Below are 285143 nucleotides of genomic sequence, written 5' to 3' on the forward strand. Positions count from 1 at the left end.
ACTGGCTGAGCGGTGAGCAGGCAGGGCTGGGGCAGCCTCAAGGGGGAGCCCAAGGGCAAAGGGAGGGAGGGAATGAGTCACCAGGACCTTGACAAAGACCAGGAGCCTTGGAAGAGTTCTAGGTGGCAGCAACTGGGGAAGGCGAGGAGAACAGGGGGATAAGTCCCTGGACCCTTCACTCCTCTTCTTCGGTCTCCTGCTGGTGCCACCCATTGGTCTGCTCCATCCAATCAGAAGGCAGAGGGCCAGGGGGTCTGGGTGATGTGGTCCACAGAGATTGACCTCCTGGGATCCAGGATGGAGCACAGTGCAGAAGTGGTGGCAGGAGAGGACAAATTAAGAGAACCCAGCCTGGCCCGGTAGTGCCTCAGGCCAGTCCCTCTACAGGGGGGCCACAGGCATCCCCAGGAGAAACGATCCCAGGACCAAATGGAGGAGTCTCTAGGGCAGACTCCCAGGGAGTGGGCCAGGTCCTCAGCCGTCATCCCTCGCTGTCACGTCTCCCTGCCGGCTGAGCCGTCCCCAACTCTGAGCTGCTTCTTTCGCCTCCCCCGCTGAGGAGCTTGTCTTTGCTTTTCCTGACACCTCCTGAGTAATGACACCAGACCTTGAAACCAACGAGTCGTGAATCAAAGTGGCTTCTTGCTATCATAAAAGAGATGTTCTAAACCCCAAACATAAAGATCGTTTTATCTTTATTAATAGTTTAATGCATCTGAGAAAGCTATTTGACATTTTTTACACCTCCAACTCTTTCCTTCATGCATTGCTGCTCAGATTACACCAGGGTTCAGCCACTTAAATCCACTTAATAACTGACTAAATTCTACACTGAATTTACATTGAGCTACAAGCTGATTCTAGGATACAGATGAATTTTCTAGTGAGGAAAAAAAATGCGCCCAACACCCTGACTCCAAAGTTGTAAATCTGCTGTAATAATGAAAAAGGAATTAGTCAAACGATTGGGATTGATGTCATGTTTAACAGCACTCTGATGAAGCCTGCACTGCATAGTGACGGAATGTACCTCGATTAATAATTGGGAGTGAGACATTATCTTCACCTATATAATCAAAGCGCTGCACTTGCAAACACACATGTGAAATCAACTGAAAACACACAATAGTTGGGGCAGGGAAAACAATTTAACCCTCCCAACTGCTGTCAGGTCCAACACACATCTGTGCAGGATGTTGTGAGGAGAAAAGAAAGGCTTGGTTATTAATGACATTGGAACTGGACTAACATCCAGTTGGTTAATGTTTCTATCATAGACATACACACATACCCCACCACTGCCTAATCACAAACCCATTTCCAAATATATAGGACTATCCTTAACAGGTACATGTCCAGAACTTCAGCCCAGCATACAATACACAAACATATTACCCCACATCTGGACACACACACTCAAATACTGTTCAGCAGGAGATGCACATAGATGCATATTCAATATTACACACAGAAGCTTCTAAGCAAGACCTAGTGGAAGAGGGGAAAATGTGTTCTCTGACTCTCTAACTTCCCAGAAAGAAAAAAAAAATTATAACTGTCGGAACTGTGACAGGACTGTCAAAGACATATGGACAGAACCTAAACAAACCACACAAGTTGTGAAACATAAATCCCAATTCTATTTGTTCTGCGACAGTGTATAAACCACACATTTTTCATCAAGATAGAAAATTAAAACCCTCACCAGGCTCAGAATTGCCAGGGAAGTCAGATAGAAACCTTAGCATCCTGGCAAATGGAGAAACATCTGTTGGCAGGGCCGGGCGGGGATGACGCTTTCAGGACCATGGACAGCAGGTTGAGGGGGCCTCCGTAGCCCTGAATGTTGGCCTGCCAGGGCTGTGATCAGCCAAATAGTACCTAGGCGTATCCCCCTTTAAAACTTTCTCCAGTTAAGCTTAAGTTCCACTTCTAGAGAGTCCTCAAGCAGCCTTAATCTGCACCTGCTCCTGAGCTGTGTCTCCTATTCCTCCAAATCCCCCAACTCTTGTCCACCTAGTCTGATTCAAATCTCCACTTAGCCTGGGAGCCCTTCTGGTGCTTGAATTCCAATGGGCTTAACTTATTCCTCATGAGAAATGGTCCTAATAGCTATCAAATATTAACTAAACCCTGTTAATCCTAGTCCTTAGAGAATTACATAGTGTTGCTATATTCCATTCAGAGAAATAACTATCTCCACATTTGTTTTTTCTTTCTCTAAGCCAGTTTGTTTATCATGATGAAATGTCCAAAGCTCAATGTTTTTAGTGGATTTCCTAAAGAATGTCCCCAAATCCATTTGAAGTCCAAATAACATATTTTGGCTTATTCTTATCTAGACATCATTGTGAAACACATCTGGGTCCTCTACCATCCCCACACAAGTCCCTCCTAGCTCCCATCTTCCCTCAGTTCAGCAAACATTTATGCAACAGCGATTGGTTGAATAAATGAAGGAATGGGTCTCTACTCTGAACCCACAGGCGATGCAGATGTGGCAGAGGCATCTCGGTGTGTTCCAGTGTCCACCTCTCTCCCCTTCCCAACACAATAGAGTTCATACCCAGACAAGCAGCGCTCTCAGAATTGAGATCACACCCCACCTCTCTTGCAGCGATGTGTGGCCATGTACTTCTGTTCGAGTCCATGGGATAAATGCAGAAATGGGATAAATGCAGCTGCTAGCCTCTGGAACCTCACTCAATAGACAGCTGGTTCTCTTATCTTTGCTTCTCTGGCTGCTTGAGATCCTATTGCTCCCTCTCGGACCTTGGAGCTGAGGAACACAGCCTCGAAAGCCCGCAGAAAACTGCGTCTGGCCCCTGCAGGCTTTCGCAGCTGAGGTGCCATTTCAGCCATGGGTCACTGGCCTCCAGACCCCATGTGTGAGGGAAAATTCTGTCTTGTTTCAGCCACTATTATTCTGGATCTTTCATTCATAGTCTACCCAGTTCTAACTACTACACGTGGGGTTGAAAATATTCCTATTTACCAAGGAAAAATTAGACTTTTTTTCAAAAGGAAGTTTTACTGAGAAACTGGGTTCTATGGTTGAAAATATTTTAAGTGAAGTGGTGTATGTATAAATATGTACAGTCTGCCTACATATATGCTTGTATAACGTATGCATTAATCATAAGGGCACAGAGACAAGAAACTGCAGGTGGGATGGAGACTCACGTTTTGCTTTTTTGTGGTAGCTTTTTTCAAACACTTTAAAAATGACACTCCAGCTTATCCCGTACGGTCCCCCAGTGCAGTCTCCATCGGATGAGCCCTTTCAATGCAGCCACAGGGACATTCAGCTTGTGCTTGGCATCCCGGTGACATCCTGCCTCCTCCTCAGACAGCTTTATCTGTGGAGAATGAGAAAAATGACAACAGTGCCAACCTCTCTGGATGCATTTCTCCATCCGGCAGAGGTGCAGAGTGCCCTCAGGATGGCCTGGAGAGCTCACCAGGCGCGCATCGTCGGCACAGCCTCTGCCCGAGCGCTCCTAGAGGGCCTGCCCCTCAGCACCCAGCAGAGCCCCCTCTTGTTACTGCTGTTCTGCTCTGGGTTTGCCTCCCCATCCACCAGAGAGGGTGCCCCTGCACCCATGGCCCCATCTCGGCATGAGGCAGAGACCAAGGAGTGTTCCTGGCAGTTGCAATCAAGCAGCAATCATTTTAGAATGCAGATCCCACCAGCAGTTCCAAGTCAGCCCAGTTGATTCATGATCTTTGCTGGTGTTTTGTTTTTTTCTGGATTCGATTTTCCAGTTTATCCAGAAGTGCCAAGATGAGACCAATAGGAGGAGGGGCCCTGGGAACGCTGCTGGAGGAATCACCAGCAGATGCTTTCCCTATGGAGGACAAGAAACTCCCTTGGCTTCTCCACCAAGCATGCACCACACGCTGCAGAGCATGCATTGTGGTATAGTCTTGTTCAGGGACCTCCACCCTGGGGGCTTATGGTCTTGCTTTAAGTCGAGCACGCTGCCTGACAGCTATGTGACCCCAGGTGAGGCCACCAAGCTCTCCAGGCTTGGTCCATGCCATTGTAAAAGTGAGGATGGCAACAGCCATACTTGCCTCGTGGATTCAGTGAGATGATGCACGTGAAATCGGCTCATGAGGGGGTCACAGCTCTCTGGGGTATAAGTATGACATGAGGTTAATGTTTCCCTCTAGTTCTCCCTGTGTAGCTGTGCTATGTAGAACTCTCTCTTCCCTGTTTTTGGAGGGGTAGTAGGACCCTTACTGAGCTCTTGGTCACATTCCAGAACTTCTGGTCATTTTGGTATTTAACACTCAATCTTACTCCTTTTGAAACTGCAGTCCCAAACATAACTCAAAGCTGAGCCTCTGCCCCCCTCTTCCCTGCCCTCTTGCCTCCTGCCATTCCCCAGAACAGGCTGGATCTTTCTGTAGAGAATCTATATTAATTTTCTTTTTTTAAAGGAATTCCTGGTCAAAGGATGCACTTTTTTTTTTTTTGACAGGCAGAGTTAGAGAGAGAGAGAGAGAGAGAGAAAGGTCTTCTTTCCGTTGATTCACCCCCCCCAAATGGCCGCTACGGCTGGTGCACCATGCCAATCCAAAGCCAGGAGCTAGGTGCTTCCTCCTGGTCTCCCATGCGGGTGCAGGGGCCTGAGCACCTGGGCCATCCTCCACTGCCTTCCCGGGCTACAGCAGAGAGCTGGACTGGAAGAGGAGCAACCAGGACTAGAACCGGCGCCCATATGGGATGCCGGCACCACAGGCAGAGGATTAACCAAGTGAACCATGGCGCCAGCCCCTATATTAATTTTCAATCACTGCATAACAAGTCACCACAACAAATTCGGTGGCTGACAACAGCACTGGTTTACCCTCTCCCAGTCTCCGGGGTCAGGAGCACAGGCCTCCCTTAGCTGGTCCTCTCCTTGGAGCATTGCAGGGTGGGAGTCAAGGAGTAAGCTGGGTGTCTGTCGTGTTGGGACACTGGGGTTCTGGGACATGCTCGTTAGGCCAGCTGGCGTGGCCTTGACCGCACACACGGGTTCGCGGGGTCAAGGAGACGAGTCTGCAGCCGTGGTGGGAGCTTCCAAACGCCCAGGAGTTTCAGGAGGTCGGCTGCGCGCTCTGCCGCTATGCACAGGGTTTCCATTGCACTTCCCAGAAAGGGCTTCTCGCCAAGCCCTCTTCAGGGGCCGTTCCTATCCACAAGGCCCATTTATAGAAACCACGACTTAGCGTTTTTGGAACTTGTTATCCTACTCAGCAGAGTCTGAGTCAGACGGCTTTGAGCTCGGACAATTACTGCTCTTGATTAACAACAAGAACTGATGAGCTGGCCTTTCCCGTGCTCGCAGCGAAGTCAGCCAAGCAGAAAATACCACTGAAGGGGAAACAACGGGCGGCGATTTTCTCAGTGACATTACGAGCCGTCGCGATATTTACACGTGTTTGTGGATAATGCGGAACCTCTGCTGCTAGCGCCTTCCAGAGGGCCCCGCGGGGCGGGGGGCCATGCTTCCCACCCGACTTGGGCTCTGCGTGCCTCCCGCAATTGCTGGCAGCTGGCCATATGGAGAAACCGCAGATCTGGGGGTAGCCTGGGATTCCCCGCTCTGGCCCTGTCGGGCCCCCGCTCCTCCCAGCGCCCCAGGGACCAGCACCCAGGCCGGGACACGAACCCTCGGCTCTGGATCCTACCATCAAGCCACTCAGCCACAGGGACGAGTGTCCATTTCTCTGTACCCTCGCTAGTGCTGTTTCCTTTAGTTCTTTTTGCCTGACTTATTTGAAAGGCAAAGAGAGAGAGAGAGAGAGAGAGAGAGAGAGAGAGAGAGAGAGAACTCTTCCATCCACTGGTTCACTCCTCAAATGGCCACAACAGCAGAATTTTATATGGGTCTCTTAAGTGGGTGCAGGGACCCAAGTACTTGGGGCACCTTTCACTGCTTTCCCTGATGTCTTAGCAGGGCGCTGGACCTGAAGTGGAGCAGCCAGGACTCAGTCTTGTGGGCATCACCAGCAGGGGCTTAGCCTGCTGCACCACGCCACCGGTCTGTTTCTTTCTTTTCTTTTCTTTTCTTCTTTTTTTTTTTTTAAGACTTATTTATTGATTTGCAAGTCAGTTATGGAGAAGGAGAGACAGAGGCAGAGAGAGAGGGAGAGATCGATCTTTCATCTACTGGGTCACCCCCCAGATGGCTCAGAACAGCCAGAGCTCAGCTGGTCTGCAGTCAGGGGCTTCATCCGGGTCTCCCGTGTGGGTGCAGGGGCCCAAGCTCTTGGGCCATCTTCCACTGCTTTCCAAGCCCACAGCAGAGAGCTGGATCGGAAGTGGAGCAGCTGGGACTCAAACTGGTGCCCCTATGGGATGCCAGCACTGCAGGCAGTGGCTTTACCCACCATGCCACAGCACCGGCCCCAGTCTGCTTCTTTAAAAAAGGGTCTTTGTGACCTTGAATTTTGTCTTCACACTTATATTGAACATTTACTAATAGTACGTGTTCATTTGTGAATGATCTGTGCGTGTCCTTCCACACATTTCCCTGCTGAAGATGGTAGTATCTTCATATGGTTGCATACAAAATTTTCATATATTAAGGGGATCATAGCTTGTCACACCCCTTAGGTTTCTTTTTTGGTTATTTGTATTTTTAAAAAGATTGATTTGTCTATGTGAAAGGCAGAGTTACAGAGGGAGAGGGAGAACCAGGGAAAGAGAGCTCTTCCATCCGCTGGTTCACTCCCCATGTGGCCGCAATGGCCAGGGCTGGGCCAAGCCAAAGCCAGGAGCCATCCAGATCCTCACGTGGGTGGCAGGGGCCCTAGCACTTGGGCCATGTTCCCAGGCACATGAGCAGAGAGCTGCATGGGAAATGGAGCAGCCAGTACTTGAATTGTGCTCATATGGGATGCCAGCATCAGAGGCCATGCCTTAAGTCACAGCACCATAATGCCAGCCCCTGGCATTTGTATTTTGTTAAGATTTTTGGGACACATAAAAGTAAACAGAATCAAATATGTCAGTCTTCTCCTTTGAGACGCTTCCATCTTTTTGAGCTTGCAAAGTCCCACTCCACATGGAGGTGCGAGACACGTAGCCATCTGCAGCCCACTGGTCTCGTGCATGTTGTCAGTAACTCTACTCCTCCAGAAATGCATCTGAACGCAGAGTGGGAGTGGGAGACTCTACCTGGGGGTTCCTGTGGGAGTTAACTGGGGGCAGAGCCTCTGGCTGGACACGCAGAGGGAACAGCGCTGGGTGAGGCGGCATTGCACAGCCCAGGTGGGGTGACTGTGGAAGAGCAGTCTGATCCTCAGGGCGTGTTCCCCCAGATGTGTCCCCCCAAAGTCCCACGTGGAAGTCCCAAGTGGCTCAGGATCTGACTGCACTGGAGACAGGGTCTGAAGAGATACATTGTATTTATTTATTTTATTTATTTATTTGAGACTCAGAGTTACAGAGAGACAGGGAGAGACAGACAGAGAGGTCTTCCGTCTGCTGGTTCACTCCCCAAATGGCCGCAATGGCTGGAGCTGGGCTGATCCGAAGCCAGGAACAGGAGCTTCCTCTGGGTCTCCCACGTGGGTGCAGGGGCCCAAGCACTTGGGCCATGTTCCACTGCTTTCCCAGGCCATAGCTGAGAGCTGGATAGGAAATGGAGCAGCTGGGACTCAAACCAGCACCGACATGGGATGCCAGTGCCTAAGGCGGAGGCTTAACTTACTGCGCCACAGCATTGGCCCTGATAATTAAGTTTTTTAAAGAATTATTTTATGTATTTGAAACAGTGACTGGGTTGGGGGCTGGGGGGAGGTCACAGTAACAGGCCAGACCCCCCTCCCCCAACACAGCGGTCTCCTCACTCCCACGGCTTTGTTCACACTGCTGCCTCCGCCTGGAATGACTCTTATTTGCCATAAAATTTCCTGTCAAAGTCCTATCCACTCTTTTCAGATTAGAGCAAAAGCCACCTCTTCCAGGAAGCTTTCCATGCCCTCCTTCAACTGAATGGCATCCACTACTGGACCCACACTCTGTACCTGCCTTACCAACACGTGACACTGGTCATGTGGTGCCTAGAATTCAGCTATCACGTCACCCGCCCCACGCTCCTGGGCAGTTCCTTCTGTATTGCACCCTCCTCTGGCCCCCAGCACAGAGAGATTCTGAGTTGAGTTGGACTTTGAGGTATAAAATTTGAGGTGGTTTTTTTTTTTTTTCCGGCAGAGAAAACATCTTGAGAGACTCGTATTTCTCACTTGGCAAAGCTTTCAGGCGATGCACAACATTTGTTTCTTGTAACACCATTGAGATAATGAGGTTTTATCCCCATTTCACAGATGAAGACTCAAGGCTTCTTTGAGATGTCAAGAGACTGCTTAGATCAGCAGGAGCTGGCGCTGAGACTCGCACACAGTGCCCCCGAGGCGCCTCCCCCCGCTCCAGAGGGCTCTTTCGCACTCAGCACCAGCATGGGAGAACGAGGGAGGGGAGGGCCGGAGCCTGACGCGGGCAGCGCCCTGTGGCCTCTGAGGCTATTGTGGGGCCTTGCTCAGGGCTGGCTTGTCCTCCGTCCTCCCCTTGTGGTGGGGGGGCTGCACCTGCCCTGTTGATTGCAGATGCTGACGCCCCATTTCTGAGAGGGGCAGGTGGGAGGCGTCTTTCCCTGCGACACCAGGGACCAGGGCCGTGGCAGCCTCAGGGACCAAAGCGCCTGCCCTACCTCACCTGCTCCTGGAGCTCCGGACTCCAATTTCAGTTCCAAAACCTGGCTACTTTTCTTGGCGGCTTGTGCTCTAACAGGCAAGCACTGGGGAGATGGAGGGGCCCGCGCTGTGCTGTGGCCGTCTCTCCCCCAGGAATCGCCTTCGTCACCATCCATTGTGGAAATGAATGGAGGCCGCGCAGCCTGCTTTATTAAATATGAATGAGCCGCAGTCCACGGCCCCCACGCGGTCACTCACCCACTCCATCTCTGGCAATTACGGAGTTGCACACACTGTGCCAAGGGGCGTCAGGTCCCTGCCCACCCTTGCACGCTGACCCTGCCCGGCAGGGGCAGGGCTCGGGCCTGCAGCTGCCTGGCCCTGATGAGAAGCCACTTCTGGGCTACCCGGCAGCCACATACACCCAGTTTTAAAGGCTTCGGGGCACGGCACCTCCCGCAGAAGGATGGTAGTGCCCCGGGCTCTGAGTCCTGACACTGAATAGCTATCCAAGCACTGAAATGACATTTCGTGCGGGGCCCAAGGCCAGGGCTCCACCTGAAGCCAGGAGCCAGGACCTTCTTCTGGGTCTCCCACGTGAGTGCAGGGGCCCAAGGACTTGGGTCATCTTCTACTGCTTTCCCAGGCCGTAGCAGAGAGCTGGATGGGAAGGGGAGCAGCTGGGACTCAAACCAGCACCCATATGAGCTGCCAGCGTTTCAGGCCAGGGCGTTAACCCACTGTGCCACAGCACCGGCCCCAACTTCATTCTTTCTTAAGACTTATTATTATTATTTTTTTATTTAAAAGGCAGAGTAAGAGAGAGAGAGAGGAAGGGAAAGATACAGAGAGAGACTCTTTCATCTGCTGGTTCACTCCCCCAAATGGCAGAAATGGCTGGGGCTGGGCCAGGTTGAAGCCAGGCACCTGTAACTCCATCCAGGTCTCCCACGTGGGTGGCAGGGGTCCAAGCACTTGGGCTTCCCCGGGTACACGAGCAGGGAGCTGGATCGGGAGCAGAGCAGCCGGGACCAGACCCGTTGCTCCCCGCTGCGCCACAACACCAGCCCCGTGAGTGACCTCGAGGCCATGCCTGTCCTCAGACAACTTTAAGTTCTGGGCGGTTGAGACCAGGTCAAGGGTAAACGCCTCAGTGCAGGCTCACTGTACACCATCACTGAGCATCTTCCCTGTGTTGACTTAAGCTTCCCCACAACCCACTGGACTGTGTGAGGGTGTGTGGGGCCCGGGTTGCCCAGGTCCCTGCTGTCTCCCAGGGCTGCGGACACAGCAGCCACTGCAGCGATGTCTCTAGAATGAATGGATGGACTCGGAGCTCAGGAGCTGCCACTCAGAGAGCCGGCCAAGGCTCCACGGCGAGTGAGGACTGCACATGCTGGGGCCTCGCGGGTGGACTCTGCCCGCTGCCCTCTGCCCACAGGGGTCCCTGCCCCCACGCCGGTCAGTCCAAGCTGTCACAGACCCTCTAGGAACCAGAAAAATGAAGGAGATCAAGGGCCTTTTCTGAACTTAAAAAATTACTTTTATTTTAGGAACCAATAAAATTATGGCAAATATTTACAAATAATTATCTCACATAAAGTTTACATAAAACCAATTCTTCACAAGTAACAGTCACTCATGAAAAGACACACAGATATTGAAACTACGCCAATCTTATTGCATGTTTCTCCGACTAATCTAAAATAAAGGTGTTGCAGTCAATCATTTAACTTAAAACAAAACCACAAACTCCAGGTTTGACGAGAAAAATTTTTTTTAAAAATTAAACCAAATCCCCCCCTTGTTCTTCTCCCCAAGTCCCACCCCCAGCCCCCTGCCCACCTCCCAACCAAAGAAAAATATGTCCAACATCTTTGGCAAATTGGCACTGCTGTAATTACATTCAAATAGTATCACACACAAAAGCAACACACGGCACTAAGAAAAAAAAAACCACCAATATTTCAAGTCAGTTATTTTCTACTAGAAAAAAAGAATACAAAACATACACATTTTTAAGAAGCATTTTTTTCAATCTGTTGGAGACCGATTATCTCCCACTTTCAAAGGCAATTCAATTGTGGGTTTTTTTGTTGGGTTTTGTATTTTTTTTTTTTTTAACAAGTAAGCGTCTATGCAGGCATCACAAACTTTGGCGGATACAGTAGATATGTATTTCTTTGATGCTGGAAATTCAGTCCCTAAGACAATGTCAATTGCCTCAAAGGATGAGAAGCAAAATCCATGTTTTCCTGGTAAGGAGCTCCATTGGCAATGCAATCTGCTCTTCTACTCAACGTCCAAAGGCCACTCGAGGGTGAAAAACCAGGGTAGCGTCTTCCAGCAGGAGTCAGGGTGAATGCAGTCAGAATGCCACCCTCAGCCCACGCGTGGAGGCCCCGCTGCTGCGACTAAGGGGCCCTGGCAAGGCCAGGCCCTCACTGCCTGCTACTAGCCACTGTGCTGGCGGCTGGGGCCGGGCCCAGTCTGCCCCTTCCTGAGCCCCGTGGCGGGCCGCTACCAGGTCTGCTCCCCCTCTGTGACCAGAGGCAAGGAGAGCAGGCAGAAACTGGCAGAGGCCCCGTGCTTTTTCTGAGCTTCAAGTACATCTCAGGTGTGGGTACGCGCACCCACGCGGGCTCCTGTGCACACGGCAGGGGGAGGGAAGGCAGAGTCTGAGGCTCCGAGCTTTGCAGGGTGTTTAACAGAGACTAGGATTTATTTTCTTTTTAGCTTTATAGCAATTAATTGGCTATTGATTGGTTGGAATGCTCAACTCTCTGTTTCCTCAAATACAATAAAATAGTTTCATTAAAATGTATTCATGCTTGAAAATAAGGGAGCCATCAAGCGGTTTCCTTTCTGTTCCACTCCAAGGGAAATGCACCGTTTGTAAATCAAAAGCCCATCACCCAAATCATCCGTTCTTAATGGTGCTTTTGGAGAAAACGAGGGACGTGACCAGGAGCATGGCAATTTGGGGGACTGGGCAGGGGCACCCAGCGGCCACCACCACCAGTGACAGGTGGATCAGGGTTACAGCAAGTGAGGCTGCGGAGTGGCCTCTCCCATGGACCCCAGAGTCAGAGAGGGGGCACAGAACTGCCGAGCCCCTGCCCCCGCCACCACCCCCCCCAAATCAGGCCCAGAGCTGTCCAAAGCTGGAGGGCGGGTTCCTGCCCCCTGTGTCTCCTGTCACCTGCCAAAGGCACTTCCTGAGGCCAAGTCTCTTTCAGAATTCACTGTGATGCGCCCACTAAGCAGATGTGCAGCTGAGTTTTCTCCTGGGGCTGCTTGGGGAAGGAGGAAGACCGTGTTGACTAATTACAGACACGGTCCAGCTCATTGTGACTGGGACATCAGCTACACAGGCCCCTCTGGGCTGAAATCCTGAATGGCAGTGATGTGGTTGGTTCTGAGGTCCACTTCTTTCCAGGAGCTGGGCTTGGGCGCTGAGAAGTCAGCAGACAATGAACGCGAAACCTGGCACCCGCTCCCCAGCCTGGCGGCACTCACCAGCAGTCCTCTGCTGCCGCGGCCCTTGGGGACCTGGCTGACAGTGGGAAGTGCCCATCAGCACTGTGGCTCCCTCATTAATATGCAAGAGGGAATCCTGGGCTTGGGGACAATGGGCTGCAGGGGCTGCCAGGAGTCGCGGCCTGTCCAACTTTCCCAGTGACTGACTACCTTGTTACCTAGCCCGAAACCTCTCTGAGGTCACAAAGAGCTAAAGGAGTAAATTTAGCCAGGAGTGTGGCTGTGCATGCTTGCAGTCTGTCATAGGTGGGCTCCAGATGGGTGACGAGGCCAAGGCTGTGGAGCTGGTCTCAGTGAGTGCAGGCTCCCACGGATCCACCTTGTCTAACCTGGACCTGGACTATCCAGGGGCTCGGTGCTTTCTCTACCCTCTTGGGAAGCAGCGTCTCAAGCACAGCTTGCTGCCAGCTGTCTGTTGGGAGTGCTTGGTTTGTTTTGAAGATTTGCTCCCCAGGGCTTAGAGCTGTTACAGCTGAAATGCCATCTGGAGGCCGGGGGTGGCTGCTAAAGGCAGTGCAGGCGATCTGGGGTCTGCTTCTCATAGAGGGCTTTCTCCCTTGTGTCCTGTAGCCTCATCCAAGGCTCGTCCCCTATCCAGGAAAGGCCCCCAGCAGTTGCTGGGTTCCCACCACCGGCCCCCGCCTTCAGAGTTCTCACCGTATGCAAGAGCCTGGCTGAGGCCTGGGGAGGTGGCAGAGCCCAGGGTTGGCCTGGTTGTGCCATACCCTGAAGCCCATCTGCACCTCCACCTCCTCCTGACCTGCAATGCAGAATAACAGGGTGTGAAGCAGCAACAGGCATTGGACAGAGACTGGAGGTGACAAGCTGGCAGGCAATGGGTCAGCTCTGGCTACCAGTGCTTTAAACATTTCCACATTTGAATGCTACGCAGTGCAGCAAGCGCCCTCCTGGGTGTCTCAGCTCCACCACACCATGTGGCGTGCGCCCTGTCTGGTGGTGTGAGGTTCTGCCACCCAACTGGCCTGGGAAGCAGTTGATGCAGGATTCTTCAGACTGTGTTTGCCAGGCCTCCTGGCACCCAATGGCCTTGGTGTGGCCACTCCTGCATTTGGTCACAGCCAGGCCAGGGTCTCTTCCTAAGTGGGCAAAGTGAAAAAAAGAGAGTGAGCTCTTGAGCCTGGTCCTTGGAAGTCCGAGGAAGCCCACGTCCACGCCCTGCTGCAGGTCGTGGTGTGGCCCTGGACAGGCGCCAATCCCCGCTGAGCCTCAGAGTGTAACAGAGAAGTCTGGACGAAGCCTCGGAAGAGTTGCTGTGAACCTGCGCAAAGACGCGGCCGCTGTCAGCATTACTGGGACTCACACTGGGGCCGCAAAGCCACCAACCCTGGCCCTGCTTCCAGCTCCTGGTCTTTCCTCACTGCGGGCCTGGCGGGTAAGCATCTTTAAGCCATACACCCCCCAAACTCTGGCGAGAGAAGGGGGCACGGATATCTGCAAACTCACTTCTCCTCTGTCTTCCCATGTGAGCCCCAAAGCTTGGCTTCCCCATCCAGAAAGTGGATGTGACCTTTGCCCCACCGAGTGGCTGGGGGTCGCAAAGCACCATCCGATGTCAGTTATGAAAGCGCTGCTCCTAACTAGGGCACTTGGGAACAGGGCGTTGGGTTTGATATGTCACCAGATTTTCCTAGATGGAGCTAGACAAATGGTATGAAAAATTTTCACAAAATCCACAATGTCCTTTTTCCAAAAGTCAGAGCTGGAACACGGGCTGAAGGCCCGGGGGGCAATGAACGCCCCAGGCCTCCTGCGGCGATGCTGGTGAAGCCCCGGGCTGCTGTGTCCCATCCTGAATTCTCTGGCATCTACTCGGCGGCTGGCGTCCTGTGGAGCCCTCCTTCCCAAGCCCCCGCTGGTGCGAGCAGGTGTGTGGGAGAGAGAAGGTCCGTGTGCATCCTGTGCGCTTGTGCTTCTGCCTGGCAGCCCGGGCGCCGAGTGCTCGTCTGCTAATCACCAATTCCATCTGAGGACCGGCAAGGCCTCGGGTGAGGGAGGCCAGGAGGAAACAGGAGAGGGAGAGGAGGCCGCGGTGGGGCCAGGTGGGCTTTGCAAGGAGGGCGGGCGTGCGGCATAGGCTGCTGCCGGGGGGGAGGGGGGGGCTGACTTCCCACCAGCCTGAAATCAACAGGAGGACCCCAGATCCAAAGATGTGGGTGCACCTCACACAGGGGCCCAGCGGAGAGGCAGAGGCCCAAAAGGCTCTTACTGAAGACCCCAAGCCCGCCACTTCCTGCCAAAGGGAGGAGCCAGGGAGCGATCTTCTCCCACCTCACCCAGGCCTCCTGGCTCCTGCAGGTGGGCATGGTCTCAGCTACCTCCTCTCCTTGCCTAGCAGGTTCCAGGGGTAGGTGTGCCTTCTGTGAGCTCGAGGGCCCCACAGCTGCTGGCGGTCACCTCCTGCGGCTCTTAGGGTGAACTTCTCTCCCAGGGTTGGGGTGATGAGGAGCTCAGCCTGCGCCAAGGGCAGGGGCCCCGAGTCCCAGCCCACCCCGCCAATCTCTGCTTGGGAACCCCATCTTGTTCAGCCTGTGCCCCACCACCCTGTGAGGGTGCTGATGGACAAAACACATGGTGCTGGCCAGAGGAGACGTGCTTGGTCCCCTGCACGGCCCAGGCTTCCTCTGGCTGAACCTCAGTTTCCCCCCGAGGGGAGCCAGACTAGGTCGTTGCCAAGACCCTTCTGGTTCTCCCCATGCCTCTGAATATCACTTCCCACTTGGTCCAGGTACTAGAGGACGCGGCCCCACCCCGACCCCACAGTCGCCCAGGAGCCGGGTCACAGCTTCAGCTCTCTGGGAGGAAAGATGAGACGGAGGCAGTGGTCAGGTGACTGCTATCCCTAGGCAGCCGAGGCTCAGAGAGGTGAAGGGGGCTCTGAGGCCCCACGGCGAAGCAGAGGTGAGGCCAGGCCTCCCAGGCTGTGCCGTCTCCGCCGCACCTCTCTGTCCACCTAGTGACAGGCAGACACTGGGGGCACTGCCACAGGGGAAGAGCCAGCCTGCTGCTGCTGCTGTGCTCTGGCCCAGCTTTGCCAGGACGCTGCGGTGGGCTGTTCCAAGTTGGCAAGAGAGATGGCAAGGAGTGGAGTCCCCCAGAGAAGACATGGTGGCGCCGAGTACCTCTGCTCCCCGTCTCACACCCATTCCTCCCTGCTCGCCCTGCCCTTCCCCCCAGGGAGGGCTTCCTCCCTCCCCGTTTCCCCAGATGGCTTCCTCTGGCCACCCCACCCCACGCTCAGCCGTGACCCTGCGCGTCACCGCTCCTTGGATCAACGGTTGGGCACACACTGTGTGAAACAAGGCATTGGCTCCCACTGCAGCACCTCTGAACCCAGCCACAGGCCAAGCTCAGAAGTTCTGGCTGGTGGTAGTAGGTTCTTGTGGCCCTTGGCACAGGAAAAGTCCTCCTTGTTGACCACGGTCTGTGCTGCTGGGCCGGAAGCCACTCGCTGGGGTCCTGGAGGGTGGGTGATGTGTCCACGGTGGTATCCGAAGTGATCTGAACCTGGGCGCACCTCAGTTTGGTTCAGGGCTCTCCGGGCGTCAGAAGCGCCTCCGTCACCTCCACCCCCAGGTGCCACAGCCCAGAGCAGTGATCTCCCGTGTCCCGTCCAGCCCTGACATTCCAAGTCCCCCTGCCACCAGCACTCGATGCCACCTGGCTCTAGGTCAGCAGTGGAGGACTCTCCCAGACAGGCTCTTCGAGTCCTCTGATCTGGAAAGCAGTGGCTTGCACTGCCCTGGCCCCGGGGGAAGGAGGCAGAAGCCAGGGCATCACCCCTGGGAGATGACTCTCAGGGGAGGCCTGCAGTACAACCAGCCCCAGGAGACTCCAAGTCAGGGCGTAGGGAAGGAGAGGTGAGCAGGAGGCTGGGCCCTGAGCTGGGCCAAGGCAGTCTCTGACCGGGGCAGCCAAGGCAGAGGCGTCCGCAGCACAGGACGTGTAATGGGTGGGGCCACAGCAGAGCAGGAAGGTGTGTACCTGGGGGCCGGCGAGGCGGCAACAGCAAGCTCTACTGTCTGCCTAGGCCGTGGGACGGACGGACAGACGGTCGACGGCAGGGGAGGGGGCTGGGCTGCAGCTGTCCCTAGAATAGTCTGTTGGTTTGCAGAGACCCAGTCACCACTGGGAGAAGCTCACGGAAACAGACAAGTGTCCCAGAGTCCCACTGTCCCTGCCAGGGAACCTGGGAGTCCCTGGCAGGGGCAGGGGAGGGAGGGAGTCATGGCGAGGAGGTTGCTGTGGGGGGACGGTCTTGTTGGGCCCCTCTGGTTGTCTTGGGTGGGGGCTGGGAGGCTCTGGCCCTCAATGATATGTGACGGAAGTGCTCGGCGCCCGCCGGGCTCCACGGGTCAGTGACGGTCGTAGGCGGTGGCGGCTGCGGGTGGGGCGGCTCCTCGGGCAGCGGCGCTGTAATAGTACGGGGAGCCTGGAGGAACAAAAGAGGCCGCTGTGATGGGGTCCGGGCCTGCTGTCCACTGTCTCCCCACCTCCGTCCTCCCGCCCCTTCACCCGCTCCGGGCTGCCCTCCTCTGATCCCCGGCTGTCCTCACCACCCACACGCCCCGCAGGGCAGCGTGAACTTGACCGCAGGTAGCAGACCACTTGCCCGCAGGGGCCACAGGGGTGCTCCTGTGAGGGCACCACGAGAGGAGGAGGAAAGCACTCTGCAAACTTTAGTTCTTTCACTGTCCACCCCAGCCCATCAGGTAGCAACTATGAGTCCCCTGGTTTCACAAATAAAGAAAAAGGCGTGAAGAGGTTAAGGAACCTGCCCAAGGCCGCACTGCTGGTCTGTAACGCCGATCGGGAAGCGATCCCCTCCAAACTCAGCCCAGGTCAGCAGGTTCACAAACTGCCTCCCCCAGCGCCCAGGAAGGCCGCCGCAGCAGTGGCGGGCGCAACGTCTGGCCATCCCACAGGCGCCAGCTCCCGTCGCACGCCCGAGTTCTCGTATTCACTGTGGTGGGGTCCTGGCTGCCTCCCCGCCCAGAGCCCTACCTCTGGGACACGAGGCAGCCTTTCCTCTGCTCTCTGTTGGGTGGGCTGGGGACGGCTGCAGGAGAGCCTCCGGCGGGCATCGGTGGAGCCAACCCCGGGTCCTGCCTGCAGGTGGGCCAGGACAACCACAGGGGCTGCCCCCACGAGGGAACCCCAACAGGCTCCCTAGAGGATCCTGGCTGCCTCCACCCCGGAGCCACTCATGCCCCTCCCAGCGCCAGACCACCGGGCGGGTTCAGTGTGAGAGTTTGCATTTACAGAGAGAACTGGAAATCTCGCTTCACAAAGCACTGTCTTCCGGGGCCCGCTAGACGTCCACCTGGAATAAACGTGTCCTTCCTTCTGCCCTTCCTCTCTAATTCACATGCCCATCCCCTAACTTTTTTTTTTTTTTTTTTGACAGGCAGAGTGGACAGTGAGAGAGAGAGAGACAGAGAGAAATGTCTTCCTTTTGCTGTGGTTCACCCCACAATGGCTGCTGCGACCAGTGCACCGCGCTGATCCAAAGGCTGGAGCCAGGTGCTTCTCCTGGTCTCCCATGGGGTGCAGGGCCCAAGCACTTGGGCCATCCTCCACTGCCTTCCCGGGCCATAGCAGAGAACTGGCCTGGAAGAGGGGCAACCAGGACAGAATCTGGCGCCCCGACCGGGACTAGAACCCGGTGTGCCAGCGCCGCTAGGTGGAGGATTAGCCTGTTGAGCCGCAGCGCTGGCCCCTAACTTCTTGACATAGTCGTTCTGCCGGCTCCCTCTCTGACCCAGCTCCCATTCCAGCCCTGATCGACTTTCTCCCGGCGGCCCTGGGTGCAGTTCACTGGCTGGGTGGCGTGCAGCGAGCCCTTGTCTTCACTCATGGGCTCTGCTGACCCTCGCTCTGACTGTGCTTCTGTGGAGGGGGCTTGAGCCAGGCTGCCCGGGGTGCTGGCAGCGACAGCGGGTGTGAGCACGTGCGCAGTGTGCCCAGTGGCCCTGCTGATCTGCAGGAGCTCCGGGGCAGGTCTGTGCATCCCTGCACCCTCCCCCAAGAGCAGAACTGAGCAGGCTGGGTGCCCCTAGACTGAATCCCTGAAGGACGCTCCCCACTAGGGCCCTGAGGGTGCTGTGGGCAAGGGCAGGCTGATGGGTGTGAACCGGCCTGCAGCTCCACGCAAGGCTATGCTGGGCTGTGTCCCTGCTCCCTGGAGGCTCCGGCAGATCTCGGGGGACGCTGGGGGCGACTGAGGCCCCAACTGGTTTAGGGCCTCCGAGAGTTCCCAGATCGCAGAGCCGGGCAGCGGGAGCAGTAGGAATGTGTCCTCCCAGCTTCCCTTGCTGCTAAGGTTCTGACCCCGACTGGGCAGGGAGAAAGGGAGGCAGAGGCTGCAGGGCTCCACCCACTGGGAGGGTGACAGGCCTGCGATTGGAAGGTGGCAGGGCAGCTTCCAAGGCCTGGGGGGTGGGGGTGGGGGAGCTGCAGTGAGGGCGCCGGCTGGTGGCACTGCTAGGGCGGCGCCGTGGATGTGGCTGGGCGCTGTTCCAGGCTGTGGGGCCTGTGCCTCCTGAAGATTCTGGGAGCCCCTAGACACCCTTAATAAGTTTGTTTTCTGCTAAAATCAGCCAGAGTGGATTCTGTTGTTTGCAGCTTAAAGTCTGACAGACGCATACACCTAGGGTAACCTGTCTTTCAAAATAGCCAGGAGCCTTTCTCATCATGCACAGGACCCGCCAGGCCGGTCTCTGCAGCCCCGGCTTTGCTGAGACCAGCTCGGGACGGAGGGAAGAGCACCGCACCACACCCTGGCTCTGGGGCCAGGCAGACCTGAGGTCCAGATCTCGTTTTGCCACTTGAATTAACGAACCTCTCTGGGCTTCACTTTCCTCATCTGTACACCAGAGAAATTATACCACGTGCTCCACAAGAGGATAAAACAAGGTAGCCCACGCCAAGGGCTTTGCCCAGTGCTGGGGGCAATTAACCAGTGCTCGTTTACTGGAATGGACTTTTTTTTTGATAGGCAGAGTGGACAGTGAGAGAGAGAGAGACAGAGAGAAAGGTCTTCCTTTTGCCGTTGGTTCACCCTCCAATGGCTGTCGCGGCCAGAGTGCTGTAACCGGCGCACCGCGCTGATCCGATGGCAGGAGCCAGGAGCCAGGTGCTTTTTCCTGGTCTCCCATGGGGTGCAGGGCCCAAGCACCTGGGCCATCCTCCACTGCACTCCCTGGCCACAGCAGAGAGCTGGCCTGGAAGAGGGGCAACCGGGACAGAATCTGGTGCCCCAACCGGGACTAGAACCCGGTGTGCCGGCGCTGCAAGGCGGAGGATTAGCCTAGTGAGCTGCGGGGCCGGCCCTGGAATGGACTTTTGATTCCTCTTCCTCCTCTCCACACTGTGTCCGCCCCAGCCCTCCAGGCCCTGGTACGTGGCCTGCGTCGTCTCCGTGTGAAGCACACAACCCAGGTGCAGGTGTGAGCTGGATGCCCTTCCAGCTTGGGCAGCAAAGCCTGGGGTGCCATCTAGCACCCCCGCCCTGTCCCCCTGGGCGCCTGGCTGCCCACACTCCAGCTCCAACACAAGGGGAGCCCTGAGTGCTGCTCCGCCTGGCGTCCGAGGCGCCTCATCTCCAAAGGATTCCCGCACAATGTCCTCCCAGCGCTCTGCCTCTTGAATCCCCCAGGCGAGTAAACGAAGGCCACTGCTGTCCTGCAGCACAGCCCCCACCCCCACCCCACGTCACCCTGGGGTGCTACGCTGCCATGTACACGGCAGCCCCATGGCCTCCTGGGGGCCACACGCCCACCGGGAGGAAGCACTCCTGCAGGCTGCCACCCCCGCCTCCCTACTGCCACATCCCCTGTGTGTCTCCCAGCAGCACTGGCACCAGGGCCCTGCCTGAGGCCGATTTCCAGCAAGGGACCCCAGGCTCAGGCCTCAAGAGCCCTCCCCTTGCCCCATCCCTGTGGGAAGACACTGGCTGGGATAGAGCTGACCGGGCTGGCCCCTGCCTCCTGACCTGACAGCTGGGCCAACTCAGAAAGTCAGCTGAAGGAAAACTATCAGGTTCGCAGAGACCCCGGTTCAATACTTAGAAATGATTCTGATCAAAGCCAAAACCAGGAGTCTGAGAGGAGGTCAATCGGCAGATTCGGCCCCTCTGGGAGACTACAGATAACGGGCGCACACCGGTTGTGTGGGATGCTCACCGTCTCCCGCACACAGGGGCCTGCAGCACTAATTGGCATCGTTCCTGATCTCACCCACAAGTTATGCACAGCACAGCGAGCTGCTCTGGGCAGCCCGGGTCCCAGGTGCAGCGCATCACGGCAGCAAGCGAGGCGGCGTCCATAGCATGCGTACGTCCTAATCACCACGCCAGGACTGGGGCGGGGCCGAGGCGGAGACTTCCCGGCCTCCTCTGAAGCCCTGGGACCTGGCACCCTGAGTTTGAAGATGCCAGGATATTGCATTTCTGAAGAAGTCTATGTTTCTCAGTCCTAAAATAATTAAGGACCCAGGGAATTAACAGGCTCTCACTTGAGGAGGCCTTGTTAAGCTGGACAGGCAAACCTGGTGGTCTCACAGGGCCCTTCCGCGTCTGACCTTCCACTGCTCCAAGTGCAAAATTCTTAGCCGATTGCCAGGGGAGGAATTGGTGGTGCTGCCCGCAGGCTGATGGGCTGGCTCCACCCCCTGGGTGAGTGACACCTGTGAGCCCAGGGCCCCTGCTTCATGTTCCAGAATTTTCAGCCCCACCTGGCTCTCGTCAGCTGGTTTCATGTGAGTGTTTTTCAACAAACCCAAAGGCTCTTCTTGGCCCTGTGAGGGCTGAGTTAGTCCTGCTTGGCCTCTGGGGTGCTGACATTCAGAGACAGCATTGGCACCAGTCAGGGACAGCCTGTCAGTTCAAGGCTTGGGTACAGGCTGGGGACCAGTTGAACTCTGAGTGGCATCCTTGGCAGGCCTCAGAACAGCCAGTTCCCCACTAAGCTGGTCCTGGTGGTGTCCATGCAGACATCATTGATCAATCACAGAGCCTTGGAGTTCTTATCAACACAAGTTCTCCAGGCAGCCACTACCAATCCATCCAAGTTGGCATCTCTCCTGCCTCTTACAGAGCTCTCACCTGAATACAGGACAATTTTTAGGCAACACCACACACTCATGGACAGGTGCTGTCCCTCCCCTCCCCTTTTGTTCCCAACGCTCTTTCTGCTTTTTGTTCCCCTTCTGTGCTGCTGTCCTTGATCCACAAAACATCCAGGGGTGAGATGGGGCTGGAGTGTGCTCACTGCCCTCAGGCCCCCCGGGACCCCCATGCCCCACCCCACCTCAGAGACCAGACCTTAGGATGTCGAGGGGCCCAGCCCGGGGAGAAGGTCCAGGCAGGCAGCCGACAGCCCAGGGGCCCTGTGGCGCTCTCTCTGCCAGTACTCACCGAGCAGCCCTGGATTGGGGAACCTCCAGGAGTCATTGTACGAGGAATACTGAGGGTGGCTGTAGGGACTCCCGGAAAACTCACTCCCTGCAGTTGAGGGTGGGGGAGAGAAACAGAAACCGAACGTCAGAGCAAGTTCTGAAAAGGCCCTGGGCGCCGCCAGCCGGGGTGTGGTAGCTCTCTCCCCTTCCGTGAGCGGCAGGCACCTATAAAGGCAGGTCGTGCCCATGCGCTTACCAAGAGGGTGGCCGCCATCAGCACTGTATATTTCCCCTGAAACCCTTCATATCACACGTGGGTCACAGAACTCCCATGCCCTCAGTGTCCCCTGAGGTACTGGCCCATTTTACAAGTGAGAAGACTGAGGCTCAGGTTCTCTCATGAAATGGCCTTGCTACACGCTGCCAAGTCCAAGGCCCCAGACCGCCTGGTTCTCAGTCCTGACTTCCGCTCCCTGGTCACACCTGAGGGGCTCTGGCCAGAGAAGCCAAAGGAACCTCAGCTCTGGTCTCACCCTCTGCACTGTCAACCCGGCAATGCCTGCTCCAGGCAGGGAGATGAGATGTACACCCAGGCACTCTTCCTGGAGGAGGAAGATGGCACTCAGTGGAAATGAAGGCACAAGCCACGGGACTGGGAGAACAGAGAGGGAGTGGACGGGAGTCTTCTGGGGCGCTGGGCAAGCGCAGCTGTGAGAGGCCCTGGATGTGCTCAGGCAGGAACCCTGAGGGGTGCATGGGCCATGGGGGGCCTGGGGGGCCCCGAGAGTCCCTCGCTGTGGCCTGGCCACTCACAGGGCGCTGCTGCTGGCCTCGGGCACCTCCTGGGCACTCCCTGCAGCCCCAGCAGGGCTGGTTCAACACCAGCCAGGACAGAAGGGAGTGTAAGCATCCTGTCCTTCACACCCTTGCTGCCCATCCCCCACAGCACCCCTGCAGGGCTGGGAGCGCCTGAGGCCAGGCTTGGGCCCTGGGTCCTGGCTGGGTGCCCAGCAGCTGGCTGAGGATATGCACACAGAGGCCCGGGGGCGATGCATGGAGAGCTGACTGCCCAGGCGCCCACAGCACGTGAGCCCTCCCCGCCTTACACAGCCCCACGAGGCCACCTGCGGCCCGAGTCCCCCCAGCAGGCTTCGAAAGCGCCTCCAGGGTGCTCCCAGGAGGGAGGCAAGCAGAACCTAGCACCAGGGTGATGCTCTTTCCAGCTGCAGTGAAGCCCAGAGGTGGGGCCTACAGCACTGGGCTGGGCCTGGACGGGGCAGGAACAATGAAGCTGGACCTGCTCCTTCCAGCCTCCTCCCGCCTCCAGACAGCCACAGGCGCGTGTGTGCGCGCACGCACACACACACACACACACACACGCGCGCGCGCGTGCTGCTCCTCCTCGGGCCTCTCTGGGGGCCACTCCCAGCCTGACAGGCTGAGCCTTGCAATTCTCTGTTTTTTATGCCTCAGTGGTCAGGGTGTCAGGCTCTGGCGTATGGAGGGAGAGCACTGGTGACAGTGCGGCCCGCAGCCCAGCCTCGGCATATCCATCAGCGCCACACGCCTCCTCCGGGGCAGGGCGGGGGCGGCCGAGAGACAGAGCAGCCTGGAGTGGGGCGGCCGCTCTCCCGTGCGGGCTGTGGGCGCTGTGGGCCGCCCCATCAGATGCACTTCCTGACAGCTCTGGGCTGGGCCCCGGGGCAGAAGCCCGCTCTGCAGCACCTTGTAGTGGCTTTGCTATTGCTGCCAGGCCCAGCACCAAGGCTGCCTCTTCCAGGAAGCCTCCCTGGTCGCTCTTCAGCCCCTAAGAGTGCAAGCCTTGGGTCCACGTGGCTGGAGGAAAGTGGCCAGACAACTGTGTACATGTCTTCCATGCCCCAGCTGGCATGGGTCCTGGAGGCCAGTGGCTCCTGCCTCCCCTGGACAGCAGACCTGAGTCAGTGCCGCCCACTATTCCCAACCCTGCCCCCACCCTCTAGGCTTACAGCACCAAGGACAGAGTTACTCAGATACCCCTTCCTCTGCGAAGCCCTCCATCCTGCATTGTCCCACAGCACCAGATTTGCCCTACCCTGTGGTGTGGGAGTGCCTGGTTCCTCTCTGTGCCCCAATGTCACCTCCACCTGCCAGCTTAACGCCCTGTGCCCAGCAGACAGTGACACTCCCTGGCCGCCCCTGCACCACAACGCCCTCCCACGGCTGTCCACTGGGCTCTCGCCCGCACCAGCTGCTCTGGGAGCCCTTCCCTGACTGTCGCGTTCTACAAGGAGACCCCTTCCACCGCTTGCCTCGCTCCTACTTTCCTTTCCTTCTGAAGAACAGATCACACACCCCAGCCTCCCCGTTTCCATGCTCGGCTCATTCGTTGCCTGCCTCTCCCACTAAGGTACAAGCACCCGAGGGCTGCGAGCTCACATCTCTCCCCCGACCTCCAGCACAGGGGCCGGGCACCTGGCAGGCACAGGGAACTCCTTGCTGAATGAAGGGAGGGCAACTCCTAAGTCAGCCAGGACCCACTTCCAGAGCAGATTTTTCTAATTCAGGTGGCGCTGGAGTTAGCACCCACTGCCGGGGGTACTGAGCACCTGCTACGCGCCAGGACTCAAACTGATTTCTCTGACTTTATTGCCCACCACTCCGCCCTGCCCTTTGGTGGAGGAAATGTACCCAGCAGGCAGCCAGTGTGCTAAGTGTTGTGGTGTGGTGGGTACCCTCTGCAGGAGACCTTGCCCTGAGAGAGTGATGCACTCTGGGTAAGGAGAACTTGCCATATGTGGGGCAAGAGGCTGATCTAGGGCCTGGTGCAGCCATGTGATTATAAGTGTTACACAGGAAGCTGGCTGAGGGTAGGGAACCCTCACTGCATGAGACGTTGGGGAGGCCAGGTCCTCCATCACCGAGGAAACTACCTGTCTGTAGACCTGGCCTTGCCAGGCTGCAAAGCTGGCCAGGCAGTTAGCAGACCACCCAGGCTCAAGCCCACATGCTACCACTGGACCCCAAGGGCTGCAGTCAGTTTGGCACAGAGGCAAGGTGTCAGGGCTCTGGAGCCAGACTTCATGGGTTCAAACCCTGGACCTGCCTCTTCTTAGTTCTATAACCTCCAACAGGTCATTCAGCCTCTCTGTGCCTCCACTGGCTCCTTAGTAAAGCAGGGGCATGAAGAGGCTGCAGCCCAGGCCGTGTGGTGGGTGTGGAGACCACTCAAACTGACACTCACGGTGCCTGGCACACAGTGAACACTGAGCAGGTGTCCGCATGGCAGCAATGACCCCACACCGGTCACCAAGGCCTGCTGGGCCTCCAGAATCCCATTCACCCCCCTGGCAACCCTGTGGGGCCCCCAGGATGGAGACAACTATCTACATTTTACACGTGAGAAAACAGAGTCTCGGGAAGGGGGTGGAGTTTGCTTCCCCTTCCTGCCCTGGGCCTCTGCCTCCCCATTTGTGAAAGGCAGGTCGGGCCAAGCAAGGTCTAAAGGCCCCTCTTGTCTGCGGAGCCTGACTGCGCTCAGCAAGCAGGGGGCTCCTAGCAGGGGGAGGAGGCCTGAGCTCCCCTGGGTGTGTGGGGGGGTGCAGTCCTTTTCCCTTGCTTGAATGCATCACATCATCTCCTGTGGGGAGCACACACCGGGACCTCACAAGAGCCGCTTCCAAAAGTGACACTGGTCCAGCCCAGGGAAGGCCTGGGGACAGCACCCCGAGGTGCCTGCTGGGCTGCAGGGGAGTGTGAGGGCCCGGCCTTGGAGGACGGCAGGACTTTGATGGCACAGGAGGCAGGCAATCTGGCCACCAGCAGAGGCCTGGGGGTATGGCTGGCCAGGCCCTCCAGAGGGTCCCAGCAGAGGCAGCCACAGAGCACGGCTGCTGGGGGCAGGAATGCTGGGGTTTTCTTCCCCGCAACCAGGACCCAGGGAATACTTCAGACCAGGAGCACCATCGGCCCAAGGACAGGCTGCAGGAGGAAAGCCTGGGGCCGTGGCCTCCTACCAGGTGGCTACTGCCACAACACAAGTAAGAGCACACAGAGCCTGGGGGTCATGTAGCTGTGATGTCCACAGGCACGAAGTGATGTCCCTCAAGTGCAGGGACAGCGTTTGCAGGCCAGGAGAGCCCCTGGTTCTGGCTTTAGCTGGAGGCTCCAAGGTGCAGACAGCAGGCCCAAGACCAACAGAACACAATGGGCACCTTTGCTGTGCACCCAGCACAGGGGATGCCAGTGGCCCCCCTGGCCTTCTACAAACTGGTCCATAAGTCGGCATCGCTCAAAAACACTGTGTTCTCAAACTGGGAGGCCTTTGCTCTGTGTTCACGGGCACTCAAAAAGTTCATGGAAAATGAAAGATAATTTTGTTTTCTAATTTTTAAGAGGGAGGGGGAGGGGGAGGAAGAGGGAGAGGGAATGAGAAACCACAACCACCCATTGGTTTACTTCCCAAATGCCTGTCACGGCCAGGGCTAGGTTGAGCTGAAGCCAGAAGGTAGAAACTCAACGAGGTCTCCCCACGTGGGTGGCAGGAACCCAGTGCCTCCCAGGGTCTGCAGGAGCAGGAAGCTGCAGTCAGGAGCCAGCGCCTGGCATCAGATCCAGGAATTCTGATAGGGGGTGGAGGGCTGAGCACCTGCCCCAGATAAGTTCCTTTTGGTGCAAAACACTTTGAAATCCAGGCACAGTGCTTTCATAATATGCATTTTTCATGAACTTTTTGGAGTCCCCTCCTATTAACAGGAATCTCCCATGAAGCTTGACCAGGGTGCCGGCTCATGCTGAGGTGGCTGTCACTCAGCGGGCGGTGAGACCTCCACCTGGGGCCTTCCTCAGGGACAGCTCCTGGCACTCGGTGGAGTTGGGCAGACGTGAACCCCTACGGGCTCTTCAAGAGCCAAACACTTGCCGTGAACCTCTCCATCCTCAGCCCCCTGGGAGCGAGCGGGCCCAAGGAGAAACCAAGGCTGGACCCAGGGCCTTCTGAGGCCAGGCCCAGAGTCCACACTTTGTGGTCCTGTGAGGGCGACAGCAGGTGCCTGGCACAGGCACTCCTGGGGCAGAGCAGAGCACACACGCTGCAGGCAGCCCCTCTCCTCACCGGCCGTGTGGCCTGGGCAAGAAGCCACACCTCACGGGGCAGGGTCCCCTCCTCTTGAACATGGACCTGGCAAGGCACCCACATTATAGGATGAGTGGGAGGTACATGAGATCATGGAAGAACAAAGCTGGGAAGTTGGGAGATGGGGAGAGGAAAGCACCGCCCCTAAAGGGTGAATCAGGCCCTGAGAGTCATTTTACAGCTCTCCCCGGGGTGGGGTTCTCGGGCATGCCACAAAGGAAGCCCAGGTTAGGGTTAGGTTGGGGTGGAGGGAGTTGTAGTGTGTGCCCAGTAAGATGGAAGGGACTGAACTGTGTGTGTGTGGAGGGGGGAGGCTGTTATTGAGAGCGAGGGAGGAGGAGAAAGATGCAGGTGGCCCACGGTGCAGGGCAGTAGGGGTGTGGAAGGATGTTAAGAAGGGGGTGTCAGCAGTCCCATGGTAAGTGGCCCGCGCTACCATCGCCCACACACCCAGTGGAGCCTGCCACATAGTCCCAGCGCCTCGGATCGCTGGGCTGTGGTTTGCTCCCTGCAGAGAAATCAGAGCAGGAGGCTGAGCTGCGATGGAAGAATGAGGCCAAGGAGCAGGAGGGAGCGCAGAGTCCGTGGAGCCTGGCGGGGGGCCACAAGCCTGGGGAGGGCTCTGGAGCATCCCACTAGGTGCCATCCGTCTGGTCTCGATTCCTGGACCCAGGGAGATGCCAGCCAAGCCACCATAGGCTGAATGCGGCAAGGGGTGGTGCGGCGAGAGGAGGCAACCACAGGAGCCGAGGACTGGCACATGGCCCACGGGGCCTTCTGGGGCACACAGGACTGAGAACACAGGCTCCTGCGGAGTCACACCTGGGGCATGCCCCTCCTCCACTCCGGCCCAGAGCTCCCCAAAAACAGCCTTTGCGCAGTCACACGGAGGTGGACAGGTGACCCCCTAAGCCTCAGCTTCCTCATCTGGAAACCGGAGGAGCTTCCGCTTGTTCACTGTTAGGACAGATCTTTCCCAGCCCCTATGTGGAGACGATTTGGTATCTTCTCCTCCCTGATGCTAGGAAAAAACAAATTCAGGAGCAGTGCCTCCAGCCGAACCCTCTGACCCTGGTTCCACCCCCTCCGCCCTTCTGTCTTGGAGCAGTGTGCAGAGGAAAGCTAGAGAAAGAAAAAGAGACACACACATGTCAGAGCAGGAAGCGCACGGACAGCTCAGTGCACACGGCACACTCAGCTCCAGTCACAGGTTGGGAAACTGAGGCTAGGAGAGGCTCCTGGGGTCCCACATAGGTGAGCACGCTGCAGGTGGCTTTAGTACTGGGACCCATGGGGGACAGGAAAATGAGAGTGAGAGCCCTGCATTCCTGGGGCGTCTCCCAGGGTGTGGCGAGCCATCCTTGCGGTAAGCCCGGCCCTGAGCATCTCACAGCCAGACGGTCTCCCCGGGCACCTGAGGGCTGGCAATCACTACCTTCATACCCACCCAACCCTGGGTAACCCGCCCTTCCCTGCATTGGCGGAAACAGAGCTGGCCGCCGCCCTCTGCACACAAACTTACCGTGGGGTAAATCTCACTCTTACTCACAGGACATTAGGACTGGGGGACTCCACAGATCATTTCCCTCAACCCCCCTAGCCCCAGTGCCATGAAGCCAGGCAGGGACAATGCAGGGCCCGGGACCCTGGCCTCTTCCCAGGCCACAGGCTTCCAGCATCCCAAGGGACATCTCATTGGGCGGGGTCAGTGGGGTCAGCAGGGGAGAGGGATCTCCCGCCCTGTTATAACCTTTCCCAACCTCTAAACACATAGCAAAGTTGGCAGAACTTCAAGCAGGCAGCCAGGGACCCGGTGCGCCGAGGAGCTGGCTGTGTCTCTCCATCCCTACTCTGGCCTTTCAATAACCTCACTGCTAACATCAGTGCACTTCCCCCAAGGACCTGGCACGCACGTCACTAACCACAGTTCATTACGTGTTCCCATGTTTTCTCTTCGGATGTAAAATCTACTCGAAATGCACAAATCTTGACGTACTCTTTTTCTTTTAAAAATTTATTTGAAAGGCAGAATTACAGAGAGAGGAGGACAGAGAGGGACACACACACACACACACACACACACAGAGGGAGTAGGAGAGGGAGAGGGAGAGAGGGAGGGAGAGAGAGAGAGAGAAGAGACGTTCCATCCACTGGTTTACTCCCCAAATATTTGCAATGGCTGAGGCTGGGCCAGGGCAAAGCCAGGAGCCAGGAGCCTCATCCAGGTCTCCCAGGCAGGTGGCAGGGCCCAAGCTCTTAGGCCATTCTCCACTGCTTTCCCAGGTGCATTAGCAGGGAGCTGGACTGGAAGTGGAGCAGCCGGGACTTGAACCAGCACCCATATGGGATGCCAGTGTCCCAGGTGGAGGCTTAGCCTGCTACACCACAGCACTGGCCCCACTTGACTATACTCTTGCTGCCTTTTGACAAATATGTGTTGCTGTGTAACCCAAACCCCACCCCTGCCCCTGAAGCACAGAACATCACAAAGAAGGTTCTCTCATGCCCAGACTGGGCCACCTGGGGATCTGGGTGAGTAGTCCCCCCATGAACACACAGCTCCAGGCCTGGAAGTTCCCCAGTGCCACTAAACAGAGCAAAGCGAGAGAGCAAGTGTTCTCTGCTCAAAGACCCAGAAGAGAGCAGGGGCCCGAGACACTTAGGATGAGGAGTGGGTTTCCCCCAACAGCACCATCACCAAAATGTGGATAAAAGCCAATGGAGGGGCCGGCGCCATGGCTCACTAGGCTAATCCTCCGCCTGTAGTGCTGGCACCCCAGGTTCTAGTCCTGGTTGGGGTGCAGGATTCTGTCCCGGTTGCTCCTCTTCCAGTCCAGCTCTCTGCTGTGGCCTGGGAAGGCAGTGGAGTATGGCCCAGGTGCTTGGCCTCTGCACCAGCATGAGAGACCAGGAGGAAGCACCTGGCTCCTGGCTTCAGATAAGTGCAGCGCCGTCCGTAGCGGCCATTTAGGGGGTGAACCAACGGAAAAGAAAGACCTTTTTCCTTTTTCTCTGTCTCTCTAACTCTGCCTGTCCAAAAAAAAAAAAAAGCCAATGGAGGAACCAGAACGTTCTGAGTGAAATACGACGCTCACAAGGACACACAGACAGTGGCCCTGGAGGTCCCGTGCGCAGGGCCAGCCCAGAGTCTCAGGTCTCCTCCACTTCTCCTACGCCACGAGCTGCGAGGTGGTGAGAAGTCCAAGTCCCCTCAAACTCTGGGAAGTGACAGGTAAACGGCTCAGTATAGCTCTTAATTAACCCAAAGCGACACCTGCCAGATGACGGGGATTTGCCGCCCTCGATGGGGGCCGACCCCAGCGGCAGCTGCGGCTCCTGCCTCTGCTTGAGACCTTGGCCTGCGGTGATTAACATACGGAAAGTCTTTCAAAGTGACTTCCCGGCCAAGTTCTAGGTCTCAAGGATTCAAGCCGGGCAGAGGAGGAGCGAGCTGCAGGGACCCTGAGACTGCAGCAGCCGCACGGCGCACAGCGGCTCAGGGGAGAGCAGGGACACAAGTGTGCAGGACGCAGCACAGCCAGCCTCTCCTGAACACGCGCACACGCGTGACTGACATACATACACGTACTGTCACCCCACGCATGACGTTATATTCATGTGTGCATGCCTGCACATGGATGTATAATATACAAGGGCTCTTCATAAAGTTCATGGAAAATGCATATTATGAGAAAACGGCATGGATTTCAGATTCTTGGCACCAAAAATGAACTTCACATTTACCTGCATCTCCCATAAGCTTTCTGAAGTATTCGTGTATATGAGTGTAAAGTATATGTGTGTGTGCACATGTGCACACAGAGACACACAAACTGGATTCTGGGCTCTGTCAAAGCACTTCCTGAGTGACCCCCTGAGCCAGTCCCCTCCCACCTAGACTCAGTCTTCTGAGAGATTTAAATAAACGACCCACCCGTGCCTTCCCTCTCCGGTCTGCACCCTGTCCACCCTGCAGCCAGGCCCCTCAGCAGGCCAAGGCTCCTCACGCCCCCTCTCTCCACAGCAAGACCTTCCTGGGTTCCCAACGGCCAGCGAAACCCGTGCTCGGGAAAGGTCAGCCCTGTCATGCTGGACAGCCCCGCATGCCGGCCATCGATCCACGCCTGGGAAAACCTCTTCCCCAGCAGTGCGAGCCCGCCCCGGAGGCTTTCAGAAAAGCAGAGGGAAGAGAAAAACACAGAGAGAGGGCGGGGGTGGGGTGAGGAGGCTGAGTGCCTGGGGCTTTGCGGCTGGAGTGGCAGCTCCGGGGGCGGGGGCCATGGAGCTGCTGATCAGAGACCAGGGCTGAGCGCCAACCCCACCAGCTAGTTGTGGGGCAGGCGAGTGGACTTGCCTGGCCGCAGTAAAGAAGAGGCCTTTTTGCCCACCGCCTGCTGTCCACAACTCCAAAAACATGAATGGAAGGAACCTTCTGGAAACTCAACGGAAAGGAGTCCCAGTGCTGCGTGGTGCCCCCCACCCCCCACAAACACACCCAGCAGCCAGAAGCCCATCCAAGACAAGGACAGGGCCCTCAGGCCACCTGGGCTGGGCTACAGAGCAGGCGCCTGTCACCCCCCACCCCAGACCTCCCTTTTCCCATGCCAGTCCTCGATCCTGCGAACAGAGAGGCAGAGAACACGGCACCACACACAGAAGACAGGAGGGGGCTGTTGGCTGCAGGCCCCCTGGGGAAAAGGGACATTGCCTGGGTGCTCCCCTGGGGGACCTCGCCCCTGCCACTTAACAACAGTACCAAGCCTGGCTCACTCCAAAAGAGCACAACAGCAGGAATATTTAAAAATAGAAAATAAGAGCGAATAAAATATTTCAAAACGGAAGGTGCAAAAACACTTTACTGGCAGTTACAGCTCAGAAAAGAGCAGGACCAGACTGAGGCTGGGCTGGAAAGGTGAGGAGTTCTGGCGTTTTCCCCTTAGCATCTTTTCTCAGCTCCCACTTGGCCCCTGGAAGCCTGAAGGCCCCCTGCGAGTGCCCCTAGTGCTGCTGGAAGCCCCCATCCTATGGCCCAATCCACCAGGCCCCAGGTCCCACGGGACTCAGCTGGAGTAAGGTTGAAATTGTGTTCCCAGGAAAACCTGATGTATGTGTCTCCTTGGGGTGTCATGTGTGCGCCCAGACAGAGTTCATGCGTGGCACGGTCACAGCACACCCTCCACTGCTAGGGCAACAGATGACTGACAGGAAGCTGCATTCCCTGCAGACTGACCTCCTACAGGAAGTTGGGAGAAACTAAAATTACGTCTCTTCTGACTTTGGTTCCTGCACACTGGTGGCCGGCTGTGCTTTTGTAGATCACTCTCTGCAGCTCCTCTGCTCAGAGCTCTGTGCGGGGTCCCCAGTGGTCTTAGTAGAACAGACCCAGGCCTCCATCCCCAGGGAACTCCACGTATTGAAGGCAGTGCTCAGCTCCAGAACTAGAGATCTGGGTGCGAGTGAAGGGCAAGGTAGACTCAGATGTGTCCCCAGGAAGGCTTCCTGCAGGAAGCGACTACAAGCTTCACCAGTTCGTGGGTTGTGAAATCTGTCCCTGTCCACCAACTGCCAGCCCTGGCTGCACTCGGAAGACTGAAAACGCACTGTCCCCGTGTCCGCGGCAGGGAGTCCCCAGCTCCTCCCACGAGAGAGGCCACGTCGGCAGGACACAGTGTGTCCTGGCACAGGGCGCGCCCCAGGGACCCGACCTCTCTCTTCCGACATACACCTGCTCATGACAGACACTGACAGATGAACTCCAGACCCTGGCCGCTCCACACCATACCACGGTCTTTGTGAATAGCTGTCAACAGATGAGCGCTGATTTCCTGCACAGGTAAGGAGAGGATGCCCCGTGTTGACCCGTGGGAGGCCTGGGAAGCTCCCGGCCTTGGAGCCAGCGGGTCCTGGCCACGCTCTGACCTCTTAGCTGAGTGGCCGTGGAAAAGGTCCCAGCTCTCTGAGCCTGAGTTCACGGGTGCGGTCTGTTATGGCACGTACAGGACGAAGAAATCCTGACGCATGTCAGGGGCCTTTGTGAATTAACAAATTAACAAGCGCTAGAGAAACAGAGGTCATCGGACACCTAGTCAACCCCTGGCACACAGCACCCACTCTGGCCGACTGCAAAAAAAAAAAAAAAAGAAAAAGAAAAAGGGATGGACCAGGGCTTGACTATGTTCCCAGAGGTTTGTCTCGTTTGTCTCATATTTCAACAAATGTCTAAAGTTCTAGCTTGTAAGGAAAGCTAGAAATCAGTAGTCAGGGCCCCTGACCTCGCTCTGTCTCTGTGGCTTTGGGCATGTCCCTTCTAGGTTCAACTTGGCCTCCGTTTCCCCAAATAGGCCATGGCAGGTGGGAGGCAGACACGATTGCCTTCCATCACTAAGGCATACTTTTCCTCCCCTGACTCTGGCCCAGATGACCCTTTGCTCGTTCAAGGGATGAGCTCAGCCCCACTGGTTCTGAAAATGTTCTAGGAGGCCTTTCTATGGGCACATGGACACCATCCACCCTTGTCATCAGCTCTCCAAGTGAACACCTGCCCTGCCCCTGCAGCCAGATACCCTCCCTGGGGGCCTGGCTGGGACTCTTCCTCCAGCCCAACACTCACTTACTCGCCTGTGCCCTTGACCTTGGCCTGTCTCTCCAAGCAGCCAGGGGTCTGCCTCCTCCACTCGCCAGGCCTGTGCTGAGGCCTGATGCCCCAGCGCTGACTAATGAGACGGAGGTGAAGGTGTCACACCTTGCTGGGAAGTCCCAGTGCTAGTCCCCGACCTGCACTGCCTGCCATCAAATTTTAATGCTGCTGCTGACATATTTATGGAGCATCTCGCCAAGTGTTTGTGAGCAGACCAGACAAGATTTACCTCCACAATTACGGCCGCAATGTGCGCACTTGGCTGTGCGCTTGGAAGCTCGGCCGCCAAGAAGCCCTGAGCCCCTCGGCGCCCTGGGAAGGCACTCAATTCTGCACACCTTTCCAGGCCCCGGCAGGCAGGGCCTGGGCCTGGGGGCGGCAGAGATGAATCAGACACGGTCCCTGCCCACGGAGAGCCCGCAGTCTGCGGGAGCAGGCAACACACACATAAATCCCCTGCTCCCGGGCGGCCGGGGACCGGCATGCTGGCGGAGACAGGCACTGGGGCGGGCTGGGGCTGAGGCAGGGATGGGAGAGCCACTTCTCCCATCGGAGTCAGGGTCAGGATGGAAGCTGAGGCTGGGGGCTCTCCTGGCCATGCCCCCATCCTGGAAGGGCTCCCGGGATCCTGATCCCTCCACCCCCTAGCTGGCCTCAGGGACTCAGAAACCTCCTCTGCTCCAGTGCCCACACCCCCTCTGCAGTCCTCAAGGGGTCCCTCTCCCAAGGCCGACTGGGAGTGGGATGTGGCCCCTGGCTCCTTCTCTTACTCCCATAGTGCGCTGCCCCACGCAGGGGTGGGCACAGCGAGGGGTGATCCAGGCTACCTGGAGGATGTCCATGTCCCACAGTGGAGTGTCTGGGCTCGGCGCCTGCTCTGGCTCCAGACTCCAGCTTCCTGCTAATATGGGTCTGGGAGGCAGTGGGGATGGTGCAAGTGCTTGGGTCCTTGCCCTGCGTGTGGGAGACCCGCATGGGGTTCTCTGTTCTCCGCCTTGCCCACTGCTACTTCACACACTGGGGGAGAGAACCAGCACATGAGAGATCGCCCTGCCCCATCTGTCTCTCTACCCTTCAGATAATTTTTTTAAAAGTGTTTTTACCTCTACAAAAGCAGGCCCCACCCCACAGGAGTTAATCACGACCTCCACAGGGCAAGGCCGAGTATCAGGATTTTGCCCAAACTGCCGAGGTCCCAGCGTGCAGGGAGGCCCTGAGACCCAGAGCGCGCAGCACAGCCCGCGGCCAGGAGCCTGCTAGCGCCGTGGCACTGAGTCCCTGCTGATGACCCCCATGACCCATGTACAGAAAGCTGGAGATGCACCTGTCCACTTGTAGTCTCCCGGCACCCCCAGAGGCTCATCGACATGGGGCTGCCGACCTCTACGGGGGCTGGGCTGTATGGGAGGACCCCAGGCAGGCAGAGGGGAAGCTGCCACCATTGCACCCGACAAGGCACGTGCTCGGGGCGTGTGGGTTTGCCCTCGGGACAGTCCTCACTGTCCCTCCCCAGCTGGACAGGGAGGCAGGGGCCTCGAGGAAGTCCTGTCTTTACAGCCAACTCACGGGGCGGGCCCTTCCCTGGGAGCACAGGGAGGGGTCGGCCCTGAGGGTGGCCGTGCCGGTGGGCATCTATCTTCCTTCAGTTCAATGGCTGCTTTCCTCTGAGTTCCTGTGTCCAGCCCCCAGACAGGAGGCAGCTGCAGGAGGAGAAGGTAGGGGTGATGTCTTTGGGGGCCGAGGAAGAGGGGCTTCACCCAAGGAAGCAAAGGCCAAGCAGGTGGGAGAGCCTCAGGGGGCCTGGCGGGTGTCTGCACAGACCCCAGGCACGCTGTGGTGTTGGCTCACTGCTGCCTCCCACGCCAGGGACACGGCCCTGAACCAGACAGAAGTCTTCTCCCTCTCAGAGCTATAGTCCAGCAGTGCCAAGAGACAAGAAGCAAGCCACGGAAGTACAGCGTCCAGCGTGCATGGCAGCGAGAGTGGCACGTGTGAGGAGGAGCCACAGGGCCAGAGATATGGTAAGGAAGGGCACGGGGGGGGCAAGTTTTAGGTAAACAGGCGTGGCTTCACTGAGAAAATGATTTTTGAATCAAGACGAAGGAAGTGAGTCTGTCACGTGAATACCTAGCCCAGGGGCAGTGAGTACAAAGGCCCTAGGGCAGGAGTGTGGGTGGGTGGCAGCTGGGCAGAAGAAGAGGGAGGGAGAAGGGGGGGTGAGAGAAAAGGAGATCCTGCAAGGTCTTTGGCCTCCACTGTGAGTGAACAACGGAGGGACCTGAGCTGACCCAGAACATGACCTGACTCAAGCTGAAGGGGATGAGGCTGGCAGTGGGGAAACCAGCAAATGTTTACTGAAAGATGACCCGGGGCAGGTGTTTAGCCTGGTGGTGAAGACACTGGTTAAGATGCCCGTGTCCCACATCAGAGTACCTGGGTTTGATTCCCAGCTCCAGTTCCTGAGTCAGCTTCCTGCAAATGCAGACCCTGGGAGGCAGCAGGGATGGCTCAAGTGATGGATTGCCTGGCACCCAGGTGGGAGATGCAGACTGAGTTCCTGGCTCCTGGCTCCGGCTGGCCCAGCCCCAGCCATTGTAGGTACGAGGGGAGTGAACCAACAAACCGGGATATTGTTTGTCTCTCTGATTCTCAAACTTTGAGAAACAACAGAGAAAGACTGACCTCTTCCCTCTGGCTGTTTTTAGCCTAATGCCGCAAGGTGGGGAAGGGCCAGGTCATGTGGCCCTGGGAGCGGATGGCTAGCTGGCCAAAGCCAACGGCAGTCATGGGGCGGGGCCACGAGTGGGCTGCTGGGTGGATGGGAAGTTGTCTTGGGTTCTAGACCTGCCTCTGCTCAGCCTTGGGGCCAGCAGCCTTCCCCTCACTGAGCCCATGACAAAAAGGCACCTGCAGGATCGCGGTGAAGATGCAGTGGGAGTATGGGTGTGGAAACTCTGGGTAAACTGAGGAAAGACTGGGCAAGGGGGTCTCCCAACCCCCACACAGGAGGAACACAAAGGGGCGATGTGCCCTGACTCTCCACTAGGGGGAGCCTGGACAACTCTTCCTCCTCCAGAAACGAAGTTGGCAGGCTGAGTCCCCATCATCAGGGAATTTCAAAGCCCGCGGCATACCCTCGGGGAGGGGATGGGGTGCTCCTGCGCTGTCCTCACTGCACCTGGGATCCGGTGGTCTGCAAAAGCCCTTCCTAACAGCAGCAGTCTGACAGCGGGTCCGAGGGGCTCTCAGTCCCTCCCAGCTCACGGCAGGCATGCCGCGTGGGAAGGTGGAGCAGCCCGGGGCAGGCTGATGGCATGGCTGCCCCTACACACACATGTGTGCTTGCTTCCTCTCTTGGCCCCCAAGCCGAGCGTCTGCCCTGTGCCAGGCTCCGTGCTAGGTGGTGGCTGGGTCTAGGACACAGCAGAAACTGAGACTCACACCACCTCCTGCTGCCCCCATTCAGTCAGGGGTTTGAATTTCTCAGGGTCTCTCACTTTACAATTTATCTGGAGTTTAAAAGGCCCAGTTAGATGCCCTTAAAACAGAAACAGTGGCAGGGTGGCCAGGTCGGGATGAGTAGGTTGTTCACTGCACAAGAACAACCAGCTGATGGGGCAAGAGGGGACTGAGATCCAGTCTGCTTACCTCGCACCGAACTCTGAATCCTAGCCTGGCCTGGCTGGCGCTACATCCGCTCACGAGGAGGGAGGGGAGCAGCCTGCGCACAGCTCAGGAGCTCACTGTAGGAGGCACTGCCAGGCAGAGGCGTGGTGTGGGGCTCAGGACCCCGCATTTCCTCCTGTCCAAAGGGCTCTGGAGCCAGCGAGACTACTAGGTTCTACCCTGGTGCTGTCGCTCAGGCAAGTGATGCCTCAGTTTCCCCCACTGTGGAATGGGACAGCAGCCACGCGGACCCGGTGAAGTTGCCGGGAATGGCGAGCATTTTGGGGAATGGACGAAACAGCAGCTTGTGCTGCAAAGCAGGGCCTCTGCCTGCCACCTGGTCCCCCCACAGAGACTGAGGTGCGGCGACAGGAAGGGGACCACCCTCAGAGGCCCCAGGTTGCTGAGATGGGGTCCCAGGCAACCCGCCCACAGCTCACAGCTTTCCCTCCACCCCCCAACTCCCCACTGCAGCCCACGGAATTCCCCCAACCATCAGGACACAGCTGTCCTAGGCACAGAGAGGACGGCCTGGGAGACAAAGGAAGGGGCAGGGCGGGGCCTGACCTTGCTCATCTTTCCGCACCTCCCCCAGGGGGCCGCTCTCAGAACCCACCAGCTGGGCGGGTCCCTGTGCCTCCGCCAGGCCCTGACCCAGGGCCCACCCTCCACCCTCCACCCTCACTCTGCCCCCACGGCCCCCAGGCCAGTCAGGGCTGGTGGACCCGAGCCTGGGCCAGCCTCCCCCACAGCCCAGCCCGCCTCCTCGGGCTGGCATGGTGGCAGGCCCTGCCTGCTCCCCGGGGAGCCTGCCGCCAGGCCTGACGGCGCTGACGGAGGGAGGGAGGCCGCCAAGCTGTCAGTCTGGAGGTGCCCCTCGGAGCCCCTCCTGGCTGCAGCGAGGAGGGTGGGCCGTTGCCGGCACCGGGCTGTCAGGGCCTTCATGGAGACGAGGCCGGAGAGGCGCTGCCTGACAGCTCGCCCACCGAATTAGGACCATTTGCATGCTAATTTCCAGCGCTCTAACGGGCTGGCGGCTGGCTGGGGCGTGTGGGGTATGCAGAGAGAGGCAGCGGCCTCCCGCCCGCCCCGCCATGGAACAATGCTTGACTGATCTAGCTGCGTTAACGAGTAAATTATGGTAATTTTGTTATTACAAATGCATAGAAATTTCCAAAGCAGGCAGCCATTCAGGGCAGCTCCCTGCCCCTCCCTGCTCCTAAATACCGAACCCCCTGTTTGTACACACGGGCCAGGCCCCCATTCCAGCTCCAGCGACAGGGATAGCCAGGGGCCACGCTTCGCTCAGGAGGCCCAGGATGATCAGGGCCCAGGCTGGCCACGGGTTTGTCAGGACACCCAGCCCTCCACCCCGACAACCCTCAAGCCGCACCCTCTTCGTACCCCCCAAGTGTCTCTGCCCGGTCCCCAAGGCCTCACATCCAAGCAACACCGCCACAGTCATACCAGCTCTCCCAGATGTGCCTGGGGCTCCAGCTGCCCCTTCGGGCATTTTTGTGCCCATTCTACGAACCGGGCTCAGTACCCAGGAGGGGCTGGGGGACAGACTAAATGAGCGAGCGAGCAAATGAATGAAGGAGAGAGGACAGATCCCACCCAGGAGGCCGATGAGAAGCCCCCTGTGGGCAGCTCCCTGATGGTGCGCTGACTCTGAGCAGGCACAAGGTGCTTTATCTGCCCCTGCAGCAGCAGTCCCTCCCGCTATGTGAAGTCTCCACTGCTCCACCATCTGTAGGGTTCTCCTGGTGATCCTTGCGATGAAAAGTCTGTGTTTGGAAGTGTGCTTTGGAAAGGATCTGGACAGGAGCCATTTCCAAGGAAGGGAGGTGCCTGTCCCCAGTAGGGAAAGGGGGCTGGGCACAGAGGGGAGCTTCGAGGCTGTCTGTCGGGGCAGCTGGGCCCGTGGGCCGGCTCCTGGGTCCTCCTGCTTGCTCGTGGGGGTTTCAGGTCAGGGCTGCAGTGGCTGAAAAGTCAAGACGCTGCCTCAAACCCACTTTGGAAGCCAGTGAGGAATAAATCAGCAATTACAGAGGGAGCAGCAGGGGGCAGAGCCACTCCTGTTGGCTGCCCATCCCTCCACCCCCCCCCACCCCTGCCCTGGGGAGGAGCAGGAGAGACAGAGGGCTGCGAGGAGACCCAGAGACCCCATGACCTCAGCCAGGGTCATGGTCAGTGTCTTCTATTTGATTTTCTAACTGGGTCCCAACTTTGAGAGAGGAACAGAACCTGGGAAAAGAGCACCGTTGCTTCCTTCTGTGGGGCTGGGTGAGAGTGGGAGGGGGCCGGGTTGAATCCCAGGGCCTGTGCGAAGGATCTGGCTCAGACAGACCTCAGCAAAGCTTGGGGTGGAGCAAGGGTCTTGATCTGGGCCCACCATGCAAATACCAGGTCTGCGTGAGACAGACGCGTCCCCGATCACACTGGGGCAGAACAGGAGGGCGCGTGGCCTTGAGCAGGTCCTTTCCTGGTCCTCATCTGCGCATGCCTGAGCTGACTCCTGAAGTCAAGTGCAGCCCTGGCCATCCGCAAAAACAGGGGTACAGCTACAGACTGCATGAGGGCCGTCTCCCACCCTCGGGGAGGAATGCGTAGAACAGCACACAGACACCGCAGTCGAGACTTGAGCCTTCCAGGCCTCTCTGTTCCCAAGCCAAGGGCAAGACCACAGCCTGGGGCCTCCTTGAGTCACTGCCTTGTGGCTGGAGTCCTGGCTGGCACTGGCTGGCCCGGGGCTAAATGAATTTTTTTTAAAGATTTTTTATTTATTTACTTGAGAAGGTACTTGGACCACCTTCCACTGCTTTCCCAGGCCATAGCAGAGCTGGATTGGAAGAGGAGCAGCCCGGCTAGAACACAACGCCCATATGGGATGCCGGCACATCAGATTAATCTATTGTGCCATAGCACGGGTCCCTGGGCTCCTATCTCACAAAAAAAAGGCTGATACCACTTTCCTTGCAACCATCGTTGCTGGTGGTCCCTTGAGGGCAGTTGTCCCTCCAGGAACCCCGCGCCGAGTGCTCTGGCAAAGGCTGTGCACTCACCAGGCCCCAACGTGGCGGGGTTTGCCTCAGTACCACGTAGCAGCTCCTGGGATGTCAGCCTGCCGGGGCCATGCCCTTCCCCGGGTCGCTGACAGCACGGAGTTCCTGAGAGTCAGACTCCAGAGGGGAAGAGCCTTTCCCCCGCCATCTAGATTTGGCCTTTAGGAAAACCCTTTCTGTAAGCCTTGGGTCCTTAAAACTATGCTTATTTGTTTTATTTGACAGGCAGAGAGTGAGTGAGTCTGAGTGTGCATGGGTGTGTGCACTCCCATCTGTTGAGTTACTCCTCCAAATGGCCACCTAGAGCCAGAAACTCACTCCAGGTCCCCACGCAGGTGGCAGGGACCCAAGTACTTGAGCCATCACCTAGTGCCTCCCAGGTTGTGCACGAACAGGAAGCTGGAATCAGCGGCGGAGCTGGGACTGCGTCCCAGGCACTCTGATGTATAGCGTAGGCGTCGCATGGAGCGTCTTAACCGCTAGGCCGAATGAGTGCCCGCCCCTGGGCCTTGAGCTTCGTCTCTGTAAAATGGAGCAGACCACCATGAGGGTCTCCTGGGAGGACACAGGAAGGCGGCCTGGAAATGGTAAAGGCCTGTGTGGTTAAATTCTTAGTGCTGCCATGGACAAGACCTCAGAGTGGCACGACTGTTGCATGCGCCGCCCTGCAGGATGCTGCCTGGGGCACTTCTGACCTGCTCTTCCAGAGAAGGACTGGAGGACACAGCTGTCACCGGAACCCTCGTCCCACTCCGAGCTCCGCGTTCTCCCTCCCACTCCCTCCCGCTTCCTTTCTCGCAGCCTCACAAGCCGGGGTTTAAGCCTCCCTGCTTCGGGCCCTGTCTTTGTGCCACTGCACATAGACTCCTTATAAAGAAAATTCATTTGTTCAGGGTCACTGCGTGGTTTTTCATTAAAAACAAATTACCCGCATTCAGGGGGGACATCTGGGCTTCGCGGGGCCCGTTAATGACTATATTTCCAGCCTCCCGGCCCGCGTGGACTCCCCCTGCCTGTCACCCCGCGTGCCCGGCCCCGGGAGGACAATGACAGTGACAGTCGAGTGAAAGGGAAAACATGAGGGATGAGGGCGAGAGGCGAGTCCCCTGAGAGGGGAAGGAGGGAAAAGTGAAAAAAATAAATAACTCAAACAGAGGGCAGCAAGGGCCATTGTCTCAGCAGCTTCCAGTGAGAAAACAGCAAACACTGGAAAGGCAGCGGGGGCGTCAGGGGAGCTCAGACCCTATTTAATCACATGGTTGGACCCTAAGTCCTCGACTCTGCACCGGCCAAGATGGGGAGGGGCGGGGGCTGGCGTGGCACTGGGTTAAGCCACTGTTTACAATGCTGGCATCTGACATCAAGAGTGCGGTTCAGGTCCTGGCTGCTCTGCTTCTGATCCAGCTCCCTGCTAATGCGCTGGGAAGGCAGCAGAAGCGGGCTCATGTACCAGGACAGAGTTTTTGGCTCCTGCTATTGCAAAGACTCGGGAAGTGAACTAGCAGATGGAAGATCTCTCTTTCTCTCCCCCACCCCCTTTAGTCTCCTCATTACTCTTTCAAATAATAAATAAATCTTTAAAAAAGATAGAAAGGGGCATGAGCTGTATTCAAATAAACGTCACCCGTATCTACTGATCACCTACTCTATGGAGGGACTGATTGGCTGAAGATTCTGGAAGGGGGGCCGGTGCCATAGCACAGTAGGTTAATCCTCCACCTGTGGCTCCAGCATCCCATATGGGCACCGGTTCTAGTCCTGGCTGCTTCTCTTCCAATCCAGCTCTCTGGCCCCAGGTCCTGCCGCCCCTGGCTGGCCGTGTGGCCTGGCCAGGCAGCGCAGGGCCCTGAGCTCGGTCAACTTGCCTCTGCAGCAGGAGCAGCCCAGCCTCATAGGCTGCCTGCAACTGGCAACTGGGGTTGGCAGGTGGACATTTCCTTTATAGACTGCAGGGCACTGAGCGCATGAGGGGCAGGGGCCTGCTAGTGGCATTGGTCTATGAGTACGGACCGTTTAGCTTCATTTGAGAACATTATTTTGGAGGGCAGAAGCCCTCTCACCGCTCTCCCTGCCCCAAGGGCTTTGGGCACTGCCAGAGTCCTCTGGATGGAAGTGTCCCACAAAGGTGACCCCTGGGTCATAGGTGGCGCTTGGTTCAGCTGAGGCTGACAGCCGGTGCTGTGGAGTCCAGCCAAAGGGAGTGACACACAGAGAGGCTAAAAGATGCCAGCTGGGTTTAGGAAGACTCCGCTGTGCACCAGAGTGTGCAGAGTGATCCAGTGTGTCCTGCAACCTTGGCCTCGCTCTGTCCCTGACAACAAAGCTAGGAATCGTCTCTTCCTGAACTGCCTTCCAGGGACAGCACCACAGGCAGCTGGGAAGGCTTTAGCTATGCCCCTAATTGCGCCCATTCTCTGAGGTAGACAACAGTGCCATCTCAATATTAGCAAAACTCTCAGCAAAAGTGCCTCAGGTTTGTCCCCACCCACCCAACCCTTCTGTGCAGAAATCGTGGAGCCTGCTACGCCTGCGTTCCCACTGTGGGCTAGCGGCCCCTTGTCTGTGCTCCCAGAGTCCCTGGGCTCACCTGTCACCACACCTGTCTCTCTACTTCACTGACTTACCTGACAAGGTATCCCTAGGCTTACACCTGCCCAAAGTAGCTGCTTGATAAAGGAGGAAAGGAAGGACAGATGGAAGGAAAGAAAGGAGAGGATAATGGATGGATGACGGATGGAAGGATGATGGATGGATGGATGACAGATGGATGGATGACGGATGGATGGATGGATGACAGATGGATGGATGATGGATGGATGGATGACGAATGGACGGAGGACACATGGATACTACAACCTGCTCATCTCGAGGCCCCACCACTTTTAATTACATTCAGTAGGAAATTGGGTCTTTGCCAAGCCCCACCTTCCCGGATCCCGAGGTACCGCTTCACCCACCTTCCAGCACACTGTACGCCAAATGTACCACTGTAAAGACACTTTTTACTCTGAAAATATGGAGAGCTCACTTCTATGATTTTACTTTGGTGACATTATCTGTCCACAAGCGTTTCAGTAGATGATCAGCTTTGATTTCTCAGCAATCAAGGCCCAGGCATAGAAACCCTTGCAAAGTGAGAAAAATCTAACCCAAAATCTGTTTTCAAATGTAACAGAATTTCTCTGAGCCTGGAGTAGTGGTGAAGTTAGCATAATGTTACAATTTGTGGACATGGATACATTTACTCATGTCAGTTTTCCAGTTTTCTTTTTGAATTTTAGAGGCAAAAATAGTTTTTTCACATTTCAAATAGTACATATGTGCCCTGCACCCCCACCGCACCTCACTTCCTGGTCCTGCACTAAGTCCTGTCTAGGACACCAAGCCTGCTCCGGCGCTAACTGTGGCAGGGGCTGGGACACACACAAACGTGGGACACACACAAACGTGATAGGAGGAAAAGGAGAGCGAACACGCGGGAGAGGGCAGGGCGCCGAGCCTCAGCTGGGAACAATGCTGCGGTCCAGTGGGCTGAGCGGGCGGCCTGAGCCCCGGGCACTCCTGTGCGGGGAGCTGGCTGGGCCGGGCACCGCCTCCTCATTTCCCCTCTACCAACTCTCAACCATGTACTTCGAGACTCAGAAGCGGCCTCCACGGCCCTCTGAGTGAGAAGTGGCCCCGGGAGGCGTCTGTAGCAGAGCGGCTACAATCTCAGACCCGCTGCTTGGCCAGGTGCCAGGGTGGCTTCCCGGCTGCCCTGGTCCAACCCTTAGGGCTTATCTCCTGGATCCGGGTCCCCCCTGCCTCTGCTCAGGCTCTGACTCGGTTGTGAGGGGGCCAGCAAGGCCATCCAGTCTCCCTGGGATGCCGTACCCCTCCCATGCCCCTCTTTGCACCCCCGAGGACCCCCGGGGTTGGCAGGCTCCACTACACCTGCCCAACGCTCAGATTTCACAAAGATGGCCATTTCTTCCAGAGCATTTCCCGATGATGGTCCTTTCACCTCCTAAGAAGAATCATAACCTAGTTGCTTTGTTTGATGCTTGCTTGTTAAGAAACAGCACCAGGGAACCCCAGAGAGGAACAGGCCCACTGGACCGCACAGCTTTATGGACTCACGACCCTGGACTTGGGCCCCGCCAACCCCTGGCAGAAGGATCCAAAGCCTGGGGAGAAAGAGCCCACAGGCTCAGCCCAAGGAGCACCAAGGGGGCCGAGGGGTCCTTGAGGCCTGCTGCAAGCTCCCTGGCACCACACACTTCCTAGGCGGGCCTTCCCCTCCCGGCCCCTGTTCCTCACCTGTCCTTGCAGTGAGGGGTCTGCTGGGCGTGAAAACAGAGCCATCCCCAGCACCTGCCCCAGCCTGGGGTGTGCTGCCTCCCCACTCCACACTCCCAGAGGAGACGCCTTGCTCGCGAGGACGGAGCACCCAGTGGTGCTGATCTCTGCTGCCTCTCTTGCCTTCAGGTTCCAGATCCCAGTATCTATAAGCACCCATCGCAGGTGCAGAGGCCCCAAAAGCCCGTCCTGGTTGGCACAACAGCTTCAGGGGCTTTCCCCTGAGGCCTGGGGAGGAGGGCTGGCAGCACTGGCACTGAGGTAACCGGAGCTTCTTCCTCCTGTTCTGGCCCTCAGTCAAGTCCCTGTCACACGGGACAGCCCCGGGCCAACGTCTTCTCCCTTCACAGCTCCACATCAGAAGGGGGCATTTGCTGCCCACTTGGAACGGAAGCAACAGGGCTCAGGGGCCATCGATTCTGGCAGAAGGGACATATGTAGGTGTGGACAACACGGATTCTGCAGCCCCCAGAGTGGCAGGGCCAGGAAGGCCCCCTGGAAGCATCCAGTAAGGTCTCCCTGCACCCTGCTTCCTCCTCTGGGAAGCCTTCTAGGGCTTCTCCCTCTGGGCCCCAGGTCCCAGCAGACTCGGCAGCCCACTCCTCTGAATTCCTCAATGCTTTGTACATTTCTAGGCTTTAGCTCTTAATACAGCCATGGGGATGAAAAATATGTTTTTAATTAATTAATTTATTTGAGGGGCAGAGAGACAGAGGGCTCTCATCTGCTAGTTCATTTCTCAAATAAATGCCTGTAAGGGCCAGAGCTAGGAACACAATCCAGGTCTCCCATGTGGGTGGCAATGACCTTGAGCCGTCACCACTGTGTCCCAGGGTCTGCATTAGCAGAAAGCTGAAGCAAGGAGCAGAGCTGGGACTTGAACCCAGGTACTCTAGCACAGCACATGGGCATCTGAATCACTGGGCCGAACACTTATCCACTTCCCTTCAGTGGGGAGGAGACCTTTTACCTCTGTCGCCCCAACCAGACTGTGAGCTTCCTGAGGGCAGGGGCTCATCTGCAACTCCACAGGTAGCCCAGAACCGGCACCCAGGACCTCTCGGGAAATGTCTGAAGAGTGAATGAACTGAAGAAATGATTGGCCACCTCTCGTCTTTCCAGTTGTGTCTCCCTCATTTGTATGCCTGGTGTGACACAGTGACTAGAGGCCACTAGAGGGCAGCAAAGAGTCAGGAACCAGCAACAGGTGTGCATCCCCCGAGCCCAGGGGAGGCTGCAGAGGTGTAGAGGGGGCTGAGAAAGTGCCCAGGCCTGAGAGCCAGTAGGATCTGGGGCGAGGGCTCAGGAAGGAAGTCAGGGTCAGGAGGGAGGAAGAGGTAAGAAAAATTCTAGATCACTCACTCTGAGATCAAACACCCACCCGGCCTGATGTGTGGGCCAGGGAGGCACTCAGAGGATGGACCCGTCTCCCATTTGATGCCTGAGTCCTCTCCCCAAGTCCTTACCAGCAGCTTTGCCAGCCCTCCCATGGCTACAGCTCTGATTATGGGGCAGGTTCTTTATACAGGGCTAAGAGGGTGCCAGAGTGGAGATGCCTGTCAGATCCCATGGTGGCTGAGCTGGGCCTGGCCCCTGCCTGGGGTTGGCCTCACCCCTTCCACAGGGCAGGCCTGCAGAGCATGCAAGACTCCAGACAGAGCAATCATCCTCCCCTTCCCACCCCGGGCCCCAGAACACTTCCCACATCCTCGGCTGGTGCCTCCACCGAGCCACAGCAGGCCAGGCAGCTGGGAGAGCCATGGAGCTGGTGTGTGTGCCATAACTCTCAGTGGCGAAGCCACTCTTCCCACAGCGCCCTCCCTTCTCCTGGGCCACGTCCACACTTCTCTCACTAGACCAGACCTTGAGCCTGTGCTCCTGGCCTCTTCCCCCACCTGTCTGCAGAGGCCCCCAGCTGGATGTCTGTATGGCCAAGACCAAGTGCAAACCCTCCCCTGTTGGCTGCCAGCAGCTCCTCTTCCTGACAACCCCGCAGGTCTGGGCTGGGCTGGCTGGGCCACATTCCCATTCACGGAAACCTATGCCAGCCGCTGGGTTCGGCTCCCGCCATCCTCTGCAGACAGTGCCACACACACTCCACAGCCCGGTGAGGCCAGGACACCTTGCCCAGCTGCGCCGACCCTGCCTGGTGCCTGAGTTCTCCAGGCCCACAGCGCTCAGAGTCTGCCTCTGAATCCCACCTGCCAGGGTTTGCAACCGGGTTTTTTTCTCATCGGCTCTCCTGTTGATCCTTGGGCTCCGTAGGGGTGTGGGCTGTGCTGAGGAGCTCCAGACGTGAGGCCAGGCCAGCACCAGGCCCACTCTCTAGGCTTCAGTCTTCCCCACCACACCCAGCTCAGACCCCAGTCTACACAGTAAATTTCATCATAATGAACGCTTACATGCACCTGATACATGGCAGGGGATGTTCCCAGAGTGTTCGCATCACCTGGGGCTCACATTCATCACTGTGAGGGCCTCAGTCACATGGCTGGTGAGAAGCAGGACAGTGAGTCTGGCTCCAGAATCCATGCTCTCTCTCAGCCTCCCACTGCTTCACCACGTGACTGCCACCCCAGCCCCAGCATCCCTGGCTGCACCCCGCCTGCCTCAGACTTGCTGGGGCCAGAATGGATTGGGCCAAGCCCTCACTTGAAGCTGAGCCCAAAGTCCTGTGGTTACGGGGCAATGCTTCTGTATCCCAGTCTGGAGGGAAGCCAGGCTAGGAAGGAACCCGCTCACTGAAATGCCCACTGAGCCAGGCTCCATGAATGGGAAGAAGTTGCTTGAGACAGGGATGCAGGTGGCCTGGCTTAGGGGGGACCTGGCAGGTGGAATAGTGGGTCCCTCATCCTTACTCCCTGGGATCTGCGATGACGTTAGGTTTCAATGCAAGGGAAATGAAGGTTGTAGATGGAGACTATCCAAGTGGGTCCAGCAGAATCCCAAGAGTCGTTGTAAGGGGAAAAGGGAGACAGGAGAGAGAAACATGGCGGTGTGATAAAGGCTCCACCCAACGGGCACAAGCCAGGGAGTGGGGCAGCACCCGAATGCTGGAAAAGGAAACAGGTGCCCCCTGCAGTATCCGGATGCTGCGGGTGCTGACCTCCAGACTCGGGAGGCAACGCTGTCTGCCATTTCCGGGCACAGTTACAGTCACTTTTGGCTCAGTGATAGGAAAGTCGTATGGGTCAGGTGTTAGGGACGGCCTCTCTGATTAGGGGATACTCAAAAGGATGAGAAAGAGCCAGGCAGGCTGGGCAGATGGCAGAGGGCCGAGCTGGAGGAAGTCACATGTGCCTCCCATCCCTCCTGCTGCCCCTGGGGGACCCCGGGCCCGCCTGGCACTCACAGCTACCTTACATCCCTCACCCTCACCTCCTACTTCTTCAGTATAAAGCAGGGTAGGTATTTGGTTAGCAGTTAAAATGCCACTCTGGATACCCCCATCCCATACAGGAGTGCCAGGACTCAAGACACTGCTTCCTGCTACTGCACACCGGGGAGGCAGCAGGTCATAACTCAGGTACCTGGGTCCCTGCCGCCAGGTGGGAGACCTGAGTTGAGTTCCTGGCCCCTGGCTGCTGCCTGGTCCAGGCCTGGGTGTTGAGGGCATTTGGGTAATGAGTCAGTGGACAGGAGATCTCTGACTGTCTCTCTCTCTCTCTCTCTCTACCTTTCAAATAAATAAAATTAAATTTTTAAAAATATGAGTATAAATATTCTAAAAACAAGAGCCAATATAAAGCATCAGTCCATTGAGCAGCTTAGCAGGAACGCATCTAGACGTGCCGGCCACCAGGCCATGGTGAGAAGAGTGGCCAGGAGCACAGGGTTCTGGCCAGGCTCGTTTTGTGCACACTGCACTGGCAGCTGCCCATCAATCGGCTTCTGCCTCTGCTAGAGCCCAGAACAGGGAGAAGACGGCACTCCCGGGTCTTCCAAGGACCCTGGCCTAAAGCCCCAGAAGAGGAGCCTAGGAAGAGGCTGGCAGGGCAGAGCCCGGGTCTCCCTTACTGACTCATCTCCAAGACCTCGATTCCCAGATAAACGGAAGGCCAAGGGCGGTGAACTCTGTTTTCCTCCAGCCCGGAATCCTTAATAGTTTCAAATGCCAGGTCAATATCTGATAGGCTGCACAAATACCTGCAGGCAGGAACCCAGCAGTTACAGCCATCAAGATGCATGGAATCTTTGGTGCAAAACTTCTGGCATTTGCTTGGGCTGGCCAAAAACGCAATCTGAAAACGGACTCCATTCTAAGCTGACACAATATGCTGCGTTCACCCTCCTCAACACATACGGAGCTGGCAGGCTGTGGAAACGGAATCCACAAACACGACAGGAGCCACGTTTTACAGTCACAGGGAAGCCCTGGAGCAGCAGGGGCAGGTAGCAACTTGATGATGGAATCAGGGTTCAAGGTTAGCATGAGGGGTGGGTGTCTGGCTCAGTGTTGGGACACCTGCATCCTAGATCTGAGTGCCTGGGTTCAAGTCCTGCTCCAATTCAGATTCCAGCTTCCTGCTGATGTGCACCCTGGGAGACAACAGGTGGTGGCTCAAGTACTAGGTCCCTGAAAGCCACATAGGAGACCAGGATTGAGTTCCTGGCTCCGGCCTGGCACAGCCCCAGCCACTGCAGACATTTGGGGAATAATAGAGTATCTCCACCCCTCCACCCGTGTGTAAGTGTGTGTGTATGTGTGTGTGTGAGAGAGAGAGAGATAAGAGAGCGAGCAAGCATAGGTCTAAGCTAACAAGCTGACAGGTGATACAGAATGACCTTATAACTATTTCTCCCAGGCCGAAAGTGCCACCGTCCTGGGGCAGTCCCTCCTCTGTGTGTCCAGCAGCGACCTCATCAACAGAGGCCGTCACTTCTAGAAGGAAGCAGCAGCAGCTCGCCCTGAGGTTGCAGTAGGAAGAACAACCCAGGAGATCCCCGGTTTCCATGTGGTTGCGTTGCCAGCCAGCCAGAGGCCAGGAGTGGGGGAAGCAGACAGGTGCAGCATGGCCCCTCAGAGGGAGGACACACAGTCCTCCCACAGCCACCTGTATCTCCACGTGGGCCTCCATGTGGGGGTTGTGAACTGGCATCATCACCCTGCACCCCGTCGTGATGGGATGGGTGTACCCCTGCATTCAGAAGCCCAGGAGGCTACACATCAGAAATCTGAACAAGCGCAGAGTGAAACGCTGGGCTAGGCTGTGGTGCCTCCATGTGCTGGCCCTGGGAGCTGTGGCTGCTACGTCTACCTCAGAGGAAGGGAGGGGCAGGGTCTCTGCAGGTGTGATTGCACTGGGCAGATTATCCGGATGGGCCCTACAATGTGGATCCCCACAAGCGGGAGAAGAGGGAGAACCGACCCACACCCAATAGCAGGTGATGCAAAGATCCTGGCCTTGGAGCAGCACAGCCACAAGCCAAGGACAGCCGGGAGCCACGAGAAGCTAGAAGAGGAAAGGAATGGGTCTCTTCTTTGGGCTCTGCCGACACCCTGATTTTGGCCCAGGGATGCGGATTCCCGACTCGTGGGCTCTGGCACTGTGAGAGGAACACTTCCGTTGCCTTCAGTCACTAAGCCCGTGGCAACTTCTTAGAGCTGCCACAGGAAATGACGACACCGGCCAGTGGCACCAAGTGTGAAGACTGCTCAGCTGTCGAGGCAAACGCGGAGCAGGGCCAAGCTGCCCGCACCACGTGTGTGTCCCCCGGAGCAGGCCACCCCTGCACCCAGGGCAGCTGGGGCTTGCACTTAGCTCGAAGGGAGAGGCTGGGTCGGTGTGGGTTGAGCTGGGCGATGGTCCAGTCAAAGGCACAGAACAAGGAAGGACACTGACTGGTCAGAGTCTCAGGTGCACGGGGGGGAGGGGGGAGGCGGGGAGAGGAGGCAGGAGAGGCACACTGGGGCCAGACCACAGTGAAGAGTGGTATGGTAGGAAGGCCCAGGACCCCCACCCTGCTGCAAGGTGAGCCCTGTGTGCTGTGGGACAGCCCTGACGCGGTGACAAAGGCCCCCAAGAAACCAGACTGGGGGGTTGTGTCAGGAACAGGAGCCGCAAAGCCATACCGCTGGGCGGGACGCTGAGCACCATGAACCAGGGCCTGTGCCTGCTGAGCTTGGAGCTGGCCCTGACATGGCGCCTGGTACCGAGCAAGCAGCAGAGAAAGCGAGGGAGCCGGGCAGGAGGAGGAAGAGGAGCGAGAGGAACGCAGAGAAGGAAACAGCAGAGGGAGAGGGAAGAAGGGGGCAGCAGGCGCCCCTGCCAAAATGCCTGCCTCCCTCCCTCCACACTGTGCCCCCTCCCCCATGCCTGAGGACCCTGGAGCTGCCCTGTCCAGGGGCTGCCAGCAGGCACAGCCAGGCTGTGCCCTCGCTTGGGCCTGTGGATCCCGCTGCCACCGTTAATGGACGAGGCGCAGTCGTCCGTTCCTGCTGGGGACTCTGCCAGGCCCATGGCCATTTGTATCCCGAGCCTGGTAATTAGGGCTGGAGGAGCAGGCTCTGTTTGGACAAACTCGTGGAAGTTCGGCTGCTTCTCTGAACTTGGCCTCTTGAAGGTTTGCAGTGGGGAGCCAGGAGGGCCAGCCTGGGAACCTCAGCTTCACCGACCAGGGGCCAGGGCCGCCACTCCCCTTCTGCCATCGCTGAGCAGGAGCTCTGACCAGCAAGCTGTGCAGCCTGCAGCAACTCCCTGACCTCTCTGGGTTCCAGCAGGCCCTCCTGGAAAATGGAGATCACCCTCCTGACCTTGCCCACCTCACCTCGGGCTCCAACAGCCCTCGGCTTCTACAAAGTGCTGTATAAACAGGCTGGACCCTTCCCAGACAAGGCTTGGAGACCAGCTCTGAAAGCAGCGTTACTTTGCTCGGTGCTGGGAGACATGGAGCTGGGGGAGGGGAATGAGAGAGTGGGGGCATCACACTGCCTGTCTGCCTCGTGTGCCCACTCTCCCTGGGACCATCACCGGACCACGCCCCAATCCAGCAGCGTCTCCACAGGGAGAGCCTGGCAGGCCTCCACTGCACTGACCAGGCCCAGTGCAAGGGCGCACACAGAGGCTGGCTCCCATATGTCTCAGATTTAGAAGTCATAAATCAAGCTAACAAACCGTTAAATGAAATATGCTCTATCCTCCTACCTCATTAAATACATCTTGGAGACAACCTGGAAGGCAAGGACGCAGTTGAGAATTCTGGGACCCCTCCGTGTTCTGGGCCAGGGTGTGCCGTGCGGGGAAAGCCCCACCCCCAGCATGATCTGACTTGCCTCGCCCTACCCTGCCAGCTCCACTAGCCACAGTGTCCAGGCTCTGTCTGCACCATGTGCAGAGCCAGGCCTTGGGCCCCGGGGTGCACACACAGGTGACATGGGCTATCTCTAGGGGGCTGGCCCTTGAGACAAGGCTGGAAGAAGCTTGGCCCAGTTTGGGTAGGCTCTGGGGTGGGCTGGAAGGAGGGGTGTGGGCACATTCCCATGGCCCTGTAGGCCGCCCCCAGTCTGTGGGGGCACGGAGAGCAGGGTCCTCTAAGGAGCGGCTCCCAGAGCAAGGGTCTCTCTTGCCCGAGTTGAAGGCTGAGCCCAGGTGGTCCAGGCCCTTACTCGCTGGGTGACCTTGGCACCTCCCAGCCCCTTTCTGGGCTGTTTCCTCAAAGGGATAGAAGGCTTCAAAGATAAAGCTGGCTGGGGTGGGGAGGCAGCAAGACCCCCAACACGAGCTTCTTTCAGTGCCCCAAGGGAGTCAGCAGTGTGTAAGGGGGAGGGGCTTAGAGCCCCCAGCACTGAGATGAGGGTATGGCTCCTGTAAATGACTAAACCAGAGACAAGGCAACCTCCCAGGAGAAGTGCAAACACATCCAACAGGGCCTGGTTTTCCTCTTGACTTTGTAAAAACCATGCTTTGGGTATCTCTGCGGGCACCCATTACCTACAGCCAGCCAGCACCAAGGGAGCATGTTGCCCCCACCCCACCATACCAGGAGACGCACCGGCCTCCCTTCCCGATGCCGTGAACCTCACACCTCAGTGGCCAGAGGTTCAGGTCCCCATGGTCACAGGTGTTCAGTTGAGAATCAAGTGACAAAGCCAGCAGCCGATATCCTGTCTGCTTGGAGACCGCTGTCCTTGACCCCAGGAACGTGGGCCTCAAGAGCATCTATCTGAGGGGCTTCCCGCTTGCTCATGTCTCGCAGCTGGGTGGGAGGGGAGAGGAAGGGCAGGGAGGGAGGCGGCCTCCCCGACACCGGCTGGGTGACCTCCAGCCAGGCCGGGCACCGCCCTGTGTTCAGAGTCCCCATGTGGCCAGCCAAGGGCTGTTTGACTGACAGTCCAGGGCTGCCCTCTCCCCCATGTCTTCCCCAAGGCAGCCATGGGCTGGCCCTAGCCCCTCCACAGGCCCAGCTGCAGAGAAAGAGGCCGAGAGCAAGACCCCTGCCTGATTTATTCAGGTCCACCCTCAGCAGCACCGAGGTCACCCGGGCTGTTTGGGGGGTGCCCCCACCCCATCCGCTGCCTGCCGTGCAGCCGCCCGCGGTGCAGACTCACCAGGCACCATCCCTGTCAGCGTCGGCGCTGAGTAGCTGCCCTGTCCGGCGGGGGGGACGTGCGGAGGGTACCCGGGGAGGGTCGTGCTCGCCAAGTCACGGCCTGAGGAATGAAAGCAACAAATCACAGGGTGAGCCTCGCCGCGGCAGGGCGCTCATGTCCACGGCTCCCCAGGCGCCTCTGCACATTTGTCATGTCTGGACGCTGAACGCCAACATGCCCCAGCTCCCCCCTGTCACTCACACATGCGCACGCATACACACACACAGTCTCCAGCCACCCCTCCACCACCTGGCACAAACCCAGTCAGGGCTTGAGCCTGTCCCTGGGAAACCAAGGAGAGGTGGGACAAGGCCTGTGGCAGCAGCCCGTGGCTCCAGTCGGCTGTCCACTCCCCAAAGCTCACTCGCACTTCTGAACCTGCACGCCATTGCTTCTGCTGGGTCCCTGCACAAGGGCCCCCTTGCTCCAGCCACTCCCAGCCTCAGCTGCCTTCAAAGAGCATCTTAAACAGTGGCCCCCTCTCTGCCTGGTCAGCCCCCGAGGTGGGCAGGGAGCAGAGCGACCTCCGCTCTCCACACCTGCCCTCTACTGACTTTCTCCTTCTTTGGCCTAGGACTGCTCCTTTATTCAGTGATCTCGTTGGCAACATCTGTGGCTGCCAGCACCATGGAGGCCGAGACCCTGGCCCTCAAGGGGTGGCCTCTCAGGTGGGCAGGGGCCCAGCTCCTGGTGGCTCCTAGCCCCACTCAGGACAAGATGACAGCACATCCAACACCCAGCCAGCCTGACTCTCCATTGGCACAGCACACAGTAGGCTCTTAGTGCATACCCACGTGAACTAACAGAGCCTCCAGGGCTGCGGTTTCCTGGGCTGGCTCAAGTCTGTAAGGGAGGAACCGCTGAGGTCTGTCTGCCTCTTAGCAGGGGCTACAGCCTTCCAATCCCCTACTGCCCGTTACAGGGAACAAGGCACCCCTGGATCAGGCCAAGAGCCCTTGTCTTGGGGGAGCACTGTTCTGGGATGAACTTTGGCACTGGGGGCAAGAGCCTACCCTCTTGGAAGGAATTAGCAGATTTCTCTGAGGATAAAGGCGTGGACACACCATCAGCCAGCCTGGGAAGTGGGTGGGAAATGAGCCAGCCTTGGGGCTAAGGAGGGAGGGCAGAAATAGGGCATTTCAGGCGGTGGAGCCCGCCGAGGCCCGGGGGTGCAGGGAGCAGCTGCTGACCACGCAGAGTCAGGCCCCAGGAGCACTTCCGCAGCCTCCACAAGTCCCCACAGGGCGGCCCAGGCAGCACTCAGCGCCACCTCCCACCCACGTCCCCCCAGAGAACTCAGCGCTGGGGGACCAGCCTGTGACTGCTCCCTCCCAGTGCCTGTCACTCGGTTGCTCCAGCAGCACCCAGAGCTGCCTCATTTCCCAGGGGCCCTGCCTGTTCGCAGAACCTCCCTGAGCACCACGCCCTGGCGGACAGGAGGTGCCCTCCCTCCCTCTGCTCACCACCTCCCAGTCTGTACAGGGCCTCGGGGCCGGGGCTCTTCCCAGGCATTGTTTCAGGGAGCGCCTCTGCGAGCCCGGGACCCCCAGCTGCACCCACCAGAGCTGCTGTGGCTCCCACAGGAGCAGGGATGAAGCAAGACGCCAGCCAGAACCAACCACTTGGACAAGGGGAGAGGACAAGGCTCACCCTCCTCCAGCCCTCTCTCTGCACATGGAAGCTCCAAGGAGTAGCAGGGGCTCTGAGTGTTTGTTAAGTGAATGGAAAAAGTGGTCGTGCTACACACCGGCCTGCTTCAACCATGGTGGAGAATCAGTACAAGAAGGGCTGAGGGGGGCACCTCCTCACCACCCGCATTGTCATTTTGCAGATGGAAAAACCGAGACCTAAGGTAGGGCAGGCGAGCAACGAGCCCAGGTCCCACAGGGAGCGGGTGGCAGCGCAAGGACCTAAGACTAAGCAGCACTGTGTTTGCCCCCGCCCATGCAGTTGTCCCCCTCAGCTGCTACAGATCCCGAGACCCAGGGCTGCTGAGGAGGGTGAGTGAGTGCGGTGTGAGGCTGCCCAGTACAAGGTCGCAGTGTTGGAGTCGGCAATGTGGTGCAGCAGACTGAGCCGCTGCCTGAGACCCTGGCATCCCACACGGGAGCGCTAGTTCAAGTGCCTGCTCAGCTTTCCATCCAGCTCCCTGCTAGTGTGCCTGGGAAGGCAGTCGATAACGGTCCAAGTGCTTGGGCTCCTGCAACCCACATGGGACCCCAGATGAAGTCCCAGGTTCCTGGTTTTAGCCATGTAGGGAATGAACCAGCACATGGAAGATGGCTGACTGTCTGTCTGTCTCTCTTTCAACCCCACCTTATCACTTTCAAAAAAATAAAGATGGAAATGTCAGTGGCCAGACGGTGAGACAGACAGTGAAGGCTGGGGCTGCTTTGACAGACTGGCTCCCCACGGATCCGGGGAGGGCCCCAACCTGACCCCACGCCCAGGCTCACACCCCTGATGATGACAACAAACCCCAAACACTGACAGATGACAAAACACAAGATTTTCCTCTATGTTATTGTCTTACTTAACCCCCAACACCCAACCCTCATTTTACAAGAGTATGAGGTTTGTCTGAAGTTACACAATAAGGGCCAGGAGTTGACCCCAGGCAAGGCAGGGTCAAAGCCGCCTGTTTAGGTGCTCCAGCCCACACCAGCTTGCCAACCCATCTGCGTGTGTGCTGAGTCCAGAGGCAGCGCTTGTCTCTCACCAGACACTGTCACCACTGCTTACTGGCCCTTCTTACAGAAGGGAATTCAACTGCACAGCTTTCCTGGGCGAGTGTGCTGGGTGGAAGCTGCTGCTTCCTGGAATGTGGACCTGTGAGCCTGGGGCGGTGCCCAGCCCTTCCCAGGTACCTGGGGAGCATGGGAGGGTCCAGAGAGGGGAGGAGCTGGCCCAGGCTGATCTGAGGCCAGCTCTCCTGCCTCCTGGAAATAGGTTCTTCCCCCACCAGGGGGCCGCTCTTTTAGTCACCCCAAGAGTCCCTGCCACTGGGGACACATGCTTTTTGAAACCTTGATCCCGAAAGCAAAGGGTCAGGAAACCAGTGCCTCACCATAGCACTCAACACAAGAAGCCAGGTAGGAAAGAAAGAAGAAGGAATCCATAAAGAAAGAAAATGAGTTAGAAACAAAAAAGCAGACACAGCAATAAACACAACCACATATTGTTATTTGAAAAGCCAATAAAATAAAAAAACTAAGTCAAAACTCAAAAAATGACACAAATATCAAGATAAGAAATGAGAAGATGTCACCAGAGATATGGAAGAAATGACATTTAAAAAATAAGAAAATTCACACTAATAAACACTGTTGGTTCATGGAAATCTCAACAAAACTTACAAATTTCTAGAAAAACATAAATTACCAAAACTAACTCCAAACGAGGTAGAAAATACCAATGGCCCAATAATCTTGGAAGAGAAAAAAACGTGCTTTTTCTTATCTTTTTTTGAAAAATTTATTTGAAATGCAGAGTTACATTGAGGGGGAGAGAAAGAAAGAGAGAGAGACAGAGACAGAGAGAAAGAGAGAGATCTTCCATCTGTTGGTTCACTCCCCAAATGACCACAACAGCTAGAGTTGGGCCAACCTGAAGCCAGGAGCCAGGAGCTCCTTCCGGGTTTCCCACATGGGTCCAGGGGCCCAAGTAGTTGTGCCATCTTCTGCTGCTTTTCCCAGGCCACCAGCAGGGAGCTGGACTAGAAGCAGAGCGACCAGGACATGAACTGGTACCCAGAGAGGATGCTGGTGTCACAGGCAGTGGCCAACCTGCTCTTTTAAATCTTTAAGGTACACGCACGTCTGTCATTCAAATGCCATTTAAAGCTAAGAAAGCTTCCTAACTCATTTCACCGAACTAGCGAAATCCTTAACAGAGGCCCACAAAACATGAAAATCAAAAGCCGGTCTCACAGTCTATTAATATGAATGGGAAAAATCTACTATCCAACCGACCAGGCAACGTTAGAGGAGGAAGTAATACACATGACTAAGTGAAGAAGGTCTTTCCTAGGAGGGCAAGGATGGCTCAGCATGAAAACACTCATCGGGACATCACACTAACCCATCAGAGGAGGAAACTCGCATTCCACCAGATGGGAAAGCGACACTGGCTAAGGTTCAACGTGCATTCCTGAGGACACCTCCTGAGGTAAGGACTGAAGCACACCTCTGCTCCCGAAGGCATGAAGAAGTTAGGTGAGACCCAGGTAACAGGAGCCCGTAAACGCGCACGTCCTGTGCTCAGTAGATTCTTACCGCCTCGCAGGTAAGCACCCATCTTTCTGAATACCGAACCCTCAACCTGTGCTCCACCTTTGCAGCCTCACTGATTCCTACTCCCACACCCAAACCTGCTTCCCACTGCCCCCCCCCAGGGCCCTGGCTCATGGCATCCCCCTTTCAAGCAGTCCTTCTCCTGCTCCTATGCATTCCACGTTCCATCCGATCTTCACAGCCAAGAGCCCGCTCCTCTGAGAGCCTTCCCCTGTGCTTCCAGTTTAGGTCAAGGCACCTGCCTCTCCCAAAGGTCCCCCTGTTCCCACCCGGGCCCGGTGCATGGGGGTACTGGGCCTCAGGAACAGCCAGGCCAGCGTCATGGTGATGATAAAATCATCCTTACTGGGGCCGGCACTGTGGCACAGTGGGTTAAGCCTCTACCTGCAACACTAGCATCCCATGTGGGCGCTCATTCAAGTCCTGACGGCTCCAGTTCTGACCCAACTCCCTGTTAATGTGTCTAGGAAAGCAGCACCTGCCATCCATGTGGGAGACCCAGATGGAATTCCAGTCTCCTGGCTTTGGCCCAGCCCCCAACCATTGAAGCCATTTGGAAAGTGATCCAACAGATGGAAGATTTCTGTCAAGTAAATAAAAACATCTTTTTTTTAAAAAAAAAATCTCTTACTCTTTCATATAGTAACTCGCTTTATCATCCTAATAGATTCTGTGATATGCCACATGATACATGATACGATAGCAGACTCTATAATAGTTCTGTGAGGTTGGAGCAATGATCATGCCCACTGTATCAGAGAGGAAGCTGAAGAATGAAGAGGCCACCCAGCCAGCAGGAAATGGAACTGAGACTTGAACACAGGCTGGGTGGCAACGCCCACTTGGGAATGCACTCACCAACACCAGTCTGCCAACCTATGAGCTCCCCAGGGCAGGTCCGGGTGGCACCAGCACACAGTGAGCATTTGATAACTCTCCATGGGGGAACAGGACAAGAGGGCCGGCCAGGGCCCTCTTACCGACCCCTAATCCAGCTCTGCTACTCAACTCCTGGGAGACTCTGGCAAGCCACACCTCCCCCACGGCCCACCAGCCTCCGTGTTCCCCAACTTTGGGAAAGAGCTCTTAGCTCGCCGGTCTCCAGGAGCCCCTGCAGTACACACTGGTCTGGGAGGGCATGCACAGAGCACCGTGTGGCCAGATTCAACTGCACCTGCACCTCCCCAGTCCTGTGGCAGGTACTGCTGCCTGGTGGACGGAGGGCCCCAAGTGTCAGGCCTTCCTCCTGGCCCAGCAGGATGGCGGCACGCTCTGCAAGTGACTGCCTGAGTCCCCATGACCACTGGCTCCTGTGCATTGTGTGGGGCCCCATTCTTATCCAGAGAGTCCCTAAAACCAGAGGCTTTGAGCTTTGAGGCTCTGCCTGCATTTACTTCCTGTGGACTTGTCATGGAAGCACAGGGCTTGCGGTGGGCAAGGCAGGGAGAGACTGACAGATTCCTGGGTCAACTCAACCTCTTGAATCGCTACAGTGTCCGGGCATCAAGGGAGACTGCTGATGGACATTAATCCATCTAATCCTCATGGCTTTTGAAATTCCCAGGAGAAACCTCCTGGGACCATGTGTGCAGGCCACAGGGGCTGATGCAGCTCAACAAAGAAAGCAAGGTGACGGAGCACTGAGGCTCAAATCCTTGCTTTTCCACTCACTTGCTGTGTGACCCACACAGTTAGTCTGAGCCTCAGTTTCCCCATCCATAAAATGGAAATAGTAACAATCAACACCTAGAAAAAGCAAACTGTGAGCCAAGTATACCACACTCATTTACTCCTCATAATGACCCTATTAGAGAGCTATTATCCCATTTTACTGAAGGGGAAACTGAGGCATGGAGCATTTAAGTGACTTGCTCAAGGCCACATAGTTAGCAGATAAAACCTATAGTCAGTGAGGTGTCAAACCCAGTCTGGCTTGCAAGTCCCCAACCCTTCTCCACTCCCCTCTCCCACCCTCCTCCCTCACCCCGCCCCTCTGCCACAGGATGAACAACACCTAGGATAACACACCTCTGTTGTGTGGTTGTGAAGAGTCTGGGGAAGCAGCGTGAGGAGCACACAGTCCCGTGAGGAAGATGGAATTAGGGGTCCAACCCTTAGACCATCATTTTGAAAAACAAATAGTAAATCAAGGAGCAGGTGTTTGGCGCAGTAGGGAAGATGCTGCTAGGACACCTACATCCCATCTCATCAGAGTCCCTGGTTCAAATCCTGGCGCTGCTCTCAGTTCCAACTTCTGGCTAATGTACAACCTGGAGACAGCAGTGATGGCTCAAATAATTGGATTCCTGCCACCCATGTGAGAGACCCAGATGGAGTTCCTGGCTCCTAGCTTCAGCCTGGCCCAGTCCTGGTTCTGCCTTTCAAACAACTTAAATAAACAAACCAAATTTTAAAAATAGCAATTTGACATAAAAATGTAGGAAGCACAGTTCCCTGACAAGCTGGAAGGAACCCTTCGCAATTAGAACAAGTGGACTCTCTTCCTGTGAAGTTTGGGCTCGGCTGTGTGCCCTGTGCTGGCTGGTGGGCATGAGCTGCTACAGCCCAGGAGCAGCGTGATGCATGCATGTGCAGCTGGGTGTGCCCTCTGCATCCCTGGTAGCTTGTGGTCCAAGCAGGAGGGGAGAGGTCTACAGTGAAGCCCAGCCTGGATAAGTACCCACATGAAGAAAGCATTGCTACGTTAAAACCCTCAGTTTCTGGGCAGAGTGCTAAGCAGCAGCATTGTGGCAATCAGGGGCTGATGCAAGCCTTGACAAACATCACCTGTTCTTATTTTCATTATTATCCTGTACTCAACAAGGCTGCCGGACACCTGCATGAATCTGAGGTCACCAATCCAAGCAGAGGTTGGACACCTCCTGTTGGGAAACCCACAGAGCGAATTCAAGGACTCTGTCACTGTGGAGGGCCAGGGCGTCTTCACCTTCTCTGTCTCATCTCAGGCACGTTCCAGGGCTGGGCTGCCAAGCAAGAAATCAACCCGAGGCAGCCAAGGAGATGTGACTGCTCCTTTGTAGCTCTACGTCAGGCCTCCGGGCGCAGCTGATAAACCAGAGCTGACGTTCTGAACTCCACAGGACGCGGAAGCACACGTACATCAGCTGTTACACTTGATCTTACCCAAAAGGCCGAGACATGATCATACATCAGTTTTTATCAAGCAAGAAAGTATCTGAATCACTTGTAGTGGCACTAAATGTTACTTATGGAATATAATGAATTTGCAAATATTAAAGAAAAGGACTTGATCTGGCCTCCTTTATGTAATTGCTTCTATGAATGACACATAAGTACCTCTCGTCCAACTCAGGTGTGGACTTCACTTTCCAGGAATAATCACTGAGATTTGGCCTTGCTTACCACGAGCAAGGAATTCACGCAGAACCTGGACCTCGGGGCAAAGACCAGGCCAGCGTTGTGATGCAGCAGCTTAAGTCTGTAACACCAGCATCCCACATGAGCACTGGTTCAAGTCCTAGCTGCTCCACTTCTGATCCCGCTCTCTGCTAATGTTCCAGGGAAAAGCAGTAGATGGCCCAAGTGCTTGGGCTCCTGCCTCTAAATGGGAGATCCAGAAGAAGCTCCTGGCTCCGCCTGGCCCAGCCCCAGTTGTTGCAACAATTGGGGGAGTAAACCAGTAGATGACTCACTCACTCTCTCTCTCTCTCTCTCTCCCTCCCTCTCTCTCTCTCTCTCTGTCACTCTGCCTTTCAAACAAATAAAATCAATCTTTAAAGAAAGTTCCCTCCTCCAAGGCATCAAATGGATATATTTGGTTTAAAATAACTCACTCTTTTTACTCCTGAGAGGATGCGAAAGAATTGGTACTTACCCAGTTACACAAATGAGGCAACTGAAGCTCAGAGATGAGAGTTTTAAGATGTATTTTATTTATCTGAAAGGCAGAGTGACAGAGAGAGAGGGAGGGAGATTTTCCATCTGCCGTTTTACTGCCAAAATGGCCTCAATGGCTGGTTCCGGGCCAAAGCAAATCCAGGAGCCCAAAACCCCACCTGGGTCTCCCATGTGGGTGGCAGGGGCCCAAACACCTGGGCCATCATCCACTGCTTTCCTGGGCACATTGGCAGGGAGCTGGCTTGGAAGTGGAACAGCTGGGACTATAGCCAGCACTCCGATAAAGGATACTGGCATTACAAGCGGCTGTTGTCCTGATGCACCACAATGCCAGCCCCAAGGCTTTTTGTTCGTTTTTAACTGTAACTTGTCTTCATTTTATTTGAAAGGCAGAGAGACAGAGATCATTTGCCTGCTGGTTCACTCCCCAAATTCCCACAACAGCCAGTTCTGGGCCAGGCTGAAGCCAGGAGCCAAACACTCAATCTGGGTCTCCCATGTGGCTGGCAGGGACCAAGCACCTGAGTCACCGCCTGCTGAATCCCAGGATGTGCATCAGCAGGAAGCTGGACTGGAAAAAGAAACTCTCGTGTGGGACGCTGGCAAACCAAACAGTGACTCAATCTCCAAACACCAACACCTGGCCCCAGAGTGCTGACTGACAAGGCACGTGCAAGTGCCAGCATGAAGACTTTAGCTCAGCACTCGGGACATTTTGTTAAGTGCTGCTCTTGCAGGATGTCTCTAAGGGGACAAACCCTCCCAGATGTGAAAACATTCTACAAAGTCTCCATAATTCAAAGTGTTAGGGGCTGGCGCTGTGGCATGGTAGGCTAAGCCTCCGCTTGCGGTGCCGGCATCCCATACGGGTGCCAGTTCGTGTCCCAGCTGCTCCTCTTTTGACCCAGCTCTCTGCTATTGCCTGGGAAAGCAGTGAAAGATGGCCCAAGTTCTTGAGCCCCTGAATGCACATGTGAGACCTGGAATAAGCTCCTGGCTTTGGAATGGCTCAGCTCCAGCCGTTGCAGCCATTTGGGGAGTGAATCAGCAGGTGGAAGATCTTCCTGTCTGTCTCTCTCTGTGTAACTCTGCCTCTCAAATAAATAAAATATTAAAAAAAAATGTAATACTGGCAGATGAACAGAAAACCAGAGGTTGGAATAGAAAGTCAAGAAGTACACTCAGCCGGCGCCGTGGCTCAATAGGCTAATCCTCCACCTTGCGGCGCCGGCACACCGGGTTCTAGTCCCGGTTGGGGCGCCGGATTCTGTCCCGGTTGCCCCTCTTCCAGGCCAGCTCTCTGCTATGGCCAGGGAGTGCAGTGGAGGATGGCCCAGGTGCTTGGGCCCTGCACCCCATGGGAGACCAGGAAAAGCACCTGGATCCTGGCTCCTGCCATCAGATCAGCGCGGTGCGCCGGCTGCAGTGGCGGCCATTGGAGGGTGAACCAACGGCAAAGGAAGACCTTTCTCTCTGTCTCTCTCTCACTGTCCACTCTGCCTGTAAAAAAAAAAAAAAAAAAAAAAAAAAAAAAACACAACAAAAAAAGAAGTACACTAAACTACATATGGAAATTTAGCATACGATGAAAGTAAGATCACACACCACGGTGACAAACCTGGACTTGTTACAAATATGGACAACTGGAGTGCCAACTAGGAGGAAAAAGGATGAAAGAGGTTGATTGTTCACATCGTTTACACCATACACAACAAACTCCAGATGGATCTCAGAGACAAAGCTAAAAACGGAAACTATGCAGCTACTGGAAGAAGACACGGATGAATCCCTCTCTAAGCCAGGTGCACGGACAGGTTTTCAAGCTGCAACTCAGAACCATCTGCACACACCACCTACAAACGTCAACTCAGCATGAATCAATGGTGTAAATGTAAGTGTTACAACTATAAAACACTTAGAAGAAAATATAGGCATAAATATTCATGACCTTAGATTAAGCAATGGTCTCTTAGATATGACAAAAGAAAAAAATAAATTAGACTTCATTAAAATTAAAAACATTTATGCTTCAAAGGACACCAGCAAGAAAGTGAAAAGATGACCCATACAATGGGAGAAAGTATTTGTACATCCTATATCTGATGAAAGGTTTGTACCTAGAATGTATAAAGACAGCTTGAAAATAAAAAGACAAATAATCCAATTAGAAAATGAGCAAAGCATCTGAATAGGCATTTTTTTACAGAAGAATATGTGCAATGGCCAACAAGCACATGAAGGCTGTTCAACAACACCAGTCATTAGGGAAATGAAAATCGAAAGCACAATGAAGCTCCACTCCACACCCACTAGGAGGCCTATCATCGAAAAGACAGAATACAGCAATCATTGGCGGAGATAAGGAAGACTAGAACCTTCTGACACTGGTGCTGCCAATGCAAAACAGTGCAGCCGCTCTGGAAGACTCTGCAAACACAGCATTAGAATTACCACGTAACCTAGTCATTCCACTCCTCGGTAGGTACCCACGAGAACTAAGAACAGTCCCCCACAAAGTAGTCCCGCCTGCGCAGGAATGGTCACAGGAACGTTATTTCCAATAGTCCAAAGGGGAAACAATTCAACTATCCACCAACTAGTGAGTAGATAGAGAACATGTGGTATATTTGCATAATTAAATATTTGCCAGTAAAAAGGAAAGAGACACCAATACATGCTCCAACGCAGGTGAACCTGAAATGGTTACGCTGAGGCAAAGACAAGATGACATGTCGTATGAGTCTAGTCATACAGAAGTCCAGAAGAGGCAGACCTAGGAGACAAAAGGTGGATCTGTGGCGCCCAGGGGTTCAGGTAGGGAATAGCGGGAACGAGGTGACGGCTAACAGGCGTTGGCAGTCTTCCACAGGGGCAGGGGCTGTGACAAAACGCTCTGGAATGGATGGTGGGGTGGGGATGGCTGTGCAACTCTGTGGTCACACCTAGCATTACCCACTTGTACACCTGGGAGGGCGTAATTGTCTGATCTGTGACTTTTATCTCAATAATGCCATTTTCCCCTGCCTGCTGCTGACCTGTCCCTCTGCTGTGATTTTTTTATCTGTATTTTTATTTTATATCATATTTGTGGAAAGGATTACTATCCAACTCCACTCATAAGGCCAGGGACCCTTGTTGTGTTAGCAAGAAATTCGCCTCTCATGTAGTACACTACCTACACTTGTGAGTTGACTAGCCAATTGTTATTACTATTTTTTAAGATTGATTTATTTACTTGAAAGACAGGAAGCGAAAGAAAGATCTTCCACCCGCTGGTTCACTCCCCAAATGGCTGCAACAGCCAGAGTTGGGTCAGGCAAAACCCAGGAGCTTCTTCTGGGTCTCCCACATGGGCGCAGGGCCTGAAGCTTTACCTGCTATGCCACAACGCCGGCCCCTGTTTCTTAAATTACCATCTATTATTACCAACATCTTGAAAAAGAAATAGTAATTTGACACCAAGAATATAGGAAGGACAAAATATTAAACAATCTTTAAATCATATGAACTTTATTTTATAGTGAAAAAATTCCAGTGAAAGACGAATTAGATGCCTTAACAAAACAAACAAAAACTCTTAGCTGCTAAAAACGGCACAAGCCGACAACAAATGGCAAACTGAGAGACAGCACAGAGAAAGGGCTACTGGGTCACTGTATCAAGAACTTGAAAAACGGGGCCGGCATTGTGGCACAGTAGGTAACGCCAGTGCCTGCGAAGCTGGCATCCCATATGGACGCCAGTTCGAGTCCCAACTGCTCCACTTCTGACCCAACTCCCTGCAAATGGCCTGGGAAAGACAGCAGAGGATGGTCCAAGTGTTTGGGCCTCTGATTCTGACGTGGGAAATCCAGGCGAAATTCTTGGCTCCTGGTTCAGGCTTGGTCCAGCCTTGGCCATTGAGGCCATTTGGGGAGTGAACCAGAGGATGGGAGATCACTGTTTCTCCCTCTCTCTCTGTAACTCTGCCTTTCAAATAAATAAATAAAAATATTTTAAAAAGACAAAGAACTTGAAAATATTGAAAAAAAAAAAAAAGAACAAAAATCCCAAAGGAAAATGGGCAAAATAAATACACACACATACTCTTAAATTAATTAAAAAGACATTCAACTCATTTAAAAACATGATGAATACAAATTGAAGGCAAATGGTACAACCTTGTGTGGGAAGGAATTTGACAAAATCTAATGAAATTGCAAACTTTGAAAGAAGCAATCCCACTTCTAGGGACTCACCCTGAGGACACACACATTTTTTTTTTTTTAATTATTATTATTATTTTTTTTTTTGACAGGCAGAGTGGACAGTGAGAGAGAGAGACAGAGAGAAAGGTCTTCCTTTTGCCGTTGGTTCACCCTCCAATGGCTGCCGTGGTCGGCGCACCGCACTTATCTGATGGCAGGAGCCAGATACTTCTCCTGGTCTCCCATGGGGTGCAGGGCCCAAGTACTTGGGCCATCCTCAACTGCACTCCCTGGCCACAGCAGAAAGCTGGCCTGGAAGAGGGGCAACCGGGACAGAATCCGGCACCCTGACCGGGACTAGAACCTGGTGTGCCAGCGCCGCAAGGTGGAGGATTAGCCTAGTGAGCCGCGGCGCCAGCCAAACACATTTTCAACATACAAAACCACATGCGCCAGGGTTTTCATGGTAGCATTTCTGTAACTATAAGATATTGGAAATTATCTAACGCCCAGACCTAGGGAGCTGGCTGAATGAACTGTGGCACACACACAATGGAGTACTACGCAGCTATACCAAAGCAGGACATGGTGGGTCTCAGCCTGGGCCGGGTGAAGCCCAGGAGCTAAGCGCTGGCCTCCTGGGGCCCACAGAAGGTTGCCATTCTCCAGACACTCTCCCAGCTCAGGGCCCTTAGGGAAGTTCAAGTTCAGGTTCCAAATGACTAACGGGGGGGGGGGGGGGTGGCAAAAGTAGACTATTGGCTCCGGGCAGTCTATGAATTTGAAACACTCAAAATGTAAACAAAGAAAGGGAAGCTATGAACTCTTGGAATGCTCCAGCCAGCTCTGAGGGTGGCAGGACCAGGGGCCAGGAAGCCATCTATAACTCCTCTGCTTGGCACACAGCCTCCCCAGTGGCACCCAGGGCCAAATCTAGCTCCCTGAGCAGGCAGGGAGGGCTAGGGCCCGCAGTCCCATAGGCCCAAGTTTGAATCATAGTGTCACCACTTACCAGCCGTGTGACCTTAGTAAGTAAAGCTCATCCAGGCCTCAGTCGTCCTCTGATGGGATTTATTAGGAGTGGGAAGATGGCCTCTGTGACAATTTCAAACGTCTCTCTGTCACTCTTCCCATAGAGGGGGAGGTCTACGTCCCCCACCTTGAACATGAGCCACACTGGGACTGGTCAACCAACGGAGCCAGAGCCCCCTTGGAGGCTCCTGTGAGCCAGGTCCTGGGCCAGGCGCCTTACACCCAGTACCTCCTTCAGTCCAACAACTGCCTTAGGTGGGCGCTGTTATCAACCCCTTCCACAGAGCAGGAGGTACCTGCCCTGCCCTAGGCTGCACAGCGTCCTCAGAACTGCCATCCCTGTGACAGGCCCTGGTCTAACCCCAGGCAGCGCTCACTGTGCCTACGGATACTGGCTCCTTCAGTCCCCAAACACTCTCCCAAGGAAGCTCATTCCTCGGCCCCATTTCACAGCTGTGCAAACTAAAACGCAGAGCAATCAGGTACCTGCCCAAGTGCCCACAGCTGGTCACCTGGCGCCCAGGCGATTCTGGCACCAGAGTCCCCCAGCCTCCTGGGTGCTCATCTCCTCCTGCCACTGGCCTGAAGGTCCCCAGGGGTCAACAGCTGCTCTCTTGCCCCCCTCCCCGCCCCAGCCACGTGCACAGTAGAGGCTCAGGAAACATCTGTGCAGCTGAGGTGACTCCAAGGGCACGCTCGCTGCCTGGCGGCGATGGTGTTCTCAGCATCATCTCACAAAAGTCCCCACCGCGCACCTTACGAAAGAACCAGGCCCAACCAACCCGTTTGTGCTTAGATGCAACTTCTTTCCCGTCCAGCCCATTTCTAGGTAGGCTCTCTCTATGAACATTAATGGGGGGGAAATGTGAATCCAATTAACTTCAAATTTAGCTCATAATGAACTTATCTCATTTTGCTACCAGCTCGGTTCTCGTCGTGTGGCAGTAATTAACCACTGGGGGTTGTCACTCGCAGGCACCTGACATGCAGAGCTCCCAGCCCCTCGCTTCAATCCCTTGCAGGATTCATTACCCTGGCAGTATGGAAACCCTTCACTTTGAATACCACAGGGCCCCACCCAAACTCCCCCTCCACCTGCCTGGCTGTGCTCAGGAGCAGCCATTAATTACGGTGAATGAGACAGGGGTGGGGGCAGCCAGGGTGGTTGGCGATGGTGCGGGGGTGGAAGAGGGGGCGCCAGCCTTGACAGTCCTGGGGCAGAAAGTCCTGCCCAGAGAAGGGAGTTTGTACACAGCAGGCCTGAGCTGGAAGGGATGAGGGTGGAGCTGGCTGGGAAAGGCAAGGTCCCTGTGAGCTGGCACACCCCAGGCAGCAGTGCGACCTCTCTGGGCCCTGGTTGTGCCATCAGAGCACTCAAGCAGTGGGAAGAGGCAGCCTCGGAGGGCTTTCCGCTCCAGCATTCCATGAGTCTGCGGCTTCCCCCTCCCCCGTGGGGGTGGAAAAGGAGGCTGTGCGGGTGCCACACAGACAGACGCAGCAGTGCCTGCCCACCGTGGCCTGGGCACTGTGCCCACAGCAGCAGTCCCTGGAGCCCCTGAATCACTCAGAGCAAAAGGAGGCTCAGCACCAGCCTTGCTTTCCTGTCTTCAGGAGAGGAACACATGGAAGGAGCGTGGCTGCGGGTCTGCACGCCATCACCCCAGGCCCTTGACCCAAGTCCCCGTTGGCTGGCAGACACCTGCCCGAGGGAGCAGCCCCTTCTCAGCTCCCGCCACCTTATAAAGGAAGCTGGAATGCTCCGTTTCTTTCCATCGTGATTCTCCTATGTGACAACTAGTTCTGTTTTAAAATATACACTGGGGCCAAAGAAATCATGGCCAAAGGACATGATTGGTGCCCAGACTGCCAGTTCCCCACCTCCACCCATCCTCAAAACCCCACCAGACACCCACCCTCACCACGCTCCCCCAGAGGCTGGGCCTTATTGAGGACGTGAGCCCTGCCTGGGTGTCCAGGCAGCAGCCAGAGGTGACCCCTGCAGAGTGGAATGCGCTAGCGCACAGAGTCAGAGCACTCAGAAAGATAACTTTTGGGAGACTGAGGCAGGAGCCCAGCCAGCTCCCTGGGGCCACCCCAAACCTCCTGCCTTGTTTCTGGGGGTGCAGCCCCAGCCCCTCACCATGCTGGCTCGCTCTGCCTCCTCAGTGCCCGAGTCCACAAGGGCCCTGCCCTGCCTGCAGTCTCTTCCACAGCCAGAGAGGGCGCCAGAGCCAGTGCTCTGAGTCTGACTATCCCATCGCGTCCCCAAGCCTCTCCCTCTAGGGTGTGTACAACATTTTCCAAGAAAACTCCCAGTCACACAAGGGCTTCCTGTATGTCAAGGCATCGCTTACAGCTTAGAAAAGCAGGTTACAAAGGCGGGCGGCACAGGCTTTCAATGTGCTGGGCGGATTTCAATGTGCTGGGAGGATCCCGTCTCCAAGAGAAGACAGCCGGGTCTGTTATCTGAGCAGAGCTCAGACGGGGTGTGTTACCCGTTAACAAGCAGATTTCCACCAGGTATCAGAAAGGACCCGAAGGAGGCCGGCGCCGCGGCTCACTAGGCTAATCCTCCGCCTAGCGGCGCCGGCACACCGGGTTCTAGTCCCGGTCGGGGCGCCGGATTCTGTCCAGGTTGCCCCTCTTCCAGGCCAGCCCTCTGCTGTGGCCAGGGAGTGCAGTGGAGGATGGCCCAGGTGCTTGGGCCCTGCACCCCATGGGAGACCAGGAAAAGCACCTGGCTCCTGGCTCCTGCCATCGGATCAGCGCGGTGCGCCGGCCGCAGCGCGCCGGCCGCGGCGGCCATTGGAGGGTGAACCAACGGCAAAGGAAGACCTTTCTCTCTGTCTCTCTCTCTCACTGTCCACTCTGCCTGTCAAAAAAAAAAAAAAGAAAGGACCCGAAGGTTACACTTGTAATGCCTTGAAGGACACTAATCAATTCTGTTTCTAGACAGCAATCCTATTCTAACATTTAATGCTTTTCCTTTTTTTTTTTTTTAAAAATAAAGATTTATTATATTTATTTGAAAGGCAGAGTTACAGAGAGAAAGAAGAAGAGACAAAGAGACGGATCTTCCATCCACTGGTTCACTCCCCAAATGGCCACAGCAGCCAGGGCTGGGCCAGGCCAAAGCCAGGAGCCAGGAGCTTCTTCCAGGCCTCCCACATGGGTGCAGGGTCCCAAGGACTTGGGCCACTCTTTGCTGCTTTCCCGGGAGCATTAGCAGGAAGTGGGATTGGAAATGGAGCAGCCAGGACTCGAACCAGCACCCATATGGGATGCCAGCGTGACAGGCAGTGCCACAATGCCGGCTCCTATTTATTCTCCTGATGGATGACATAAGTTCCTGTTCTTCAAAAGCTCTTGGAATCAGTTTTACCTTTTTATAGGTTCCTTCATTAATTAACAAATGGAATTAGAGCTTCAGTATATAAATGGTATGTTTTACATTTGTAGAAGAGTTGCATTTTTAACTCTTTAAAAAAGATTTATTTTGGGACTGGCATAGAGGAGCACTAGGTTAATTCTCTGCCTGAGGCGCCAGCATCCCATATGGGCGCCGGGTTCTAGCTCCGGTTGCTCCTCTTACAGTCCAGCTCTTTGTTGTGGCCTGGGAAGGTAGTGGAGGATGGCCCAAGTGCTTGGGCCCCTGCACCTGCATGGGAGACCAGGAGGGGGCACCTGGCTCCTGGCTCCGGATCCGCGTAGCTCCGACCATGGCAGCCATTTGGGGAGTGAACCAATGGAGGGAAGACCTTTCTGTCTCTCTCACTGTCTGTAACTCTACCTGTAAAGTAAATAAATACATAAATCTTTAAAAAGATTTTTTGAAAAGCAAAGTGATAGAGAGTAGGACACACACACACACACACACACACGGAGGGAGGGAGGGACGGAGGGAGAGATCTTCCATCTACTGGTTCACTCCCCAAATGGCCACAGCAGCCAGGGCTGGGCCAGGCTAAAGCGAGGCACAAGGAACTCCACCTGGGTCTCCCACGTGGGTGGCAAGGGCCCAGGTACTTCAGTCATCAACTGCCACCTTCCCAGGCACATTAGCAGGGAGCTGGATTAGAAACTGAGCAGCCAGCATATGGGATGCCAGCATCACAGACGGCAGCTTAACCTACTGTGCCACAATGCTGGTCCCCATGTTTTGAAATTTTTCAAAATATACTTTGACACCTATTGTAGCAGCCATGTCTGAGACAGAGACACGAGCTGATGATGTCTAATAAACATCCCAGCAGATGACAACGCGGGGCGGGGGGGGGGGGAGGGTGGACGGCTCAACACTGGGGTTTGGTCTGGGGAGGGATGGAGGCTGCCCACAGACCTCAGGGCCTGTGTACGGGAATCACTTTAGTTCCAGCTGGCGCTTGGGGTCAGGGTTGGGGTTTGAACGGGGCTGCGGTGAGGTGGCCCTTGTAGAGGGGTTGCCGTGGGGACACCTCACCTGGAGGGGCAAGGCGCAGGTAATGAGACCACTCTGCCTGCATACCGCAAGGGTGTGAGCTGCAGCCCAGCCACAGGCGGTCGGCGAGGCCAATGGGGCAGGATCCTAGTGACAGACTTATCAGCCGTCAGTTTAGGTGATGTTATTTACTTAGAAATAATAACCGTAAATTTCTTTTCCCCGAATTCCTTAATTCCCACTCTTAACGAGTGCTGCCTGGCCTCCCTCTCACGGTGCTGGCTGAAGGTGGAACCTGGGTTTGTAGAGTCAGAAAGACAAGCGGGAAAAGTGAGTCGGCAGGGCCCTGGTGACTGCAATGGCCGAGCCGTCCGCTCCTGCACGTGAGCCGACCTCGGGCGCTCCCTTCAGGCACCGGGAACTGTCAGCTCTGCTGCCGCACTCCTGACTGGGGACAAGCTTGCGTCCCTCGTCCCCTCTGGCGGGTGGGCGTTGTGGAGCAGCCACAGGGGCTCAGTCCAAATTTCCACGCACAATGACTACGCGACCTTCCTCAGATTAGCAACTGTTGATCCAATGGAGTAAAACAAAGGCAGGGCTCTAATTAGTAAGGCTCCAAGGCAGCCCTGCCAGGCCAATGGCTCTGGGCATCCCTGCGAGACAGGCCCTGCTGCAGGGGTTTGTGGCAGGAGGACTCCCAGGGCCACTAGGGCCAATGCAAGTCCTCATTCATGCATTCATTCACTCACTCACTCACGCGTCATCTGACGCCTACTAAGTTCACAGCGCCACCCCAGTGCTCCATAGGCCTCAGACTCGATCATCACAGTACTCAAGGAACCACAAGGACATGGCTGCCACGGAAACAGCTCGTGCTCTGGGTCAAGCCGTGCTCCAAGCACTGCGTACATGTGACCCCCGCCTCAGCAGCACAGCCACTCTGGGGCACCTCCATCTCTACAGCCCGTGTGCAGACAAGGCGCCCGCTAGTGAGAGGTGGACCTCAGTGCAGGCTGACGCTCTGCCTCCAGATCCTGAACCTCCTGCCCATGCTTTGGACTCAACGGCACATCCCAAAACACAGCACGCACCTCCCCTTTGACGGGCAGCCCCACTTCTAGGACTTTACCTACGGAAATACACAGAGAGACGCCAAGTTTTACAGGCAGGCAGGAATCCAAGCATGCATCCTGACGGCTGGGATAACTTACTCTACTCCCCTACGGTGGACTATCACAATTCTGGGAGGGGGAGGGATGAAGTGGACTTTGAATGTGGGGATGTGGAAAGAGCTCGGAGATACATGATTAGGTGAATGAGGCAAACTGCAGAAGAATTCTGTGCATAGTGTGATTCCATCTGTGCTGGTAAAAAAAAAAAAAAACACACACACACACAACTGGATAAAATCTACACCCTGACAAATGCAAAAATGGTACTGGAAGTATGCTCGAGACACAGTTAGCTCTGGCAGGCAGCGCTAGGGACGGGAGGGCTCAGAGTAGGGAAAGGAGATTTATTTTTCATTTTATTTTTTTCCTGTATAGTTTGAATATTTAACCACATGCACATATTACTTTTTACTCAAAATTAACTTTTTCATTTAAAATTAGCTTTTTTCTTGAGAACCAGACACAGTCTGTGCCCCAGGGGGCTCACTCACAGTCTAAAAGGGGGGGGGGTTGATAACGAATCCGAGGTGCAGGAAGTGCAGGCTCCTCCCCAGCCCTTGCTCTTGGCAGGAGTTGCCGAACCTCCTGCTCGCAGCACCTTGGCCGAGTCACATATTCAAAGCTCATGGTCCGGGGGCACCATGCATCCCTCAGCGGGGGAGGGTCTCTGCCGCCAGCCTGATGTGCTCCATCCAGCCATCACAGCCCCTACAAACCTGGCTAAGAGAACCACACGGTGGGCTCCACGCCTGTGCCTGCAGCCTCCCTGGCAGGTGTCAATCTTTGTTCACACACAGTTCCAATAGGCCCATGGCTCGGCTTCCAAGCCCTCCAGTGGATTAAAAACAGAAAAATAAGGAGGAGGAGAGAGACTTGTAAGACTAGACAAACTGGTATTAGCAGAATTGCCAGGTGACAGGTCAGGAAAGTAAGATAAGCAGACATAAAGAAGTGCACGCCGCCGCAGCCTGGGATGCTTGGTGAGAGGGCAAGCACCCACTGCAGATGCCCAGAGGCTTCTTGAGGGTATCAGGCTCGGTTCAGTTACACAGGCACACAAAGAGGAACCCGGCTGCTGGCATCAGAAGCAGGTGACATTCAGTCACTCCAGCATGTGTGTGTGCTTCTGTCACCAAAGAAATGGGCAGGACAAACCCATGTTTGGTAAACCTATGTGACCATAATTAGCAGGTGAAAAATAAAAAGCCCAGTTGTGCATCTGGGCCCTGGGTGGTTCCTTGCAGAGCCCCAGGTGGTGCCCAGCCACAGAAAAGGCCTCTAGGAGAGGAAGCTGCCGATGGAGACCCACCACGTCCCCATTCCTGGTGATGCTAGAGCCCAGACCACGCCTTCTCCAAGCTGGCAGGAGGACATGGGAGAAGTGTCTTTGTCTCCTGACATGTCCAGCTCATGGAGTCCCAGGGCTGGACTGACACCTGGAAGTCAGGCTGACAGGGGCCATGCCCGCACCTCCGGCCCACGCCCAGGTCATGGTTGCTCAGGCAGAGCACACGTCCCCAGTCTAAGCGCAGGCAACGTCTGCCCTCCTGAGAGAGGGACTTGATATTAATGAGGTGCCTGCTAAAGGGAGAGACAGACCCGACAAGGAATACACTCATGGCACAGCCATCTCCTTGAGTGGGCTTCAGGGTGTGGGGACATGACTGCTTTGTACAAGGGGCCACGGGCCTTGGCGGCCTCCGTGTGGACCCTGGCTTCACACTTGCCCGCTGCGTGAACTCAAGTTGCTCAACCTCTCTGTGTCCCCGTTTTCATATTTATCAGATGAAAATAACCCTGTCTGCCTCGTAGCATTGCTGCACAGGTCAAACAAAGGCAGGTAAAGCCACTGGCACAGGCCCCAGCACAGGGAACACTCGGACCTGCCGCTACTGTCAACCGCGTCCCCTCAATCCACCGCCTCCCTTGTCTATCCTGAGGCCATGGCCAGACCAGTCCCTGCACGCGAGGCTCTGCGGGTGCCAAGCAGCTGCCAGAAGCCTTCAGGGCCTCCCCACCCCTCACCAGGCTCTGAGTTCGGGCCCTGGATCTGTCTGCCTGCACCCAAGCCCCCAGCTCTGCCGCCACCAACTGCATGACCCTGGCAGGGGACTCGGCCTCCCTTTCCTCGGCTGTCTAAGGAGAGGAGGAGGAAGCCGCAGCAGCTCCGGCCTGACGCAGCACTTTTGAGGACTGAAGGAGACAATTCCCTACACACAGGCAGGCAGGGCCCAGCCGGGAGCCCTCCTTACTGCCCACCCCCCCACATGCACTGCTGCACCCCAACTGCACACCTTATGCCTTGCCAGCTCAGGACCCTCGCAGACCCTGTGAACATTGAAATGTAAATGGTGACAAGTGCAGGAGGAGGCAGGACTCCGTGCAAAGGTGGACATGTTAGGACCACAGTATGTGTCGTGTGAGAGACAAGAGAGATGCCTGTGATGGCTGGAGCTGGGCTGGGACCAAAGAGCCTGGCCCCCAATCCAGGTCTCCCATGTGGGTGGCAGGAACCCCGTCACCTGAGCCATCACTGCTATTTCTGAGTCTGCATTAGCAGGAAGCCGGAGGCAGGAGCCAGAGCTGGGAACGGAAGCCAGACATTCTGATGTGGGGCGTGGGCATCTCAACAAGCAGGCCAGATACCCACTCCCTACTGGTTGTTTCGTAGCCATGGGAAAACTGGACCCCAGTTTTCTCATCTATAAAAGGGGGCTCCTTAGGCCGTTTACAAGGATTAAAGACTTAGTATACATAAAGCCCTCTGAGAGGTGCCTGACCCAACATTAGCTCTGCCTGCTACTACCTCCAGGGTACCAAGGCGGCAGCTGAGGCTGGGCGAGGCCAAGAGAGCTGCCCACAGCTGCACAGACAGAAAACAGGCCAGGCAGGACAGGGGTGGAAACCCTGGTGGCCTGTGCTCTTCCCCCAGGAAGGCCTTTTCCAGAATGGGTCTGAAAGGGCAAGTGTGTTGGGGCACTTACCAGACTTTTCAATAAGGGATAAGGCCAGGGCTGGACCGGCTGTCAGAGGGGTCTCCACTTCCCTCCTGTGCCTTCAGGCCAGTCCCTCCCTCTCTGAACACCCCCACCTGGGAACTGGGAACCCAGGCACCGTCTCAGCTTCTCTGCCTTGTTCCATGTTCAGCTGACAGCTCAAAGTCAATCGACGGGCAAATGTCTAAGCCTCCACTGGGTTTCTGGTCTGTTGTAAGGGGACTCAGATCCCCTCCCAAATCCTAAACCAGTGCCTTGGCCTGTCGGCCTTGGTCCAGGGGGCAACGGGATGGGATGGGAGGTGTCACAGAGCCAGACTCGGAACCCAGAAAGTCCAGTCCCACAGCAGGGATGTTTGGCAACACCGGCTCCTGCCTCTCCAGTTGTTTCTGAAACCAGACAGCAAGGCCCACGCAGAAGCAGGCTGGGCAGGCGCACTGCCTGCCAGGGGAAACAAGCCCACCCCTCCAGAGGCACCCCGGGGTGCGCGGCAAATTAAGGTGCAGCAGCAAACAGGCATTAAAGCGCGTGGCTGGGTAGGCACAGCGGGCTGCCCGAACCCTCCTCACCAGCCCTCCCTGCACAGAGAAGCCCATCAGGTGGCCGGGCACCACTGTCTTGCAGAGTGACAGCTGCCTCTTCGAGCCCTGCAGTTGCCTGCACTCTTGCTTACAGACCACAGCCAGGTCTGCTCTTGGTTTCCCACTTGTGAGACCTAGCTGGCCACCCCTGCCCTGCCTCCCTCCTGGGCCATCAGGAGCCCGAGGCGGGGTCACACAAGCCATAGTGCTTCATGCAGGGCAGGGCTGGTGGCCCTACACATGGAGCAGGTACAACTGTCACCAAGGCTCAGTTCTTCACCATCCCAATGTGCTCAGATGGGGAAACTGAGACTTGGAGAGGGAAAGGGTCCTGAGACTGACTTCCTCCAGTGAGACTGCAGACTTCCTGGAGGAGGAAGCACTAGACCAGGCCTCTGTTGGGAGGGTTTCTTCAGGAGGATCGAGAAGGGCTGGGGCTGAGCCAGGGCATGGTGGATGTCTGAACTGCCCCTCCCATCACTCTGCTGTGGAGGGCAGATGGGTTTGGGGCTGGGGTGAGACAGGGCAGCCACCGGGGAGATGGTATGAGGGCTGGCAAGGTGGGAACTGAGCCCAGATGAGCAGGGGACATGCGTGTTCTGAGTGGCCTTCACTCTGGCTCCACAACCGCTGTGGGACCAGGAGCAGCAGAGCCCCAAGGGTGGCAGAGCTCACCCAGCCTGGTGGGGGCGGGGCACTCTGTTTCTCTGGGACCCCACTCTCGGCTCATGAACCTCACTTGTAATGGTTCAGAAAGGCAGGGCCTTGCTCAGAGGCGTGCACAGCGAGGCCTGGGCCCCGATCCCCACTTCTTGTCCTTGCTTTCTCTCTGCCCTTCCTGTCTCTTCTCAGCATCCTGATTCTCAAGCTCCCCTCTTCCAGAGGTGCAGGGCGTAAATCTCCCTGGTGAAGCGAATCCAGATGCTCACTCTCATGAGTGCATCTCCTTGGGCTCTGCCCGTGTGGCTAAAGGCAGCAGGGTCCCTGGAGCCCAGGACACAGGGGCTTGAGCCCTCTTGGAACTGGCTGGGCAGGGCCAGCGTTGGCAGGGGGTAAGAGAGGAGTGAGAGACACACACACAGGAACCAGATGTCACAAAATTCATGAGTGACCTTTTCCATCCATGCTACCAGCAAATGACTTCACTTTGCCGAGCCTCACTTTACAAATCTGCCAAATGAGAGTAAGACTCTTTGCTCTGCCTCCCAGGGATCCCAGGCTTTAGAAACGGAAGAAGAGGGACGGGGGAGAGAATAACAAGGAAGAAGGCAGAGCTTTCTGGTAAAAAGAAAGAAAGAAAAAAAAAACCTAGAAACATTCAAACCTGCAACCCATTGTGCTACTGTCTTGAGTTCTCAAGTTTAACAGGACAGTGCTTGCCACCCAGGCCAAACGCATTCTACACAGGGGCCCTCAGGCATCTGCCCCTCAGTTTCCTTGTCTACAAAACAGGACTTACACCCCCTCTTCCTAGGGCTGTTTGAGGCCTGAGCCACATCAACAGAGAGCAAGCGGTTGTATGAGGGCTGGGTTGACATGCAGGATCGGCCTCTCTTCTCCCCTCCAGCCTCTGGCCCCGGCCCGCAGTCCCCTCCCATCACAACACACTCCTGCTCCAGCCATCCCCACCAAAATGAAGCTCACCGGGCAGGAGGACTTGGAGAATTAAAACATGCAATCAAACTGCTTCTTGACGGGAAATGCTTTGGAAATTTTCGGCTCCATTTACTTCTCAATCTAATTTTGTCCTCGGATGCACATTATGCGCGAGATGGGATCTCATGTGGTTTGCCCGGCGCTCTGCACACCAGCAGGAGGCACCCGGCATCTCGATTGCTGTGTGCATCTCTCTCTGCCACATGAGAGGCGTAATGAGGGTGCCCAGCAGGCTCCGGGACACCCTGAGTAAGAAGGTCCCACATAGACACTCCGGCACCCACCAACACCCGTGGGATGGGGACTGGGTGAGGTCTTCCACTGCCAACTCTAGCCGCAGTGCAGACTCCCACTGCCACCCACCCCCGACGGTGCCCCTGCCTAGCTGCAGCCACCTCCACTTGGGCCCTCAGTGTCCTACCACTCTGGATCAAGTCCAGACCCCTCATGCCCATTGTCAACTATGCCTACTGGAGTCATGTAGGCTCCAGCCCCCTCCCTGGCCTAGCAAGCACCAAGCAATCTCCACGAATGTCACTTCCTGTGGAATCCTGCTCCAGATGCCTAGCCCACCCACAGTCCACACTGTCTCCTTCACACCCTTAGAGCCCCTGCACACAGCTCCATATCCCAGATCGCCTGGGACAGGTGTCCAGGAGAAGACACAGGCACAGGGACCGCTCCCCTATGTGTCTAGCACAACGATCGGGGAAGAGTTGACGCCAAATGCACCCCTAGTTCATTTACTCCTTCACTCAGAAAACATTCTCTGAGCCACTCCTCTGGGCCCAGCCCGGGCTGGGGGCTGAGAATGTTGTGCCCGCTAGGACAGGAGGCTTTCTCCTTAATCCCACCCACTGTCACCTTCTACCAATGGAGAGAAGCCTCAGGCAAGGCTCAGAAGCCGCCCAAGTTCTAGCCTAAGGCCAACACCTCTCATACAGCCACAGGACCTGCAGGGCTGGGACTGAGCCACTGAGTCCTTGCTTCTTTCCTCTCCCTCACTCTGTCCCCTGTCCAGGGACTTGCTACAGGTTGCTCAAATCCTGAAAGACAGCCCTGACTCCACAGGCTCTTGGTCCGGCCACCTCTGCTCACTCGGGCTTTCGGACTCAATTGTCACAACCGCCCTCCCAGAATCCAGCAGGATCACCCCTCCCTTTCTTCAGGTGCAGATGTCCTTGGGTTTGCATGGAACGCTGCCTCAAATCCCATGCCAGGGAGTGGGCTGCAGCAGATAAATGACTCAAAGAACAAGGCCCGCGAACCCCCAGCCAAGGGTTCTGCCCAGCCCTTCTCTGCTTGCATCTCTCCATGCACTTGAGAAATAACAGATCCGTATCTTTGTGCACTCTCAAATGCCACAAACATTCTGTGGCCCTCTGACACCACTGAATACCCTTCTCCTTTCTGGAGAATTTCCATGTTAAGAGTTTAGGTTTCTCGGGGGGCCAGTATCAGGGCATAGTGGGAAAACCCACCGCCTATGAAACCAGCATCCTACCTGGATGCCAGTTTGAGCCCCAGTTGCTCCATTGCCAATCCAGTTCCCTGCTAATGGCCTGGGAAAAGAAGTGGACAATACCAAGTGCTTGGGCCCTGGCACCCATGGGGGAGACCTGGAGGAAGCTCTGGGTTCCTGGCTTTAGATTGGTCCAGCTCAGGCTGTTATGGCCATTTGGGGAGTGAACCAGCAGATGGAAGATCTCATTCTCCCTGTCTCTCTCTTTCTCTGTAACTCTGCCTTTCAAATAAATAAATACATCTTTTTTTTTTTTTTTAATGCCTCTTCTGTTCCACCAGCCAGAGAGATTCTGTTGTTTCCAGCTATGCCTGTGAGCGCCCAGCCTCCAAGGCGGCGCACCCTGGTCAGCTCTGTGCTCCACAGCCAGCTCTTCTCAAGCTTCTCCCAGTTTCCTCCTCCTCCAGTCACCCTGCTCCCCAGAACCTCTTCCCAGATCGCTCCCCCAAGCCCTGGTCCATGCATCTTCATGGACTGACCCATCTCCACCCAAAACCTCTGTGCCCATGACCTCCACACCCATGTCCCCATCCCCAACCGTTGCTTCCCCACTGCCTTCTGGACATTTCTACCTGGTTGTCCCTGGCGTTACAGGTCCAACCCTGCTCCTCTTCCCTCGTCTTGGTCTCAGCTAATGACCCCGTGACCCACCCAGTCCCCCAGACTCCAACCAGGGGAGCCGCCCTTGACTTCTACCTCTCACCATCTCCACTTCCAACAACCACCAGTTCTATCCCGGAACCCCTCCCCCCACCCTCATCACCCCCGCCTCTCTCACTGTAGTTCCACCTTTACGAACGTCTACCAAGCACTTCTGCTGGGCGGGAACGTGCACGCATGATCTCACAGACCCTCACACAACTCCATGAGGAGAGTGCTGTTTCTGTTTCCAGGCCAGGAAGCTGAGGGTCAGGCATTTCAAGTGGCCTCCCCAGGGTCAGCGGCTAAATAGTGGGGGTGCCAAGATCGGGGCCCAGGGCTATTTGCCTGCACACCCTGAGCTGATGGCAACACTGTCGCTTCACCTGCTGTGCATTCCTCGTGTGTCATCGCGTTGGCCCAGCCACTTCCCCTTGCTGATCAGTTTCCCCTTCTGTCAAATGAGGATCGGGGGGCCGGCAGAGTGGTTCAGTGGATTAAAACCAAGGCCTGCAGCACTGGCATTCCATACAGGTGCCAGTTTGAGTCCTGGCTGCTCCACATCTGATCCAGCTCCCTGCTGATGTGCCCAGGAAAGCACCGGGACATGGCCAAAGTTGTTGTGCCCCTGCACTAGGTGGGAGATCCGGAAGAAGCTGCTGGTTCCTGGCTTCCAATTGGCTCAGCTCTGGGTATTGCAGCCATTTGGAGAGTGAACCAGCAGATGGAAGACCTCTCTCTCTCTCTGCCTCTCCTCTCTGTGTAACTCTGACTTTTAAATAAATAAATAAATCTTAAAAAGAAAAAGTACTTGGTAAACTGCAAAGGATGGCGCATGTGCAAGAGGGCATCAGCACCCCTTCAGGATTTTGTCTCTGCAGATTCGCTTGTTTACCTGAGCACCCTCTGTCTCCACCTACTTGTTTCAGAGAGAGGATGTCCCCCAGAGTTTTAAAGTCACCCCCTGGCTGTTCCCATCCCCCCCCCTCAAAACACAACTATGACAGTCAAGCAAAGAAAGGTGAGAGAGGGAAAAATCCATAGAGGCCGGCACAGCGGCGGCCGGCGGGACTCTGCAGCTCCTGGCCACCAGCTAGTGACGTCAGGATTTATAACTGTATTAAATGGTGTGACAGGCAGCCTTGATATATCAGTTCCCCCTTCTTCCCAAATCACAGACAATAAAAGCTTTGGCAGTGAAAGTCATTCATCATCATAAAGACCCGAGACATCCCCGTCATCAATTTCACTCACATCCTTAATACACTGGAGAGAGCGAAGGAGTCGAGCACCTCAGAGGGAGGGGGGAGGAAACATAGGGGAAGATTGAACAGGAATAATTACAAAGGTCAAAGAAGGGATTCTGCAGGAGGGTGTCTTGGGCAGAGCCGGTCCCCCCTGGAGAAGCTGGGCAGGGCATGGGCCTCTGCTCTGGGCAGGCCCTGTGAGCCTGGGTAGAGCAAACCAGAAACAGGGCTGCAGGGCCAGAGGAGGGCGTGTCCTTGGCCTCTTCCTCCACCAGCCATGTTAGTACAAAAGACATTCCCAAATGATGAAACCACCGAGAGCTGTCCACAGTCTGCCCCGATGGCACAGAAGCTCCCCGTGCCAGCTGCCGTCTGTGGGCAACGCCATTTGAGAACCATCCAGGCCCGCGGTGCCTGGCAGTGAGGGAGACTGTAACACTGCCAGTCCAGCTGGCAAAGACCCTCCACCCAGAGCCCTGTGTGCCCTCGGCCACTCTCACAGCCTCTCTGGGACCTTCTGCATGCTTGGAAGGCGGGATCCGAGAGAGGAGGAGATCAATCCCAAGCCCTTGATGGATTAGGTGAGGCCTCCGCCCCACCCCACTATCTGCGTAAGGACCAAACGTCCTGACTAAGCTCCTACTCCTCCTAACCCCTCCCTGTCCAGTGCCTGGGCCAAGGGTCCCACCCACCCCATACCACCTGGAGGATTGTTTGGTGTCTCCTCTCAGGGTGCAGGGCAGTAACAGGTAAGAGGCAGAAGCCCCTGGTATGGGTGTGACCAGCAGAGGACTCACTGGCTGGTGGCTGCCCTCCCTCTCCCACACCAGGGAAGGAAGAAGAAAATCTCTCTAAGGAAAGCACCATTTATTCCTTTGGCTTTTCTTCTAAAAATGAAACATCAGAAGAAAGCTCTGGGGGCTGGCGCTGTGGCACAGCAGGACAAGCCACGCCTGTGATGCGCCAGCATCCCATATGGACGCCAGTTCATGTCCTGGCTGCTCCAGTTCCAATCCAGCTTCCTGCTAATGTGTCTTGGAAAGCAGCAGAAGGTGGCCCAAGTGCTTGGGTCCCTTCACCCATGTAGGAGACCCGGATGAAGCTCCTGGTTTTGGCCTGGCCCAGCCCCAGCCCCAGACATTGAGGCCATCTGAGCAGATGAAAGATCCGTCTGGCTCTCCTTCTCTAAGTCTGTCTTTCAAACAAGTAAATAAATCTAAAAAGATTATAGAGGAGGGGCCGGTGCTGTGGCACAGTGGGTTAATGCCCTGGCCTGAAGTGCCGGCATCCCACATGGGCACTGGTTCAAGTCCTGGCTGATCCACTTCCGATCCAGCTCTCTGCTATGGCCTAGGAAAGCAGTAGAAGATGGCCCACGTCCTTGGGCCCCTGCACCCACGTGGGAGGCTTGGAAGTTCCTGGCTCCTGGCTTCGGATTGGCACAGCTCTGGCTGTTGCAGCCAACTGGGGAGTGAACCATCAGATGGAAGATCTCTCTCTCTCTCTCTCTGCCTCTCCTCTCTCTGTGTAACTCTGACTTTCAAATAAATAAATAAATCTTTTTAGAAGAATTATAGAGGAAAGCTCTGGACAAAGCAGGGAGCTGCTGGCAGTGCTGGGCTCCCCAGGCAGGGTGCACCGCAGGGTGGCCTTCCCGGGGGAGGAACATGTTAGACTGTACACAGCACGTACTTCCCAAGAGCAGGGATGCTGACACCTGCTAGCGCCTGCCCAGCCACTCAGCAAATCTGCCCTGAAGGCGCTGCAGCGGGGCCAGGCTCCTGAGCTCTGTGGTAGTGGGAGGCTGACTTCTAAGGGTAGGGGGCCAGCTTTGAGAGTATGAGTTGGCCCTCCCCTTCAACCTGGTACTAACCAAGATGAAGACAAGCCATTCAGACCCAGCTCCCGGCACCTGGCCCCAGATCACCCTTGCGTCTTCCTATGCTCTGTCCACCAATCTCAGTCTCTCTGCCTCACTGGCATAGACGAGAGCAGTGTGGCTTGTGGCTGGGCACGTGGCTGCATTTGAATCATGGCTGCACCATGTGCCTGCTGTGTGACCCTGAGCAGTTTCTGTGCTCCTCTGTGCCTCAGACATACAGGGACAAACTGCAATGCAGTCACAGCAGGTTAACATGAGCAACGTGCTTAGGATAGTGCCTGGCGGGGGCAGCGGGGGCTGGGAGGCAAGGTTAGTTGTCACTCTTGGCTTACAGGGTCTGTGCTTGGCCTGCCTCCTGGCTGGGAGTGCAGCTCCGAGGGGATAGTCCTTACATCAGATCCTACCCTAGACACCAACGCCCTAGAGGTGCTGCCCGTCAGTCTATCCTTGTGGGAGGCAGGCAGGGAACAGTGGCGAGCACGAGGGCCTCCCGAGTCTGGAAAAGCAAACGGTTCTCGGGGCGGGCTGGTCCTTGCCAGCAACAGCTGCCTCCAAGGACTCGTGCGGAAGCAGCCTGGCCCAACATTTCTAGACCACCCAGGGCGGGAGCAGAAGTTCCATGGCCTCTCAGATAATGAAAATAAAAGCTAACAGAGATAAATTAGGAAAAGGTTTCTTCCTGAGCTGAGAATATTGGCCACAAAGAAAAAAAAAAGGGGGGAGGGCAGGATACCAGTTAATGCATTTAGGAAGAAATAATTATGATAGTATCTTGAATTTAAATGTGCCTTTTGTTCATCAAAGATATGTGTGTGTGTGTGTGTGTGTGTGTGTGAGAATGTCAATAACCTTGACAGTGACCTAGAAGGGCAGAGTGCAGGGAAACTAGTAACCAATCATAGTAGACAGCTAGTTTGTCCATCCATCCATCCACCTAACCACCCACCTGTCCAGCCGTCCACCTCTCCATCCATCCATCCGTCCACCTACCCATCTGTCTGCCCATCCATCCATCTTTCCTTTCATTCAGTAAATGCTGCCTGAGTACCTACCACATTCTAAGACCCACACTAGGCTGTGCCAGAGGAGGCAAAGATAATTCAGTCACACAGTTCAAGGAAAAGTCAGTCTGGACACAAGCAATCATTAAGTCAAGGCACAACGGGAAAACAAGCCTGATGGTGGGCTGATACAGAGCCCAGAGCAGACATCATTTCCAATTATAGTGTGATTGCAGAGGGCTTCCAGAAAGAGGTGGCACTAGGGACTGCTCCAAGAAGACACATGCTGAGAGCAGCACATGCCAGACACAGCAGAACTGCCGGTCCCTGGGTTGCTTGGCAGGTGTCATGAGCGCCTTTCTCAGGCTAAGCTGGAACAGCTCACGGTCACCTTCCTGCCAGGGAGCATGACCTGGGCTCCTGGCGCAGTCAAGGTGGCAGGCTCTCTGTGAGCTCACAAGAAAGGGCACAGCTCTTGACGGCTAAAGGAGCATTTTCACAGCATCTCTCACACGTGCATCACCACAGCTCCGAAAGGGGAGGAAGAACAGGGATTGTCGTTCCCCCTGGACCGGTGTGAAAACGGAGGCACAAGCAGAGAAATGGGTAGGGTATCCTCAAAGTTACCAGGAGGGATGGCAGAGCTGATGAGAAGACCTGTGGCTCCACGTCAGCCCAACGCTCTGCCCTTCACAGACTCACAGCAACAGCAAGCGCTCTGCATGAAGCCCAGCCACGGCTCAGGTGGAAGGTGGGGAGGAGATGGGCCTGGGCCCAGGGCTCCACAGCAGCACCATGGATGAGGGAGGCTGATGGGGATGGCTTGGTCAGCGCATACATGAGACAGGAGAGAACAAAAGTCCCATTCTGGAGGGACGAAGGCTGGGTCAGGCATGGAGGAAAGAGCCCTGGGGTGGGAGCCAGGAGGTGTGTGTCCCAGAGCTGCCTCACTTTAGAACAGCCCGAGTCCTTGTCCCCAGCATCCATGACCATCAATGCAGGGGTTGCCTAAGGGGATCGCAAAGGGCCCATCTAGCACCTATGTCCCTACGGCCATCAACCCTGGCTGCCTGGGAAGCGCACGACTGTTACCACAGTGGGGTGGATGGAGAAGACAAACTGGGGACTGGCCAGAGTGTGCAGAGACAGTGGGGACAGGACAGCAGGGACACATCACAAGACATGGGGACGCAAGGGTGCTCAAGGAGGCACACCGGGCCCTGACCCCCAAGGACATCCACATCCTAGTCCCCAGGATCTAGGAATATGTTACCATTTATGGCAAAGGGGCCTTTGAAGATGTGATGAAATGAAGGCTTATGAGACTGGGGGTCATCTTGGGTTACCTGGTGAGCCCAATATAAGGACAAGAGTCCTTATAAGAGAGAGGTAGGAGGGTCGGAGTCACAGGGCAAAGGTGTGGCCAATAGCAGGTACTACTCTGCTGGCTTTGAAGATGGTGCAAGGGGCCACAAGCCAAGGAGTGTAGGAAGCCTCTAGGAGCCGGCAGAGGCCGGGCAGCACCTCCTCCCGCAAAGCCTCTGAAGGCACAGCCCTGCCACACTTTGACGTCAGGACGTCAGGTCCCTGTGGCTGTAGGATAAGGAACGTGTGCTGCTTCAGCCACCAAGTCGGTTATGGCAGTGGCCGTACACTGCTCCAGAAGGCCAGCGGGGTGTCCAGAACAGGGAGCAGGCAGGCCTGCCCCACGCTGGGCTGACTCTGCCCCGTGAACCCCTCCACCGGCCCACCTGCTGGGGCCCATCAGGCTGACTCTGTGGTGCAGGCTGTTTTCCTGCGCTCGAGGTTTTCAAAAACACTTGCAGAACCCAGAGGGGCTGCTGAGTGAGTTCCAACTCATTTGATCCACACAACAAGGCTCTGTCCCCATTTTACACACAGGGAAACTAGGGCTCACACACACACTGGAGAACTGGAGGTTACCAATCCCTAAGCTGGGATGCAAAGCCAGGTAGTCCAGTAGTCCAGTGCAGAGGATGCAAGAGACCATGCAGTGTAACCGGCTTCCTCGCTGTGCTGCAGCCGAAATGCAGAGCTCTGCTTGGATACCTATGATGACGAGGAGCTCACTACCAATTAAAACAGGACAGCACAGGAGTCAGGAGAAATCCATGCCCGCTACTCACTAGCTGGGTGAACTCAGGCAGCCTCTTAAACTCGGGACAAAAATAGTTACCTATATTTTCAAAGAGGAAAGATTAAATGAACCAGAGCACAAAACACATGCTCAATAAACATTAGCTATTGCCATGACACTCTCCTGAGGCTGCCTACTCGGCTTCCAGAGAGCTCACCCTGCCAAGGAGTTCTTTGCACTCAACTGGAGCTGCTCCCTGGGTCTTTGGCTGATGCGTCTAGAGCAGCCCCACCTCCTTCCCCACAGCCCTGAACACAAGGAAGCAGCCAATAGCCAATAGCCTCTAAGCCAATAGCCTTGGACCTCCCCATCCCCCCAGCTGTCAGCCGTTGAGGGATTCTCCCTGTGGCCTGAGCATACCGGCTGAGTTAGCAGCATTGCTAGGGAAAAGTCCCAGGTGGTTCATCCAGATCGCGGGAGAGGATTCATTTCTTTAACCAGATAGGCTAGGGTGTCCACAGCATGTAAAATGAATAAAAAAAATAAGCAACAATATATAAAGGATGAACCCATTTGTAGGAAATAAACACTATGAGTTTATGAACCAGGACGCGTGTTCTCTGTGTGTAGAAAGGCGTGGCGGGGATACAGCCACAGATCACCACACTTCTTCTCTACCACGCGCGTTCATTTCACAACAAGCACTCACCACTCTGTGACTGAGAAGGAACAGCTGAAAAGCAGAGAAACTAAGAACGCCCTCCCTGGAGAGCCTGGGTGTCACCTGCTCCCCCAAACTCACCCCCAGCTCCAGGGCCAAAAAGAAGCCCTCATTCCCCACCCCAAGTCCCCCAAAGACGTGACGTCTCCCCCGGCATCTGCCTTCCCTTTTCCTTTTTGCTCTGCTTCCTGTTTGTTCGTTTTTGCCTGGTGCCTGGGCGCACGTTTGCTTCCCCCATCAGACTACGAATGTTACATCCTCGAGCCCTGGTCCAGGCTCCCACGAAGGCGGGGTTCAGCTCTGACGGGGCGGTGAGGGAATGAACAAATGGCTGAGGAGCAGTGGCATTTCAAGTCGTCCAGTGCTATCGCCACGTGCCCTCTCTCCGCCAGACAGCGGCACGGCAGTGCGGACATCGGACCAGTGAACAAGCTAACCAAGAGGCTGTTTTAGGAAGATGGATCACAGCAGGGTGGGCTGGGAGCCCGTGTGGGAAGGTCGGCTTCTGAGCCACTCCCGAGGGCGAAAACCCATGCGCGCGTGACCAGGAGGCCTTCCAGCTTGGCTTATTTTTACCCTACAAAATCCAAGATCAGGAATGACTAGAGTGCTTTCTGCTGAAATTATTTCTTTTCATTGACACACTTTACACAAATATTAATTCACTGATTCAACAAACAGTTCCCAGGAACACTGTACTAGCCTGAAAGCAAATCATATTTTTTCTTCAGTGTGCATTTTAATTACAGTGATGTTTGAATTTCATTTTGGCTTTAAAATGGTCAGCATCTTCAAAGCTCTGAGCAGCCCTCCAAACACTAAAATTCCAAACTTCTAGGAAGCCCAGACCCTATCCCTGTGAGTTTACTTAGCAACCTAAAAACAAAGCTGCTCAAGCCATCAGATGCATCCAGAATCACTCTGAAATGCAAACAGCCTTGTCTCTGAAGGGAGAGTGCCAGCCCAGGACCCAGAGTTTTCACCCAGCAGCCCCGTCAGCAGCTCTGTCTGGGTCCCGGAGCAGGCCACTGCAGCGGCAGCTTGGAGAGAGTGTGGCGTCACTGCACTGGGATGAAACGCGGCTCTGTCACGCGTCATCCAGAACCCCGCGTGTGGTGCTTGGGGCCCTCCCGGCAGGAGGCTCATGCACTGCCCTGCTCCTGGGCACAGGTACTGCGGGCGGGAAGAGCAACCTGAGCCAGCGCCTGGAGGCAGGGACAAGCAAGGCTGGAGAGAGCCTGGGTCAGGTCTTCCTGGCTGGACAGGACTGGGAGAGAAGGCAGCAAGTGGGGGGTGGGGGGGGAGGATGGGGCCAGAGGAGGGTGGGACACTCAAAGGCCCACAGGTGTCAGCACGCAAGGTGAGAGAGTGAGCTGACCAGCAGGAGCCTGGGGCCAGCAGGAAGTGGCTGGTGCACCTAAAAGGGAAAGCCACTTCCACTCCTCCACTCTCGCCAAGTGTGGCCACACAGGCCCCTGGGCCAAGCAGCACAGGCCCTCCAATTTTTCAACAGAAGCCAAACATCTTCAACATTATGTTAAATCTCCTTATTTGAAAAAAAAAATTCTACATATTTTCATTTTATTTGAAAGGCAGCGAGACAGATGGAAAGAGAGAGAGATCTTCCACCAGGTAGTTCACTCTCCAAATGTTTGCAACAGCCAGGTCTGGGCCAGGCTGAAGACAGGAGCCTGGAATTCCATCTGGGTCTCTAACTTAAGCAGCAGGGACTCAAGTACTTGAGCCACCACCTGCTGCCTCCCAGGGTGCACGAATGAGGAAGCCGGATCAGAAGCAGGGAAGTCAGGCACTCCGAAACGACCAAACGACCAAACAACCTCCAGACGTCCCAAGCTCCTGCACCAAACACCTGCCCCAAATCTCCTGACTTTGAAGGCACTTTTAAATTTAACTTTTTGATAGCTGATACGCTGACAATGGTGACAAAATTAAAAACAGAAAAAGGTGTTTAATGAAAAAAGGCATCTTCCTATAAGCCCTGCCTGAACATGGCTATTCCGTTTCTGGGGATCTTTGCAGGGTTTCTTCAAGTTACACAAACAGAAACAGGCAGTCGCATCATCCTGCCCTTCTCCACGGAAAAGGTGGCAGGCTGTGCACGCTGCGCTCGCTGTTCTGCACCTCGCTGGATCTCGCCGAGCCTTCCTGGCAGGACAGAGAGCATCCGGCACCCTCATCCCTCCCACAGCTGTGCACCCCCCACGGCATTGAGGAGCTGTTCTGTACGTAACAAGCGCCCTCCCCATGGACGCCTGGGACCATCAAATGCTAAGAACGCAACCATGGCATCAGGACGGTTATGTGGGCATTGCGCTCCCTGACACACGAAGCAGCTCGGATGCCCCGGCACCTCCCGTGGGACTCCCCGGACTTCCAGGCCGAGCCCTGCCTCGCTCCTGGGAATCGCGCTCTGCTCTAGGAGTCACTGTGATACTTCACAGCCCCTTCGGGCAGCCTGGATGCACAGGCATTGCTTGCATTCTAGTTTTCCTTGCTGATTACGATTTCTCTTAGAGAAAGGAGGTGTTTAGTTGCACCAGATGAATCTCAAAAAGCCTCATAAAAATGGACCTATCGGCCGGGGCTGCAAGGCACCCAGCCAGAGGGAAGCTGGGTGGAGGAGCAGAGCACATCTGGGTGGGAAGCCCCCACAGGAAAGCCCCAAACTCACTCAGCCCAAGGGTGGGCCCCCACTATGTGACCCAAACCAGCCCAGTCTCTCTGGCCCCTGAGACCACAGTAAGGTCTGGGGTCCATGGGTTCACAGGTGGAAGCTGCACCTTGCGCCAGGTTCCAGTGTCATCCTCAAACACAGATGTCTCTGCTCCCAACCAGGGACCCTAGGACCCCAAACATGCAAGAGCGAGAGCCTCAGCCAGATGTCCCCACAGAGTCTCCAAGACAGAGCCTCTTCTGTGGGGTTCTGTGGGGTCAGGGCCTTTCTGAGAGCGCCCCACGGAGTTGTCGCTGGGCCAAGTTCTCTTTCACCCTGAGGAAGTCAAGAACCTGGAATGCAGGAGGAGCCGCTGGTCAGTGGGTGGCTGCCACATGCCCACCATGCCCAGAGCTCTGCCTGTGCCACACTGTCATCCTCCCAGGCAGTTGGGCACAGAGCTTGAGTGCTGGCCCAGCTGACAGAGCGGAGTAGAGGCCCAGAGGCTAATAACTTGCCCAAGGACACCTGGCTGGAATACAGACAGGCTGGGCTGCAGGCTCAGGCAGCCAGCTTCCCTGCTGATGTGCTCAATCATAGCTTAAAAAATGCCTTGAACTTGAACTGGGACGTTTTTTGTTCATCGGACCATACACAGCAGCAAGCCATCTCCGAGGCCCTGGGCAAGCCCGGTTCCAGCTCTCACTCACTGAATGTGGCTTTGAGTGGGTCACCTCCCCTCTCTGGGCCTCAGCCACCCGGTAGGACATTAGAGGGCCTGATGTCTGCGCCCTGCCCAGGTATGGTCAGGGTGCCTGCTCTAAGCAAGGCCAGGAAGTGCCAACACTGAATCTCAAACCCCTGCAGATCTGCTCTCACAACTGCCCTCTCTCAAACCCCTTCCTCCCACTGTCCCTTTTATCCTCGAAACAGCCAAGGGAGGCGGGTGGGGCAGAAAGTGCCACCCCATTTCATAGACAGGACAACTGAGGCTCAAACACTGAACCTGAGCCATGCAGAGAAGCAGAGCTGGGGGACTCTGGGACTCGGCAGGCCTTCCACCTGTCTTTGTGGGTGTCTTTTGGCTAAGAGAGAGCAATGACCAGGGACACCTCAGACCCCAGGTCACCTACCATAGCTGTTGCCCCAAACTTGCTTGACCCAAGGAAGCTTTTGGATCCTCCCCCAACCCCACGCCCCTTTCCAGCCTGTGGATGCAGAGATGGTCCCCAGGGACACAGGCTGGCAAGGACACAGGCTGGCCCCTTTGTTCTCCCAGACAGAAGGCCAAGCCTGCCAGGTCCTTCATCGGCAGCGAGGTGGGCAGGAGCTGGGAGCCTGGCATCCCACCTGCTGTTCTGCCAGGCAGGCTGCTGGCCCAAGGACACACCTGAAGATAATTAGTCCCAATCAGGACGGTGCAAATGGCAGGCACGGCTGCGGCTGGTCTTTGCCTTAGTAGTTAATGCAACATGGAGAGGAACTGACTCGTTCTCCAATGAGATTCTCCCCAGGCAGCCCAGAGTGCCAGGGCTGAGAGTGAGTAGTGCAAGGGCGCCTGCCCCCCAGACCCCCAAGATGAGCCCTAGATGGGCTCCCAGTCCAGCTGTGCACCTACTCCACTCCGGGTCATACAGGATGGGGAGAAGCATGGGGTGGGCCCTGGGTCAGCGCAGCCACCAACACCACCGGAGGGAGAGGAAGGCCCCATGGGGACATGGGACCCCACCCGTAAGCTCCCAGGAGACCACCTTCAGGAGGTTCTCACGGCTCTCAGTGGGGTTGGGTTTTGAAAACGTGGGGGCAGGCATGTGGTCTCGCTGTTCAGGACACTGTATCCCACACCCAAGTCCCGACTCCTGCTTCCTGCTAAGCCAGCAGCAATGTCTCAAGCAGTGGGGTCCCTGCCACACACATCACATGGGAGGCCAGGATTGAGTTCCCGGCTCCTAGCCTCTGTCCAGCCCAGCCCTGGGCAGTAAACCGTGGACGGCAGCTCTTTCTATCTCTGTCTCTCAAATTATGAAATAAGAAGAGCAACTGGGCAGGGGGTATTTTATATGACCATGAGGCAGTACTGGCTTGTAGGGGAACAGTCGCGCGTGAGGAGGAATTGCCCCCCATCCTGCACCTCTCTCATGCCGGCCAAATATTCAGGTAGGCAAAAAATCTGTTTATAATTGTTTGAATTTAGGACTGAATGTCATTTACATATAAATGTAGTCTCGAAGTTCCCATGCTCTTAATACATACTGAGTTTCCAGGAATGCAACTACCGAGTAAATCGAGTGAGGTTTGGACTTTGTTTTACTTGGAGCTTTGCCAAGAGTGCTTCCCCTCTTGGTCACTTCTCAGGCACCGGTGGGAGGGGCCGAGCCCCTGGCCCACGCTCCTGCGTAGCTCTGCATTCAGCCCTGCTGCGTTCACAGTGACACTGTGCATGTGGACAGCCACAAGTACTTCACTGCGTGCCGCGGGTTGGACACGGAACACAGACTTCTGCTCCAGCGCACACATGGCTGGGGCGGGCATTCAGCCTGGCGGTTAAGATGCCAGTGCACGTGCCCTTGTCTCATCCCAGCCCCTGGCTCAGCTTCCTGCTAATGCACACCCTGGAAGGCAGCAGCGATAGCTCAAGTCCTTGGGTTCCTGCCTGAAGTGAGCCCCCTGCTCTGCAGGCTCTGCCCACCTCAGGTACACAGGGGACCAAGTCACTCTTGTTTTTATGCTTTTTGCCTTTTTTTTTTTTTTTAAGATTTATTTAAAGGAACAGAGGAAAACACACATACACACACATCTTCCATCCACTGGTTCACTCCCCAAATGTTGGGCCAGGCAACAGTCAGGAGCCAGGAATTCCATTCGAGTCCCCCACGTGGGTGGTAGGGGCTCAAGTACTTGGACCATCTTCTGCTGCCTTCCTAAGAACATAAGCAGGAGGCCGGCACCACAGCTCACTTGGCTAACCCTCCGCCTGCGGCGCCGGCACCCCAGGTTCTAGTCCCGGTAGCTCCTCTTCCAGTCCAGCTCTCTGCTGTGGCCCGGGAAGGCAGTGGAGGATGGCCCAAGTGCTTGGGCCCTGCACCCACATGGGAGACCAGGAGGAAGCACCTGGCTCCTGGCTTCGGATCAGCACAGCGTGCCGGCCATAGTGGCCATTTGGGGGGTGAACCAACGGAAGGAAGACCTTTCTCTCTGTCTCTCTCTCACACTAACTCTGCCTGTCAAAAAAAAAAAAAAAAAAAAAGAGCATGAGCAGGGAGCTGGATCAGAAGTGGGGTACCTGGGACTCAAAGTGGCACTCCTACCTGGGATGCTGGCACCACAAGTGGCAGCTTAACCCACTGTGCCACAATAGGGGACAGGGACCCTGGCATTCTTACCACCTGACCGACCCCCACGTGGTGCCCAGATCTTCCAACAGGGCTCCAGCTGCTTCAGCTAGAGCTTAGGACTGACCTGTCAGCCCAGTCTCAGAGCTGGGGCTGCTGACCCTGGGACTGAGATCCTGTCCCATCCACCCCCACTCCTGAGCTCTACTTTGAGTCCCGCCCCTTAGGCAAGCACAGCCCACCTGCCTGGTTATGAACCTCTGGCCTCTGCCAGCATGCTGTGTCTTGCCCACCAGCCTAGAGGGCACCCCAGGGATCTGGTCCAAGTGCGGCCAGCAGCCTGCCACTGTCTATTAGTGTGACATTCCAAGCTCCTGGAACTGGCAGGAGTCTGTCCCAGTGTTCCTTGTGATCCCAGAGCTGCTGGAGCCAACATGTATGTTGGCGGGGTGGGGGCAGGGGCCGTCCTGCCTGTCCTGGTCTCAGTGCAACCCCTCTGCAGCAGCGAGCCCAATGGTGACCAGTCACCAAGAGAGGACTCTGGGAAGAATGGCAATGGCTGATTACGGAGTGCTTCCTGTTGTGCTAATAAGCAAGAGTTTTCGCGCCTTGTGGGTACAAGCCTACTAATTCCCACCACAGTGCCATCACTGTGGAAGGTGCCATCACTTTTCTCATTCCACAGGTTAAGAAACTACAGTCCAAAATTCTCATAAGACTGCCCCAAGATGGCGCAGCCAGCCAATGGCAGGTGCAAGCCCAGCAGTGGGCCTCCAGGGCCCACACTCTTCCTTGTGACCCTGACAGCTAAGGACGCCGGCCCTGGCCTTCTGGAGAGGTCCCTCTTTCTGCAGACCCCGAGCAGCTTCCAGCTGGAGGCTCTAACCCTTCCTTCCCGACCTTGCTTCGGCCTGGACCTAAGAGGCCCAGCAGTCTGTGAGAGGTCCCGCTGCCCTTCCCCACCCCACCCCGGGCTGTCCCGAGGGACAAATCCCAGAGCACTGAACACCCAGCCCCACCCACAGGGGGCCCCTCCAACAGGGGGTGCCCTGTCCCATCCCAGACCATGGCCCCTGTCATCTGCTCTATGGAAACAATATCCAGCTGCCAATCATAGCCTCAGCCCCGGCTCTGTGTCTCTGCTGGACCTGTCCCAGGACCTCATCACCTCATTAAAGCAAACATGGCCCGTGACACCAAGAGCCCCCAGGAAGCCACGCTTTCCACCATGCACGCATTCTCCTCGCTCTCCAACCTCCAGGCAGGCCCCACCCCCAGGCCCTCACCTGTCACGATGGGGTAGGACTGTGGGCCAGGCACGCTGCTCCCGAGGTCAGCAGGGGTGGGGCTGGTCAGGTTGGCCTTCATGTCGTCCAGACCTCCAGCCAGCGAGGCCATGGCTGAGTACTCAGTGGTCTGAAAGAGGAAACAGGGACATCTCAGCACCAGGACTTGGAAGCATGCTCGCCAGATGCTGCCACCATGTTCTGGGCCCAGCCACTAAGCTGGGTAGGGCAGGCCTGGGCCAAGGCCCCCACAGGGGGCTCACGCAGCCCACAAGATTGAAAGGGCAGGTTCATCCTGACACAGACTTTGGTCCAGAATGGACAACGCCCCCCTGGTGAGGAGTTGGGCAGGATGTAGTGCGGCTTCACGAGGATTCACACCCGGCTCTCTCACGGTCTGCAGGCTCCCCTCACCCGGCCCCAGACACCAGACAGCATCCTCCTCTGTACAGGGTGAGGCCTCAGTGTCCTATGCAACAGCCTTCATGCCAAAGAGAAGGGAAGAACGGTCTCTGATTTCCTTGCTCTTAAAGCACAGGAGCCAGGGTGAGAGGAGTCTGGGAGATCATCCAGTCCACGGCCTCATTTCACAGATGAGCAAACTGAGCCCCAGGGTGTACAGGAAAGAACCCAGCCCAGGGTGGGCACCAGAAACTCTCCCCCTAAAACCAAGCCATCAAATCAACTGAGCCACAGCTTGGCAGGTGCCTTTGAATTCTGGAGGCCCAGGGACACCTGTGTGCTGATGACCGCAAGAGGCAGACTTCTCATGTACCAGGTCCACGCCAACCACACGCATGCTCCTGACAACTCATATTCCGGACTCAAGCCGTTTCATGAACTCCAAGCTTGCAGTGAGCCATCTGCTTCCACCCAAGCCACTGTAAGCGTCTCTGGACAGTCAAGGAAGATGCCAGCCTGACTCTTCCTGGGCAAGGCCATGCTGCGTTCCCTCCCTCCCACCCAAACCCCAGGGTAAGGGAAATATCTGGAAACACATAAGCCATAGAACTTGGTTGTGCATGCCAAGCTTCGCCACGGGCAGCTCCATGGAGGGCACACCCCAGTGTGCCCAGGGCTCGGTCCTTGGCAGGCAGGGAAGCAAGCTGTCCGAGCTGCAGCTAGCCCAGAGAGGAGGACGAGCAGCGAGCCACGGGGCAAGAGGCAAGCAGAAGGGACCACAACTCGGGCACACTCCTGGAGTTTTTCTCTGCAGAGGGGTCAGAAGGCACTCATGGGGCAGCTCCCATGGAGAGTGGGGGGATGGCAGCTGCGAATGCGGGAGTCCTAAGCATCCCGAGAGGATTCTCTATGGAAACAGCTTGCCCAGAGTGCCCTGGGCTTCTCCGACACTGCAGCAGACCAGAGTCCAGGCCCAGCGCAAGTCCAGGGACTTCCAAGGGAGAAGAACGGGGGCGGGCAGGGGCGGGGGTGGAACGGGGGCTCCTCGACATCAGGAATCACTAGGAAGCAGCAGTAATTAAGACAGCGTGGTATTGGCACAGGGACAGATAAATAGGCCAATGCAACAGCCTCGAGTCCAGAAACTGACCCACGCACATATGAAACCTTGATATACGAGTGAGCAGACATACAAATCAGCAGGAAAGGATGGACTCTTTAATAAACAGTGCGGGGCAACTGGTTATCCATTCAGAAACGGGGGGAAAAAAGAAATTGGATCTCTACACCAGGCACGAAAATCAATCCCCGGGGATTAGGGACCTAAACGTGAAAGGCAAAGGCATCCACCGCGCTCAGTGCCATGGCCAGGCAGGGACCCTCGGGAACAGGTCTGCCCTTCACGGAAGGGGTGTGAGTGCCTTTTGCCCCCGGAATGCTCACAGTGGGTTCCCAGTCACTGTGAAGCCAGGAGCAGGTGCCGGTCCTCCTGTCAGCCTACCTCAGTGCCACCACCACCTCCAGGAAGACGTTCCAGATAGCCATTTCCTAGGAGGCACAGGTCTTACCTTCACTCTGCTGGTCTCACCAAGTGGTACAGGGAAAATGACAACTACGATTTTCACAACTGCATCCAAAGCTCACACTTACTGGGCACTTTACCTGTTCTAACTCATTTAATCTTCACAGTCACCCATTTCACAGATTTAGAAACTGAGACTTTTTACTATAGAAGGGAAGTGATTTGCCTAAGGCCACACAGTTTCTAGGTACCAGAACCAGTATTCAAACTTGGGCCTATCTGACTCCTAATACGTTCCAGCCATCAGGGTATGAATCCTGATCCATGACTTATGTAGGTAGTGAAATCAATTTGCTGGTCTCAGCATTTTAAAAAATCAACTGTAAATAGGACGGAGCAGAAAACAATCCTGCTGTGAGCACATCTCACGTGTCGGTGAGCACGGATGCTCGTGCTGGGCTCGAGCGAAGTCTGAAAAGCGCAGGGAGCTGCTGGGCAAGGCCACCTTCCAGGCTCCACCTCCCGTACCAGGGACGTGGTCTTGGCCTTGGTCTCCTAACTACTGCCAATGAACAGGAAGCAAAGCTCGCGGGAAGCAAAACTCACCAGAAGCAACGCTCACCCAGGAAGTTCCGGCTGCCTAGCTGGGCACCATGAGGCCTCTTAGAAGGATCTCTTCCTACTTGGTGTGTTCTAGGGGCTTTGGGCCCCGGTCCCTCCCTCCTGTCTGTGTTCCTGAATGGATGCACCGTCATTCAATGTTTGCTGAGCCCTACTGGGAGCAAGGTGAGGACCACCCCTGGGCTGGTGCTGTGGCACAGCAGGATAAGCCACCACCTGTGATGCCAGCAGCCCGTAAGAGCACCTCCAGTTCAGGTACCAGCTACTCTTCTCCTGATCCAGCTCCCTGCTAATGCTCCTGGAAGGGCAGTGGAAGATGGCCCAAGTCCTTAGGACCCTGCCACCCACATGGGAGACCCAGATGGAGTCCCAGGCTGCTGGCTTTGCCTAGCCCAGCCCCAGCTGTTGTAGCCATTTGGGAAGTGAACCAGGAGATGGAAGATCTCTCTCTCTCCCCCACCCCTACTCTGCCTTTAAAATACTAATAAATCTTAGAAAAGAAAAGGGCACTCTCTGACCTCCCTCCACACACCCCAAAAGAAAAGACACATGGCCCCAGGAATTCCACCCAAGAGGACCAAGGGCACAGAGCCGTCCACTGACATCAGTGGGATGGGGCAGCAAAGGCTCCCTGGGACAGGCTGTATGTAACCAGGGGCTGAGCCACCCCCAACCCCCATGGCTGAGAACAGGGCTCATCGTACAGGGCAGATGCGATATGGGGGTATGCGATGGAGGGGTGAAAGGTGTCCAAGCTGGAACTCCACTGCGAGGACATGCACAGCCAGCAGTCCAGGCTGAGAGTCAGCAGCCCCCCGTCCCCACCCCAGCCTCTCCGTCCGGACCTGGCTGGGCATCTGGCCTGGCCAGGGAAAGGCTGGATTTCCTGAGGCAGCAACACAGACCTGGCTTCACGAGAAAGGCGGCGGCTGGGGGGGGGGGGTCCTCCTCTTCCTGCCACTTAAGAAATTCTGTCTCAGTCCAAAGCTATCCACCACTTCAACACCTGGGTCTGCATCATCTTCTCAAAACATGAAGCCATCACCTGTGTGACACCTGCAGTGCGGGGTCCCCAAACCCAGCGGTCTTACCACCCCCGGCTTCCAGAAGACGAAATGAACGGCCCTGGAGAGCCAGCAGCCAGGGCAGCAGTGCCAGGCAGCCGCTCACCATCCACACCTCCCCCACCCCTGCACCTGCCGCGCTTCCCCGAGCTGGCCTCCCTTCCTGGAGGCACACCTCACGCTGCGTCTGCCCCTGCGTGAGTCAGGGGATGCTGTCATCTGGCATTGCCATTTCCTTCTCCCCTCATCACATCTGTCCCCTGGAGCTGCTGTGATTCTTCAAGGCAGCTGGTCGTCTCCATCCCCCAGGCTCCCTGGAACATCACTCTGCAGGCTGCTCCGTCCTGCAATTGCTCTCTTGCCTCTGCCTGGAGGGCCAACTTCACTCAGTCACTTGGAGCACTCCTCCACTGTCTACAACACTCAGCTCAGACGTCACCTCCTCCGTGTATGCAGCCCTTCCTGGGCCCTATACTCCTCCAGAGAAATTATCATTCTCTTGTCTAATCTTCCATCCCTGGTAGCATCTTTTAAGATGTATTTTTTTTATTTATTCGAAAGGCAGAGTTACAAAGAGAGAGAACAAGACAGAGAGACAAAGAGCTCTTCCATCTGCTGGGTCATTCCCCAAATGCCTGCAACAGGAGGTCTGGGCCAGACTGAAGCCTGGGTCCCCAACATGGGTAAGCGGGGGCCCAAGCACTCTAGCCATCTTCCACTGTTTTCCCGGGCATATTACAGGGAACTGAATTCGAAGTGGAGCAACTGTGTCATGAATCAGCTCTCACATACAGCAGCTTAACCCACTGTGCTACAATGCTGGTCCCTGAGTGGCACTTTACACAGAACTCTGTTATTGTATTTCCTGCCATGTATGAAATTACTTCAAAAAGTTCATGCAAAAACAAACAGGATTAAAAGATATGTTTATTTTGGTGCAAAGCTTTTGGGAATCCACATATACAAGAGGCTTACACATTATTAAAAAAAAAAAAACTGCAGAGGTTTCAAAATTTTCCACGAAGTGTTAAAAGCATTCTCATGCACCTGCATTTGCCTGTCTCTATCTAGGTGCATGAGAGCGACCTGGGACATCCCAGTGCCCGCCACCTGCGTGGTGAATGGATGCATGAATCCTGAACGACTAACAGCCCGGTAAGCCACAGTGTTCAAAAGCGAGCTGGGAGGTGTCGGAACAACAGCACCAAGTGATCCGCTAACATCCCCCACTTTGCTCCACCTCCACTCCCCATCAAATCAGCAAGTAATGTCCTCGGCCAGCTCCTGCGAAAGTACCTTCACTAGCCATGATGGACCATCAGGCATTTAACATGCATTGCAGTCAAAAGAAAATAGCTATACATCAACCCCTGCAGACAGTGTCCACTAAAATGCTCAAAGTCCTTGTCAACCCCTCCTACAAATCAACACCAACAAAAAGTGTCTTTCCTCTGATGAACCATTGGTCTGCCGCTGACAGAACATCAGGGACACTGGAACCACTTCATACCCCTTTTTGCTTTGTTGGCCAGGAAGCTCAGTCACACTGAGTGTTTAACCAACATAACCATATTATTACTGATCTTCCTGCTTTTCTCTACACAATTTCTGAATCTTTTGCAGACTTAGCTAACGTAGATAGACATAACTGTCTGTTTTGTAGGCTTCCTTTGTGAAAATAGACATTGGGGCCAGTGTTGTGGCATAGCAGGTTAAGCCACTGCCTACAGCACTGGCATACCATACGGCACTAGCTCAAGTCCTGCCTGCTCCACTTCTGAGCCAGCACCCTGCTAATGCACCTGGGAAAGCAGAGGAGGATGGCCCAAGTGCTTGGGCCCCTGCACACACTTGGGGAGGACCAGATGATGCTCTTGGCTCTGGTTTGGCCCAGCCCTGGCCATTGCGGCCATTTGGGAAGTGAACCAGCAGGTGGAAGATCTCTCTCTGGGTGTCACTTCTCTCTAACTCTGCCTTTCAAATAAATAAAATAAATCTTTAAAAAAGAAAGTAGAGGCTGGGAGACACAGAATGAAAAGAAAAGGAAGGAAGAAGGAAGATCAGAGTAAGAGAACGAGAGAGAGAGGAGGGGAGGGGAGAGAAGGCATGGGTGCCTTTTCTGGAAACAAGACAGTCATTCCATTTCTCACACTCAGGAAGTCGGCACAGGATGGCGGTGTGCCGAGGTTTGCACGAAGTGACGCCTGGCACACCTATGCACCTGGGGACATGCCTGCCCCTCCCCAGCCACTGACAGTCACCTGCACAGCTGGGTTACACGTGTCCCACTCTCTGAGCCCTTGGGGTCCTTTCTTAGGATGCCATCCCAGACTTCTGCTCCCTCCTCAACTGGGTCTCTTGCTGCTGGCCTTGACCATGACCCAGGAAGAGAAAAGAACTGAGGTCAGCAATTCACAGACTGCCCACAGTGACATCACAGGCTCCTGTAGGCCTCAACGTCATGACCACCAGCTCCAGGTGTGTGCACCCCCCCTTACAGACACCACACTCCAGATGATGGGCAGCCCAGCTCTCTTAGCTGTCACAGTAGAAGGATGCTCAGGGTCACCTTTCTGAATGTGGGAAAGCTGGGGTGCAGAGACAGGGCTGGGCTTCCCGGGCCATTCTTATCTGCATCATTGATAGCCTTTGGCCCAGAGAAAGAAAGAACATAGACTAGGAATGACTGCACAGGCCCTTAGGCCAGCTCTGCCACTTCCTCACTCGTGTAGCCATGGCTCTCTGGTCCTGAACAGGAGGTGTTGACAATGTAAGGAGTGAGGCCAGGGCAGTGCTTGGGAAACTGAGCAACAGGAGAGGCCGTGAGATCCTCGCCACCGACTCCAGGAGGCACGAGCCCCAGGAAAGTGAGCTGGGCGTCATTTGGAAATTACCTGGAAAAGGACTGCCTGGGGCTGCACCAAGTATTGTCTCATCAGCACGGGGCACCACTGCCACAGCATGGAGGAGAAAAGAAACACAGACAAGTGAGAAGGAGGCAGCGCAGCGCAGGGCAGGGCAGGGGGCGAGGCTGCAGGCCGGGCGCCTTCAGGAAGCCACCTCTGGTCTGCAGGCTGCTCGGTCACCTCTGAGCTCCTCCAGGCCTTAGGCAGCCCTCAGAGGCCGAGCCCGAGCCAGGCTGACCACTTCCATCCCGACGACCAGACACCTGCCCACCTCCACACCTGCTTGGATCCGGGCAGAAGCTGGCATGGAGAGGCAGGTCCCCGGGCCTGGATGCGGGAAGCAGAGCAGTCTGCAAGCCCAAGGCAGCCAGGGACCTGGCCCCGGGCGCCTCCCCTCACCACCTCTGCTTCCCCACCTGCGCAAGGACGTCCACTGGATGATCTCCAAGTCCCCTTCCACTGCTGTCCCCTGTCACTGACCAAGTGACAAGGCAGGGATTCCCTCTTCACCAAGTGAGGTACAGAGCAAGAGCGAGAGATGGAGGGGGAACCTACAGGTTAAAGGAGACTTGGAGACACATCAGTCGATCAGAACATAGACCTTGATTTAAACAGACTATAAAAACCGTGTGAGACACATAATGAAACAACTGGAAATGGAAACGCCGAGTATTTGATGACATTGAGTACCAGGAGGCACGGAGGATCCGCTTTAGAAGCTCTCATGCCTCCGAGGTTCATTCTAGGGCTGGGCACGATGGCGCAGCAGTTAAGCCGCTGCATGTGATGCCCGTGTGCCAAACCGGACTGCCTGGTTCAAAACCCCAGCTACTGCACTTCTATCTGACTCCCTGCTTATGTGCACCCTGGGGAGGCAGGAGGTGATGGCTCGAGTACTGAGTCCCTGCCACCCACATCAGAGCCCTGGATGAAGTATCAGGCTCCCAGCTTTGCCTAGTCCAGTCCCAGCTGCCGCAGGCAATTGGGGAGTGAACCAGCAGATGCAAGTTCCATGTCTGTCTCTCCCTCTCTCTCTCCCTCTCTCCCTCTTCCTCTCTCCTACCCCCTCCCTCATGTGTGTGTCACTCTACCTTTCCAATAAACAAACACTTTTTTAAAATACAAATTCATTCTCAAAGTATCTACACAATGATATGCTATCTGGAATTTGCTTGACAACAAAGTATGGTTAACAGACTGTCTATACAACAGGATACTATGCAACAACGACAAAAATGGGGAGTCCTGATGCCTGTGGCTCCACAGGAGCATTATGCTAAGTGACGGACGGACGGACGCCAGATACAAAAGGCATTCCTTTCAGGTGAACTGTTTAGAGATGGCAAACACACAACCCCGAAAGCAGAGCAGTGGTTGGCTGGAGCAGGAAGCTGGGATCAACCGTGAGCTCGCACGAGGGTCTTTCTGCAGAGATGGAACTGTTCTGGAACAGGACCGTGGAGGCCGGTGCTGTGGCGTAGCGGGTAAAGCCTCTGCCATACCGGTGCTTGTTGGAGTTCCGGCTGCACCACTTCCAATCCAGCTAACTGCTAATGTGCCTGGGAAAGCAGTGGAGGATGGACCAAGTCTTTGGGCCCCTGCGCCCACGTAGGAGATGAGAAAAAGCTCCTGGCTCCCGGCTGCAGATCAGCCCATCTCCAGCCATTGTGCCCATTTAGGGAGTGAACCAGCGGATGGAAAGATCTCTGTCTCTGTCTCTCCCTCTCTAACTTTGCCCTTCACATAAATAAATAAATCTTCAAAAAATAAAATCAAACAGGACTGTGCTAATGGTCACACAACACCTCAAGTTTACTACAAACCATGAACTTGCATGTTTACAATATGTGCACTTTATGATAGAAAAATTAAACATCAGGGGCGGTGCCGCAGCTCACTAGGCTAATCCTCCGCCTTGCGGAGCTGGCACACAGGGTTCTAGTCCCGGTCGGGGCACCGGATTCTGTCCCGGTTGTCCCTCTTCCAGGCCAGCTCTCTGCTGTGGCCAGGGAGTGCAGTGGAGGATGGCCCAAGTCCTTGGGCCCTGCACCCCATGGGAGACCAGGATAAGTATCTGGCTCCTGCCATCGGATCAGCGCGGTGCGCTGGCCGCAGCGCGCCAGCCGCAGCGGCCATTGGAGGGTGAACCAACAGCAAAGGAAGACCTTTCTCTCTGTCTCTCTCTCACACTGTCCACTCTGCCTGTTAAAAAAAAAAAAAAAAAATTAAACATCAGGGCTGACATTGTGATACAGCAGATTTAGCTGCCTCTTACAATGCCTGCTTCACATATCAGAGTGCTACCTCCAATCCAGCTCCCTGTTAACGTGCCTGCAAAGGCAGCAGAAAATGACCCAGGTACTTGGGCTCCTTCCACCCATGTGGGAGACCTGTGGAGTTCCTAACTCCTAGCTTTGGTTTGATCCAGCCCTGGATGTTGTGGCCATTTAGGGAGTGAACCAACAGATAAAAGAGCTCTCTCCCTCTCTCTTTCAAATAAATAAAAAATGAATAAATGGGCCGGCGCCGCGGCTCACTAGGCTAATCCTCCGCCTAGCGGCGCCGGCACACCGGGTTCTAGTCCCGGTCGGGGCGCCGGATTCTGTCCCGGTTGCCCCTCTTCCAGGCCAGCTCTCTGCTATGGCCAGGGAGTACAGTGGAGGATGGCCCAGGTGCTTGGGCCCTGCACCCCATGGGAGACCAGGAAAAGCACCTGGATCCTGGCTCCTGGCTCCTGCCACCGGATCGGCGCGGTGCGCCGGCCGCAGCGTGCCGGCCGCAGCGGCCATTGGAGGGTGAACCAACGGCAAAGGAAGACCTTTCTCTCTCTCTCTCTCACTGTCCACTCTGCCTGTCAAAAAAATTAAAAAAAAGAATAAATAAACATGTAAAAATAATAACAGAATGTAGAGGAATAGAATATTGATACACACCACCAGTCATGAGTTGACGTGTGTTGGATGCAGGTCAGGGGTGTTTAGGGGTTGATTATACCATTTTTGCTGACTTGGAAAGTCTCCATAGTTAAGTCAAAAGGCTCAGGCGGCACGTGATTGACTTGGGGCAGCGCTGCTGGCCCTCACCAACTGCCTGATGCACGTCTCCAGGACGGCGGGAGCGCCCGAGGTCGGGCACAGCCGGGGGCTGCCCTCTTGCTGCTTCTTTCTTGTGCCCACTGTGAAGCACAGACCCTGGCACTTTCTAGACTACAGAGCCCTTAGTGGGCAAAACTGTCCCTGGGACTCCTAGGGTGTAAGCAGGTGCACAGTGAGAGCAAGGCCAGGTGTCCAACACCGAGGTCAGAGCCAGTCCCCCGCCCCCGCCCCACAAGCAGAGTGGAAACTGAAGAAGCCCTCGCTACCGGCCCTGAGCAGAAAAGCTCAGACTCTTACGAGGGGACCCACTCCTCCACAAAGGACCTGGTGCCAGACCCAGCTGTATTCCTCCAGCGAGGAGGAGGAGGGTTCCCAAAATACAGCTGTTCAGCTGGCAAAGCATAAAGTAAGGGCACAGCTCTCCTGATCACAGGGCACCAGACCAGCTGCCAGGGGGCCTGGAATACCGCCTCTGCCTTGGACTCCCAAGCAACCTGGGGCAGACCCCTGCCCTCCCCGGGCCTCAGTGACTCCACCTGTCAGGTGAGAGACAGACCAGAGCTACCAGGGCCCTCCCTGTCTAGGTGTCTCACCGAATCCGCACCCTGCAAAGGTAGGACCCTCAGCCCACAGAATGGGTGCTCCCTGACGTGGCCCCAGCCTGGCCTGGCCTGGCAGCCATTGGTGGGACCATGGGGCCCAGAAAGGTCTGCTGGGAACACACAGCTCACGTCTGACACGGCCAAGTTCGTACTGTGTGCAGCCAGGCCCGGCACCTCCTGTCCACGGCTCCCTCCCTTGTTACAACACGAGTACGCACGAGACACAGTAAGCATGCCACATCCCGAGGGCAGCCCCTTTCTCTTTTCATTTTTGAAGTCCCCAGGACCAGACACACAGAGAAACCCTTTGAAAACGTCTGCTGGAAAGGGCTCCCTGTGACGATGGCGAGGCTAGGTCTCAGCACCGTCAGTGTCCCAGCTGCTGGGGTTCGGGGCGATGCTAGGATTGCGAGAAAGCGGGCAGAGGGGCGTGGGATCTCTGCGTTAGTCCCTTCACCTGCAGGTGAGTCTCCGTGGCCTCAAAGCTGAAAGTTTAACCTTCAAAAAGGGACAGACAGAACAAGGTTTCAGCATGGTCTCTATGAAAGCAGATGATGGATCCCGCTTGGGGGAGGAGAGCCAGCTTGCAGAACGGAGGCCCTGCGAGTGACACTTGCAAAAGTACGGCCGCTGGAATTAAGCAGGGAGGAGAACGGCCAAAGGTCCTGAAAGGGCCTCCTCTTCCAGGAAGTGCCCCTGATTTTCCCTCCTCCGAGGTCCTACAACAGCTGAGGGCGCCTGTGTCTGTCACAGCACTCATCACTGTGTTGGGTACTAAACTGTTCAAGGCCCTCATACCCCAGCCCCGGCAAGAGCTTCCCCGAGGGTGGGGCTCTGTCTGCCTCATCTTTGAGCAGCAGCTCCTGGCCCAGTGCCCAGCTCTGAACAGATGTGACATAAACGCCCGCTGAACCAAATGAATGGGGACAGGTAGCACAGCCTGGCTGTGCCAAGTACACCAGGGTGCCTCCCAGGGTCACGGGATGATGTGACGGTGCGCTGGCTGCCCGGAAGCACCAAAGACTTGCCCACTATTCACTCGGTTCCCCAGAACTATGCTGTGCCTGGGCCCAGACGGCTCGTGGAGGCATCCAGGGGCTTCCGGGAAGTTTCAGCGCAAAGTTTACAAGACTCCTCTGCCCTGTTCTGCGCCCAGCCTGCCAGGGCCCTGCAGCACAGCCACAGTAGGGCTCCCCCGAGAGGAGACGGCAGTCAGATGTGGTTTCTGTCTACAACAATGACCTACCCAAGGCCCTCTGCTTCTTCCAGTCCCTTACAGAATTCGGGGGGGGGGGGGGGGCAAATCTCAGGGCCCAAAGGAGCTTGAGATTATGAAGGCTAATCTTGTTCTGATGCCTGAAACCCACGAAGTAGGCATCTCCAGTGACAGGGAGCTCACTCCAGCTCCGGGGAGTTGGCTGTGAGAAGGTGCAACCCTCCCCTGCAGGCTGCCCCCCAGGCTCCTGGGTGTGCTCCCCAGGGCTCCAGTTCCCGCCAATGTCCTCTCGCGCTGTCCAGGTGCCTGCTGCCAGGTGTGCTCTGGCACAGGATGCTAGCTTCTGCGTTCCTCTGGCAGATGCAAGTTGTTCTCGTGGTCAACACAGAGCTTACTCCAGGTTCATTAGAAAGGGATAGGGATGAAGTCCAGGATACAAAATCAAGCAAGGAGCATTCATCGGCCCCCTCCCTAACCAGTGTGCAACATGTAGACTCACAGAGTGTCCTAAACACGATGACAGAAAGGCTGTCCTGCCAGGGGTGTCCTCATCCCGGAGCACGAAGCCCACTTCTGGAGGAAGAGCAGGGGCCCAGCAGTCAGGGTGGGTTAAAGCCTGCAGGGTGGGGCAGGAGGGCCTCCTGTGGGAGGGGCCCTGCACCTGCTCTGGCTCTGCCTGGCTACACAAGGAACAGCTCCAGGGCCTGACAGGGAGAAGGGGAAGGAAAGTCTCAGAACCAAAGCTCCATCTGCAGGCAGCAAAATTCCACGGGCTTTGTCCAGGGGTCTGCATGCCTTCTTGCTGCAGGACTGGGAGAGGGCTACCCCCAAAGGTAGGCAGGAGTCTGTGACTGTGTGCTCCAAATGTGGGGGAAGGAACCCATCTTCCACTCCCTGGCACCCCAAGGTGCACACGGTTCGCTCTCTTTCTGAGTGACTTCCCCATGTGGGGAGGACAGGGACAGATGGGAACCAAGAGGCTTTCCCCGCACCGCTGGACCTGCAGGTGGGGGCAGGGCACTGGGGCCTGGATGTCCCGCCCCCTAAAGGCCACCTCTCTAATACCTTCTGTGTTCTGCACCCCCAGTCCCTATCAGAAAGGACTCTCACACAGGCGGCGCTGGGAGGGTTCCTGGAGCTGGGGAAGGGAACTGCCAGGAAAAGCAGGCTGAGGCAGCCAGGCCACCAATGCAAACACAGAGCCCTTGGTTTGCAGCTAAGAGGACTCGACCAGCTCCCCACTAAGGTCTCGGTCCCAGTCAATGACTTGCATTTTCTGGATGCCCGCTATACACCAGGTGCAGGTCTAAGTGTTCAAATGCATTCATTCACATGCTCTGTGTAGTAACCCTATGGCCGTCACCCTCCCCCTTCACACACAATGCCAGCGAGACACAAGGCACCAAAATAACATGTCCAGCCTCCCTCCCCCGCCAACATACACACTCAAGCAGTGATCTCAAAGTCAACAGCGCTGTAAACCACTACCAGGTCACTGCCAGCAGCCCATCATGCTGCACAGAACACTGCGGTCCAGATACACGCAGCAGGTTGCAGGGCACGTGGTTCAACACAGCTTCCGTCCCATCCCAAAGTCCGTGTTCTTTCCCACAATTCTAAACTGCAACCCCAACTGCCAGGTCAAGGGTGTCTTCCCATGTGGCTTGACCTCTCTGGACAGCATGCCTATTCCAGACCCTAACATCTGGCTAAGCCATTCCCTGAGTCATACCACGACTCTGAGATCCCACACCCTTTCACTCCTCCAACCCTTGTCCATCCACCCCTTCGGATCCTGGCTCACGAGCTACCTCCTCTTATTGAAAGTTTCTCCAGATTGGTTCAACCATGCATGTTGTTAACTTTATTCTTGCCATTTAGACTGAAAACTCTGACATGATAAACTCAGAGGGCTTAGCTTGAATGTCAACATTCGCAATCACTCTTGACACCAGCGGGAAACGATACAGAAAGAAGCCTAAGACATTGTTAGCACTATTAAGGAACAATCAGGCATCTGACTGTTCACCCAGTTAAGCCCTCTCTGTCCTTAAAAAAAAAGATTAAGCCAGAATGACAGAGAGAAAGTAAGAAAAAGAGAGAGAGAGAGAGAGAGAGAGAGAGAGAGAGAGAGAGAATGAATCTTCCATTCACTGGTTCACTTCCCAAATGACCACAACAGCCAGGGCTGGGCCAAACAGAAGCGAGGAACTTTATCCAGATCTCCCACATGGGTGCAGAGGCCCATGGACTTAGGCCACCCTCTGCTGCTTTCCCAGGCACATTAGCAGAGAGTTGGATTAGAAGTGGAGCAGCTGGGACTCAAACCGATGTCCATATGGAATGATGGTGCCACAGCGCCAGTCCCATCCCTTTCTGTTCTTTACTGTGACTCTGATCCTTGGACAGAAACCGAAGGAAGGAGTTGTGAGGCTTCGGCTTTAGCTACGATGGGTGAGCCCGGATTCCGACTCAAGCTAAGAAGCAGAGAGATGAAACTAGCACCACGACAGCGGCGTTTCTGCTTCTCTGCCTTTTTCACTGAGGTTTACTTAAGAGCCGCTGCTTTTAATAGCAGAAATATGCTTGCAATTGGCAGTTACACGTTACTTCCATGAATCTTGCATTTCACACATGGATGTGAAGCATAATAACCATTGTTTGTGCTACTCCCTATCATTTAGTTAAACAAGCAAGCCATTCGCCCGGAGAGTGGATGTGTGCACGGCACACTTCTGAAGGCACCGTTTGCGCTGGATTCCTAACCATCCCTTTGGCTCCCTCACACACACACATACATTAATTTTGCCTCCTGTTTTTATTTCCTCTACCTCCCTCCCACAAATCAAACCTCCAATAACATAAACGTTGCTGGCAAGAAACGAGCTTCCCACAAACAAAAAGCCTGCAAGCCAAAGGCAACTGGCTGTGCACCTCTCCCTGGCCAGCCCCCTCCAGCCATCCCTCTGCCTGGCCCCTGCCCCGGAAGACCCTGCAATGGCTCACGTTCATCGCCAAGTGGGAAAGGGGTTTGATCCCTAGATCAAAGAAAAGTTTGGTGTGACAGTCGGCTAGGGAAAACACAGGCAGGTTTCTCTCTGCCACCCCGTGTCAGGCTCACAAAGAGAAAAATCGCACCATCCGACATGGTTGGGAGAGTTTCATCCAAAGCAGTGCTAATTAATATCCCCGCTTTCCAGAAGACAGTGCCACGTACAGCTGCGAGGGTAACAAGGCTGCTCTCCCTTCGATTTGATGGGAAGAACATTTTCATTACACAGCCTCCTCCCACACCCTCCCCTCTCGGCCACATCAGCCCCAGGAAGGGAGCCAGGGAGCCAGGGAGCCAGGGAGCAGAACCCTTCTCCCCTCGTTAATTTTATTATTTATACCTCATTTTAAAGGGGGATGGGTGCTACTCCCAGTGCACCTGGCTGGAGCCCTTCTGACAAGCAGTGGTACCTTCTAGAACCTTCTTACGTATCAGTCACCATGATGTGCCAACTTTTTGAAATTTGCCTCAGATAATAAGCTGAATCCAGTGCAGTTCTTCCACGTGTGTGTGGTGTGTGTGTGTGTGTGTCCTAAATAAATGTGGCAGGCTCTAAACCCTTCTGTGAAGTATATGTGGACTTGATGGCCCAGTATGAGCCATGGGCGACCCCCAGGGATCCCTGAAAGCCTGGGGACGCTCTACTTGGGCCCCTCCCCCCAGTCAGGCACCTTTAGCTATTTGGGCAGGGCCCACCCATTTTTTTTTTTTTTTTTTTTTTTTTTGACAGATAGAGTTAGACAGTAAGAGAGAAAGACAGAGAGAAAGGTCTTCCTTTTTCCATTGGTTCACCCCCCAAATCGTGCTGTGCTGATCCGAAGCCAAGAGCCAGGTGCTTCCTCCTGATCTCCCATGCGGGTGCAAGGCCCAAGCACGTGGGCCACAGCAGAGAGCTGGACTGGAAGAGCAACCAGGACAGAACTGGTGCCCCAACCGGGACTAGAACCTACGGTGCCAGCGCCACAGGCAGAGGATTAGCCAAGTGAACCGCGGCGCCAGCCAGGGCCGACCCATTTTTAACCCAAACCACCAGATCACAGGCAGCATGGCGAGGCCATGCGTCTCTCCGTTTTGTTCTGAAACCCTACGTGCTCAAGGCTGTCTCTCTCCAGCCTCCTAGAGGGACCCCAAATCCAATCTACACATCTCCAATGTACCTGTTTGTCGTTTATACATATAAATAGCTGCGTTTCCATTCTCTCTTTGTTTCTCATTTTCATTTGGTTCTAATATCTGCATGTAAATGTCGGAAAATAGCATCTGTAATTGGAGATTATGAAGTATGGCCAGCTCCTGACAGCCTGCTAAGGAAGATGGATTATCCTCATTTTTCTGTAAATTTTGTCAATTTTGGAATTCATAAGCTATCAACACTGATCAAAATGGGACTTCACAGCTGTGTCAAAAAAAAAAAAAAAGGAGCAAGAGGGAGCGAGGGAGAGAGAGGGAGCGTGCATGGTGGGTGTGTGCAGGGGGCAGCCATCAGCAGCCGGCGCGCGGGCCGGCAGATTGGATGCCCGATGGTGGCGGCGTCGCATCCACCCTCCTCTTCTGTCCCCTCCTCTCCACACCGGCAGCTCTCGCGGCACAGGGCCTGCTCCCCTGGCTAAATCAAACAGCTAAATCACGAGGCGGGAAGGCCGCAAATCCTCCAAGGCACCCACTCAAACCCGGACTTAATTTATTGCCAGGCGCTGCCTCCCTTATTTATCCCGACGAGCTGGCGGCTCCCTGCGCTCAGGCCTCGGAGATGTTCTGCTCCTTCCAGGCCATCACGGCCCACTTGAGGCAATTGTGTTGGTCTCTCTCTCTCAATTTTCCCATTACTGGGAGTAAGTACTGTTGGGACTCTGTAATAGCCCGACTGCAGCCCATATCAATAACAGATGAGGTTTAATCGTCCAACACAAAAATTATTTAGGCGCAGTAAGGACATTCAATGTCATTTGCATAATGGCATTTCTATCGCACGCACCTAACCCGTCTTGCATAAACAAGGCCTTGGGACCATAAATAATAATAAATCATGACGTCTGCACGCCTCTTGCGGTAATAGGAGCCGGTCTTTGTGGAAATTATTTCAGCAGGAAATGGGCACTGTAATTTTAAAGACATGTGGTGCGGCGAGGAACGGTAAATCACGTGTGTGCGCGCCTGAGCCCTGGGAGCAGCCCGCAGACCTGCCCTGAACCCACGGCCACATCCCCAGGGCCTGAAGGAGGGTGGACCGCCAGTGCGCAGGGGCCGGGGCCTCCACAGCAGACACCAGGATACACCACTATCCCAAGAAACTGTGGGCCAGAGACGGCAGGATGCTCAGAGCGCCACAGGAGGGAATGACGGATTTGCACATGGGGAGGCGTCCAGGCGTTAGGGTCAGAGTCTTTTTCCAGGAAAAAGGAAGAGCCCCATGAAAGCAGTGAGCTTGGTTTCCCTACATCCCAAGTGTCCCTGGCGCCCAGCAGTGGTGCAGGAGACATCCAGAAGAAACTCGGTGAGAGGAGAAGATTCTGGGCCCAAGCAGTGAACAGATGAGAGGAGCTCTGAAAGCTAGTGACGGTGGGACAGACAGACAGACAGAGGCAGAGATCGCAGGGAGAGCCTGGTGAGCAACAGGGGGAAGTGCCCTCTGGAGCCTCAATCACATTGGGAGGCAGTTGTGGGGTGAGGGAGAACAGACTCGGGGGAGGCACAGGCAGCGGCCAGCAAAGCGGCTCAACCTGTGCAGTGGAGAATCCTAGCTCAGCCATCTAAGACGCGCTGTCCCATGGCTCTCCGCCTCCATGTCTGCCCACGGAGCAAGTCTGCTGGTGGCACTGACCGGGCAGAGCTGCAGCGGGCGTTAAGTGAGAGACTGTGTGCCAAGTGGCCAGCGCTTGGTGGAGCTCTGCTCTGGCTGCTCTCCGGAAAGCAGCAGCAGTGAGTCTGACACAGGTTCTGCCCTGTAGCAGCTGGGAGATTTGGGACAACCAAGTCCACCCTCTGGGCACCCCAGCTTCTTCTGCAGGAAAACTAGCAGGATGAGCCGGGCCCCGCCTCCCTCACGACACAGGTGCTGTGAGCCTTAGCAGGGCTTGGGACTGAGACAGTCTCGTGGGAGGAACAGGAATGAGGCGAGCCTCCCACACCCACCCGAGGGCATCGCCAGCCGTCCCCCGCCCTGGCAGCACCTGGAAGTGTGCTTTTCGTGGGCACCGGGCCCTCACCAAAATATGGAAACTTGACTCCAAAGACGAGAAAGCCTGCAGTTTAGTCTTTAGCGTTGTTCCTCTGTGTTTCTTGGTTTTGACATAGACCACGGTGCCATAGGTGGGAATTAACACAGAGGTAAACAGGGTGAGTCACCTGCGGAAACTCTCGGCTCCACTTTACAACTTTTCTGTAAATTTTAAATGATTCCAAAAGTAACTATCTGTGTAAAAAAAAATGAGAAGGAGGAGAAGCAGCAGCAGCAGCAGCTAGGCCTCACGTGCAGAGGAAAGCATATTAAAATCATGTGCGTCATTTATCTTCGCTCAGAGTCAGGGCTGAGACTCCGCTGGGTGGCACACCACGGGGAAACAGGTCTTCTCACCCAGGAGAACGAACCTCCGTGCAGCGCAGCTGTGCGTGCCCGGAGCCGGCCATCCCACATCTGGGAATCCGTCCTGCAGGTGTGTCCCACATGTGCACTAACACATGTGGATAAGGATGCTCCCTGCAGACTTTTTGAAAAAGAAAAATACTGGAAGCAACCAACAGGAGACATTAAATAAACGGGGACATCCCACATAATGGGATGCTACTGCAGTTGTTAAAAAGGATGGAGTAGCAGTCTATTGATATATGGAATCCAAGAAATACTCGTCATTGAAAAACAGCAAAGCAGAACAATGTCTCTAGAATGCTATTGTCTGTTCACAGGGGGGTTGTTACAGATACACAGTCACTTTTCTGTACATATTTACACATACACGTTGTCCTCACCAAAACACTGTAGATTCATATATAGGTATCGGTATGTCAACAGGGAAAAATTCTCTAAAGGACACAGAGGAAAGTGGTGGCAGTGGCTGCCTCCCAAGAGGGGAAGATCATGGCAGGAAGAGGAGCAGGAGGAAACCCACTTTTCGTTGCATACATTTAGCGTTGTCTAAGTTTCTATCATCTTGCACACACTGCCAGTTAAATTTTTTTTAATGAAAAAAAAAATGCCTTGCTCAGATAAGCGCTAATGAGCAGGCGCTGCTGGGGCTTAAACAAGACCATGGCTGTGTCCAGGGGCCCCTGAGGACTGTGTCTGTGTGGAGAGCTGCCCTGTGTCACCTAGGGTGTCTGGCATCAGTCTCCTGGGCAGCGTGCCTGCAGTCAGCAGCTGGGTCCACGTGCACCCTTGGGAGCCTGCCCCTCCCACCAGCTCACAGGAAGGAGCTAGGCCCTCCTCTGTCAGACCCTAAGCACAGTGTCTGAGCTGGGAGGGGTTTAGGGTATCTCCATTCTCATCCCTCCCAGTTTTCAGATGTAAGCGGGGGGGCAAAGACTTGCTCTAGGGGACACTGCAGCAAGAGAGGTGGCCCCCAACCAGAACTCAGGCTCTCAACTGCTTGGTGTGCAAAATGGAACTAACAGCTTCCATCTGTCCTCCTGACAGAAAAGTGTACATGGGAACCAAAATAAGTCACAGACGTAAGAGCAGGCAGGGACTTCACAGCGCCTTTCAGGGACAAAGTCCCCATGACGTGCAGGTAGGAAGGCCCAGAGTGAGCACACATGCAAGTCCCTCCTGCTCCCCTGCAAAATACTGCTGCCCAGCTGTAGGCTAGCCTTTGTTCCAGCTCCGGAAACGGAGGCATAGAGAGAGAAAGTTTCCTACAGTCGCACAACTAATAAAACTTGATCAGCCAGCACCGTGGCTCAATAGGCTAATCATCCACCTGCGGCACCGGCACACCAGGTTCTAGTCCTGGTCAGGGTGCCAGATTCTGTCCCGGTTGCTCCTCTTCCAGTCCAGCTCTCTGCTGTGGCCAGGGAGTGCAGTGGAGGATGGTCCAGGTCCTTGGGCCCTGCACCCCATGGGAGACCAGGAGAAGCACCTGGCTCCTGGCTTCAGGCCCCAGCCGTAGCAGCCATTTAGGGGTGAACCAACGGAAAAGGAAGACATTTCTCTCTGTCTCCCTCTCTCACTGTCTTAACTCTGCCTGTCAAAAAAAAAAAAAAAAGGTAAAAAAACCCTGATCACGTGGCTCTAAATGCATGTGCTGAAGGTGGAGCTTTTCAATATTCTTAATTTTTTATTAAGTTTATTTATTTGAAAGGCAGAACAACAGAGAGAAAGTTTCGATCCACTGGTTTATTCCTCCAATAACCACAACAGCCAGGAATCCCATCTGGGTCCTCCACTTGGGTAACAGGGGCTCAGGCACTCATGCCATCATCTACTGCCTCCTAAGGTTTGCATCAGCAAGAAACTGTATTGGAAGAGGAGGCAGGACTTGCAGCCAGGGCTCAGATATGGGATGTGGGCATTCCAGGCAGTCACATAACCCAGTAAGCCACAACGCCTGCCCCCCGAGACAGACCCTTCAGCAGAGCAAACAATGGAGGCAACAGAACCCGGCTTTTCCCCAAAGTGGGTGAGCATATGGGGACTGGGGGCCTTGAAAGGTCATGGCCAATCAGGCAAGGCTGTGGCACATCAGCTACTTCGGCCCAGCTGACCATGCCCGGGGCCACAAGTGCCTCAGACACTCTGCAGGGAAGGTAACGGTCACAGACTTGTCTCAGCTCTTCTCTGCACCCAGGCCTCAGTGTCCCCTACCCAGGGGCTTCCGTGTCTTTGGGCTCAACCACCTGTAGGGAGGACCCCACCCCACCCCTGCCAAATCCTTCCAGTCTTCCCCATCTCAGTCCCACTTCCCTAACCTCAACCCCTTTGCACTCTAACCCCGAGCCTGGTCATGTGACCAGGGTCATCTTGTCTTCTGGGTCTCTCCAGGGACACTGCCTTGGGGGCACAGATCTAGGGTTCCCCAGGTCTCCCCATTCCCAGCTCCTCCATCTCACAGGTGATGGCCCCAATCCAGGTCCCACCCTTACCTAGCCTTTGCTCCAAATGGTTGTGCCTGGCTTCTGGGACATGCACCTGTTCTACTGGAATTTCACTCACCCACCATTAACTTCTGAGCATCAGAGCTTCATGGTACAGGAAAGCCAGACTCACTCACTCACTTCAACTCCACTAAGGACGTTCCTGAGCACTTAGAAATGTTTACTTCCTCTCTCTCTCTCTCTCTCTCTCTCTCCCTCTCTCTTTCTCTCTCACACATACACACACACACACACACACACACACCCCAAAAGCCACATCTTTTCAAACTACTTAGTACCAGAAAAGAAGGCCCAAGAGCTGTGCCGCAAGAAAATTTTCATAATAAAAGCAAAACAATGTAGCAAAGACAGAGAAGTAGACAAGCCCCGGAACAACTTTGTGGGTTGTTCAGTTCATTACCTTTCCTTATTCATTCTTGCTTTCTTTCCTACCTGGTGACTTTCAGAAAGGATCTAACCAGCTCACAATGATGCCAAAATGATGATGATGATGATGATGGTGGTGGTGGTGGTGGTGGTGGTGGTGGTGGTGATAGAGCACAGGGGAGAGGGAAGGAAAGCAAAGGAAGAACACAAATTGGGCCACTGAGCTATTCTGCTCCTCAGTTTCCTTTTCTGTAAAGGTAAGATGGGAAAAGCCCCACCTCACAGGCCTGCTGGAGCTATTAAATGAGGCAATGCAGCCCAAGTGCTCACCCAGGCCAGTGCATGGCACAACTGACACTGCAGAGTGACACGGCCAAGGACTAGAGAGCGCTTAACCTGGGGTTCTGAGCCAGGTCGGGGGAAGCACCTACACACACCTCCTCTGGGAATAAGCACGTGCAAGAAGCTGTGTGGCTGCATCAGTGAGCGGTTCTCTCTACCCCGAACCCCACAGGGGTGCTGGGGAGCAGCTCCCCAGAGTCCCAGGAACTGCACTAGCAGCACCGCTCCCAGCATCCCTGTGTGCGCTCCAGGGGGCACCTGGGCCAGCCGGCATTTTTAAATCAGCTGCTACAGGGAACCAGTTAAAGCTACAGAAATCCAAGCAGTTGGGGCCAGCGCTGTGGTGCAGAGGGTAAAGACGCCACCTGCAATGCTAGCATCCCATATTAACACTGATTCACGTCCCAGCTTCTCCACTTCCGATCCAGCTTCCTGCTAATGGCCTGGGAAAAGCAGAAGAGGACGGCCCACATACTTGAGCCTCTGTCACCTATGTGGGAGACCTGGATGAAGCTCCTGGCTTCCCACTGGCCATTGTGGCCATCTGGGGAATAAACGAGCATATGTAAGATATTTCTCTCTCTCTCTCTCTCTGTAACTCTGACCTTCAAATATATAAATAAATCTTTAGATTAAAAACAGGAAAAGAAATCCCAGGAATTGACTTTGAGTTGCAGCACTGGGAAAGTAAACCTCCACAGAACCAGTTAGAACTGGCCCACACTCCCCAGGTGAAAACCTCTAGAGATTCTGTCCCTGAACCTGCCCCACTATGGGATCTAATGGCCAGGGTCAGGCCCTACAGCTGAGCTCCGAGACAAGGAGGGGGTTCACCCTGCAAGGACATGTGAACGTGTCTCAGCTGCCTCACCACACGGCACAGATGCACCGTTCTGACCACCAGGGGGTGGAAGAGAAAGCGAGGGGCTGGACACAGGTCTCACAGCATCCAGGACCCTTTGCGGTTGAAGGTTATTTTAGATTATTTGGAATTTGCTGGTGAGCTAGAGGGCAGCCCCAGGAGACACTTGAGGTAACTTCTCTACCACTAGGCAGGCCCCAACAGAACCTGGAAGCTCCTGGCCCACTGTCAACTTCTCAGTCCTCAACCACCAGAACCACACTGTTCTAGAGATCTTCAGAAAGTTCACAGATGGGGCCAGTGTTGTGGCGCAGTGGGTTAACGTCCTGGCCTGAAGCGCTGGCATCCCAGCGCTGGTTTGAGATCCGGCACTCCACTTCCAATCCAGCTCTCTGCTGTGGCCTGGGAAAGCAGTAGAAGATGGCCCAAGTCCTTGGGTCCCTGCACCCATGTGGGAGACCGGGAAGAAGCTCCTGGCTCCTGGCTTCGGATTGGCCCAGCTCTGGCCGTTGTAGCCAATTGGGGAGTGAACCATCGATGGAAGACCTCTCTCTCTCTCTCTCTCTCTCTGCCTCTCCTCTCTCTATGTAACTCTGACTTTCAAATAAATAAATAAATCTAATAAAAAAAAAGAAAGTTCACAGAGAAAGTGCATTATGAAAAAGCCAAGCATGGATTTCAAAAACTGCTGTGTCATAATAAGCTTACCTTTCAAGTCTATCCTCTAGAAACTTTGAGGTCCCTCTTCTGACAAGTCAGCCACGCCGGGGACTGAGGTTACTTTTTCCAAATCTCACACTTTGACTCTGAAGGGGGCAGAAGCCCAGGAAAGGACAGAGTCTCTGGTGCTGTCCAGGACACAGAAAAGAGAGGCCTCCACATGCACTCCGTGTGCTGTAAGTTAACTCCCGGGTTCTGTTCATAAACGAATTTACTGAGAAGAACCATATCGATTAATACCCCTGCTCCTGAAGAGCTGTCCCCCAGGGATGCCACACTGCCCTTCCCAACAGTTCCAGGTGCAGCCCCTCCGCCCCACCACCAACCTCAATTCAAACGTCCCAAAGTCGTGCGTGCTGACACTTAACAGGCGATGAAAGACGACGTTGTATCCAGACCTGCATATCTGCCGTGCCCGGCAAATGTGCTACAAAAGCTTTAAACCTTCATCACGCGTCCTCCCCACCAGGTGCTTCATTTTATTCTTCTTACTTTGAGAGGGAGAGAGTTCCCATCCACTGACTCACTCTCCAAATGCCAGCAACATCCTGGGTGCCAAGGCCAGACGCCAGGCTCTCAATCCAGGACTCCCCAGGACTCCCACTGGGTGTCAGGATCCATCACCACTGCCTCCCCAGGTCTGCCTTAGTGGGAAGCTGGACTCAAACCCAGGCGCTTTCACAGGGAACACGCTAACTTCAACCAGCATCTTGAACACCCCTGCTGAAGTAGTGTTAACGCTGGCCTGAGGCTGGGCTAAAACCCACCTCTTCCTCATTTCTTAAATAAGGTAGGTAAGTATCTACCTGGAAGGGTTTAAGAATTAAATTATGTACTGTCCAGATACTACATAACTACACATACTTCATTATATTGTATTGTGTGTATATTTGTGTATCTATATTCCATTTTCTTGTTGCTTACACACACACACACACACACACTGCAAAATACAACTTTAAAATGGGGAAGGGGCTTTCCAGAGTCCTCACATGCACCCCTACCCCCGTCCTGCTCCAGCCACCTGAAACTACCCCAGCTGTCCCGGACGGTCGCACCTGCACCTGTCTCCATGCTTTCGCTCTTCCTCTTTCCCTTTCTCGCCTGCCTGGCAACCTCCTACACATCCGCCTCCCCACTCACTTCCTGTGCTATCCCCAAGGCCATAAACTGAGCAGGGGCAGAAGTCCTTCCTGAGGAGCACGTAGAGAGTAACAACAGAGCATGCGCCAAGTGCACACCCTGGCCAGGTGCTGTCCAGGGCCTTACACACAGGGGCCTCACCCTCACCCTGTGCCGGGCACAGCAGCATCACCACCACAGCAACCTATCCAGGTCACACAGCAGTAGGTGTGGGCACCAGCCTCCAGGCCCAGGCTGACTCCAGCACCCACACTCTGCCTTGACAAATTGCCAGCACAGATGTGGCCTGAGAACGAGTGACAGCATGAACTGTCCCAAAGTACATGGTCACAAGCATGGACAGTCCCACCCCTTCCTTCAGGAGGGATGTCCCCAGTTCTGCCAGGCACCTCCTCCCCACCGTGGAGGCATATGGAGGAGACCAAAGAATTTCTGTCCTCTCTCCATTGTACCACAAGGGAAATGCTCACTTGTGCATTTGGAGTGGGAAAATCTTACAGTACAACCAGGCATTAAGAATTTACTGCAGAGACATCGTCACAGCTCTGGCAGGAGCTACCTCGATTGCTCTAAGGGGAGTTTCTGCCTGCACCTCCTGGAGCCAGGGGAAGGGAAGAAGGAAGCCTGGGGAGAAGTCAAATAGGGCCTGCGGGGGGATCTGCCGCCCCTCCCGCCCCACAGTTCCCAGCCACTCTGCCTCCCAGGAGCGACTCTCACTGCCTCCTGTCCAGTTCCCTTCCTGCCCAACCCAGCCCTGGGCTTTCCTGATCCCTTGCCCAGCACAACCTTGCCTCTCTGCCCTGGGACCCTCTGCATGGGCAGAATGCTCCGGCATGAAGATAACAATCCTAACACAGGGGCTCTCGTGGGCTGGGTCCTCTGCGAGGCCGTCTCGATGGTCACTTCCCCCACACAACCGCCAATGACACAGGTGCTGCTGTCAGCCCCGTCTCACCCAGGAGAAAGCCGACATCTGAGCAGTGGTAAGCCTGGTAGGTGTGAAATAACAAGAGTATTCAGAAGGCAGAAAAGCCAAGCCTTGTTTGGGGTGTGCGGGTCACACCCCAAACCTCAACCGCCTGATCAGGCAGATCGTGTCGTCCATCACGGCCTCCCTGTGATTCGACGGGGCCCTGAACGTGGACTTGTTGGAATTCCAGACCAACCAGGTGCCGTACCCCCACATCCACTTTCTGCTGACCACCTACGCCCCGGTCATCTCGGCGGAGAACACCTATCACGAGCAGCTGTCCATGGCCGAGATCACCAACGCCTGCTTCGAGCCGGCCAATCAGATGGTGAAGTGCGACCCCCACCACGGCCAGTACATGGCCTACTGCATGCTGTACCAGCGAGCTCACACCCCAGCACGGAGGTGAGACTCTGGAGCTAAGCCGGCGACCACTTTTACACTGGAGTCTCCCAAGAGGCTCAAGACCAACAGAGCAGGCTGCAAAGTCACAAGTGGCTGCTGCTAAACCATGACACCGTACCGCCTCCTCCAGGCATGGTCCCTGACGCCCTCTCCAGGGAAAAGCACGCCTTCTCCAACGCCCTGGGAGTTTCTGCAGGCTTCCTGTTCCCCGGAACCAATCCCAGGCCACTGCTCACCACACATCCTGCCAGGATTGCTCCTCACAATTCCACACCACCTGCCTATGCCAGGCCCCCATCCCAGTAGTGCAATGCCTATGTCCCTGCCACCAGATCCCCCTTCCTGGGGCCCTCCCACCGCTATCGCGGTCTTTACCTGCCCTCCACCTCTCGCGCTGAGCAACGCCCCTTTCACTCCCTTGGCCCATGGGTGGCCAGAGGGATGACGTCATCCGGTCACTCAGACCCCTCTGCCTCTAAGACCTCAAATCCCAAGCACCCTTGGGAAAGCTCCTTTCTCATCAGCTTCCTTTCACAGTGTCATCCTGCGGAGCTGGCTCCTGCCAGGACCCCCAGGACCCCCAAGACCATTGTACCCACAGGTGGACAAAGCAAGGTGCACCTAAAACGACAGCATTGCAGTTCCCTCGCCCTGACCCTAGCATTGTCTGAAAGCTTTCAAAAGCACCAACTCCAAGCAGAACTATGGGGTAGACTTCAACAAATTCAGCCCATTTTGATTCAAAGCCAAGGCATCAGGAAAAGACCAACCACCTCATCTTTGCCCCAGCACAGCCATCCAGAGGTGTCAGAGTTCCAGAGCGTGCAGGGGGAGGAAACCCGACTTCCTCTCCCACACCCCTCCTGATACTCGAAGGAGCCTCCTCGGCTTCCTCCCAGTGGCCACCCTGCCCAGGCCAGCCACTCCCAGTAACAGGAAGCCTGCAGGCCTCCCCGTTCTGTGCGGCTCTGCCTGCTCAGGTTTCCTTTGCTTAGCTGCAAGTTGCCTCTCTCCATTCCCACCAGGCCTGAGTGTGCCCACTCTGCCACTCTTCTGCAGAGACCCTCAGACATCAGATTACCCCCTTGGGCGTCCGCGAGTCTTCTGTTCTCCCAGCCAGCCAGTCCCACTTCCAGGTTCCTCACAACACAATTCTCAGGGTGGGCAAAATGGGATGGACAGGGCCGGCACTATGGCACAGCAGGTTAAGCTGTCGCCTGCAATGCTGGTATCCCATACCAGTGTCAGTTCAAGACCTGGCTGCTCTACTTCTAATCCAGCTCCCTGCTAATATGCCTGGGAAAGCAGGAGAAGGTGGCCCAAGTACCTGGGCCTCTGCCACCCATGTGGGAGACCTGGAAGAAGCTCCTGGCTTCAGTCTGGCCTCTTGCAGCCATCTGGGGAGTGAACCAGCAGATGCAAGATTCCCTCCCTCCCTGTCTCTCTCCCTTTCTTTCTGTAATTCTTTCAAATAAATAAGTAAATATTTTTTTTAAAAGCAGTGGGTTGGTCTATCAGGGTTGGCAGCATCAATAGAAGCTCAAGGCACAGGCCCTAGACCCTGCTTGGCTTCACAACCTGGCTCCAAATGTTGCTACCTGTGTCTCTGTGGATACAGTGTTGTTTTCTCTCAATTTTCTTATCTGTAAAATGGGAATAATTTTTAAAAGATTCATTCATTCGTTCATTCACTCATTTATTTTAAAGGCAGAGGTAGAGAGAAAGAGAAAGACAGAGAGGTTTTCCATATGCTGGTTCACTCCCCAGATGGCCACAACAGCTGGAACTGGGCCTATTCGAAGCCAGGAGTTTCTTCTGGGTCTCCCATGTGGATGCAGGGGCCTGAGCACTTGGGCCCTCTTCTACTGCTTTCCCAGGCCACCAGCAGGGAGCTGGATCAGAAGTGGAACAGCTGGGTCTTGAACTGGTGAAAGTATGGGATGCCAGCATACAGGCATGGCTTTACCTGCCATGCCACAGCACAATCTATGGAGGTGTGTAAAGCTCAGTACAATACTGGCACGTGCCAAGTGCTTAGGAAATGTTAGCTATTAGGGGCCGGCATTGTGGCGCAGTGGGTCAAGCCACCACCTACGACACTGGCACCCTATATTGTCACCAGTTCGAGTCCTACCTGCTCTACTTTCCAATCCAGCTTCCTGCATGTGCCTGGGCAAGTGACAGAAGATGACCCAAGTGCTTGGGCACAGCCCTAGTCACTGCAGCCATTTGGGGAGTGAACCAGCAGATGGAAGATCTGTCTGTGTCTCCTTTTTCTGTAACTCTGCCTTTCAAATAAATAAATGAATCTTCTTTAAAAATGTTAGCTATCAGATTTGGCTCCTTCCCCTACCTCCCCTGGTCGTGGTCCATTGGTCCACGTTCTTCCTGAGGTGAGGCAGCCACCTGGCATCCCACAGCACGGGTGAGAGTGAGTCTGCTGTCTCTGGCAGTTTCAAGACTGAGTCCACATGCCGGCGCCGCGGCTCACTAGGCTAATCCTCCGCCTAGCGGCGCCAGCACACCGGGTTCTAGTCCCGGTTGGGGCGCCGGATTCTGTCCCGGTTGCCCCTCTTCCAGGCCAGCCCTCTGCTGTGGCCCGGGAGTGCAGTGGAGGATGGCCCAGGTGCTTGGGCCCTGCACCCCATGGGAGACCAGGAAAAGCACCTGGCTCCTGGCTCCTGCCATCGGATCAGCGCGGTGCGCCGGCCGCAGCGCGCCGGCCGCGGCGGCCATTGGAGGGTGAACCAACGGCAAAGGAAGACCTTTCTCTCTGTCTCTCTTTCTCACTGTCCACTCTGCCTGTCAAAAAATAAAAAAAATAAAAAAAAATAAAAAGACTGAGTCCACAGACAACTACACTCCCCTAGACCTTTCTTACCAGCGTTTCTGCTCATCTGCATGGCCTCAGTTGTCCGAAATAGCACTCGGTAACCATGAAGTTATCGATATTTATGAACCCTCAGATCCACTTCTCAGCTTTTTCACTTAACTCTTACAGCTGTAACTGTCTACCCAATGCTTTGTTGGAGCATATGAGTCTAAAAGTTCTTTCTTTTTTTTTTTTTTACAGGCAGAGTGGACAGTGAGAGAGAGACAGAGAGAAAGGTCTTCCTTTGCCGCTGGTTCACCCTCCAATGGCCGCCACGGCTGGCGCGCTGCGGCCGGCACACCATGCTGATCCGATGGCAGGAGCCAGGAGCCAGGTGCTTTTCCTGGTCTCCCATGGGGTGCAGGGCCCAAGTACTTGGGCCATCCTCCACTGCACTCCCTGGCCACAGCAGAGAGCTGGCCTGGAAGAGGGGCAACTGGGACAGAATCTGGCGCCCCGACCGGGACTAGAACCCGGTGTGCCAGCGCCACTAGGCGGAAGATTAGCCTATTGGGCCGCGGCGCCGGCTTACAAGTTCTTTCCTTTGTTAGCACTGGCCCCTAAAGACATGGATTGGGTAAGGAGCAGAGAAAGGGCTTCATTTTTATCTCCTAGGATTCTGTGGCATGTAAACTGCTTGCAACACATCGTATTATTTCTGCTTTGCCTTATTGAAAGTTGCTGCTCTTGTTTTAACTTCTCGAGTTGAATGCTTAACCTATTAAGCTTTTATCTTCTTTTGTAATAAATGCATTCAAGCTTATGCATTTTCCTCTAAGTGCCACTTTAGCTTCATTGCACAAGTTCTGACACGTAGGGAAGTCTTCTGGGTTGTTCAGTTCTAGTATTAGGATTTTTTTTTGAACCATGGATGTTTTTCAGAATTTTTTTTTTAAACTTGGAGATTTGGAGGCCATATTTTGCTTTGGACTACCAATTTTTAATTTTATCCTGCTGTGAGCCAAGAACACAGTCTATGATATGGATTTTTACTATAGCTGAGACTTGCTTCACACCAACACAGTCTTTTTAAGTGCTCTTTCTGAGTGTTTGAAAAACTTATGTGTTCTCTACTTGTTGTTCTAGTTATTTCTATTTTATTATTAATATGCTGTACAAATCTTACAAATATCCCTGCTAATGCTTTGCCAGCTTGGTCTATCCACCAATAAGAAGGAGGTGCTAACATCATGGGATTTGTTCATCTGTCATTGATAATTTTTGCTTAAAATACTTTGAGATTGTGTTCAAGATTGCTCTGTCTTCCTAGGAATTGCTCTTGTCATCATTAAGTAATGATCTTTTTGTCTCTGTGGATGTTTTAGGATCTAAAGCTTATTTTCTATGATAGGGATATCAGTTTTTTGTTATTGTTAGTATTGCCTGGTCCATATTTTCCTATCTCACTATTTGCAACATTTCAGTACCATTTTGTTTTAGGTTAATTTCTTCAAACAGCATGGGTTTTAGTTACCTTACATTTTTCTTACTATTTGGCAAATTTGATCTATGTATAGTTATTGCAACTACTCAAATATTTTTATTTCTACGGTTTTCTAATTTTGTTTTTTAATATATCATGCTTTTTCTTTCTTTCCTTCTTTTCCCCACCATCTATTGGATTCATTTAGAATTCTATATGTCTCTCTTTGGTTCCTCTGGTTTGGAAGTTAGACATTCTATCACCATGCCTTTAGTGGCTACCCTTAATGTGCCTGCCTTCATCTTAACCCAATATAAAGTCTATCACTGCATCTATTCTATCCTCCTGAGTAGTGAAAGAATCTTAGAGCATTCTAACACAGGCCAACACCCTCCTAAACACTCATACTCATATACTTCCTATCTTTTTTCCACTGTTTTTTTTTTTTTTTGGGGGGGGGACAGGCAGAGTGGACAGTGAGAGAAAGAGACAGAGAGAAAGGTCTTCCTTTTCTGTTGGTTCACCCCACAATGGCCTCTGCGGCCGGCACACCACACTGATCCTAAGCCAGAAGCCAGGTGCTTCTCCCGGTCTCCCATGTGGGTGCAGGGCCCAAGCACTTGGGCCACCCTCCACTGCACTCCCAGGCCACAGCAGAGAGCTGGACTGGAAGAGGAGCAACCGGGACAGAATCTGGTGCCCCAACCGGGACTAGAACCCGGTGTGCCGGCGCCGCAGGCAGAGGATTAGCCTAGTGAGCTGCAACGCCAGCCTTTCCACTGTATTTTTTGCAAAACTAGTCACTATTTTTATAGTCTATGTCCTTTTGGTATAATCTCATTTTGATTATCCTTCATTTATAAACATATTTTGTTATCATTGCTTCTTAAATCTCATTCTCTCCTTATCTATTTCATATCCTTGTAGGTGACATACAGTTAAGTTTTGTGGCTTTCTATATACTCTGACAATCTCTGTCTACTCAAAAGTATATTGAGACCACATGCAAAGTGACTACTGATATAGTTGGGTTAATATCTATTATGCTGCAGCTGGTATTGTGGTGCAGTGGGTTAAGCTGCCGCCGCCTGAAATGCTAGCATCCCATATCTGGTCTGGTTCAAGTCCCAGCTGCTCCTCTTCTGATCCAACTCCCTGCTAATGCATCTAGGAAGCCAGTGGAGGATGGCCCAAGTGCTTGGACCCTGTCACTCACATGGGAGACCCAGATGAGATGAAATGCCAGGCTCTTGACTTCATCATGGCCCCGTCACAGCCGTTGCAGCCATTTGGGGAGTGAACCAGTGGATGGAAGATTCTCTCTTTCTCTCTCTGGCTTTTTCAAATAAAATAAAATATATCTATTATGCTTGTTATTTTTCTATTTCTTGCTTTTGTTCATAGTTCTTTTCCTGCTCTTTTTCCTCCTTCTTTGTTATTTATTTGAGAGGCACAGAGAGAGTGAAAGGGATAGATAGGACTGAGCCAGGAGCAGGAATTCAATCCAGGTCTCCCAGCAGGTGGAAAGAACCCAATTATTTGAGCCATCACCACTGCATCCAGGGTCTGCATTAGCAGGAAGCTGGAGGCAGGAGTTGCAACAGGAACTAAGTATCAAACCTAGATACCCCGACATGGGGCAAGGACATCTTAACCACTAAGTCAAATGCCCAGCACCCTTCTCCGGTGTTAACTGAACATGTCACACATAGGGTTCTGCTTCATCTTGTCTGTTAGAATTTAAATTATTTTTCACAAGGTTTCAGTACCTTCCTTAGAGCTTGCAATACATATTTCTAACTCATCTAAATCCATCTTCAAAATACCATTCCTCTTCAACTGCAGTATAGGTCCCCCTAACAGAGTCTCCCACAAGTCTTCCTTTCTGTCCCTTATGGCACTGCTGCAATTCATTTCACTGGTCCATCCGTAATCATCACCCTACACATTGTTACCACTATCATTCACACAGTCACCTTGTATTTTTAAAGATTTATAGATTCATCTATTTGAAAGGCAGAGAGACAAAGGGGGAGAGAGGGAGGGGAGAGGGAGAAAGAGAGGGGAAGAGAGAGGGGAAGAGGGAGAGAGAGAGAGAGTCTTCCATCTGTTGGTTTACTTCCCCAAAAGGCCACAACAGTCAGGGATGGGGCCAGGACAAGGCCAGGAGCTCCAACCTGGACTCCCACATGGGTGGCAGGGGCCACCTTCTGCCGACTTCCCAGGCCCATTAGCAAGGAGCTGGATAGAGGCAGAACAGCCTGGACTTAAACCAATGCTCTACTGTGGGATGTCGGCATCACAAGCAGAGGCGTAACTCACTACGCCACAGTGCAGGCTCACCCCCGGCCCCCACCCTGTGACCTTTTAGACAGATTAAGAAAGATGCAAAGCTTTATTGTAGCCTCACTTTCTCTGTCTCAGACTCCCTCCTTTTCTTTACGTTGATCTGAGTTTCTGACTTGTATCATTTGCCTTCTCCTGGATGGTGTAATTTAAGACAAGACAAGCCAGTTCTGCGGGGGTGAATTCTCTCAGCTTTCATGTCACTGAGAAAGTTCCTTGGTTTCCTTTACTTTTGAAGGATCATTCCCGGGGATATAAGATTCTAGGTTGGTGGGTTCCTTCTTTCAATATTTTAAATATTTCCCTCCACTGTCTTTTTGCCTGTACGCTTCTGACAAGAAATCTTATCCTTGTTCCTCCATAAAATCATGTATTTTGGGGCCAGCGCTGTGGCGCAGTAGGTTTATCCTCTGCCTGCGGCACCGGCATCCCATATGGGCACCGGTTCTAGTCCTGGCTACCCCTCTTCCAATCCAGCTCTCTGCTATGGCCTGGGAAAGCAGAATGTGGCCCAAGTCCTTGGGCCCCTGCTTCTGCATGGGAGAACTGGAAGATGCTTTTGGCTCCTGGCTTCAGATTGGCTCGGCTCCAGCCATTGCGGCTATTTGGGGAGTGAACGAGCAGATGGAAGACCTTTCTCTGTCTCTCCCTCTCAATGTCTGTAACTCTATCTCTCAAATAAATAAAACCTAAAAAGAAAATCACTTTTTTTAACCTCCAGCTTCTTTCAATATTTTCCCTTTATTTTCGATTTTCCAACATTTGAATACGATACACCTAGATGTAGGTATCTGGAACTTATCCTGCTTGGCATTCCCTAACTTTCCTATATTTATGGTTTAGTAACTATCATTAATTTTGGAGAATTCTTGGCCATTACTATTTCTAATATCTTTTTCATCTGATTATATATATATGATGTGTATATACATATATACATATATATATATAAAATTATTACTCCTCTTAAAATTTCCCCACAGGGGGCCAGCATTGTGGCATAGCGGGTAAAGTCATTGCCTGCAACGCAGCTTCCCATATAGGTGCCAGTTCGTGTTTCTGCTGCTCCACTTCCAATCTAACTCCCTGCTAATAGCCTGGGAAAAGCAGCAGAATATGGCAATCAACCTGCACCCCCACAGGAGGCCCAGATGAAGTGCCAAGCTCCTGGCTTCAGCCTGGCCCAGCTCTGGCTGTTGTGGCCATCTGGGGAGTAAACCAGTGGATGAAGACTGATCTCTTTCAAATAATTTTTTTTAAAAATAAAAATAAAACTTGGATGTTGCCAAAATTTTTAGGGTTTTTGTGTTGTTGTTGCTGCTGTTTTGTTTTTTCATTCTTTTGTCTCTCTGCATTTCAGTTTAGAACTTTCTATTGACTAATCTTCAAACTCAGTAATTTGTTATTTGGCCATGTCCAGTCTACTGATAATTCCATCAATGGCATTCTTTACTTCTGTTGCTGTGTTTTTTATTTCTAAAATTTCCTTTTAGTTCTGAGAGTTTCCATGTCTCTGCTTATATTACTCATCTGCTCTTATTTGCTATCTATTTTTCCATTAAAGCCACTGGCATATTACTCAGTTATTTTTAATTCTCTGCCTAAAAAATCTGGAATCTGTGTCATTCCTAGGTCTTGTTCTGATGCTTGCTTGTTCTCTTCTAGTTTTCTTGCCTAATTCTTCATTGAAAGCTGCACGTGATGTATTGAAACACAAACAGAAATAAAGAGGACTTTAATGTGAAATCTGGCAGATCTTGGCTGTTAAGTTTCTATATTCTTATATTGCTCCAGATTTTGCAAGTTACTTGCCCTGTAACTTCAAGTCTCTGATGGGTCAAGAAAATGTGCTGATTTTCCATTTGTCCAACTCCATTTCTTGCTGTAAACATGGTGTGATGGCTTCCAAGCTCTTTGCTTGTCAGAGCTGAAAACAGAAGTGCTACACCTTCTCGCTGAGGCACATTCTTCAGCAGGACAGCGAGAGTCCGAGACTGGTAAACTTTTCTTGTACTTGTCTGAAAATGTTCCCATCTGTCTTCTCTATTAAATGACCATCTATCTGAGTGTAGCTCAAGTGTTACTCTCTCAATACTTGAAGACATTTTCTGCTGTCTTCTGACTTCCAATGATGTTGAATATGTGTCACGTCAGTCTGAAAGTTATACTTTCTCTCTGGTTGCTTTATACTTTTTTTTTTTTTTTTTTGTCTCTGATCTTCTTCAGTTTCTCTAGAGTTTTGCCTAGAAGTCCATTTCCTGTTGTCATCTTAACTTGCTTGGGACTTAGCATGCTTTTGCAATCTAACAAAATATGCCTTGCAACAGTTCTATAAAGTCCGCAGCCATTATTTCTTCAAATGTTACCTCTCCTCTCCTTGTTCTGTTTTATTTTTCCAGGTAAACTACTACATGCACACTGGACTTTCTCGTGATAATTTGATAATTTTCTTTTATCTCTTACCTTCTCTTTGGCTATTAATTCTATGTTCCTGGAAATTTCCTCAGCTCTGTCTCCCAAGTCACTAACTTTCTACTCAGCTATGTTTTATTGTGTATTTAACCTATCCATTGAATTTTTAATTCTGTTGGCTAAAATTTTTATTTCTAGAGAATTTGTTATTTTAACTAATCTTTTTTTGTGGTGTTTTAATCTTTCATAACAGTTTGTCTTTTTAGCCCTTTTATAGTCTCTTTCCTTTTTCTTAAAAAAAAAATAAATAAAAGGTTTACTTACTCATTTTAAAGGCAGAGTTACAGGAACAGAGAGGGAGTTCTTCCACCTGCTGGTTCACTCCCCAAATGGTCACAACAGCCAGAGCTGGGCCAGGACGAAGTCAGCAGCTTGGAACTTCATCCGGGTGTCCCATGTGGGTGCAGGGGCCCAAGCACTGGGCCACGTTCTGCTGTTCTTCCCGGTGCATCAGCAGGGAGCTGGGTCAGAAGTGTGCAGCAGCAGGATGCCAGTGCCACAGGCAGGAGTTAACTGGCTGCACCCTAACACCGGCCCCTCTAGTCTCCTTCAATTTGTCTGGTTTGGGATTCTTGAGCAACCTCTCCTCCTGGTTATGTTTCTTGTATGCATGCTGTACATGCTGGATTGTGGAAGGGTCCTGATGTGAGTTTTTCATATGCTTCTGTGAGGCATCTCAGGGACCCCACAGAGTGCAGTTTTCACGTTGGTTTCTATTCTTGGATTTCTTATGCATAACATACAGTGAGACATCACACCCATGTGGGGCGCAGACTCGGGATTTCAACTGCTCATGGGGAATTCTGTCTTCTGAGTCCCCTGTCTTGAGCTTTCTCACTGCTTCCCTTGGCCTAGGTGAACCTTACCCACTGCCCATTTCATGGAAAGTATGGTCCTTCCAGGTATTCATTGTTGGCAGGAGTTTCAGTTCTACTTCCCATGTCACACAGGTCTAAGGCCACACCTTCTGTCCCAACATCAGCATCAAAACCCCAGACCCTGGTGACTAGGCCTATATCCAGGGCCAGTGCACTGGGCCACTGGGACATTGGCTGATGCATTTGAAGCTCTGGCTCTCAATTTCCAGCCCTTGAGGACTTCCCTCTATTTGAGGCAGTATTTATGTTTTCAATGTTTGTTTATTTGAAATGTAGAATGAGAGAGAGAGAGACAGATCTGCTGTCTGCTGGTATACTCTCCCAATGGCCATGACAGCCAAGGCTGGGCCAGTCAAGCCAGAGTCAGGAACCAGAACTCCATCCTGGTATCCTACATGTGTGGCAGGGACCCAAGTACCTGGGCCGCCTTCTGTCACTCCAGGCACATTAGCAGGGAGCTGGATCAGAAGCGGAGCAGCCAGGAAGCAAACCAGCACTCGGATATGAGATGCTCTCATTGCAAGCAGCAAACTAACCCACTGTGCCACAATCCAGCCCCACCCCACCCCAGCCAGTACTTCTATTAAGATGGGAAGGAAGCCTGCAATAGCTCAGCCCTGTTATGGGAATCACAAATCTATATCCTTTTATTAAAATAACTTATAAAAAAGGTTTATTTTGTCATTTTTAAAGAGTTTAGTGAATAGCCAAATTCCTGATGCCAAATTTCCAGTGCACTTTCACAACAAACAAGCTGTAACACTGGAATTGTCTGTTGTTGTTGCTTTCCAACTGCAATATCAGCTTTGCGCTTGGGCGGGGAGAGGGAATATGTCTGTGTGACAGTCAGTTCTCACACAGGACCTCGGGCTGCAGGCATTACTACTGCTTTATGCCACACAGCACACCACAGGTGGTCAATGTCACTGACATGGCATCGCTGGGAAAATGTCTTGGATGGATGAATGAATAAATGAATGGACGAGCATCCCAGCAAGGTGCAGGCAGCTCCTTGACAATTCACTTGTAGTCTTTAAACCCCACCGACACAGAATTTGTCCGTCATCAGAAAGAGGGGAGCAGACCGGAGGAAAACTGTAAACAAGTCAGAGTCAAAAGAGGAGATGAATATCCGATTTGCTTCACCCCTCACGGAACACCGGCCTGCAGTGGAGCTTGAGGGTGACCCCATGCCACCCCAATGCCACAGCCGTGACCCGCGGAGGCCAGCCAGGAGCACGCCTGCCTCGCAGGGGCCCCACGTCCCCGCACACATTCCCATCTGACAGAACAGGCACAGGGACTGTCCTCGGGAAGTCCCCTGTGCTTGACCCACAGGAAGACAAGCATCACTCAGAAACGAGGTTGAAGCTGCGTAGGGACACGTGGGCTCCCACAAGCAAGGCTCTGGTCAGCACAGCAACGGAAGGGGACTGGGGCCCTGTGGATTCCTGTCACATTCACCCTCGGGCCACTTTGAGACGATGACAATAAAACGATGAGGGAGAACATGGCAGGCCTAGAGGCTCCCACTACCTCCAGGGATCTAGAGAAAGAATTCCAGAATAATCACGCACCATCTCATTCCAAAGACAAGATAACATCCAAGCGGAATCTTGTGTTAGCATCTGCTACAGCTGGCTAACAGCCCACGTATCAACACCTTATGTTAATGGTTAATGGATTAAGGGGTGACTTGACACTAGTCAGTCAAGGAGGTGGGTCCAGTGGAAGTTCTTTGGGTCACCGAGGCACCCCCTCAGAAGGGGGTTCCATGAGAGGTTCAGTTATATCAGCCAAGTGTGGCCAAGCTTCTCTCCCTCTGCACACATTCCGCCCCCTCAGCCGATGTCAGACTAAGCCCATCTGACCTCAGACTGCGACCCCCAGAACTACAGACTACAACAAACATGACTCCTTCACAGGTAGCTTCCTGCAGGTATTTTAGTTAAAGTAATTAAAAAAAAAAAAAAAAAAAAAAAAAAAACTGGGGCCAGCATTGTGGCACAGTGCAGTAGGTTGTACTACCTGCAGTGCTGGCATCCCATATGGACGCCAGTTTGAGTCCCAGCTGCTCTACTTCTGATACAGTTCTTTGCTGATGCACCTGGGAAAGCAGTAGGAGATGGCCCAAGTCTTGGGTTCCTGCACCCACATCGGAGACCTAGATGAAGCTCCTGGGTCCTGGTTTCAACGTGGACCAGCCCTAACTGTTGCGGCTATTTGGGAAATGAACCAGCAGATGAAAGATCTCCTCTCCTCTCCTCTCCTCCCCTCCCCTCCCCTCCCCTCCTCTCTCCCCTGCCTCTGTAACTCTGTCTTTCAAATAAATAAATAAATCTATCTTTTAAAACTAAATAAATAAAGTAACAAAAAGTTAACTAAGACAGCATCTTTGGGTTTGGGAAGGCATTTCTAACTCCCCACCCCAGGAAGCACCAGGAGAACTCCTGCTGCTCACCACCACCCGTCTACTATCACTCCCCCACCCCTTGTAACAGCAGGAGTCACTCACAGGTTGGGGCACATTCACTGAGCTGAGCAGGGTCAGCATCGCTGTGCAGGAAGGTGGGACATCTCCGTCTGGAATTCAGGCTTCCAGCTATCCATGAGGTCAGCCCACGCCTGCTTCCCCTGGGAAGGCCCAGTCGTGACCTCCCCACCTGCACCCGAGCGGCTAAGCCAGGGAGAGCCTGGTGCACGTGGCGGTGAGACTCAGAGATGCTGTGCAGGAAGCTTCACCTGGGTCTCAGAGAATCCAGAAATGGCTGAGGAGGGATGGAGGAGCCATGCAGGTATTGCTCAGATGCCCAGATCAGTACCTAGTCTATTTCCTCTAGGCTGGCAACCCCAGCTAGACAGGAAGATGGAGGGAGAAGATTCAGAGCCTCCCAGAACCCTCCAACTCCTACTGTCCACCAACGCAGTGCCTTCCCAACAGTGTGCTGGAAACCAGATGCTCCCGGCCCTTGGATGACCAGGGGACAACTGGAGAACCCAATGACAACCGGAAGCGGCTGCTCCTGACCCCTCAACCCCAGCACATCATATAGATTAACATGTTGCACGTGTGCCATGGCATGGAAAAGACTGACACGGCTTGGATGAAAGCATGCCCAACACACTGTTTCCCTCAACATCTAAAACATACCACATGTGCCTTGGCCTTCGACACCTGCAAGTTCCCCACGGCTTCATCAAAGAAGCCGAATGCCAGCTACTAAATTCCCATCCTCAGCAAGAGTGGGGTTGGTGGTAACCACTCGAGGTGCCTTCCCAGAGAATGACCTGCCTCCAACTGGGCAAGATTTTTGCCCAGGGCTACCCTTTGCATGGCCAGAGGTCCCAAAGCCTCCAAGGCAACAGCACATTTTCCTGGAGCACCAAACTGGAAAACCCAGGGAGAGCTGCCAGGGTGTCTGGGACTCTGTAGTGGAAGCAGGCTATCAGCCCAGTTCAGAAATGCACTAATGGGGCTGGTGCTCTGGCGTAGCCAGTAAAGCTGTTGCCTGCAGTGCAGGCATTCCATATGGGGGCTGGTTCAAGTCCCAGCTGCTCCACTTCTGATCCAGCTCTCTGCTATGGTCTGGGAAAGCAGCAGAAGATGGCCCAAGTGCTTGGGCCCCTGCACCCACATGGGAGACCCAGAAGAAGCTCCTGGCTTCTGCCCAGCTCTGGCCATTGCAGCCATTTGGGGAGTGAACCAGAGGATGGAGGAGCTCTCGCTCTCGCTCTCTCTCTCTCTGCCTATCTGTAACTCTGCCTTTCAAATAAATAAATAAATCTTTAAAAAGGGAAAGAAAAGAAAACACCTGCTGAGATCAATCAGGAAACGTCTACTCTCGCAGAGGACCGGGAGTGAGGACGTGAGGACGTGGCCGTCTCCTGACCACGCAGTCCGGGTCTCATTTCCTCATCTGCTGGGGGAATGACGAATTCAGGGTGATTGTGGGTTAGGTTCCACGGGAGAGGTGGTTTGGGCTTTAAATTCGAGATTTTTATTCTCAGTTGTTCATCTGGCTCTGGCAGCCTCACCCACCCCAGGCACGTGTTGGCGCCCAGGGTCTGTTTAATCTTCCTCTCTGCCGCTGTCCAGGGACCCAGCCCTGTGCTCCCAGGTGGAGGCACTGGCAGCATACGGGTTTCTCCACTGCCATCTACACAGGGACCCAGCCCTGCGCTCCCAGACAGAGGCGGCTGGGAGATGTCTGTAGGCAGGAAGGCTGATAGCAACCACTGGTCTCTACCTGTGCTGTCTCCAGCAGAAACCCTGGGCCTGCTCCATTGGAGCGGAGCCAGAGTCACCTGTCGGCCCGAGAGATGGTGCAGCCCTCGCCTGCAGTGGCCCTGGGCCACGGCCCATGTGGCCTGAGCTGCTGCTCTCTGCCCATTCTTGGGAAGATCGCCCTTCAAGGCCTCGGCGTCAGAGGTCTTCTTTTGTTGCCGCCTCTACCCCTCCCCCATTTCTCACAGGCCCCTTCCCAGTCTCCCTGACACAGAGTGGACAGACCTTGGTAGGTGTGGGGCTGTGAGCCACAAGGATTCTCCACTAGCTCGGGCTTGCTAGCAGTGGGGCAGGCCTCGTGAGCAAGTCCACCCCCACGGATGCTCACACTTCTAACACGGCACACATGACAAAGGACCGTTCCTACTCGCATGCCTCCGGGGACAGGCAACTCAGCACATCACAAGGAAGCCTGCCCACTGCCGGCATGCTCAAGCTACAGAGTTCTCTGAGCCTGTCTCCTTTCCTGCCCACCCCTCCCAAGCCCCGCTTCTCCCAGGCAAAGAGCCCCAGCCTCTCCGGGTGTCCCTCCTCAGAGAGATCTCCAGTGGTCTCCTCCAGAAAACCTCTACTTTGTCTGCACAAGAGGAGCATGGCCCTGTAAGAGGAAGAGGGAGAGGGACCGAACCAGCCCAGAGGACAACAGGGTGGTCCCCACCTGGGCATCCGTTCACGGCTCTGGAGACCATGTTGGTTCGTGGGGCAGCCCAGCAGCTCCTAACGCATGCTCAGACTGAGAAGACTGAGCCCTGGGGATGTATCCCAGGAGAGTGCTCAGCTCTACTCAGCCATGGACAGCTGTGGCCAGGGGCTGCCAGCCAGGGACCTGGCTCCCACTCTCAGCTTTGGGCTTCCTGTGTGTGCTGGGCTAAGCCACTGCCCTAACCTAAACCGCGCTACCTGCACAACAGGATCACAGGAGTGCTTGTGACTCGGTAAGGATACTGGGCGAGGACCCAGGGAAGCAGTGAACCCAGCTGCTACAGTGATTCCAGCAAAGATTAAACCCACGGCATCTACGAGCCCAGAGAAGTTGGTGCAGGCTGAAGGGTCAGGGAAGGCCTCACAGGGCAGACAGCACTCCTGCTGGGCCTGGCCAGGGTAGGAGTTAAAAATAGTCTGAAAGAAGATTCCACACAGGTGAACAGGGAGCAGGCGCTCCGAGTGTGGACAACAATCGCCAGAGTAATGACAGCTGCAGGACGGGCCGCCAAGCATGCTCAGAGCCGTCCCCTGGTGTTCACGTGCGCCCATACGCACACGCACACACCAGCCCTGGGAGAGGAGGGCGGAGGTCAGCAACCCCCTTGGACATGGGCGGGGCCCAGGCAGTGTGGGGCAGGAGGGTCAGGCCTGGCCACAGCCAGAGCTTCTCCAGGGCAAGCAAAGGGACATGGGGGCAGTGAAGAGGATGAGGGGGTGGAGGCTGCGGGAGATGACCAGGGGCTCTGACGCAGAGGTAGGCTTCAGGAAGTTAAGATATCCAACAGCAGTAGCAGGGGCCAGGGAAGAGGCAGAAGGCCCCAGTGAGGGCTGCTTCCAAGGTAGCCAGAGCAGTCCAGGCCACAAAGCCCAAACTCTCTGGGGACACTGTCCCCAGAGCCAAGGAGGTCTCCCACCTCCACTTCAGCTCTCTAGGGTTTGGGTCCCTGCCCACTGCTGCAGCCGCCTTGCTCCAGTCTTCTTTCCTCCAGCCCACATTCCAACCCCAGAGCCGCTAGCAGCTCCTCACCACACCTGCATTCCTCCATCCCTCCATCCACCTCTCCACCACCTCCAGACATCTGGATTCTGCCATGCCTCAAGGCACCTCCTCCAGGAAGCCTTCCCCCACACTTCCTAACCAGGCACACCTGCCTCCCAGTGGGACACAGACCCACCATGGAAGAAGAGGAGACCCCTCTGTGACCCACGCTTGGGGTCCAGGCCGCCCTTGCTCACCCAGCGCATGCATGCTCAGAAACACACACCCACTCCTCACCAGGATCAGGCTGTCCAGCAGCGTTCCAGCGCCCTGCTCAGCCACCGGCCAGGAGACGTGCCACCCTGCAGGGGCCGAGAGGCTTAGGAGAGCAGGAGGCACTTCCAGTGGTTTCTCTGTTAGACTGGGGACAGACCTTCTCCCGGGTTAACCCCCTGTGACCTTTGAACTTCCCGGGAGGTCAGCAGCACGTCCCCCTTCCCCAGCTGTCTCTCTGTCTCCAGCCCGATGGGAGGGAGGGCCCTGGGCCCGTTCCATTTTGCGCCCGTATTGATCTGTTGGCAGCAATGGGCTGGATAATTAGCCAGGAATTAGGGTTTCTATTACAGCCAGGAGGCTGCTCCAGCTGATTTATCACCTGAATAATTTACTGTGATTGAAAGGAAATTAAAATGAACTCCATTTGACAACTGTGAGCTTTTATGGGCTTTAGTGAAGGCTCAAAAGCCAGATTAATAGCCTGGTGTTGGTTAATAGTCTGCCGAGAGTAAATACGGCAGGCAGGCAGCGCGTGGCGGCCGGAGGAGGGACCCGCTCTGCCAGTGGCCAGTGCCTGCCCAGGCGTCAGGACGAGTTTTCCTGAAACAGACTCCACCGCGGGAAACACACACACACACATGCACGCACACGCACATGCACGCACTCATACGCACACGCGCACACACACACGCACACGCAGTCGCCACCAGCAGTTGTTTCTTTCCCCCATCTTCTCTTCCTCCGAGGTGATTTTTACTCACTCCACATGTAGGGAAAACAGAATTGCTTTTTCAATAACCATTGTGAAGAGGAAGTGTTTCATTGCCCCAGGAGTAGGTCTGCCTTAACCCCTTCCACGTGGGCCAAAGGGTTTGGCAAGCCTCCCTGAACAGCCGGGGTCTGGGCCCACCTGCCCACCCACTCAGGGGGCATCGTGGTGGGAGCAGCAGTAAGGTCAAGAGGGCTCTGAGCCCACAGCGGTGACCAGCAGGTCCCCAGTCTGACCCTGCAGAGGGTTGCCCTTCCCAGGGGCGTGGGGAGGAGGGCTTCGGAGGGACACGCCAGGCTCTGAGGTCCTGGGAGGGCAGGCAGACTCGGGCTGCAGAGCAGGCAGCGCCTCCAGGGGGACCTTCTGCAAAAAATGAGGATGCACATCCTGAGGTCCAAGCCTACGGCCTTGACAATCCCAGAACCTCCCTGGGCCTGAAAATGGAGCAAACAATCTGGGGGTGAGAAAAACCTGTCAAATGGGGCTCACCCACCCCGGCCGGCTGCTTAGCAGACATTTCATTTGAGGACCCGAGGAGAGTCTGGGTGTGGCAACTGGACACTCCCGCGCACAGGGCAAAGAATCACTGGTGTCGCCGCCATCATGATGGCGACCACACACCCACAAGCTGAGAGCTACAGAAAAAGCAGAGCCAACTCCAAGGCCAGTAAACGCTCTTCCTCTCCTATCGGTTCCTGAGCAGATGTGACACCAAGTGCCCTGCCCTTGCCCCAGGACACCAGGCCCCAGAGACACAGACTGGGACAGTTGGGCCTGATCCCCAGCCAAACAGGCAGCCAGCCTTCCTGGTCGGCCAGCAGCTCCAGGTCCCTTCCAGGAGCCACTGCCTTGCCACTCTAGGGCCTGCGGAGCACAGCCACGGAATAAGCGAGCTGACAGGGCTCAGGAACCTGTCCCCTTGACGCACGTCCCCTCCCAGCTCAGGCCGTCATTTGTCCAGAGCGAGTGGGAAGCGGGCGCGGGCCATGTCATTCATAGTCCAGTGCCCGTGAGCGTGCAGGGCAGTCCTGCAGCCTCACCTGCCATCTCTCCTCATTACAGCACATTATGGGGTGAAGCTGATTACCCAGAAAGCCCTGAGTCAGCCATTAGCGCGGCCCCCGCCCCCACCCCCGAGCCCACACAGCTGGGGGCGGCCTGCAGCCACGGCGCACCATTCTGAAGGACACTGCTGGACACAGTGCCCCCCCGGACTCTGAGCCAGGCCTCCTCCCATCCAGGGCCCCGGGCCTCCATGAGCCCATCTCACCTGTCCTTCAGCACTGCCTCCGCCATGCTGTCGCCCCTGATGCTGCCAACCCAGGCGGCTCTGCCTCCCTGACTGGACCCTTCCTCTGGGGTCTTGTCCTGCGCCTTCTAAGTCCACACCGCACTGCCCCGCGTGAGCGCAGGGGAGCATCCAAGCAAGGATGGCTCCGGGCTCCGTTCGCCTAGGAAGCCCTGTGCTCTCTGCCCAGGCTTCAGGGCCTGACTCTCCGCGACAGGCACACGACACAGAGTGTCCAACACGGAATGTCCGTGCCAAGCCTATCACGGCTGGAGAGAAAGGCGGGAGACTCGGCGCTGGGAGGCCAGGTTCTGGTTCTTCGCCACTTGCTCGAGAGGCGATCTCTGATGAGCCCCGTTCTCTCTCTGGGCCTACAAAACCTGAGAGGGTTGGAAGCCCGCCTCAGGGTTGTACACAAGCCCGAAAATCGCAGTCTTCACAGCACTTAGATCGGTTCTCTCGCAGATCCTGAAGGAAACGTAGCCCAAGAGGCTTTCCAGAACCAGTGCGGCCCTGACCCCGTCCTGCATCTGATGAACTGCGGCTGCCGCCACCTCTCAGGGGTTCTGAGTGGCGGGAGCACCTGCTTGTCACAGAAGCAGCTTAGGACCCACAGTGCAGGCATCAGCTCCATCTAGCACACCTTCCCAGGCTGTGGGACAAAGACCAGGCTCCACGCCACACTCTGCAAAACCAGGCCCATCACCCCAGCATCACCGCCTACTCCCTTCCCTATGCCCCAGCCACACTGGCCCTCCCTCCAGGCCTCATTCTTGTTTCTTTTCACCCCAGGGCCTTAGCACCTGCTATTCCTCCTGCCAGGCACATCCCTTCTATCCCCGATTCCTGCTCCTTGTTCTGGCCAACCCCTTGAGGTCTCAGCATAAACGCATTTCCCCTAGGAGGTCCCGGGGCCTCCAGGCCGCCTCAGCCTCTGCTTTAGGCTCTCAGAGAACCTCAAACACCTCCTTGGCACCAACACACCTGGAACCCACAGCTCTCTGGGTAATGGGTATTTATTGTGATTTTTTTCCCATTCATCTGGGACTCCCTAAGGGCAGGTGAAAGCCTGTCCTGTCCGTTGTTAACCCCCTCATGCCTGCCTCCACGCCCGGCACAACACAGAGACTCATCAGTGTTTGTGAAGACCACTGGCTGGCTGGGCGGCCCGAGACGAGTCTCTGCTTCTCTGGGCTTCCAGTTCCCCACCTGAAAACGAAGTGGCTGGAGGGCATGCAGGAGCCCCACGGGAGCTGCTCAGAGACAGCCAGCCGGTCAGCAGTGGTGGCCCCGCGGTTCTGCCCACTCCTCACCACCCAGCATCCCCAGCAGCACCGGCCGTCTACGCAGCCAAGCACACAGTCTCCATGCTCTTGGACGGTCTTAGGGGAACCTGCATCCATGAGCATGAAGGAGGCCAGTACTTACTGCTCAGAGGGGCTCTCTGGCTCCCCCACCAGGCAGGAAGCGTGTCTGAGTCACCTGGGGCTGCAAGGCGGCCCACCCAAGGCCTGGCACAGGCACGGTGTCAGGAAACAGCAGCCTGAGTTGAATTGGGCACTGCAGGGACCTCTTCGGGCCCTGAGAGCCTCTCACTGGAGGCCCCTCTGGCCCAAGTCCACACCTCAGGCAACAACTGCTGGCTGCTCAACAGGGGCGGGACTTCCTGCTTCCTTTCCTCCATGCAAATGACCCAGGTGGGAGTTTGTCTAAGGAGACCCACCATCATTGCTAGTCTCTTGGACTTGGTCTTTAAGAGTGTGACGAGAGAGCTGACAGTGGGCTCCACGTGGGCACCATCGTGGCTTTGCTCACAGCTGGTGAGCCCCAGATCACAGGGTGAGTGCGTATTTCAGCCAGCACACTGACAGACAGGACAGCGGCCCAAGAAGTGGCCCAGAAGACCCCTACACCCCCTGCCCCCGTGAGAGCCCTGGGAAAGCACAGCGCAGCAACGGCAGAGCGGCTGGGCAAGTCACACATGCCCCCAGGCTGGCCGACGGACCCAGGCAGCCGCACAAGGAGCTGTCCCGACCCCGTGGATGCTGTCATCGGCCAGGGTCAGCCCAGAGCTGCAGAAAGCTCGCCTCTGAGGAGAGGTTGGCGGGCTCTAACCCGCACCTGCTGGCTGCCCCCGCCGCCAGGACGGCGACCCAGGCCTGTGTGGCCGCGGCAGGCGTGGCAGCGAGAGTCGAGGGCGTACCTGCTCGGGCTTGATGGGCTCCGTGGTGGTGAAGATGTCGGAGTAGTGCTGCCTCTCGAACACACGGTCCAGCACCTCCAGCTGCTGCTGCGTGAACAGGTCGCCCCGCATCTGCTTCCGCAGGAAGTCTCTGCCCGGGAGCGAGTGACCGTTTGGCACTGGAGACTCCTGAATACCTTTGATGAGCACGAGAGAGGAGAGGTGAGTGCAGGTTCTCCTAGGGCCTGAAGAACGGCAGGCCAGGCCCCGAGGCTGGGGCCCTGCTGCCAGCTTTCTGGACAAGAAGAAACTGGCAGTGGCTTAGGTAAGGGCCAGCCTTGCCCAAGGTTCCCTGCTGACGAGTGCAGAGCCAGCCTCCCAAGGCCACGTGCAGGCGCCGCGCAAAGCCCTCCTGCCATGGATCATCTCGTCTAACCCTCCTGAAGCCCCCAAACATGCTATTATCTTCCCATTTTGCAGACGAGAAAACTGAGACCTAGAGGGGACAAGGGGATAGCCTGAGGACGCAAGCTCAGGTTGACTCAGAGCCTGTCACCAGGCGCTGCTGCCTCTCCTATACCGAGGAGCTGCCTGGGAGGTAGAGCTTTTCTCAGAGCTGATGTCCTCGCCCTGAACATTTCCCATCACGTCACATGGTCAGGCCATGAAACTAGGCTATGGGGACACATGGCCTCTCCCACCATTCTGGGCCAGTGTGACAAAAATCTGTCCAAATCATGGGGCACATGCCTTCAACCATGTGATTGCCCTTCAGGGAACTGAATTCACAGCTGGGCTTGTGGGACGTGAGAGATGTCTAAGACTCTTACAGCAGACTAGAAACAATACCTAAGAGGTGGGGCAGCGCTGCGGCTCACTAGGCTAATCCTCCGCCTGCGGCACCGGCACCCTGGGTTCTAGTCCCGGTTGGGGCGCTGGGTTCTAGTCCCGGTTGCTTCTCTTCCAGTCCAGCTCTCTGCTGTGGCCTGGGATAGCAGGGGAAGATGGCCCAGGTGCTTGGGCCCTGCACCCGCATGGGAGACCAGGAGGAAGCACCTGGCTCTTGGCTTTGGATCGGCACAGCACCGGCTGTAGCAGCCATTTGGGGGGTGAACCAATGGAGGGAAGACCTTTCTCTCTGTCTCTCTCTCTCACTGTCTGTAACTCTACCTGTCAAATAAATAAATAAAAATAATAATAATAATAATAATAATAATAAAAATACCTAAGAGGTTATTTACAGGGACCAGCTAAATACATCATGGTGCGGTGGCATAACGTAATACTGGGAAGTCCCAAAAGGATGAGCACACCCTCAGTTAATAAGAAAAAGAGCTTCAAGACAACATGGCCATGTGAAAAACAAACAAGGGACAGCACGATACGTATGCTGTCAATGTTTTGTATTAAAAGAAAGACTACATACACACACCCACAAGGTCTTCAGAAAGTTCATGAAATGGTTATCAAAAAATCATACATTTTAGATTTTAGAAATTTCAGAACATTTTAAAAAAATTTAAAATTTTACAAAAATTTTGTGTCAAAACAAACATCTTTTTTTTAAAAAAAAAAGGATTTACTTTATTTTTATTTGGAAAGGCAAAGAGATAGAGAGAGAGGGAGAGACAGAGAGAGAAATCTTCTATCTACTGGTTCACTCCCCAGCTACCCACAACCACCAGAGGTGGGCCAGACCAAAGCCAGGAGCCCAAAACTCAGTTCAGGTCTGTGTACCTGGGCCATCATCTGCTGCCCTCCCAGGCGCATCAGCAGGAAGCTGGATCAGAAGCCGAGGCGAAGGCGGGATTCAATGCCGGGCACTCACGCTGATGCTCGGGACTCCCTCATTCTGAACTGCTACACCACAACACCTGCCCCTTAAACTTCTTTTAATTCCATTTTCCATAAGCTTTTATATTAAAGATTTATTTGAAAAGCAAAGTGAGAGAGAGAGAAGAGAGAGACAGAGAATCTTCCATCCACTGGTTCACTCCCCAAATGGCCAGAATGGGGCTGGTCCAGGCTGAAGCCAGGAGTCTGGAACTCCATCCGGATCTCCCACGTGGGTCAAAGGGACCCAAGTATTTGGGCCATCTACTGCTGCTTTCCCAGACCAATTATTAGGGAGCTGGATCAGAAGTGGAGCAGCTGGGGTTCTAGTTCCCATATGGGATGCCAGTGTCACAAGGGGTGGTTTAGCGCACCGCACCACAACTCCAGCCCCTTCCATGAACTTTCTGAATACCCCTGATGTGCATGTTTATGTGAAACATCCAAGGAAGCTACCCACTCAGGAAGACAGGAATGAGTGGATGGAGGCAAAGGGGAGAGAGATTTTTTAAAGCAGGCTTTTCTGTTTGGTTTGGTTTGTAAATTAAGAAAGCACAAAATTAAACACTTTCTGTGCTCCCTATTATTAGCTATTCCACCATAAGGCTCTGGTTTTGAGTCCTACATTTCAAAAACACGCTGTGAACCATCCATTGAAGGGGCCAGCATTATTGAATAGCCGGTTAAGCCACATGGGCACCGGTTAGAGTCCCTGCTGCTCCACTTCTGATCCAGCTCCCTGCTAGTGCATCTGTGAAAGCAGCAGAGGATGCGCCAGGTGCTTGGGCCCCTGCATCCATGTGGGAGACCCAAGGGAAAGCTCCTGGTTTCAGCCTGGCCCTACCCTGGTCGTTGTGGCCATTTGGGGAGTGAACCAAAGAATGGAAGACCTCTCTCCCTCCCCAACTTCTTCTGGCCTCCCCAACTCTTTAAAATTTAAAAAAAAAATTTTGTTTTCCACCAAAGGGGGGAAAAATGATGAAATACCTTTTGTGGGACTTGGCCTTGAGTTGTTCAAAGTGAAAGCAAGCACCGGTCCGTCGGCGCCTCATTCCCCGGGACTCTGGGACCACGTGGCTTAAGCCAGGCTGATCAGAGGCACTGCCGAAACCCAGACCCAGGGCCCAGGCACCCGCCTGTGCCGTCAGGAAGCCCCAGGGGAAACAGGGACCAGTCAGCTTCGGCTGCGGGGTGCCGCTGCGTGGGCCTCACCACCGCCAGCCCCAGGTCCCCCACCCCTGCCCGCACACTGCTGCCCTAGACATTGGCATTCCTGTGAAAAGCCCACCCCTGTGGGGGAAGAGGCCCGATCAAGGGGCGGGCAGCCGCGGGGCACTGCGCCGCTGAGATGCAGCCAAAAGCATGGCCTCCTCCACTGTCCTATCTCATGCCGTGCAACGGCGCGGCCTGGCCTTTGCAAGCCCCCGAGCCTCAGAGCACCCAGCGTCCTCTACGAGAAAGGCCTCGGGCTGGCACCATGGTGCAGGTTAGGCCCACTGGCAGCACCCCATATTGGAGTGTACCGTTCAAGTCCTGGCTGCTCCACTTCCAACTCCCTGGTAATGGGCCTGGGAAAGCAGCAGTAGAGGGCCCAAGAGCTTAGGGCCCTGCTACCCACATGGGAGATCTAGATGGAGTTCCAGGCTCCTGGCTTCAGCCTGGACCAGCCCAGCTGTTGCAGCCATTTGAGAAGTGAACAAGCAAGTGGAAGATTCTCTCTCCTCTCTCTGACATTCTGCCTGTGAGACAAATTTAAAAATAAAAATAAAAATAAAAAAGGCTTTCAGAGGTAGCTTAGGGGCCCCCTCAGAAAACAGGTCCCACATCAGAGGCTACAGTGAAGCCCCAGTTCTGGCTCTGGCAGCCTGGGACGAAGCGCCCCCTCTGCCCCTGCGGCCCATCCCCATGGAACCACTCTCCTAAAGCCACCCAGACTAGAGGGTGCGGGCACTTGCAGCCCAGTCCGCTCCGCAGTGTCCTGCGGGCCAGCACCCACCACGAGGGCCTGTTCGCCAAGGTTCTGCGCACGCGCAATCACACACGCCTGTCCCGTCATCCCGGGCCCAGCCTCTCCTGCCGGAGCCTACCTCAGCCTATGTCCCGGAGCGCCCACCACGTTCCTTCCGGCCAGAGTCCTCGAGACTCCCCCGGTCCGCCACCTTCAACTCTGCTCCCCCGCGCCCGCTGGCAGCCGGTGCCTCCTGCCTCCCCCTGGCCCTCATTCTGCCCCTCTGAAGGCCAACCCAACTCTCCCCGGCTCAGGCCGCCCCCTCAGACACGCCCAGGCCGGCCTCCCAGAGAGGCTCCCCGGCACCAGCCCGCTCCTGTGGGACAGAGCCCTGGCAAGGCAGAGACCCACCTGCACTGAGCAAGCTCAGCGAGGGGGCTCCACTCAGGCCCCTGTGGGCCAAGTCACTGGACCCCGAGCGCCGCCAGCACGGAGTAAAAGTTCAGGGCATGGGGCCGACTCGAGCATGCGCACTGGGGGACCTTGGAGACCCGCGGAGCACTGCCCACAAGGGCTGAACATAAGTAGCCTGAAGCCCACCTCTGCGGGGTCTTCCAGAAATAGGACCGGCTGTGCCCCGCCTGGCTCTCAAAAGTCTGCGGCGCACCCACTGGGCAAGCCCGAGAGAACACTAGCTGCAGGCTCCTGGCTTCCTGGGCCAGCCGTTGTAGCCATCTAGGGAGTGAACTAGTGGATGGAGGACCTCTCTCTGTCTCCTTCTCTCTATTGCTCTGCCTTTCAAATAAATATTATTATTAAAAAGTTATTAAAAGAAATACGAGGGTATGTCTGAAAACTTATGGAAAATCGAGTTGAAAGAAAAATTTATTTTGCACAAACAACTTTTTAAACCCATGCATAATTCCTCTCAAAACTTGTATTTTCCGTGACCATTGTCGAGTCCCTCAGATAGGACCATGCATGGGGGCGAGAAGCAGCGTGACCTTGCCTGGAAAGGAGCCAGGGCTGTCTTCCAGGAGGAAGCCACACCTGAACTTCAAGTAGAGCACGGAGGAGTGGGCAGGGCCACAAGGGGCAGGCTGGCTGGGCAACAGAGCCTGCCTGCCACACACAGACCCTGACATTAGAAGGAGTGCAGGGAACAGAGCAGCAGAGGGAGGAGCCCTGGGGAGAATCTGGGGGGCTGGCAGGGGTGCAGCCCAGCGGCCCGGGGCCACAGAGAGCACAGGAGGCTTGCTGCAGGGGCGCGGGGAGCCACAGGAGGAGCTGAGAAACAGGGGCCTTACCCACTCCTGGCCCTGGGCCCGAGAGGATCGCCCTTTAGTCAGACCGTGCCATCTGAACTCAGCTCCCAGACCTCGCCTGCGGTAGACACCAGGGGCACCAGTGGGATTTGGCATGTGTGGGTGTCTGATGGCGGTGCTCTGGAGTCAGCTCACCAGCTACCAGCAACCCAACATGCCGTGCGGAACATAAGCCATTCCTCGCTGACGTGCACCCTGTCTCCTCAGACAGACACAGCCTGCAAGCATGCACACCTCCTCCAGGATGCCCTCCTTCCTTTCTTACAGCTCTGATCACTTTCTCCCTTGGCTTAATTTTTTTTAAACTTATCTGAAAAGTCAGAGTTACAGAAAGAGAGAGAGAGATCTTCCATCCACTGGTTCACTCCCCAAATGGCCACAACAACTAGGTCAAAGCCAAGAGCTCCATCCAGGTCTCCCATGGCGGTGGCAGGGCACAAACATTTGGGCCATCCTCTGCTTCTCTTCCCAGGCCAGTAGCATGGAGCTGGATCGGAAGTGGAGCAGCCAGGACATAAAACAGCACCCATATGTGCTGCCAGCGCTGCAGGAGGTGACTCACCCCTCTATACCACAGAGCCAGCCCCTTCCCTTATCTTAGGAGCCAAGCCCCACCCCCGGCCCGCCCCTCCCACACTGCACTCTCACCTCTAGGGGCAAGACTTCAGGCCACTCATGTCTGTCCCTTCCTCAGGGAATATTTATAGAACAAATGAACAAATCAGTTATACGCATGGCAACACCTTTCAGTCTGCGGATGACAGAATCCCTCCTCCTGACATCATTCATTCACTCACTCATTCATTCATTTTTCTTCCACCAAAATACAGTAAGCACTAGTGCTAGGGACAGAACAATGGGCTAAAGCTGACCCAGCCCTGTCCTCACTGATGTCCAGTGCAGGAGGTGGATGCTAACTGAAAAAGAACCGGGGGCGGGGGAGGGAGGCGACTGGTACAATGGTTAAGGTGGCACTTGGGACGCCCTCATCCCATATAGAGTTCAAATCCCGGCTCCACTCCTGACTGCAGCTTCCTGCTAATGTGGACTCTGCAAGGCAGCAAGCGATGGCTCAAGTACCCGGGTCCCTGCCACCCATGTAGGAGGCCGGACTGAGTTCCAGGCTCCTGGCAGCTGCAGGCATATGGGGAGTGAACCAGCAGATGGAGCATCTCTCTCTGTGTCTGTCTCTCTGCCTTTCAGATAAAAGAAGTTCAACAAGAGAGAAAAAGACTCAGATCCATCAGGGTACAAGTAAGTATCAACCACAATAACTACTCTCTGACAAAAGGTGCCAGGTTCTGATAGCCCGGGGACGCGCTGACCTGTGCCTCCGGGTGCCGCACACCATGTGTGCACAGCGACCAGGAACCAGACAGGTTATATGCTCAGAAGCAGCTATGAAAGCATGAAGCATCCGCAGCCCAGGGACAAGGCTGCCCCCCTGGGCCTCCCCTGTGGCCTCGTGGCATTTCTCATCTGTACCGTAAAGACATCACCTGACTTCACCGGTGACGGCAGCCTGCGTACAGAAAGGCTCAAACCTTAGCCCAGGCAGAAATATGTGAACTCAGGAGGCGAATGGTATGCTTAAGTATATGGCTAGGCATGGGCAAAAGCACAAAGGGATACAGGGGGCTTGGTATCTTTAAATCTTTTTTTTCTACTCCAAATCAAATAATATGTAATAGACCCAGTGCTGGGCTTAGTCAACCATGGCTAGCAGAATTAACATTCTGGAAGCTAGCTGCAGGGGAGCAAGGGGCAGGAAGCCCCGTCTCGGGGAGCAGAGAAACGCTGCCTTGAAATTTCAGGTTAAGCCAACGTTATTCACAACCCGGCTTTGAAGCTAAAAGCTTTACACAATCGGGGCTGGTCACGCAAAGAGGGAGGAAGCCAAACAGCCCGCGATTCCCATCTGTCAAGAGAAAGCTGTCTCTTGTGTGTCTTAAAAGATCATAAACCCATAGCGTTCTCTTTGGAGCATAGCCGATCCACGGATTTTGCATTTTTCTTGGAAGGTTCTGGTTTGTTTCTTTAAAAACCATCATGTACTTGATGTGCAGATGCTCACTGGGAGGAAAACGAAAAATGAAAACAAACAAGAATCGCCAGAATCCCGCTGGCATCATGACCTTCGGGACAGAGACGGGAGCCCCAGGAAAAAGGCCGGAGCTGCTAGGTCAGCCACTGGCCTGTCTCAGCGTCCCAGGCACCTACAGAGCCCAGGCCAAAGCAAGGGCCCTGGCAGAGTCTCCTCATCCCCTCTGGGGCCACTCCCTGTGGCGGGGCAGTGGCAGGACCCAGTGGGAAAAGGATCAGGAGCCAGCAGACCTGGGTTCTAGCCCCAACTGTGCCCTTCCTTGCTGTATGAACCCAGGCAAGTTCTTCTCCCTCTCTGGGCCTGAGAGACTCCATCAGTAAACTAAAGAGGCAGAATTGGTCATTTCTAACCCTTCCTCCCCGCCCAGATCCAGGCAGATTTTGTCTACTCGGTAATATTAAATGAGGGGACAGCACTGTGGTACAGCAGGTTAAGCTGCTGCCTCTAATACCAGCATCCCATACAGGTGCCAGTTCAAGTCCCAGCTGCTCCACTTCCAATCCAGCTCCCTGCTAATGTGCCTGGGAAACCAGTGGAAGATGGTCCAAGTCCTGGGGCCCCTGCACCCATGTGGGAGACCCAGAAGAAGCTCCAGGTTCTGGCTTCAGCCTGGCCCAGCACTGGCTGTTGCAGTCATTTGGGGAGTGAATGGGCAGATGGAAGATCTCCATCTCTCTCTATATCTGAGGTTCTGCCTTTCAAATAAATAAATCTTTAAAAAATAATACCATTAAATGAGCATTAACTTATTTTCCCATTGGGGCCGTCTGTACACTTTGTTGGAGACCCCAGCCCACCCTCACCAGTATCTGTTCCACCCATAACTGAACACCCAAGCAACCAAGAGGGCCCCACTCTTTGCCACACTTGCTTTAGGAACGAACACACTTGTGAGGAGAGGCCTTTGGGGACACTGCTGGGAAAAATAAACTGGAGGAAATCTTTTTCTTCACTGGGATCCATTTATCCTTAAGCCTTTTGAAAGTGTGAAGATAACTCTCCGATCCCATTCCTGTCCTTACGCACTGTGGCACCCTCCACCTTCATCCATGGTCCAGGGTCCAAGGTCCTCTCCAGGTCAAGCCAGCTGCTGCTTCCGACCACACTCCCACCTCAAGCACCTGCCTCCCCTGGGCAGAGGGGCAGGGTCTTGGCAGGTCAATCTGCCATGGGAGGGGTCCAGACCAGGGTGACTGGGGCGGGGGTGGGGGCAGGGAGGCGGAACTGATGTGCCCTGGGACACTGCCAGCTTGGGTCAAGTGAGCCCGGGAAGCCTGGAGCTGCTTTGCTCAGGAGGCTGCAACCAGCTGATTCTAAAAGCAAGCCAGGGTGGGCATCTGGCCCAGGAGTTAAAACACCCGCATTCCATATCCCAGTGCCTGGGTTCGATTCTTGCCTCTGGCCCCTGATTCCAGCTTTCCACTAATGTGGACCCTTGGGGGAAGTGGTGATGCCCCACATACTTGGGCCCCTGCCACCCATGTGGGATATCTGGATGGAGTCCCCAGCTTCAGCCCAGAGTTCTCCTGCTTCAGCCTGGCGCAGCCCTGGCTGTTGTGGGCATCTGAGGAATGAACCAGCAGGTGAAGAGGAAGATCTCTCTCTCCCCTTTCCCTCCCCCTCCCCATCACTCTACCTTTCAAATAAATACACATCTTTTAAATAAAGTGCTGTTCTCTAAAGAAGTAGCTAGAATCTTAACTTTAAAAAGACTAATAAAGGGACTGGCATTGTGGCATAGAGGGTAAGGCTGCCACCTGTGGTGCCGGCATCTTCTGATCCAGCTCTCTGCGTTGGCCTGGGAAAGCAGTATAAGATGGCCCAAGTCCTTGGGCCCCTGAACCCGCATTGGGGACCCAGAGGAAGCTCCTGGCTTCAGATCAGCCCAGCTCCGGCCATTGTGGCCATTTGAGGAGTGAACCAGTGGATGGAGAACTTGGACTCTCTCTTTCTCTGCCTCTACCTCTTTGTGACTCTGCCTTTCAAATAAATAATCTTAAAAATAAAGACTACTAAACATTTAAAAAGCAATCCACTTAAAGCAGAAACCATCCCAATTCAGACCATGCTAATTTGCAACATTAAGGGATTGTTTCAGATTGTTTCAGATGCCATTTATAGGATGTTTGCTGAGGGCGAGGCTGCACGGCTAATCGGCTAATCAGAGCTGGAATCCAAACCCCAGCAGTGTGGTTCCCCAGTCTGCTCTCACCCCTACACTAAACTGCTTGCTCCAGGCTGGGGGCAGGGGTGGTCCAGAGAGGCCCCTGGGAAAGGTGCAGCCTGCGTTTTAAGGAGGAGTGAGAAGTCAGCGTGCATGTTCTTATCCCATTTTACAGGTGAGAAAACTGAGGCTCAGGGAGGCTGAGTCACTGAGGTCACTCAGCAACTTGTATTGTAAGAAGTGCAGCGGCAGCTTGGAGCCAGATCCCTTATCTGCGGGGCCAGGGCACGCAACACTCGCCTCTACTCTTCCCAGCGCCCTCAGTTTCTGCATCTGTAAACTGGGAACGATGACACGCAAGACAAATGCTTGGAGCTTTTAAGGATTAAAGGAGATCATCTCTGGGACACGCTGGTCACGGAGCCTGGCACCAAGCGCAGTGTCCGAGGTGCCCCCAGGAGAAAGTTCGAACTTCCACAACCTGCCCCACCTGTCAGGGTCCCCCCTCCACTCACCCCACCATGCTGTCCCTGCAGGCTACATGCCAGCCCTCAGTGTCCCTTTGCCATTGTCCCTCTGTGCTGCCTGCACTTCTGTTCCCTCTGCTGGCGTGCCCTTTCACCCCTGCCCGTCAGGTCTCAGCCTAGAAGCTACCTCCCCTCTGCACCTGCCTCCAGGTCCCATGGCTGAATCAATGGCCCTTTCCTCAGGGCTGCTTCAGCAAGTTGCCCAGGCCACCACCGGGGCCTGGCCCCACTCCTCACATCCCCTGAGCACCGCCCTCCTAGAATCCCCCTCTTACAGCTGGGACACTGACCCCGGGAGATGAGAGCACTCAATCGAGGCCACACTGGGGTCCACAGAGGAATGCCTGTCAGAGTGAGGCTGAGGGTTCCACGTGACAGCCAGGCCTCGCACACTGGGGAAGGCAGGGCCCTCCAGACACACAGAGGCCCAGGTTCATATTCCCTCTGTCTACTACTAATCTATGCCATTTGAGCGACTCCTTTGACCTTCCCAATCCTCAACTATCTCATCTGTAAAATGGGATAATAATGGGACCTGGGGTTGATGACGGAACGGAGTGAGAATACAAGTAAAATACCTAACATAAAACGCTCCCATACTAAGTGCTCGGAAAACGGAGCAGTTCCTGGGAATACCCTCTTTCTTCCCCGCTGAGTCCGAATCCTCTGAGGGCAGAGCCCACATCCAGCTGAGCTGCAGCTCAGGCTCTGCCCATCAGTGTGGGCTGACGGAAGGGGCCGCCTGCGGCTCAGGGGCGGTCAGCACTCGGCCAGCGCCTGCTGTCATGGGAGACCTCCCTCACCCCTGTGAGCCTGGAGGGGGCGAGTGGAAGCACTGCTTCCGCGACTGGAGCGGTTCCCAGATGTGAACCTGGGAGGAAGACAAACCACGGAAGCCGGGCTGGGAGCGCACACCGCGAGGGACAGCCATCCGGTGCGGTGAAGACACCGTGTGCGAGGCCCGCATCCCATACGGCGACGGCGGGGTTCCAGCCCTGGCCCCACTCCCGATTCCAGCTTCCTGCTAGTGAGCACCCTGTGAGGTAGCAGGTGATGGCTCCAATACTTGGGTGCCTGCCACCATGTGGGAGCTCCAGGCTCCTGCCTTCAGCCTGGGCCATCCTGGCGATTGCAAGCATGCGTGGAGTGAACCAGCAGATAGAAGATCTCTGTGTGTGTGTGTCTGTCTGTCTGTCTCTCTCTCTCTCTCTCTCCAGCTTTCAAACTAAGTAAAAGTAAAAGTAAATACATTTTTAAAAATTTTTAAAATAAACCCATTAAAAGAAAGAAAATTGGTGCGTCTGGTAATAACAGATGCTGCTCGCTCTTCTACCCAAACTGCTTCCTAGGTCCTTTGCTGAGCGCTCAGGGGATGGCCTGGATTTGGGCCCATCTGAGCCAGGCCGGGCAAACAGGCACAAACTGGCAAGGTCAGGGTGGGATTCCCTGCTCCGATTCATCCAGCACACACTCCTAGAGCATTCGCGGTGAGCCAGGCCCCACGCTGGGCACCAGGGTGGCAGCCCCGAACCAAAATCAATGTTCCAGGTGATCTGATAAATCCCATCCTAAACTGAGGCTGCAGACTGAGAAAAATCAAAGTGGCACGGAGGAAAATTCCATTGGAACTACCATTATTCAGCCATTAGTTTCACTCAATCTTTCTTCTCGGAGAAGTAAAACGTGAAACTGTAAAATTGCTGAATACGTTCAGGTTTGAGCAGAGGGAATGTGATTGTGCCGTGTTACCCGGGAGTCATGGGCTGTCAGGGAGGGAAGCCCCAAGGGAGACCAGTCCTCACAGCTCCGGGGCAGCGCTGGACCAACACAGGAGCCCCGACTCTGCTCCAGGCTTCCTGGATTCACGGTTTCCCAAGCAATAGCCCTGCACCTGCCCGGAGGTAGAGAGGGCTTGAAGTCTTAGCCCCGGCCCTGGAGAGGCAGAGGCAGAGCCGGATCCACAGTTTACTCCATGTGCGGAGGGACTAAGCCCCTCCTCCCATGTCAAACCCTTACAAAAACCCCCGGCAAATCTGCAGTTGCCCCTCCCATTCTGCAGATGAGAACACAGACACAACTTTCCCGAGACCACACAGCTAACAGCTGGAAGGGCTGGGATCCACACCCCAGCTGTGCGGTTCCCAAGTCTGCTCTTGACCCTACATCAAACCGCATACTCTAGGCTGGGGCCAGGGGTGGTCCAGAAAGGTCCCTTGAGAAAGATGCAGCCCGAGTCTTAGGCAGGAGTAGAAAGGAGTCAGCCAAAGAAAGGGGCGGGAAGAGGAAGTGCTTTTCCAGCTAGAGCAAACAGCACGTGCAAGGGCCGAGAGGCAGGAGAAAGCAGGACACTTGGGGATGGTTCTCCAGAGTGACTGGGGTGCAGGAGTTGGAGGCACCTTCATTCACTGTCTGGCATGCAAATGACGCAGGCATGCTCCCAACACCCTCGCCACGGGACGAGCTGCTCTCTGAACCACACTGTCCGAGTCCATTCCCTGCTAGTGTAGTACCTAATTACTCCACCTTACCGAGAGCTGGGCTCGCTAATTAGGAGGGATGTTAACCACCATACTGCAAATATCCCAGAGCCAATGAAATATTACCAGGAGCAAAAGGGTGATTTGTATCTGTGAACTGTGCTTCTAAATGAGATCAAAGAAAGCTACAGGCTGTGTTTTAATGACACCTGGAAGGACTTGCGCACGCATCCCCTTCCCCGCTCACGCACACAGCTGCCTGGGCCCAGCCCCCACTGCGCAGAAATAAATAAATAAAAGGGCTTCGAAATCCTATTGACTCTGATACCTTTACATTGCCCCCATTTGGGTTTTTAAATTACCGTCTTCATTTTGTTCCCCCAAGGACGACAGAACTCAAAAGAAGGTTCATATTTCGAAGTGTATCTATCTGCTGCCGGCACAAACGTTTTCAGGAGAAATCACTATATTTCTCCAAGATGGGTATGGGTTTTGTCATAGATCAAAGTGAGAGAGAGGAAAAAAAGATAAATCATCAGAGATCCAAAAATACTTTTCATTTGGAGGAGATATCAGGCCATTTCGATGGGGCTGATGGAGTCCCTGCTCTGTCTCCATTACCTGAGGCAGGCAGCCCCAGCCAGGAGGCAGCGCCTGAGATTATACTCCCCATAAGATGGTCCCCGAGATATATATATATATATATGATCTTCAACCTCTATTGATTGACCAATTTCACAAGCAAAGACTGGTGAAATGAAGCTGAAATGAACATCATGCTTTAACTCATTGAACCTATCAGGCCTGAGTTAATCTCACTGTCCACTGTCTCTGATAGAATTCAATTGATCAATCATGTTTCGGTGATAGTACCATTTCACTGGCTTATTGCTTCTTCATTTCAAAGCTTGACCTGTTAGATATACTCGGACCGGCTCGACTCCTCTTGGCTACACACAGATCAGCCTCTGTCTGCCAACGTGTGTCATCCCCTGGCCCAGAGGCTTGTGCGCCTGTCCGTGGTGTGCTTTCCCAACAAGGGTGGCCTTATGATGGCTTGGAACCAAGCAAGCTCACAGTGTAAGAGAGACCCTTCATTCTGCATGGAAGGACCGCAATTTCCCTTCCCCCCAGTTACATGGACTCATCTGGGCCCTGCCATCATTCAGAATATAAGTGCCCAGAGAGAGAGCAGTGCGCCTGAGACTAACAGCTCAAATACGCATATACATGTACACAGACACGTACAGCTATGAGGTGTAGATATACGTATCTATTCCTGCTGAACATGAAGCCCTTTATCAGCTGATCCGATTTGGTTCTCCTCTTACAGAGGAGAAGGTGGGCTCAGGGAGACGGAAGTGGTGGTCCAAGGTCACACAGCGGCCACAGGGTGAAGCTGAGAGTCCTGATGCCTCAACTCTTCCACCCTCCTTACCCAAATGAGGCTGCCCCAGGCAGTTTCAGCAGAGCCCAGCCACAGGCAAGTCACTTTGTCCTGGACTAGTCAGATAAAAGAAACATCCTCTCAGAATTCAAGTCGGGGCAGGCACTTGGCTCACCACTGAAGACACCGCTGGGGACACCACGTCCCAGGTCAGAGTCCCTGGGTTTGAGTCCAGGCTGTTTCCTGTCCAGCCTGTCCTAATGCACACACTGGGAGACAGCAGGTAACAGCTCTAATACTCGGGCCCCTGCCACCCACGGGGGAGATCTGGATTACGTTCTTGGCTTCCGGCTTCAGCCTGGCCCAGCCTCAGTGGTTTAGGGGACTTGGGGAGAGAACCAGTGAGGGAAGATCTCTGTCTCTTTCTTTCAAAATAAATTAATTAAAAAAAAAAAAAAAGAAGAAGAAATCGGAGAACTGAAGAGCTGAGAGTGGATTCCAAGATCATCTGCAACTTGTTACATGGCCAGGAAACTCAGTTCGAGAGAGCAGTAAGCAGTTGTCCAAGGCCGCGGAGACAGTCAGGGACCTAACAACTCGAATGTGGGGCCCAGGCTCTTGGCTCAGGACATTTTCCCCTTTCTCTCTCCCTCCCTCTCTCTGGATGCCTCCCTAATTTATGCCAAGCCAATGAGCTCCTATCGACACAGAGAACTTCATTCTCCTCTGTCAACATACCCCAGTGTGCTATTACAGGTCCTTCGTGGCATTTAATTTAATTTCCCCAACTGCAAGCCAACACTGTGCTTTGGGAAATCAGGGGAAAGCAGCTCGCCCCGGCTGGCTGCCTGGGGGAGGTGGCTCTTGGAGGCACAAGGCTGAGCCCAGCATGAGGGTCTCTGGAGGAGGCCAGGGCAATGACAGTTTGCAAATAAGCCTTGCATCTGCTCAGAGCTGGCACAGTCTGCAAAGACACTAATGGACTTTGCTCGGCCTGCGGGGAGCTGGGCAGGAGCCATAAATAAAGCTGGCGCCTCTGGGGGGAGCCACTGCTGAAGCCAGGGACGGCTGGGGACGAGCAGGAGCAGCAAGAGGGGAGTGGGGGGGGGATGGGCAAACCCACTGCACAGCCTGCCTCCTTTCGCCACCAAATGACAGCCCATCAGCACACAGCCCCGGTTCCTCTGTCCCAAAATTCCCAAATAGCCAGCCCCTTCATCCCACACACTCGAGAATGACTCCAGACACAAGGGGTGGGGGGATTCTTCTGATCCGATCTGACACCGTGCAGACTGCACTGGAAGGCAAGAGAGACAGCAGCCCAGGGACAACGGAAAGCCAGGAGGAAACAGCCAGCAAGAGAAAGGGGCTGGTGGGCATTCAGGGGAGGAGGGAAAGGCTGCCAGGGTTAGTGACTCTCAGCGGCTCCCGTTGGAGGCTCTGTGCTGCCACCACCGACACCCCTCTCACTCCCAGCAAACTCTACCATCTGTCATCGCCCACAAGGCCTTACTGACCCTGGGCCTTGCACTTACCACCCCCTCCTCTCCCTGGGGCTCACTCTCCTCAGTTATCTGCTTCTCTGCTCAAGTGTCATTTTGTCACCAGAATCACCTCCCTACCAACTCCTCCCCCCACAGCACCCCTACCTCCTGACCCAGCCTGGTCACCCCCCAGAGCCCCTGACCACACGCTGCTTCTGCTCTGTCTTGTTCATGGCTGCCATCCCCAGCATCCAGAACAATGCCTGGCACACAGCAGACACACAATAGACACTTAGAGAGTGCAGGGACCAAAGCAGCCATTTCATGGAAAGTGGGGAGAACAGGTCCAAAGGAGACAGCTGCTTCGGGCCTCCTACTGAGAAATGGCGGCCACTGCTTCCCTGAGGCTGATCCCACATCCGTGCCCCTGCCATGCCTGGCCTGGGTGCCTGGGGACAGAACTCCCCACGGGAGGACAAACGGAACCACCAGGCCTTGCCCATCCCTGAGATGGAGACCCAGACCCAGACCCAGACCGAGACCACGGGGGTGACTCCGCGGAGAGAGGTGGGCCTGGGAAGGGTGCAGTGACAAAGTCAGTGGAGCACAAATATGCGTCCTCGCTCTGCCACTTGCCTGCTGTGTGCCTTTACCCTTCCCTCATCCCATCTGTGCAATGGGCCCAGCAAGCAAGCTGGTGGGCTCCAAATGAGAGCACTCATCTACACAGCAAACACCAAGATCATCTGCAACGTATTACATGGCCTCCTCCAATGAAGACGGCACGGGAGGCCAGGAAGGAGGAAGCCTTTTACTTAACTTGAGAAGATGTGTGCAGAGAAGGGTTTCTTGCTAAACTGAGTCTCCTATTCAAGTGTTCACTGATCATTTGCTGACGTCCAACCACCAGCAGTGCCCCATAAGGGAAGCAGCAGCCCCCAGATGCCCATTCTCTCCAAGAACACAAGGCAGTTTGTTTTGTTTTTTTGTTTTTTGTTTTTTTTTGACAGGCAGAGTTAAACAGTGAGAGAGAGACAGAGAGAAAGGTCTTCCTTTTTCCGTTGGTTCACCCCCCAAATGGCCGCCACAGCCAGCACGCTGCACTGATCCGAAGCCAGGAGCCAGGTGCTTCTCCTGGTCTTCCATGCGGGTGCAGGGCCCAAGCACTTGGGCCATCCTCCACTGCACTCCCTGGCCACAGCAGCGAGCTGGCCTGGAAGAGGGGCAACCGGGACAGAATCCGGCGCCCCAACCAGGACTAGAACCCGGAGTACCCTTGCCGCAGGTGGAGGGTTAGCCTAGTGAGCCGTGGCGCCAGCCGGCAGTTATGTTCTAAGCATGGGAAAGTATCCACAGAGAGCCCCAAACAGCAGGCACTGAGAACCCAGAGACAGAAAGAACCTGCATGGAGAGAGGGGAGTCAGAGAAGGCTTCCTGGAAGAGGAGGTGGAAACCGACTTGGACTAGGGGCATGAGGGAGGAAGCAGAGGGCATCTCAAGAGTGTGCTCACTGACCGAGGCCCCCGGGGAGCCTGGCATCCCCGGAGCAGGGTCACACCACTCTCCTAGCTCACACATCAATTGGCCAGAGCTGCCAAAGTCTTGCACACAGTAGGAGTGCAGCACGTGCAGACGCAGAGGCCCAGAGGAAGCGAGCCCAGGGTCAGACGCACTTGTCCGCGGGCTCTCAGCAGGTCAGCGGCGGCCCAGGCAGTCCTCGAGCTGCTGTTACCACTGTGCATCCCATGCCGCTGGGTCACCAAGGTGCACGAGCACGCGGCGTTTCCACGGACACCGACTCTCCCAGGAAGCCAGCCACCACCTCCACGGAGGGTGGACTGGACTGTGCTTTGCTCTCATCGCAATTTTATCAGGACAATGTCAGAGCCCCGCTTTGTGGATGGCAGCACCGCCAGGGTATTTATAATGCCAAAAATCCCAGCTGTCCGCATTTGTGGCCACCGCATCCGCAGCGAGTCTGCATGTTAGTGTGGGCAGCTAACTACCGTATTACATCCTCTGGGGTGGTGGGGCCCGACCCTGGCACAACAACATACATCATTCCGAGTTTACAGTTCTTTCTCCTTTTTGTTACAGTTGCGGCATTGTATCTATTTTTCTAACTATGGGCATAGGTTACATTTTCCCTAAATTTCCATTTAGGACAGCAAAGGAAACACTCTAATAAAATCTCTCTTCAGAAGAGGAGGCATTGGGTTGACAGGATCTAAAAATCCCTGAATATGATTTCCAAAACTGCTCCGGCTCTGCCATTTAATTCTCACTTTCCAATCTGTCTTGCCGCCAACAGAGAGAAAGAATTCTCCAGATTCCTTTCGAGAGACAGAAAGACAAGTGCCAAAAACAACGCTAAAACAAAGGTACTTCCATGGCCATGCCTAGTGAGAGCTGGACTCTGAAAGATCTTGATTCCCTCTCGCCTGTTTAGAAAACCATTTCCCAGGTACAAGCATCCGGCTAGCACGCAGCCTGGAAGGTGTGGCGGTCCCGTGGGGGTTTCTCCTGAGCCTTCGCTCAGTACCCAGGCAAAACGGGAAAAGCCAAGGAAGAAGACACCTTGACACATCCCTGCACCTGCGGCCTGCACACATACCAGGTGAGTTTGGGGGACCCCTGTGTGAGGCTAAGACTGGGGTGAGGGGGAAGAGCAGGGGAGGGGTCTTCAGGGTGTTTACACGCAACCTCTGCTGGCTAACAGAGGGGCTAAGTGCACAGGCTCTTCTTGGGTTAGACTCCCAGCCCGGCAACCTGCTGATTCTGGGAGCCTGGACTACAGATTCAGACCGCCTGCAAGGGGAGTCCCCTCTCCCGCAAGCTGCTGTGATCGGTGCTGTCACCCACTGGGTGCTCATGCTATCAGCCTCACGAGGCTGGAGGAGGCCAGTGACTTTCCCCAGTGGTCCTACTGGGAGACCAGCGAGCGCCGGCCTGGGAACGGAGAACTGGCTGTCTGCTCTGTGGGCCTTTCATTTCAACTCCCGCTTTTTAAAGGTTGGAGCTAGCCAGGCCCAGAGCGGGGAGGAAAATGGACAACTAAGTACACAGAGCCCACCCGTGTTCCTGGTGGGCGCCGTGGCACAGAGCACAGAGAGCGAGCAGGACACAGAGGAAGGATGGCATTGCTAGGGCACAGCCCCCAACTCCCACAGCTAGGGGATTCCAAGATTTCAAGTCTTTTTCTAATTTTCCACTGGTGCCAGAGACAAAAAGTTCCCAATCAGGGCAGCACTCGGAACCCACCCTGGCTGGGGACGGAGGTCTGAAGGTGAGGAGCCGCCAGTGCAGCCAGGGAGCGATTCTGCACTGCAGGCCTCCGCGGGCTCGGGCCCCACTCGGTCCCCGCACACCATCCGCTCCCGCCCGCCACTGCCGTGCCCGCGCCCCCCGGGAGCCCAGAGAGCTGGCATCCGTGGCTACCATAACAAACTCAATTGTTCTCAGCAGGGCCCCGGCAAATAAAGTCATTCATTACGGGCCTCTCCGGCCGGCCGCCGAGGGCTGCACGCCAGCAGCGGGCAGCCGGCCGCCCCCTCGCGGGCCGAGCCACGCGCCGGCGCCGTCACCTGCCGGGGGCTGACCCGCTGCGCCCACAGGCCCAGCCGCGGGGGCAGCGGGGCCCGCCGATTAGTTTTATCTTGGCTCGTCAATTGACTTATACTGATTGGCTTCCTGCCGCCAAATGTCAATTAAATTGCAAATGCTTGGAGGAAGCAGGGCTGGGCCAACGCTGCCAGCTCTCTGAGCCTGGATCCACCGTGGTGCGTTGGTTTCTCCCAACTCGGAGGGATCGCAGAAAACCTGGACGCCCTCCTAGGGGCGGAGCCTCAGCGCTGAGACCCGCGGGCGGGCTGGAGCCTGGCTCAGGGGTCGCCAGGGCCAGCAGGGCAAGGGAGGAGGGAGAGGGGGCAAGGGAGGAGAGGGGAAGGCGGAAGGGAAGGACAAAGGGGGGAGGCGGGGAAAGGGTCGCCTCTCTGAGGGGTTTGCGCCCAGGTAACCAGCACAATCCCCGGACAGCCCTCAGAGATCTGGGTGTGGGTCTGTGGGACACTGAACGCACTCTTCCCGGCTCAGCTCCGGCTTTCCCCATCTGCCGGCCAGGGTCTGGAAAGAGATGATGGTAAGTGTGCCCAGCTTCAGGCCCCCAGCTGGGTCCGCTGCTGCGGGAGCCAGGGCTGGTGGAACCACCTGCATCCCCCTGGGGCCAGCCCTGCCGTCCTCCCTCTCACCTAGGTGGCAGAAGCTGTCTGCCTTCTCCCAGACCACAAGGCCAGGGTGCCTGCTGCTGCCTAGACAGCGCCAGTGGTTTCACATCCGCGGTGGGATTCCCGCAGGGACTGTGCACCCTCAGCGCTATCGCAATCTCCACTTTAGGGATGGGAAAACTGACCCTGGGAGAAGCCCAGGGAGGCGCCCCAGGTCACACAGCAGGTGCACCGAGCTACCCAGCTTCCACGGTGCTTCCTGGTGCCTGGTTGCTCACAGGCTCTGAAGAAGGCAGCCTCCCCTCTCTGCTGCCAGTGAGAACACGGAGCACTGGAGGGGGTGACCCAAGACCCCCAGCAAAGCAGGACAAAGCTGGGACTCACACCCGGGGCTCCATGCCTCCAAGCCCAGTGCTCTGAGCCCCACCTGGGGAGAGACCTTGAACAAGGACAGCTCCAGCATGGGCTCCACTCCTGACCCTGCCCAATCCTGCTTGGGAGCTAAGGGGGCAAAGTCATTGATTGGACTCAAGCTGGGAGCCGCCTGGGGCCCCTGGGACAGAAGGCACTTGCTCAAGGGACCCTAAATTAGGCTCCCAAAGAGACTGCATTGTATGCTTTCCACCCATTTGTCTCCCATAAATCTCTGCCACTCCTGTCTGCCTCCTAAGGTCGTGTCTGGAGAGAGAGGTGCGCAGGCTCTGAGCTGATCGAATGTGCCAGCATTTAACAGATACAAACCTGACCCATCGTCCTTTTCAGAAGAGAGATGTTCGCGGAACAAAAGTACCATTCAGAGGAGCTGGATGGCGCTTATGTCTCAGACAGAAAGGGAGCCGAGAGAGCGAGAGAGAGAGAGCAGCCGGAGGAGCGGGGGGAGCAGGGAGGAGGGAGGAGGGAGGAGGACTCGGAGCTGGCAGGGTTGCCAGGCCTCAGGGCACCCAAACAGAGACTCAGAAAGGGCAGGGAGGGGCTGGTGCTGGGGCACAGTAGGCTAAGCCTCCATCTGTGGCGCCGGCATCCCATACGGGTGCCAGTTCATGTCCCGTCTGCTCCACTTCCGATCCAGCTCTCCGCTAATGGCCTGGGAAAAGCAGCGGAGGATGGCCCAAGTGCTTGGGCCCCTGCACCCACGTGGGAGACCCCAGCGAAGCTCCTGGCTTCAGCCTGGCCCAGTGCTGGCAGTTGCAGCCACCTGGGGAGTGAACGGGCAGATGAAAGCCCCCCCCCACACACACACACACAGCAGGGCAGTGACAGGGCTTGGGCGAGGGATGCAGCTCTTCCTGCCTCATCTCAGGCTCACTGTACATCCTAGAGCCACTTCTACCCACAACTCGACCGCCCGAGTTTCTGTACTTGTCTGAGAGGCAGAGACACCGGAGAGACTTCCCATCCGCCCGTTCACTGGCCGGGCAGGGAGTTCCGTCGTTCCGTCCAGGTCTCCTCCGTGGGCGGCAGGGACCCAAGCACTGGAGCCCTTACCTGCTGCCTCCCTGCACAATATGAGGAGGAAGCTGGATCTGAGAGCACAGCTGGGTCTCGAACCCAGGCACCGCCCGGGATATGAATTCATGTTGGCATTTCTTTCCTTTCCCTCTGGGCCCAGCCTGAACAATGCTACCATTGGACTTCGCAATGAATAATAAAGCGACTACTCAAAGTAGAATAAGAGAACAAAAGAGGTAGAGTTTAGAAGATTCTCATGGAGGTCTTGTCGAAGACCCAGACCCCGGGTCAGAGTACAAACACTTGGCTCTGATTGTAGAAAAGATAACAGGTGGTATTATTTAACCTTGCTGTGTGCCATCGCTAATCACAGTATAAGAGGTGGCTTCTTCCTTTAATTACCAGAAGAGCAGGAATTGTGAACCCCTTCTGATAGATGAGGACACTGACAGTCAAGGCAGCTGACGGCCTCCACCAGCAGAGCTCAGACGTGTAGATGGGGTGGGCTGGGCTTGGACCCCCATTCCCTCGCTGCTCTGCCCAGCGAGGCCCCACCCACCGCACCTGAAGCTGATTGGCCAGTGACGAGACCGGCTCCCAGCCCAGAACTGAGAGAGAGCAGAGGACATTCTAGGGACCCACGGCCTCTGCTGATGACACGCGGGTGGGGGGCTGCCACTCCGGAGCCAACTACCCAGGTGCCAGTCCCAACACGGCCACTGCTGGGCTGGGCGACCTCGGGCCAGTGCCTCCATCTCTCTGAATCCCGATATGTGCAAATAAAGATGATCCACGCCCCACCGTGGTTATGAGCACTGAGTGTGTTAACAATTTAAAGCTCAGTGCATGCTCAGGAAGCCATCTTGGCTCCCCACAGTACCCTCGTGTGTGGGAGCACACGCTCAGGGCAAGAGGCAGAGGGAAGGCTACGGGCACCAGCGTGCATCCCTGTGCACACTCAGCTCACGGCGGAGCGCCCTTCCCCTCCACAAGGCCCGTCGCGAGATCCCTTCTACGGTTCTCATAGCAACAGCTGGAGGCTGGGGCTTTGGGGCCAGGCAGGGGTGGGGGAGGCTCAAGGTACAAGGTTCTGGGTTCCCCTCTGCATCCCGCACCCCTGGACCAGATGGGCTCGTGGCTTCCATGATATCGGGGTGGGGCCAGGGGGGGGGCGCCAAGGTAGTCAGTATTTGCTACCAGGAATCAGGCCCTGTGTGACAATAATGACTGTACTGGCAAGGTTCCTGCCTTCACGGAGCTCACAGCCTCACAAGGAAAGCCGAAGAGTGACAGAAGTGACATTTTTATGAAGCAGTTCCCGACGGTGGGTGTAACGGTTAGGACTGAGCATCAGGGAAGCCCTCCCCTAGGAAGGGCAGCCCAAGCTGGGTCCTGAAGCTGTGGCGCATCAGCTGCGTGGCCGGCGGGCGGGGGGCAGCTTCCGGGCAGTGGATGTGGCATGGTGCTGGGCCTGCTCCTGTCCCGGGGTCACCTGGGCACTGGATACGCCTGCCTTCATGCAATCCGTGCAACAGCCCAACCACAGGCACCCCTGTGCCCTTGCTCTGCAGCCAGGGACTCGGGCGCAGAGCCCACAGCCATGGGGGTCGGCATGGGCACCTGGTCCCCTGACTCCTGCTCACACACCTAACGCAAGCAGGACGCAGCACGTGGGGCTCCAGGAACAGCAGGGGCTTTGCTTCGACTGGCTTGAGCGTGTGAAGAGACTGGGAAAGGCTGGGACCTGGTCACAGAAGATCTTGCGGCCTTGTGAAGTCTGGATGTGGGTAGGCACTTGGCCGAGTGGTTAAGGCATCCATTAAGACATCCACATATGGCCGGCATCGTTATGTAGCAGGTACAGCCCTGCCTGCATGCCGACATCCCATATAGGAGCTGATTTGGGCCCCAGCTGCTCCACTTCTGATCTTGCTCCCTGCTAATGCACCTGGGAAAGCAGTGAAAGATGGCCCAAGTAATTGGGCCCCTGTCTCCCATGTGGGAGATCTGGACGAAGCTCCCGGTTTCAGCCTGGCCCAGCCCTGGCCATTGTAGCCATCTGGGGAGTGAACCAGCAATTAGAAGATCGCTCTCTAGCACTGACTTTTAAATAAATAAATCATTAAAGAAAGAAAAAAAAAAGACATGTCCTACACTGGAGTGCCCACATTGGCTACCCGACTCCAGCTCCGGCTCCTGACCCCAGCTTCCTGCTAATAGAGACCTTGGGAGGCAGCAGCGATGGCTCAAGTAGGTAGACTGCTACCGACCATGCGGGGAACCTGGATTGTGTTCCTGGCTCCTGCAGCTAGGAGCCGAACCAGGAGGTGGGAGGCCTGTCAGTCTGCCCCCCACCCCGTGTGTGTCTCAAGCTAATTAGTTGGCTAACTAATTAATTTTTAAAAGAAGAGCTAGAAAAAACCAATCATTTAAGAAGAAAAAAGTCTGGATGGCTTCTGAGAACAATGGGCAGAAGGGTCGAGGGCAGGTCTGGAACAAGAACTGATCTCAGAAGTGCCCTGAGGCTGCTACGCAGTCAGCAGGTGGCTTGTGAAGTCAGGGAGAGGGGAGGTGGGGCCGGGCTGGGAGGCTGTGCACACGGTCCCAATGACAGCAGGGCGCTCAGACCAAGGAAGCAGCAGTGGGGTAGGAGAGAAACCAACCAGTTCAAGAGATGCTGAGGACAGAGATGCAGCGGATTTGAGGGCACACAGGCAGAGGCACAAACCAGCCTAGCACTGAGGATGGTAGAATGCCCACTTCTGGATAGCTTAAATGACGGGGAAGTTAGAAATCGCCATCCCTCCCCTTGCAGCGCCAAAACAGATTTCAAAAGCACTCTCCAATCTATTTTACATAAAAGGCTGTGAGGAGTCATTCCCGTAACCCCACAGCTGGGAAGTGATTTGTCCAAAGTCACACGGCTGACAGAGAAAGATCCAGAATGTAACTCCAACTCTGGCCTCTCCGCAAAGCATCAGAACACAAAAGACACTTTAACATCACCTGTTCTGGTTTCTACCGCTGAACACGAGGAAAACGGCCCAGAGAGAAGTGGCTTGGCCAAGGTCACACAGAAGGGAAAAGCTTAAAGCAAAACCAAGGCCTCAACTCACAGAAAGGTTTGTATCAACACATTGGGCCGTGGAGGCAAGAAAGAGCCAGATTAGTCCCCAGTAACGATGGCCCAATAAAAGCCAATGTCCAGTGAACTCAGTCCCCTCCCGAACTAAATGCTAGCAGAGACGTGAGACTCGGGTGGATGGTTAGTCTGACTGGGCACTGCCACCCCCAACTCAGTTACAAGGACACCAAGCTCCCAAATGGCCAGGACACACTGCCCTGTTACCCTTTCTGTCCCTAACCCAGGACAAGCAACTAAGCTGTCCTGGGTCAATGGTGCCACCTGGTGGCTGATACTGGGAAGTGTCTGACCCCCTCGTCACTTTGCAACCTCCTGTCTCAACCACACCTTTCTCTCTTGCAGCTCAGCTGGTTTCACTGCAAGTGATCTTCCTCAGATACACCAAATCCTTTGTCCTTCTCTCATTTCTTCTTAAATTGCCTTGGCACATTCTCTTCTCTCGCCTCCATTTTATTCTACCATAAGATGATCCAAGAAAGGACTAGTGACAGCGTAAGCTGGAAATTTCAAAGTGAAATTCGGCACAGCCATGTACATCTCACACACACACACACACACACACAGAAGCACAAGCACGTGACCCACTGACATCCCAGAAACACCCAGAAGCCTGGACAGAAGCAGAACAAAGAGCTCCCCTCTCTCCATTGCCTTCCCGACTTGCTTTTCCTCAAATGCCAGGAGTCAAGATAAATACCAAATCCATCTCCTCATTTCATTTTCTTTCATTCCTGATCAATATCACAGCTGGGTTTTTTTCTCCCACCAAAAATACGCCCAGGGTGGGGCGCCCAGCGGCCTGCAGGCTAGTGCAGAGCTGAGCTGGGACAGGCTCTCGGGGAGCACAAAGCAACTGCTCTTGGCACCGTAGGCAGGCTGCTGGAGAACAACAGGCCACAGACCCTACAGCCGCTGCAAGTGAAGGGCGTCCTGGGGGCCGTGCCTGGCTGGGAACTCAAGTCTGTGCGACGCAGGAAGAAACAGCACGTGCTCAGTCGGCTCCAAAGCCCAGTGTGGCTTGCTGCTCCCTCCCCAGCTCTAAGACCTGCCATGAGTCCCACTGCCTTCAGGAGCCAAGCGTGGGGGGAACGGGTGCCACCTTTCTTGCCACTCAAACCACCTGACCGCTCTCCCTTTCTGGATGAGCAACAAGCAAGCAAGTTCACAGTTTGCAGCTACCTGAGCAGGCTTCCCGGACTACACTTTTCACAATGCTGACAAGACAGGCCCACTCTGTCACAAGGATAAGGTGGAGCCTTCCAGAGGCTGCAGGACATCATGACAGGGTGAAAGCAGAGGCAGCATGGAGACCCAGTGGTCTCCTATCAAACAGTCTGCAACTTCATAAGCCAGCGCCGTTCTTGTGAGATGTCTGGTTTAGAAGGCATGGTCCCCTTCTTATCTCAAAAATATTATTCACCTAATGTGTACTAGTATAGTGAGTTTTATTCATCTTAATTAATCCACATAAACTAAAGCTCCTTGGGATCCTCAAATCACTTCTAAGAGTCTAAAGGAGACCCAATGCCAACAGCTTTAGAGCTGCTGGTTTCAAATCGCGGCCAGGGTGCACATTTAGCCAGCGGTTCAGCCGACTCCTCCCCGCGTCAAAGAGCCTGCTCTGGATGCCCAACTCCAGCTCCGCCTCCTGCCTCCACCCTCCTGCTAATGCAGACCCCGGCTGGGAGCCGGGATGGCACAGGTTACTGGGGTCCTGCCACCCCCGTGGGAGACCGGGATTGAGGCTCCAACTCCTGCCTTCAGCATCAAGCCAGCCCCAGGCATTAGGGAGGGAAACAGACAGAAACTATCTCTGCCTTCTAACTTAATTAATCAATTAATACAGTAACCCCAAGAATCGAGATTGGGCCAGGAGAAATTCAGAATCTTTTAAGGTTTATTTATTTGAAAGGTAGAGTTGCACAGGAGAGAGAGAGAGAGAGCACACTTCCATCCTCTGGTTCACTCCCCAATGGCTGCAACCATGAAGCCAGCAGCCAGGAGCTTCATTCAGGTCTCCCACGTGGGTGCAGGGCCCAAGCACTTGGGCCGTCCTCTGCTGCTTTCCCAGGAGCGTTAGCAGAGAGCTGGATTAGAAGTGAAGCAGCCAAGACTCCACAATGCTGTGCCCCCGACACACACTTTTAAGCAGAGCTGGACAGAAATCTCTCATTCACTGGTTCACTCCCCAGATGCTTGCAACAGCTGGGGCTGACCAGGCTGAAGCCCAAAGCGAGGAGCTTTCCAATCCAGGTTTCTCACATGGGTGTCAGGGACCCAAGTGAGCCATAACCTGCAGCCCTGCGGCCTCCCAGGACGCAGATCAGCAGGAAGCTGGACCTGGAAGAGGAGCTGGAACTCAAACCCCGGCACTGCAACACGGGATGGAGGCTTCCCAAGAAGCCATGCTCATCTCTTCGCCAAATATCGACCTCGAAGCACAGAATCCTAGTGTTACAAACGACCTCAGAAATCGCTTGGCCCAGCATGACAGATGAGGAAACAGACCCGGGCAGAGGTGACCCAGTGGTCCCCGGCGAGTCAGGCCAGGTCAGGACTGGAACCCAGAGGTCTTCAAAACCACCCAACTGCAGACTGTGGTGAGGGATGAAACCACAGGCCAGAGAGGACGATGCTGGGATCCTCTGTGCCACAGGGCGGCAGGCCAGAAGTGTGGGGGTGGGAGAAAGCCAGGTCCCTTCCAGCCTCAGCAGGGGCTGCCCCCTCCCGGACAAGACTCCATCACCCTCCCCGGCTACCACCACTCCTGTTCCTTTTGACCAAACATGGAAACTTCGAAATGGGGGGGGGGGGGGCTCCCTGCCCTCTCCCGTACCTCAGGGCTGTCCAGGAGGCCAACGCACAGCCCCAGGGGACCAGAGTCTGGGGCAGAGGGAGGGGGCGGGGCCTGGGCAGAGCAGGTGTGCAAACAGGCAGGGGGGTGGCGTTCAGTGGCACTGGCTCTCACGCAGGCTCTCACTCACTGAATCAGAATGAAACTCGGGGACCCAGGAGCCGGGAGGAACTGAAACCCGACCCCCACCCGTGGGACAGGCCCCCGGCACTAGGGAAAGGCCCAAGAAGCCCCTCCAGTTGACCACCTGGCCTCTATTACGGAGCCGCCGCAACTGCCTGCCTGGGTCTCAGCCGAGGTGCCCGTGGCTGCAAGGACAGGACAGCAACGAGTGAAACCCAGGACATTGGTGCCTTTGCCACTAATGGTGCCGGCGTGTCCTGGGCAGAGCTGGCACCATTTAAGCCTGGACCCCCTGACCTGGGGGAGGTGGAACAAACAACCTCAGTCGCACGTTCTGGCTCCCAGGCCGTGCCCTGAGCAGCTGCTTCCCCTACCCACCCTCCCGTGGCCCGTGAGCCTGACCCCCCCCCCACACACACACACAGTCCCAGGGCCTGGTTCTCACAGGCTTCAGCCATCACAGACTGGACTGAACCTGTCTGGCTTCTGTAGAGGCCAGCAAAGATTCTAGAAGCTCAGAGGCCTCAGGCCAAGGGAAGCCAATGCCAGGGCCCCAAGCGAGCTGGGCGGAGAGCCGCAGGCCCAGCAACCCTGGAGTAGATGGTGCCACTGGCAGAGCCACCAGCGTTGCCAGATTTTATCTCCCCACCCTCCAAGAGAAGCCAGACACCCACACATGAAGCACCCTGAATCTTAAATGCTGGGCAAGTAAGGCGTGACTGGCAGGCTGGCAACTGCCACCTGTGCTCTGAGTGACGGCCTCCCAGCAAGACCACAGTCCCAGACCCTGCCTAGACAAAAGGACAGCCAAGGGACGGCTCACAGGGGGCCTGCCAGGTGGGGGACCTGCCCTGGGGAAGCCCCCACAGGGGCCAAACCAAAACAGTAGTAACCTCCTTCTTGCCCACAAGGCCACTGTGGGGGAAGGGAACGCCTGCCTTTGCACCTCCAGCTGGGGTAAGGGGCCCCACATCAGCCTCCGCCATCAGGGAAGCACTGGGGGCCCCCCCGCACTGAGACGCCAGGCCAAGGGCAGCGCTCCAGGAGGAGGGCCTGCAAGGCCTGGGGACAGAGGAGCCCAGGCAACAGGCAGCGCTGGAAGCAGAGGGACAAGAAGGAGAAACCGAGGCAGTGCAGGGAGGCCAGGGCTCGCGGTCAACATCTGGGGCTGGCCCTGGGGGATTCGCGGGATCAGCCCCCCCCCCCCCCCGGGCGGGGGACAGATGGGCCTGGGAGAGCAGGGAAAGGAGGCGGGCCCAGCACAGGGGCTTCTGGAGACGTTCTCTGGGCCTCCTGTCTTGTCCTTGGCTGATTTTGCGTCTGAATGATGACTGCAGAGGGAACGTCCCAGACACTGCCAGAGGTGCGTGCCAGGGACCCTGACGACCCAACGCCCGGCCTCCCCGGCTGCCACCGCCTCGTGCACCCCAGGCCCTTTTCCTGGAAAACTAAGACTCAGAGCTTTTACTCTCCCACCAAGGAGGCTGGGAGGCTGGGAGGCTGAGAATGGGAAAGCAAAGGCAGGGCAAGGCAAGCGAGGGGCCCTGAGTTTGCAGCCGACACCTGGGGGCACTGTTGTTCAGTCTTGCTGCCCGCGGGCAGGAGCGAGTTCCAAACAGGAAGTCGGCAGCGGGGAGCCGAGGCAGTGCAGCCTCAAGCCCCAGACTTCCCCAGTGGCCACGGAGGCCACTTCCTGTGACCAGGCCCCTTTGTGGGAAGGCACTTCCTCCTGTCCTCAAGATCACCCGCGAGGCTTGTGTCACCTCTGCTTCCAGACGACAAAATGAAGGTTCAGAGCCTGGGGAACCTGCCCGCAAGTCCTCAGGACCATTTCCACCCCGACCTGCCGACCTGGGTCCTGGCCGCCAGGATCTTCTGGGGCTCCCCAGAGAGCAGAGAGGCAAGGACTCCAGGTGCCACACGAGCTGTCTCCAGGTTCTGACACAGGAATCTCGGCTGCACCCCCACACCCGCTCTCCTCCGAGTCTGACAGGGGTGTCCCTGCTCCGGCGCTCTCTGCCCCAGAGTCTGAGCGTCCAGAAGAGAGGGGTCCCGGCAGGGAGAGAGACCAGGGTCTGCCTGCGGTCAGAGGACCTCAGGGCCCCTGAGCACCCGAGCCCCCTTCCCTCCTGGCCTGGCTCCCACGGAGGGCTCCTCTGTGGCACTCAGTGGGGCTCTCAGCCTGAAAGACAGAGAGGAGTTGACGGAGGGAGGGAGGGAGGGACAGCAGACCAGGAGACATAGCAGACACAAGGCGGGTTTGAGCATCAAAACCAGGTAGTGCAGAATGAGATGCACCCCCAAACAGAAGATCTGGGGAGAGACACCACCACAGAGAAGAGACAGACGCCCCCAGGAGCAGGACGCGCAGTCAGTACCGGAGTCCCCCACCTCCCCGTGAGGCCGCCACAGGCCTTGGCATCCTCTGAAAGGGACGGGCCACCTCCGTGTGCTGGCTGCCCTCCCAGGGCCCGGCAGTCTGGGGCCCAGGCAGCCGGAAATTCCACTTGTGATGGGAAGCTGTCGCCCCCGTGGGCCACACTTGGGCGAGACTGGGCGGCTCTCGGGGCGGTGAAAGGGATTCGCACTCCACTGACCTCGGTGTCTGGGGGCCTTTCAGATTCTGGAGGAAGTGGGAGGGGGAGGCAGGGGGACCTGAATGGCAGAAAGATGCCTCCAGGAGATCAAAGGGCCTGAGGCTGCCACCAAAGGGCCGGCTCTGCCAAGTCTCGCCCCAGCACCGGCTCTTCCGGGAGAGGGAGGTGCCCTGTCCCCCAGGCCTAGCGGCATTCCCCATTCCTGAAGCCCATGCCGCAGCTTCCTCTGTTCAGAACGGCCAGAGCCTGAGCCAGCCCACAAGACTCTCCTGGAACCAGGCCTGGCCCACGGGGCTGCGCTGAGGACAGAGAGGCACCCCCTGCCCTGTCCCGGGCACGCAGCGCGACTTGCAGACACGTGGCCACAGAAGAGGCTGGCACCCAGGTCACAACAGGCCTCCAAAGTCACAGCGTTGTGACCAGGAAGCCCTCCTTGACTGGGCGACAGGGAGTTCCCTATCTGTCCTCCCTACCTTTCCAAGATAACGCCTGGGTCCCGGGCCCAGCCGGACTGCTGTTTGGAATCGGCCCCTTCTCCCTCCTCTCCCCTGCCCAGCTCCGCCTGCTTGGCTCCAGGGACCTTCTTGGGCACTCAGCTGCTGAAGGATCTGTCCCTAAGGAGCCTTGCTAGAGCCTTCCCAGAGTGGCCTGACGCTCCGCCTCCAGTGGCATCCAAGGGACTTTGGGCCTGCCAGCCCTCCTTGACGGGCGGCCTCCGCCACCACCCACCCCGGCGCCAATATGTAAGCGCAAGCCAAGATGAGCAAGTGATTCCATTGGTAAAGCCTCAGTCATCTAGTCTGAAAATGGGGGCGAGGACCCTGCACCCTTCCTCTTGGCCCTCTCAGACCCCTCCTGCTCCAGGATTCTTCCTCAGGCTTCTGAGGGCTCCTGAGAACACCAGTGCCACCCTGGAGGCCCCGGATCCACTGCCTGCGGCCACCACGTCAACCCTGGCAGCTTCCCTGCGCTTTCTCCCCGGCCGGCTCTTACTTCCCCTGCTCTTCTCCAGGTCTCCCCTCAAGACGCTCCCAGCAGCACCCCACCTGCTAACGCCCCTTCCGCTGGCTCCTCCCCACCCCATCCCATGCTCCGCCCAGCCCCAGCTGCTTCACTTCCAGGGTTGGAGGTCCCCAGGCCCTACTGCTCCTCTGGGCCCCCAGTCCACACCAATTGTGTGGCCTTGACAATGTCACTGTGCTCCCTTCACTGCACTCCCTGGCTACCTCCCTCCATGAAACAAGGGTGGCAATCTCTGCTCCTTCACCACCCCCTGGAGTCCATGCAGGGGGGGTTCAGAGGGCGGGTGGGGAAGGGCAGGAGGAGACGCCGCACAGAGCACCCAGACGCTGGCTGATATGGGCAAGGGCACTGCTGTCTACCCCTCTGCCCCACCGTGCACACCGTCAGGGAGGCCGGGCATGGCTGGGGGTGGTCTGGCTGCCACTGGGGTCCCCCCCTCTTCTTCATCCTGTCGGCCTCAGGACCATCACAGCGTTCTCCCTTAGCCTTCAGACTACCCCTCCCCGAACTGGAACCCCTCCCAAATCTTCCTAGGACCCTACCACAACTGTAAAGACCATCAGTGCCACATCTGACTCGACACTCTCATACGGCAGCCCAGCAAATGGCCACTTAGTCTCTACTTGCATCCCCCTAGAGATGGGGTACTCACTACCAGAGCATCTTTTCACCCCTAGACCACCTGCATACGTGCGAAGTTCTTTCTCACACTGAGCTGAAATTGCCCCTGCAGCTGCCACACAAGTCTCTGTCCCCTCCCCTCCCACCGTCCAAAGGCTTCAACCCAGCCCTGCCTACCCTGCTCTTCTTCATACCAAACAGCCCTGGAGCTGGAGCTGCTCCCCATGTCCTGTTTCTAGACCCCTCCCTGACTGGGTTATGTTCCTCTGGACATAACCCAGTGTGTCACTGTCCTCCTTAGAAGTCAACCAGTGTTGAACTGAAGTGTAGCAGGTAAAGCCGCCGCCTGCAGTGCCACCATCCCATATGGGCACGGGTTTGAGTCCCAGCTGCTCCACGTCCAATCCAGCTCCTGGCTAATGTGCCTGGGAAAGCAGCAGAAGACAGTCCACATACGTGGGCCCCTGCACCTACACAGGAGACTTGGATGGAGTTCCAGGCTCAGCCCTGACTATTATGGCCATTTAGGGAGCGAACTAGCAGATGGAAGATTTATCCCTCTCTTAGCTCTTTCAAATAAAAATAAATAAATCTTTTTAAAAAAAATTCAGTAGCCCCAATGGCCCAGCAGAGATCTGACCTGTGGATAACAGGCTGCCAGTCAAGACCAATGCCACCCACGTACTGACCACTCTGCACCAGCCGGCACAGCATGCCACACAGCAAAGCAATCCTGTCTGTGCACGGCAAACATCAAACTACATTTTTTCTTCTTTCTCCCTAAACCTCTGCCCGGTTCCCCCACCCGAGCTCTGAGGGAGCCTCTTCCAAGCCCTCTCTCTCCACCCTGAGCAAACACAGCCGGCCCCAGCTGAGGCCCATCTGCTGCAAGCCCAGGTGTCAGTGGGAGAAAAGATGATAGCATCAACCCCATAAACCAACAGAGGTGGACGCCCACTGCCTCCTGCAGCACCGTGGCCAGCAACCCACCGCGTTAAAGACTTCCGACATCTGCTCCTGAGCGCCAGTAGCTGGGAGGGAGGTGAGGCAGGGGCCCCCACCCTCCGGCCGGCCGGGAATCAGCCTCACACCCCGCCCCCAACTCCAAACAGAGGCTAGGGCCCGGTGCGCCCAGCCCAGTCCAGCCCAGCCCTCCAGGCTCGACTTTCCAGCTACAGCCAGGAAGCGCTCTTAGGGTGTGCTCGCCAGGGCACACCTCCTTCCGCAGAGCTGGGGCGGGCAAGCCGCCGAGGTGAGGAGCGACTGAGTCAAGATCTCGGCCACACTGCCCTCGGGCCCTCCACCACGGCCTCGTTTTTGTCCTTTTGTGGTTTTTTCCCTCCTGTTTCCTGACTAAGGGCGTCATTTCTCCTCTCAAATCCATGAATAAAGCAAAGGAGCGGCGGCGGCGGTGGGGCCGTGGCCAGGGACGGCACCGGCGCACGCACCGGCGCACACACCGTCAGCGTCATTCCTCCTCCCAACCCAAGGGCAAGGACGTCCAGCCCCCCGGAGAGCGCCCCCACGGCCTTAACCCCCGGGTGCCCCTCGAGCGGCAGGTCAGGGAGATGGCTGCTCGCTCTCCTCCAAGTTTTCCGCTCCTCCCCCCAACAAGGGGACACTGGTGCAGACGCCTCCACAGCCTGTCCTCCTGTGCCTGCATCCAGAGAGCACAAAGGCTAGGGCAGGCCGCATTCTCCACCCCAGAGAAGGAGGGGGAGGGTGCCGAGGAAAGCCATCAAGGAAGCCGCAGTCTCGGGCAGTTGCCTGTCTGCCCTCCCAAAGGGCTTGGCCCTTGCCCGTGTCCACGGAAGGGACAAGGAGCGGGACTCCGCCCTGGGCCGGGAAGGAGCGCTCCAGGCGGGCACCTCCGCTTCCACCCCTGAGAGCCCTAGCCAGACGCCATCGGTCTCCCCACGACAGAGCTGCAGGGTGTCTCCTACCTTCGTCTCTCTTGCGCTTGTTGGTGTCGGCGCTGGGCGACGTGATACCCAGGATGCCGCTGATGGAGTAGGACGAGCCAGCCGCGTCCGTGCTCACCGTCGACACCTGCGTCACGGAGCCTGTGGACACTGCACAGAGGGAGAGGGGCGGTCAGGGCAGGCAGGAGGCTGGGGCGGGGCTGGACGCTCCGGGCACTCACCGTTCCCTGGGCGGGGTGTGACTGCGGAGGGAGCAGCGGGCAGCCGGCAGGGCGGCTGTGTGCCCAGGCTCCATGCTGCTGGGGGAGGAGGAATCCCGGACAGAGTGGGAAGTGCATGGGCTCAGAGCCCACCTGCCCTAGGATTGCAGAAAGCAAAGGGATGGAGAAGAGAAAGAGGGGATCTGAGGCCCTGCGTCAGCCAATGCTAAAAAAAAAAAAGACCTAGGAGGACCCTCTGGTCAAGTTCACTCCCTGTTCACAAGTTCACCCATGCACACACAGCCACAAAACAAACTTTGAATAGTCCCTTGCTAGCGTTTCTCTCCCACTTGGATCTGGGTTTTATTTTTTATGTTCATTGTTCATAGTGAACACGCCCTCCTCTAACTCTGAAAACAGGCTTAGAATCTAGATCAGGGAAGGGAGCCAGGGCTCCCCGCGATCACTGGTGCTGGGAACCCAGAGACTGAGGATGTCACCCTGCAGCCAAGCCGCTCCTCACTGATTACTGAGTCGGACTCACGGGCTGCACGGAGCGGAGCGCAGGGTTTCTCACTTGGCGCGTGCAGCACCCCAGGTGCTATCCTTTGTCCCCATTTATCAAATGAGGCAACTGAGGCTCTGCAGGTTGCTCTGAGGCTGGGTCTCTAACTTCCCGCCCCCAGGATAAGAATGGAGGAGGGGACTTTGGGGCAAGTTTCATGTTACAGCCCCGGAGTCCCAGGGAGAGACAAGTCCATGGTCAAGGTCTTCTGCAGCTGTCCAGCTGGGTCTCCAGTGCTGAGCTGTGGGAAACCTGTCTTGGTTCAGACCTACAGACCAATCTCAGATCATTTCCTTGGGCTGTGACCAGCCGCAGGCTGGTGGAGCCGCCTTTGACTCAAAGCCTAGGAAATGACTCAAAGTGGCCATGGCTGGTGAGAGACTGCTGGTTGCTTTCCTTGGAGCAGATTCAGTTCCTCGCTCTTAGAGACCCAGAGGGCACGGGCCCTTCTTCTCCCATTTGACTTTGATTTTCAGATCTTCCTTAAGAGAACAGAAGCAGAAATCGTTAACTTCTGTTTTCCTTCTGCAGAAGCAGCTCCTCAAAATAGATTCATGCAAATCTCGCCACCTTTTCTGCCTTAAGGTGCAAAACACAGAGGAAGAAGGGTCACTTGGTCCTTTCAACAACAAGAGTCACGTGTGTGTGACCAAGGCGCACCATGCTGCTGGCAGGACCTGTGGCATTGGTTTTGGTATTTTGTGATTTTTGTCCAAAGACCCAGAGTCCAGTACTGGCTCCACCATGGACTGCCAACTTGACCTTGGCCTTGTTATTTAATCTCTCCAAGCTGCAGAGTCCTCACTTCTCACTAGGTCTGTAAATTAGAAAGGGCTGTATACATGAGGGCTGTTGTTTTAATGGACATTTCTGCGACAAAGCAAGGCATTCCGTTGGACTACAGAATTGTTCCTCTCGACCAATGGAAAAAAAGGCATCCGTTTCTACTAGCCTGATTCTCATTGCGCCGTGATCCGAAACGGTTAAAGCCACAGGTGAAATTTCACCCTGAGACATTCTCCCAAGAAACCCTCAGAGCCGGTGGTTCCCTACCTGCTCCTTGAACTTCATCTCAGTCTTGCAATTTGTGTGTCAATTTCCCCCACTGGATGGAGGAGCCCTTGGGGACAGGGATCTTGTCCCGCTTCCTTGGGGCACTAGTGCCCAGCACAGCAGGGCCTAGCACACACTTTCTGAACACACCCTATGTGAGGAATCTTCTCATGGCAGGGGGGAAGCCTTTACCGTCTCTTACCCAGTGAGGCAACCATGGAGGATCACAGAGCACCTGGTTTGTGTCCCTCCATCCGCAAAAGAGGAAACAGGCTCAGAGAGACGAAGGGACATTCTGGGTTTACTGTGAGTCCACCACAGAGCTGAACTCACTGCCAGGCCATGGTGGTGAGGACATCATGGCTGAAGTTACAGGGGGCGCGGCCGTGCTGAGGCATGGAAATGCTACCCCGTCTGCGGCATCCTTACGGGAGCCTGATCGGGGCGGGGGAAACCAGTACTGACCAAGGCCTGCTGAATGGCTGGCTGCTTCCCGACCACTGTGGAACACCTTTCCTCCCAGGTAAGCACAGGTGTTTCCTTTAGCTCACCTGGAGAAACAGCACGCCTGAAATAGACACGAATCGCTTGCACGCAACGGTCATTGAAGGCGAGGCAAAGGCAAGGTCTGAACTCCCGCCCCTTCAAGCCGTACTCTCTCTCACTTCACTCCTGCGCACCTGCAGCCCCACCGGCAGCCCTCAACAGTTCACGGAACACAGGAGATCGAAGCGACAGAGACCCAGAGAAAGAAAGTTTGGGAAGTTTTGCCACATCTTCACTCAAGACTGCAAGTGCACAAAGAATTGTAGAAGGGCTGGTTGATAGGAGAAAAAAACACATTCAAAACTACTTACTGACTAATGATGCAGAAAATGTTATGAATAAGTATCCCTTTCTTGATTTATTACTTTAATTATCTGACATTCTATAGACCCCCATTAGTGGATTTTTTTTTTGGCTTAGATTTCAATTTTCTGTCTCATGGTGAAAGCTATTTATCATAATAATCAGTAAAATTCAAAACCTTTTAGCAGTATTTATAAAATTCATTTACCAGGTTCAGCCCTTGGAGAATGACAAAGAAGGCGCATTAGTACGCATGCCGAAGTGTTTTATGCAGAATTATCTGTCCATAAGAATGATTAAAAGTTCTTTAGAATAGTTGGAGCCCATTAGAGTTCTCAATTTTTTTTTAAAGTTCTTCTTACCTATGCTGTGACTGGAAGCTGGGACCGGCTGATTGGGTGGCTGCTGTACTTTTGTCCGGATGATCCTGCAGCAATTGGGGGAAAAAAAAAAAAAGGCTGCTTACCACCACCAGGAAGGAGGAGACACCACAAGGAGCAACGAATGCACAACCGGAAACTCCATACCCAGGCTGAGCCGCAGAGCAAGCTGGGACAGGAAGAAAGGCAGGGGTGGGGCGGGGTGGCGCCCCTTGAACTTGGTCTGGGAGTTGGGAGAGGGGAAGAATGGCGGACTAGTGCAGCTCCTCCTCAGTCGCCTGGGTGTTCTGCAGTGACTTGCATGTCCTGTCTGGGCCTTGAGCACCCCTTCTGGGCAAGGGGATGATGTGCTAACATTAGGAGGAGGCATCCTTTCTCAGCTACAGTCCCAGCTCCATAAGCAGCTCACTGAGTGACTTCTGGGTGTTCCTGCCTTTGCCTAGAGCTCAGCCTCTCCTGTGGGCCTGAATACAATAGAGGAGCTGAAACCAACCATTCTTTGCCTATTTTAAGCCATCACAACCCTTTTTAAAGATGTATTTATTTAGGGGCCGGTGCTATGGCATAGCAGTAAAGCTGCTGCCTGCAGTGCCGGCATCCCATATGGGCACCGGTTCAAGTTCTGACTGCTCCACTTCTGATCCAGCTCTCTACTGTGGCCTGGGAAGGCAGTAGAAGATGGCCCAAGTCCTTGGGCCCCTGCACCTGCATGGGCCAGGCTGAAACCAGGAGCCAGCACCTCTACCCGGGTCTCCCATGTGGGTGGCAGGGACTCAAGTACTTGAGCCATGACTCCCAGGAACTTTAGCAAGGAGATGGATGGGAAGAAGAGCAGCTGAAATTCAAACCAGCGCTGAAATGGGATGCATGCGTCCCACGAGGCAGCATACCAGCTGCTCCTCAACACCCACCTTCCCAAATCCTTTCTTTAAAAATGAATATCTTGGGACCAGTGTTGTGGCATGGTGGGCAAAGTTGCCACTTGCAACGCCAGCATCCCATATGGGTGCTGGTTCGAGTCTCAGCTGCTCCACTTCAGATCTAGTTCCCTGCTGTGGCCTGGGAAAGCAGTAGAAGATGGCCCAAGTGCTTGGGACACTGCACCCATGTGGGAGACCCAGAAGCAGCTCCAGGCTCCTGGCTTTGGCCTGGCCCAGCACTGGCTGTTGCGACCATCTGGGGAGTGATCCTGCAGATGGAAAATTTGTCTTTCTCTCTCAACTCTGACTTTCAATAAAACAAAATAAATCTTTTTAAAAAAGAAAATCTTGTGAAAAGCATTTGGGGAGATGGGCGGGTTGTAATAAAATGCTCATGTCTTCGGAAAGTTCTACCCCAACCTCAAGCTGCTACCTTTCAAAAAAGTAATTTACTAGTTTTTTTCTTTGCTCTCTCATTATAAAAGTAATGTGGGTGTGGGTGTTGTGGCACAGTGGGTTAAGTAGCCCTTGGTGGTCAGACTCCCATCTCCCATCCAGCTCCCTGCTGATGCACCTGGGAAGGCAGCAGACGGCCATCCTTTTGGGAGACCCAGATGCAGCTCTTGGCTCCTGACTTTGGCCTAGCCCAGCCCTGCCGGTATTTGGGGAGTAAAACAGCAAACAGAAGATATCACTTTCTCTCTCTCTCTCTCTCTCTCTCTCTTTCTCCCTCTCTCTCTCTCCCCCTCCCTCCCTCTCTCTGTTGTTTTGCTTTATAAATAAATAAATCTTTTTTGAAAAATAAAAAAGACATAATGGGTTCACTGGAATCTATTTGGACATCATGGAAAAATACACAGAAGACATCAGATATCACATTTTGGAATGTCCCAAATACCAACACTGCTGTGCATATTTAGAAATAGGCACTTTAGGGGGCCAGCACTGTGGCTCAGCGGGTTAATGCCCTGGCCTGAAGCGCTGGCATCCCATATGGGCGCCAGTCTAGTCCCGGCTGTTCCTCTTCTGATCCGGCTCTCTGCTTTGGCCTGGGAAAGCAGTGAAAGATGGCCCAAGTCCTTGGGCCCCTGCACCCGCGTGGGAGACCTGGAAGAGGCTCCTGGCTCCTGATTTTGGATCGGCGCAGCTCCGGCCATAGCAGCCATCTGGGAAGTGAGCCATCGGATCCATCGATGGAAGACTCTCTCTCTCTCTCTCTCTCTCTCTCTCTCTCGCCCTATCCTCTCTCTGTGTAACTCTGACTTTCAAATAAATAAATAAATAAATCTTTGAACAACAACAACAAAAAAAATATGCACTTTCAACAATGTCAGTATTATACCATGTGTGCAGTCTGGTATCTTGCTCTTTTCCCATAATATTCCATGAGGAGCTTTTTCACATTCTGGACCATCACACCTGAAGTTCATTCCAAGGCCACACCAGGGCTCTGAACAGGAGTAGCAGTTGCCTCCCCATAAACTCGCTGGGCAAAGCCTCTGCCCTCCCCGACTTGACGGCTGGTCTGGGTGCCCTGGAAGCACCTGTTGGCCCCACAGTCTGGCCCCAGGCCTTTTGCCCTTTTGTTGGCCTAAGTGTTTATCTGCTTTCTCCAATATTCAAACACTTATCCTAACTAATGAAAACAGAGCATATTGGACAAAGACCTGGTCTTCCTCCCAGCTGGAATCGAGGGGGTGTCTGATCTCATCTGTGTATCATGTATGTCACACACGTCCTGTGTGTGCATGTCCATAGAGACATACAGGAAGACACGGCTACAACAAACATCGACACGGTTTAAACTTATCGTAAAACATTTCCTAACTATTTCCCACTGCAGTCTTGTTTACCGTGCTGTTTTCAAAGTCTCATCTGGTTATTAAATTTGTACATAAGCCAAACAAAGAAAATTACGCTTTCCTCCCTTTTCTTTTAAAATATTTGTAAATCATCGGTGCTCACATTCGCCAGAAGACAAATAAATGAAGTATTCATAAATCACAGGGAAACTATCCTCAAGCCCTTCAAATCATGGAGAGGCAGCTCCGGCACAGCGATTAGGAGTGCAGGCTCTGCAACCAGACTGCTGGGGTTTGGAACTCAGCCCTGCAATTAGCCGGCTCCATGGCCTTGGGTAAAACCCCCTGGCTTCAGTTGCCTTATCTCTAAAGTGGGACTGAGACTCTTGCCACCTCAGAGGGTGATTCTTAGAATTAAAATAACAAGCTACTTAGAAGAGCCATTGCTAGATAGTGAGTGAGTGCTCATAGAATATTCGTATAGTTTTACCTATGCTGTGAAAAGCACACAGCCCCTTGGGAAACTGTGCGGATGGGGAGGTAGCCATCTCTCTACTTATTAAAAAAAAAAAAGATTTTTTTTTTCTATTTGAAAGGCAGAGTTACAGAGAGACAAAGGAAGAGATTGAGAGAGAGAGAGATATCTTCCATTCACTGCTTCACTCCCCAAATGGCTCCAACAGCTGGGGCTGGGCCAGACCAAAGTGAGGAGCCAGGAGCTTCTCCTGAGTCTCTCAACATGGGCTCAGGGGCCCAAGCATTTGGGCCATCTTTGGCTGTTTTCTCAGGTGCATTAGCAGGGAGCTGGATGTGAAGTGGAGTAGCTGGGACTCGAACCAGCACTCACATTAGATGGTGGCATCGCAGGCAGCAGCTTAACCCATTACATCACAATGCTGGCCCCATTTTTTTTTTTTTATGTTTATTTGAAAGTCAGAGTTACATGGCCGGCGCCGCTGCTCACTAGGCTAATCCTCCGCCTAGCGGCGCCGGCACACCAGGTTCTAGTCCCAGTCGGGGTGCCGGATTCTGTCCCGGTTGCCCCTCTTCCAGGCCAGCCCTCTGCTGTGGCCAGGGAGTGCAGTGGAGGATGGCCCAGGTGCTTGGGCCCTGCACCCCATGGGAGACCAGGAAAAGCACCTGGCTCCTGGCTCCTGCCATCGGATCAGCGCGGTGCGCCGGCCGCAGCGCGCGGGCCGCGGCGGCCATTGGAGGGTGAACCAACGGCAAAGGAAGACCTTTCTCTCTGTCTCTCTCTCTCACTGTCCACTCTGCCTGTAAAAAAAAAAAAAAAAAAAAAAAAAAAGAAAGAAAGAGTTACAGAGAGAGAGAGAGAGGGTGTACCAGAGAGAGAGAGATCTTCCATCCGCTGGTTCACTCCCCAGAGGGCTGCCCCTCTCTGTTTCAGGGTTGGGTTGCAAAGGGACTGTCCTCTATGGGGGAATCCCAGCATAGTAAGGAATCCCCCACAGCCATCCCCAGGGGTGAGGGATTTTACCCAACTGCTTGCAGACACCAAGTAAAAGTGAGAAGCAGCACCTTCCTCTGGGAGGAAACAGCGGTGGGGAGAGAGGCTATAACTGAATCACAGCGGCTCTACGGAGAATTTAAGTGGGGCATCTCAGACAAATGCCGGTTCAAGTCCCGGCTGCTCCACTTCCGATCCAGCTCCCTGCTAATGGCCTTGGAGAGCAGCAAAGTGCTTGGACCCCTGCACCCATGTGGGAGACCTGGATGGAGTTCTAGGCTCCAGGCTTCGGCCTGGCCCAGCCCCAGCCATTGGGGTCATTTGGGGATCAAACTAGCAGACGGAAACCTCTCCCTCTCTGTCTTTCCCTCTCTCTCTGCAACTCTGTCTTTCCCTCTCTCTCTGCAACTCTGCCTTTCAAATAAATAAAAATAAAATCAGTCTTTAAAAAAAAGAAAGGCATTTAAGTTAAAAAGTGACAAGCACAACAAGAATGCACTCAGGACCCTGTCAGAGCTGGAGACGGCGCAGGCTGAGTGGTAGTCACCACTAAAAGGCACGCTCCTGAGCCTGGATCCCACTGGAACATCATGAATGATCCACCAGGGAAGGCCGCTCAGCAGGTCACCTATTCCCACAGACGGGGAGACGAAAGCACAGAGTGCTCAAGTGACCTTCCCAGGGTCACACAGCAAATCAGCAAAGACTGAGCACTGTGCAAAGGAAGTCATCCCTGGGCTAAATGCTTCCTAGATGAGTATGAGTTCCACCTAGAACCTGAGCATGAAAACTCCAAGGGCCTTCCGGTCCTGCAGGCATCTGAGGGGCCCGCCTCCACAGCTCTCCCTCTCCTTTGAAGGCTAGGCTGCCGTGGGCACAGCATGAAGCTTGGGCCATCAGCTGGCCTCAAACCCAAAAACTTGCGGTCCTCTGGGGTGCAGCCGGGGGGTGGGGCCCAGGCAGCAGCAGGCCTGAGACTGATACAGGGAAGAAAGAGCGGCTGGGTCAGCAGTCTCAGGAGCTTGAGGCCAACATCAGCATGAAGAGCAGAATTCCCAGCCTGTCTTCCACAGACCCTCTCCGGCACAGAACACTGCGTGGGACGGTTCTTTGTGTTTGAATTAGTTGCTAATAAATGCCTGACTTCTAGTTTGTCTTGAGAGCTCAGAACACCCAGCGACGCTAGCTTGGCATTCTCGCATGTCAGCCACCGTCAGTGCTAAAGTGAGCTGCCTCCCCCGTCCTGGAGAGAGTGCATATGACTAGGACCTCTGAGCCCCCGATTGAGAGCCCTGGCACTGGCACACAAGAGGAAGACCTCATTCCGCCCACCGTCGGAGCCAGCTCTGGGACAACCACTTCCATCAGACTGGAAAGTGGGATTCCCAGAGCCCCTTTTGGAGGCAGTGCAGCGGCCCCACACCTGTTTGTCCTTAAGAAGCCCCAGGAGCGAGCTGGTGCGGTCCCAGCATGTCTCCCACGAGCCTGGCAGAGCTGGCCCAACGCTACTTGAGGACCCCATGCCGGGTCATGGTTTCTCAGGCCGATGCCCCTGCAAACAGCAGGAAGGCGCGCATTTCTGGGGGTAGACAGTGGGGAGAACTCCACGGCCACCCAAACAGCTCCGAGTTCAGCCGCGGAGGCCTCGCTAGCTGTTGGAGGCAGGAGAATGGGCGGATGCCGCCCCTTACTCAGGGGCGGTGACGTCGGCCAAGCAGGGGTTTAGAAGCTGCGTCCCTTTGAAGGCAAGGAGAGCGCTACCTTGCCTTTGCAAAACACAACAGGGGCGAGTGGAATGCCTTGGCATCAGAATGCCCGCGCTTAGTGAGCACTCATTGAAGAGGGCGGCAGTGAGGGGCCTCCACGGGGCGCAGCGGGCAGGCGAGCGATGCCGGCATCGCACATGCGCGCTGGTTCCAGTCCCAGCTGCTCCATTTCCAATCCAGCTCTCTGCTATGGCCTGGGAAAGCAGCAGAAGATGGCCCAAGTCCTTGGACCCCTGCCACCCACATAGGAGACCCGGATGGAGTTCATGGCTCCTGGCTTCTGCTCAGACCAGCCCCAGCCATTGGGGCCATTTGGGGAGTGAACCAGTAGATGGGAGATCTCTCTCTCTCTCTCTCTCTTTCTCCCTCTTTCTCTCTCTTTCTATAACTCTGACTTTCAGATACATTTTTAGAAAATATTTTTAATTAAAGAAAGGAGTGCAGTGAGGAGCCACAGGGCGTGCCTAAAGACAGCAGACAGTCAGCAAAGTGCGCAGCTGCGAGACCCTGGGGTGGAGCAGGGAAGACATCTGGCCCCACCCCGCCCGCCCCTCTCAGCTCCTCAGGTCTCCCCTGCAGATGCTACACGGCAGCGGTGGGAGGACACGGCCTCCCCTCCTCTCTCCGTCTCAAAGTCCCTGGGCCTCAGGAGACAGTCAGGCCTTGAGGGCTACAGAAGTCAAAGCCCCTCAGAGGCCCGGGACACGCGGAGGGCCCTGAGAAGCCGGCGCGGGCCCTGCCTGCAGCTCTGGGACAGAGCGCCTGCTGCCCCATAAGACCCCCTCCGTAGCTTTGGCCACATCTGTGACCACAGCTCGGTTTGCTTCTCATGTTCACTTCTGATAACCTGCTGAAGCCACTTCATTTCCTGAGCCAATTGTAGTTTCCCACAAGGGGGGGTGGGGGTGGGGGGGCGGCCCTAAAGCCAACAGCCTCATTGGTTTGGTCTGCGAGGCATCTGTCAAGAACACATCCAAATAAATTCATCACAGAACAATGTTCAAGGCAGGTATTTGGGGTAGTGGTTAAGATGCTGTTTGTGGCCAGCGCCGCGGCTCACTAGGCTAATCCTCCGCCTAGCGGCGCCGGCACACCAGGTTCTAGTCCCGGTCGGGGCGCCGGATTCTGTCCCGGTTGCCCCTCTTCCAGGCCAGCTCTCTGCTGTGGCCAGGGAGTGCAGTGGAGGATGGCCCAGGTGCTTGGGCCCTGCACCCCATGGGAGACCAGGAAAAGCACCTGGCTCCTGGCTCCTGCCATCGGATCAGCGCGGTGCGCCGGCCGCAGCGCGCCGGCCGCGGCGGCCATTGGAGGGTGAACCAACGGCAAAGGAAGACCTTTCTCTCTGTCTCTCTCTCTCACTGTCCACTCTGCCTGTCAAAAAAAAAAAAAAAAAAAGATGCTGTTTGTGGGGGCCAGTGCTGTGGCACAGCAGGGAAAGCCGCCATCCACAGTGCCCACATCCCATATGGGTGCCAGTTCGAGTCCCGGCTGCTCCACTTCCAATCCAGCTCTCTGCCTATGGCCTGGGAGAGTAGTAGAAGATGGATCAAGTCCTTCAGCTCCTGCACCCCCATGGGAGACCCAGAAGAAGCTCCTGGCTCCTGGCTTCAGATCAGCGCAGCTCTGGCCGTTGCGGCCATCTGGGGAGTGAACCATCAGATGGAAGCCTCTCTCTCTCTCTTTCTCTCTCTCTGCCACTGCCTCTCTGTAACTCTGACTTTCAAGTAAATAAACAAAAAAAATCTTAAAAAACAAAAATTATGCTACTTGGCACACCTGCATTCCACACTGGAGTGTCTGGGTTCCAGTCCTGGCTCCACTCCCAACTCCAGCTTCCTGCAGGGGTGCACCTTGGGAGACAGTACAGAATAGCTCAAACACTGGGCCTGTGCCACTCACCTGGGAGGCCCAGATGGAGTCCTAGGCTCCTGGCTTAGGCTTGGCCCAGCCCTGAGTATTGCAGGCATTTGGAGAGTGAACCAAAGGAGGAAGCTGGATCTCTCTCTCTTGCCCTCTCTCTTTCTTGCTCTCTCTCTGTCTGTCTGTCTCTTGCTCTGCCTGTCTGGCTCTGGCTCTGTTTCTCTGCGTTTCAAGTAAAATGAAAAGAGTTTGTTTGCTTGTTTGTTTGTTTTTACAAAAGGGGGAAAAGTGTCAAACCTACCCTTTAAAACCAAATACTTGCCATCCTCATATTACAGAGGCTGTAACCAGAGCCAGGAGCCCCGGAAGTGGTTACGCTGTCCTGCACCAGGTCCTTTTTCCACTTGAGATTAGTTGCCACCATTCAAAGATGTAAAGATTTCACAAACACACATATGCACAAGTCCTAGCTTCTGGCTTCTCTTAATGAATGGAAAAAACCTGGTGAACACCACCCCCACATCCTGGGAGCTGAGAAACGACTGCCCCTGGCCCGCACTGTCTAGTCTCTCACAGACCCTCTCTCTCCCTATTGTCTCATACCTGGCCTGCATCCCTCAGTCCATTACCCGCCTGGTCCCATGGAAGGCATTAGAGCTTATGACCCACGGACCACCTGAAGTTATCTTGGGAACCACTGACTATATGTAGACCATACGGTGGGAACCTTCCAGGCCTCCGAAGCCTGACTTGGCCGAGGTTCCCCTGCAGAAGAGGTGAAGCCGTGCGCCCTGCTCCTCACCCACCCTATTGGAGGCCCAGAGAAAAGTTGCAATGCTTCGTGCCATGCAAATCCTGCGGTGAGTCAGAAGCAGGGGACTCACAAAGCACCCTGGAGCATCCTTCATAGCCCAGAAGAAGAATGAGAGTTATCACTGCCCCCAGCCCAGAACCGCCACCGCCTCCCCCACAGCTGGGTGCAGGCTGAAAGGGCGCATGAGAATCCCCTGTGGAGCACAGACTGAGCCTGGTTCCCACCTCTGGGCCTCAGTAAAGGTTTGCTGATAGAACCAAAGCCAACGGCGTGGCCTAGCGGGTAAAGCCTACAGTGCCGGCATCCTATATGGGTGCCGGTTCCAGTCCTGGCTGCTCCACTCCCAATCCAGCTCTCTGCTGTGGCCTGGGAAAAGCAGTAGAAGATGGCCCAAATCCTTTGACCCCTGTACCCACATGGGAGACCCGGAAGAAGTTCCCAGCTCCTGGCTTCAGATCAGCACAGCTCCAGCTATTTGGCCAATTGGGAAGTGAACCAGCGGATGGAAGACCTCTCCCTCTCTCTCTCTGCCTCTCCTTCTCTCTCTGCGTAAATGTGACTTTCAAATAAAATAAATAAATATTAAAAGAGAGAGAGAGAGAGGAACCAAAGCCAGGCGAGCAGCTCAGGAAGCAGCGGGCTCAGCACATCAGCACACCCACACCCACACCCTCACACAGCGACCGTGCATCTGATCACTGCCGAAGGAACAAGTGTCCCAAGTGTCCGTACCGACGGGACCTCGGAGGCGTGCCAGTGTGACCACCTCTTTCTGCACAAGTGAGGGGTCCCCTGTACCCAGGCAGACTCTGCGTTGACCTTGGAGAGAGGGGAACTGTCCAAGTTTTCAGTCTGTTGGCTTATTTATTTATTTATTTATTGGAGTTTAGCGAACACTCATGGCTGTTCCTCTCACAGCCTCATCTCTAACTCTGGCTTTAAGTGGAGTGCAGATTATAATAGAAAACTTTCTTCTGGAAATGTATTTTTCAAGCTCTGAGCGTGTCATTCGATCAGACTGGGGAAGAGAGGGAGCCGTGGTGGCGCCCAGGCAGGTCCATGCCTGCCCCCTCTGCCCGCCCCCGGGGTTCCTCTGGCTCTTTCTCTCCAGGGGAGAGGGCAGTCCCCTCACTGCAGAGCAGCTCAGCCTCCTGTACGGGCCCCTGGGAGCTGGGAGAGCCACAGGAGAGCCACCAGGGCCCTGGGCACTCGGAGAGAGGGGGACAGAGCTCACGGGGGCTGAGGCTGAGCAGGAATAAGGAGCCCAGCATTCCAGCCCCGCGTCAGGGCTCTGCTCTGCACTCTCCCTGGCTCAGCCTCTGGGCAAAGTGCAGGTGGAATATCCCTCCTGGGAGCCTCGGGGCGGCCCTGGGTGAATACCCGGAGCCCAGGCACAGTGACTTTTGTCATGACTCCGGCAGGACAGTTCACTGCACGGTGCTCCACATACAGGGGCAGGTGGAGACGGGAGGGATGGGAGAAATCTCAAGCAGCCAGGGCGTCGGCACACCATCTCCCGCCCCGGCCCAGGGCCCACGTTGCAGAGGGAAGAGAAAGGCAGCAGAGCCCCAGCAGCCCCGTTAGTCTCCCTCCTGTCTGGTCACCCCAGAGCAGCCCAGTTGCAAGGAGATACCAAGCCTTTAGGGAAGGCACACACACAGCTTCTGGGCCCACGCTCCACCCAGTCCCCAGCCACCCACCCTCACCTGTTGATGGAACTGACGCTGGGCACGGTGTCATTGTCACACACTCGCTCCGCCAGCAGCCGGTCCCTGATCTCCCAGGCGAACATGGTGGGGTTTTGGCGTTTATACTCAGCGATCTTCTCCACCACTTTGGGCGTGGCAACCTTTGGTTTGGATCCTCCGATTACCCCAGGCTTAATGCTTCCTGTCTCGTAATACCTAGGACCCAAGGACAAAGAGACTTAGCCACGAGGAGCCAGCGAAATGCACAAACATTTGAGATGCGGCTGGCACTGTGAATACAAAATACACACCAGACTGTAAAGGTTCAGGACAAAAAAATGTAAAACACCTCATTAATAATTATATATGTGGACACGATCATTTTCAGAGATTGTCAACTGCAAACAAAGCTCACACATTAGACTTCCTCTGGACAGCGTTAGCAGGACACGACACACTCACAGAATTCTCTCCCATCCGTAAGCCATTCTAGAAAGCTCTCAAGTCAGTTCTCTCATTCGATCCTCGAGAGTTCCGGAGCACATTCCCCGGGTCTTGCCAAAGCTCCCGGGGAAAATACACGCTATGAAAAAACGATGCATGGGTTTCAAAATTTCCTTGCTCCGAAATACATTTCTCTTTCCACTTCCATTTTTCCATGGACTTTTTGAAGTGCCCTTGGAAAGTGCGTTGAGTGAATGAACAAATAAGTGAATCGATACCCATCTACAAGCATAAAACAGGGATTCTCGGGGATGAACTGGCTTCCCCCGGGGGCACACAGGACCAAGCGACCAAGCCAGGACTGTCGCCCAGCCCTCTGAACTAACATTTCCTCCGAAAGGCGGCCCTGCCTCGGGACTCACCAGGCTTTCCATTCCCTGGCAGAATTGCCAGCATCCTGTGAAACTATCCCCCAAAAACACAACCTGGTTTTTGTTTTTTGTTTTTTTTTTTTTTTCTGTAGAAAAAAACAATAACCCTGGTGTGGAATTAAAAAGAGTGCTGGATTCCGGAATTAACTGGAAATGTGTGTTGTACGTCAAAACCCAAGCAATCAGCAAAACCAACCACAAGTCGCGGCAGCTCCTCCAGAGACCTCCCTGGAGGTAAATGGCTGTTTCTAAGGACATTTCCATGCTATCAGCTTTTCCTCGTTAACGCAAATAGGATGTCAGGGTTTTACAGTGAAACCGAGACCAGGGAGAGTGTGCCATGAAAGATCTTTTCAGGGGGAAAAAATGACTTGATTCCTTTCTGAATCTGAGCCGTCACTCGATGTCTCTCTCAATATGTACACAGGAATTCTTGCCTTTCTCTTCCAAAGGAGATTATCTCGCAGTTGGATGTTTTTGTCACCAATAAGACATCTCAGAAATGACTAGTAATTTTCAGCCCCGACGAGAGTTTATAATAAGTGAGGGAAGGAGGTGCTCTTGGAACGGGAGGGCAATGTCACCCAGGAACAATGACTGGGCACGTTTATAGAGTTGCCTGGGTAGGTCTGCCTAGGGCCCAGTTAGCGAATGTTCGAGAAGAGATGGAATAATTTGGGAGCAGTGATGTGGAAGTGAAAATTCTATTTTTCATCGAGAAGGAGGAATCATTCGCAAATGTTGACTCCAAGGCAAACTTCAACCTCTCTGCTCTCTCTCTCTGCGGGGAGGAAGGTTGCTTTCATCAATTTTTCTGTAATTGCTGATAAATGACCTCTTACGAACAAGTTTCCCAACATAGCCAAGAAAATACTTTCTTTGCCACAGCTCGAGAAAAGTGCCAGAATGAGGGCAGCCAGCAGCCTGTGCGGCCCTGCATCGTCCTGCCCACCTCCCCACTGAAAGACGAGTTTTATGAGAACACAGCTCGTCACTCTGGCACAGCGCTGCCTCAGGTGCGCTCGGCCCTCACACCAATCCTGTGAGGAAGCCAGGGCTTTGCTTCTAGAAGGGAAAACAGATGATCGGAAGGCTGAGCAACTCGGCCACCTTCCCGCTGGAAGGCAGAGCCAGCCCCGACTTTGAATCCTGACCCGACCCGGCGCGCTTCTCACCAAAGCAAACTGTCGTTTTGCTTTTAAAAACAGAAAGAATGATGATGAGCCTTTGCCACTCTAGAGAGGTTTCCTCTTCCCCATTTTCTCAGGCTTCTGCCATGCATTCTCTCACTTGCTCCATAGTCACTGAGCGCCTGGTGCGGCGGCTGTGGTCCCGGGGAGGTGCTCACAGACACACAGACAACCCTGGGCTGGACACTCAGAACACACCCGTCGGCAACTCCCAGAAGGCAGAGGATAAAGGCCAGGCTCGTCCATGGCAATGGGTGGCGCCGCTCAGGGCTCAGGGCCCAGGGCCCATCCCACCTGAACAGTGCCAACCGTGGCAGGCTGTGGTCTGGACGCGAGAGATCTCTGTCTTCCTTTTGACTGACACGTGGACCTGGCACTTAGAAGGCAACCTTGACCTTCCCAAACCCCTAACTTGCATGTGTGTCAGCGAGGGTTCAGACTTAACAGCCATCCTTTCACGCTGGCGAAACAGCCGAGCGGTGCTTTGGCTTACAGACAAAAGACGCCCGGCAGCCGCCACCACACGGCGTCCTCCGGTGCAGACAGCGTGGGTTTGGGAGTGAAGAGGAGCAGGTGCGAGGCAGTGGCTGGGACACTGACCCTCCACGGGGCCCTGCTCAACTCCCTCGGCCTCTCCAGGCCTGGGTCATCCCGTTTGCAGACTGCAGCAAGGACGTCTGTCCTGCTCGCCTCGCAGGGCCAGCGTGGGGACAGAAACACAGACTGGTTCGGACAGAGCTTTGCAAAACACACATCAAAGAGCAGGCCTCGAGGGTGAACAGCCTGAATGCTGATTAATACTGTGTGACCCAGCACCCAGTTGCTAAGGACCAAATCCTCCCAAGAGGTTCCTGTGAACAGAGACGACAGCCAGGCCCTGGGTGCACGTCCCTCTGCCTCCCACACCACCGGGCTGTGCCGCCTGAGCCTCTTGGGGCCAGGAGCTCTGCAGCCTGACTGCCCGTCTTCTGGAGTCGGTGATGGGGGCTCTGCCCACCCAGGGACTTTGCATGCCTGGCCATACAGCCTCTGAAAACCACAGCCACCACATACCACATGCACTCACAATCTGTCACCTTGCATGTGCCCACTGCCGAATCCCCGTGTAACCAAAAAAAAAAAAAAAAAAAATTTCTGCGGATAAACAGTCCTCCAGTTCAGAAATTCCCGGCCGCACTGTTTTAGGGCTGAACTTGTTTCTTAAAAGGCAGTTCTAATTAGAGTGACATTTTGTCCACTGTGGTTCTTAGTTATGAAAATAATGAGCTATGAAATTCCAATTTATTGTTGACAACTTAAACGGCCAGGCACCGGAGCGGCGCGTAACTTCCGCGTGCCACTCTACCTAGTGACAAATCTATTCTGGGCCGCGCGAGGCTGCCGGCTGGGCTGGGGAGGATCCTTGGCCCCCTGAGTCTCCGAGGGAGATATGGCGGGCTCCAGGGCCCCGTGACACCGGGACCCAGCACATGGACATCCCCTCTGAGACAGGCTCAGGACCCTGCCCTGAGAAGGTTTCAAATAGCAAGCAAAATGTCGGCTCCTTAAAAACAAAGGGAGGGCCTTCTTCCTCCTTCCCTCTCCCTCGGTACAATGAAGAGGCTGCGCGCAGAGCTGTCTGGGATGCATGCGGCTCTGGAGTCCAATCCTGAAACAGGCCAAACTGTTTCTTCCTCTCTCTCTCTCTCTCTATCTCTCCTCTCTTGTCTGCGTTTCTCTTTCAATTTCCATTTCTCTTGCCTTTTAAAAATCAGTCTCTGTTCTCATTAGTTTCTTACTCTCTGTCTTCTACCTTTCCTCTATTCTCACTCTCACCGCCCCCCACCAGCCAAAAGCCACCCCCTAACAAGAGCCCCCACACCGAACCCCTGGGTCCTCGCTGAGCGCTACACAGGAGTGGGGCCTCTGTGACTGGAGCGACCTGCGCCGGGCAAGACGGCGAGGAGTAAACACAGAGCTCCAGGTCCCCGAGGAGCTGGCCTGTCCCCTGGCCCTGCCACTTCTTCCGCTGGCCTCAGGCAAGGTTCCCCAAGGCTGTCAGAAACTGCTGCTCCCTTCCTCGGAGAGAACCCAAGGAAAACTGCAAGCAGAAAGTCGCGATGTCACTGACACACTTCGAGATGTTTATTTTCTATTCAGGCGTCTGTTCTCAAGCCACAATGCAAGCTCCTGGACAAGGGTTCTTTTCTGACCCAGGGAACGACATAGCAGGGAGTGCCAAAGAGCCAAGCCCCGGGATGTTCCCGTCCGCCAACACAGAGCCTCTAACGACAAACCTGCGGCCTCATTTCCGGGGTGCAGAGAGACAGAGCCTTTTAAGATCCATCGCAGCCTGCGCAGTGAGCGGCTGCAGGAACCTGGGTGGTGGCTTTGCCCTCCTAGGTTTACTTCTCTTCTTACAAGGAGCTTCCCCGGACCACAGGGAGGCCACCGAGAAGACACACAGGGGCGATCTCGGGCCACACAGCCTGCAGCCACTCACAGGGTCAGGTGGCAGCTTTCAATGAGTTGGGGTATGGTTTTTCTCCTCTCTAACTGAATGCATCCTTAGGACGCTCATCCCCATGAACACAACAAAGCATGGAAAAGGGAAAACATTGTCGCCCAACGCAAGGTGGACAACGCCCCAAGGCTGGAAGTGACAGCGGAGTTTGAAAAGTCAAACGTGCAAGCACCAAACTCTTACAACCAATAGATCTCCCACCCAGCCCTACCCAGGGTCCTAAGATGTATGGGGGAAAAGTCCCAAGAGCTTCTTTACTCTTGGGTTCTTTAGAATAATTCAGGAAACACGACGTCGTCCTCCCCGGCTCACTCGCCCTGTCTCACTTGCGCATCAGACAGGGCTTTCCCGGGCTCCTCTGAATCGGATGGCCTCAGAGGGCCTGTGGGACTGCTGTGCGCATCCACAGAGCAGAAGGCGGCCACAACTCTCACTGTGACACCGGCACACTGGGCAGCCGCTGGGTCACGTTTCAGGTCTTTATTTGAAAGATGAAGGGAAGCCTGGAGCTCCTGTCTTTACCTGCCAAGAATCTTGCTGACACAACCATGGCTGACCCGAAGCTGCCTGGAGATGTCGCAGGGCCTGACACCTTGATGAGCAAGTTCCACTATCCTTTGGCGGACTACATCCGGGAGTGGCCGTCCATTCACAAAAACCCCCCCAAGCTGATTCACTCCTCCATGTCCTGAAACAGATCAGAAACAAAAGACAGGGGAAGGGTGGTTAGAACCAGTCGCACCGTGAAAGCGCCGCGTGAGCACCCAGAGCCCGGCAGGCTGGGGGTCTGGCCTACAGTCCGTGCAGACCACACCAGGACCCCAGATTGCTTTGCTAAATAAATCTCAGCCCTGGCCATCTGCAGCCAGTCAGTTGAGCTATTGATAGCAAGCATCCTCGTGCTACGTTTCCTTTCATTCCCAGCATTTTCCTTGTAATTATTTTTTCATAATGCAGTGTGTGAAAACCCCAATCTGTACTAAAAGGGCACAACTTACTACATGGCGCTGAGGTTGAAGGGAGATCTTCGGGAGAACTTATGTTTTAAAATGCATTAAATTTAAAGAAAAAAAATGAAACTCTTTTCCTTTTAACAAATGTCTTTAAAAGTGTAAAGAACTAATCCACTAAACCTATATATCAGGGGGAAAAATTTTAATCAGCAGTCTAAGTTCAAGACTTTAAAAACAATCTTTTAACAGTGCCTGCAGAGCACTGAGACGAAACTCAACCACTGCCTTGATTAAAAAAAAAAAAAAGAAGAAGAAGAAGAAGAAGAACCTTTCCTAGGAAGGTGAGGCTGACGTATAGACTTGACCATGCACCCTCCCAGAGCACACAAAAGAAATGGGGTCGTGGCATCTTCTACACAGCACATTCTGCTCCGCAGACTCCGAATTTGCTATAAAGGAGTTCCCCTGGAATTTTTGTAGCATTTTGCATCAGCAAGCAGCTTTAAGTTGGTTCTGGGAGAAATAAAGAAGCCAGCGAAAGCTTCTGAGTCCCAGGTTTTTACAAGGGCTCTGCGATGGATCATAAGTAAAGGGGACTGGGAACGTGCCCCCTCCACCCACTCGCTCCCTTGTCTTACATCACAGTCCATCTGGAGGGAAACAGGGACTCAAGTCAATTGAAGAGCCAAACCAGCAAACACAGAGCGATCCAATGTAGCAACATCATTGACCTTGTAGCTGTTAATCAGCCACTAACTGATGTCGCTGAGGATTGGAGCCAAAAGCCAAGTCCAAGCATTTACTGATGCTGCTGGCAGCTCAGAGGCCAAGGAGGGGCAAACCTCCTCCCCAAGCTGGGCCTGGACTGGCACTAGGCTGGACAGGGGAGCACAGGCACGCCAGAGGTCACACACATGTCCATACTCCAAGTCTAAAACATAAATTAGCCACCTCCTCTCAACCATTTCCTCCTCCCCAGGACTCAGTTTCGTGAACGACTGAAATTTTAGGCCACCCGGTGGCCTAAAAACCGGCCAAGCAACCCACTGAAGTTTCCCTTGGATATTGCCCAAGCTGTCCAGGCTCAGGCTTATTTCAAGGAAAAAACACAATCGTGTAGAACCCTGCATCCTCATTTCCAGTTCTAAGCCAAATTTCGCTGTGATTTCCAAAATGAGCTTTAATTGTTATACAACACCCCAGCCATAAGAAAAAAGGAAAACCACCCTGGACAGGATGTGCAGAAAGGAACACAATTGCACAGTTTACCTACAACAGAAAGACGGCAGCCTCCCTGGTCAAGAACCTTAGGATGGCTTTGTCTGGGGCTGGAAGCAGCCGGTGAAAAGGAGCTGTACAATCTTTCCAATGCAGTGGGGATTTAAGTAAAACAAAGTGAATTCAAAATCGACGTGAGCTCCCCTTGGAGGACAGAGAGCAGGACAAGGATGCTAAAACACAGAGCACACTTGTGATACGACCTGGGAGTGCAGGCACAGAGGCCCATCTGCAGTAGCCTGTTCCCTACAGCACCAGCAATTCAGACTTTCAGCCCAAAACACAGCAGCAACCTTCAGAGGATCTAAATTCCAAGAGCACTCGTGCAGGACATGTGTGAGCTTTGCGGGCTGTTTTGTATCTCGAGGGGGAAAAAAATTCCCAGGAGTCTCCTAGAGCCTGGTAGGTCTACAGACGATAGCAGGTTCCCAGACCCTCTACCCGGGACCACAAAGGCTGAGTTCCCGCAGCTCCTCCACAGTTAGCCACATCCCAGGATGACTCGGGAGGCTCTTATCTCCTTCAACTTCCTAGAAAGACCCCCAAACCCTCTTGGCCCTGTCTGCCTCATCACAGTCCTACCCAAAAGAGATCTTCAAAGGCGATGGGTGGAAGGTTTATGGCTGTGGTCTGAGGAAGGCTACTCAGCCTGGGATTAGGGAAAAAAGAGAAAGAGAGAGAGAGACAGAAGCCTGAAGTCAGAGAGAGGGGAGGCAAGACAGGGAAAGAAAAGAAGATAAGAGAGGTGTGTGGGGAAAGGTGCACAGTCTGGGAACTCAATGAGATGGAAGGGAGAAAGCCTGGGAGGGGAGCAGCAGGGTAAGCGGGCAGGGGGAAGCAGAAGGAATGGAGAAGCCAGAATTGACCACGAAAAGACAGGTGAGTGCGGCCCACAGCTGCAGGCAGGGAGGAGAGAAAACAGGAGGCCCAGGCAGGGGGCATCTGGAGCACAGAAGAGCCCTGTTTTGTGGGGCCCCCACTTCAGCTCTGTATCTCCTTGGAGAACCCAAGTCCCTGCCTCTCCCACCTACTCTAGGGAAAGCCCTGGGCTCAGCTATACTTTTCTGGGGAAGTAGAATTTAGAGTCTGATGCAGAGACAGATACAGACCATGAAACAGACACAGGAAACACAGACCAGTCCCCACAGGGCAGACTGGGTGGGGTTTGAAGGGGGATGGGAAGAAAGGTTGGATCCCAGATGCCCCTGGGACCTCTGGCTCTGGTCTGGAAGGGGCGGGGCCCACAATGCCCCTCAGGCTGCCTGTCAGTAGCCCTCCCACACCCCAAAGGCCACGGCTGGGCACGAAGTCCTGGGGAGAAAGAGTCTGCGGGTACAGCGGACGCAGACCGCTCCAGAACCTGCAGGGCATTGAAATTCCTCCTACTTACTGGCACCAGAGAGAAAAAATGAAGGGCACACAGGCATGCAAACAGCAGAACAGGCAAAGGGCAGGGGTGAATTCTCCCTAATGGGTACTCCCCGCCCAATAGGCAGGTGCTGACACACACGGAGAGTCAGCCCAGGGGCATAGATGGGGTTGGACCAGAGAGAGAGAGGACTTGAATGTGTGTGCATTCACCCACCACCCAGGTCCTTTCTGGGATGGGTGACCCTCCTGCTTCCATTCCTTGAAGCTTCTGAAGTCTCATGTTTATGCCTCTGTCAGGGAGAACCAAAAACTAGCTCCACCTTTCCCCACGTGAACTTCCTATTCGATCTTTTGTTTCTCTGACCTCAGCAGCATATTCTGTAAAATGGGTATAACTGAAGGTTTAAGGTCCAGTGTTTTGTAGCCAGTGTCAGATAGGACACATTGGCTACAAAAGTACTTTAAAGCTGATGAAAATAACTAGGGGAAGGGAAACACAAGTGGGGATGAAGGAAGGAAATTGTATTGAATAATGTATCTAAAATTATGGAGTGGGGACACCTCCAATCTCGATCTCCGGAGCCCATTTCCTGACAGTGTTTGCCCCTCCCTACTGACCTTATCCTGCACTAAACTGGCAGGGGGTGGGAGGAGGGACCCGCAAAGAGGACAGGAAGAAATTGACCAGATCCAGGAAGGAAGGTGAATAGGTGGGACTTGGACTGAGCCCCTAGTACCCCAACAACCTCCAGAGTCCAACATGCCCCTCCCATCTTCCTCGGCACCAAGTTGGCTTCTCAAAGCTGGCCCACATTGTGCAAGCAAACAGCTTTGGGCATTAGAACCATGGATAATTCCAGAGAAGCCAAAGTCTGGAAGGTTGGCGGGCTGGGGCCCAGCCCCCACTGCACTGCCGAGAGATTGGAAATGGGAGGAGTGAGCACTTCCCAAGGAGGGGGCAGATTGAAAGCTAGGACAAGGAGGCACAGACATTAGCAGTTGGCTAACCTACACCTGCTAGGAGCTGCCTTCTCTGTGCTGACACACAGCCGGCAGACCACAGGGGCTCATGCCATCTCCCCAGGGAAGGGGGCACGACCTCTGGGCCACCGGGCTCTAGGCAGAAGGAAGCAGCGGGGGTCTGCGGGTCCCCACCAGCAAGGAGAGAAGCTCAGGGGCTGTCCCTCCCCAGCTTGTCCCCCAGTGTGTCCTTGGCTGAGCCACGGGCTTGACCACCTCTCGGAGTACTGCCCCCAACCCGCTGGTTGTCGAGCTCACTCTGTTATCAAAGCCTCCCAGAGCCCAAGCAGGAAAAGACTGCGGACCGCGCTGGGGTCACCACAGACTGGAAATCTTTGGGCACAGGCCCCAAACCAGGAGTAATCAAGTAATCGTTTGGGCTGAGACCAGAGCAAGCGCTTCTCTGTGCAAATGTCCCCACTGGTTTGGGGAATGAACAGCGACTCAGGAAATTGACACAAAGAGAAACTGACCTGCCTGCAGCCTGCCCCAGCCACCCAACCCAGCCTTCCCCTGTCTGCCAGCCACTCAGCCCTCCCCTCCGTGGCAGACACTGACACACTCGCCCTGAAAGCTCGCCTTCTCTCCAGCCGGGTCTCGGCTGCCTTTGTTAAACAGGGGACCTCCGTATGGAGAAGCTGGATCCCCAGCTGTCTGAGGGGAACGGGGCTTGGAGAGGGCTCCCAGTCCCGTAGCAACTCCCTGCCCCGCAGCGAGCAGAGACCGTCGCCGGGCAGTGGACTAGAGGCTGCCAAAGCCCCGCGCCTTCCTCTGCCTGCTCAGCAGCGAGCCGAAGGGAAACTCGATTCGTTCCACTTGGAATTTCCTTAGAATCTCCGAGTCTAATCCGGCGTTAACTCACCGTGAGAGGAGCGCTCATCTCACGCGAGGCTGTGCTACAGTGAACTGGCAAGATCCCCCGAGTCAGGCAGCCAGGCCGGCCTTGCCCGGCACGGAAATGACCCTTCCCGTCTCCTACACACGCAGTCTCAGAAGGAGGAGGGGGCGCCGGTATGGTGACTAATTGACTGCTTCTTTCTCTTTTCTTTCTTTCTTTCTTTCTTTTTTTTTTTTTAAGGGATAAGCCGGCCTGAGGCAGACGTCCTGCGGAGAAGGACCCAACGGGGTCTTTCAGGGTCTCTGTGTGAACTGGCTTAGCTCAGGGACTGTTCCTTCGTTGATTTTTCAAATTCCCCTCCTCAACACCCAGGGCACCTTCGCAGCCCTGGGCCTCTCGGCCTCTTCCTCCACACACAGAGGCACTGGTTAGAACACCACTTTCCCTCCAAGCGCCAGTCTCGATCAACCCGGTGGCTGGAAAAGGCGCCATCAGGGTTGGGATGTGGGACGCTGTCTGAGACTCAGGCTGACCTCTCCCTACAACTTCGCGCCCTCCAACTGGCCTTGCCGGGAGCCCTTTGCGAGTCCGAGCTGGGATTCTCCGGACGCGCTGAGATTTCGCGCCCCAAGTCCCCGGAAAGGCTGCGGCTAGTGACTACTGCTACGCGTTGCCGGAGGCGGGATTCCTGGACCAATGCTCAGGCCCCGGCGGCCAAGCGCGTTGTTCCACGTCCCCTGCCCGGGAACCCTGCACTTGGCAAAGTTGGCTGCGCGGCGACAGAGGTCCGGGGTCCGCCCGGCCTTAGCACCTGCCCCGCGGTCCTGCACCCCCAACCCGGTCCCGGCCGGAGAGTGAGAGAAGCGAGCTCGCCGCCTACTTACTATGCATGGATGCAAACGGGTCGTGCTTACAGTGTATTTCCATCGGGGCGCTCCAGACTGTAGGCCGGCCCACGCCGCCGCCTCCCGGCGCCAAGGGGCTGCCCAGGGCGGCGAAGGAGCCGCACCACCAGGCCGGGCACTGTGCGAGCTGGACTCCGAAAACACTGCCGGAGGTCGCCGAGAGCTGCGCGCCCAGGCGGGAACCCGCGCTAGCGCAGTCCGCCTGGGAGCTGGCGCCCAACTCTGCCTCGCCTCCCTCCCCGGCTGGCTCTCAGACGGCGGGGCCCGGCCCGGCCCGGGGTGGCTGCGGCCCAGGCGCGCGCGGCTTCGGGGGCATAGCGTAGGGGCCCACCTCCGGGAGGGCTAGGAGCCCCCGGCCCGGATCGCCGCGGCTCGGGGGAGGCCGCAGGAACGCACGGGCCTCGGCCGTTCCTGGGTGGCAGCGAGGCCGACGCGCTGCCAGGCTGGTCCCGCGGCCTCGCTGCCTCGAGGGTTCCTCCTCGACCCCTCGGTCTTCGCCAGATCGGTCCTCTCTCCGCTTTCTGAGTCTCTGGGCTCGGACTGGCCCCTCGCCCTCCGCGGCAGGCTCTCCGATGTCTCGGGCGAAGTTGCGAAGAACTTCCTCTCGGCCTCGTCGTGCCCGGCGGGTTTGAGGACGCTTCCGCTGCTGGCGTCCGGGCCGGGACGCCGGGGTCCCCGGAAGCTGGGTGCCCTCAAACCCTGGGACTCGCTGCCTTCAAAGTTCGCGCAGCCCCTGCAGCTCCCTCATCGCTGAGGCTAGGAACGGGCGCGACAGTGGCGGGCTCCTGCGCGCCTGGGGATCTGCCTCGCGCCCACCAACTCCACGAGACACGCTACCCTGTCTCAGGGGTCCGGCTAGACCGTCTTTGAGCTGCCTCTTCCGGGACGGCCGCCGCGCCTTCCCCAGGCGGGAAGCGAGGGACCGAGAGGAGAGCGGAGGGTCCCCGCCACCAAGGCCGCCAGGACTATAGGGCTGAGATCGAGCCGCTGCTTGCTTGCACTGGCCTCGCTGCCGCCGCCGCCGCCGGCGCTAGCCCTCCGCCTGCTCGGCGCGCACAGTGCGCCACCGCGCCGCCCCGGAGCCGCTTTCAGGACCCGCTGCGTGTGGACAGCGCCGCCCGGGGCTCAGCCTCCCTCCGGGCGGGGGCGGGGCGGGGGCTTACCTGCCAATCACGCTCCCCCAAGCCAATCAGAACGGCGGAAGCCCGGCCTGGCCCGAGACAGCGTTCCATTGGCTAAGCAACCCATGGGCTCCGCCTGATTAGCCGATACCTGAGCAATGGGAGAGAATAGGGGGCGGAGCCCCAGTGGCGGCGCCACGTTCATTGACAAACGCGCGCGGAGCGAAGGCCTAGTCGTGGATCGCGGATGGGGGAGGGGGATGGGACCTCGCAGTGCCCGCAAAGTCTAGCCGCCGGCCCTGCAGGGGCACGACCACCTGGCCGTGGCGCTGAGGTGCTGGGACGCCCTGAGGGACTGGGGGCAGCCAAGGTGGGGGTGAGGGTGGGAGAATGGTCTCCAGACGGAAAAAAAAAACACAGAAAAACTCATGTTAGGGAGAGCTCAGCAACGCAATAGAGATCAGGCCTTCAACTAGGTATGGGCAATCCCTGCCCTTTCTGACCTCCCACTTTCCTCATCTGTAAAATGGGCAGAGTTGGGTCAACTCGGCTTTGATGAAGGCCCCTTCCAGCAGAAGTACGTCTGGATTTTACCAAGAACTCACTAAAGAGCGCCGGGGCCTCCCCATCCTCCCCTCCCTCCCTCTACAGCAAGGTCCCCAGTGCTGCATGCACTCAGGGGAGACTCCTTAAAAACTGGTGCTGGGGGGGAGGGGGAAGGAGCTGAGGCTTTGAATCAGGTTGCCTAAGCTGCCACATGATTTGGGAGCTGGGGATGCACACATCTGAAGGCTTCTGTCAGCAGAAACAATTCCACATCCTGCACAAGTTCTCTTGGAAAACGAATGAGCCCAGTCGTGTCCAGTGCTAGAGTCCCTGAAACCCCTGAGTGGGTGGGTGCATTCCACCTATGAGGGTCTCACAAGCAGCCCGGGGCGGGGAGGGGAGGCTTCAATGCTGCAGCTTCCAGCTGTCAGGGAAACCTTCTCCCTCACAGGGAAGTTCCTGCCACTTCTGCGACAAAATGAATGGTTTCTAGCAGAACTTTCCCGAACTAGAAGGGGTCTAGCGAGTCTCAATTTCTCAGGGGGTAGAGGCTCTGGGACCACAAGCAAAGGAACCAGACCTTGAAAAGGAAACACGTGACAGCCATTCTTCACCCCAGAGGCTACAGTTCCGTGAGCCCTCTGCGTCCCGGGGGAGGATTCCTGGGCCCCAGCAGCTTGTAGGAGTGGTCTGGAGACTCACCATTTCTGTTTGTGAGGATCTTCCAGCATGAAGCATAAACCCGCCACAGTAAGGGCTCTCAGATGCCTGCTCCAGGCTTAGGCTTTAAGGGAGGCAGCGCACGCTAATTCTGGGAGGGGCCCAGCTCACCCTATTGCTTCATCGCTGTCCTCAGTTTCCCTCTCCCTAACACTGCTCCACTTCTCACACCTCTATCCTGGGTTAACCCCGGACCCACCTTCTGTCACTGTCCCAGGCCCAGCTGCCCCTGACCGGTAGACAAGTTTCCGGAGCTGACACTCGTCCCCACCCCCGCTTGGGCACAGCTGCAGAAAGCGGCCCCAGGCGGGCCTCTAGGGACACAGGAGGCTGCAGTGGGCGGGGCAGGGCGGGGGAGGGGTGGTTATCTTTCCTTTGTCCAGGACCCTGGATCTTCACCCTCTGCCCCCACCTTGGAACAGGAAGGTCACACCTGCACCAGGGACCAGGAACCAGGCTGGATTAGGGTTCCTGTGTTCACTTCACCAGGTGGCCCCAGTGGATCAGAAATGTCTAGAATTCCGAAACTGAGGTCCTAGTCCACGTGGGGGCTCTGCATTTCCCCTGGGAGTGCGGAGCTGGAGACTGAGGCTCGCTGAGGGACAAAGCTAGTGACACCCCCGCCCAGGCTCTCTCCTTGAGCTCAGGCTTGAGATTCTGGGGTCCAAAGCGCTAACCGGGCCCTGAAACTGTATTCTTTCCCCATTCTACAGATACATAGCCGGATACCCCGACCTATCCAAGGTCATACACACAGCCAGTCCAGGGGCTGGACACATCCCTTCCAGAAGCGCCACTGCAGAGCACTCTCGGGACCACAGGTGGGGGAGGAGGGTTGCTGTGAAATCAAGGAACCCGGCTGGAATAGGTCTGCGCAAGCCGACTTGCCTTCCCACACCAGCGCGGCTTGGACAGAATCCGCCGTGCACCGCCAGAGTGGATGTCACAGCACTACCAGAACAGGCGTGGCTCAGACTCGCCATCTCACACAGTAGGTGTTCGGCTCCCGGACGGCGTCCCGCGTTCCGCTGCGTGGCTCCCACGGGGCCAACCTGACCTCCCTCCCGCACCTCCCGCCGCTTAGGGAACCGGGACTTTCCCTCCGGGTGGGAGTTGTCCACGCCGCTCCAGTGGACTGGCCTCGCGGGACTTCCAGCCTCCAAAGGCGCGACCAGACCCAACAGCGTGGCCACCTAAGCCCAGCCTTACAGGCCACCAAATGGCGGCCCAGAGAGGTTAGGAGACTAGCCCAAGATTACACAGCGGTTCCATGGCGGAGGCGAGTTTCGGCGCCTCGGTCCTGCCTCCGTACGCCCACGAGCCGCAGCCCGAGCCCGGAAGACGGCGATCAGCAGGCGGCCGCTCTCGCCGCCGCGCCGAGTGCGGTTCAGCCTCGCAGTGTGCAACAGTTGCGTGGCTTCTTAGGCCTGTCCCCGTGCTGGGCGCTGAGGCCAGATGACTGGGAAAGGAAACTATCCCGGAAGAAACCCAGCGTATGCAAATCGAATTGCCTTTCAAAGTTTTGCTATTGAAAGAAAGCCCGCGGTGAACAGTGTTTGCGATGCCAGAGCACCTCCCGACAGCGCCCACCTCCGTCTCGGACCCCAAGCACACAGCCCCCGCCGGGCTTCCCCTTCCTCTCCTGCCCCCCCCCCCCCCCCATCGCACTGCGTTGCCGCTGAGCCAGGAGGCCCGGGCTCCTCTGGGTGCCCGGAGACTGAGACCAACTCCTGCAGCCCAGGGCCAGCCTATTTTCCTCCTCTTGCTGCCCTCAAAAGGAGGCCTCTAGGGCTCAGTTCCGGAAGGATGGGGATTGCACTAGTCCTTGGAGATCCCAACCAGGTGGGTTCTGTCTAACCCTTTAACTTCAAAAGCAACAAAGAGGCAAAGCAGCTGACCCCAGGTGACATGGCAAATGGGGGTCCAGCAGGTTCCTGGGCCTGGATCTGAAGATCTGCCCGGCCCAGGTCTGTTTGCAGGAGTCGTTGCCTTGGTCCAGGTTCTTTATCATTGCCAGCCTGCTCTGCAGACCAGAGGCAGAGAACTCTTCTCCCAGAGACTTACGACTGGGCAGCCCCTTCGTTCTCCCAGCCTCTGCCTCCCATTATCTAATGCAGAGACAGCCCCTGAGATACGGCCTCCCAAAGCTCTGTGAGATGAAGTTTGTGGACAGGGGAGTATTACCAACACTCCATCTGCGGCTCAGTCCACAGCTCTGGGACTCGATGCCCACGCCCAGTGGGAATGTGTCCAGCCCATCCAGGTCTCCCTGGCCTACGGTTTCAGGGGTACCCACCACAGGTAGCTTGCCCAATAGTAGTCCAACAGGGTACACACACACACACACACACACACACACACGTCTACAGGGGGTGATCCAGCTCCTGTCCCAATAGAAATAAGAGCTCTAAGGGCAGAGAAGTCCTAACTCCTGCCTTAGGATTGCCAGGATGCCCCTGCCCCTCTCCAGACTTCTTTCTCTTTCCCATAATATGAGGAGGAGGTCCTTAAGTGGCTTCGTGTGAGTGGGGGGCGCTGACCTGCTCTGGTCTGAGGCTTACTGCCTGGAGGTCATATTCCCTCCCCACTGCAGAGTCAGGGAAACTGAGGTCAGGGGAAGGAGTGGAAAGGAGTTGTGAAGGAAGGAAAGGGAGATCCATTGGCCCAAGAAAGGCCTAAAAGTTGGAAGAGATGCCCTTCCAGGAACTGGCCCCGGCAGCCCTTTTGAGCACCAGCCTGGACACCTTTTTAACCCTTTCCTCTTCCCCAGCCTGGGTTGGGGCCTGTGCAGACAGGTGGAAGTGCAGTGTCACCTGAGCTTCTGCCCTTTCTCAGGCCAGGCGGCCCTGGCCCCAACCCCTGGTGAGAAGGAGGCGTGGCTCTCCAGATTTTAAGCTCTGGCCAGCCTAGTGCACCCCCCCAACCCCACCCAGTCCGGCTGCGCAGAGGAATGAAATGCTTTATTGATTAAACGATTATTCAGGCGATTGAACTAATCAAAGAGCCCATCGACCGCCATGAATTACATTCTTCGTAGACAGCTTGTCCAGAGAGGCAGCCAGTGAGCTGCGCAGACCCATCGTCGCCTCTGACCCAGTCCACACACAGACTGAGCACCCAGTTCAGGTGCAGGGCTTCTAGGAGTCCCACCTCCTGAGGGGCCCGTGCCTCCAGAGCAGGGGAGTTGGGAGTCGACCATCGGGGAGATGGGGATGGAAGACGGAGTTCCTCCTTCCTGGCCCTTACCCCATCACTCTTCTGATTCCCCGGCCTTTAGCTCTCTGTCCTCACTTCTCTTCACTTACCATTTCAGAAACTCATCTATGCCCAAGGCATTGTCCTGAGTTTGGGGTCCAAGAGTACCCCTCTATTCTTTGAGCTTTATTTGGGACTGGAATGGAGGTATGAGCTCCCAGATGGCCCAGGAATTTTCTTACGTGCTGTGCGTGCGGCAGAGGGGACTGGCACAGTGGTCTGGTGAGTAGGAGAGGCTGCTGCAGCAATTATTCTCAGAGCAGAGGCCTACTATGCCTGCCCCCTCTTCTCAGCCATAAACACACCCTGACATCCACTGCCTGGGCCTTCAGGAGGCACCCCAGGCCCTGTGCCAGAAACACCTGTGTGCACATAGGCACTAGAACTGAAAGCCCAGGCCAGGCACCCATGTCCACCCACTTGTGCTCTCCTCCATTGGAGCGGCACCCACAGGATAAAACCTGAGCACGCAGTGAGTGCACACACACACACACACACACACTGGCGCTAGAGGCTTGACGAGGTGATGTAACTAGCGGGCTGGGGGTCTCTAGAAATGTCATCTCTAGCCCACAGGCTGCCTGCACTCATTTGCCAACATTGTGCCTGCCACCGGTGAGCTTCGTGTCCAAGCGGTGGGCTCCACGGTGCCCACACAGGGTGGCAGTGCACACTGCACACTGAGGGGATGCACACCCTGAATCACACTCGGCTCCGGGTGCAGTCTCCCCCAGAAGGAGACCTAGGCTTGACTGTGCACACCGCTAGACCCCCATAGGCTCTGACCCCCGAGACAGACACTTTGTGTACATTGGCATACACACTGGACAGCTGTTGACATCCACCGATACGGAAGTCAGAGCAATCCCCTCTTTCTTATTTCCTTAACCACTTGGGATATGACAGGTGAGTATAGGTCTCCAGAGCAGTAGATATGCACTCAGACATTTATCCAAATTATGTACATGACACGTTGTGGAAACTGAAAAATACACTCACACACACATGCAAGTCATAAACACACACCAATACACTCACAGGCATAATAATACACACAGACACACAAACTCTTGGACAGAAACTCAGACATTCTGAAAACACACAGGGAAAGACAAACCCAGTGTCACTCATGGACACGCTGAGCTCCTTATGTAAACACACACCCAAACTTGCACTTCTCCAGACAGTAACAAACATTAAGGAAGACCCGTGGACACTTGGACTGATGCAGAAGCATGTGAACCGATTGGTGAAGACAAACAAACACGCTGCAGACAGCCAGGCCCTGCCACAATGCAGCCTACCCCCTCCTCCTCCGGGGTCGCCCTGTGCCGGGAGCAGCTCCCCACTGGGTCCCAGTTAGCAAGTGTGGAGCCCGCTTCGCGGTCCTACCTGTCCTGCCGGTCCGAGGAGTCGGGTAATTTTTCTCTAAATCCATTTTGATTTTTCAGGACTTGATGGAATGGACAGGGAAAAAAGTTTCCACTTTTTTTTTTTTTTTTGTGCCTCTCTCTCTCTCTCTCTTTTTTTTTTTTTTTTTTTTTTTTTTTTTTGGTGCCAGGGGCCGCTCACAGGTCGGAATAATTCAAGCCTTCCGCTCCCCCGCCGAGCTGGGGTAGCTGATCACTGAGCTGAAACTAAACGTTTTAGGTGGAAAAAAAGCGTCCGAAGGCACCGTGAAATGATTAAGGAACTAAAGAGCTTCTCGCCATGTGAGATCATGTCCTGTTCTCGCCAACATCACAAGATGTCCCCAGACACGCCGCGCCCCCAGCGCGCCGCCCCGCACTGCCGGCCCAAGAGCGGGGAAAGGGTGCCCGCGCTGCGCGGCCGGGCCTGCTCAGCGTGCCACAGACGGGGCGGGTCGGGCCGGGCCGGAGCAGAGCAGGAGGCCCGGAGAGCAGCAGTGCCGCCGCCGCGCCGCCCCGGACTTTTATAGGGGGTTGGGGGAGGGAAGGAAGGCTTCAGACTGCGCCGGGCGCTAGCCCGCGCGCCTACGGGAAGGGGCAGACCGAAGCCCAGCCCGGAGCCCGCGCCTCGAGGCCGCACCCTCTGTTAAGCTCCGCGTCGGGGGATCGCGGGCCTCTCCGCTGTTTGCGGGGCAGGCGACCCCTCCACGAGCAAGCCCCGCCGCACAGGTGGGCGCGGGCCGCGTTTTTGTTTTTCAAGAATTAAGCCGCGCTTCCCAGCAGGTGCCCTGCAAGGGGGTGCAAGGGCTGGCAGCGTCGCCAGACACACGGGACGGCCTAGTATCCTCAGATTCACCCCTAGGGCGGCGCCCGACCTCTGGGTTCCCAGCCACCCCACCCCCATTGGCCGCTCGCAGACGAAGGCAGGGCCCCTGACTCTAGGGCAGCAGGCCCTGAAGCTACCGGGTCCCGTTCGGCCTCCAGGTCCCAGAACCCCTCCTCACGCCCGTCTCATTGTGGCCTGGAGCACAGAGATAAAGCTGTGAAGTGCGGCAGATAAAATCCGGGCCTCGGCTTTGGAGTACCGGGTAGGAGCCCAACGGTTTCAGAAGGTCCTTGGGACAGGCAGGAGTTCCAGACACCTTACCCAGGCCCATCAGTGGAATCCCCAATGCCCTCAGGGCCGGAGACGTGGCGCAGTCTCCGAGCCCCAGGATTTGATTCCAAAGGGGAGATAAGATGGAGAGAGATGGGGTAGAGGTGTGGCATGTCCAACCCGATCTCTTCGGCCCAGGCTCAAGGTTCCCCTCCCGCTCCCGCTCCCGCGCCCCCTCCCCAGCCCCGCGTCCAGCTGCTCTGCTCGGCCACTGGAAGCCCGTGGGGCCCCGCGGCGGGGTGGTGCCGAGGGGAAGGTTCTCCAGGGCGGGGGAGCGCTCCGCGGGAGGACTCCGGGCCCGCCGGACAATGGCAGTTTCAGAGAGTGAATCGTCCTCAGCAGGAGTGTTGTTTGTTTTTTTTGGAGGGGGTGGTCACGAGGCTGGGCCGCAACCTAAGGGGAAGAGCGCAGAGCTCGAGGAAGGGGGGCGGGGGGCGGCGGGAACCGGACATCGCGCATCCACTGCGCAGATTTCGCCACCATCGGGAACGTGGCTGTGGATTCCCGGGCGCCCCCCCCCCCCCAGGGGTCTGCGCAGTCCCCCTGCGCCGCCTCCTCCCTGCAGCCTGCAGATCCCGGCCTCTACCCGGAGATTTGATTTTTGGCCATTTCTGCGCGCTCGGTTCTCTCCCTCGGCAGCCGGGCCCCCAGCACCGGCTTCCCGCCCTGCGGCCTCGCCCGCGCCGGGAGGCTGCGCCGGGGAGGAGCGGCCTGCCCACGCCGGGAGATCAAAAGCGCCCCCGGAACTGACATTTCACCCCGGGCTGGGGGCGGGCGTGTGTGGGTGGATTTTCTTCTCCTTCTTCTTCTCTTTAGGGGGTTTGTTTTGTTTTTGTTTGTTTTCTGTTGAGTTTTCATTATTTATGAGAAAAGCTTTTGTTTCGAGAGTGTCGCGTGTTGGGTTTTTTTCCCCCCTGGGGGACTGATTTCAGCGAGTTTTGCCCTGCGGGTCTCGGTCTTTTGGGTGGCTTTTGTTTTCTGTCTGGTGCGTTTCGATTTTCTGTGGGTTTTGTACTTTGTCGTCTTAGGTCGTCTTTCTGGGTGTGGTTTGGAAGGCTTTTCCTCCTGCGCCGGGTTTTGGTGTGTTCTGATTTGGGGTTAGCGGGTGTCTTGTGTGCGCGCGCTGCGTGGGCGGATTTGGGGTTTGTTTTCTTTGATTTTGTTTCCAGTAGCTGTGCGTTGGGATGGGAATTTGGGGGGCTGTTTTCGTGTGCTGCCTCGAGTTTTTGTGTCTGGAGGATGCTTTGGCCTTGTGGAGCTTTGGCATTAGGGAGGGGGGACACTCGTCACTCCTCCGTTCCTGCCCGAACTCAGGAGGGCCGGAGGATTAGGCCGAACGTCACGAACTGTGGGCTTGCCGTGCTCCGAAACAACCGACCCTGGCGCCGCCGCTTCTCGCTCCGTGCGTCTGGGGCCGGCACAAAACGAACGTTCGTTCCCGAGGGGGCGCCCGCTGCCAGTAGGTCCTGCTGTGCCAGAGCTCAGGTCCGGATCCCCGGAGCCTCCGGCGCAGGGTACCCAGGCCTGGCCTGCTTCCCACGGCCCACCCTGTCGGCTGTGAGTTGGTCTCCACGCGCCGGACCCGGAGCTGTGAACCCCACCCCCACCCCTACGCGCGCAGCGTGAGGCCGAGGGGCGGCTCTCCGCCGCGGAGCCAGACGCGCCAGCCTACTTCGGAGGACGCGGAATCGTTGCTGCGGCCCTCGAGAGACAGAGCAAGGGGCCGGGGCGCCTGGAGTGTAGGCGCAGATCAACGTCGGCGTCGGGATGTTGCAGAACCCCCCGCCCCCATACACACGTCCTTCTCCCGTGCCGCAGTAGTAGAATCCTAGAAATCCAGTTCGGCCGCGTGTTCGGTTTGGAGAGGCCGCCCTGGCTTGCGACCCTAGACACATCCACACCCGCACACACGCCTACCCAGCTGGAGAACGCGCGAGCGCCAGCCGCGCCTCGCGAGCAGCGGCCTGCATGGCGGAGCCAGCGCGGGCACTGCCTCAAGGGGACACCAAACTGGAGTGACCGGAAACGTCCCGAGGACAGAGCAAGGCATTCTTTCTGTCCGCGTTTGCCGGCAGCCTCATCACAGCTCGGTTTATTTTCACGCTACGCCAGGGAGGAATGGAGAGACAAATCGAGAGGCAGAGAGACCTGCTAGCTAAGCTGTCAAGGAAATGCGAGGAGAGGCTGCCGAGAAAGAAAGAAGGAGTGAGAGAGACGAGGAAGTGGGGAAAGGCCGAGCCGAGGCCCGGGAAGGCCGCCTGGTGCGGAGGCACCTCCGGGCCCCTGCGCGCTCTGGCTTTCTGCGACGCGGGGAAAGCACCAACCGAGAACAGAGAGTGGCAGGAAAAGAGAAGAGGTGCAGATGGGGTTGGTGTAGGCACGCCGCGAGTTCCCCAGTCAGCCGAGGGAGGGAGAGGCCGAAGTCGGGAGCCCAGGGGCCAAGGCCCGGCTCTTCAACTCGGCCAGAAAGCACCGGAGGGCTCCGGGGTCTGTGACGCCGAGACTGGGGCTCTGTCTTGGCCTTGCGCCTCCCGCCCCCCAGGGCGAACGTGAGGCCAGTGCTGTCTGCTGCTGGGCCTCCCCGTGAGCGAGCCCTAGGAGAAGCTGCCGCGAGGACTCTCGTACGGCTCCCCGCGGGACCCGGCGCCGTGGCTGGGCGGGAGCCGCCGTCCAGGCCGTAGGCGAGGAAGAGGCCCCGCCCTCAAGCTGCGGGGTTCTGCCTGGACCCTCCGGCCAGAGCTGGACTCGCAGGATCCGGGGTCCGCGCAGCGCGCACGTGCTGCAGCGCCTTGAGCAGGCGGCGCCCCTGATGCCCTGCCCCGCCCTGCTTGGCTTGCCGGGCCTGGACGGTGTCAGGATGGAGGGAAGACACCGAGCCATGGCCGGCAGGCCCCAGGCGGTATAAGTTTGGGGCTCGCTTGCCCACGGCCGGTGCCAGGATGAATGGGGGCACTTCTCCACTCGCAACTCGCGCAGCGCAGAGCGCAAAAAACGCGCACCGTGCGGGCCACTCGCCGCCGCGGGGTCTCAGTTGGCGCCCGCGGCAGAAAGGGTCTGACGATTGCTTTGGGTCAGAACACCCATTTCTGCTGCCGGTAGGATCCGCTGCACCTAAAGGTCTTCGAGCTCCAGCTGCCGGCTCGCCAGGGCACCTTGTGTCGGCGACTCGCCACCCGGAAATGCTCGCGTAGCGCTGGGTTACACGATGGGGCTGTGTTCGGGGGACCTGGTGCACTCGGCGGGTCTTGGCTATTGTTATTTTACTTTACTGCCTTTCTTGCTTTAATTAAAAGTGTTACTGAGAGAAGCCTCGAAGAGCGCAGAGCTGCGTCGTTTGGCTGCATTCATTTCAGATGCAGGCTTTCAGCTCAGTTCCACGACTGGTTTGCAGCGCGCAGGCACACATGGCAGATGCCAAGGGGCTGCCTGAGACATGTGCACCGAGACGCCGTTGGAAAGCAACTCTCAGAGAATTTGGAGATAAAATTCACTGTACTGGAGTTCCAGTCGCAATATATGAATATGGAAAACAGGCAGTCAGTTGGGTTTAAAACCTGCCGGCGCGTCCCAGAAATCCACTGTTAACTAAGAATCCAAAACGCGGCTCTGAAGATTTACTGGCGTTCTGATTGTCTAACGTTGAAAGCAAGCGTGGATCAGTTCGTTTCTTTTTATACATCCTTTTAAATTCAACAATATCATAATTTGTAGGGAAAACGATCGTATTTAGCTAAAGGCAGTTCACGTGTAGAATGAGTTATTTCCATCAGTATTTATACGATGAACTGTTAGCTCTCAAGACCGGTTTCTTCTATTTCTCCAAGTAAGGTGGGCTTTAAATATTCATGTGCCAGCCCAGAGTTACATCTACTTAGTGTGTTTTAAACTAACAATATTTTAATGCGATATAATTTGAGGCCATGAAGTACTGGAGCATGGGGGAGCCTACTTCCCATGTGGTTTCCAGTGAGGGGGTGTGCACAGATTATAGATTCTCCCAGTCTGGGACGCAGATCAGAGGGTGCAAGGGAAGCCGAGGGGCCTCTAGGTAGGCCCTTGAATGTTCTCACCGACTTCCTTACCATTTCTCCGTCCTAACTGGAGAGCTGTGGCAGAGGCTCACAGCAGGACTGGGCAGCTCCCTGGATCCTGCCGTGTGGACCCCTAGATCCCCCAAGTGAGAACCCAGTTTCAGGGGCTGGTTGTCGGGCGATTTTTATGTTTTCTTGTTGGGAGGAAATCTTAGGAGGAGGTCAGGGGACTGCAGGATATAAAGCCTGGATCTGAGAACACAGCTGGAATAAAACTGTGCTCTAACTTTTTTTTTTTTTTTCAGATTTGCTGCTGATTACTTTTTTATAGTGACTCGAGCAGCTGTTTGCTGGTAGCTTCTTCCAGAACTCAGCCCAGAGTAAGATGGAAAAGGGGGGCTAGGCTTGGGGCCAAAGGGTCTTTGAGATGAACCCTGAAGCCAGCCCCAGTGTCTGGCCCTGACCAGAAACTCTTCCCAAAGCGCTTAGTTTGTTTACTTGGTACACCGGAGGTGGGGGCAGACCCTCAGACGTGGAATACACATCTACTAGAAATTGTCTACAAAAAGAAGATGTCTTCTCTCCTGATTTATTTTCAAATGAAAGCCATTTGGAATATTAACTTACTATGAGGAGGTTAGGAACAGAGAACAAGAAAGTCCTTTTCCCCTCTGAATTAGAAAATATTTCTAATGGGAAATCATGATATTAAATTCTCTCAGAAACAGAGAACCTACCTATCACATTAGAAAACTTTACTAGTCCACTATTTCCTAAGATCCAAAGTGGGACATTAAATACAGATAAAGACTGAAGACAAAATATTTGTACAAAAGTATTCAGACTAAAAACGTTGTTGCAATTTCAATTAAAACAATTTTTAGAATAAGTGTTAATTTTCTGGTGAAAGCTTCGTAAATTTCCCCCAGAAAAATCAATTAGGGAGTATGTGCTCAGATTTCATAACGACAGTATGTGCTCACATGTATGCACATAGGAACTGTATGTTCACATACGTGTGCAAGTTCTCTGCGGAGGCAGGCTGGGAGCTCACAGATGGGCTTCTCTTTCTTGTGAACAAATTCTTAGAAACAAGATCTGAGATGAAAACAGTTTCGTGGATTGAAAGAGGGACAGTTTTCCCCCAGTTTGGTGCAGCAGTTGGTGTCTGATCTCTCATGCCATCTGCCTGCAGACTCCTGTACCCGGAGAGGTGACAAAAGAGAATCAGGCAGGGGTAGAAACCTGCCGCTGTCCGAAGGCGGTGCCTCAAAGCGCTCCCTCGGACACACGTTCCTGTGGTGGGGAGTTTGCTGCCTTTAAACCGGGCCTGACCTTTTGTCTTTTGACCTCTGATGCATGAAATTAGGTAGCAAAAGAAAATGCGAAGAAAAGGATACAAAAACATGGAAAAACAGCCCTCCTTGACAATAGTCATTGTATCAGATCATAGCGGAGCAGCCTGCACTGCCCCCAGTGCCTGTTTATAAGGCTCCCGGTCTTCCTGGCTGCTGCTGTTCCCGTTCTCTTTTGTGGGCGATCTGCATTTGTTGGGGGAGAGATTAAGCGCTCATTTTAATTAAGCTCAGAGCGGAGTTTTGTCCTGGCTCCTTTCACCAAAGCCTCTGTTTCCTCCACTTCCTTGGAGGCCCTCTGCGCAGGCCGGGTGTCTGGGCTGCGCCAGCCAGCCAGCCAGCCAGCGGGGGCAGTTTCCAGGGCCCACAGGAAAACTGCCCCTGAGGCTCTTCTGGCCACCCAGGCTGAGGCTGATTCCCAGCTGGCCTGGGGCGGGGAGGGGGGGGGGCAGCATGGCTCCTGGTCCTGAGGGGTCACATGCCCTCCACTCTCTGCAGACTCACACGGGGAGCCTGGGGTACAGTCCCCTTGGCCAGGGAGGAGGGCAGAGAAGCCAGCCTCCGCACCGCAGGCTTTGCCCTTTGCAGCCGCCCAGCAGAGGAGGCCTTGTCCCCAGGGGAGACAGACCTCTCTGCTTAGACCCCTCACTGCAGGAGGCTGGGTGGGAGCCGAGCTGGAGCTGGGAAATCCCGCACAGTGGGTGGGGGCGGGCCAGCCTGGCAAAGAGGAGGTGAGAGGGGACCTCCTGGGGGAAGGGTCTGGGCATGGAAGGGTGAGGAGGACTTGGCGGGGCAGAGGAAGGCACAGAGGGCATAATTAACATCCCCATTTTGCAGGTGAGGCTCTGTGTTCCGGCACACAAGCGAAATACTATATAAAGAGCTGACCCCGGGGCTGGGGCATGTGTGTGTGTGTGTGTGATAAGAATGACTATTGCTTCTGAGGAAAGAAATTCACAATGGTTTTGGGAACAAGCAAAGGAAGCTGGGTGGGTAAGGTGGGCGGGCCCCTGGCACACCTCATCCAGGGTGGCCAGAGCAGCAGCTGGAGATACCAGAAGGAGAAGCTGGATCCCAGGGCCCAAGGAGAGGAGCGCTGGGGAGTTCATTTTGCATCTCCTCCCCTGGGAAGTTGGCACAGGAGTTTCCTCACGAATCTTAGCCTTGGAAAACAACCCTCAGCCTGGAATGGCCCCCAGGCACCATACTAACCCCTCCACGAGCCACGCCTGCTGGCCACAGAGCCCTGAGCGCTCCCTTCCTGTTCCCTTGCGGGTTGCAGAGGAAGTGCTGTGTCCAGTCCTCGCTCCTCCTCTGTGGACTCCCATGGGGAGAGCTTCACCTCTGGGCACCAGCTTTCCCAGCCGTAAACCACGCTGTTCTCTCGTTACAGTGGCTTCCACACTTCAGTGTGAGAGGAGTCAAGTGCAGACCCCTGCCCCCGACACACACACCGCATCCGGGGGCCCAGCCCCAGCCCCAGAGAGCTTGCCTTAGTGCTGTGGGACAGTGCTTGGAACCTGAGTGTTCAGTAACTTCCCAGGTGAGGCAGATACGCAGGATGTACTTTTCCATCCGTGAGAAATACCAGCTTGATAGCTCTTCCAGGGCAGACTACATAACTGTGACTCACTGAGCCCCAACCCCTTAGCAGGCCTACCTGTTCAAACGTCACAAACTTGGAACTTTGTCAGGGTGGCTGCAACCAGACCCCCAGAGTACCAGCAGCCATATTTGCAGACCATTCCCAATGTGCTCCCCAAAAATCCATCTGGCTTTGGAGATGGATGTGTGCCCTCATCCAGTTGTGGTTTTTTTTTTTTTTTTTTTAATAGATTTATGGCTCTCAGGTCAAAATGGCAGGGAGGCCTGCTGTTGCAGCATCAGGTCGGTGGCTAGATGGTATTCGAAGGTGGTATTACAATGCTGCAGGGGTCAATAAACTGGGATTAATGCGAGATGATACAATACATGAGGATGAAGATGTAAAAGAAGCCATAAGAAGGCTTCCTGAGAACCTTTATAAAGACAGCATGTTTTGCATTAAGAGAGCACTGGACCTGACCATGAGACATCAGATCTTGCCTAAAGAGCAGTGGACAAAATATGAAGAGGATAAATTCTACCTTGAGCCATATCTGAAAGAGGTTAATTGGGAAAGAAAAGAGAGAAGAATGGACGAAGGAGTAGTAATGTATTTGAAATCTGTAGATACAACTGTCCTCATTTTTTTTCCAAAACTGATTAAACCTGAAATACAACTTAAGAATTATTTGGTCTGTAGATGTACTACTTTATACAAATGCCTATTGTAGTCATTGTTGGAGTTTGTTAAATTCTAGACTTTATCCTGGACAATTACTGAATCCAGTTATCTGTAACAATTCTTTACAAAGACAATTCACCCCTTAGTTTGCTAGGACTGGGAAGCAGCCCCTTCACCACTGCTCTCCAAATAGATTTGACTTTGCATCCCGCTGTTTTAAAAGATATAACATATGCACTCCTGTGTCAATATAGAATAGAGGCCTTTAGGAAATTCATGGAAGATACATACTATAAAAAAAAACTAAAAAAAATTATATTTATTTGAAAGGTAGAGTGATGGAGAGATAGTGAGAGAAAGATATGTTCCATCTTACCAATTAACCCCCCTGAATGCCTGCAATAGTTGGTGCTGGGCCAGGCTAAAGCCAGGAGCCTGGAACTCCATCAGGGTCTCCCCTGTAGGTGGCAAGAATCCAAATTCTTGGGCCATCATCTGTCTCCTAGGTACAGGAGCAATAAGTTGAGTTAGAAGCAGAGTAGTCGGGACTCAGTCCCAGGCACTTTGATGTGGAATGCTGGTGTCCCAGGCAGGGGCTGAGCCTGCTGAGCCACAATGCCAGTCCTCCGTTTTAAATTCAATCCTATGAGAGACAGAGAGAGAGAGAGAGCAGGAGACAGAGAGAGAGAGGCAGGAGACAGAGACAGAGGCAGAGAGAGACCAGAGACAGAGGCAGAGAGAGACCAGAGAGAGAGGCAGGAGACAGAGAGAGAGAGAGAGAAAGGCAGGAGACAGAGAGAGAGAGAGAAAGGCAGGAGACAGAGACAGAAGCAGAGAGAGAGGCAGGAGTCAGAGGCAAAGAGAGAGAGGCAGGAGACAGAGGCAGAGACAGAGGCAGAGAGTGAAACAGGAAACAGAGAGAGAGAGAGAGGCAGGAGACAGAGACAGAAGCAGAGAGAGAGGCAGGAGACAGAGGCAGAGAGAGAAGCTGGAGACAGAGACAGAGACAGACAGAGAGAGAGAGAGGAGACAGAGGCAGAGAGAGAGGCAGGCCAGGGCTTCATCCTAGAGGGGAATCAGAGCCTCCTGCCCACCAGTTGCTCACAGTCAGGTCAGAGAAATAAGCCTATGATACAAAGTCAGAATTGATAGAATTTGAATTAAATACAATTAGGAAAACGGAGGTGGAGTCCGTCCTGCCTGCCAAGGGAAATCTAAGGAGAGTTCTCAAAGCAGAGCATTTGATCTGAGTGTGGAAGGCTGAGCTAAAAAAAAAAAAAATGGGGAGACGAATGCTACAGACCAAGGGTTCTGATAAGCAGTGGCTTAGATGTAGAACATACTTGGCTGTGTTGAAACTGCCAAGGCAGGAAGATAGAGAATTCCCTGCTGATGCAACTGGGGTCAGCTCAGTAAAGAGGATCCCCATGGGGATATCATAAGCACTGCACCAGAGCAATCTTCAGGCTTGGTCCACTTCATTATTCCCACACGGCACCCATGGGAACAAACAAGCTTCCTTCGGAGCTTTGCAAGTCTGTCTTGTGGAGCCTGCTTGGCTGCGCAGGGTTCGCCAGCTCTTGTGTCCGCACTGTGCTCAGGGTCACTGTGTAAGTGATCCCACCGGGCTCCTTCAGGGGCCCACAGATCTGCTGATGCCTTTGTCACACTCTCATAGCCCTTGGCCTCTTTTCTTGCTCCCATGAAAGCAACGGTGCGGTGTCAGATACACCTCTGTGACCCCAGAACAGCATAGAACTTGCACATAAAATACGTTCATTGAAGTGTCTGGTGGGGGCAGGTTAAACTACCATCTGGAATGCCAACATCCCATATGAGCGCCAGCTGGAGTCCTGGATGCTCCACTTCTGATCCAGCTCCTTGCTAATGTGCCTAGGAAAGCAGAGACAGATGACCCAAGTGCTTGGTCCCCTGCCAACCACAAGAGACCCAGATGGAGTTCCAGGCTCCTAGCTTCCACCTGGCCCAGCCCTGGTCCTTGTGACCATTTGCAGAGTGAACCATTGGATGGAAGATAGCACTCCCTCTTGCTCTCTCCCTCCCCCATCCCCATAACTCTGCCTTTCTAATAAACAAATGCATCTTTTATAAAAGATTTATTTATTTATCTGAAAGGTACAGTTACAGAGAGGCAGAGGAAGAGAGAGAGAGAGAGAGAGAGAGAGAGAGAGAGAGAAAGTCCTCCATCCACTGGCTCACTCCCCAAATGGCCACGGCAGCTGGAGCTGTGCCCATCCAGAGCCAGGAGCTTGGAGCCTCCTCCAGGTCTCTCATGTGGGTGCAGGGGCCCAAGGACTTGGGCCATCCTCTGCTGCTTTCCCAGGCATAACAGAGAGCTGGAACAGAAGAGGAGCAGCCAGGACTCGAACCGGCATCCACATGGGATGCCAGCACTGCAGACCGCAGCCTTATCTGCTATGCCACAGCGCTGGCCCCAACAAATAAATCTTTAAAAACAAATCTGGGCTGGCACTGTGGCTCACTTGGCTAATCTTCCGCCTGCGGCGCCGGTACACCGGATTCTAGTCCCGGTTGGGGCGCCGGATTCTGTCCCGGTTGCCCCTCTTCCAGGCCAGCTCTCTGCTGTGGCCCGGGAGTGCAGTGGAGGATGGCCCAAGTCCTTGGGCCCTGCACCCGCATGGGAGACCAGGTGAAGTACCTGGCTCCTGCCTTCGGCTCAGCGCGGTGCGCCGGCTACAGCGCGCTGGCCACAGCAGCCATTGGAGGGTGAACCAACGGCAAAGGAAGACCTTTCTCTCTCTCTCTCTCTCACTGTCCACTCTGCCTGTCAAAAAAACAAAACAAAACAAAACAAAACAAAATCTGATGAAACAATCAATGTGGTGATGGGGAAATCTTCCCTGTATTGGGCCTCTGCAGCCTATGACGCTAGCTCCTGTTTTATCATATCCTAGAAGTGTGGCTTCACTTCTCTGTCCCTCAGTTTGCTAACCTGTAGAATGGGGAGAATCCTTGCTGCCCACTCAACCCACCTCTCAGGGCTGTCGTGAAGAACAAATGATGTAACAGCTGGACACTTGCTTCAGGAAGTAACATTACGATGGGTTTATATTCCCCAACTCTGCTCAAGGAAAATTTTTTTTGGCTGACTAAATATATTTCTCCTTTGGTCGAGTAGCTGATGGCCCAGCATTTGACAGGAGTTATGAGTAAAGGTTTGTATAGGAAGAACCCGACAGTACTCATGTGTTAAAAAAATGTGTGTTTCTTTTTAAAGTATCCTTTTCTAGCACTGAAAGAGAGAAAGCAACGAACAAAAAATTCAACTCCAGCACATCCCAGAGCCAGAAGTTAACAGCTGTCATGATACTGCTGCTAAGATTCTGAAAAGACAATGTTGGATCTGGCTGGGTTAAAATACAGCTGGGCAGAGCTGAAGTGGGGGAAAAAACCTTAAGCATGCAGGGAAAATGAAACGACATAATTGCCGTCAATAGTGCATTAATGAGGTGACCTCTACTCTATACACCCACGTGCATGTACACACACACACACACACACACATCATGAACTGCGCAAAGAATTCACTCTGTGGACGGGAAGCCTCAGGAGGATGAGTCGTAAGTGTTCTGTCTGATTCTCCACCAACTCCTGCCTCCAGGATTCTTCCAGGGGGCATTTTCTTCAGTGAGCAACCAGAATAGACCAGAGCCTCTAAAATGGTACAACCAGTAGTTTCCCAATTGAAGGACCGCTAATGAAGTACTAGTAAGTGGACAAACAGTTCATTAATGGCAGAGAGACTCGGAGCAGCCGGCCTTATGAATCCATAGGTAGGCTTGCCATGCCACAGCCTCCCAGCCAACAGTCGCGCAGCCCCAGGTTGGGTTTCTCGGGGGACAGTGAGCTCACTGGTTCCTCGCGTCGGGGGATGCCTGTCGGGAAATGCTTTCCCTCGCTGAGCACGCATCCGCCTCCAGGTAGCTTCCATCCACTTGTCCTAGTTCTTCCCTTTGGGGTCATTACCATCAAGAAAGAACAAAGCGGGTGGCCCCATGCGCGGTGCTGCCCAAAGCCCTGCTCAGCCAGTGTGAGACTTCCATCTCCCCCGGGAATGAGCCCAGCTGGAAGGGGTGGGTGGTCTGTCCGGGAGCGGCCAGTGGAGGAACTGCATCAGCAGTAAAGCAGGGGCGATGTGGGGCTGAGAGCTCGGTCTGCAGAAAGTCTCAGGGACCCGAGCCCCACCCCACCCCAGGGGGTTTTATGGTACCCGCTTCAGAGCTGTAGCCTTGAGTCCGGGCCTCAGACACACCCACAGTTGCCCTGGATCACACAGTTAGGAGACGCAGAGGTGGGATTGGAAAGCCAGTTCTGGTTTCAGAGCCACATCCTTTAACCGTGAACACTCCACTGCTTTCCTAAACTCTAGCCCCACTTCCTCTTCCGCACTCACCTTGCTTCTACCCCTGTGTGCCCTCATTGTGCTGCACTGACTCCCAAGCAAAAAAGAGCCAGGTGGCCACAGTGCTGGAGGGCCTGCCAGGCACTTCCGTGTCTCCCTACACATTGTCTCAGGGGATCCTAACGCCCCTCCAAGTTGTGGCCTGGGCAGAAGTTAACATCTTCTTTCCTTTTCTTTCTAATATTTTTATTTACTTGTTTTCATTTTATGTGAAAGGTGGAGAGACAGAGAGAAATTTTCCATCTTCTGGTTCACTCCCTAAATGCTGGCAACAGCCAGGTCTGAGCCAGGCCAAAGCCAGGATCCCAGAACCCCATGGAGGTCTCCCGTGTGGATGGCAGGGACCAACTACTTGGGCTATATCACCTGCTGCCTCCCAGGGTGTACGTTAGCAGGGAGTTGGAATCAGGAGCACAGGCAGGAAGTGAACCCAGGCACTCTGTGAGGACACGCAGGTGTTCCAAACACTGCCCAGGGCTCACCTCACTTGCTCATTTCACAAGGCAGAAACTGCTGGGGTCCCTTCAGCCTGACAGAACCCTCTCCACCATTGTCAGTGTAAGGGCATGGAGGTCGAGAGACTGAGAAACGCATGCAGTAGCAACGGGGACCTGTAGCCTGGACACAGGGAAGAACAGACATGGAACGTGCCTGAGAAACTTCATACGAAAGAAAAAGAGTGTATTTTCTTCCTGTATATGTTTGAAATAGAATAATGAGATAATCCTGGATTTTAAAAACTCAACTCTGGCGTTTCTATTTTAATTTATTCTCAGAAGGGTAGGAGGGTCGAGAGGAAAGGCAGTATGTGGGTCGTGTTTCATGATTTGCTGTGGTAAGCCACAGTTAATCCCTTTCTTTAGTGAAAGGATTTATGAAGAATCACACAGAATGCATCTATCTGTTGCATTCATTGCACTTTCTCCAGATTTGCAGTTTATAATATTATACCAATCATGGAAATTAAAGGGAAAGAAAATGATCTCTAGCCCTCCCACTCCAATCAGTCAACTGTATGGCTTCCTCTATGTCCTTTTCTCACAGGATGGAAGAGGAACCTGGGTGGACTTCACCTGTGTGGCTCGGCTTTGCATTCTGTCTTCTCACTTACACAGTGATCATTATCATACCACACAGTCTTCACAGTTATCATTTAAAAATCAATGTTTCAATAATTAGTTTAATGGATGCTTAATACTCTTTTAAGTGGTTATATCACTCTCTAGTGGAAGGACTCCAAGTTTTCACTATCACAGGCAATCCCGAAGTGCACGTCTTCTTCATGCAAACCGATTTCTCCTATTTGTGTCATTTCCTTAAAAGTCCCAGGTCTAGATTTGCTGAGTCAAAGGACCTGGATTCATGCATGATTCTTAATACCTATGAGTATATCACTTTTCAAAAGCTTTTATACATTCATTTTGCCTCTAGCAATAGACCATAGCTTCAAACCACACTCTCGCTGCAGTTGAGGGAATCTACTAAGACATAAATATAACTTGATAAGCAACATTTTTACTTCACTAAAAAAATGATTTGGGGGCTGGCGTTGTGGTGCAGTGGGTTAAACTGCCAACTGCAGCACTGGCATCCCATATGGGTGTTGGTTTGAGTCCTGGCTGCTCCACTTCCAATCCAGCTCAATGCTAATGCATCTGGGAAAGCCTTGGAGGATGGTCCAGGTATCTGGGCCCCTGTACCTCTGTGGCAGACCTGGAGGAAGCTCCTGGCTCTTGGCTTCGGCCTGGCCCAGCCTCAGCTGTTTCAGCCATTTGGGGAATAACATTGGACAGAAGATCTCTGTCTCTCCTTTTCTATCTCTATAACTCTGCCTTTCAGATATATAAATAAATAAATAAAATAAATTTTAAAAGATGTTATTTAATTATTTGAAAGGTAGAGTTACAGAGAGGCAGAGAGAACAAGAAAGAGAGAGAGAGGTCCTCCATCTGCTGGTTCACTCCCCAGATGGCCGCAATGGCAAGAGCTGTGCCAATCCGAAGCCAGGAGCCAAGAGCTTCTTCTGGGTTGCCCATGTGGGTGCAGGAGCCCAAGAAGTTGGGCCATCTTTTATTGCTTTCCCAGGCCATAGTAGAGAGCTGGATCAGAAGTGGAGCAGCCAAGACTTGAATCAGTGCCCATAGGGGATGCCGGCACTGAAGGTAGTGGCTTTACCAGCTATACCACAGTGCTGACTTCATAAACGAGCTTTTAAAAAATAAAAAAATAAATGATTTGGAATTGGCACTGTGGTGCAGCAGGTTAAGCCACTGCCTGCAATGTTGGGATCCTATTAGTATGGGTTTGAGTCATGGCTATTCCATTTCCAAGCCAAGATGACCCAAATACTTGGGCACCTGCCACTTACCTGGGAGACCTGGATGAAGGTCATGGCTCCTGGCTTTGGTCTGGCCCAGTCCTGGCTATTGCAACCATCTGGGGAGTGAACCAGTGGACAGAAGTGTGCTCTCTCTCTCTCCTTTTGTCTCTCTCTCCCCATTAAATAAATAAAATAAATCCTAAAAAAAAAATAAAAATCTATTGTAAGTTCTCTACTATTTCTGTTGCTGTCATAAGGTAGATGCCTCTACAAGAATTTAGGGAAGCAGTAAAGCAATTATTATACTCTCTTTATAGCTGAGGGAACTGAATCTCAACTCGGGGCTTCACCCAAGGTTGCTCAGTGAATGTAGGGAAGTGGGGAGACTTGTGCAGCATTCTGAGGAGTGTAGCTATTGTGAACCAAAGGTGATGGCACTGGCTTCTTATAACCTCCTGGAATAGCTCCTGTTTTGTCTAGTCCCTGGGGTTCTTAGAGAAACTGGGAGAATCCATCCACACCAGGCACACTTACATCTGATGCTGAACAAGCACACAGATGCCCACTCTCCAATCGCACCTTTTGGGACAGGGGCTCACTGTGGAGCAGACCTTTGGTATTTCTTGCCTTCAAAGCTGGAAGGGACATGGAGATGGCCGGATACAACTGACTTCTTTTGGAGATGAAGAAGCAGAGGCCCAGAGAAGAGAAATGACGCGAGAGTTCATTCCCAGAGCTGGGATCTGCACCTGGCTTCAGCGGTTGCCTAGAGCACATGGGTGGGTCATGTGTGTCTGGTGAGATACTAAAAAGTTAGTACTTTTAGAAAGGACACTAAGGTCATTTGAGAAATACTGGGCATCTTCAGTTTCTTTTGAAGCTCCTGCATGAAATGTCTGGGTAACACTGAGTTAAAGTGAGACAGGATTATTTATTAAGGAACCTCCCCAAATGTAGTAACTCAAACGGCATTTATTTTGTTTTCCTTTGTTCTTTCTTTATTAAAGATTTATTTATTTGAAAGTCAGAGTAACAAAGAAACAGATATCTATCTATCTATCTGCTGGTTCATTGCCAAAATAGTCACAACAGCTGGGGCTGGGCCAAGCCAAAGCCAGGAGCTTCTTCTGGGTCTCCCATGTGGGTGCAGGGCCCCAAACAGTTGGGCCATCTTCCACTGCTTTTCCAGGCACATTAGCAGGGAAGCTGGATTAGAAGTGGAGCATCTGGGACTCGAACCGGTGCCCATACGGGTACCCATATGGGATGCTGGTGCTGCAAGTGGTGGCTTTACTGGCTACACCACAGAGTCGACATCTCCTTTATTCTTTTAGTTTTGTTCTGTGAATTTTTATTTAACTTTAAGCAAACATTTATTTTTTACTTTATATTTTATTATTTTAATTTTTCTAACTAGGAAATACTTATAGCTCAAATTCAAAGTGTCCAAAGGAACTAATTTGAGTGTTTTCCCAAGGGTTCATGTGTTGGCAGCTTGGTCCCCAGTGTGGTGATGTTAACAGACCATGACACCTCTAGGAGCCTAATTGGGCCTCTGGAGAATGAACTCAAGAGCCTGGTTAGGTCACCGGAGAGTCTCCCCTGGAAGGGATGAAGGTCATTCTTGTGGACCCCTCAGTTAGTTCTCGAGAGGGCGAGTGGTTTCGAAGCCCGGAAGCTGACCCCTGAGTCACTGGGCAGCTTCCGTCTCATCATGAGCTCTCTATCCCCTTCTCACGTGCACTCCCACCACTGTCTTCCACGTGTCAGGAGATCCTCACCAGAGCCAAGTTAACACCGGCACCACGCCCTTAAACTGCCAGAACTACGAAAACCCGTTTTCTTTATAATTACCCAGCCTGCAGTATCTCTGAAAAGTCACAAAGCATGGGTTGATACACTGAGGGAAGGTGTTTCCTACCTGTGTCTCTCAAGTGCCCAGCATAAGCCCCTGGCAACCCGGTAATTCATGTTATTGCAGTGGCAGCCTGAATATGGCAAACTTGACAACATAACTCGGTGACTGTTCCACACTGGTACGCAAAGAGCTTCTTCATTCTTTGCATATTTTTTCCTGAAGAATAGTATTCTGATCAATATGCTTTTGGATGCCCAATTGGCATTTAATACCCACTCTCAAGGAGCACACGGTCCCCTGGACAAATGAAGCATGCTCACTGTGACTGCTTAGAGAAGGCAGAAGGTGCTCAGGGGAGCAAATGAGGGTACCTCAAGAAATTCACCAAAAATGGAATTTTAAAATGTTTATTCTGGTGCAAAAAATTTTTAGAATTGATGCATATTGAGAGAGTCTTCAGAAAGTTCATAAAAAAGGGGGCTGGCACTGTGACATGGTGGGTAAGGCCACCACCTGCTGTGCCAGTATCCCATATGGGTATCAGTTCGAGTCCCAGCTGCTCTGCTTCTGATCTAGCTCTGCCGTGGCCAGGGAAGGCAGTGGAAGATGACCCGAATCTTTGGGCCCCTGCATGGGAGACCTGGAAGAAGCTCCTGGATTGGCCCAGCTCTGGCTATTGTAGCCATTTGGGGAGTGAACCATTAGACAGAAGACTTCTTTCTCTCTCTCTCTCTCTCTGCCTCTGTTAACTCTGCCTTTCAAATAAACAAATAAATATTTATATTTAAAAATATTTTATTTATTTATTTGACAGGTAGAGTTATAGACAGTGAGAGAGAGAGAGAGAGACAGACAGACAGAGAGATCTTCCATCTGCTGGTTCACTCCACAAATGGCCGCAACGGCCAGAGCTGTGCCGATCCGAAGCCAGGAACCAGGAGCTTCTTCCTGGTCTCCCATATGGGTGCAGGGGCCCAAGCACTTGGGCCATCCTCTACTGCTTTCCCAGGCCACAGCAGAGAGCTGGATTGGAAGAGGAACAGCCAGGATTAGAACCAGTGCCCATATGGGATACCAGCACCGCAGGTGGAGAATTAACTTACTGCGCCACAGCGCCAACCCCACAAACAAATCTTTAAAAACAAAACAAAAAAGTTCATAAAAACACTGCACATGGTTTTAATATTTTTGACACCAAAATAAAGGCATCATTAGATTCCATATATGCTTGTCCATGGTATAGCAGCCATAGGCAGAGCATGGCCAGCGGGGCTTCGGTGCTGGCTAGGCCCTGGAGCTTGAGGTGTCGGCTGCAGGTGAGCCCCCGGCTAAGGGATGGTGACAGGCAGCTGTTCCTTACACTGACCTTTGTTTTAAAACAAAGACAGCAGCCTGTATGAACCTGGCCAACATTTAGATGCTGAGCACAAAAGCCTGATTTTTATTAGCTATATTTGTTACCCATATATTGGAACCGATCTTAAACTGGAAGTCAGACGTGTAGATCAGATATCATTTGGAGTAATGAGTGTATTTTCCTAATCTTTCCAACACCAACCTAACAACTCATCTCCAATAGCATGCATACTAATTAATTTGTTTTCCATATAGTAATAAGATTAACAACCTCGCATTTACACGGGGTACTGAGTCATGTTCAAATAAAACAAGTTCTAATGAGAAAAATTGGATGCGGCAGCAAATCATGTCCCACCCGGCAATCCAGGTTTATGTGTGTTTGTCTGTCTTTGTGACACGTATTTGTGTCAGGATCTCACTGTAAACAAGATGATTCCTTTCATGTTGGGTTAGTCTGGGTAAATTTGTTTAATGAACAACAAAGTCATTGTAAACATTGCACAAATCTGAGTGCCTTGTGGCATGGCTGGGAATCTTTTAAGCTGCTTCAAAAAATAAAACGTGTTAACCAAAAACAATATTGGGGAAAACACTATTAATATATCAAGGCTCTTAGGTATTCAGCCTGGCTCGGTTCTATCCTAAACAACTGAACAGTTTGCACTGGAATGGGATGTGACCTTGCATGGTCGTTCCCCCTCCCCTAGACGGGCCTCATTTTCTTCCTCTGTCAGCTGGAGGGAATTGTCTAGGACCGTGCATGTCCCACTGCTCAGCATCAGCATCAGCAGAGGGAAGCAGCAGAAGGGGCGGCTTTCAAAATCGCACATGGGAGCAGGTGTCCGGCCTAGCAGTTAAGACACTGCCAACCTATTTTGAAATACCTGGGTTTGGAGCTGGCGCTGTGGCGTAGCGGGTAAAACTGCTGCCCACAGAGCTGGCATCCCATATGGATGCCGGTTCAAGTCCTGGCTGCTCTACTTCTGATCCAGCTCTCTGCTATGGCCTGGAACAGCAGTAGAAGATGGCCCAAGTCCTTGGGCCCCTGCACCCACGTGGGAGACCCGGAAGAAGCTCCTGGCTCCTGGCTTCAGATCGGCGCAGCTCTGGCCATTGCGGCCAATTGGGGAGTGAACCAGCAGATGGAAGACCTCTCTCTCTCTCTCTCTCTCTCTCTTTCTGCCTCTGCCCTCTGTAATTCTACCTCTCAAATAAATAATATATATATATATATATAAAAGAAATGCCTGGGTTCAATTCCCAGCTCCAGCTCCTGACTCCAGCTTCTGCTACTGCAGAGCCTGAGAGGCGCAGTGATGGCTCCAGTACTTGGGAGACCTGGACTGAGTGCCCAGCTTCTGGCTTCAGCCCTGGAGCAACCCCGGCTGTCACAGGCATTTGGGGATGAACCAATCATGGGAGCTCTCTCGGGATCTTTAATTAATCAATTAATTAGTTCATTTAAAAAATTACACATAGCCAAGCTGTCCTAGTAAATCCACTCCTTCTAGACCTCCAAACCCTAATCCCTGAGGCCTGGGGTCCCTGATATGTATTGTTTAGTTTGAATTTTTTAAAAAATTTGTTAAGTGAAGACAGAGAGACAGAGACAGAGAGAAAAAGCACTCCCATCCACCAGTTCAATCCTCAAATGCCCATAACAGGTCTCCAACGTGGGTGGCAGGAATCCAACTACTTGAGACATCATGACTTCTTCCCAGGGTCTGCATTAGGAGGCTGCAGTCAGAAACAAGCCAGGACTTGAATCCAGGTACTCCAATATGAGACACAGGGGTCCCAACCAGCAGCTTAACCTCAAGGTCCAGTGCCCACTCCTGTATTTCCAAAGAGAAAGCTCCTCAGGTGACCTGATGACTAGCCAGGTGTGGGGCCCTCTGGACTAGGGAGATTACCACTATCACCACAAAGATCTTTTCCACTGTTCTCTTTCTTCATGATTGCACAGCCATAAACACTTGTGATTCCGAAAACATTTCTTGGAAAATACTGTTGTGTGTGCCTGGGTCAAGGAAGAGAACTATTTTGAAAGGGAGGAACGTGGACTCTAGTCCTGCATTCTCCTCAAGCTACCCAGATGACACTGGAAGTCACTGCAGGGGGGTGCCGTGGCAAAGCACATAAAGCCAAGACCTGCAATGCCAACATCCCATATTGGTGCCAGTTTGAATCTCTTCTGCTCCCCTTCCAATCCAGCTCTCTGCTATGGCCTGGGAGAGCAGTAGTAGAAGATGGTCTAAGTCTTTTGGCCCTTGCACCCACGTGGAAGATCTGGAAGAACCTCTAGGCTCCTGGGTTTTGATCGGTCCAACTCTGGCTGTTGAAGCCATTTGGGAGTGAACCAGTGGATAGAAGACCTCTCTCTCTCTCTCTCTCTGCTTCTGCCTTTCAAATAAATAAATATCTAAAAAATAAGTCACCTTACTCTGTACCTCTGTCTCTTCACTCACAAAAGTAGGGTGTTGGACCAGGCAATGTCAGAGGACCAGACTCTTCACTCTGGGAGCCTAATTTCTGACCCCTTTGGGATGCACTCAGTTGTACACAAACTACCCCCAGGTTGACTTTGAGAAGGGAGACTGGTGGAGAACACTAGTTACGCTCATCTGCAGTAGCCTACTGGTTCTTCCAGAGGCCCAGGGAGTCTCTGCTGGGACCCCCCCACAGTAGGTCCCTCTGCGTCTGCCTCTGATTCAGAAGAGCTGAGGCTGTGTTCAGACAGCCAGACACTTCCCAAACCCCCACTCCATCCCCTCCACTTAGGACTCAACTCAGTCCAGCTTTTCCTATTTCTTCAAGGCAGACTCCATGCAAAATCCCACATCCCAACCAATCCCATACTCTCACCCACCGCATTCTCAGCCCAGAGACCCCGCCCTCCACATAGTTAGACCTCAAAGGAATTTGAGAAATGAATGAATGTGTATATGATTGAAAGTCACATGCAGTTGCTTCTAGATCTGACATTCAATGCCCCTGCAACTGTTGGTCCTGAGTGGGTTCTGCCATCAGTAAGAAGGCTAAGATGTCAGGTTTATACACTGTAGGAGCAAACCAAGAGCATGTCCACTTTGGGGCTGGTGTTGTGGTGTAATAAGCCTCCGCCTGTGTGAGTCCCGGCTACTCCACTTTCCAAGTTAGCTCCCTGCTAACGTGCCTGGGAAAGCAGTGGAAGATGGCCCAAGTTCTTGGGCCCCTGCACCCATGTGGGAGACCTGGAAGAGGCTCCTGGGGCCTGGCTCCTGGCTTTGGCCTGGCCTAGCCCTGGCCATTGTGGCTATCTGGGGAGTGAACCAGTGGATGGAAGATTTTCTCTCTCTCTCTTTCCTCTCTTTCTCTCTCTCCCTCTCTCTCTGCACCCTGCCTTTCAAAAAATTAAAATAAATCTTAAAAAATTTTTTAAATTAAAAAAAAATTTTTTTTTTAAAAAGGGCTGTTCACTTCGGCCAAACATGGAGCTTGCTGGTTTTTCAGACTTCACGTGTGTGGGATCATACTGCCTCTCCACTGTGTTTTGCTTCCTTTACCCAATATCATAATCTATTTCAGTGTTCACTTTTAATTATTCATGACACTAGACGTGTGTTTTAGTTGCTTTTCAGTGTCCACATTATATTTCTCAAAAGTACTGCTCAACTTTGTCTTCAGAAACAACCTAGAATGAGTGCTCTCTCTTAGAAAAAAATGACTTGAGAACTTGCAAGAATTTTCGCAGAAGGTTAAGATCCTTGAGGAAGTTTTTCACTGGAGACACTGCCTTGGAGCTTCTCCAGTATTCCCAGGCCATAACGAGTATCCAGTCAACAGCACCACTGGCCTTCCTTCACACATCAAGCGACTGCACTTGCCTGCGCACAGCAAGGGGCAGGGGGTGGGCACACATAACATGAGGTACCAGGACTCAACTTGTCACACCCAGCCTGGGTCTGAATCCGCACATATGGCTAAGTTGCAGTGTGGAAAACAGGGGTTACAGGCTTTATGTTCATAAACCTTAGAAAGAGTGAGGAAAAATCATTTTCCATTAGGAAACCCAGTTCAGCAACACTCCAGTATTACCTGCCCTGGCTGCCTCATGCATGGCTCTGTGGGGAGTCAGGGTTTAATGAAGTAGGATAAACCACACGCGCACATTAGTTAGCCTCAGCACAGGCAGGATTAACTTTACACTCCATTTGCAGGAGCAAAGCTCCTCTCCTAGAGTTTGTTATAAAGGGATTTAGAATCACAGAATGATAGAGCTGGAAGAGAGCCCCTAAGACATCATCATAATCCTCTCCCGTCATTTGACAGAGGGTCAAACTGAAATCCAGGGAGCAGAAGGGACACCCAAGGTCACCTACTGAGTTAGCAGCAGTGCTCAGAGCGGCAGCCAGTGTCCCACTCCCTGGTCCTGTGTCCTCTCCACTTTGGGTCATGTTCAGGGTGCCTTGTAACACAGACGGGGAAGCACACTTCTCTTCCGCTTCGCTCCACCCTTTGGTGCCCACACTCTCCACATTGAGGTTCCACGGGTGCACATCCAGGCTTTGCACTTACTCTGCTTAGCCAGGCTCCCTCCCATCAGCTGGCTTTGCACTTCTGGTTCGTTTTGTCCAGATCGATCCTCCCTCTCTGCTCCTTCCAGAGACTCCTCCAGTGTCACCTCCGCTAGGAAGCCTTCTCTTCAGATCCTCTAGCCCATGAGCCTCCTCTAGAGTAGGCACTGTTTTCACCTATCTTTGTATCCTTACTACCTCGTTCGAGAACTGCCATCCGGAAAGCACAGAGCCGACATTTGTTGCATAGATGCTAAGTGATCAGACAAAAATTAATCAATAGTTAAATGCATGGATGAGTGAATGAAAAAGCCCCAGGTAGTATTAGGTCGTATCTCTCTTTGTGGAGGTCTGGCCTTTTCTTTCTTTTAAAGATTTATTTATTTTTTTGAAAGGCAAAGTTACAGAGAGAGAAGAGGAGAGAGAGAGAGAGAGACAGAGAGAGAGAGAGAGAGAGAGAGAGAGAGATCTTCTATCTGCTCCCCAAATGGCTGCAATAATCAGGGCCGAAGCCAGGAGCCAGGAGTTTGATCCAGGTCTCCCACGTGGGTGCAGGGATCCAAGCACTTGGGCCATCTTCCCTATGAGCACCCCAGTTCTAAGAACACTTGATTGAAGATGCCTGTGGATAGTTCTTGTTGATATACAGATTCCTGAAAGGAAAGCCTGGGAATGTGCATGTGTAAGTGCATATAAACCAGGCATCTTCAAAAAGTTCATAGAAAATAAGTATTATTAAAACCTGGTTTAGGGGCTGGCGCTGTGGCATGATGGGTAAAGTCACTGCCTGCACTACCAGCATCTCATATGGGGGTTAGTTCGAGTTTCTGTTACTCCACTTCCAATCCAGCACCCTGCTAACGCACCTGGAAAAGCAGCAGAAGATGGCCCAAATCTTTGGGCCCCTGCACCCACAGACTTGGAAGAAACTTCAGGCTCCTGGTTTCAGATGGGCCCAGCTCCAGCTATTGCAGCTATTCAGGGAGTGAACCAGCAGATGGAAGGTCTCTCTCTCCTTTCTCTCTCTCTGTAACTCTACCTTTAAAATAAATAAATCTTTTAAAAAATGGCTTAAACTTTTTAAAAGTATTTTATTTACCTAAAAGGCAGAATTACAGGGAGATGGAGAGAGAGAGACAGACAATCTTACATTCACTGGTTTACTCCCCCAAATGGCTGTAACAGACAGAGGTAGGCCAGGTAGAAGCCAGGAGACTGGAACTCCATCCGAATCTCCCACATGGGTACAATGGTCCAAGCACTTGGGCCATCTCCCACTCTTTTCTCAGGTGCATTATCAGGGAGCTGGATCAGAAGTGGAGCAGCCAGGACTGGAACCAGTACTCATAAGGAATGTGCAGATGGCAGCTTTACCCACTGCACCATACAGTCCTGCTTAATTTATTTTTGGCCTAACAATAATTTATTTTTCATTTCTGTTTTCTCATGAACTTAGTCCCTTGTATGTGCATTATTATGTTCACATAATAAGCATTATAACAGAACTCAAGAGACCTGGGTTTCAGCCCCACTTTTGTCAACATAGCCAAATAATTACACATGAGGACTCTGGAGTTGCACTTGCTGGGTTTGAGTCCCAGTTCTTCCACTTACCAGCTGTTCAGCATTGGGCAAACCATCTTAATGTGCTCGGATTCATTTCCTCACCTGTGAAATGAAGGTAATGATATCGCCTCTCAGGGTTCCTGCGAAGAATCAATGAGGCAATGTATGTAATATGCTTAGAATTGTGCCAGCACATAGTGTTAAGTGAATTTTAGGAATTACTGGCATAGCAGAACCACGGCTGATGCTATTCTCTGCTGGGAATGTTTTTCCCTGTGGCGTGTTGCATGCCTAACTCATCCTTACCTTTCCAGTCCCTCTTAGGTGCCATCTCCTCAGAGAACTTCCTTGGCTATCTAGCTTGGGTTTTCACCTCCACAACCGTAACATCATTCAATATAATCTGGAGTTGATTAATTAATCTGTATAATTGTTGCCTTTTTCCTTCCTCTAGACTGAGAAAGGGAGCTCCAATAAGGCAGGCTAAATTTGCCCAGTGCTCAGCACAAGGCCTGGCAGACCATAGGTGCCTGATAAACTTTTTTTTTTTTTTAGCTTGCTGTTTTGGAGGTTCAAGTGCAACAGTAGGAAGCCCATTGGTTTGGTGTCTGGTGAGAATGGCAGAGACAATGGTGGAGTGCATGGAGAGGGTCATGAAGCAGACCCAAAGTTGAGAACCACCTTCCATGGGCATGCCCACAATGACCTAAGGACTCTCCACCAGGCCCCAGCTCCTAAATACATAACTGGATTCAGATTCCACCCTTTTATTGTCATTGACATATGACTTTGGGGTCCAAAGTCCTGCATGAATTCAGGGTCCAAATCACATTCAAAGCATAGCAATTCACTGTGGAACCATGAAATGCCTCTTCTCTGCAGCCTCACTGCCTCCATTAATACAAGAATCTGCACTACAGGCTTCTAAGGTTCTCAGACTCCTTAGAAGATCTGCTTATTGGCCAGCGCCATGGCTCATTAGGCTAATCCTCCACCTGCGGCGCTGGCACCCCGGGTTCTAGTCCCAGTCGGGGCACCGGATTCTGTCCCGGTTGCCCCTCTTCCAGGCCAGCTCTCTGCTGTGGCCTGGGAGTGCAGTGGAGGATGGCCCACGTTCTTGGGCCCTGCACCCGCATGGGAGACCAGGAGAAGCACCTGGCTCCTGGCTTCGGATCAGCGCGGTGTACCAGCCGCAGCGCGCCGGCCACAACGGCCATTGAGGGGTGAACCAACAGAAAAAAGGAAGACCTTTCTCTCTCTCTCTCTCTCTCACTGTCCACTCTGCCCTGTCATCTTGGTGAATCTGTCCGGGGAGAGCTGGAACCAAACCATGAATGAAATGCAGCTGCAGATGCAGAGTCAGGGACGAACACCCGGCTCCTCTTTCTCCTCACCCTGCAACCCCCTGCCAATGCCTCTCAAGGGTCCCATCCACCAAGACACAGCTTACAGGGAAGTCCTGTTCCCCTGCAATACAGATGGGGGCAGGGCAAGGCAAATAGTGAACATGAGGGCCAACAGGCCAGGGGCAGACACTACCCCCGTAGCCAGGGAGGCCAAATACTCCAGTCCAGAACCACAGGGAATGAAGTGGCAGTGCCCCGCCCCCCCCCAGAAGTGGGTATTGTAATTACAAAGGATCCTGGGCAGTTTTTGCCAACTGTCCGATTATGAAGCCGTTGCTTGGAGGTGGTGAGATGTCCATCGCCGGAGGTGCTCAGGGGTCCCAGAGGGGCATTGCTGAGCGCATGGAAGGTGGCGCAGAATGTCTCTAGATCCCTTCCAATTCTTACCCTGTGTATTTTTGGGATGATGTTATTATTCTCTAGACCTGCTGCTCCTCCCATGGTCCCATTCATGTGATTAGCGCAGAATAGCGAACGTGGAAACCACAAGCATATCTGATTTGGAGCACTCTGAGGAATCTGGCACCCTCAGGCGGGCCACTGACTGCATTTCCAGCTCGCATCTGGTCCTTCTTCTCACATCTTTGCTCCTGTGCCAGAAGTGCTGTTGCCAAAAATGGGTAGAGGCTTCAAAGTTTACTTTGACCTTTTGGGCAGTATCAATAAACTGGATTATTAAAGTTTTGTCTTCCCTCTTTGAAGCTCCCCAAAGAAAGGAAATCACAGGAACAGATCTCAGCACAGAAAGAAAATGAGACAAAGAATGTAATCATAATCCCACTGAATAGTTTTCCGACTGACATCTGTACATTAAGAATATGTAAAAATACCAATTTCATGCTCTGACAACTTATTCTGCATCAGGGGTGGGGTAGCGCCTTGGGAATGCCAATGTCAAAGAATTACATAATGTCAGCTATTCATGGCCTCCTTTGATGAGATATCACTGGGAATGGGAATTCCTGAAGGGAGGGATGTCTTAAAAAGAGGGAGAGGAGAGGGAAGCCAGAAGGAAACGGAGGAAAGGAAGAAAAGAAGGACAAAGGAAGAGAGAGGCTGTTAAGCCCAGAATAAAAGAGTAACCGTGCGAAGAAAAGCTAATGTGTATAGCTGCATTTTTAAGCAATACACACAATCGCAAATCTTAGCCACCATGTACAGAGGTTACTCGTCTGTTCTGATTTCTCACAGTTAGAACATCCACGTTTAATTTCTTTTCTTCATGTGTGTAGCAACGCTGATTTTTGCCTGAATTTTCATATCATCAATACAAGCCTCAGTGTAAAATATATGATTCACTCCACCAAATCAAATCTGCTTAATTTTTCTGTCCCATTCTAGTTCTTGTACAAATGCATAATTTCACACAGAGTCTACTGTAAGTAAAAACTCACAAGCTTTCTAAAATTTTACCAAGGGAATTTCCCCATACAAGGGCACTTCAAAAGGTTTTGGGAAAAAAGATAAGTTAATTTTGGTATATGGAAAATGGAGTTAAAACACAAGTCTATTTTAACTAAGATGCCCCTTAGGATGCCCACATCCCATATTGGAGTGCTTGGGTTTGAGTACAGGCTCTGTTTCAATTCCAGCTTCCTGCCCTGGAAAGCAGCAGGTGACAGCCCAAATAGTTAGGTTCTTGCCAGCCATGTGAGAGACCCAGATTGAGCTGTGGGCTCTTGACTTTGGCCTGGCCCAGCCCCTGCTGTAGATGGCATTTGGGGAGTAAAGCAGTAAATGGAAGATCATTTTCTTTATATTGATCTCTCTACTTTTCAAATAAATAAAAATATATAAATTAAAAAAATTTTGTTTTAAAGACATACTTATTTGGAAGAGTTATAGTGAGAGAAGGATAGACAGAGAGAAAGAGAGCTGTCTGGTTCACTCCCCAGATGGCTGTAATGGCCAGGGCTAAGCCAGGCCAAAGTCAGAACCAGGAGCTTCATCTGGGTCTCCCATTGGATGGCAGGGGCCCAAACACTTAGGCCATCTTCCACTGCTTTTCCCATTAGCAGGGAGCTGAATGGGAAGTGGAGCAGCTGGGACACAAACCTTATATGGGATGCCAGTGTCACAGGCAGTGGCTTAATCTGCTGTGCCACAACATGGGTCTCAAATTTTACAAATTTAAATAAAAAAATACAAAAGATCATTAGCGATTACTATGAACAACTATATGACAAAAATTTGATAGCCCAGAAGACATGGACAAATTCCTGGACACACACACCTTGTAAAGATTGAATCATTAAGAAATAGAATACCTAAACAGACTAATAAAGTGTAGTGAGGTTTAATTAGCAATAAAAAGTCTTCCAACAAAGAGAAGCCCAGGCCCAGATGGACTCACTGCTAAAATCCATCAAATGTTTAAAGAAGAATTAACATCAATCCTTCTTAAATTATTTCCAAAAAATAGAAGAGGTGCAAATTTGGGGTTGGCACTGTGGTACAGAAGATTAAAGCCCTGGCCTTCAGTGCCAGCATCCCATATGGGTGCTGGTTCCAGTTCTGGTAGTTGCACTTTCAACCCAGTTCCCTGCTAATGCCCTGGGAAATAGAGGAAGATGGCCCAAGTCTGTGGGCCCCTGTACCCATGTGGGAGACCTAGAAGAAACTTTTGGCTCCTGGCTTCGGATCTGCTCAGCTCCGGCTGTTGCATCCACTTGGGGAGTGAACCAGTGGGTCAAAGGCCTTTCTCTCTGTCTCTATGTTTCTCCATAACTCTTTAAAATAAATACAATAAATGTTTTTTAATAAATCTTTTTTTAAAAGATTTATTTATTTATTTGAAAGTCAGTGTTACACAGAGAGAGGAGAAGCAGAGAGAAAGAGGAGAGGCAGAGAGAAAGAAGGAGAGGAAGGGAAGGAGGAAGGGAGGGAGGGAGGGAGAGAGAGAAAGAGAGAGAGAGAGAGAGAGAGGTCTTCCATCTGCTGGTTCACTCCCCAGAAGGCCACAATGGCCAGAGCTGCACCAGTCTGAATCCAGGAGCCAGGAGCTTCTTCTGGTCTCCCACGTGAGTGCAGGGCCCCAAGTCTTGGACCATCTTCTACTACTTTCCCAGGCCATAGCAAAGAGCTGGATTGGAAGTGGAGCAGCTGGGACTTGAGCTGGTGCCCATGTTGGATGCCAGCCCTGCAGGCAGCAGCTTTAGCTGCTATGCCACAACACCAGTCCCAATAAATGTTAAAAAAAAGAGGTGGGAATTCTTCCAGATCCATCCTATAATGCCACCATCAACTTGACACCAACACCAACATCCTTGATGAACAAAGATGCAAAAGTCCTCAATAAAATATTAGAAAATTAAATCAAACATCACATTCAAAAGATTACTCACCACAATCATCCCAGAGATGCAAGGATAGTTCAACATATGAAAATCAATAAACATAATTTACCACATAACAGAATGAAGAACAAAAATCACATGATTACCTTAATACATGCAGAAAACATACGTGATAAAATTCAACATCCTTTCTTAATAAAAGCTTTGACCAAATTAGGTAGAGAAGGAAAATACCTCAACATAATAAAAGCCCTACATAAGAAAACAACAGCTAACAGCATACTGAATGGAGAAAAGCTGAAGGCTTTCTAAGATCTGGAACTAGACAAGGATGCCCATTTTTACCACTTGTATTCAACACAGTACTGGAAGTTCTAACCACAGCAACTAGACAAGAGAAAGAAATAAAGGACATGCAAATAGGAAAGTAGAAAGTCAAACTGTCCCTATTTGAGATGACCTGATCTTATATATAGAAAACCCCAAAGACTTCACCAAAAAGCTATTAGAACTAATAAACAAATTCAGCAAAGTCACAGAATACAAAGTCAATGTGCAAACATCAATAGCACTGTTATACACTTATAATGAATTATCTAAAAGGAAACCAAGAAAGCAATCCTGGGGTCAGTGCTGTAGCGTAACATGTTGCTGCCACCTGCAACGTCAGCATCCCATATGGGTGCTGGTTCAAGTCCTAGCTGTTCCACTTCTGATCCAGCTCCCTGCTAATGGGCTTAGGAAAGCAGAGGAAGATGGCCCAAGTATTTGGGCCCCTGGACCCGTGTGGGAGACCTAAACGAAGCTCCTGGCTCCTGGCTTTGGTCTGGCCCAGCCCTTGCCATTGCAGCCAACTGGGGAATGAATCAGCGGATGGAAATCTTTCTCTCTCTCTCTCTGTAACTCTGCCTTTCAAATAGAATAAAATAAATATTAAAAAAACAGAAAGCAATCCTATTTCTAATAGTTGCCAAAAAAAAGAATAAACTTAACTAAAAAGGTTTCTACAGTGAAAATTATAAATCACTGGTGAAAGAAATTGAAGAGAAAACAAAGAAATGGAAAGATATCCTGTGTTCATGGATTGGAAGAACCAATATCCAATACATCATCTCAAAAGTTATGGGATACAGCAAAAGCAGTGTTAACAAGCAAGTTTATAACAACTGGTGTCTACATCAAGAAATTGGAAAGGCACCAAATAAATGAGCTATCAATGCATTTCAAAGACTTAGAAAAACAACAGCAAATCAAACCAATACTAGTAGGAGAAAAGAAAAAATTAAAATTAGAGAAGAAATAAACAAAATTGAAACAAAAAATACAAAAGATCAGCAAAATGAAGAGCTGGTTTTTTTTTTTTTTTGAAAAAAATAAACAAAATTTACACACCATTGACCAAACTAACCAAATCAATACAATTTAGAGATGAAAAAGGAAATGCAACAGCAGACACCACAGAAATAAAAAGAATCATCAGGATTACTGATGATTCCTACATTAATACATAGAGCTGTATGCCAACAAACCAGGAAACTTAGAAGAAATGGATAGATTCCTGGACACATACAACCTATCTAAATTGAGCCATCAATATATAGAAAACCTAAACAGGGTCTGGCACTGTGGCACAGAGGGTAAAAGCCCTGGCCTGAAGTGCTGGCATCCCATATGGGCGCTGGTTCAAGTCCCGGCTGCTCTACTTCTGATCTAGCTCTCTGCTATGGCCTGGGAAAGATGCAGAAGATGGCCCAAGTCCTTGAGCTCCTGCACCTACGTGAGAGACTTGAAGAGGCTTCTGGCTCCTGGCTTCGGATCTGTGCAGCTCTGGCCATTGCAGCCATTTGGGGAGTGAACCAGCAGATGGAAGATCTCTCTTTCTCTCTCTGCCTCTATCTAACTCTGCCTTTCAAATAAACAAATCAATTTTTTAAAAAGAAAACCTAATCAGACCAATAACCAAGACAGAAATTGAATCAGTAATAAAGACCCTCCCAGAAAAGAAAAGCCCAGGACCAAATGGTTTCACTGCTGAATTCTACCAGACATTTAATGAAGAACTAATTACAATTCTTCTCAAGCTATTCAAAAACAATTTAAAGGGAGGGAATCTTCCCAAACTCCTCTGTGAAGCCAGCACGACCTTAATCTCTAAACTTGAAAAAGATACAACAGAGAAAGAGAACTACAGACCAATTTCCCTGATGAACATAGATGCAAAATCCTCAACAGAATACTAGTCAAACGAATCCAACACCACATTAGAAAAATCATTCACCCAGGCCAAGTGGAATTTTTCCCTGGTATGTAGGGATGGTTCAACATTCACAAATCATTGTGATACATCACATTAACAAATTGAAGAACAAAAACCATATGATGATCTCAATAGAGGCAGAGAAAGCATTTGATAAAATACAACACCCTTCCATGATGAAAACTTTAAGCAAATTGGGTATAGAAAGAACATTCCTCAACACAATCAAGAAAATTTATAACAAACCCATGGCCAGTGTCCTGTTGAATAGGGAAAAGTTGGGAGCATTCCCAGTGAGATCCAGAACCAGACAAGGATGCCCACTCTCACAACTGTTATTCAGTATAGTCCTGGAAGTTTTAGCCAGAGCCATTAGGAAAGAAAAAGAAATCAAAGGGATACAAATTGGGAAGGAGGAAGTAAAACTATCCCTATTTTCAGATGACATGATTCTATATATAGGGCATCTAAAAGATCCACTTAGAGACTATTGGAACTCATAGAAGAGTTTGGTAAAGTGGCAGGATATAAAATCAACGCAGAAATATCAATAGCCTTTGTATAGACAGACAATGCCATGGCTGAGAAAGAACTTCCAAGATCAATCCCATTCACAATAGTTACAAAATAAATCAAATACCTTGGAACAATTTAAACAAGGCTGTCAAAGATCTCTATGATAAGAATTACAAAACATTAAAGAAAGAAATAGAAGATGGTACACAAAAGAAGGAAAAATATTCCATGTTCAAGGATTGGAAGAATCAATAGCATCAAAATGTCCATACTACCCAAAGCAATTTATATATTCAATGTGATACCTATCAAAATACCAAGATTTCTTGGAAAAGACCCCAGAGGCACAAGCAATTAAAGTCAAAATTGACAAATGGGATTACATCAAATTGAGAAGCTTCTGCATTGCAAAATAAACACTAAGCAAAGTTAAGAGGCAACTGACAGAATGGGATAAAGTATTTGCAAATTATGCAACTGATAAAGGATTAACAACCAGATATATAAAGAGATCAAGAAACTAAACAACAAAACAAACAACCCAGTTAAGAGATGGGCAAAGCACTTAGACATTTTTCAAAAGAAGAAATCCAAATGGCCAACATACACATGAAAAAATGCTCAGGATCACTAGCCATCAGGGAAATGCAAATCAAAACCACAATGAGGTTTCTAAGCCCATTAGAATGGTTTTCATACAGAAATCAACAAACAACAAATGTTGGTGAGGATGTGGGGAAAAAGGTTCCCTAATCCACTGTTGGTGGGAATGTAAACTGGTACAGCCACTGTGGAAGACAGTATGGAAATACTTCAGAAATTTGAGTATAGACTTACCATATGACCCAGCCATCCCACTCCTGGGAATTTATCCAAGGGAAATGTAATCAGCATATGAAAGATTCATCTGTACCCCCATGTTAACTGCAGCTCAATTTACAATAGCTAAGATATGGAATTAACCCAAATGTCCATCAACTGAAGATTGGATAAATTATAGGATATGTACACCATGGAATACTACACAGTGGTTAAAAAAATGAAATCATGTCATTTGCAACAAAATAGATGAAACAGGTAAACATCATACTTAGTGAAATAAGCCAGTTGCAAAAGGACAAATACCATGTGTTCTTCCTGATCTGTAATAACTAATAGACACCTAAAAGGTAATCCATAGAAGTGAAATTGACACTTTGAGAAGGAATGAGTTTTAACAGTCCTTGTCTTGACTGTTGAGGAATAGTTGTTTTTTTTTTTTTCATTTTACTCCTTGAACTTTTTACTTAGTATAGAGTTAATCATATGTCTATAAAGTTAATTGAAAATAGATCTTAGTATAAAATAAAAATGGGACTAGGAGAAGAAGGAGGTGGGAGTGTGGGTGGAAGGGCAAGTATGGTAGGAAGAATCATTATACCCCTAAAGTTGTATTTATGAAGTGCAATAAGTTTGTATTCCTTAAATAAAAGGTTTCTGGGGAAAATTTATTGTGGCAATTCTAAAAAAAATTAAATCCATATCATTAACATATGCATACTACCCAATGTAATTTACAGATGCAAGGCAGTCTCTATGAAACTATTTACAACATTTTTCACAGAAGTAGAAAAAACACTACTAAAATTTGTATGGAGCCACAGAAGACCCTGAACAGCCAAAAAAATCTTGAGAAAAAGAAAAAGCAGGAGGCATTATACTGTCTGACTTCAAAATATATTACAGGGCTGGTGGTTGGCATAGCAGTTAAGACACCACTTACAGGGCAGGGTTCATGGTGCAGTCGATTAAACAGCCACTTGGGATGCCCAGTATTAGAGCGTGGGATTATTCCTGCCTCCACTTCCAATCCAGCTTCCTACTAACAGATGTGTGAGGCTGAGGATGATGGCCCAAGGACTTGGGTTCCTTCCATCCATGTGGGAGACACAGATGGAGTTCTGGGCTGCTGGCTTCAGCCTGACTCAGCCCCAGCTGTTGTGGGCATTGGGCTCTACCCAGAAGAAGGTTTGGGAGGTACTCAAGGACCTCATCAATGAGGCCTGCTGGGATGTCAGCTTGCGTGGTGTGGACCTACAGAGTTCATCTGTCCCACGGCTCTTTGGTGCAACTCACCCTGTGCTCCGGGGGCTGTGACTGCGACCTGGCTTTGGTCCTAAATCTCACCAGCATGTCCAAAATGCTAAAATATGCCAGTGAAGAATATAGTGAATCTGCATGTATATGTTGAGACCTCAGCCTTATTGGAGATGCTGCTGTAATATCCTGTGCAAAAGATGGAGTGAAATTTTCTGCAAGTAGAGAGCTGGGAAATGGAAGCATTAAGTTACCACAAACAAGTAATGTCACTAAGGAGGAGGAAGCTGTTACCTAGAGATGAATGAGCCAGGGCAGCTAACTTTCGTGCTGAGGTACCTGAACTCCTTTACAAAAGAAAGCACACTTTCTCCTATGGTAACAACTCAGTAGGTCTACAGATGTGCCCTTGTTGTATAGTACAAAATTTGATTATTCAAAGTCCTATTGGTTCCCAAGATCGAGGAGGAAGAAGAATCTTAGGCATCCTTGAAATCTAAGAAAATAAACTAAACTCTTTGAGAGCAGCTTCTGAGAAGCCAGCATTACTGAAGTCTTTTCTGTCATCAAATTTGTATCTCTGAGTACACATGTAGACTGTCTTTTCTATAAGTAACCTAATTTTCCCAACATTTCCCACAATTTGTTTAAAGAACAAAGACCAGGAATCAGTGTTGTGGCATGGTTGGTAAAGTCATTGCCTGCAAACCCAGCATTCCATATAGGTGTCTGTTCAAGTCCTGGCTGTTCACTTCTGATCCAGTTCCCTGATAAAGGCCTGGAAAAGCAGCAGAAGATGGCCCAAGTCTTTGGGCCCCTGCCTTCTACATGGAAGACCGGGGTGAAGCTCCAGTCTCCTGGCTTTGGTCTGGCCCAGCGCTGGCCATTGCAGCCATATAGGGAGTGAATCAGTAAATGGAAGATCGATCTCTCTCTCTCCCTCTCTCTCTCTCTGACTTTCAAAATAAATAAAATAAATCTTTTTTTCTTTTTAAAAATTTTTATTTATTTATTTGACAGATAGAGTTAGATAGTGAGAGAGAGAGAGACAGAGAGAAAGGTCTTCCTTCCGCTGGTTCACTCCCCAAATGGCTGCTACGGCCAGAACTACGCCGATCCAAAGCCGGGAGCCAGGTGCTTCTTCCTGGTCTCCCATGCGGGTATAGGCACTCAAGCACTTGGGCCATCCTCCACTGCCTTCCCGGGCCACAGCAGAGAGGTGAACGGGAGGAGGAGCAGCTGAGACTAGAACCTGGCGCCCATATGGGATGTCGGCGTGAGCCACGGCGCCGGCCCCTAAAATAAATCTTTTTTTTTAACTTTTATTTAGTAAATATAAATTTCCAAAGTACAGTTTATGGATTACAATGGCTCCCCCCCCCCCATAATTCCCCTCCCACTCGTAAAATAAATCTTTAAAAAACAAAACAAAGCAAAATAAAATTCCAAGGTTAAATCTGGTCTCGTTAACCTGGAAATACTTCTGCCTTACTTAGAAATTCTTGTGATTTTTATAATGAAAGGATTTTAACTCTAAATTTAGGTTTTAAGAATTGTTTTTCAATTTAAATAAAGTTTTCTGAATTTCAAATGTCACAAGAAGCTGTTGATTTCCACAGTATAAATAGTTCCATGTGGTGGGTTTGGAGTTACCACTGTGAAGTCACTGAATGTGTGGCTGGGAGGAGGTGCAGCAGCACACTGTTCGGTAGCATCTCCACCACACAGACACAATAGATGTGAACCACCTACCATAGAAGCACAAGAATAGTATAGCAATTGGGAAGTGATGCATCGTGGATGCTTATAACCACCAGAAAATAGAATTACTTCATTGTAAGTTTATAGGATTTAATGGCACAGTCTTATCTATGGTGTGATCTACACCCTGAACACCATCCTAGGCTCCCACTGCCATTGCTAGAAGCCAGATGACCACATGGCCAAACCAAAGGTGGCAGCTCCACCCCCATCCTAATGGGATTCGCAGCTCCTGCTTCCCTGCCTGCCCCTGGCAAAGGTTTAAGAGGGCCTGTTCCTGAACACATGGCTCTCTTTCCGTCTGTCTCTCTCTCTCTCGCTCTCTTGATCTCCCTCTTACACTCTCCCTCTCTCTCTTTTTCCTTCTTCGCTCCTTCCCTCCAGACTGCTGGGTTTCCCCCAATAAACCCTTTCCCTTAAAAAAAATTTTATATGATTTAATTTTAATAGTATCTTCCGCCCTCCCCCCGGCCCCACCAAAGTTAGAGTTATATGAGAGAAAGGCAGAGGCAGAGAGAGATTTTCCATCTGCAGTTCACTCCCCAAATGGCACCAACAGCCAGGGCTAGGCCAGACTGAACCCAAGAGCTTCATCTGGGTCTCCCAGGTGGGTGCAGCGGCCCAAGCACTTGGGTCATCTTCTGCTGCCTTCACAGGCACATTAGCAGAGAACTGGAGCAGAAGTGGATCAGCTGGGACTCAAACTGGCACCATATGGGATGCCGGCACTAGAGGCTGTGGCTTAACCCACTATCCCACAGTGCTAGCCCCTTAATAGTGCCATTGTTTAACAACTGCCTTACAAAGTTCCTGAAAGTTTGGAAGTCAGTTTCTGTAAGCAAGAACAAGCCAGCTTAAGCACATTCCGGCCCCAACTCCCCACGACTGTGTTTCACTTCTCCTGGTCTAAGCCGAGAGTCTCCTATCTGACCTCTTTTCTCCAGTCTCACACTCCCCACGAGTCACTGCAGGGATCGTGCAAATCACACATTTGACCACCTTGCCCTTCTTAAAGTTTCCATGAGCTCTGCCCTGCCCTTGGCCATCTCCTTTGTCTTCCTCTTCCCTCCTCAACCATTCCTTTGCCTTCCCTTTCTATTCAATAACAGATTAAGTTCAAGCCTGAGGCCAGCGCCACGGCTCACTAGGCTAATTCTCCACCTGCAGCGCCGGCACCCCGGGTTCTAGTCCTGGTTGGGGTGCTGTATTCTGTCTCAGTTGCTCCTCTTCCAGTCCAGCTCTCTGCTGTGGCCCGGGAAGGCAGTGGAGGATGGCCCAAGTCCTTGGGCCCTGCACCCTCATGGGAGACCAGGAGGAAGCGCCTGGCTCCTGGCTTTGGATCTGCGCTGCGCATGGGCCGCAGCAGTCATATGGGGGTGAATCAACAGAACCTCTCTCTCTGTAACTCTGCCATATAGGTGGTGAAGCCAGTGGACAAGGACCTGAACTCATTTCCCTTCTGCCCTCCTAAATCCAGACCATGCCTCCCATTACCCAACTCCAACCAAAGTCCAGAAGACAAGCAAGCTCCTGATGCAGTCCACAGAGACAAGCCCTCCCAGGACATTGGAGCAAGGGAGAGAAGAGTGGATCTGGAGAAAGATAAGATATACCACACAGGATTCAAAACCAAGATTTCCAACATCTTAACATGCATTGTGAGGCTTCAGAGCACACCAATAATAGCAAACGGTCAGTTAGGCTGATTTTTAAAAACCTATACAAAGAAGGATATTTCTAAAATTTAATTTTAAAATACTGAGTTTTGGGGCCAGTGTTGTAGTGCAGCAGGTTAAGTTGCTACTTGGGATGCCCACATCCTATACTGGATAATCCCACCTCTGTTTCCAATCCATCCAGCCTCCTGCTAATGTGAACCTTGGGAGGCAGCAGGTGATGGCTCCAGTGCTTTGGTCCCTGCCACCCATGTGGGAGACCTGAACAGAGCACCTGGCTCCTGGCTTCAGCCTGATCCAGCCCCGGCTGTTAGAAACATTTGAGGAGTGAACCAGTGGACAGAATATCTGTCTTTCTCTATCACTCTGCCCTTTGAATAAATAAATAAACTTTTAAAAAATATTGATTTGGGGCTCTGGTATGATGGGGCAGAGGGTTTAGCTACTGTTTATGATGCCAGCATTCCACATTGGAAGTGCTGGTTCAAGTCCCGGCTGCTCTGCTCCAATCCAGCTCCCTGCTAATACACCTGGGAAAGCAGCAGAGGATGGCCCAAGTACTTGGATCACTGTCATCCATGTGGGAGTCCTGGGTGGAGTTCCTGGCTCTTGGCTCAGCCCTGGTCATAGCAGGCATTTGGGAGTGAACCAGCAGATGGGAGATCAATTTCTCCCCTCCACCCCATCCCACTCCCGTACACACTACTGTTGCTCTGCCTTTCAAATAAATAAATACACCTTTAAAAAAATACTGATTTTAAAACTACAGTATGGATTTATAACAAAACTTCCAAATCTCCATTAAGTAAAAACTGAAAGTCATCCAACTTCCCATTTCCCTTTCTCTCTCCTTCAAGTGACTTCCTAGATGCAGCCCTCTCCCAGATATTCTCCACCACTAAAGCATACATGTTTGTGTGTGGTTATCAGCAGGGTTTGTTCCTTCCGCTGGCTGGAGGAGAGAATCTGTTCTATGCATTTCACCTAGTTTTTGGTGGTTTGCAGGCATGGTAGCATTGCTTCTGCCTTCATCTTTATAATGTATTTTTCCCTGTGTATGCATTTCTGTGTCTAAATGTGCTCCTTTTATAAGGACTAGTTGTACTGGATTATACATTGATTAACTCATCTTAACTAATTACATTCCTAACAAGTCTATTTCCTAATACAGTTACATTCTTGGGCAGTAGGGGTTAATATTTTAATATATGAATTGGTGGGGAGGGGACAACATATAACACTAGAAAAGACACTATTCTTCAAAATATTTATTTACATTTTTAACTTTATTTGAAAGGGGAGACAGAGATCTCCCATTCCCTAGTTTGCCACCCAAATCACTGCAACAGCTGGGGCTGGGCCAAGCCCAAGCCAGGAGCTGGGAACTCAGTGTGGGTCTCCCATGTGTGTGGCAGGGACCCAACCACTCAAGCCATCACCAACTGTTTCTCAGGGTGCATATTAGCAATACGGTAGAAATAAGAATGCAGTCAGACTTGAACCCAAGCACTCTGATATGGTATGTGGGTGTTCCAAGTGGTGTCTTAGCCACTGTACCAACTGCCTACCTTCTTGAATTATATTAAATATGTTCAAGAATATGAGGAAAAACACCACAAAGAACGAAAGGCAATCAGGAGAACAATGCATGAACAAGTAGGGAATATAAAGAGACAGAAATTATCAAAAGAAACCATATAGAAATTTTGGAGCAGAAAGATACAATAGCTGAAACAATAAAACTTATTAGAGGGGCCCAACAGCTGATTTTAGCAGGCAAAAGAAAGAACTAGTGAACTTGAAGACAGGGTAACTATAATTACCCACCCTGAGGTGCAGGAAAAAAATAACAGAACCAATGGGACACATAGGACACCATAAAGCATATCAACACACAAATTATAGGAAACTCAGGAGGAGAGGGGAGAGAAGGTCATAAAGCCTACTTATAGAAATAATGGCCGAGGCCGGCATTGCGGCACAGTGGGTCAATCTGCCTCCAGTGACACCAGCATTCCATATGGGCACCAGCTCTCTGCCAATGGCCTGGGAAATCAGTAGAGGAAAGCTCAAGTGCCAGGGACCCTGCACCTACATGGGAGACCTGGAGGTAGCTCTGGCTCCTGGCTTCAGCCTGGCTCAGCCCTGGCCATCTCAGCTATTTAGAGAGTGAATCTCTCTCTCTGTCCCCCCCCCACCTCACCCCCATAACTCTGCCTTTTGAGTGAATAAATAAATAAATCTTTTAAAAATATTGGCTAAAACCTTCCCAAATTTGATTTAAGACATGAAGATGAACATTAAAGCAGTTCATAAAAGCAGTTCAACAGTTTAACTACCAGCAAAATAAATTCAAAGAGATCTATACTAAGGTTATAATAAAACTGATCAAAAACAACCTTTTTAAAAATATTTTTATTTTAATACATTTTATTTATTTATTTATTTATACTCACTTTGAAAGGCAGAGAGGAGAGAGGGAGAGAGAGAGAGAGAGAGAGAGAGACTCCCAATGCCTATAATAGTCTGGGCTAGGCCAGGCTGAAACCAGGAGTCCAGAACTCAATCCAGGTCTCTTATGTAGGCGGCAGGGACCTACGCACCCGAGCCATCACTGCTACCTTCCAGAATGTGCATTAGCAGAACACTGGAATTTGAGGTGGAAAGGCCAGCATTTGAAACAGACACTCCGGCCGGCGCCGTGGCTCACTAGGCTAATCCTCCGCCTAGCGGCGCCGGCACACCGGGTTCTAGTCCCGGTCGGGGCGCCGGATTCTGTCCCGGTTGCCCCTCTTCCAGGCCAGCCCTCTGCTGTGGCCAGGGAGTGCAGTGGAGGATGGCCCAGGTGCTTGGGCCCTGCACCCCATGGGAGACCAGGAAAAGCACCTGGCTCCTGGCTCCTGCCATCGGATCAGCGCGGTGCGCCGGCCGCAGCGCGCTGGCCGCGGCGGCCATTGGAGGGTGAACCAACGGCAAAGGAAGACCTTTCTCTCTGTCTCTCTCTCTCACTGTCCACTCTGCCTGTCAAAAAAAAAAAAAAATAAAAATAAAAATAAAAAAAAAAAAAAAAAAAAAATAAAAAGAAACAGACACTCCAATACGGAATGCGGGCATCCTGATAAGTGTCTTAACTGCTGAAATAAATGCTCAGAAAAATTGAAAGCAGTAAGAGAGAAGCAACTTGCCATATGCAAGGGATTCTAAATGAGATTAACAATCACTCATAAGAAACCTTGGGTGCTTAAAAGGGATTTACATTTAAAGTTCTAAATAAGATAACAATAACCCAAGAATTTTATACCCAGTAAAGCTATCCTTCAAAAAACATGAAGGTTGGGGCTGGCGCTATGGTATAGCAGGTAAAGCTTCCACCTCTAGTGCCAGCATCCCATATGGGCACCAGTTTGAATCCTGGCTGCTCCACTTCTGATCCAGCTCTCTGCTATGGACTGGGGAAACAGTGGAAGATGGCCCATGTGCTTGGGCCCCTGCACCCACATGGGAGATCACAAAGAGGCTGCTAGCTCCTGGCTTTGGATCAGCCCAGTCCCAGCTACTGTTGCCATCTGGGGAGTGAACCAGTGATAGAAGACCTCTCTCTCTGCCTCTGCCTCGACCTCTCTGTAACTCTGCCTTTCAAATAAATAAATAAATCATAAAAAAATGAAAGTCAATTAGATAAACAAAACCTAATGATTTTTGTCCCTCGTGAACTTCCCCTCAAGAAATACTGAAGAAAATTCTTCAGGACAAACTAAAAGATCATTAGGATGACAACTCGAATCCCTTTGAAGAAATTATTTCTGGCCAAGGTAACTATGTAAGTAAATTCAAAATTCAGTATTTTAAAAAAAGATTTATTTATTTATTTATTTGAAAGTATTCACTTGTAGTTATTTGTAACTACATAGAGAGAGAGGGAGAGGCAGAGACAGAGAGAGAGGTCTTTTATCTGCTGATTCACTCCCCAATTGGCCACAACAGCCAGGACTGTGCCAATCTGAAGCCAGGAGCCAGGAACTTCTTCCTGGTCTCCCATGCAAGTTCAAGGTCCCAAGCACTTGGGTCATCTTCCACTGACTTCCCAGGCCATAGTAGAGAGCTGGATTGGAAACAGAGCAGCTGGAACTAGAACCAGCACCCATATGGGATGCCAGCACTGCAGGTGGTGGCTTTACCCACTATACCACAGCACCAGCCCCTCAGTATGTTTTTTTTTTTAACAATACTCCTCTTTTTTATTTAAGATTTATTTTATTTATTTGAAAGACAGAGTTATAGAGAGAGGTAGAGACAGAGAGAGTGGTCTTCCATCCTCTGGTTCACTCCCCAGATGACCACAATGGCCAGAGCTGAGCCAATCCAAAGCCAGGAGCCAGAAGCTTCCGTTGTGGCCATTTGTGGAGTGAACCAGCGGATGGAATCTCTCTCTCTCTCTCTCTCTCTCTCTCTCTGTAGCTCTGCCTCTCAAATAAATAAATAAATCTTTAAAAAAATAAAAGAAGGTAATATCAGAGGAATTAAGAAATTAGAAAGCTACCAGCCATATAGAAAACAAATAGCAAAATGGCAGAAAGAATTCCAGACTTATCAGTAATCATTCTGTAGGTAACTTAAACTCACCAATTAAAAGACATAAACTGGTAGAATGGAGAAAAAATAAATATGATCCAACTATATGCTGCATATGAGATTCACTTTTGACTCAAAGACACAAATAGTTTAAAAGTGGGAAGAAGAAAAAATGCATAGTAACTGAAAGACAGTTGGCTGCATAAATATCAGACAAGAGATAGGTTTTGTGGCACAGTGGGTTAAGCGGCCATCAGGATGTCTCCATACCTTATTGGAAAGCCTAAAATCAAGTCCTGCCTCTGCTGCTGACCCAGCTTCCTGCTATGCACATGCAGCAGATGATGCCTAAATACCTGAGTCCCTGCCATCCACGTGGGAGGCTGAGATGGAGTTTCTGGCTCTTGGTTTTGGCCTGGCCCCACCCCGGCTGCTGAAGGCATTTGAAGAGTGAACCGGTGAAGGGAATCTCTCTCTCTCTCTCTCTCTCTTTCTCTGTCGCCTAGCTTTTTAAAAATAAAACAAAACACTGTTGGTAACAGCCTGGCAGTGTCAGGCCTGAGGGAAAAAAATGCCAGACAAAATATAATTTAATGGATTTTTTTTGGAAGTCGGAGTTACAGAGAGGGAGATATAGAGATAGAGAGAGAGAGAGAAAATCTTCCATCTACTGGTTCACTCCTCAGATGGCCACAATGGCCAGGGCTGCCAGGATGAACCCAGGAGCAAAAAGTTTCATCTGGGCCTCCCACATAGGTGGCAGGAAGCACTTGGGCCATTTTCTGCTGCTTTTCCTAGGCCATTAGCAGGGAGCTGGATCAGAAGTGGAGCAGCCAGGATTTGAACCAGCGCCCATATGGGATGCCTGGTGTCTCAGGTGAAGGCTTTACCTACTATACCACAAGATGACCCCAACAAAATATAATTTAAGCTAAAAAATTGTTAATATATAACGACATCATATAGTAAGAGAATCAGTTCATCAAGAAGAAATAATTATTATAAACATATGTGCATCAAACAACAGAGGCCCCAAATACCTGAAGCAAATCTTCACAGATTTGAAGGAAAAGATAATTTTTACAATAATAGCTGGAGGCGTCAATATTCCCACTGTGATGGTTAATTTCATGTCAAGTTGATTGGACCACAAGTGCCCAGATATTATCCTGGTTGAGTTTGTGAGAGTGTTTTTTGAATGAGATCAACATTTGAATTGGTAGACTGAATAAAGGCAGATTGCCCCCTCTAATGTGGGTGGCCATCATCCTAACAGCTGAAGGGCTAAAGAGAACAAAAAGATTGATCCTCTTGCAAATAAGACAGAACTCTTACCTGATTGATTGGGATGGGACATTGGCCTTTTCCTGACATTGGATTCAGACTGAAATGTTGGTTTTCATGGGTTGTAAGCCCACTTGCTGTTGGACTGGTACACTGTTGGCTCTTTTAGGTTTCCAGATTGCCAACTACAGAGTTGGAGGCTTCTCGGTCTCCTGAATTGCACAAGCCAATTCCTTCTAATAAACATCTCTATACAGCTATATGTCCTATGGTTTCTCTGGGGAGCCCTAATACACCCACTTTCATTAACAGATCATATTTCTTAACAGAAGATCAATAAATAGAAGGCTCGAACAACACTACATAAATCAACATGACCTAAGATATCTATCTATCTATCTAGAACACTCAACAAAGGTTGAATACACATTAATCTCAAGATTGCATGGAACATGCTCTAGGATAAATAATAACTTAGGCCATTAAATAATTCTCAATAAATTAAAAATATTGAAATCATTGAAAGTATCTTCTCCAACCACAATGAGATAAATAAAAACCACTAATGGAAGGGAAAACTGGACAATCTCCAAAGACATGGAAATTAGACAACACTATTAAACAATCAATGAGTCAAAGAAGAAATCACAAGGGAAATTTGAAATTATTTGGAGAAGAATGGACATGAAGACACAACATACAAGATGCAGCAAAAGAAGTTCCCAGGGAAATTTACAGGTGTAAAGCCTTACATAGAAAAAGGAGCCTTTGAATCAACAATATAACTACACATATTAAGGAACTAGAAAACGAAAAGCAAATTAAGTGTAAAGGCCAGCAAGAAGGAGAGAATAATAATGATTAGAGCAATATAAATGGAAAAGCAACAGAGAATCAATGAAACTAAAGGTTGGTGCTTTGAAAAGACCAACAAAATTGACAAAACTTAAACTAGAACTGATCAAGATACAAGAGAGAGAGAGAGAGAACATGTTAATGACTAACATCAGAAATAAAAGTGGGGACATTACCACTGAATTTAGGAAATTAAAGGGATTATGAGAGTATTATGAACACCTATATAGCAAAACATAGATAATATAGATAAAATAATCACCTCCCTAGGAACACAGAAATTACCAGAACTGACTCAAGAAGGAAATAGAAAATATGAATAAATCTATAATAAGTGAAGAGATTGAATTAGTAATCAAAAAAAAAAAAAATCCCAAGAAAGAAAAGTCCAGGACCAGATGACTTCACAGGTAAATTATTTAAAGAAACATTTAAAAAATTAACACCAATGATACTCAAACTCTTCCAAAAAATTGAGGCAGAGGAACTAATTCCTAACATATTCCATGCACCAAAGCCATACAAAGATACTACATGAAAAGAAAATGACAGAACAATATCCCTTATGAATATGGACAAGAAAACCCTCCACAAAATACTAGAAAACAGAATCCAAGAGCCAACTAAAAGGATTATACACCATGACCAACTGGGATTTATCCTAGGGATGCAAGAGTGGTGCAACATAAGGAGATCAATCAATGTAATACACAATATTAATAGAACAATGGAGGGAACCACATAATCATCTCAATAGACTCATAAAGGCATTTCACAAAATTCATCACCCTTTCATGATAAAAACACTCAGCAAACCAGGCATAGAAGGGAATTCTGTTAACATGATAGAGTGCTTTTATGAAAAACCCACAGCTAACATCATACTCAACAGTGAAAGGCTGAACGCTTTCCCCTTTAGAGTAGAAACAATTCAAGGACACCTGCTTTCATCACTGCTATTCAGTATTATACTGGAAGTCCCAGCCAGACCAATTTGGCAAGCAAAAAAATTGTCATCATTTGGCAATGATGGCAATCAATGTCAGGTGAAAGCCCTGGATGACAATTGTCATCCAAATTGGAAGGGAAGAAGTAAACTATCTACAGTTGCAGATGACATGGTTTTACATACAGAAAATCCCCAGGAACACACATAAAAAATCTACTAGAGCTAACAAATGAATGTAGGAAAGTTGTAGGATATAACATCAACACACAAAATCCAGCTATATTTCTATAAACTATCAATAAACAAACTTGAGTCATCCTCTACTGTTTTCCCAGGCCATAGCATAGAGCTGGACTGGAAGTGGAGCAGTTGGGACTCGAACCGGTGCCCACATGGGATACCGGCACTGCAGGTGGCAGCCCCACCTGCTACACCACAGTGCTGGCTCCAGATTTTATCATTTTAATTACTTATTTTAGTTCTATCTATATCTATGTTTAAATCCTTGGCTATTTCTTTCTAGGTAGCATATGATTTTCTAATTGATTTGTGAAAACTTTTTCTATATGGGACATATCTTTTGAAATATGTGAGGGAAACATTTTTTATCTCTATAGTTCTTTCAACTTTGTTTACAGTATTCCCCCATAAACTATTACCTTTTAATATATTTTTTCTAATACATTTATTTTATTTTTTTTTTGTTTTCCAAGGAATTTATTTAGTTAGACTTCAGAAGGCCCTAAAGAATACGTATTTTTCACAAGGACCCCAGATGATTGTAGGTTTTGGTTGCTAGTTTTTTTGTTTGTTTTTTATTTGTTTGAAAGGCAGAGTTGAAGAAAGAGAGAGAGAGAGAGAGATCTTCCATGTGCTGGTTCACTTCCAAAATGGCCGCAATGGCTGGGGCTGGGCCAGGCCAAAGCCAGGAGCCCAGAGCTTCTTCAGGTCTCCCATATGGGTACGAGGGTCCAAGATCTTGGAGCATTTCTGCTGCTTTCCCAGGTGCATTAGCAGGGAGCTGTATCAAAAGTGGAGCAGTCAGGGCACAAACCAGCACCCATATGGGATGCTGGGGTTGCAGGCAGAGGCTTAACTTGTTATACCACAACACCATTCCCGCAAGTATAGTTTAAGAAAATAAACCTTCATTGTCTGTCAGACTATTGAATTATAAGTTATGTAATTGAACAACTTTTTAAATATTAAGATACCCAAGTAGTTCAAAAAGATAAATATGCTAAAGCAAAAGCTATATAACAGCAACTCCAAGTACAGATGAAGATAGTCCTCTGAATTTGCACATGTCATTGAACATCAAAACCCACCAATCTTCTTGTTTATTCTTGTACATGATCCTGTATCCACATTCTCTGCATCTGATTGGATCCCTGGTTTTTATTTCAGTTTTGGTGTGACATTCTCCACAAATATATATCATTAGCTGCTGCTATGGGGGCTGAACATCCTTCTGGGTGTCCATTGTCAGTCCCTGTGTAGCATGGAGAAATTCTTCTAATACATTTATAATTTCATTTATTAGTAATTTATCTTTTGAATGGCATTATGTAGGATCTAACTTCCCATTTGTAGTTCTTTCAACACCATTTATTGAACATTTCATATTTTCCCACGGATTTGAAATACTAATTCTGATCATTAATTCGAAACTCTTCATCTGTTGGTTATTCCTGCTCCAGTATCAGGTGACAGCGCCTTTCGGTCCTGCACATCTGTGGTGACACTGCTTATCTTCACCTGCTCACCGGACTGCTATGCTCCTGTGGCCTCTCTTACTTTCTTATTTGCATATACACCATTTATTCTCTACCATCCAGTGTAACTCCTAGCGTTGCCTGTCCACTGCTTTCCTAGATCCATGTTATACAATTCTATCCTGTTCTTTTTTTATTATTATTATTTTTGACAGGCAGAGTGGACAGTGAAAGAGAGAGACAGAGAGAAAGGTCTTCCTTTGCCATTGGTTCACCCTCCAATGGCCGTGCGGCCAGCGTGTGGAGGCCAGCGCACCGCGCTGATCTGAAGGCAGGAGCCAGGTGCTTCTCCTGGTCTCCCATGGGGTGCAGGGCCCAAGCACCTGGGCCATCCTCCACTGCACTCCCTGGCCACAGCAGAGAGCTGGCCTGGAAGAGGGGCAACCGGGACAGAATCCGGCGCCCCGACCGGGACTAGAACCCGGTGTGCCGGCGCCGCAGGTGGAGGATTAGCCTAGTGAGCAGCGGCACCAGCCTCTATCCTGTTCTAATCTGGTTGAGGTTTGCCTTGATGACCCCTTTTTTAAAAAAAGAGATATAAATTTAAATATTTAAAATTTTTATTTATTTGTAGAGAGAAAGATACAGAGGAAATCTCCCATCCATTGATTTATGCCTGCAATAGCCAGGGCTGGACCAGGCCATAGTCAGGTGTCTGTAACTCAATCTGGGTCTTCCATGTGGGTGGCAAGGACCCTAGTACTTGAGCCACCACCTGTTGCTTCTCAGGGAGTGCAATAGCAGGAAGCTAAATCAGAAGTGGAGTCAGGAATTGAACCCATGTACTCTCATATGAGATGCAGGCATCTCAAATGGTGTCTTAACTGCTGTGCCAAATGCCTGCTCGCCTAGATGGAGCCTTTGGAAATACTATTGTCTTCTAAGTAGTCTAGAGTGTTCTTTGCATGATACTCAGTCAGATAGGTAGGCTTCTCTCTCAGCCAAAAAAAAAAAAAAAAAAAAAAAAGGCAGTTAAGACTGTTATGGCATAGCTAAAAACACAGATACAGAACAACATTAGAGGAAGCTATATGAGCACCAGCACAGCACAAAGAAGCCATTCTTGGGAGAGAGGCATTGAATGTAATGAAAGAACACATGGCGTAGTTCCAGGATTGTAATAGACCTTCAACAGCAAAGCGAGACAGAGATCACTAGAGCCCTGCAAATACGGTTGTTGAAGACTGTACTGAGTGTGAAGTTTGAGTCAGAGCAAACAAGCAGACAGAATCTTCTCCAACTGGGGGATCTGATATAAGAAAACATACTCTCCAATGCAGAGTGGTATCAGTCATAATAGAGTATCAGATTCAGAATGGAGGCAGAGGAAAAAGATACAGACTGAATTCAGAATACAGACAGTCCTTTAAAAATAAAACAAAACATCTATTTATTGAAAGGCAGAGTGACAAGGCTGAAGCCAGGAGGCAGGAACTCCTTCTGGGTCTCCATGTGAATGGCAGGAACTCAAATACTTGAGGGGCTGGTGCTGTGGTGTAGTGGGTAAAGCTGCTACCTGCAGTGCCAGCATCCCATATGAGCACCGGTTTGAGTCCTGGCTGCTCCACTTCCGATCCAGCTCTCTGCTATGGCCTGGGAAAGCAGTAGAAGATGACCCAAGTGCTTGGGCCCCTGCATCCATGAGGGAGACCTGGAAGAAGCTCCTGGTTCCTGACTTCGGATTGGCTCAGCTCTGGCCGTTGTGGCCACTTGGGGGAGTGAATCAGCGGATAGAAGACCCTTCTCTTTCTCTGTGCCTCTGCCTCACTGTATCTCTGCCTTTCAAATAAATAAATAAATAAATAAATCTTTTTAAAAAATACTTGAGCCATTATCCACTGTTTCCCAGGTGCATTAGCAGTGGGCTGGATCAGAAGCGGAGTAGCCAGGACTGAAACCCGCATTCCAATATGGGATGCAGGTGTCCCAGCAGTGCTTGAACACACATACCACAACACCGGCCCCTAGAGACAGTCTTTTTTTAAGCCCCACGTTGCTAATGGTTTCACCAAGTTAGTAAGAAACAATTAGAATTAATAGTTGAAACACAGCAAAGGGCTTATTACACATAGTCTATTGTGTATAATGACACTCAAGTTGACTGTAATAAATTATATATGGCTCATTTGATAGTCTGATCTTAATTATTCTCAACTTTTTCAGTCGTTAATCTAAAGTCCTGAATAAAATAATTCGTGCTAATGTTGTTACAAAGATATGTCAGGACTGAAAATTGCAGCTTTAGAAACCAGGCCTGATACAGGAGGTCTATATAAGATCTATCCCTGTTTAAGTGTGTGTCTCTTCATTTGGAATCTGTGCATCTAAGGCTCATGGACACTTAAAATAATGTCCTTTGGAGTATGTAGCTTCTCAACATATTACTGATGAAATGCTTTCTTAAGTGGAATCTGGTGATTTTTTTTAAAAAGATTTATTTATTTGAAAGACAGAGTTACAGAAAGAGACAGAGACAGAGAGACAGAGGGGTCTTCCATCTACTGGTTCACTCCCCAAATGGCCACAATGGCTGGAGCTGTGCTGATTTGAAGCCAGGAGCCAGGAGCTTCTTCTGGGTCTCCCACATGCGTACAGGGGCCCGAGAACTTGGGCTATCTTCTGTTGTTTTCCTAGGTGCATTAGCAGAGAGCTGGATCAGAAGTGGAGCAGCTGGGACTCTAACTGGTGCCCATACGGGATCATGGTGCTGCAGACCAGGGCTATAACCCGCTATGCCACAGTGCCAGCCCCAATTCTTAAATAAATAAGAATCTCAATAGTTTTACTCATCAGTGTTCATTATCTAGTCACTTCGCCTTAAGCTTTGAGGAATTCAATCCCACCTAGGAATAATAACAAATGTGGGGCAGCCATTTTGGCACACTGGGTTAGGCCACTCCTTGAGATACTGGTATCCCAGCTTACAGTGATGATTCAAGTCCTGGCTCGTCAGTTTCCAGTGCAGGTTCCTGCTAATGTGAACTCTGGGAGGCAGCAGATAACGGCCCAAATACTCGGATCCCTGCCACCCACATCGGTGACCCAGATGGAGTTTCATGCTCCTGACTTCAGCCCTGGCTAGTGAAGCATTTGGAGAGTGAATCAGCAGATGGAAGATCTCTCTCCCTCTCTCTGTGTCCCTCTGCATTTCAAATAAACAAATAAACAATCAAAACTTTAAAAATTATAACAATAAATGGCAATGGAGTCCTTGGAATCCTAGCTTGCTATCGCTAGAATTTTGTTGTAATGAGAATATCATCACTCGTATTATTAAATTTAAGGTATGTATTTTTTTTTACATTTCATGATTTTATAATGGATGCAGTCTCCAAGAGAAATTAAAAGCCATCTATATGAGTGTCCAAATTTTCAAGAACGATTTCATAGTCTGGTTGAAAATTGCATGCTCTCTCCATCACCTTTCAATTTGAAGAACTGCAAAATCATGAATAATAAAAAAGGATGTTAAACTTTTCAACAAATCCAGATGGGTACCAATGTCATTGAGAATTCCTGAGAATCACCTTGATTGCTGCTTGAGACCTAGGAGCATGCACTGAATGGCACTCACTAGCGGCAGCCTATTGGCTTTAAGTGACGATAGTTTCCCTAATCACAGTGGTGTCTACATTTTTTACTGTTAAAAGTTGTACAGACATTAAGTCTGTATTTTTGGCACACAGAAAACATTCTAGCTTTACAGGGCAACATCCAATCATTTTACTTTCTAGCGTTCTATTTCTGCCTCATCCTTCCGACTTCGGTGCAACAGAACGAATGATGGATTATGAACAAGAGGCCAGCTTTGGCATTAACTTTGCCTAGGACCTTGCATATCCCTTCCCCCTTTTGAGTCTTAGTTTTCTCTTTTGCAAAAAGCAGGAGTTGGATTCTTACAAACTTGATTCTAGGGATTCATCAGAGGATGAATTGGAGAAAAGAAACTGCCAAAGAAATGACTGAGAAGCCCTAAGGAATCAAGTTATTTTCTATAGGGTTTGAGGCTGGGTGTAAGACAGACACAATATCTCCCTTGTCAATATTAGGTGGCTGGGAAGTGTGTCCATGCTGGGCGGTGTGGCTCATCACTGCCCTTTCCCTGACTGTCCTCCCCATATCATGCTGTGCTCGGGACATGCACCTGTCAGCTTCCTTTGATCCTCGTATTCCTCTGCCAGAAGATGCCCCTGCATTTTCTATCTGGCAAACTTTTTATTCATTCTTTTTATTTTCTCCTTTAATATTTTATCTGGGCAGAATTTCAGACTTAAGAGAAAAATTGCTAATTTCATACAAAGAATTCTCATTTATTTTTACTCAGATTCCCAAAATGTTTCTACCTCTCCTTCCACCCCTACAATTTTTTTCTGAGCCACTTTCAGCCATGATGCTCCTTTCCCCCAGTATTTTGTGGATATATCCTAAAAAATGAAGACATTCTTTTGCATAACCGTAAAATAAATATAAAAATCAGGAAAATAACATTGATCTGGTACTGTCATCTAATCTAGATTTGGATTTTACCAACTGTCCCACTATCCTTTATGGCAAAAGAAAATCCCAGATCCTGTCTTGCATTTATTGTGTCATGCCTCTTCAGTCCTTTTCCTATGCAGCAGTTCCTTGGTCTTTCTTTGTTTCTTGACACTTGGTACTTTTGAAGAGATAAGTCAACCCCCTGCCCCACACTGCGGCACAATATGTTAAGCCGCTGCTTGCCACGACAGCATCCCATATGCACACTGGTTCTGAGTCTTGGCTGCTCCACTTCCATCCCACTCCTTGTTAATGCTCTGGGAAAACAGTAGAATATGGCGGAGCTTGGGCCCTTGGCACCCACGTGGGAAGCCCAGATGGAGTTCCAGGCTCCTGGATTATGCCTGGCACAGCCCTAGCCCCAGTCCTTTGGGCCAACAGGGGAGTGAACCAGTGGAAGGAAGATCTCTCTCTTTTAACTCTGCCTTTGAAAAAAAAAAGTCCTAAACATTAAATATTTGAAACAATACCTCCTCCCATTAAAATAAAATTTTTTAAAGAGGTCGGTCAGGTATTTTGCTGAATGTTCTCCAGTTTACACTTGTCTGGTTATATTCAGGCTACATATCTTGAATCTCAGTGAATCACATTTTATTTTAAAGTGAAAGTTTCTCTTCAAAAAATAATTTAACATTTTTAAAAATTTCCTCTTTATCTCCCTTCACTTCTACTCCCTTCCTCAGAGGTAAATAACCACTGTTTTCAATTGCTATGCATTCAGTATTTTCTCTGTGCATTAATATATACACACATATATGCACAGGCATATACAAACATCCACTTACAGTGCAATAAAAACGAATGCATAATGGGAAGCCAAGACACTGTTTCAAAAAATATTCTACATGAAGGATCTCTGTGAGACCCCAGTCGAAAGAAGGATGTACTTTTCTCTGAAGGGAGGAGAGAACTTCCATTTTGCTTATGGCCTTGTCTAAATACTGACGAAGTTTGTGGATTCAAAAGGCTGCCATAATCTGGCTAAAAGGCCCATGGGAGCCTCACAGGCATGAAAAGCCATGACACGGTGGCAAAAACAACCTAAATGAAAGATCTTGGTGAACAAGACCCCAGCAGAAGGAACAGGCCATCAAGGAGGGAGGCGCCTTTCTCTGAAGGGAGAAAGGAACCTCCACTGTGATACGGCCTTGACTAAACAAGTTCAGAGTTGGTGAACTCAAGGGGCTTCCATAGCCTAGACAGCTCATGGCAAGAGCCTCGGGTGATTGCTGATGTCATGAATAAGAGTGCCAATTGTTAAATCAACAACGGGAGTCACTGGGTACATGCTCCCCACGTAGGATCTCTATCCTTAATGAAACTTAAAAACAACACTACTAGTCAAACAATACCCTATACCTTGTGCGGTTGTGTGAGGGCAGCCTGTTGAAATCCTTGCTTAGTATATACTAAGTTGATCTTCTGTATATGAAGGTAATTGAAAATGAAACTCGATGAAGGGCGGGATGGAGAGGGAATGGGAGAGGGGAGGGCCGCGGGAGGGAGGGATGTTGGGGGGGGAGCCACAACAACACAAAAATTGCACTTTGTAAATTCACATTTATTAAATAAATAAAAAAAAAAGGCTTCCATAGCCTTTGCAGTTCATGTCAAGAGCCTCGGGTGGTCACTGATGTCATACATGAGTGTTAATTGTTAAATTAACAACAAGAGCCCCTGTGCACTAACTTCCCACGCAAGACCTCTGTCCTCAATGAGTTGCATTATGAGAGTTAACTGTAAAACTTGTTTTCAAACAGCTTTTTTTTTTTTTGACAGGCAGAGTGGACAGTGAGAGAGAGAGACAGAGAGAAAGGTCTTCCTTTGCCGTTGGTTCACCCTCCAATGGCCGCCGCAGCCCGCGCGCTGCGGCCGGCGCACCGCGCCGATCCGATGGCAGGAGCCAGGAGCCAGATGCTTTTCCTGGTCTCCCATGGGGTGCAGGGCCCAAGCACCTGGGCCATCCTCCACTGCACTCCCTGGCCACAGCAGAGGGCTGGCCTGGAAGAGGGGCAACCGGGACAGAATCCGGCGCCCCGATCGGGACTAGAACCCGGGGTGCCGGCGCCGCTAGGCGGAGGATTAGCCTAGTGAGCCGCGGCGCCGGCCATCAAACAACTTTTATATTGTGTGTGTGTGTGTGCAAATTGTAGAAATCTTTACTTAGTATAGAGTTGGTTTTCTATGTATAAAGTTAATTGAAAATTCATCTTAATGGAGACTGGGAATGGGAGAAGGAGGAGGAAGAGGGGTATGGTAGGACAATCACTATATTCCTAAAGTTGTACTTATTAAATTTGTATTCCTTAAATAAAAGGTTTCTTTGGAAAAAAAAATCAGTGCGTGATACACTTACTGCTCTGAAATTTGCCTTTCCCCACTGAACTGTGTGTGTCTTGGAGATTTTTCTGTCAGTACATGCAGATTTATCTCATTCTTTTAAAAGCAGCACTTAAAATAGTATAGATATGGCCTTTGTTATTTTGTTCCCTATAGATGAGTATTTGTCTCCACTTTTTTCTACTACAATCTTTGTACACACATTTAAGAACATAGCTTATTTACAATTTGGTAGATACTATCAAATAGCTCTCCTAAAACACTTTCCCAATTTGTATTCTCATTCACTATGTATGAGACAATTTGCATTTTTCTGATTAGTGATGTTGAGCACCTCTTATCATAGTTCATGGTCTTTTGGATTTCTTGTTCTGTGAATTGCCTGTTAGTGTTCTTTGCTGATAGAATGCTGAATTATTGGTCTTTTTCCTAGTTATTTTTTTATATGTCCAGGCCCTGTTTAATTCACCTCTTCTGTGGAGCTTCTCTACTTCCCTTATGCAGCCAGCTGCCTCCTCTGCTACTGTCCCACAACACTGTTTGTATTTTTTACTGTGCCCAAGTCTTCATTTACCAAACATCCCAAACTGAATCCACTCATTCCATAAGTGCTCACCGTGAGCTTGTCATGTTCTTGGCCTTGGGTGAGATGCGAGGTAGAAAGTGAGGAGAAGGTCATCATAGTCTCTACACTCAATGAGTTTAGTTTCAACTAGAAAAAAGTAGGAGTTTTGGATTCAGACAAGATTTGGCATTGAGGAGCCAGCATTGTGGTACAGCGGGTTACACTGCCTTCTTAACACTGTCATCCCTTATGAGTGTCTGTTGAAGTCGCAGCTTCTTCACTTTTTTTTTTTTTTAAGATTTATTTATTTGAAAGGCAGAGGCAGAGAGAGAAAGAGAGAGAGAGATAGGTCTCCCATCTGCTGGTTCACTCTCCAAGTGGCTGCAACAGTGGGAGCTGGGCCAATCCAAGGTCAGCAGCCAGGAACTTCTTCCAGGTCTCCCAAGCAGGTGCAGGGCTCAACGACTTGGGTCGTTTATCTGCTTTGCCACAGCGCCAGCCCTTCTTCACTTTTTTTTTTTTTTAATTTACTTTATTTATTTGAAAGGCAGAGTTACAGAGAGGAGAGGCAGAGAGAGACAGGTCTTCCATCTGATGGTTCACTCCTAAGATGGCCACAACGGCCGGAGCTGGGCCGATCCAAAGCCAGGAGCCAGGAGCTTCTTCTGGGTCTCTCACGTGGGTTCAGAGGCCCAAGGACTTGGGCCATCTTCTACTGCTTTTCCAGGCCATAGCAGAGAGCTGGATCAGAAGAGGGACAGCTGGGTCTTGAACTGGTACGCATATGGGATGCTGGCACTGGTGGCAGCAGCTTTACCCGCCACAAAGCACAGGCCCTCCTTCTTCACTTCTAATCTAGCTCCCTGCTAATGCGCCTGGGAAAACAACAGAAGACGGCCTGAGCGTTTGGTCCCCTGCCAGCCATGTGGGAGAACTGGATGGGGTTCCAGGTTGCTGGCTTTGAGCTGGCCCAGCCCCAGCGTTGTGGCCATTTGGTGAGTAAACTATTGGATGGAAAAATCTCTTTCTCTGTTTCTCCCTCTTTCTCAGTAACTCTGCCTTTCAAATAAATAAATCTTAAAAAAAAAAAAAAAGACTTGGGTTTGAATCCCAGCACTACCACTGTGTGATACAGATCAAATCACTTGACCTTTTCAAGTGTGAATTTCCATACTATTGAAACGGGCTAATATCTCCCTTCTAGACATTTTGAGGCTGGGTAAGAGACAATGCATCTGAAGTGGCTATCAAGGGCCTGCTACATGGCAGGCTCACAGTGAATGGATGGTAAGTGAAGAGCAACTGTTAAGAGATCAAAATGTTTAGCTGGTTCTCACAGGTTCTAGAACCTACAAGTAGACTGGGAAAAAAGAAGAGAGGCATTTCCTTGCTTTTGCAAGGACAAGGATAAGGTTGAGTAACACGCACCACTCCCCTAGATGCTGCTGCAGCATATCCCCAGGCTTGCCTGCCTTCTACCGCAGGGCTCTGCTTTGTCTTGGCCCCTTCTCCCAATCCAGCTGCTCTCTGTTGATGTAGTACCACCTCTGCCCCGCGGAAAACAGGTGCTTCCTTCCTCAAATAAATGGTCTCTTTAGAACATTCTCTGTAAGAAAGCCTTCGAGATACTTGCGCATGATGCCACCCACCATTTGAAGAAGTGGGAACCACAGACTGAGTGGGAAGAGAAATGGTGCATGTGTGTGTAGGCGGGGACTCAGATTTATCCCAGACCTGGATTACAGACACAACCTTGCCTCTGCTAAAGGACTCTTAACACATCTCCTTTCTGGTTTCAGTATCTCTATCATTGCAATAGGAGACTGGATTTCAAGATCTGTAAAGGCCTTCTTGGTATGAATCATTGTGTAAAGGCATGGGGTATGTGTATACACACCACTCTGTCAGAAATCTCTGTGCCCTTGGGACCCCTTCAGCTCTTTATACACATCTTAATACCATGGAGCACCACAGTTCTGGTTACCTGGAGTCACTGCATGGTTTTCCCAGTGAACTGACAGCTGGTAGACCCAAAGTTTTCTTAAATCTATCCTTTTATTGAGTGTCTTGCGGTCTTCCAGGTAATGTGAAAATACAAAGCTGAAATATCAAAGCTGATGACTTTGGGAGGTCTGCAGTCCAGCCAGGAGACAACAGGACAAATACAATGTAATTGCCTCAATGGAGGTTAGTCCAAGGCATAGGGAGTCTGGGGAACTCAATGCTGTTCTGTATGGCTGAACTGGAAGATTTCCCTTAAGACTTGGACTTCAGCAGAGTAAAGTGAGTAGGGGTACGTTGGGACAGGGGTGGAGGCTATCTGGTCAGCAGGCCACCTAAAGCCTGCAAAATCATTTTTTTTAATTGATAGGTAGAGATATAGACAGTGAGAGAGAGAGACAGAGAGAAAGGTCTTCCCTCCATTGGTTCACTCCCCACATGGCCACTACGGCCAGCTCTGTGCTGATCCAAAGCCAGGAGCCAGGTGCTTCCTCCTGGTCTCCCATGTGGGTGCAGGGCCCAAGCACTTGGGCCATTCTCCACTGCACTCCCGGGCCACAGCAGAGAGCTGGACTGCAAGAGAAGCAACTGGGACTAGAACTCAGCACCCATGTGGGATGCTGGTGAAGCAGGTGGAAGATTAACAAAGTGAGCCACGGCGCCGGCGCAAAATCATTTGAATTGGCCTTGCCAAGGCAATCGCAGGTGGGACTCAATACCCAATAAATCTATAGCAGGCTAATTTTTGATGATATTGTATGGCCCATGAAGAATGTTATAAATATCCAAATGGCCCGTGGCAGAAAAAAGGTTCCTCAACCCTGCATGAGAAGCAGCACTGCACAGGCAGTGGATGCGCCCTTCGTAAAGGCGTCTGTGGGAGAGCTTGTGTCTTCTGGCGTCTGCTCACGGTTTAGTGTGGTGAACACTCAGGCAGATTAGCAGCTTGTGAAGAGACTTTTCTGCCACTCAAAGGACTTTAGGTTTGAAGACAAACTAAAGGGAGTGAATGAAGCATTTTGATCACAGGAAAGCAGTACATCCTTGTCGAATGCATTAGTAATAGTGAAGATGGAGCACCATAATTAGGATTATTTTCCTAAACGTGTGACCTTCAGAAAGTTACCTAACCTCTCTATTCCCTTTTTCTGTGAAATGGGAATTGGGGAAAAAATCTACCTCATAGGGTTTTAGAAATTTAACGGAGAATATACATAATACACTTACAAGAAAGTAAGCCTGGCCCTTGATAAAAGTTTAATTAAAAAAAAAAAAAAAACAAAGATAACACTTGTTTTACAGAATACAAATTACCTGGGGCTGGTGCTGTGGCGCAGCAGGTTAACACCCTGGCCTGAAGAGCTGGCATCCCATATGGAAGCTGGTTCCGGGCCCAGCTGCTCCACTTCTGATCCAGCTCTCTGCTATGGCCTGGGAAGGCAGTACAAGATGGCCCAAGGCCTTGTGCCCATGCACCCACATGGGAGACCCAGAAGAGGCTCCTGGCTTTGGATCAGCGCAGCTTGAGCCTTTGTGGCCAATTGGGGAGTGAACCATTGGATGGAAGACCTCTCTCTCTCTCTGCCTCTCCTCTCTCTGTGTAACTCTGGATTTCAAATAAATAAATAAATCTTTAAAAAAAATTACCCAAATGATTTAGTAATGTCTGTGAGCCACTTCTACATCTTTTTTTCTTTATAGCAAAATGGGTCCCCCAGTTCTGCCTTTTCATGGTAACTTGTACTTCTCTTTAGAATGTTAATTAAAATTTTTACTAATTTTTACAGCCAAGCTCTTTAAGCACTATCTATAATTGAACTCTTTGTATTCTGTTTCCCCAGCTAGACTCTCAGCTCTTCTTTAAGGTCTCACTAGAGACCTTAAAAATTCACCATTTAACAGGCTGGTCTTGACAGATATTCAACAAATGTTGGTGACAAGTTGAAGTCAGGCTTCTGTTTCAGGACTGTTGTGAGAGCCAACCAACAGAAGAACACTTTATTTGTAAGGTTGTACAGATGCATTTACTTGGGACCAGTGCTGTGGCTTAGTCGTCGGTAAGCCTCGCCAGCAGTGCCGGCATCCCATATGGGCACGGGTTGGAGTCCCAGCTGCTCCACTTCCAATCCAGCTCTCTGCTGTGGCCTGGGAAAACAGTAGAAGATGGCCCAAGTGCTTGGGCCCCTGCACCCATGTGGGAGACCCAGAAGATCTTGGCTTCCCATGGGCCCAGCCATTTGGGGAGTAAACCAGCCAATGGAAGATCTATCTCTGCCTCTCCAATAAATAACTAAATCTAATAAATCTTTAAAAAGATGAGTCTACTACGATGAAGCATTAAAATGTGAGAAGGGGAACCCAAGCCAGAGGCTTCGAAAGGACCACCACAGGCTCAATCTTTCGAGAGCAGCCCTTCGAGGGTCACGAAGGGTTAAATCTGTCGCCTAGTATTCTAGAAAGAAGCGGAAGGAAGCACCCGGTGTGAACTGCTTTCAACTTAAGCCCTCAAAGTGTACAGACCAGCCAGGGGCAACCAGCACACGCGAGAAGAGCCGCAACTGCAACCCACGTGCTCTCAAGGAGGCTTCTTCTTCGCAAGGGCTCCTCCAGCACCCCGACAAGTCTCCGGCCGCACGCCCACTCCCACGAGCCCTCAGCCCCCTTGTCACGCCACGTGGCGCGGAGAGGGCGTCCCCGGAGCGTAGGGGAGGAGGCGGCGGAGCCCGCCCCGAAGCCCGCCCGCGGCATTATGGGAGTTGTAGTTTCCTCCCGGGAGCAGAGGGCGCAAACTCCTCCTGTTTTGCCTTGTAAGCAGCTTTTCTTGTGTGCGAGTCATCCAAGTAAAGTATGACTCATCTCAGATCCTCAAAAGGGAAGGGAACAAGGCAAGGAATGCCGAACTAAAAGCTTATGGGAGAGGAGGAGAAAGGGTTAACAAGCAGCGCGCCTGCGCACAGAGGGGGCCCAGGGTGGGCGGGGACGGAAAGACGACTCCCGAGAGCCTTGTTTTCCCCGGAAGTGCCTTCCCTCCTCCCGGGTCCGCACGGACGCTGCCGCCTTACCTCATTTGTCCTCGCCCCTCCCCGTCCGTCTACGCGTTTTGGTTCCTGGTTGGTGCTTCCTGGTCGCAGCCGCGGCAGTGAGTATGTGTGTGACGGACCCCGAGCTGCCCGCGGCCCGGGGACCCCTGCTCGTGCTCGGCCTCAGCCGCCGGGCTGTGGAACTAGCGCGTGCCCCCTCGCCGGCCCCCGCGTCCTCCGTCGGTCCCCCTGCGTGTGGCGGGGCGCCCTCCGGCCCCTCGGCCGCCCCACGCGGCTCGGCTGAGGTGGCCGCGAATCCCTGTCCCTTCCAGGCCCGAGGCCGTGGTTCAGGAAGGGCTGGGCGCCGGTGGCCACGGTGGCGGCGGCGGCGTCTCTGCCTCTGCCTCTCTGACCTGCCGCCCCAGGCATCTCAGGTGTTAGAGAAGCCGCTCGGTCAGTTAAACGCGGAGGTCCCGCCGCGCCGAGGAGGAGTCCGGCCCCTGGAGGAACGGACAGCCTTGGCTGTCGGAAGCTGCACCTTGGCGACCAAAATTTCGGGAACCGTGCCCCTTCCCTCATGCCAGACCAGGAGACGTGGACTGTGTTCCCTAGGACTCCCTCTCGTGCTCACGTCCTGTCAACTTCGGGCATTGAGGAACCTGTGGCTGGGCGGCGGCCGCCTGGGTCCCAGCCCCTGGGCCGCCTCTGGCTCGCTGGAGATTGCAGACGGCCCTTCCCGGGGCAGGATGCGCGTTAGGCTCAGACTGCAGGGTTGAGTGAGGAGAACTTTGAGGACCTTTGGAAGCTCAGGGACCAAGTTTCCCCGAGCCCCCTTCTCCAGGTCTAAAGTGAGAGCGTTGAATTTGCTGACTCTGGGGCCTCTTGAGAAGCTCCTGACTGCGTTTTGAATACGCAGGCGGTCATATACAAGGACTTCTAAGTGGACTAAGTGTGTGTTTAAGACGGTCCTATGCTTTGGGGACCACTTTTTTATTTTATTTTAAAATTTTATTTATTTTTACCTACCGTGGGGACCTCTTAGTGCAGTTTCCGAGGGAATCCGAAGGTGGAGAGTGGAGGGTGACATAATTGGAAGGGAGAAATTTTATGGTAAGAGACTGCATGACAAAAGGGAAACGGGCCGAGCGAAAGGTGCAGGAAGTAGTTCCAGATCGGATTTGTTCCTATAAAAAGCCTTTTGTATCCCAAGAACAGCTGGGGCTTACCTGAATAAATTTAGCATGCTTTTCTTCTACCAAGATACTGTGTTCTGTCTTCCTCTGTTTGTGAACATTGTTTAACATTTGGATTCTCTACCCGAGTTAGATTTGATCCGAAGTAGCAATCACATTTGAAAAACAAATTTTAACCCTATAGTTAATTGTGTTTCAACAGGCACTGTCAGAGCAGCGCACCAAGAGTAGGTCAGAAAATTTCAAGTGTGAACAAGCTATGTATTAATCACTTCCCAATGAAAACCATGCATTTAAACATCAGGCTGTGGGTTGGATTTAAAATCTGGCCGAGGTGGATACCAAGTCATCAAGAAGGAACATCTAGGCTAAAAGTGCTTTGGGTGGAAATTGGAGCAAAATGTCTGAAATAATCGGTAGGTAGACTGTTAACGCAGGATTGGCTTTAGCGGTTGTAAAAGTAAACTCAGAGCTTAAATGAGCCTTAAGTTGTCTACTTAAAAAACAAATTCGTTGAATGAATGCTGCTCCCTCTTTGGAATGGTGAGCACCTTTGCAGTTATCCTCTGTCGCTGTTTTAGATTTGCTGAGCCATTTAAATTCTTAGGTGACTTTCCTGCTGCCATATTTTCAGTGCTCAACTTTGGTCACTGGATTGATAGTCTTGAGTACCACTTTGGGAGGTTCTTGGATGGTACACTGATAGATTTAAAAGTCCTTTTCCTTCCTTCTAATTAAAATGCTTCTTTGATAGTTTTTATAGTCCACTGGGAATGAATGGATGTTTGTGAGGTAAATCTAGGTGTTAGAACCAGTGCAAATATAGCAGTGAAGGGAGTTTTAAAGCATCTTTATATGAAATTATTTGTTTTGAAAATCTTATTTTTAAAATCTTAACACTTGATTGAGAGTCAGGAAAATAGGCCAACATTTGTAGCCGTTTCTTAAACCAGCTGCATATCCCAGATAGGCTTCATTATCTTTTTGGGCCTCAGTTTCCCTGTGCTTGATCGATTCCATGTTTAGGATTTTGTGACTGTCATAGGGACCTTCTGTTATCTAGTTAATAAGTATGCATGGGAATTGTTTACAGTGATTAAAGCCGAGAAAGCCTTCCCAATCAAGGAGGGTGTGTGTGTACATATTTATAAAAATTTGTCTTTGTCCTCTGAGTACACACTTTTTTTTTTTTGGAAGTAAATTAAATGCATTTGAGTGTAATTAAATAGTAACATAAACCAAAACAGCCTCAGGCAAACCTTAACCCTGGCATACATAAGCTACATAAATAGAAGAGAGTAGGTTATGCTGAGCACAATTTTCAAGTACAGAAGATACAAAATCCTCTTAAAGGCCATAGGGGCTAAATTGTTAAATTCATTTTTCTACATTTCAGGGAAGGAGATAAATCCTTAGACCCAAGGAAGTCAGTTTTCATTATGGTTCTGTAGTTTATTTTTGGCATACATTCACAGGTGTGCCTATGGCTCTATTCTTAATCCTTTTCCTTTGGGACGGCTCCAAGAGTAGTACAAATTTGTAACTCTGTAATTTAGCTCTTTAATTTTTTCTGTGCTGCACTAGAATTATGTTTTATCTTAAGTCCACACTGGATCCTCAGGATGGATCCAGTGAGGATTTTGAAGAAAGCATAATTCTTTTGACTTCTTTTAGAATTAATTTACCTATTAAATATAAAGGACAGGATTCTTCTTTTATTTGAATTCCTCTGAGGCTAACATTTCAATATAAACTGATAAATGCTATGAGTATTATTCAGTCAGCCACATTCAACCTGTATGACAATAATAGCATAGCAAACTGAAGGACAGTGCAGCAAGGGAACAGATATATTGTACCTTTTAGAAAAACAGAAGGGCATTAAGAGTTGCTTTCTTTATTTTTGGAAAACGAGTCCGTTTTGACTCTTGTTCATTTGACTTTTAGGATCAGCTGTTTGTATTACCAAAACTATCATTACAACCTTCCAACATTTTGGACAGAAAATTGGGAAACTAAGAAAATGACTGGATGGAGGGAACATTTAACCTGATGATTGAGATGCTGGTTGCGTGCCTGCATCCTGTGTCAGTGTGCCTGGATTAAAGTTGCTGGCTTTAGTTCCTGAATCCAACTTCTTTCTGGTGCAGACCTTGAGGGGTAGAAGTGATGGCTCACGTGGTTGGGCTGCTTCCACCTGCACAGGAGACCTGGATTGAGTTCCTGTCTCCTGGTGTCAGCCCTATCTATTGCAGGCATTTGGAGAGTGAACTGGCAGATGGGAGCTCGCTCTCTCTCTCAAATACACATACACACACACAAAATAAATAAATAAAGAAAAGAAAAGAAAATGGCTGTAATTAGATCTGTATAGCTAAAAGTAGATAAAAAATATATTGGTGGTATTAATGTTTTCTAGGCTGTTCCTGATTTTGAACAAGCTACCATGTAGATTTTTGGCTGCTCGTGGGAGAATTTAAGACTTTCAAAAAGGTGAAGACAAGTGAGAAATTTATCAACCATAGTTTCTGTATTTTAGGCACATACTAAATTTACCAGGACAAAAAACAAATGCCTGGTGATATGATGCGTTCATTCATTCATTCATTCATGCAGTCAATAGACCTTTACAGAAGTCTCCCTAAACACTCTGCTTGGCTTTGGTGATCCATTGTTTGCCAAAGTACATATGCATCCTGCCCTCCTGAGGTTTGTGATCTGTGCTTTTGAGAGATGTACATTGAATAATAGGGATGTAATGAGTGTTTTGAAAAGGTAAAGTACGATGGAAGTTTAAAAGGGGCAGTTAATTTAGTCTGGTGGGAAGTATGTTTAAGGTCAGTTGAAAGAAGAGCAGGATTTAATTTTTTTTTTTTTTTTTTGACAGGCAGAGTGGACAGTGAGAGAGAGAGACAGAGAGAAAGGTCTTCCTTTGCCGTTCGTTCACCCTCCAATGGCCGCCGCGGCCCGCGTGCTGCGGCCGGCGCACCGCGCTGATCCGATGGCAGGAGCCAGGAGCCAGGTGCTTTTCCTGGTCTCCCATGGGGTGCAGGGCCCAAGCACTTGGGCCATCCTCCACTGCACTCCCTGGCCACAGCAGAGAGCTGGCCTGGAAGAGGGGCAACCGGGACAGAATCCGGCGCCCCAACTGGGACTAGAACCCGGTGTGCCGGCGCCGCTAGGCGGAGGATTAGCCTAGTGAGCCGCGGCGCCGGCCCAGAAGAGCAGGATTTAATAAGCTTACGTTAGGAAAGTGAAGTGTTTCTCTTTATATATTTTTTCTCCAACTTTGCAGTTTTGCCACAGATTTAGATCTTTAGTAAGTTTATATCTCATACATATTTTTATAACACTTTACTATGGAACTGAACAGTTTTAGTAAATATTTTTATGTATTATTTTGGCCAAGAATCAGAAGGCATTGAGAATAATTCTTTAATTGAGACTAAACATCTGCACCCAAAAAGTAAACCTAACAGTGATTCCCTGTTGTGGTTTTTAGTCATAACTGAATCCGTATTTCTGTGTGAGAATGTGTAACTGAAAAGATGATATACAGAACCGAAAGGAAAGAAAAGATGAATGGAAAGAATAGTCAAAGCTCTTGAAATTGTTTTGCAATGTTTAACATTTTGGAGAACAGTTACTTGGTGTCAAGCAGTGCATCTCAACTTGTTTTTCCTTTCCAGTGTATGTATGAAATATATTTCCATTAATACCTATAATTCAAGTTGTTGGTAATAATTTCTCATTTGAGAGGGGTGGGTGTTATTATAGTAGGCCATAAAAAAGGTACTGTAAGAGAAAAAAGATTGTAAAAATGTGTTTATTTGAAGGCTGGCGCCGCGGCTCACTAGGCTAATCCTCTGCCTGCGGTGCTGGCGCCCCAGGTTTTAGTTCTGGTTGGGGCGCTGGATTCTGTCCTGGTCGCTCCTCTTCCAGTCTAGCTCTCTGCTGTGGCCTGGGAAGACAGTGGAGGATGGCCCAGTGCTTGGGTCCTGCACCTGCATGGGAGACCAGGAGGAAGCGCCTGGCTCCTGGCGTTGGATCAGCGCAGCGCGCTGGCCGTAGCAGCCATTTGGGGGGTGAACCAACAGAAGGAAAACCTTTCTCTCTGTCTCTCACTGTCTAACTCTGCCTGTCCAAAAAAAAAAAAAAAAAAAAAATGTTTATTTGAGAGGCAGAGAAAGTGAAAAACAGAAAGCTCCCATCCCCAGGTTCACTACCTCCAATGCCTACAAGAGGACTTGGTCTAGATCTCACACATGGATGGTAGGAACGCAGTTACTTGAACCATCACCTGCTGCCTCCAAGTGTCTATATTATCAGGAAGCTAGAATCAGGAGCTAGAGCTATGAATTCAACCCAGGTACTGCAGTGTGGACTATGGGTGTCCTAGCAGAACATCCTAACTGTTAGGCCAAATGGCTGCCCAAGAAAAAGCTATTTTAATGTGTCTGAAAAAAGTGATGACTTTCACATAGTAGTGGGTTCTAACAGGTGAAACTGCACTAACCAGACATGATTAGAGTTTTTAAAATATGCTCTTTGTATGATTTTCTCTTTTACAGCATCAAAGTTACTTTTCATGATGTTTGGTGGCTATGAGTCTATAGAAGCATATGAAGATGACCTTTATCGTGAAGAGTCATCTAGTGAGCTGAGTGTTGATAGTGAGGTGGAATTTCAGCTTTATAGCCAAGTTCATTATGCTCGAGATCTTGGTAATGCCATCAGGGAGGAAGAACATGAAGAAAAGAACTCTGAGGATTGTGAATCATTGAGTAGTAAACCAAATCAGAAGAATCTAATTGTCCTTTCGGATAGTGAAGTCATCCAGCTCTCCGATGGGTCAGAGGTGATCACTTTGTCTGATGAAGACAGTATTTACAGATGTGAAAGAAAGAATGTTAGAGTCCAAGCACAAGGAAAGATCCGTAGTTCTCCTTCTTCTCTTCCTTCAAAGGAGTTGGCTGGTAAGAAATGCAGGAGGAATATTGAGAAGCCTAAACCTGAAGAGAGATCAAATGTGATCCAAGAGGTCATGGTTATAGAAGTCAGTTCAAGTGAAGATGAAGAGAGCATCGTTTCAGAAAGTGATAATGTGGAAAGCTGGATGCTACTGGGATGTGAAGTGGATGATAAAGATGATGATATCCTTCTCAACCTTGTGGGATGTGAAGACTCTGTTACTGAAGGTCAGTATCATACTGGCAATTTTGAAATGTAGTATCATCTTTAATAAGGAGAGAGGATTGCTTTTCCTGGATGAAAGACCAATAGGATCTGCTCCATGGGATTCCTTACCTTTTGGTCTTGTTTTTTGGCTTGTTTCTCATGAGACTTTCTTATCATTGGGTATGCTGATGGTGATCATCAGAAAGTGTCTGCTTCTTCTGTAAGCAGATTCATAGCTGCTTTTTCCTGTTTGGCTAGAGCCAGTTAGGGACCTGAAATCTTAGTTCCCCTTTCTGTGTTTGGTACTGCAGGTGAGTACTCTACCCACCTTTGATGTTGCCCTATACTTTAATTTGGCCAACTCTTTGGGATTGCTGCTAAGTGATTTGCTTCCTCTGAAGTTAACGAGGTACCAAGGATAGGGAATGCCTGGTACATAGAAGATATGAAATTAGTTGTTAGCATTTTAGGAACTCCACAGACATAAGACAGGAAAATATGAAGAGCTGTAAGTAAGTCTAGGTAGATTGTAGGAGAGAATGCAAATTCTGAGGGCCATATCACTAAGGACTTAAATTATATTAGTCTTATCTGTATTACCTGTAGTCATTTAGTCTTAATGGTTATTTCTTTAAAAAATTCCTTTGTTTTCCTTTCCTTCCCTTTATGCTTAATGCTTAGTGTCTTGTAATAGTTTTCTAAATGGTCTTCATTTCTATCTGTCCTGCATGCTGTTGTTAAACTAGTAGTCTTGAAATGCGCTTTTTTTCATGGTACTTTATTGCTGCTCCAGAACCTTTAATGGCACCCTGATGTCCTCAGGAAATTGACATTGAATGTAGATCATGCCTGGATCCCCAGAGGTCAAACTTTCTTTCTTTCTTTCTTTTTTTTTTTTTTAATTTATTTGAGAGGTAGAGAGAGCACATTCCCATTCTGGTTCACTCTGCAAATGCAGTGGCTGGGGCTGGACTGGGCTGAAGCCAGGAACCTGAATACCATCTAAGTCTCTGGTGTGGGTGGCAGGAAGCCGATTACTTGAGCCATCACTGCTGCCTCCAACTCTCTGCATTGCCTGAAGGAAGCTGGAGTCAGGACCCAGAGCCAGTAATGGAACCCAGGCCCTCGTATGTGAGATGTGGGCATCTTAACCACAAGGCTAAACCCTACTCGTGTAAACTTGAGCCAGATAAGAAACATTTTAGGCTTTCAGACATAGAATCTCTTAATTACTCAACGCTGCCTTTGTAGGAAAGGAACTAAAGAAAAGGGGAGTACCTGTTCCTGTAAAACCTTGTATTGGTTCAGGTTGTAGTTTAATGATCCTGAGCATTTGACAGCTAAAGGAAGAAAAGAGAGTAGAGTAGTATTTAGAGCAAAGAGCAGAATCAAGTAAAGTTTTGTCTCAATAAGGGAGCTCTGATAAGGTAGAAGAGAAACTATTGAAGTTTATTGAAGACTAATCTCATTTAATGGATTGAGGTAGGGAAGGGGTTAAGTATGTATGTTGTTGAATTAGTTGTTTTTTTTTTTTTTTTTTTTTAAGATTTATTTAGTTATTTGAAAGGCAGAGTTAGAGAAGCAGGTTTATTCCCCAGATGGCCACAACAGCTGGAACTGTGCTAGGCCAAAGCCAGGAGCTTCATCTGGGTCTTCCAAATGGGTACTAGGGTCTTTTCCTCCTGCTTTCCCAGGTGCATTAGCAGGGAGCTGGATTTGAAGTGGTGTACTTGAGACTTTAACTGTCACTCATGGGATGCTGGAGTGACAGGCAGTGGCTTAACCTGCTTTGCCACAATGTTGGCCCCTGAATTAGTTTTAAAAAGCAAGAGACACACTACTGATTGATAAATCATCAAGTACTTACAAAAGTGGAGAAGAAAGGATAAATTCAGATGAATTGAGGTGGATAAAGAAACATCAGATGTGTTTAATTGTCTTGGGAAAGTGAAAGCAGAAATTGGAGTAAGCAAAGAATAATTAGAACTTAGAGAATGGAAAGGATGTTTAAGTGTTTGCTGTAGGAAATACGCTTAGGCGGTGGTTCCCAATATGTTGAAGGTGACAGCCTCCTAAACAAGGCATTTAGCATTTTAGTTAAGGTGCCTGTATCCCACATCAAAGTGCCTACGTTTGAGTCCTGTCTGTGGCTCCTGACTTCAGCTTCCTGCTAATGCAGACCTTGGAAGGCAGAGATGATAGCTCAAGTAATTGGGCTCCTGCCACCCATGTGGGATGCATTCTGGCCCTTGCCTTTGGGAAGTAAACCAGCATATGGGAATTCTCTCTTGCTATCATCTCTCTGCCTCCCAAATAAATAAATAATTTTTAAAAAACCCTAATAGTTTGTAAACTCCCCACAGGATTGTAGTTACATTTTTAGTGTTTGTTAATTGAGAAAATGCATATTAGTGAAAAACTATTCAGTATTCTCCTATACGACTTTCTGTTTTACTAACTACATCGTTGCACATTTGAAAAATGTTAATACATGTATGTAGGATATAGTTTTTATATAATGTATGCTGCTTGATGTCCTTTATAGTAACTAATTCTACAACTTCACAGGAATCCAGAGCTGGTAGGTTGGAAAACATTGTGTTAATGAATATATAATAAGAGAATAAAAGGATTGCTTGGAAGTAATACTCAGTCAAAATCAAAATAATACGAACTTGTAATGAACTCACTTTGAAAATTTCATAAATTTTTTCAGTAATACTTGGCATTTTAGAGCAAAATGACAGAAACCAAGTTATCCAGAGTTAGCTATAACATTATAGAAGGTCAGCTTAATAGGGAGTGTCTTCTTTCTCTAAATGCCTTCCTCTCAGATTACATGTAATATCATTAATTGAGTCTGTATTTATGATGAACAAATTGGCACCTCTTTTTTGTAATGATTTTCTTGAATTCAAGTTCCCCATGTATATCTTGCTGAATAATTTTTTGAGTATATAAGCTGTTGTTTCAGGGTTAAATACTGAAAAGAAAGCTTATTATTTTTTTCTTTGAAACCAGTTCTTTGCTGGTTTAGGAATCTAGAAATGCTGACGTTGATAGCAGAATATATGTAGGTTGGGAAAAATGTGAACCGAGTGTTCAGTTCATTAAGCAACTTGGAACTGTGTTGTGATTGTGGAAAATTATGGCGATAAGAAAGGAAGAAGTTGATTTAATTGGACCTGAAGGGAAAGAAGAATGTTGATAGATGTTGGATGTGTTGGGTTGTGGTGTGGGGGTCATGGCCATTCTCCATTTTGTTGACAGACAGGGGAGCCAGTTGCAAAAGATAAGGTTTCCGTGAGATAGGGTTACTAGTACTTGATGTTCTTGGCAAAAGGCAGGTTTCATTGATAAAGGGCATGTGGAGGAGGCTCATGTGTTAAAGTTTTATTATGTTTAGTTTGGGTCGTGGAAAGGAAAGGCAGTCTTAAAGGAATTAGCTGTAAAGTGTGGGGAACCTAAGAAAAAAGTTTTAAAATACAGAATGGCAGAGCCGATGTGGCCTAATGGGTTAAGCCACCACCTGCAACACCAGAACCCGTAAGGGCACCATTTGAGACCCTGCTGCTCCTCTTCCTATCTAGCTCCCTGCTAATGTACCTGAGAAAGCAGTCCCTGGCAACCGCTACTCTCCTTTTTGTCTTTATGGGTTTATCTGTTTTGGATATTTCACGTAAATAGAATCATCCAGTACGTGATCTCTAATGTCTGCTCTCTGACTTAGCATAATGCTTTGGAGGTTTATGCACATTAATTGTATGTCAATACTTAAATTACTTTTCAGGGCTGAATAATATTCCATTGCACAGATATACTGCATTTTGCTTATGCATTCATCAGTTGATATTTGGGTTTTGTCCACCTTTTTGGCAATTGTTAATAGTGCTGCTGTGAATGTTTGTGTGCAATTCTTTGAATACCTGTATTTTAGTTCTTTGAGGTATATACCTTTTTGAGCAACCCCCAAACTTTCCCACAGTGGCTATTCCCTTTTACATTCCCACCAGTAGTGTATGATGGTTCCAGTTAACTGTATTTTGTTTGTTTGGTTTTTAAAGATTTATTTGAGAGGCAGAGTTACAGACAGAGAAGGGGAGAGACAGATAGGTCTTCTATCCACTGGTGTACTTCCCAAATGTCTGCAACAGCTGGAGATGGGCTGAACTGAAGGCAGGTGCAAAGAGCTTCTTCTGAGTTTCCCCATGGGTGCAGGGGCCAAAAACTTGGCCATAATTCACTGCTTTTCCAGGCACATTAACAGGAAGCTGGATGGGAAGTGGAGCAGCTGGGACTTGAACTGGCTTCTATATGGGATGCTGGCACCTCAGGAGGAGGCTTAGCCTGCTATACCACAACACTGGCCCAAGCATTTTTTTTTTAAGATTTATTTATTTTTATGAAAGGCAGAGTTAGAGATCTTGCATCCTCTGTATCACTCCCCAGATGGCTGCAGTTTCTGGAACTGGGCTAATCCGAAGCCAGGAGCTTCATCCGGGTCTCCCTTGTGGGTGCAGGGGCCCAAGGACTTGGGCCATCCTCTACTGCCCTCCCAGGCCATAGCAGAGAGCTGGATCGGAAGTGGAGCAGCCCGGAACCAAACCCGCGCCCATATGGGATACTGGCACTTCAGGCCAGGCGTTAACCCACTGTGCCACAGTGCTGGCCCCTGTAATCCTGTTTGTTTGTTTGTTTGTTTGTTTTAAATTAATAAGTAATATATTCAATACAGATGCCTGTTTGTGTTTTTAGTCTCTAATGATTATTCTTTTCATAGGTAGTTCTATTTTATGTAATAATCTTCAGAGAGAAGGTTTTTTCATGTTAGTGGAAGTGTGTGTGGAGATTTTGGCATACTTTAGAAAGGCTAATTGTTAAACAGCATTGATAACTATTGTGTATACCATTCTCCCTCCTTTGGCCAGTTCCTCAAATTATGGCTTTTTTAAAAAAATATTTTTTTAAAGATTTATTTACTGGGGCTGGTGCTGTGGCCTAAGGGGTAAAGTCTCAGACTGTGGCACCAGTGGGAGCCCTGGCTGCTCTGCTTCTGATCCAGCTCTCTGCTAATGTGCCTGGGAAAGCAGCCGAAGATGGCCCAAGTCCTTAGGCCACTGTACTCACGTGGGAAATTCAGTTGAAGCTCCTGGCTCCTGACTTCGGAGAGGCCCAGCCCCACCTGTTGTGGCCATTTGGGGAGTAAACCAACAGATGGAGTATCTCTCAGTTTCTCCCTCTATCTCATTGTAACTCTGCCTTTCAAGTAAATAATCTTTTTTTTTTAAATTTTTTAAGATTTATTTATTTATTTGAAAGAGTTACAGAGAAAGAGAGGCAGAAGGAGAGAGAGTTTCTATCTGCTAGTTTACTCTCCAAATGGTCACAACAGTTGGGACTGGGCCAGGCTGAAGCCAGGAGCTTCATCTGAGTTTCCCATGTGGGTGCAGAGGCCCAAGAACTTGGGCCATCTTCTGCTGCTTTCCCAGGTGCATTAGCAGGGAGCTGGATCAGAAGCAGAGCAGCCAGGGCTCCAACTGGTGCCCATAGGGGATGCTGGTGCCCAAGGCGTCAGCTTTATGTGCTGTGCTACAGCACTGGCCCCAGATTATGACATTTGAAACAGCAATGTGATAAAATAGAATGAATTATAAACACCTTGATGGCCTATCTTTTCTGTACTCATAAGCCTTCTTAAAATATTTAGAGTAATTCTTTTGCATGTACTCATATTTCCCATTAATTGGTAATTTATCAAATATTTACTGAGCTTCTGTTCTATGTATACGAAATACTATTGAGGATTTAAAGTGGTAAAAGACAGTTTTAGCCATAAGTGAGGTAGTATTTCATTGAAAAGATAAATAAGTGGAATAATTTATGGAAGTACCTTCTTTACATGAGAGTTAAGTCTGTCAAAGTCCCGGTGATAGATGTGGTTGAAAACTTAACACTTTTTGAAACAAAATAGGGTAGTAAATTTGAAATGGTACATACATCTGTGAAAGCCAATACAATACATATATATGTATTTTGCATTGGCTATTATAAAATCTGTAGTAATGAGTTCAGCATTACTTATTGCTCTGTGGAAATTCAGGTTCTCTCCTCTTCAGTTTTAGTGAGATGCTTGCACATTTGTTTGCTTTACTGACAAATCCACTATTAGGAAGCATTTTCTTTTTGTTTGGCCTCTAAATGTTCAATGCTTTTCTTGTTTGAAGTTGTTGATTAGCTTCCCAAGGTTCTGTTGAGACATAGATATGTGACTCTTTTATTTTTTAAAAAAATTTATTTATTCAAAGACCAGAGTTACAGAGAGGGAGAGACAGAGATCTTCCATCTGCTGGTTCACTTATTGACTGCAATGCCTAGGGCTAGGCCAAGCCAAAGCCAGTGCCCAGTAGCTGCTTCTTTGATCTTCCCTGTGGGTGGCAGAGGTTCAAGCACTTGGGACTTTGCTTTTCCCAGGCCATTAGTAGGGAGCTTGATTGAAAAATGGAGCAGTCTGAACATGAATTGGAGCCCATATGGGATACTGGTGTCATAGGTGCTGGCCTTATCCACAACATCATCATAATGCCTGCCCTGTGATTCTTTTTTTTTTTTTTTTTTTTTTGACAGGCAGAGTGGACAGTGAGAGAGACAGAGAGAAAGGTCTTCCTTTGCCATTGGTTCCCTCCAATGGCCGCCGCGGCCGGTGCACCGCGCTGATCCGATGGCAGGAGCCAGGTACTTATCCTGGTCTCCCATGGGGTGCAGGGCCCAAGTACTTGGGCTATCCTCCACTGCACTCCCTGGCCACAGCAGAGAGCTGGCCTGGAAGAGGGGCAACCGGGACAGAATCTGGCGTCCTGACCGGAACTAGAACCCGGTGTGCCGGCGCCGCAAGGCGGAGGAGTAGCCTAGTGAGCCGCGGCGCCGGCCCCTGTGATTCTTAAATATTCTAGCCTTCCTTAGTACATCTGGTCATATGATGGTGACTCTGCTTGTAATAAATTCATGCCAAAACATAGACTTTCGGTGCTTATTACATAGGACTCTCAGGAGTTTATTTCTAAGATCTGAGCTTCGTTTCCGTTGTGTCTGTTACTCTTCTTTAGGGCTTCTTTGTAAGAACTATGTTATGTCATTTGTTTTCCTTTTAGAATTCCTGCCCTTTACTTATTCTTTTATTGTCCCTAATAGAAGTGATTTGAGTTTCTTATGTATTAGAAAAGCAGATTTCCTAGTTGAAGAAAAGGTACAACAAAGAGAGCATAGTTTTTAATTTGTGAGGGAGTGAGGGATAGCTTGAGTTTGGAAAGGATTATTATATGAGACAACAAAATAATGAGTGCCATAGGAATTACAGAGTAATAATTATCAACTGTTTGCCTGGATAGATAAGTATTATTAGCTCTAAGTATAACTGTTAACCCTTTTTTATGAATTTTTTATTATGGAAATTTTGAGAGTATACAAAAAAATAGCATGCTATAATAGACTTAAGTGTCCCATAAACCAGCTTTAACAGTTATCAACTTATGACTACTCTTTTCTCATCTGTAACTCCATGTCCCTGGAGTTTTGAAGCAAATCACAGGCATATCATGCATTCATTCATATATAAAAATACACTCATACATATATTTCAATATGTATTTCTGAGAGAGAAAGTTTCCTTTTAAAAAACAGTTGTGGCCGGCGCCGCGGCTCAATAGGCTAATCCTCCACCTTGCGGCGCCGGCACACCGGGTTCTAGTCCCGGTCGGGGTGCCAGATTCTGTCCCGGTTGCCCCTCTTCCAGGCCAGCTCTCTGCTGTGGCCAGGGAGTGCAGTGGAGGATGGCCCAAGTACTTGGGCCCTGCACCCGCATGGGAGACCAGGCTCCTGGCTTTGGATTAGCGCGATGCGCCGGCCGCAGCACGCCAGCCGCAGTGGCCATTGGAGGGTGAACCAACGGCAAAGGAAGACTTTTCTCTCTCTCTCTCTCTCTCTCACTGTCCACTCTGCCTGTCAACAAAAAAAACACAAAAAACAAAAAACAAAAACAACAAAAAAAAACAATAAAAAAGGCAAAAAAAAAAAAAAAACAGTCGTGTCATTATTACACCGAAACAAATTGCCAATAGCTTTATCATCAGATATCCTTTTAGTGTTCATCTTTCCCATTTTGGCTTCTAATATTTTTTCTTGTAGTTTCCTTGAATCAGAACTGATCTCTGTATTATAATTGGTTATAGTTAAAGTTCTTTTTAATCTACAGGTTCTCTCTTTATCACTGTGTTTACTTTTTATTCCTGGCCATTTAATTGTTGTACTAACTGGATTATTTGTCCTGTAGAATTTCCTGTAGCTTGAATTTTATTATTATTATTATTATTACTTATATTTTTACTTGACAGGTAGAGTTATAGACAGAGAGAGACAGAGAGAAAGGTCTTCCTTCCATTGGTTCACTCCCCTAATGGCCGCTATGGCAGGCACTGTGCTGATCCGAAGCCAGGAGCCGGGTGCTTCTTCCCGGTTTCCCATGTTGGTGCAGGGCCCAAGCACTTGGGCCATCCTCCACTGCCCTCCCGGGCCACAGCAGAGAGCTGGACTGGAAGAGGAGCAACCGGGTCTAGAACCCAGGGTGCCGGCGCTGCAGGTGGAGGATTAGCCAAGTGAGCCATGGCGCCGGCCAAATTTTACAGTATTATTATTTAACATGTGTGTTCCATGTATTTCCTGTGCATTAGTTAGATCTGGAAGCTTAATTAAATTCAATTTTTTTTTCCTTGTAGTTATGTCATCAACTTGATACATTGTTAGGTTCATTTGGCTTTTAATAAGTTTATTTTCTATACATTGTTAGGTTCATTTGGCTTTTAATAAGTTTATTTTCTAGGATTCCCTTTCTAAAATTTTATAGTTATGTAAAATATGTAAGATTCTAAGTTTAATTCAACAAACAGAGTAACAACTATTTAGAGAAGCCTATCTTGTGTCTAAGTCTCTACCTTGTTCCTGTCCTTCCCCTTATGAGTAACCATTAAAAGAAAATTGATAGTTTGTCATTATATATAAAAAAATTGGGGCTGGAGTTTTGGCGCTACAGTTTAAGCTTCTGCTTGCAATGCTGGCATCCCATATTGTAGTGCCAGTTTGAGTCCTGGCTGCTCTACTTGCATTTCAGCTTGCTGCTAATACTCCTGGGAAAGCCGTGGAAGATGTCCGAGTGCTTGGGTCCCCTGCTACCTGCGTAGGAGAGCCTGATGGAGTTCCTGGCTTTTGGCTTTGACTTGGCCCAGGCTGGCCCATTGTGGCCATTTGGGGAGTGAACTAGTGGCTAGATCTTTCTCCTCTGTCACTCTGCCTTTCAAATGAATAAATACGTGTTTAAGAAAATATGAACAAATGTGCATATATGCCATATAGTAATTTCCTCTTTCTTAAATAGTAGCATATGATCCACATGTTGGTCTGTCTTTTTTTTTTTCTGTTAATTAGAGTGTCCTGGAAATAAAACCATAATATTGTATAAAGATATTTCTAAGAGTATAGAATATTTTTGTATCTTCTATACTAATCTCAACATATTAGATATGTAATAAATAACTTTTTGAAAATCAGTGAAGTTATTTAAAATAGTTTATGAGAGTCAGGCATTGTGGTACAGTGCTGTTTCCCATATCAGAGTGCCTAGTTCAAGCCCTGACTACTCTGCCTCCAATCTATCTTCCTGCTAATATATCCTTGGAAGCAGCAGATGAAGGTTCAGTACTTGTGTCCCTGCCACCCATATAGGAAACCCTGATGCTAATGTAGTTTCTGACTCCTTGCTTGGGTCTGTCCCAGCCCCAGCTGTCATGGGCATTTGAGGAGTGAACTAGCAAATGGAAGATGTCTGTCTGTCTGTCTGTCCTCCTCTCTGTCACTGTGCCTTTCAAATAAATAAACAAACCTTTTTAAAAGCTGATGAATAATTTATTGGTTACAATCTTAAGAATTTTAAACAAATGAGCAATAGTCCAATTCCACTTTCAAAAGCATGCTTTATTATTCCTGGATTTATGGTTTCTTTCTCATAGTAATTTTGAAAGATTTAGATTTAGCAAAATATCAAGTAGGTTCAGGACTTAAAAAGGTAATGCCTTTTTTTAAAAAGATTTATTTATTTGAAAGTCAGAGTTACACACAGAGAGAGGAGAGGCAGAGAGAGAGAGAGAGAGAGAAGGTAATGCCTTTTAAAGAATGAAGAAGATAACATTTTTAAAAGGTGAGGAAATCATATTAGTATAGAAATTTTTTTAAAGATTATTTGAAAGAGTTACACAGAAAGAGAAGGAGAGGCAGAGGGAGAGAAAGTTCTTCAATCTGCTGGTTTACTCCCCAGATGGCCGCAACGGCCAGAGCTGTGCTGATCTGAAGTCGGAGCCAGGAAATTCTTCTGAGTCTCCCACGTGGATGCAGGACTTGGGCCATCTTGTACTGCTTTCCCAGGCGAAAGCAGAGAGCTGGATCTGAAGTTGAGCAGCTGGGACTCAATGGGACTCATCCAGGGCCCATATGGGATGCTGGCACTGTAGGCGGTGGCTTTACCCGCTATGCCACAGCGCCGGCCCCACAGTATAGAATTTTGTGTTAAGATAGATCTCTATGTATACTGTGTGTGTGTGTGTATATATATACACACACACACACACTATATATACTTTTCATAACTCCTCAAATTGTCCAGATGGTATTTCCCCCCACTTATGCATTCATCAGCTTAATTTCAGTTATGTTTTCCTTCTCATAGCACAATAGGTCCTTTTAAAAATCTTTTTTAAAGATTTATTTCTTGTCCAGCACTGCAGCTCACTTGGCTAATCTTCCGCCTGCGGTGCTGGCATCCCGGGTTCTAGTCCCGGTTGGGGCTCCGGATTCTGTCCCAGTTGCTCCTCTTCCAGTCAGGCTTTCTGAAGTGGCCCGGGAAGGCAGTGGAGGATGGCCCAAGTGCTTGGGCCCTGCACCCCATGGGAGACTGGGAGGAAGCACCTGGCTTCTGGCTTCTGATCGGCGAAGTGCACTGGCCGTAGCAACCATTTTGGGGGTGAACTCACGGAAGGAAGACCTTTCTCCCTCTGTCTCTCTCTCTCACTGTCTAACTCTGCCTGTCAAAAAAAAAAAAAAAAAGTTTTATTTCTTTATTTGAAAGTCAGAGTTACACAGAGAAGGAAAGGCAGAGAGAAAGAGGTCTTCCATCCACTGGTTCACTCCCCAGTTGGCTGCAACGGCCAGAGCTGTACAATCTGAAGCCGGGAGCTTCTTCCGGGTCTCCCACGTGGGTGCAGAGACCCAATGACTTGGGCCATCTTCTGCTTTCCCAGGCCCTAGCAGAGAGCTGGATCTGAAGTGGAGCAGCCGGTACTAGAACTGGCGCCCATATGGGATGCCGGCACTGCAGGCAGCAACTTTGCCAGCCAGGCCATAGCACCAGCCCCGCCTAATATGTCTTAAGAATGGATTTCTGGTTGATATGTTTTCCTTGATGTATGGTTTAATTTTTTCTTTTTTTTAAATAAAGATTTATTTATTTATTTGAAAGTCAGAGTTACACAGCCAGAGAGAGAGAGAGAGAGAGAGAGTCTTCCCATCCTATGGTTTACTCCCCCATTGGCCACGATGGCTGGAGCTGTGCCAATCCAAAGTCAGGAGCCAGGAGCTTCTTCGAGGTCCCCGCTGTGGGTATAGGGGCCCAAGGACTTGGGCCATCTTCTACTTCTTTCCCAGGCCATAGCAGAGCTGGATCACAAGTGGAGCAGCCGGGTCTCTAACTGGCGCCCACATGGATGCTGGCGCTTCAGGCAAGGGCTTGAACTCACTACGCCACAGTGCCAGCACCTAATTTTTTCTTTCTTTCTTTCTTTCTTTCTTTCTTTCTTTCTTTCTTTCTTTCTTTCTTTCTTTCTTTCTTTCTTTCTTTCTTTCTTTCTTTCTCTCTCTCTTTCTCTCTCTCTCTTTCTCTCTCTCTCTTTCTCTCTCTCTCTTTCTCTCTCTCTCTTTCTCTCTCTCTTTCTCTTTCTCTCTTTCTTTCTTTCTTTCTTTCTTTCTTTCTTTCTTTCTTTCTTTCTTTCTTTCTTTCTTTCTTTCTTTCTTTTTTAGATTTATTTTATTTATTTGAAAGACAGAGTTATAGAGAGAGGTAGAGACAGAGAGAGAGGTCTTCCATCTGCTGGTTCACTCCCCAGATGGCCGCAATAGCTGGAGCTTAGCCGATCCAAAGTCAGGAGCTTCTGCCAGATTTCCCACGAAGGTGCAAGGGCTCAAGGACTTGGGCCATTTTCTATTGCTTTCCCAGGCCATAGCAGACAGCTGGATTGGAAGAGGAGCAGCCGGGACTAGAACTGGTGCCCATGTGGGATGCCAGGGTTTCATGCCAGGGCTTTAACCCGCTGCGCCATGGTGTCGGCCTCTATTTTTTTTTTTTTTTTTAATAATTGGAAAGTAGCCACGTGCTAGAGATTGAGTGACAAGAGCATTGGGAAGTCTCTCCCTGATGTTTTCAGCTTTTGTAAGTTTGTATTATCCATTTCCTAAAGCTGCATTTGAACTATGTCTTGAGTTGCAGCATGTCATCTTACACGTAACTATTGTAAAGGCATCTTTTTATTTAATTTCTAATTAGCATGATGACTTGAGCTGTGTTATTCACTGTTCCATAGTGAAGTTGTTATACGAAGAGAAGAAATAAAAATGTTCAATTTGAACTCTACTTGTAAATGGAATGAAATTTGAAAGCCTTTTATGGTCATTGTTCAGCAGCCTAAAAATTTTACTAGAAACCCCAGAAATCTTACTAGAAACCCCTAGAAACATTGGGTTGGATTTTAATAACATGTTGGGATATTGATGTTGTATGTTGCTAATTTCTGCGATTTCATTGTAGATTAGCAAATTAGTGTGCATTCTTCTGAAGTCAACTTATAATTTTTTTAAACTTATTTTTTTAACACTTATTCCTGCTTCCTAGAATTTCAGTTACTTATATTAACTTTTTTTTTTCTTTTTTAAAGATTCACATTATTTATTTGGAAGTCAGAGTTACACAGAGAGGAGAGGCAGAGAGAGAGAGGGAGGGAGGGAGGGAAGGAAGGAAGGAAGGAAGGAAGGAGGGAGGGAGGGAGGGAGGGAGGGAGGGAGGGAGGGAGGGAGGGAGGGAGGGAGGGAGGGAGGGAGGGAGGGAGGTGTCTTCCATCCAGTGGTTCACTCCCCAGTTGGCTGCAATGGCCAGAGCTGTGCCAATCTGGAGCCAGGAGCCAGGAGCTTCTTCTGGTCTCCCACGTGAGTGCAGGGCCCCAAGTCTTGGACCATCTTCTACTACTTTCCCAGGCCATAGCAAAGAGCTGGATTGAATAGAATCGTGGTTCTAGGATTCTTATCTTTTACACAAATTATATTAGTCCTAAGTAGACTCTGAAAAAGATAACATTGAAATTTCTAAGACAGTACACATATACACAAATTACAAGTAGATAAGCCTAAAATGCCCCAGAGAAATTATATTGGAGTCCTAAAAATATTAAATTAATCTAAAAGCAGAGAGCCTGATTGGAAGTGGAGCAGCTGGGTCTCAAATCGGCGTCCACAAGGGATGCTGGTGCTTCAGGCCAAGGTGTCAATCTGCTGCGCCACAGCTCTGGCCCCCCCAATTTATGATTTTTAAACTAAATTCACTTATAGTAGCTTTTCTCTTCAATAGTGTTAAGTACTTGAGGAGATAATTTTGTTTTTTAAATTTTTTAATTTTTACATTTCATTTACTAACTGGTTTGATTTTTGTGTAAATACATTGGAAACTGCTTAATAATAAAATACAATGATGTGTATTTAACTTAGTATAGTTAGGCTTAATATAGTTGCCATTAAAATATCACCTTATCTATAGGTTTGTATATTTTTTGTAATGAAGAAGCATAAAACTAGATGGGCAACATTTTCATTCTTCTAAGACCTTGAAACTTGGTATCTTTCTGGGTGAAGAGTATTTCCATGTAATTTTTTAATAGCTGTTGTTTGCTAAATAAAACATTCAACTGCTTATAGTGATCACTTGTCTGAGAAGATAAGTAAAATTTGTAAACAGTGTATTTTTATGGAGAAAAGGTAAATTTGATGTGAACTATTTATGATTAGATTGTGAAAGTTTTTTCAAAGGAGATATGAAAACATTTAATCCTTCTTTCTTAAAGAGTAAAAGCTGTTCACATGATTCAGATGTCCCTTAGTAGGAGATCCTGTTCTTTAAAAATTTATATTTAATGTCAAAGTAATTTATTAGTCTCTTAATCACTTAGTGTTAATAGTTACTGATAAACGTGTTAGCTTTTCAGTCTAAAATTTTTGATCTCTCAAAATCTTTTTATTTTTAAAGATTTATTTATTTATTTATTTATTTGACAGGCAGAGTTACAGACAGAAAGACTTTTCATCCACTGGTTCAATCCCCAAATGGCCACAATGGCCAGAGCTGGGGTGATCCGAAGCCAGGAACCAGGGCTTCTTCCAGGTCTCCCATCAGGGTTTAGGGGCCCAAGAAGTTGGGCCATCTTTCACTGCTTTCCCAGGTCATTAGCCAGGGAGTTGGATTGGAAGTAGAGCATCCAGGACTCAAACTGGCACCCATAGGGGATGCGGATGTCACAGGCAGATGCTTAACTTACTAAACCACAGCACTGGCCCCTATCTTTGTTTTATTATAAATGAAAGGTATTCTCATTGTTAAGTTTTTGGAATTTTTTAGATTGTTACTGATTCTGCTAATAATGAAGAGATAAATATTTTAATTGAGCATCCACCATGTATAAGATCACATTTTCTTTCTAAATTATACAGATATGTTTAATAATACCTCCAGGAGTAGATTTGACTTTACATTTTAACTTGAATCT

General features: G+C 52.3%; 2 protein-coding genes, 1 non-coding gene and 2 pseudogenes across 30 annotated transcripts in view; 2 read left to right on the plus strand and 3 right to left on the minus strand.

Moving 5' to 3' along the window:
• Positions 1-10221: 10221 nt before the first annotated feature.
• On the minus strand, positions 10222-204190 carry PAX5 (paired box 5). 8 transcript variants are annotated; one of them, XM_070054521.2, is made up of 11 exons: positions 204057-204190; positions 191180-191345; positions 186108-186305; positions 175754-175818; positions 172746-172874; positions 139540-139715; positions 100172-100228; positions 93669-93798; positions 53013-53114; positions 21665-21751; positions 10222-16681 (listed from the first exon to the last, which is right to left on the minus strand). In XM_070054521.2, the coding sequence occupies exons 1-11, from the start codon at positions 204100-204102 to the stop codon at positions 16605-16607; spliced, it is 1233 nt and encodes a 410-aa protein (XP_069910622.1). In that variant the 5' UTR covers positions 204103-204190; the 3' UTR covers positions 10222-16604. The 8 variants fall into 8 exon arrangements, with proteins under 8 accessions (XP_069910622.1, XP_089174475.1, XP_089174482.1 ...); XM_089318349.1 differs by lacking the exon at positions 204057-204190 and adding an exon at positions 197354-197709; XM_089318356.1 differs by lacking the exon at positions 204057-204190 and adding an exon at positions 197032-197494.
• Positions 64309-64463, minus strand: LOC149128810 (small nucleolar RNA SNORA62/SNORA6 family). Its single transcript, XR_016227735.1, has one exon. It is a non-coding gene; the product is annotated as a small nucleolar RNA SNORA62/SNORA6 family (small nucleolar RNA).
• Positions 204191-204725: 535 nt separating the features above from the next.
• On the plus strand, positions 204726-212805 carry LOC149128811 (cytochrome b-c1 complex subunit 7 pseudogene; annotated as a pseudogene). Its single transcript, XR_016224286.1, has 2 exons — positions 204726-205161; positions 209566-212805. The product of XR_016224286.1 is annotated as a cytochrome b-c1 complex subunit 7 pseudogene (transcript).
• Positions 212806-250939: 38134 nt separating this feature from the next.
• Positions 250940-251115, minus strand: LOC108178508 (DNA-directed RNA polymerases I, II, and III subunit RPABC4 pseudogene; annotated as a pseudogene).
• A 12586-nt stretch (positions 251116-263701) lies between these two features.
• The window catches only part of ZCCHC7 (zinc finger CCHC-type containing 7), a 268423-nt gene continuing 246981 nt past the window's right edge, over positions 263702-285143 (plus strand). For 7 of the 20 annotated variants that reach the window (XR_016224337.1, XR_016224339.1, XM_089318425.1 and 4 more), the window contains exons 1-3: positions 263865-263991; positions 265268-265481; positions 269637-270263. Coding sequence is in view for 17 of the 20 variants with exons in the window: in XM_070054548.2 (XP_069910649.1) it covers positions 265466-265481; positions 269637-270263 (643 nt within the window). In the remaining 3 variants the exon portion in view is untranslated. Of the gene's footprint in view, positions 263996-264963; positions 264983-265267; positions 265482-267484; positions 267559-269636; positions 270264-285143 lie in introns of those variants that run through there. The other 13 variants (XM_089318415.1, XM_089318478.1, XM_089318482.1 and 10 more) reach the window with 10 other exon arrangements.

This window comes from Oryctolagus cuniculus, chromosome 1, assembly GCF_051225735.1.
Source record: "Oryctolagus cuniculus isolate XC-2025 breed Fujian yellow rabbit chromosome 1, ASM5122573v1, whole genome shotgun sequence".
Lineage (NCBI taxonomy): Eukaryota > Metazoa > Chordata > Mammalia > Lagomorpha > Leporidae > Oryctolagus > Oryctolagus cuniculus.

Excerpts from the sequence above, each read along its gene's own strand:
- PAX5 (XM_070054521.2), bottom strand. The coding sequence starts at position 204,102 with ATGGATTTAGAGAAAAATTACCCGACTCCTCGGACCGGCAGGACAG. Across the intron at positions 175,819-186,107 it reads AGCGTCAGTTCCATCAACAG|GATCATCCGGACAAAAGTAC; the intron begins GTGAGGGTGGGT and ends CAATTGCTGCAG. Across the intron at positions 53,115-93,668 it reads GTCCTACCCCATCGTGACAG|GCCGTGACTTGGCGAGCACG; the intron begins GTGAGGGCCTGG and ends TTCATTCCTCAG.